Genomic DNA, 250,107 nt, shown 5'->3' with positions numbered 1-250,107 from the left:
AAAGTAGCTTTGGCTGAGCTTCTCTTATCCTCAGTCTCAAAAAAGAATAAGACATTCTCTAAGAAGGTTAAAATCCCCATTAATTAATCTAAATTAGCTTGGTTGTTACTGTTTGGCCCTTCCAGCAATATTAACCCCCAAATTTGGTGTGCTCCTATTGATAAAAGATGACCAATGCTATCTAAAGCTCCTTCCTGTAAGAGGAAGGGTCAGGACCATCTGAGTTGTGCTGAAATGACATATTTCATACTGGTTTCATTTCGCAAGGGACTCAAAGCCTTTCTTCTAAGACTGATCCCCCTAACCTGTGCTCTTGGTTACCCAAATCTATGCTGGAGCTCCCTCCAAGCTCTCAGAACTCGTAAACCTTTGCTGCAAAAATAGACTTATGGCTGTCAATACATTCACACCCTTTTAGGTCCACTGATATTATTCACTCAGGCAAAAGATGAGGGCAAGGACCCACCAACATTTACAGCAAACTTGATCTCACCCACCAGAACAGTTGTTCTATATTTGGTAGAACTATGGATAGTGGGGAATTGCCTCCAGGAGACTATTTTAGATCATCATATAGCAGCTTTATGAACCAAGTCTCAGTCAAGAGGCATGGCCTCCCCCATAACTCCGGGTTACACTAATGTAGGCCAACAATGAAACTACATACTTACCAGGGGTGGAGCAGTCAGAGATCTAAGAAACCAGCCCTACATAATGCCCAAGGAGTAATCTGCTAAATGCTTCATACTGCCACTTGCTACTCAAGCTACATCATGATCATAAGGCATCCTAGATGAGACCCACCCAACCTAACCAACTACTGGCTTTACTTCAGTTTTGGAACTTCCCATATCTAAAGAGCTATTTCCTGGAGTGCCTGGCTGGCTTATTCAAAGCATGCAACTCTTGATCTTGGGCTTTTAAGTTCAAACCCCACATTGGTTGTAGAACTTACTTAAAAATTAAAAATAAAGAGCTATGCCCCAACCACAGGTCCAACTGTGCAAAAAAAGACCTGTGTCCATGTTCCAGCCTAGGCTTTCATGAGTACTTTAGCATCAACTTAATATTCAACTTATCCGGCTCTTCTCAGCCCCTATAGGGGTCATATAGGTCGTTAAGAAAAATAATGAGGACTACTTCCAGAATAACTTTGAGATATCAATGAAATCAGAGATGGTATCTATTTGTTCTTCCTGCCTATTCTTGATCTCCATATATAGCCACAGGTCTTATGACTTCTGAGGTGCCTAAGCTCTAAGTTCACTTGTAGAATGGCTCTCCAATATACAGTGATGCACCTAATATATACATTGACCACAACTTCTTGCATGACTTCATTGATAGGACTGTAGCCTGCTGAGTTGACAGCTACGTTACTTTAATATGATACGTGAACACCTGGTCTATCCCCTTCTGCAACTATGCCCCCAAGAACCCCAAAATGAATATTTAGGAGCCTCAAGGTAGTAGTTTGGGAGAAACCTCTGTTCTGTCAAAGGGTGCATAAGATGCCCTCTCTTCAGTTTTAAGTTTCACCTTTCCTCCACTTGCCATTCCTAAACTGTTGGATCAAATTGAACACATCAACTAAGTACCCAAAGGATACTTGTTTTACATACCTTGCCCCTGACAGAGAATCCAACTGGTTCATCTTCCATATTACCACAGAGTAACTTAGATCCCCACTTCTTCAGAGTATCCTGTATTAATTATGTATCTATACTAATTATGCCCTCTTCTCTTTCGATTTTCTATTTTCTTGTGCCCTTTGGTACCATAAATATACTGGTAGCCAATTAAGTGCCTCTATAAATGACAAGCTGCACAAAAGGAACTCCATTAACACCCAGCAAGTCAAGATCCAGTGTATTGACCAGCACTAGGCCATAGGAAAGATCATTCAAGTGGAAGTGAATGTCCTTTCATAATAGGAACAGAAAGATTGCTATCAAGGCACTTCAACAGCAGAGGTTATCATACCACTGGTTTTCCAAGTCTGTTTTGTTCATTCATATAAACACATCTCATTTCTTTTACCACTCTGCTCTATCCAGCCCTCGAGAGATTATACCCCTCCTACACCCCAGTAATCTGCCCTACCAATCCCAGAAGATAGCTAGACTATGTCATGTGGAAAGCCCAGGATTCCATTATGAAGAGGAGGGTCTGAAGGAACATTTGTAGAAATGGTCCTTCCACCTTTAGAATGCCTTCAAGCATTCTTTCCTAAGCAGTGTTTCCAAGCAACCAGAAATCTCTCACCATATTGATTAATAAACAGAAACTGGAGCTGAATAGTAGCACCTAGAATAAATCTGGGGGAACTACCAGCACAATAGATGACTTCATAGTGAGCTCTCTCTGCTTGCTACCATGCTGAGAATGAATATTTCAAGGCAAGTTCTCATTTTAAACTTTGGCCTAGCTATCCAATCACCTATGAAGCATTACACTGGCTTACTGTGTTGTAGTCATTGAATAAATTGATACCTTAACATCTTCTCTGTGATATTCTCTTATGGAGCCTTGGAGAGATCCCTAAATCCAGTATGAGATTCTTGGAGCATTGATCATTTCCTCCCTTCACCATCACCTTCAACAAATTCAACAGAACAGATCTGAATAAGGTACTCACAGACTTTTAAACTTTAATAACTTAAGACAGCAAAAGAAATAATCGGTAAAAAGTACTTGAAAGTATATGTATTAACATTTATAACTATTCCACAATGTCTATATTGTATTATAGATTCTGATTTGCCAAATGAGATCACATAAGGTAAATTATGTATGTGGTAACAAAATTATGATTCAGAAATAAAAAGAAAATATAACCATTTTGAGCTGTTTACAAATTTTTTAAATCATACCTGTAAACCTGTTATTAAAGTTTAAAATTTTTAACATAACCAACTCGAGAGCTTTATAATTTATCACGGATAGTCCAAACGCATTTGATACATTTACTTATTACCTTACTAAACGTTTAATAGAGTAAATGTCCTTTTTTAGTAGTTTGAAAAAACAGGATTCTGATCTTTTTTTGTTGCTTTATGTAAAACAGCAGTGGTTACAGTCTTCCCTTATTTTAAGAAAAGCAATGGGGTGCCTGGGTGGTGCAGTCGGTTAAGCGTCCGACTTCAGCCAGGTCATGATCTCGCAGTCTGTGAGTTCGAGCCCCGCGTCGGGCTCTGGGCTGATGGCTCAGAGCCTGGAGCCTGTTTCCGATTCTGTGTCTCCCTCTCTCTCTGCCCCTCCCCCGTTCATGCTCTGTCTCTCTCTGTCCCAAAAATAAATAAACGTTGAAAAAAAAATTTTTTTTTTAAAAAGAAAAGCAATAAAATTTTTCTTTAAATTCTGCCAAATTAGCAGAAAACAAATTTACCCTAAATATTCTGAAATGTCAATGTTAGGTAATCAAATATGTGAAACTGTAGAGCCATCTACTGGTTGAAGTGTAATGTTACAAATCACAACTATTCAGACTATTAACAGAGTAGGTAGGGAGTCATAGTTGTAAGAAATGAAAATATAAACGTGGGCAAAAACCATCTTGTCTAGGACACTGGTTTTTAAAGGCTTAATAAAGAGACCTGTTTATTTTTAATAGGAAACCCAACATATATAACAAAGTAGGACTACTATGTAAAAGCTGAGGTAGGGGGCCTCCAACCCCCAGTCTTCACTAATTTGCCCAGCAGAGGCCAGGACAATGGAAAACAAGCCATAAGAGGTAGTCTGGGCAAATAACATTAACTGTGGTTTGGAAGGAGGCACAATGAGAAGGAATAGTATCAGCAAAGTTGTCTCTCACCCATCTTTGACCCTGGAGACATCTTAGAGACACTGGTGTACAAAGGATAGTGGTTAATGGGCACAGAGAACTGAAGACTAGGAGGGGAGGCACCTGAAAGGCTACAAACCTCTTATCACAGTGACACTGTTTATGTGCTCATATGATGCAACACTTTAGAAAACATTAGCATAATTTTCCTAAAAATGCAAAATAAGAAAATAACACATTTGCTTTTTTACCACAAGCCAATTTAAAAACTAAGTTTCTAGGTCCTATGGGCTTTTACCAGCCAGGCCCTAGACTGGTCTAGTCTTGGAAACAAGAGCCCAGTTTCAGGTCCCAGCCTCCTCCCTTCAAAAGGACATGGATGTCCATAGAATCGAGGCAAGAAACAGAGCTCTCTAAGGCCCCTCTCTGTGGCAGACACCCCCAACCTGGATAGCAGCTTATCAGCTAGGCTTGGGGTGACAGGCTGGAGCAAAGTTCCAAAGACTCGCAAACACTCCAAGGCTACATGAAGCACAGTACCCAGCCAGGGGGCATCCACTGGGCTCTCCCAGTTCAACTTCCACGGTGCATGCCTTTGGACAAAGCCATTGGTTTGCCGGACACAGCTGGACACTGCCTCCAGAGCTTTATAGATCTGAAAGTTATCATAGTGGTCGGCTACCTGCTTGGGCAGAGTGGCCACTGCATTCACCAAAGCATAGTCCTCTGCCTGAGCACGAACTGACGGCCCCACCAACCCTGGCTCACTGGGAAAGCAGGTAGTGCAGAAAACCGGATAGGTCCCAGAAGGATTTATTCTATTGGCAGTACACCGGTTCAAGAGGCCTCCCAAAGCATCTGCCAGCTCGGAATCTAGCAACTTAACCACCTTTTCATCATAGTAATCACAGTCCCAGTTGGGGACGCCCTGCCGAAGAAGAAAGTATCGGAAGCCATCCACAGTATAGCGATCAAGGCAAGTCCTGGGATCCACCACGTTGCCCAAGCTTTTGGACATCTTTTGGCCACAGACCGTCCAGTGTGAGTGGACATAGATGCGGTGTGGTGGGCTCATGCCGGCCCCTAAGAGGAGGGCAGGCCAATAGATAGCGTGGAATTTAAGAATGTCCTTGCCTATGATATGAGAGGTGGTTGGCCACCAAGATTTGAACTCAGCATTTGGGTAGCCAATTACAGTAAGGTAGTTGACCAAGGCATCCAGCCATACGTAGATGGTCTGCGAGTCGTCCCCGGGCACAGGAATGCCCCAATGCAAGTGGCTGCTCCTTCGAGAGACTGACAGGTCTGGCAGCTCCTCCTCTAGCCACTGAAGAACTGCGTGATGAAATGGCTCAGGGGTGATTGCCTGAGGGTCGCCCCGCAGCCACTGCTGAAGAGGCTCTCGGAACTGAGAAAGCCTGAAAATGTAGTTTTCTTCCTTGGTCCAGACTACGGGATGCCCACTCTCTAAAGACACAGGACACGAATTCCCCGAGGAACTCGGCTGCCTGGTGACCTTGGCCTCAGGCAGGAAGCACTCTTCGGAGGCGCAATACCAACCTTCATAGAGACCCTTGTAGAGCAGACCCCGGGCCTTCAGCAATCCCCAGAAATGCTGCACAGCGATCCGGTGCCGGACTTCGGTGGTGCGGATGAAGTCGGTAGAGGAGATGCCAGCCTCCCGAAAAAGCTGCTGGAACTGGGCAGAGACTCGGTCGCACAGCTCGGTGGGGGCCAGGCCCGCAGCGGCTGCTGCTTGCTGAATCTTCAGGCCATGCTCGTCGGTACCAGTGGAGAATCGCGTGGCGGCGGCGCTGGGAACTCGGAGGCGACGGTGGCGGCACAAGGCGTCTGCCAGTAGCGCCGAGTACAGGTGCCCGATGTGCGGCGCCGCGTTCACGTAGAAAATGGGTGTCGTGAAGAAAGCGCGCTCGTCGCGAGCATCGTCGCGGGCATCGTCGCGGGCACGGAGAGGGACCGAAGTGTAGTGGCGGGGGGTAGAGTACTCCAGGAGCGAGACTCCTCTCGTCCCCGGCCGTCTTAGCAGCCGCAGGGCAGAAATCTGCACCATGATGCCGGCCTAGTCGCGGCAGCGGAGGGGGCGTTCTGGAAGCACGTGTGAGGAGCGCATGCGCAGCCGAAGTGCACCGCCGCTTCCGGCCGGCCGGAAAGCCAATGAGGTGGGGTCTGCAACGCCGGCCCTCTCCCGCCCCGCCCACGCCTTCTCTCTGCGCCCGCGTTGGACGTTGGGGCTGTGAAAGTGGAAGCGCGTGAGAAAGCTTAAAGGAGCTGGGCTTAGGAGAGGTTCTGAAAGCAGATAAATCTTTCTCTGACGTCCTATGCGCCTTGCTTTGGGTTGTAGTTTTATATTTGTGGATCTCTTTTCCTCTCTAGGCTGACTTGCTTGTGAGGCAAGAATTTTATGTTCAGGCATTTCTCAAACCCAGTGGCCGGCACGTTGCTGGACACAACAGTATGCGCTTTACATATGCCCTGTTCAATGTAGAGATCTGAAATATCTAAATTTTATCTCAGAACCTAGCAGCTAGACACAATAAATCTGGAAGAGGGAGGTAGAAAGTAAGAAAAATAATTACCTAGAGCACTTGAGGGAAGAGTAAGAACATGCAAAGTAAGGGAAATGTTTTCTCTAAACACAATCTTGAATCAACCAAGGATGTAGATATGTGCCAAAGATTGAGATCCAGAGACGTGAAATGCAGGCTGTTGTCACTGATAAGGAAGAGTCAACCTTCAACTTTATTTCTCAAAGTAGTTAGCAACACTTCTAAAGCAGTGTTTTGCCAAGTTTGTGTTTAGTGGTGGAACTCTTACCTCTTTTTGGGTGAATGCTTCTGGAGCCCAGAACTGGATTAATATTAATCCTTGCTTCATGAAACACTCTTATCTTTGCTTTGGTCTATGACTATCTTTTTTTTTTCCATTTAATTTAAATACTACCTTCATTTCATAACAAAATGCAGTGCAACACCAGTGAACCCACAACCCAACCTAAGAACTAGGTGTGGTTGTCTATGTGTGGTCCCAGAAGAACAGCATTAGCAGCACCTGGGACTTTGTTAGAAACCATGTTTTAGGCCCCACACCCAAACAAACCCTTGCACCGATTCTGGGGGTGGAAACCAGCAGCCTAGGTTTTAATGAGCTCCCCAGGTGATTCTGATGAAGATTCAAGTTTGAGAACCACTGAACTGGAAGATTACCAATGATTTAGATCTATGTGCTCCTTTTCTCTCTGTTTTCCTCCCAGAGGTAATCGTCCTAAGTTCTGTACTTTTCCATTATTGTCATCACAAGTTAATTTTAATTGTATTTAAACAGTCTAAAAAAGGATATCATACTACATGTGGTCTTCCACTGGCCATTTTCACTCAACATTTTGTTACTAAGATTCATCCATGTTTCTTTCTATAACTCTAGTTACTTCATTTTGATTGGTGAATAATTTATGAATGGGAGCATTTGGTGAGTTGGATCTTATTTATGTGGTGATATGGAAAGTGGATCAATCAAATTCTCTATAGATGTTACAATAGGAACAACAGATAATTCTTTGAGTACTTAGTTGATATGCTCTATTTGATCTAGCAGTTTACGAAGGGAAAGTGAAGAATAGGTAAAACCTAAAACTGGAGGGTATATACAGCACCCTCCAGAACTAGGAAGTAAATTCAGATTAAATGTCTGAGAAATCAAGTTTTCCAGTAGTTCTCCACCCCACACCCCTTTTCCATGGCATTAATTCTTTAGCATATGCAATATGTAATTTTTCTCCTGTTTTAATCAGGAAAAAAAACTCTCAACCCCCACTACTCCTCCATTACTTTCCTTCCCTTTATAGCAGACTCCTTAAAAGAAATGCCTATTGATGCACATCTGAGTGGTTCAAGTTGTTTGCTCTTAAGAATAGTACTACTGTTAACTTTCTTGTATAAATCTTCTGGTACTTACATGCTAAACTTTCTCTAGGTATGTATCTAGGAGTAATATTGCTGGATCATACAGTATGTGAAAGTTCAATTTCACAAGATAATGTCAAGTTGTTTTCCAAGATGGTTAAGCAAATTACACTCCCATCAGCAACATACAATTAAAGAGGTCTCTCCAATACTTGATATTAGCTACTTCTTAATTTTTTGCCAGTTAAATAAGTATAAAACATTATCTCACTAATGTTCATAGAAACATTATCCCCAATAGCCAAAAGATAGAAACACCCCAAATGCCTATCATCTGATGAATGGGTAAACAAATGTGGCATATCCATACAATGGAATATTATTCAGCCATAAAAAAGAATGAAGTACTGATAACATGCTATCACATAAGTAAACCTTTAAAACATTATGGTAAATGAAATAATCCAGACACCAAAGACCACATATTGTAGGTTCCACTTACATGAAATATCCAGAATAGATAAATGCATAGAGATAGAAAGGAGATGAGTGGTTGCCAGGAGCTGGGGGAAAATCGCAATGGAGAGTGAATGCTTAAAGTATATGGGTTTCCCTCATGGAGTGATGAGAGAAATCTGGAGCTAGATAGTGATGATTATCATACAGTATTGTGAATGTACTTAATGCCACTGAATTGCACACTTTAAAATGGTTAAAATGATCAATTTTATGTGTATTTTACCACAATACAATATAATCTCACTGTGGTCTTAATTTGCAATTTCCCAAATAGAAGGTGAAGTTAAGCATCTCTGTGTGTGTTTATTAACCATATATGTTTCCTTGCCTGTGAAGTGCCTATTTATATTTTGTGTCTGTTTGTCTATTGGCTTTTTTTTTCTTTATTTTCAGGTTTTTATATATTCTTGATGCTGTTCCTTTATTGGTTGATATTTGACAAATATCATTTACCAAATTGTATCTTGTCCTTTCACATTACACTTAATAGAAATTCTTAATTTTAATATAGTAGGATTTATGAAAATTTATCTTATGATTATTTTATTTAAAAATTTTTTTAATGTTTATTTATTTTTGAGAGAGAGAGAGAGAGAGAGAGACAGAGTATGAGCTGGGGAAGAGGCAGAGAGAGGGAGACACAGAATCCAAAGCAGGCTCCAGGCTCCAAGCTGCCAGCACAGAGCCCGACACAGGGCTCGAATTCACAAGCTGCGAGATCACAACCTGAGTCGAAGTCGGACACTCAACCGACTGAGCCACCCAGGCACGCATGATTGTTATTTTATGATTAATGATGATTATTTTCTGATTATCTTTTTGCTTTAAAAATAGTTTTTAGTACTCTTACATCAGAATAAATATTTATCCATATTTTCATATAAAAATGTTAAGTTTTCTTTTGATGTTCAAATTCTTCATGTAAAATTGAAATTTTTATATACGATATGAGGTAGGGATCCAATTTCATCCCCATATAGATAATCAAATGTCCCAGCTCCACTTTCTCCACTGATCTGCCATGCCACCTCCCTCATATATTAAATTTCCACATATGCAGATTTCTGTTTCTGGGCTTTTTATTCTGTTGTATTGGTTAATTTGTCTATGCCTTGCTAAAAAACAGATTTAATTACTATAGCTTTCTAATAAGTCTTAATATATAGTTTTTATATCTCCTTATTCTCCTTCAGAAGTATCTTAGACATTCTTGGTCTTTTTGTCTTCCACATATATATTAAAATCAACTTGAGGATGCCTGGGTGGCTCAGTCAGTTAAGTGTCTGAGTCTTGACTTTGGCTCAGGTGAAGAGTCTTACAAATTGTGAAATTGAGCCCCACATAAGGCTGTATGCTGACAGTGCAGAGCCTGCTTGGGATTCTCTCTCTCCCTCTCTCTCTGCCCACCCCCCCGCCAAAATAAATAAATAAACTTTAAAAAATCAAATCAAATTAAATCCACCTGAGAGATTCCATGCGAAAAATCTGTTAGGGATAAGGTCACCATTGCATTAAATCTACAGCTCAATGACGGGTGTCAAGGAATAGCTAGAGAGATAATTACAATATTAAGTGTTCCTAAAAATGTCTATGTATATCTCTCCATTTACTTGCCTCTCCTTTCATGCTGTTCAGTAAAGTTGCATAGTTTTACATATACAAGTCTGGCTTATATTCAGTAGATTTATTCCTAGAAACAACATAGTTAATTGATAATGTACCTGTTTTCCTTTTCTGAAAATTATGGGGGTTTGTTTGTTACTGGTATATGAAACTGACAAAATCTACACTATTCTGTTTGAAGAAAGAGTGGTGTGATGGACCCAGGGCCCTGCCTGCCTGGCCTCTCCTCATGATCAAAGCCCCCTCTCTTCCAAAACTGACACCTCTTCGGAACCAGGGAGCTCTGCCACACATAGTTTGAAAACTTCTAATCTAGAAGAATGAACAGTTAAGAGTAGTCAACAATTTTTTTAAAGAATAATAATATTGTGAACTGCTGGACAGTGAAAGATTATAGAGGCATTAAAAATTTTTAAATATGTAATATGAAGAAGCCAGACTATTGAGAAAAATAAAAAGTAAAAATAAAATCTTAGTCTATACAATGATTAAGTATGTGATGAGTATGGCATTTCTAATCATTAAAGAAAGGCTTTTTTTAGGGTGCCTGGTTGGCTCAGTCAGGTAGGCATCTGACTCTTGATCTCAGCTGAGGTCACAATCTCGCAGTTTGTGAGTTCGAGCCCCACATCAGGCTCTGTGCTAACAGCATGGATTCTCCTTGGGATTCTCTCTCCCTCTTTCTCTGTCCCTCCCCCACTTTTTTCTCTCTCTCAAAAATAAACATTTAAAAATATTTTTAAAAATACCTCTTTCAATAAGTAGTGCTTTCAATAAGTCATTAATTACTTAGGAAATTTGACTACATTATGAAACTAGCAGTGCATTAGGTTAAAACTCAATGCTAGCCTGCTAGCTTATGATGTCTAAGGACATAAATTGGTATTTTTATCTTTGTGTCTACATGTGCCCTAAATATGTAGTCAGTGCTCCATAAAAACTTGTTGAATTATTTTTGAATTTGCTTCTTTGAATCAGGGCCACATAAAATAAATTGGATTTAAAAGTTACTATTATGGAAAGATTTTGTAAGGCATCGACTGGATAATATGTAATTATCTCTTAGAAGCTTTAAAACTTTAGTGAGCTTAGGTGATCTAAACTCGCATAGTAACTATGAAAATAATTTGCTATCAGTTATGGAGAATATTTTTATAAGGTTCACTCATTAATTCAAGGACTAAGTGAGCCCATTCTAGAACATAGACAAGAATTGATAATATATCTTCATCATATACAGCCACATAAGAGTCTGCACTTGGAGAAACCCTATTTGCAATACAGAACTGAAAACATATAATTCCATATAGAAAAAAATGACCAATGATAGAAAACATTTGTTCCAAATATTTATCCTAATTACTATAGGTACTCAATATATGACAAGCCTGGGGAAACATGACTGGTAAAAAAAAAAATTATCTATGAAAACAAATGTAGTTGTGACAGTTGAATGTCAGTGTAGGAAAAACTGACTTTGATCTATATTTTACCCTTTATATTACAATTGTCAGATGCATCAGAGTTACATAAGAAGTAAGGATGGGATGAATAGGAGGAGCACAGATTTTCAGGACAGTGAAACTATTCTGTATTATACTGTAATGGTGGGTCCATGTCATACATTTGTCAAAACCCATAGAATGTACAATACCAGTAGTGAGCCTATGGACTCTAGCTGATAATGATGTGTCAAATAAAATTTTATTTTGTTCAACTTTTGGAGAAAAAAAATAGTGATGGCTCAAATAATGAACTAAAGGAACTATAGGTTTTTTTTACTAAAAGATTTTAAAAAGTATTTAAGGACATAATGATGTCCCATATTCATTCATCTAAGTTGTCAGCACTCAACTGGACTACTGCAATACTCTCCTGACTGGGTCTCCCTCCATTCTTGCTCCCATTAAAACAATTTTCCTCAAAACAGCCATAGTGATCCATTAGAAATACAAAGTGATGTTAGTTGCCTGTTTCAAACTACTCCTTTGATTTTCTACTTGATTATTTAATTCTCCTTTGTTGCCTACAAAATAAAGTCCAAATTCCCTTTGTATGGGACATAAGATCCATTACAACTTAGCTCTTGCCTCTCTTACAGCTTAGTTGTCTTTCCAATTTTATGTTCTAGTAATTTGAAACTGCTTCATGTTCTTTAAAGTTCATGCCATGCTATTTCATGATTTTGTGACATTGCTCAAGCTTTTCCCTTTCCCTGGCACATGCTCCCCACCTTTATCTATCTTATGCATATTCATCCTTCAAGACAGGTCAGATACCATCCTCCAAGCTGAGTTAGCGTCCCCTTCTTGGGTTTTTGTAGCATCATATGCATACTTCTATCTCATCAGCTACCAAATCATATTGAAATTATCTGTTGATAAGTCTATCTTCTCCATTAAACCATAAGTTTCTTTAGGAGAAGCCATGTTTAGTCATCTTGTGTACCTAGCCAGCTCCTGGAATATAGCAGGCATTTAGTAAATATAATGAGTACTTAATAAGCCATCTTCTGGGTACTGCACCAGGGACTAGTGAACTTCATATATTCCATTTCTGCCACCCAGTAGCTCACAGCCCACCATACAAAAGAGGACATGAGAAATGACAGGCATGAAAGCACTGTGACTAGTGAAATGAGTCAAACTGGGTGAGAGTCTGCCGTCTTCTTAGCCAAATTGAAATTGCCTACCACCAACCATGCTCATCCATGAGAATGAAGAGTGGTAGAATTTTCCTCTGTTAAAATCACTTCTGAGAAGTGACTATTGAAAGACAAGTAGGCAGACTGAAGAGACAAGAGGTCATAGTGATCTACAAACTCATCCATTCCCCCCTTTGAGAGTCTTGATATGCACTCTTCAATGTGATTGAAAAAACCTTTACAGGCTTGTATTCTCTAGAGTCTGATATGTGATCAGGTTTATTCTGTAAATAATGAGAGTTGTGGCAGAAACACTTCCTTGCTATTACTATTTTCAACACTGTTTTATAATGGAAGCACATTAACAAATTTATTTTGTGCTATTAGCTAAGCATAGTGTTAAGATATGAAATAAGATTATTCCACTCAACCTTCATAACAAGCCTATGAAGTAAGTACTATTATTAACTGCATTTTGTTAGGGGAGGAAATTGAAACTTGAAGAGATCAAGTAACTTGCCAAGATCACGTCTGTAGTAGGCATTAGAAGCAGGATTTGAAGCCAAGCAGTCTGATTCCAGGGCTCACAGCTTTGGTGAGTGCACCATACTACCTGAGCTGTACATGGTAATATGCAGTGAACACTCATTACAATTGGTCCATTATAAATTGTTCCTGACTTCAGGTAAATGGCAATTTACAAGACTGAATAATCAAGTTGTCAGTTTTGTTGCTTTTTTTTTTTTTTTAATTAAGGATACTTTGGGACCTGTAAAAGTGTTAACAGTTCCTCTCAGAAGCCTGCTAATAGTGGAGTACTTTAAACTTTAAGGATACTATCCACATAAGAGAAATAAAATCTTATCATTAAAATATCTTTTTTTAATGTTTATTTATTTTTAAGAGAGAGAGAGAGAGCATAAACAGGGGAGGGGCAGAGAGAGAGGGAGATATAGAATCCAAAGCAGGATCTAGGCTCTGAGCTGTCAGCACAGAGCCCAACATGGGGCTTGAACCCACAGAAGGAGAGATCATGACCTGAGCCAAAGTGGGACACTCAACCGTCTGAACCACCCAGACGCCCCTAAAATATCTTAATTTTTTTTATATTTAGCAGTTTTAATTAGTATATGATTAGTATATGGAAAGAGTCCTCCTGTGGAAAGAAATCCACAGTGCTACCTAAAGACTCAAGTGTTTGTTTAAAAAAAAAAAAAAAAAAAAAAGCTTTACTTTTCTCCTTTTAGACTCCAGAAACAGTTTCCTCCTAAAGCTGACTTCCTTTCTGGAAATGATTTTTGTTTCCAACCATGTTGAGAATCCATTTTTTTTTTCATTCCTTCTCTCTCTCATTCTTTCCTTCCTCCCTCCCTTCCTCCCTCCTTTTGCTTTTCTGGTAGTAGCAGAGAGGAAGGAGGGGGTGGGCACAGCAAAGAGGGAAAAAAGAAAACAGAAAAAGAATCGCATGCCACTATGCCTGAATATATCCTCTACTTGTAGATAATTTCATCCGAGTTGCACTTTTGCCTTTTTATTTCCGTTTTTGGACACCTCTTTTATCATCCAGCCAACTGGGACAGACAAAGCACTGTTGGTGCCCTGAGCGACAGAACTCTGGTAGGGGGCTGGCTGTAAATTGACGTGGCATGGAAATTCTCCGCTAAGTTGTAGCAGCTTGCATGTTTCTCCTAAGATCAAGCCCAGCCTCCCAGAGCTGTGGCTTAATCATCATGGGTTCAACGACTTTACAGAAAAATGGATAGAAAATGTCTTCAGCTCCTTTCTTTGGACTCAAATGATTTCTTTTTGACTATCTATGGTTTAGCTGAAAAAATCAAAGCAGTTAAGTCTGTAACTTTCTTTTTGCAGCTTAAACAACAGAATTTGCTGCTCTCCCTCCCCTATCCTGCAATTTAATTCCTTACAGATTTTGCCATGGGGTGCGGACTTAGAAAGCTAGAAGACCCTGATGATAGCAGCCCTGGAAAAATATTTTCTACCCTGAAGAGACCGCAAGTGGAAACAAAGACAGAATTTGCTTACGAATATGTATTGCTGGATTTCACTTTACAAGGTAATTTTTGCTTCTATTTTATTTGTTAAATGAAATCTCTCAAAGAGAAGGCACCAGTGTTTTTAAGAGTTGCTTGTGAATTTTAAAACTATTCTTCACAGATTGTGTAAATCTAACAATAATGCTTTGTTTCTTAATTATATTTTGAAAGGTTTTTGTTTCGTTTGCTTCATTTTTTTATAATGTGGCTCATATATACTTTATAAAATTAGAAAAACTGCTTGGAATTATTTTTCATTTTTAAACCAAATGCTTATTTGTAGAAGGATAGATAAAAATGTTTGATTTCTCAACCTAATAGCTATAGCCTTAATGACAGTTGGGTCTTGAAAAAGATCTTAAAGTCACAAGAAGGTAGCTTGTAGAGAATATGATTTGCATGGTGTGGAAGAGTATTTGCTAAGATAATTCTGAGGTTTCCAACTATGTAAAATTTTGTGATTGCAATAGTCATTTGATATTTTTAACCAAGCTAAACTTGAAGTTTGAAAATACAGTAAAAAAGAAAAAAAAAAAAAGATAGTCTTTCTGTAAGACATTTCCTTTGCTTGGTGCCCTGTCCCTAACAGAGAAACTCCCTGTTCCAGAAAGTTGGAAACACAAATAAACAAGCCCAGATGGCAGCCCTGTGGAAAGAACAGAGGCAGCTCAAACTCACAAATACTTTGCCTCACTTCTTTTGGAACTTCAGGGTGTACAACTGCATGGATAAAACTGAGTTTTTAAAAACCAGAGCAATATCTTTAACTACGGGGTACTGAAAATGAAATTTCGAATGTCTTGCTTGCTGTTAGAATTTCCAGATATCAGTATTTTAAGTTCTTATTACAAAGTTACACTTTTAATTCTAATAAGCCACACATTTTATCAGTGAATAGAAAGTTTATACTAAATATATGATCATGTTGGGTATTAAATTCTTTTCAACTTAAACACAAATTCCCCATTTTTTGGTTTCCTCTGTGAACAGTGCATCTTTGTGCAAGAAGCAAGAGCAGCCCATTTTTCTTTGTCAAAAATTGAGCTAGCCAGCAAGCAAACTCCCTTCCAGGGACGTACACAAAATCCTAACATATACTTTCAATATATTCACATTTCTATTTTTATCTAAGGCTAAGGCTACCAAAGGTGAAAATGTCAATATTCTTAATTTTCTTTTTAATTATGAAAGTTAAAAGTGGATTAAGATAATAGTGATAATCAGAGAACTAACCAATCATGTGAATTTTTTTCTATACTTTTTCAAAAACCATCATTTGAGAAAATATTTCTGATGTGGTGCTGTGTTTTCTGCATTGATTGTTCTTGTCAATTATTTTTAGGACTAGTTTCTGTCAATCCATAGGATGCAAACACACACTCTCCTTAACCTTAAAACCTTGTCTACTCATAAACTTTAGGCCAGAGCCATTTTGATCTGCACTTTAAGATTTGCTGCACAATCCACCATGGGATCATAAGGCTTAAAGTAACTGGAAATTTTTTTTCTGATTTATTTCCTTTTAACAATGTTAGCAGTCTCAAACAAATATGCATACATGCAGTCATGCTTGAATCAGAAACATCTACAGCTTTCGTCAGAAGTAATTTTGGTTTTGTTATCAGAAGCACTTCTCTCCATGAAAGTAGTATAATTACTACCTCTACTCTAGGTGTTTGGAGGAGGTAATAGTGTTACACTATGAAGTGTAAGTATGGGCACAGATTACAAATGCTAGCACAGAAAGCAGGCACATATTTTAAAGTTGCGTCTGGTTCCTATTTGGATGAGGCGCCTAGTCTCCTGGTGCCCCTTTCTGTCCAATTCTTCCACATTTTTTGTTGTGTTTTGTTTTGTTTTTGTCTTTGCCTTTGCGTCAGAAGCCAAGACTCTGTATCACCCCAAGTGCACAAACCACCTTTCTTTATTCTGTTGTTTCTGACGTCCACCTGCCACTCCAGTGTATAGAGGAGTGAGTCGGGGTGGGGGTGAGGGGGTGGTGGTAGTTAAAACATGCCAGTCTTCTATTTAACACTGGCAATTCTGTCCTGGGATTGCTGTAAGTACTGAATAGTGACACCTCCTATTTCTCAGAAGCCACTGTGAGCAACCGTTCAGGAAATAAAATGGTCTGGTGACAGCTGTGTGTGCTCATGATGAGCCTGTCTCTTACCTTGTTTTCCTCCGTTTTTTTCCAAATAGAGGACATGAGACAGAGAGAAAGTCTCAGTGGGCAAAAGGAGACCCTTTGAAATTTCCAGTGCCTTGTGTTAGGATGGCTAATGATCCTGAACAACTTATTTATTTTCATTCTTTTATTTATTTATTCTCTTTCTTTTTGTCTTTCTTTCTTTTCTTCTTTCTTTCTTCCTTTCTTTCTTTCTTTTCTTTCTTCCTTCCTTCCTTCCTTCCTTCCTTCCTCCCTTCCTTTCTTTCTCTCTTTGCTTCCCTACACTTTGGGGGGGGGGGAGGCTGGCGGTGCAGGGGGACTTTGAGCCATTATTTACATCTCTATGGGAGAAATAATAGCATAGTCATGAAGAACATAAGACTCTGGAGTCAGAGTTCCTGGATTCTGAATCTAGGCTCTTTCACTCACTATGTCAGGTTTATAAATGTTGCTGTATCTTGGTTTCCCCATCTGAAAAATAAGGATTCTGATGGTACTTACATAATGGAGTTGTTTTGAGGATTAAGGAGGATAATACAAGATAATCCATTTAATAAAAGTTAACTATTATTATCCCTCCTGGCTTTGTGCCAGGTCTACCAACTGCACTAGTGAGATTTTGGTACAATTTTTGTTTTCTGTGAATGTGTATTTATGAGAGTGAGTGTGTATACGACTATGTTACAGAATTTCTTAATAGAATAGAATAGTTAAATTAACTCTGCAAATTATCCAAAAGTGTTAGTTTCATCCTTAAATCCCAGAAAAGAATCTGAATAATAATAGCCTTAAGGATTTTTAAAGCACATAGAGCTTTATGATTAAAGGAGTTTTACTAAAACCCAATAGAAAGAAGGACAGATGGTAGCTTTGAATTTCTAGTAAAATTATGTAAAATATATTAAGGAAAATTTTTCTGGTCCCTAACTTGCTTCCTTATTATTAAAACAAGAAACTCTCATTGTCTTTTATCACTACTGTTGACAGCAATAAATACATAAGACATATGGATTTTTTAAAAGATACTGATAAGTACTAGAAATACAAAGAGGAATAAGACAGTTTCTGCCCTCAAGTATTTTATGTTCTAAATGGCCAAACTAGAAAAGACCCTAAACTCCTCAGGGTCAGGAACTATTTCTTACCCACCTTTGTATCCCCCTATCTAGTACAGTGTTTGGTCCGTGAACAATGGCCAATAAGCTTTGTTGAATTAATGAATGAAAAATTATAATACAAGATACAAGAGGTAAAATCAATTTTGAGTAGGATCAGTTAGAACTGGAATTAGGACTTTAACTGACCCTGAAGAAAAGTAGGGCTTAGATTATCAGAAAACAATTAAGAGGTTGAAGCATACTCAAAAGCTGTTGACTAGAGCAGTGAGCTAAGGGAGGTTTTGTTGGAGAAAAGGAAAGAATAAGGTTGGAAATAAGTGAAGTATGAAACACTCTGACCTGGCTAAGGAATGACTCCTTGATTCTATGGGAATTAAGCAGCTGTAAAGGCTTTTGAACGAGTAGTTGATAGGTACAGAGAAGTTTTTTTTTTGAAGATTAATGTGAGATTGCAGTGAAGAGAGATGAGAGTGAGGATATTTATTTAGAAGGCTGCTTGTAGTGGTCAAGGCTACCAGTGGACCATGAGGACCTGCATATTGGGGGACAGCAATAGGATAGAATGCAAGGGGCAAATATAACAGACATTATGAAGGAGGAACTTACTAGCGTGCGCTGGCTGGATTTGAAGGAACAGAAAGAATGAGGAATCCAAGATGCCTTCCCACTTCTGAGTAACTGTGTAACAGCCTGAGTAACTGTGGAAATAATGATGCCTCTTACCATGGAAGGGGCAGCCCAAAGAGAGTCAGTGTGTAAAACAGCAGTTCCATCACAGGCATGTTCCATTTGAGGGGGCAGTGGACATCCTGGTAGAGATTCTTACAGATACATAGCTGGAGATGATGATTTCCAGGAGGAACTGTAATAGTTAAAGTCTTAAAGACCATGAACATGAGCAGAGTATAAGCATCTTGGGCTGAGTTGTCAGGCATATTTAGCCATATTGAAGACAATTTCAGTAAAAATGACTGAGAATGAAGACCGTCAGGACTATATACACCAGAGAACACAGGAAATGGAGGGTTTCAAAAAGCAAGAAGTGGTCAGTAATTTCAAGTGGTAAAGAACTTGTAAGAAGAATGAAGATGCAGCACTGTAGAGCATTAGAGAATCAACCAGAAGTGAATAAAGGATCAGAAATGAGGGAAGGAAGGGGCGCCTGGGTGGTTCAGTTGGTTGAGCTTTCAACTCCGGCTCAGGTCATGATCTCACAGTTTGTGAGTTCGAGCCCCATGTCGGGCTCTGTGCTGACAGCCTGGAGCCTGCTTTGGATTCTGTGTCTCCTTCTCTCTCTGACCCTGCCCCGTTCATGCTCTGTCTCTCTCTGTCTCAAAAATAAATAAACATTTAAAAAAAAATTTTTTTAAAGAAATGAGGGAAGGAAGGAGGAAGGAAGGAAGAGAGAAAGGAAGAGTGGGTCCCACTAAATTTTCTGTATCTGTCTGAATCTAATAAATTCCTGAGCATTTCCCAAACAGTCAAAAGATTTTCAAAGGTAAAGTGCTACATTAAAGGAACTTATAATAAAAGCGACTACATTTAATCAGGCATCAACATAATCCCTGTTGTAGTGCCTAGCCCAAATTCCTACCAGGTGAATAAACCTATACAACGAGTTCTATTATGTTTGAAATGGTGAGATATTTTGGTCTAGAATAATAATAAAACCTCATAAATACCACTGGGGGAGAAAAATATCCCATTCTAAACTGAAAAAGAGGAGAATCTCTGATAATAGCAGAGTTGATCGACCTAAATATTGATGTTGAAAGAAAATACATATACATTGATATTGACAATCTAAATTATATTTTCTATCCTACATATACTTCTTATATGTGGCTGGACATGTACTCATTAATTGAGCTAATATTTATTGAGTATCTACTGAGCTAAGAGCTAGGATATAAAGATAAATAAAGCCTAGTCCCTGCTGTTATGAACCTGCACTCTAGTGAGCATCCTACTGAGGGACACTGATAAATAAACATTTAGTTATAATGTGTATGTACACTATACACTATGATACAGGCTATGCTAGAAGTTATGAGTTATGAGTTATGAGGGTTATAGGAGAAAAAGAAGAACACCTCTACCTGATTGATGGGATCCAGAAAGATTCCTTAAAAGAAGGGTCAACTCATCTGAGATGAAAAGAATGAGTGGGACTTAGACAAGGGTTTGTATCCAGAATATAGAAAATACAACTGCAAATTGTTAAGGAAAAACCAACCAACTCAACAAGGAAACGCACAAGGAATTTGGACATGCAATTCACAAACTAGTTAATCCAATGACCATATCAAATAGACGTATGATGCTGTACTCAACCTTATCAGTAACCAGGAAAATGCATGTTAAAACCACAGTGAGGGGCGCCTGGGTGGTTCAGTTGGTTAAGCGTCTGACTTCAGCTCAGGTCATGATCTCACAGTTGGTGGGTTCAAGCCCCGCATTGGGCTCTGTGTGTCTGATAGCTCAGAACCTGGATCCTGCTTAGGATTTTGTGTCTCCCTCTCTCTCTGCCCCTCCCCCACTTGTGCTCTGTTTCTCCAAAAATAAACAAGCAAACAAAAACCACACTGAGACGCTACTTCAAAACATCCAAAATGGGGTAAATTTTAAAAGACTGCTAATATCATGTTTTAGTAAATTGGTACAACCATTTGGAAAAACAAATGCTTTGGCATTATCTAGTTAGCTAAAGATATACCTAATATAAATGTGTGCACGTGTGTACCATGAGGCGCATATAACAATGTTCATAAAAGTGTTATTTATATATTTTTTTAAGTTTTTATTTAAATTCTAGTTAGTTAAGATATAGTATAATGCTGGTTTCAGGAATCGAATTTAGTGATTCATCACTTACATATAACACCTAGAGCTAATCATAACAAGTGTCCTTTTTCTCTCTCTCTCAAAAATAAATAAACATTAAAAAAAATTTTTTTAAAGGGGGGCGCCTGGGTGGCTCAGTGGGTTAAGCGTCCAACGTCAACTCAGGTCATGATCTCACGGTTTGTGAGTTCGAGCCCCACATTGGGCTCTGTGCTGACAGCTCAGAGCCTGGAGCCTGCTTCGGATTCTGTATCTCCCTCTCTCTCTGTTCCTCCCCCGCTCACACTCTCTCTCTCTCTCAAAAATAAATAAACATTAAAAAAATTTTTAATAAAAAAAGTGCCCTTTTTAATACCCATCACTTATTTGACCCATCCCCCACCCACCTCCCCTCTGGTAGCCATCAGTTTATTCTCTATAGTTAAGAGTCTCTTTTTTTGCCCTCCTCTTTTTTCCCCCATATGTTCATCTGTTTTTTTTTTTTCCTAAAGTTCCACATAGGAGTGAAATTATATGGTATTTGTCTTTCTCTGACTAACTTATTTCATTTAGCATAATGCACTCTAGCTCCATCCAGGTCAACGCAAATGGCAGGGTTTCATTTTTTGTAGTTGAGTAATATTCCATTATATATATATATATATATATATATATATATATATACACACACACACAACATCTTTTTTACCCATTCATCAATTGATAGACATTTGAGCTCTTTCCATAATTTGGCTATTGTTGATAATGTTGCTATAAACATCGGGGTGCATGTGCCCCCTCAAATCAGTATTTTATATCCTTTAGGTAAGTATCTAGTAGTTCAATTGCTGGATCGAAGGGTTGTTCTATTTTTAACTTTTTGAGGAACCTCCATATCCAGAGTGGTTGCACCAGTTTGCATTCCCACCAACAGTATAAGAGGGCTCCCCTTTCTCCACATTCTCACCAACATCTGTCATTTCCTGTGTTGTTAATTTTGGCCATTCTGACAGGTGTGAGGTGGTATCTCATCATGTTTGATTTGTACTTCCCTGATGATGAGTGATGTTGAGCATCTTTTCATGTGTCTGTTAGCCATCTGGATGTCTTCTTTGGAAAAATGTTCATGTCTTCTGCTTATTTCTTAACTGGATTATTTATTTTTTGGTTGTTGAGTTTGATAAGTTCTTTATAGATCTTAATAACCCAAAAGTATGAACAACACAGAAATCCAAGAACAAGAGACTAGAAAAATAAATTGTGGTACACTTGCACAGTGGAACACTATACTGCAAAAGTCAGCAAACTTTTTCTGTAAGGGACCAGATAGTAAATATTTTAGGCTTTACAAGCCGTGTGGTCTCCATCACAATTACTCCGCTCTGGCATTGTAGTACCAACTTACCATTCATTATAAAATAGGCCATAGGCAGTACTTTGCCAACTATACTTCGATGAAAGTGAATGAACTACAACTACACAAGCTACACAAGGTGAATCTCACAGGCATAATGTTGAATGAAAGAAGGCAGACACAGGGGGTGCCTGGTTGGCTCAGTCAGTAGAGCATATGACTCTTGATCCTGGGGTTGTGAGTTTGAGCCCCATATTGGGTGTAGAGATTACTTTAAAGAAAATAAAAATAAAAACTAAAAAAGAAGACAGACACAAAAGTATATGCCTTATGATTCCATTTATATAAAACTTGAAAAACTGGCAAAATTGAACTATAGTGTTTAAGGCTGCATTCTTGGATAGTAAACTAAAAGAAGAGAAAGGAAATGATGACCATAAAACTCAAGGTAGTACAGAGGGGAGAGGGAGATTGTGATTGGAAAAGGCAAAATGGGAGACTTCTGGAATGCCCGCCATTTTCTGATTTTTGAACGGATGATGGTTACCCAAGCGTTGATGGTGTTATGTTTTGCTTTGTTTTGTTTGTATGCTATAGTTCAACCCCTACCCCCAAATTTTTAAAAGATAAGAAAAAAAAAGACTAAGTAGGGGGCGCCTGGGTGGCTCAGTCAGTTGGACGTCAGACTCAGAATTCCGCTTAGGTCATGATCTCACAGTTCATGGGATCAAGCCCCACGTCAGGCTCTACGCTGACATTGTGGAACCTGCTTGAGTTCGTGATTGGGCTTCTTTTAAAAAAGAAAACTAAGTAGAAAGTGTGGGTAAGGCAAACAAGGCTGAAAGACAAGACATACAGACTTGGAAATGAGAGAAAATTACATGGTCTGTCTGAGACCCACTAATAAAACGGAACGGATAGAGAGTAGCACATGATGCAGGCAGCAATGAAACTAAGGCTGCAGGAGTGTGAAATGGTCATAATTTGATCTTTCATATATCTGCCTGTAATAATGAACCATGTAGTTCAGTAGAATTTTGCCATATTTAAAAGTACAGTTATATTACCTCAATTAAGAGTGACTACCAAAATGGAATCTTTCATTGAAAACATAAAAGCTTACATAATTTGGATATTGTTCATCTAGCAGTTCATATTTCTAAATAATTTTAAGCATGTTGATAATTAAACCAAATATCCCTTTAATATCCATACATTAAATTGCTTAACAATTTATTATAGTTCAAAAACTTTAGCTCATGTCTGAATTTTCACAAATTCTATATTAACATGATCCAAATCAATGAAGTTTTACTTTCATATAGGCACCAGAGTGTATGACTGTGGAGTCATTCTGTCTGGTTTGATCACAGCCTACCCACTTACTAGCAGTTTGGGCAAGTTACCAAATTTCTCTCTTCCTGAGTTTCCTCATCTGAGAATAATGATAATATCTACCTTATGAAGTTTTTGTAAGGGTTAATCAAGGTTAGGCATGTAAAGCATTTCACATAAGTGCCTGGCACAAAATATGCACTTGGTATATGTTACTTATTAATTTTTACTATAATTGCTAGATATCTATGGAGATTGACAGTCTTACTGCCTTTTGAAAATATGGTAAAATTACTGCCAGTGTTTGTACATTGTATGTTTATCTGAGGAAACAATGTTTAATAAATATTTCAAAAACACATACCAATCTTCAGAAGTAAATTGGTGGAAAGAACATACACGTCTTGGACAGTTTTCATAGAGTTACATCATCAGAGCAAAGCTTTCGACATTGAGCAATTTCATAGCTTTATACTGGATGGTGAATTTTTCTATTTTTAAAATTTGATCTTTGTCTGTGAAGCTTTTAAGCAAATGAATGTAAAAAAGTCTATTAATGGGGCACCTGGGTGGCTCAGTCAGTTAAGCGTCCAACTTTGTCTCAGGTCATGATCTCACGGTTTCTAAGTTCGAGCCCCGTATCAGGCTCTGTGTTGACAGCTCAGAGCCTGGAACCTGCTTCAGATTCTGTCTCCCTCTCTCTCTGCCCCTCCCCCACTCGTGCTTTGTCTCCCTCTCTCTCTCAAAAATAAATAAACATTAAAAGAATTATTTTTTAGAAAGTCTATTAACATTTTATTTGTTAAAACTATAAGTGATAGAATGTTGCTTGACCTTCAATGTGTTTCAGTTTTAATTATAAAAATCCATTTTGCATTGGTATATAGTTTTCTTTTTTTTTTTTTTTAATTTTTTTTTCAACGTTTATTTATTTTGGGGACAGAGAGAGACAGAGCATGAACGGGGGAGGGGCAGAGAGAGAGGGAGACACAGAATCGGAAACAGGCTCCAGGCTCTGAGCCATCAGCCCAGAGCCTGACGCGGGGCTCGAACTCACGGACTGCGAGATCGTGACCTGGCTGAAGTCGGACGCTTAACCGACTGCGCCACCCAGGCGCCCCGGTATATAGTTTTCAAACCAATTACACTTTCATCAGTTATTCACAATAGTCTTGTAAGGTATCATAAAACATTTACAAATCATGTAGCATCAATTTAACAGTAATCAACCACACCCAATAATGCTATGAACAGCACCATTTGCTCCTTCTCCCAAAGAGCTGAAAAAGAATTGATGGTCGCCTGGGAGCTAGGAAGAACAAGACGGATGGCTTGCAGCTGCTGCTAACCACCTGTGCTATTCAAATTCTAGCCAAAACTACCACCACCTCCCCCTGAATTTCCTGGTTTAAAAAGTAATAGAGCCATGGGACGTCTGGCTGGCTTAGTCAGTAGAGCATGGGACTCCTCATCTTGGGGTTGTGAGTTCGAGCCCCATGTTAGATATAGAGGTTACTTAAAAATAAAATATTTTTTTAAAAAAAGTAATTGAACCTCTGATATTACTGCCCCAGTATAAAGACATCAAATCAAAGTCTTGGCCTCAAACATCAAACCTGTTGCGGAAATTTGATTACTCACTCTGGTGAGTACTGATGAAAATTCCTCACTCTGTGTGCCTAGCTCTCCCCTTCCTCACATGTCTCGACTGAATCAGGCTTCTAGTCTCCTTTCAGCACAGCTTAAAACATTAGTAAGAATTGAGGGAATTACATGAAGGGAAGTTCTCAAAAAAATTCCCAGATTTATTTTTCCTCTTTTTGCTCCTGGGTATGATGCTGGCATGTTTAAAGCACGTCTCTATGTCAGATGAGAACAGTTTGTTAAAAAGAGTGAACTCCAGCCTTTCTATCACCATTCTTCTCCTCTTCCCACTAATGAGGAAGAATCAGATTGTTCTTCTGTGTCCTAGGATGCTGAACAGTCTAACATGATCTAGGTGGCCTGGCCTGGACCTGAGCAGGCTCCAGTTTGCAGAGTCCCTGGGGTGACCCAGAGCAGAAGTTGCAAGCCAAGGAGACATGGGCCATATTCAGCCTTCAGACAGGTTTCACTTGGTGTGTACAGTGTTAAAATATGAATTAACTGTCGCTTTTTTTTTTAAATTGGCAAATATTACATAAGAATCTGGATTTGAGGGTCTTCTTAAAAATTAGAAGATCCAGTAACAGCTAGGCTCGCCTGCCCATATGGCAGCCCTCAGCCAGGGCTACTGCTGTCTTTGGATGAAGTTCTGAGTTTTTTCCAGGTCCCATAGCCTCCTCCAGAACAGCTCCTTTCTTTGTTTTATCAGCCTAGAGCCTTCAGGCATTTGAGTCCAAAACTCAGTGTAATAGGTCAGTGAGTTAGGAACCCCTGATATGGAGTGTGAGCTAGGGATGCCTAATCCACAGGGTGAGTTACGGACATGAGATCTAGAGCATGTGTTAGGGCCTCTGATCCAGAGTGTGAGTTAGGGACCTCTAGAATTCTACAGGATGGGAGCAGGCCATGTGCTTGGAATAAACCCAAATCTCTAAAACAATCTTTCGGGAGCTTTTTAAAACCAACAATGACGTATCTCTGAAGGCAACTTCATTTGAAGCTCTCTTTTCTGACTGGATCACCAATAGGCACACCTATGAGGGTTTACTTTGTGCTAGGCACTGGGCTCCTGTTTTACAGTGACTATTGAGCAACTCTATGGAGTTACTACTATTATTTATCCTTGTCTCAGAAAGACAAAGTAACTTGTTTCAGATCTAGTAAATGGTATAACCTTGACTTGAACCCAGGTGATTTGCTTCCAAAGCCTAATGCTCTTAGTAAGGATACTGCATTTCCTCTCTTTGCAGAGGAGAGGAGTTTATTTAACAAAGCAACCAACAGTTATATAGCACATACTGCATGCCAGATACTTTCTAGGAACAAACATTAACTTATTTCATCCTTCTGACAATCCTATAGGTGGATCCTATTATTACTCTCACTTTGCAGATAAGGAAACTAAGGAACATGGGTGCAAAGTACCGAGTAAATGGCAGACCTGGGATTTGCACCCAGGTTCTAGAGTCTGTTTTCTAAACTGATGTTCCATGAGCACCCTGAAGCTCTGTTAATTAAATATGTTAATGTTACACCTAATTTTTCATTTGTTGATCCTTTAATAAATATTTTTAAGCACTTACCATAATTGTTATGTCCCTAATGAGTGCTATTTATCAAAAGACACAGACCTTTTAGATAGAAGAATATACACACTTGAGACAGTTGAATAATTAATGTAAGGCACTGAGCCCAAAACAAACATGATCTTCACATAAACTTATGTTAAAATATATTTATACAATTTTTTCTCCCTCCCTAACTTTTCTAGATTTCTCAGTTTGTTATTCCTCCCAAAACTACTGTGTGTGTGTGTGTGTGTGTGTGTGTGTGTGTGTTTAATGCATTAACATTTCTTTTGCTTTGAGACGCAAGACCTCACTTTAGTGAGAGAGCAAGAGGGTGTGGAGTTGACCTGGAAACCCGGATTTATTCCATTGACATCACCAGAGAATGAGGTGTTCCTTAGAAATACATTCTCCACCTGAACAGGAACCCCCTTAAGCACCAATGTTAGTCTGTCATAGCTATCTTCTTGGCGATTGTTTTTAATATGTTACATAACTCTGCCTTTGAAAACCATGTTCTGAAACAAGAGAATGGAGGGAATGAGTTCATTATAATAATCAATTTGGGACAGTGAAGTGTAGAAAGCCTGTTAAGTGACCCCAGACTGTATGTAAAGTTTTAATAGTTCTTTTATCTAGTTTTGTAATTCATTTTATTCCCTCTGATGTCCTCTGTCTCCTTGCTACTATTGTTATGTCCTTGCTCCTTCTTAGTGGCTCTCCAAGCCTCTACAAAATCACTTGACACTGGATATGAGATGCTTTCAAGTTGTGCATACAGGCACAGAATTAAATAACATTGAGTCTCAGAACGTTGTGCTCTTTTCAATTCTTTTTAAGCCTTCCAATCAGCTTGGAGTTAATATATCTTTAACACATCTCTAATGGCTAATTTTAGTTTTCAACAAAGAGAGAATAGAGCTGTGGCTCAGAATCTTTGATAGATAACAGTATCAAGCTAGAATATAATGTGTTTTTGCTGTATTTATTCGTATGACAACTTTCGGCTCATGGTAAGTAATTCTGCTTTTACAGTCCTATGAGAAATATAAATTCCTTTTGAAATTAGTTTAAGTTTAAATATTTTTTAATATTTATTTATTTTTGAGAGAGGGGGAAGGCAGGGGAGGGGCAGATATAGAGGGGGACAAAGGATCCAAAGCAGGCTCTGCACTGACAGCAGCGAGCCTGATGTGGGACTCAAACTCGCGAACTGTGAGATCAGGACCTGAGCCGAAGTCGGATGCTCAACTGACAGAGCCACCCATGAAACCCCTGAAATAAGTTTAAGATTAAAATGGAAATTTAAAGAGGAACTGTAATGATATGGAAGTACAGATGGTACTCAGATAAAACAAAAACTGAAAGTGTGCTCAATAACTTAAGTTTGGGATATACTACCCCAGTCCAATATACACATGGTAAGTGAGGGGAGCTGAAGGGAGCTCCATGCCTCTCATGAAAAAAGTGGATGGTCTTTGTGAGAACTTTTTTGGTAAGCTGAGGGTTTATTTGAGTACTAGATTTTTGAGGCTGCTGGCAGTCTGCTTTCCAGTTACATGGAGCAAAAGTCTCTTACCTCTAATTTTTTGCCATATATCTTTACCATACATATATTTAAACAACTGAGCATGTCAGAGTCCTATTTTTCTTCCCTGCCACCTGCAGTTTGGGTGAATACTCCTCTGTGTACCTGTCTCCTCCACTGTTCAGTCAGTGTCAAACCTGCCAGCTTCTTTGTGTGATAGCCCTTGACATATATCCAGATGGTATCCTATCCCTCACTTATTTAGCACATAGTTGAATAACACCTGTAAGGGTCTTCAGACCCCTTGCTATCCTGAGCACTTTTTTTTAACATAATCCAGCTTCAACCTGTCTCTAATTTGGCCCTTAAACTGAACACAATCCAATTATTAATTCAATAAATATTAACTAAGTATTGATGTGGTAGGTGCTGTTCTAGGTATAAAGAAATAGAGGTGAACAAAATGTGAATATCCCCACCTTCATGAAGCTTTCATTTTGGTGAGGGAGGCAGATATTAAATAAGATAATTAGGTGAATATACTAGTATATTCTGATTATTATTTAGGTGGTGATAAATATGAAAGGGAAGGAAAATAAACAGGAAGTATACCAATGGTGGTCTGCTCAGCACAGAATTCAGTGAGCCAGTATGGAAACCGTTTTCTTTCAGATGACTATGATCACATTAGGTTAACTGCTAACTTATAATTAATTTGTGGGCAGCTAAAGTCTCTAGGGTTTCCTCCTTCCCCCACCAAATGAACATGTGTTAAATCAGATTTCTCTCATTCTTTGTTTTGAACTATGAAAAGAACTAAGAATTTATCCCTGTTCAAATTTGGGTGGGTGGGGGGTGGGAACATATATACTACCAAACAAAGAGTTCTTCAAATCCTCATTCTCTTTTTTTTATGTTTATTTTTTAATTTATTTTATATTTTATTTCAGAAAGAGTGAGTGTGCAAGTGGGAGAGGAGGGCAGAGGGAGAGAGAGAAAGAATCTCAAGCAGGCTCCACACTCAGTGCATAGCCCAACGCGGGGTTAATCCCATGACCCTGGGATCATGACCTGAGCCAAAATCAAGAGTCAGGCTCTCAACTGACTGAACCACCCAGTTCCCCAAATCCTCATTCTCTTAGCCAATGTATTTGCAACCACTTCTTTGCTATATAATTATCATTCTTCATTGACTCCAAAACATTGTTGATTGTAAAACACACCATTACTTTATGTACTGCTAGGAGAGAAAAAAAATCACAAATTAAACTATGACTTACTACTTTCTCACTTAGTAATTTAATTCTTACCATTGGTAAAAGCTCTTTGAGACATTTTTAAATGTCAATTATTCCTTCTATCTCTCCTCCATACATAAAAAAGGAACACTAAGTGCAATAAAAATATTCCTAAAACTTCTTTACACTCAGGCCTCAATTCTTCTAAATCACTTTCAGATTCAGACCCCTTGTGTCCCCTTTTTTCCACATAACTTTTTCCTCTGGGATGTCAGGAGTATTGGAAATGCCACATTTCTTAAAAGAGTCTTGGGCTTTTCTCTGAAGTAACTGACACCCATTCTGAGATTGGGGCTCTCTTGATATTGCCAGAGGTTAACAATGGCAAGTTTTCAGGCAACAACCAGGAAACCAGAACTCACAGTTATAATTCAAGTGATCCTTGAATGGTTTGTTGACTGAAACCTCAAGCACTCTCTCTAGTCATGCCATATGGAAAAACAACCAACTTCACACAGCTTGTGATACCCACTATAATTACACCTGGCCAGTGGTAGTGGTTAAAATGCCAGGAGAGATTTCCAAGCCAACACACATCCCTCATTCTTATATTGAATTGTATAATTTACAAAGACACGCTTTCGTACGATGAAATGCTCATCTCCACTCATATATTATTTTAAGTTATAAACTACAATCTACATTCTTTTGTGTTTCGCTTTTGTCAGGTAAATAGTATTTTTTCAATAAACTTTAAAATTTCTTATACTTTCATGATTTTTATGTATTCATTTTATAACTTACCTTACCTAAAATAATCATGTAAAGCCAATGTGAAAGTATCATAGTTTTTCATTTTTCTGGCATCATTTTGAAAAAGAAGGCATAGCATACCTTTTTAAACCAATAATCTAGGGGCGCCTGGGTGGCTCAGTCGGTTAAGTGTCCGACTTCAGCTCAGGTCATGATCTCGCGGTTCGTGAGTTCAAGCCCCGCGTCAGGCTCTGTGCTGATGGCTCAGAGCCTGGAGCCTGTTTCAGATTCTGGGTCTCCCTCTCTCTCTGACCCTCCCCCATTTGTGCTCTGTCTCTCTCTGTCTCAAAAATAAATAAATGTTAAAAAAAAATTTAAACCAATAATCTAGTGCTATTGTACTTTTCAAAAAAAAGTCTTTAAAGATTAGCCTAAGCTATCAAATTCCTAGAAGAAAACATAGGGTAGAACTTTCATGACATTGAATTTGGCAAAGATTTTTTGGATATGACACAAAAAGCAAAGGCAACTAAAGCAAAAATAGGTAATGTGACTACATCAAACCTAAAAACTTCTGTGTATCAAAGGACACAATCAACAGAGTGAAAAGTCAACCTATGAAATGGAAGTAAATATTATATCCAGAATATATAAAGAACTCTTATTGAGAACAAAAATAACCCAATTTAAAAATGGGCAAAGGACTTGAAAAGGCATTTCTCCAAAAATGATACACAAATGGCCAATGAGCATATGATGTTCAACATCACTAATAGGGAAATACAAATCAAAACCACAATGAAATATCATACCCATTAGGATGGCTATTATTTAAAAAAAAAAAAAAAGAATAGAAAACAAGTGTTGGCAAAGATGTAGAGAAATTATAAAACTTGTACACTGTTTATGGGGGGTGTAAAATGGTGCATCCACTATAGAAACCAATATGGCCATTCCTCAAATACTTAAAAATAGAATTACCAGGGGCACCTGGGTGGCTCAGTCCATTAAGCATCTGGCTCTTGATTTTGACTCAGGTCATGATCTCACAGTTCGTGTGATAGAGACCTACGTCAGGCTCTGTGCTGACAGCGCAGAGCCCACTTGGAATTCTCTCTCTTCCCCTCTCTCTACCCCTCCCTGTTCACATGTGCTCTCTCTCTCAAAATGAATAAACATTTTTAAAAAATAGAATTACCATATAATTCAGCAATCACACTTCTGGGTATACATCCAAAAGCATTGAAAGCAGTATCTCATACAGATATTAGCGTGTCCACGTTCATAGCAGTACTATTCACAATAACCAAGAAGTGGAACCAACTCAAATATCCATTGATGGATGAATGGATAAATAAAATATGGTATATATATACAATGGAATCTTGTTCAGTCTTAAAAAGGAAATCCTGTCATATGCTACAACATGGATGAACCGTGAGGATATTGTATTAAGTGAAATAAGCCAGTCACAAAAAGACAAATAAATAGAGTTGACCCAACAAGAAGGGTTTGAACTGCACAGGTTCACTTACACACAGATTTTTTTAGATAAATACAGTATAGTACTGTAAATTTATTTCTCTTCCTTATGATTTTCTTCATAACATCTTCTTTTTCCTAGCTTACTTTATTATAAGAATACAGTATATAATATATATATGTGTATATATATATATATATATATGTGTGTGTGTGTTAATTGACTGTTTATGTTATTGGTGAGGCTTCCAGTTAACGGTAGGCTATTAGTAATTAAGTTTTTAGGGAGTCAAAAGTTATATGTAGATTTTTGACCATGGGAGTTGGTGCTGCAACCCCCATGTTGCTCAAGGGTCAACCGTAATGTATGATTTTACTTGTATGAAGCATCTAAAGTAGTCAACCTCTTCCCAATCCTCAGTTCTTGATTTCTGGGGTTTCCTTCCAAGCAATGGTATGAGAGTAGACTTAGGTAAGACAATGTTGGACCAAACAGTGACTCCAACCAAGTCAGCAAGGGAAGCAAGCCCAGCAGGATCCTGAAGCTCTCCAAGCCTACAATCTCATTCTTTGTATGTGATAAGGTCTCCCAAATTTCTCTCCAGATTTCACCCCAAGGTGGAGCTAATTACATCCAGTGTAGTTCCACTTCTCATTACTTTTTACCTCATTTTCTTTGTCATTTTCTCATTGCACTATGATTAATTTAAGGAACCTAAAATGGGGCCCGAAGCTAGAACATTCAGAAGTGAATATGACATTTAACTCTACCTGGTTGGATTCTCACTAGGTTCTTGACCACCTTCACTTTTATAATCAAAAGAGTAACAGTTTTGCAACACTTTTTGTGTGTTCTTTCCCTGTTGTGTCTCTCTCCAACAAGTCCTAGATAATGTGTACATTTGTTCCTGAATTTACCAGCTAACCTTGATGGCTTTCCCTCCTTTATGCAATAATTTTACTTCATAGTTCCCCTAATAAACAGTATTTCCAACTTAACATAATAATAACCTAAGGAAAATGCTAGGCATAGAAAGAAAAATAAGGTAGGTTCTTTGCCATTAAGGAATTCTTAGTCTAACAGCAGAGACAAACATATAAACAAGCAACTATAATAAAGTCTGAAAAGGAACTAGTAGAATGCACACACAGAGGAAGAAGTGATTAACCAGCCTCAGGGAGCAGGAAAGGAAGTGAAGGCCTGGTGGCATGAAATAGCATGTGAGGTTCAGGAACTGCAGTAGTACAGGCCTGCCAAAGCAAGACCTACAAGAAAACAGATGACAACAGTGAAGGCTGAATAAGTAGAAAGAGGCCAGACTATGAAGATTCTTCAGTATCATGCTAAGTAAGGCATTTCCACTTCCTATAATAAACAACAAGATCCATTAAAAAGGCCTCATTTTGAAAAAATTTGTGGAATTAGTATATAATCCTAAAAATAAGTTTGGGTTATGTATGTATCATTCCTTAGTCTTAACAGTTTATTGTGTTTTATAGTTTTTCAGTTTCTTTGTTTGGGAATAGGATTGGTAGTTAAAATACTGAAAAAGTAAAACCAAATGAAAAATGGAGTGATTGCCACACAACCATGCAGCACAGGGCCATTGGACGATGAAACCCAGCTGTTTCCTTCCAAGTCCAGGATCATTCTCTTTGGTATTTCTCCCTATACATAATGATGAAGAAAATACATTGTAAATAAATTAGTGTAAATCCAAAAGAGAAAGAGACTTTGAGGAAATGGATTTGTCTTAATTTATATAACTTTTCTATTGAGGGTTTTGTTTTCTTTTGAGACATTGGCATGAATACCCAGTGTTGGTGGATTTTTGTTCCATCATGTGGATACTAATGTAAGAGGAGGCGGGGATTTCCTCTGACCCTTCTTCCTTGTCTGCTTCTTAACCTCCTTCCTGTGTTCAGGCAATTAGCCACAGTTCTTTGCTAGACACCACGGACCAGACTGACAGATGGCCAACAGCCAGCACTGCTCACGCCTGGAATTAAGTTCATATGTTTTGTTACTCAAGAGATAATCAAATTGCAGGTCTATTTCTAGATATTAATTCTTGACTGCTCTCCAGAAAATAAGAAATATTGTTACAGAAAATAAAGTTGTTTTTTAAATTAACTCTGCTTGAACATTAAGAACATTTTCCCAAATAACACACCCTTTTCCTTTTACTAAAAACTATACACATTGTGCTACTCTATAGTTTTTACAGATTTGCCCCGCTTCAAAGGGCTAGTTCAATTACATATCACTATTGCATTTAAAATTCCTCTACATTTAGAAATTTTACTTATTAAAAAGAACTTCTGGATACCTTTCCTTTTTCAATTCCTCCACTCAAGCATTTATATAAGTGCCGTAAGAAATCATGTTTAGTTTCCCAAAGAAACTTAAAACATGATGCTTTTGAAGTGTAACTGGAAATAAGAAAGCACTTGACAATTTTTGCTTAACAAATATCATTACACCCACTTTTAATTTTTAGATTTGTATGAATTTTATTTTTAACAAAGGATGCATCTCAGCTTGTTCAGAATTATAAAAACAATTGGCTCTCCAACTTAATATTGTTTCTCATATGTATGTCTTCCATATCTATTAATGGAATACCGCCACTCAAAATGAAATTCTAAAAAATAAAGCCGCCTTAATTGAAAAAGTAAATATAAGGCATGTCTTACCTTATCAATAAGACATATTGGTACTATTACATATTTACCAGCTTATAAGGTTACTTTTGCTTTTTTCTGAAATTAATTTAGAAAACATATAATACATGTTAGTGTAACTTTGAGATTAAGTCACATGGATATGCTTTCCATTCATTAATTATTGTCACACATAAATAGAAGTAACATATAATTCAATTTTATAAATGTGCGATTTCTCACTGCATTTGGTATTTCAGCCTCGCCAAACCCAGAAGTCATCAAGATAAATTCAATTCCGGATATAGTAACAAAAGTTGAAGACTACTATCTTAAAGGATATATTGTTGGGGCTATTCATCCTGTTATACAACCTGTGGGGCAGCGAAAACACCTACCTGCAAGTTACCTGTACAGGGTAGTGCTATTGCGCTTGAAGTTAAGGTAAGCCTAGTGTTCAAGGAAACAGACTAAGAAGCTGTCGAGACAGTTTTCTTTGGTTAAAAGAAAAGAAAGTTTGAACGTAATGATGGGGAATAAAGGATATTTAGGGGGGTTGGTTGAGAGCACATTTTCTAGTGGTTAAACCTGGAATGAAAGAAGGAAACTTACACCTCCCTCCTTTTTAAAACTCTTCCTTGATTTTAGCCCCTTGCAGACAAATGGGTCCTAGATGAGGATGTCAGTGAACAAAGGAAAAGGAAGATAGACTCAAGAACCACCTAGAAGCTTCAGCAGATGGGGGAGTAGTTGTCAGCTACAGGTCCTGTCACTGGGCTAAAAGAGATGACTGGACCAATGAAGTCCACTTTCACTGAGTGTTTTTTTTAACTGTCCTATACTATTTTAATAATAGTGGCAACAGAAACTAGCTCTACCTTCCAAGCAGTTTACAGCAGAAAGGCCTACATGCCGAGTTCTCACAAATTGATAGACTTCAGCCTTTTCAAAAAGAAAAAGGGGGGGGGGGGTGTAAAGACCATCCATTTTAGTTCATTTTTTTCACTTTTTTTGGTAGCTGCTTTCCCAAATAATACTGCAACCATTTTTGCCAGCCTAGCTTGTAAGTTTGATAGTTTTCAAAATACAATTGCCCTTTCCAGTGAGGAGTGAAAATAACCAAATCAATGTCTTTGATTAACACATTAAATTTTTTCACCCAACTCTTTAACTATATCAATCCATCCCAAATACCAGGGTAAAAACTGTTTTCTCTTTTTAGTGATGGCCTAACAATTGATTGCTTTAACTAAGAAAGGGCTAAGCAAAGAAAGGTGCTTTTAAGGGACACTGCCTGCTACTTATCAGTATAAGCCTATTTATACATGTCTGAGAGGGTTTGTACAGGCGTCAGCTTTCACCATTAGATCGAATTTGATCAGATACTCCAAGCATTATTAAATAAACATGTCATTTTACCACACAGTAGCAACACTTCTAATTGTAAATCTTATAAACCATGTATAAACTATTTTGTCTTTTTTAACACTATTTCAAATGGACTTAGTAGTGCTCTGACAAGGCTAAGAATAAGCAAGAGGTAATGATCAGAAAAGAAAAAAAAGGAAGAAGACAGGAAAATATTTATTTGCATTTAAAGAGGACCTTGACTAATGTTTTTGTACAATAATCAAGTGTAACAGTGATCTAAAATCATTTCTTACAATTTTTATTAAAACCGCTGATGAATTTTTTCTTCCATATCAAATCAGAAATTATATTAATAGAGGTTTATATTAAGAAAATTCAACCTGTTTTTCTGGTATTTTTCCCTAAGAAGACCACCATTATTAAGTTTGAAATAACAACAACAAAAAGATTGCCTTGACCTTATTTGTGAGTTGCTCTCTCAATTTTACATGAGCATATTAGCTGAAAATGATCAATTGACTTCCAACCATGGGTATATTCTCTGTTATAGCCTGAAGCATTCGGCAGCATCCAGTGGACAAAGACGCCCAAGGCTCGTGATTGAGGAATGTCCTCTAACTTATGAGACACAAACAAATGACATAGCAAAAGAACTGATAGAAAAGGTACTAAATGTATACATCTTTTCATGTGATATTGAGAAATATTTGGTATTTCTTCTTCATCAATCTCCTTTCTTACCTTAAAAAGAACAGGGAAATGGTAAGTGACTTATTCTTCCAGAAGTTAAAACATATTGAAGCACACATACTAAATTATACAGAGTTAGAAACAGAAATACAGGTCAATGGAAATGCCAGCAATAAATTTACATACCTATAAGAAGTTTGGAAATAAACCCAATGAAATAAAGTGGGAAAACAACCATGCCAGAAAACAACTGCTGGGAAAATGGACAATTTGCTCTGTGTAAAATAGACTCCACACATTTCAAATGAGATAAAGAGGTAAATTTTTTTACCTATAAAAAATACAGAAGAAAACAAAAGAATAGACATACTGAATTATGAATAAATTGAGGAGTTTGAGAATATAAATATAATATATTAGGAAAATTAAGCTTAAAAAAAGAATCAGTGTGGGGGGGATATCCAATAAATGTGTCTTAGGGGGTTTATTTAAAAAATATATAAAATGAATACAAATGCATGAAAGTAATGTCCAGTCTTGAATGGACAGACAGAATCCACAGACAGCAAAATACAAAAAGAAACATAAACTACAGACCTTTGGAAAAAGGTTCAACCTAACTAATAATTTTTAAAATAAAACTGAGATTTAATACCTCACCAATATTAACTGAGAAATTAAATTGAAGGTATTAAATCCAGTGTTGGAAGAGCCTTAAGAAAACATTCATATATCGCAACTGGCATCGTAATAAATTAGCACATTGTAGTAAATTAGGTGTTTCTGGATATCAATCTGGTCAAAAAAATCATAAATACCATTTTATTCTTTAAAATCTATTCCAAGAAATTAATTGAAAAGGGGAAAAGTCATTTTCATACAAAGTAGTTTAATCAACAGTGAATAAAGGGGCCAGATTCTCAATAATTGGAAAATTGAGGAGATAGCAATGGTACATCCATACAATGCAATATTTTATGGGGACTAAACGTAACAACTATATTGACTGTTGAGATAGAAAAGTCTATACAAAATAACTTAATTGAAACTTAAACAAAAAATTGAACACTATATGCATATTAAGACCAAGAAAAATTGTACATTTATAAGTGTTCTAAATTGATGGGATTTTAAGTGAAAGTTTTTCTTAGTTGCGTTGATACATTTGTAGGGTTTAGGTTTTATTTAAATGAATATAGCCAAAAACCTAAGGCATTTCCTTTCAAGTAAGAAACTGAGGTTTGCTCACTGTTTCTAGTATTGTTCCCAAGGTTTAAGTGGTCTTGTGTGTCAGAGTGTCTATAATTTGTATATAGCCAGTTAGAGCTGCTAATGATATTTCTCTTTTAGGTATAAAGTCACCATTCAATAAGGTTTTCAGGAACAGTCTTTGAGACTAGATTTTTATAAACAAACTACGCATACTGTTTACTACTACTAATCTGGGAGATTTCAACTTGTTTTTCTGGGAATAAATCCCCTCCAGAAAATTTCTTTTGAAACAAAAATGTAACTACTAATTTAGTCTTAATAGATCACCATCAGAGCCCTTGTTTTGCATTTGACTTCCTGGACACAGTTAAAGATCTATTTAAACAGGAAAGTACTGTTATTTCAGCAATCAGAGTAATGGATTTATTTCATGAAGAGAAAAGCTTCAGGAAACATAGCACATGAACTATTTGAACATTGCCCCATGTATGAACAAGAGCAGTAGATGAATGCCAAATGTTATTTTGGAACAATTGTCTTACATAAAGAGTTTATTGTTGAATAGCTAGATTTTAAGTCATTTTAACTTTAGATCAATATTTGTTTTATGTTTAAAATTAGATTTATAAGTGTTTTTCTCAGGATTTTAAAGTAAAAATAACATTTAAAAATATCAATATTCCGATTTAAAAACTGGAAAAAAAAACATTAACACTATATTTGTTACCAAATGTTTCCAGCTAAAACTTTCTAGTAATAGAAAAAGCCTTCTGTACTTTTTCACCCAAATCAACTAATAAGACCTAGAGAAAGAACTGACAATAAATTTACCCATTTCCACCTGCAAAAACGTCATGCCCCCTTACCACTCCCTCTTCTCTCCCAGGACACCTGATATAAAGGACAATTTGTGGTTATTTTTAAGGCTTCATGCATTGTTACAATCTCAACATGTCCATGTATAGGAGTAAATGATACTGCATCAGCACTATCCTCTGTCTTAGCTCCACATACCTGTCACCTCTGTCCTGCCCAGAATTTTCCTCGCTGACTAGAGCTGAGTGACCATTGTCCCCTTTGAGTGGGTATTGCTCTCTGGTTTTGCCCCAGTTCTTCCCGGCCCTTTTCATTGCAACCTCCATCATAACTCTTTCTTCCCCTCCCAGGGTAGCATTTAAAACATGTAGTTTAAATGTTTAAAACAGTGGCCAAATTAAAGATGTTGCTATTTCTTCATTTTTACTTATTTAACCAATACTTATAGAGCACCTGTAGGGACAAAACGGCACAATACAAAAATGATTAAGACACAGTCCTTGCCCTCAAAAGAATTGCCAGCTTAACAGAGGAGAAAGACGTGGACACAAAAAGAACAAAGAAATGTAGAAAAAGCAGAGAAAGGGGAAAGTGCTGGGCATGAAAATAACCACTCTTAACGTCTCAAATTATTTCACTGGCATTATGTAATGTTCTTCTGAATCTTATTCTTTAACTTATACAATTGAATCTGATCATGTGCATTTGGCCTGATAGGAGACAATAGCATCAAGATATAAATAGATGGGAAAGCTTCCTAAGAGTGAATTGGGCCTATGCATTACATGCACACATTTGTCAAGAATTAGACTTCTAACATTTTTCTTTACCCACATCAAGCAAGCAATTCTGTGTGTTTTTGCTTTTAATGTTTTTGCTTTGTTAATTAAGATGTATTTGGTCATGTTATTTTGAGGATTTCTTGGAATAGCTTTTAATTTTGCCTCAGTGGGACAGACCATTGTTAACAGGCCTGCAAAAATCATGTTATAGAATTATTCGTTCTTCTCAAATGGTGACCTTTTGAAGAAAAATGATTCCTGTTTTCATAATTTCTTTTATTTTTATTTTTTATTTTATTTGAGAGAGAAAAAGAGTACGTGAGAGCAGGGAAAGGGGCAGAGGGAGAGACAGAAACAGAGAGAGAAAGAGAGGGAGAGAGAGAGAGAGAGAGAGAGAGAGAGAGAGAGAGAGAGAATCTCAAGCAGGCTCCATGCTCAGTGCAGAGCCAACACAGGGCTCAATCTCACAACCCTAGGCTCATGACCTGAGCTGAAATCAAGAGTTAACGCTCAACAGACTGAGCTCCCCAGCATCTGCTTCTTTTCATAATTTCTAAAGTGTATCAGTTCTGTTTGAAGAAGTCACAATAATACTGTGACATAGACTTAGGAGTAGTGCTTTGTTACAGGTTATTAATTTGTTTATGAATGGGTCTTTAGTTAGTGGTCAATTTACTTCATCTTATGAATTTCCTTAATAAACCTACAGGTTAACTGATAAAGTGATCAATGTAAATGAATTTTACATCTTGCTCTACAATCTCTTTTAGATTAATATAGCTGCTAAGAGAGGAATGAAATTTGTTGGATTCATATCACAGCCTTATTCACCACTTAAATTCTGCAACGGAACCAACCATGATGAAGACATAGAGTCAGTGCTGCCTCTGAGACACACTTCAGATGAAAACTGTAAAAGTTGGAATGAAGGAACATTAAGTGGGCAATCATCTGAGAGTGGAATTGAGGAAGAACTTCATCATGAAAGTGAACAGTGTCAGATGGACCGAGATGGCAGCCCCAGTTATTCTAAATCAAGAAAGGGAGAAGGTAATTGACAAGATGAGTAGAAATAGTATATTAGTTTCAATTTAGTAAAAATAAGTTTTTGAGGGGTTTTTTGGAAATACGAGACAAAGTAAATTTCTAAAACTACAAAAACCGAATAAATTAATATATTACACTCATCTTGATTTTGTTTTTAATTATTACAGCCAGAAATAAGGTAAGGCAGTTTTTCAAACAGTTGTCCCGGGCATGGTCATAAAATACCATCCATATAATGAAACTTGGTTTGAAACTTGGTTTCATTTAGTCATTCACCAACTCCCCTATAAAATGGAGGCTATGCGTGTATACAGAAAGTGATTCTATAAATATAGAAAGCTGTTCTGATTTATGTTGTTTTTTGCAAACAGAGTGTGAGAATTTTAGTTTTGGCCTTTCCCATTTCATGGATGGTTTTTGCCCTTGAAGTTAATTGACTTTCTTTGATGATCAATTAGAATATGAAAATGCACACCATGATGAAGCAATTAATATAACAATAGTGCCTGCATCCGAAAATAGCTTTAACCATTAGTTTTAGTCTACTTTGCCAACTAGCAACTCTTCCCAAGCAATTGAGACCACTTCCTCATGCATCTTGGCCTGCTCAGAGTTTTCTGATATCTTTGCAGGCATGCTTTTAAAAAGCACTGTTAGAGAAAGTCAAAGACTATGCACACCTTACAGTTAAGAGCTCTGGAGTCAGGCTGCCTCAATTTCTTTATAGAAAAGGAGTTGTTGTGAGAAGTAGCTAAAAGATACGGCACTGTGCCTGACACAGACTAAATTCTGGATTAAGTTAGCTGCTATTGGCTGACCTTTTGATCTAAGTTAGTGCTGAAGCTGTACCCGCTCGTGTAACACACTGCACACATGCATATGGCTTTCTGGTTGTAATGAGATGTGCTCAATCTCATGAGCCTAGCAGAGACCCATCAACCATGGTCAGCACAGTCTTTTTATGAACAAGCCAGGAGCACTTCCTAATTCATCGTCTCATCCTTCTCACTGCCACCGCCACCCTCCCATTTGCTCACCAGCTCCTTAACTAACAATCACCCTGATTTTCTTGCAGTGTAAAAATTTTAAGAAAAAGAGTTGTTGAAGATATGGTCAGAGACCTATTTGCTATCTGCTACCCAATGCTACCTTTCAACTCCCGCTGGTTCCCATCCCGACCTGATTAGATCAAGTGTCTATTTCTAGCCTTTTTAAATTCTAAATCCAATATGCTACCTACTTAATTTAATTAACAATCTTTATTTTTTTAATTTTATTTTTATATATTTTTAAATTTGCATCAAATTAGTTAGCGTATAGTGCAACAGTGATTTCAGGAGTAGATTCCTTAATGCCCCTTACCCATTTAGCCCACTTCCCCTCCTACAACCCCTCCAGTAACCCTCTGTTCTTCATATTTATGAGTCTCTTCTGTTTTGTCCCCCTCCCTGTTTTTATGTTATTTTTTTTCCCTTCCCTTATGTTCATCTGTTTTGTCTCTTAAAGTTTTCATATGAGTGAAGTCATATGATTTTTGTCTTTCTTTGACTGACTAATTTCACTTAGCATAATACCCTCCAGTTCCAACCACATAGTTGCAAATGGCAAGATTTCATTCTTTTAGATTGCCGAGTAATACTCCGTTGTATATATATAACACATCTTCTTTATCCATTCATCCGTTGATGGACATTTGGGCTCTTTCCATACTTTGGCTATTGTTGATAGTGCTGCTAGAAACATGGGGGTGCTTGTGTCCCTTCAAAACAACACACCTGTATCCTATGGATAAATGCCTAGTAGTGCAATTGCTAGGTCGTAGGCTAGTTCTATTTTTAGTTTTTTGAGGAACCTCCATACTGTTTTCCAGAGTGGCTGCACCAGCTTGCATTCCCATAATTAACAATCTTTAGATTCCACTTTCTAAATAGTTTAAATCCTATACTTCTTAATAATTTGTGTATGGCAAAATTTCTTAATTTGGGCTGTCGGGGTGGGGTAGTGGCAGCATGAGGTTGGGGGAGATACACACAAAAGATCTCTTGGAGAATCTGGTGAAATCCACAGAGACTCAATCCAGAAAAATGCACATGTACATACATACCCCCAAATACTTTTGCAATGCAAGTGGGTTTGGACTTCCTAAACACAACCATAGAGGTGGGTCCATACACCACTCCCCAAGTTAAGAATTTGCCAACTTATGGAAAAGTAGAAGAAATGACCTAGCAGTTCCATGTCTACATATGTATGCTAGAAGCTACTCCCACATGTGTGTCTAAGGAGACATGAACAATGTTTATAATGACAAAAATGTGGAAGCAATGTATATGTCCATCAACAGGAGAATAATAAACTAGAATATTATGTAGCAGTTTAACTAAATGAATAAGGTCTACATGTATTAATTCCACTCCAAGCAAAAGAAAATTAATTTATAGATGCGTATATACAACACCACTTTTTAAAAGTTTTTTAAACTTCAGAATATGATATATATATATATATATATATATATTAATGGGTATATAAAAGTATATTAAAAGAATAAAAGCTTGCATGAGAATAATAAACACCAAATTATTATAGTACCTATTTCGGGAGAACTGGATTAGGGAAAACTACATAGTAAGCCTCAACTACATCCATTTCTCATTTTCTGGAAAAATAAATCTGAAGGAAACATGGCAAAAGGTCAACATTTAATAAAGCTGAGTGGTGGGTAATTTTATTATTCTCCATGTTTGTCTATATGCCTGAAATACATGAGTAATAAAAAAATGTTTAGGAATCTTTTCAATAAGTAAATTAATAAATAAATAATCTTTCTTCTTTCTGAATGCCTATCCCCAGAAAACAAGTTGTATACAATATTCAATGTTTTCGATGATGAATCAACCTGCTGGACCTATCAGGAAGGCATCCTGTCAATGAAAGTAACAAGAAAAGGATCTGTCATTAGTACACTTGATGCCGATTGGCTGGAGTTAACTACATTTTATTATAAACAAGGCTTGTCTTTAATTGATTCTTTTGTATGCTGGGAAACATCTAAAGGTATGTTTTATATTATAATATATTGATACCTAAAAAATTTGACCTGTATCAGAGTTGGTGGAAATGTTTTTGCCTCTCAAGATCTATGGCTAAAAGGACAGGAATTATTCATTATTATTCATTATAAAATTCATTAGGAATTAGATTCCAATTATTACACAGCTATGCAGCTTTAATTTAAAAGCTTAGGGGCTCCTGGGTGGCTCAGTCGGTTAAGCATCAGACTTCAGCTCAAGTCATGACCTCACGGTTTGTGAATTCGAGCCCTGTGTTGGGCTCTGTGCTGACAGCCTGAAGCCTGCTTCTGATTCTGTGTCTCCCTGTCTCTGCCCCTCCCTTACTCATGCTCTCTCTCTCTCTCTCTCTCTCTCTCTCTCAAAAATAAATAAACATTAAAAATTTTTTAAGAAATAAATAAAAGCTTAATCATAGTGTGTGGTAGAATTATAATGTAATGTTTGCTGTCGGGTTGTAACTATCAGGTATAGATAAACCACTGTGTGATTGACTAGTAGGATTTTCCAAATAAGATGTATTATAACAGTCCAGTTAAAAGGATTATAGTGGCATTTGATAGTTACTATCCAAACTTATTACACTATCCCAGATTTGGACACTATCTGACCATGTACTCCAATCTATATCTGACTCTAAAATTTGTATAGAAAAATAATCTTTGGTTTAGAAAATGATATTTACTCTATTTTTTCTGCCTTCCCTTTATCTTTCAACTTCCCCTAGTCTTCCTCTTTTAGTTATGATGGGATATGTAATCACTCATGTCTATCATAAAAACAAACAAAACTTTCCAAAAGTTACTTTCTAGGGAAAGTGTTTTAAAAAAGAAATTGGTGCTGGGGCACCTGGGTAGCTCAGTTGGTCAAGCCTCCAACTCTTGATTTCATCTCAGGTAATTATCTCACAGTTGTGAGATTGAGCTCTGCATCAGGCTCTGCCCTGGGCATGGAGATGGCTTAAGATTCTTTCTCTCTCTCCCTCAGTCCCTTCCCCACCCACGTGCACATGCACATACACATGCTGTCCCTCTCTCTCTATCTCAAAAAAATAAAAATAAAAAAGAGACTAGTGCTAAAAGAAAAGAAAAACTCATAGTTAGGAGACTTGAAAATTGCATTAGGAAGGATGAAGGCTATGAAAACCAAGATTAACTAACTTAATGAGGCTAGAGGAAAGAACAAAAAAAGCAAATGAGATATCAGTATTCTTTACTATCATTAAGTCAGCCTATTACATCAGATATACCTTAACTAATAGAACTAAAGACTTTGGATGATCATTTAAAATTATCAAGAGTCATGGTCCAATAAGTTCTTTTAACTAGCAACCAAGAGTAAGGATCTAGCCTATTGAAGTACCCAGAAATATGGCCCATAGCACACAGCCCATAGCAGGTGCTCAATAGATAGTTCTTAGTATTTTGGTTATTGGAAACTTCCTCCAAGGTGGTCTTTTATGGAAACAGCAAAATCTTTTTTCTTTAAGTTTATTTTCAGTATATGTGCTGCCAAAGCAAGCACAAGTTTATTTATTTTCAGAAAGAGACAGAGAGAGTGCATGCATATGCACAAACAGGGGAGGGGGAGAGAGGGGAAGAGAGGGGGAAAGAGAGAGAGAGAGAGAGAGAAAGGGAGAGAGAGAGAATCCCAAGTAGGCTCCATGTTCAGCACAGAGCTCAACTCCAGGCTTGATGCCACGAACTGTGAGATCATGACATGAGTGAAACTGAGAGGCAGACGCTCAACCAACTGAGCCACCCAGGCACCCATAAGATTTTTATTTTTAAGTAATCTCTACACCCAACATGGTGCTCAAACTTACACCCCAAGATCAAGAGTCTCGTGCCCTTACTGACTGAGCCATCCAGGTGCCCCAGAAACAGCAAAATCTAAGAAGAGCATGGACTTTAGGACGAGATAGACCAGGGTTTGAATCCTATGTTCTTTACTTATTAGCTGGGTGATCTGGGAAAGTTAGGTGAGCTCACTGAGCCACAGTTTCCTATAAGGGGAGTAAAAATACTCCCTACTTTACTGCTGTAAAAATTTGATAAGATGCAGTATGTACAAAATGACTCCCACAGTGCCTTACCCACTGTCAGAGCTTATTTTCTGGAGTTAGTTTTCTTTCCTGCAGCTTGTGTGCAGCTACAGTACTTTTAGTATGGGTCAGCTACTTGGAGGTCAGTTTATGCTTCATATATTTCTTTCTCTCTTCTCTTCCTTCCAAAAAGTCTAGTTGGAGACATTTCAAAATTTGGTTTGTTACTAACTGCTGAAGGAAAAATGAGAAATACTCCTTTCAGAATCTCTTTCAGGCATCCCGGCCTTGGGCCTTGCCTGATGAAAATAAAATTAGCCACAGCAGTTGCCAGCCAGAGACTCTGTAGAGCTTTTGTTCATAAAGCCTCAGAAGCTATTTAGAGAGCTCAGGGGAGAATCTCTCCCTCTCAGCAGCTCTGGAATGTCTCATTAGACATTTTACATTGCAGGCCATGCCAAGCCCCTAATGAGCCACCACGGTCTGTGGGGCCTGGCAATTGGGTGTGTCTCTTGGGACTTCCCTAGGAGTACAGAGGGAAGCTGCAGAGGGGAAATTGTGACCCATGCCTGTGTCACTGTGAGAAGCAAGTCGGAGGAAGCAGGGCTGAATTGGTTGCTTTGTTCTGGGACATTTGATGCCTGACAGCTAAAGCACATAGGGGACAATGCGTATTTTGTTTTGTCTTGCTTCCATCCTCTTCCAAAATATTGTCAGAAGTCAGCTCACCATGAGAAATAAAAGCACAAAACCAGACATTGCACAGACATTTAAATACCTTACTCCACAAATCTCATAAAATATCTTCCTCTAGAAAGAGGGAGAGGGGGAACAAAACTTTTAACAAGTTTTCTCCTTTGGTGGGGTCACGGTGGAGAGGTTATAAGGACTGTGAAATTCCTCTTCAGTGCCCTTTCCCACGCACTCTCAAAGCCTTCTGCTTCGAAAAGCCCCACAGGAGAGGTACCCAGCGGCCGTCTTGCTGTTCTTGCAGCCTGAGGGTTCCCACTGCAATGGTTTCCTGTATCTGACATTCTCCAGCATTGTTGGGTCCTCACCAACCCGTCCTCTGCTGGAATCACTGCACACGCACACGGGCTTGCACTATAGGGCAAAGAACTCCAACTGGTCCCAATTGAGCCAACAAAGATAAACACTTTATTTTACCAGAATGTGTGGAATCCAGTGGGCAGTTGGCATGGGTTGAGATGAGCAGCTTTGCCAGCTGATATAAAACACACACACAGACACAGACACATATACACCCATGAGTCCCCATACTCTACTAGCCTACAAATGCCCCCATTATCCTCAGAGAATAGTCTCTTCCCACCTTTAGTTCACCCACATCTTAAGGCTACATTTTGATTTTTTATGAATTTTTAGACTTAAGTTCATTTCGAACTCTTCACCCCTATAAAAATGCTTATGTGGAGCTGACAGGCAAGGTGTATCAGAATGAGGAGTGAGGTAGAGTACTGACAAAGAAAATGTATTTATTCACCACAAATATGTGTATGCCAGGCCCTATGCCAGGCACTGGATTTACGATGATGTGCAAAATGGACATCTTTCCTACTCTCAAAAAGCTGGCCCTGTGGCATCAGGCAGTCAGGCGGTAACGGGTACAGAAACATATGTATCTAATTTCAAACTGGAGAAAAGTGTTGTGACATTACCTAACACCATATTGTAAGGAGGGATCAGGAGGTCCCGCCTGACAAGGCACCAATCACACTGAGACTGGAAAGCCAGCATTCCAGAGCCACAGGCAGACCGTTCTAGGCAGAGGAAACACCCCCAGATGTACAAAAACCCCAGGGCAGGAAAGAGGAACAGGGAAAAGGTCTGTGTGCTGGAGCAGGGTATGAAGAGAGAATGGCTCCATACAAGGTAGAAGTGGTAGGCAGCAGCCAATCTTATAAATAATGCAACAAGAACTAACATGTATTTGTACTTACTATACACCAGCATTGTTCTAAGCACTTTAAATTTATTAACTCACTTAATCCCACAGCAACCCTGTGGGGTTGGTATGATTATTCCCCTTTTGTAGATAAGGAAGCTGAGGCACAGAAATATTTTAGAATGTGCCCATTTTCATGCAATTAGAAAGTGGGGCAGGGGGCACCTAGGTGGAGTGTGTGCTCCTAAGCAAAAACTTTAAACATCCTGCCAGGATTTTTATTCCAAGTCATTCACTGAAGATTTAAAAAGGGAGTTATGGAGGTGCCTGGGTGGCTCAGTCAGTTAAGCGTCTGACTTGGGCTCAGTTATGATCTCACGTTTCATGAGTCTGAGCCCTGTGTCAGGCTCTGGGCTAACAGCTCAGAGCCTGGAGCCTGCTTCAGATTCTGTGTCTCCTCTCTCTCTGCCACTCCCCCACTTAGGCTCACTTTCTCGCTCTCTCTTTCAAAAATAAACATTTTAAAAAATTAAATAAATAAATAAATAAATAAAAGAGGGAGTTATGACCTGATATGCATTCTTAAAATAACTTCTTCGGCCTCATTTTGGGAAGTGGATTAGAGAGGGCAAGAGTGGAAGGGGGGGGTGGGGAGGTGCCGTCAAGAGGCTGAGACTTGTTTTGGAGACAGAATGTTCATGAATGAGATACAAAATGGGAGTCTCCATATGTGCCCTCCAGGCCTACCTCTAGGCAGTTTGATGCCAAAAATGACACATGGACCAAAAATACTAAAATGGAATGTTACCTTTCCTCACATTTACATAAATGCCACTGTCATATGTAGCTGAAATGAATGTGTCAGAGCACATGGCCAGACAAGTAAGCCACTCCCTGAGAATTTGTTAAGCTTGTGCTTCTTAAACCTGGGCCCAAGTACCCTGAGGGTATGCAGCCTTGTGCTAGGGAGTACACAGGTTCAAAGGATAGAATGTCAATATTACTTAATATGGGGAGTTGGAGAACTTTACTTTTTTACATAATATATTTGAAAGGAATGCAAATATTGCATGGATTTTAAGATATAAACATTAAGACGTTAAAGAAACCTTATTCTTGCCACAAATCAATTCAAACTGTACTTGGAGACCATCCTTCAAGGGTACAGGTATACTTTCCTTTGCTACTGATGGTATTTGGCTAAAAAAAATTAAGAAGCAGTGGGTCAGGTCAATGCTTTGTAACATTTTCATATTATGCACACATAGAAAATGATAAGATAATAAGCCACAAGGGTACAAGAAGATAAAGCTTCTCTGAGCAGGAGGGGGCATCCCATATCTTGGCACTTCTGGAAGGGGTTCTCAGAACACCAATGGGCCAAGACATACTGGGTGGGAAGCTCTGGAATATGTACTGTTAAGAAGTGACTCAGTTCTATAGGTGCCTGGGTGGCTCAGTAGGTTAAGTGTCAGACTTTGGCTCAGGTCATGATCTCATGGTTCATGGGTTTGAGCCCTGTTTTAGGCTCTGCTGACAGCTCGGCTTTGGATTCTGTGTCTTCCTCTCTCTGTGTCCCTCTTCTGCTCACACTCTTTCTCTGTCTCAAAAATAAATAAAAATGTTTAAAAATTAAAAAAAAAAAAGTGACTCAGTTCGGGAACAGTTATTAAGTAACCGTTTACGATTATCAACTCATCCATTACCTGGAAGATTTAACACACCAAGCACCCAAACAGCCACTCCCCATGGGACCTTCCCTGACACCCTGCCTCGCCTCCACTTCTGTTAGGGAGAATTTTTCAGGAGATATTAAATACTTTCTCCTGTGTAAGCTTCATTCATCTGTGGCTCTGGGGACTGGCATGGGAGCTAAGAAGGTCAGCCAGGACCTTGGGAGCTCTAAAGTGAGAAGGGAGGGACATAAGTATAATACACATATAGAAAAGTGCATTAATCTTATGCGTACAGCTGAATAAAAACAAACATTCAAGATATAGAGCATCTCTTTATATATCAGTTATATCTCAATAAAGCTGGGGAGGAAAGAATTCAGAGGGGGGAAAAAAGGTACAGAACATTTCCAACATCCCAGAAGCCACCTCATGACCCTCCCCAGTCAACATCCTCCCACCCAGAGAAAGAATTATTCTAACGTCCATCCCCATAGATTAATTTTGCCTGTTTTTGAACTTCACATAGGTTGAAGTATACAGTATTTACTCTTTTGTGTCTGGCTTCTTTTCTCAACATAGTTTCTGAAATTCATCCATGTTGCTACATAGCAGTGAGTCTTACTTTTTTATTCTTGTGTGGAATTTTTTGAGTGTACCATGGTTTCATTTTTAAACCAAAAGAAATTTAGACATACTAGGGTACCCCAATATTGAGAATAAGAAAACAGACACAGAGCCACAAAACCACATTGTAATCCCAAAGTAAATAAGAAGCAGATTATAATTAACTACATAATTATCACAGTATATAATTATTTCTAAAATTCATACCCCCTTTCTAAAAAAGGACTTGGGACATACATAGTTTTAAAGACGGTCTTGTGAAGCTCTAAACTTACGATAAAAAGATTTACTTCCACTGGTCACTTTGGTATGACAATGGACAAATACATTTAAAGGAAGTGGAACATACACTGTAATTAGAAAACTAACTCTAACTAGTAAATTAAACTTTACTGGGTTTGAGGGAACCAATCTGAACAAGGTAAATTCTTCATGGTATTCTGCCCTAATTGTAAATGATGTAAATAATAATGATGATGATTTTCTTCTAAAGCTTATAGCCTGTTAATAAAAATCAAAACCAAAAATTACATTGAAATTATGTTTGGCTTCTTTATCTTTAAGCTTAATAGATCACTTGAAAATGTCGTAGGCTATAATTTAGATAAATGTCCAGCAGAGAGACTTTGATGCGACATTGTACTGTATAAAAACCAAACTGTTTAGCCAGCACGTGACCATGGGAAAATTGTCTCCTATTGCAAAATAGGAGACAAAAGAACGTCCATAAAATCAGTTTAGTTTTCGCCAGCTGGTTATTGTCAACTATTCAAGAAAATGTCAGAGAGGCCCTCCCTTAAAACTTCCTTCCCAGCAGGAATTCTTTTGACAATGACTTCTGTTTAGGATTTTCCTGTTACCATTCTTTCATTATTTTTTTAAAAGCATCATTGAGGTAAAGAATTGTTTCGTGTTTATATTTTTTTGAAGTAATCTTACATTAGTTTGAATATCACACCTATAGTTTCAAGAATATACATTTTTATGTTTTCTCTCCTAATGGTGTAATTAATGTGCATAAACATATAGGTCAGAAACCAAAATTTGATTTCAGGGTGAAGGTCAGTTCCCAGTGCTTTTTAGACTTAGGAAATCCACTTGTTTCTCACTGTATGATATTATTTTATCTTGTTTTTGTGTTTGTAGTTTTCATATTTACAGTTTTATTTTAATTCAGTGAAGTACAAAATTGTCTTGACCTTCCCCAAAAAACCCTACAACAATAACAACTCTCAAAGAGGAGGATGTTATTGATTCAGCCAAAACAAGTGCTGATTAATTTATATGCTTTTCTTTCAGCTTCCTAAAAGGGTTATCTAAGGATTTAGATGATCTTAGGAGACACTCAGTATTTGCCACTCTTCTTAATTGCATCCTTTTCCTCACAGGGGACCATTTGCCTAAATCTTTGGAAGGATTCTTTATCTATGAAGAAGAAGGTTCTGGAGTTCCAGGTTCCAGTAGGAAAGGAAATGATGCCATCGTAGTAGAACAATGGACTGTTATTGAGGTAAACTGCAGTTTTCTGACAGTTTAGCTTTACTTTTCTATTTAGTTTTACATGTTAAAGATCTTCATTGCCTAATACCTGCAGTATCCTTCAAACACATGTTTGTGCAGAGTTCAGAATTTTATCACAAATGCATAAACAAACTGTATAGATTTGTGAAAAGGTGATTTCCTTTACTCCATGTTCAACTCCGTGATAAGATAGTAAAATAATTACCTGTACCTAAATAGCAGTAGATTCCCAAGGATTTGGCATTATAATCCTGAATAAAGTTCCCAGGCACTGAGACTCTCTTTACACATGCCATGACAACTGATTGAAACTGAAAAAAAACTCAGTCAATAACTACTATTTTATCTCCAAGAAACCAATGTGACTGACTTTTATTTATTATTTATTTATTTTACCTTGTGAATTGACTTTCAAAGGCAAAAATATCCAAAAGGTGTTCTCTCTCTCACCAGGCCAAATATGTACACACAGCATTGTCCTTCCTAATCAGAGATGACATTGCTGCTGATGTTGTGCACTCTGAATTCAGATGTCACCGAATGGACTGCCCTTGAGGTGTACAGACTGAATTCAGGTATATTGTGTTGTGTGTATGAGGCCCTCACTGACAGGCTGTTTCATAGACACATGTGCCTTTCTGGCCTTATAAAGGCATACAGAGAGGCATAGCTCATTTTCAAATAAACTAGAAATCCCAATGAGGGGGGAGAAAAGGATTCGGGGGGAGAGGTAAAGCTCCTAGTAAAAATCAATATTTATCAATGAATAAAATGCAGGGAAACAACTCAGCATCTAAGCCCCACTTGCCTTTTACTACCTGATCTTCACTTCCTACTCTTATCCTCACTTCCCAACCCCTGGCCCAGTGTTTCTAACCAGTATGGTCTGTAAACTACTTGGATCCACATCACTAGGGAGCTTTTCTAAATGCAGATCCCCTAGCCCCATACCTTAAAGTCTGATGCCTGAACAAGACTGAGGGAACACAAAGGAAGGCAGGCCCAAACTCTGGAGACCCAGATGGAAACCTCTCTCCACTCTGATCCCCAGTGTCTCTACTTTGGTTCAATGGTTAGAACGCAGCAAGTAGCAGAAAATGAAGCCCAGGAAGACTGCAGCTGATGAAACTGTACTTAATGGAGCATGAACTCCCTTTATTGTAACACCCATCACCCTTTATTGTAATCACTTGTGTTGCTGGTCATCTTGCCATTAAGGCTATGAGCTCTTATGCTTATTCATGCAGGGCTGTGAAATCAAAACGGATTATGGCCCTCTGCTGCACACTCTGGCTGAGTTTGGATGGCTCCTGACAAGCGTGTTGCCTACACCTATACTGCGACATGACAGGTAATGCCAGAGTAGCCTTACAAACTCTCATTTAATTCAAAATATAGTTCATTTGTTAGATAACTCAATTCAGCAAATGCTTATTTAATGCCTACAAAAAGCATTTCACTGAACTTCTAATCTGATTTCATGGACCTTGGAGATCAGCTAATCTAATCCCCTCAAGTTATAGATGTACAAACTATAACATCTCCTCCCCAAGGGCATGCAAGCAGAGCCAGGCAGGGGCGCAAGACCCACTCCCAGCTCAGGGCAGCTCAAAATGCCTGGAGTCAAGGGGCGCCTGGGTGGTTCAGTGGGTTGAGCATCCAACTCTGGATTTCGGCTCAGGTCATGATCTCACAGTCGGTGAATTCGAGCCCCACATCAGGCTCTCTGCTGAGTGTGGAGCCTTCTTGGAGTTCTGTCTCTCCCTCCCTCTGCCCCTCCCCAGCTCGTGCTGTCTTTCTCTGAAAGTAAATAAATAAGCTTAAAAAAAAAATGTCTAGAGTGAAGACTGAGTTGATGTAACTCTGCAAACAGAACAACTCAGGCCCCTCTGTAGACCTCTTGTCCTCCCCCTCCTCACTGTGCACGCAATCCAAGGGAGGCAGGAGCCCAGGCACTGCTGCTTTCATCTCTCCCCTCTGGTAAGGTGGCTGAGCTCTCCCCTGGAGCACGAACTCATTAGCTGTTTCCACTAAAATAAACTGCCTACGTTAGAACCAAAGTGCCATCACTTCACAAATACCAACCTTTCCTTTTCCCCTTTAGTCAATCGTACATTTTTTTTTTTAGAGACAGAACGAGAGAAACCAATTAAGTCTTCTGTATAAAGAGCTTTGCTGTCCCCTGGACACAGAGATATTCCCTCTACCTTCTTTGGCTTCCAGAAAATGATCGAGTGCCAACGTGGTCCTGCCTGGGCCAGTGACTACCTGCCAAGGACAGCACAGTACCACGTGGCCTTACCCTTTAGCAGCATCAACTGTGGTTCAACACTCTTGAGTAATTGTCAGGTGTAGCTGAAGGAGGCAGCTCCTCCTTTCTCAGTCTCACCCACCCTCCTGCCTCCTCTGGTTTTCCTAATTTTGCAACCTACCCCTGTCTAGTATCCCAACTTCCCCCCACACTGTAAAAACATTTGATTGGCATGGCTTTATATTAAAGCCGCATCTTCTTCAGGTGGGAAGAGAGACAAAGACTGATACAGAGTAAAGATACTCAAGCTTTAAAAGGAGGGGTTAGAAATAAGCAATTAATCTGCTTTTCTTCTCCGGGATCTATTGGTAACTGTATTCAAGTTGTGAATGACAACATCCTGAAGCATTAGTTCCCAACTGTTTAAATCTGTGACATAGCTGTCAGGTCACAATACAGTGGTAATTCGCAAGATTTGGTCTTTAAACGAAGCAATATGAAACACCTGGGGAGCCTATGCACCTACAAATGCTGGAGTGCCACCCCAGTGGAACAGTCAGAAGCTCTGAGGGTGAAACCATGAATCTGCACTTTCACAAGCCTCTGAAACTCGTTAACATTAGAAGAATTGTGCAGGAGGTAGTGAGAAAGGAACTCTTCTTCCCTGCCTTTCTACCCCTCATAGCCATGCCCAAGCATTGGCCTATCCCACTGCCCACTCTCCCTCAGAATAACTTGTGTATTTGGCCTTCTCATCTCTTTTTGATGGTTCTCATTGGTGTGTAATTTAGGATATCATCTGGCCCATTACAGTTAGCTCTTCCTAAGAGTACTCTTGAGTTCTGAACCTTTCGTGTTCCTTTTTCCCCAGTGAAAAATATATTCATCATTCCTCCCTCCCATTCACTCAGGGATTCTACTCTCGTGAGTCTAAATTTTTCTTGGGATGCCTGACTGGCTCCATTGGTAGAGTATGTGACTCTTAATCTCAGGGCTGTAAGTTCAAGCCCCACAGTGGGCATGGAGCTTATTTAAAATTAAAATGCAAAAAAAAAAAATAGTTTTGTCTTGAAGTATGAGTGACTGCTTGGGCACTGATTAGATAGCAAGCCTACTGGGCTGGGTGCTGAGCCAGAAAACACAAGCTGAAGCTCCTTCAGCATCTCCTGCTTCTCGTTGGTTTAGGATTGAGGACAGGATTGAGACCGAGTATAATGTGAAGGGGGAGGGTTGTGGAAACCGGAGCCACACTTGACTGGACCACCTTGTCCTGCATGTCAGACTGTATGAAGTCACAGGCTTCCCTGGTGAGGAGAGGGCTCACTGGAACAAGGAGTAGCTGTACATTGTCTTTGAAGCAGAGATAACACCACTGCCTCTCCACTGTTCTAGATTCTCCTGTACCCCTGTTCCCTTTGAGGTGCTGTGGGTTCACAGTAGGCCTTTCACACCCTCCTTGTGAAGGCTTATCTTCATGTGTAATTAAAATAGCATAAGGGCTAGTTGCTGGACTGCTCATAAAGCGACTGTTTCGAACAGCAAAAAAAATGGACACAGTATAGATGTCTGTCACTAGGAATGGTGTGTGTTAAGGCTAAAAAGCTACATAGCAAATTCTAGTGAATGATTAGCTCTGGGACTACGGGTAGGGGACAGGGAAAGTGGGCGTTTCTGCTTTGTCTTTATACATTTTCTGCTATTTGACTTTCTACAAGGAATACATATTCTGTGATTTAAAAAAAAACTAATTTTAAAGAGTAAAAAAATCAATCAATTACTAAAAAGATGTGACAGCTGTATCTGCCGTGAAGGAGCCTGTGTCTGGTTAAGCTTAAATTTAGTATATAACCAGGCTTGCACTTGGGTTATGGCAGGTCAAACTTACATACCTAAGCAAGTATAGGTTGTACAGCAGCGTTAAAAAGAGGAGTAAAGACTGTCAAAGTTAGACGGAATCTTCACCTGAGTGAAGTTTAAAATGAGTTTAAAAAGCAGCATCACCATTTAGCAGGTCTCCATTTAGAATCTGCTGTTTACCCTGGATGGGAGATAGTACAGGGGCACCTGGGTGGCTCTGTCAGTTAAGTGTCTGACTCTTGATTTCAGTTCAGGTCATGATCTTATGATTCATGGGGTCAAGCCCCATGTCCAGCTCTGTGCTGCCCATGTCCAACTCTGTGCTGCCCATGTCTGGCTCTGTGCTGCCAGTATGGAGCCTGCTTGGGATTTGCTCTCTCCCTCTGTCTCTGCCCCACCTGGTTGATTTGGGACTGAAGACAGGATTGAGACCAAAGGTGGTAAAGAAGAGGTCTCGAGTATGTGTGCGCACATGCACACTCCCTCTCTAAAAATAAATATATAGATAAATAAATGAAAATAGTAGAAAAATACTTTTTAGCAGTAATCACCCGTTTGCAACAAGGCACACTAGAACAAACAGTGTCTACTGTTCTTTTGTACTCAGGAATATTGTGCAATATTGATGTTTATTTTAATCCTTTACGTCTTGTAACTTGTGTTCTTCCAAGTGCCTGCAAGGTAGATGCTATAGGCTGAAAGTCAAGGTTCATTGTTACTATCCGGTAACAAAGATTGTTGATAAAACCGGTTTATCCTCTGCCTTCTTATTCTTGTCCAAATGTGCTATCTCTGTCAATCACATGCTTGTCTTAGCTGCTGCAGTACACACAAAGATAGTACTCACTGTCAGTCATGTCATCTTTAAATATAAAGAAAAATACCATTTAAATACAAAAAAAAAAAAAAAGAATACCACATACAATTCATCTTGGTCCAAGTGGAGGATAGAGCCTAAAAATTTTTAGTCTAGAAGAAGAGTCTGGGATGTGAACCAAACTATTCTACAGGAACTAATCCTTTAGCAGAACCAAAATCCTGAAGTTGAAACCAGTTATGCAAGCGTGATCACTCAGCCTGTCATAAATCAGGATATTTCAGAAAATGTAAATACTGTGATTCACTATATACTAAATCAGCACTGATGATTACAAGTCAGTAAAGGAGCAGAAATAAATAACATCACTATAAAGATACATAAGCTTACACATTTACTCATACCCAGAAAAGCAAATAACTGTCATGACCTTTCTTTTGGGGCCCACATGTCTGAAAACATGAGTTAGAACCATTGTCAATGAAAACTTTCTTCCTTAAATATTTTCGTCTTGTACACAATCATGTCTTCGGCAATTTCAACTTTTCCCCACTCTTCTATCACCTAAACCATAACTTGAGTGGTCTGTAGATAAGGTATTTTCCCTTCATTTCTTTCATTACTCAAATATATCATTGGATGACATAAAAATATTTTCCCAATGTGTCCTTACACTGAGGTTGTTGCTTCATCATCCTAGGCAATATCACACCACCAAGGTTGAAAGCCACATTGCCATGGAAACATGATAATGTGGTAATCAGATAACACTACATTATTCCAGGATTATTGCTGTCAGCTGTGAAAACTTGCCAGAATCCCTTCTTAATCGTTATCACTATGTAATTATACAAATGGGCCCAATCCTTTTCTTTTCAAGAAATCAACATGAAAATTGATATTAAACAATTCAGGGAAAATCTGGTAGAGGATCAAATTAGCTGAACTAGCAGCTAATATTGCTGCCCTTAAAATAATCACCAGAATAAAATGGAAGGGGAGCCAAAGTTCTCTCTGTTTGGCTCCCTCAAACCAACAAGGTCATTCCCCTCTCCCTGAATAATCATCTGGAAAGGGATGGGGGAAGGGCACATCTTAACAGGAATCCACAATAATTCTGATGTGCTTTCAGAAAAACACTGAAGTATAACCTTGCAGAGGGACCATGAAAGCATTTTAGAATACAATATAGAAGAAAGATATACACCTTCATTTATATCTCAGAAGACAGAATTGAAAAGCAGGGGTTTGGGGGTACAATGAATCATGTTATACTGTTCTGAGAATATAAAAACATCTGATCCTTAAGAACAAGATCTGAATAACAAAAAGAGAAAATTGTCTTCTCACTGTGATGCTGGGAGTCCTGCTCCCTCTTCCATCTTCTGCAGCCCTTGCAGAAAAGGCTCCACAGCCTTGTGGTCACCACAGTCCAGAAGCATAAGTCTGTGCAGTCACTTGAGACACTTTCGTGTACCAATGATTTCCTCTCAATCCTCAAGTGGCAGCCAAAGCAGAGCTGCATATTTATACACAGTCAGGGAAAGGCTAGGGTTTCGTGTTTAGTTCATTCTAATGTGCTTCTCTTCCCTTCCTAATTTAAATTCTGTAGAAACAGTATGGTGTAATTCCTAGTTAAGCTCATAGTAATCTTGCAGTGAGCAGCATTTTGATAAGGCCACTTTTTAAACAAGTTTATTTCTTTATTTTCAGAGACAGAGATAGAGCACGCATGAGCAGGAGGGAGGGGCAGAGAGACGGAGGGAGAGAGAATCTGAGCAGGCTCCACACTATCAGCACAGAGTCCAAGGCAGGGATGAAATCAAGAGTTGGACCCTTAACCAACTGTGCCCCAAGGCCACGTTTTTCAAAATAGTCAATTTGTCTATTGTAGATACTTCCAGTTATCACTTCCTCATCTGAACTTCAATTTTTGACATTTTGTCAGGCAGGGGGGTTGGGAGAAGCTAAACTGTGGGAGTGCTCTTTTTAGTTTTTAATACACTCATATTAATACCTGAAAAACAAATCAGGGTCATAAGCCAAAGGAACTGTGACCAAGCACATAGCTATAAAGGTGCATGCGAAAATTAATTTTATAACTTTGCTTTCAAAATGAATTTTATTTTGGGGCGCCTGGGTGGCGCAGTCGGTTAAGCGTCCGACTTCAGCCAGGTCACGATCTCGCACTCCGTGAGTTCGAGCCCCGCGTCGGGCTCTGGGCTGATGGCTCAGAGCCTGGAGCCTGTTTCCGATTCTGTGTCTCCCTCTCTCTCTGCCCCTCCCCCATTCATGCTCTGTCTCTCTCTGTCCCAAAAATAAATAAACGTTGAAAAAAAAAAATTAAAAAAAAAAATGAATTTTATTTTATATTTTAAAAGCAAGAATTTACTCATTTATTTTTGAGTTGCAACATTAAACATGGCAATTAATTAATTAATTAGATGATACAAAACTGATCAGAAAATACAAATTAACCTAACAATTCTGTTTCCTCTAGTCTAACTCTACAATCATAAATGAAAGCTCTTTATAAAAGTTTTTTTTTAAGTTTATTTATTTATTTTAAGAGAGTGTGTGCATGAGTGGGGGGGTGGGGAGGGGCAGAGAAAGGGAGAGAGAGAATCCCAATCAGGCTCCATGCTGTCAGCACAGAGCCCGATGCGGGACTTGGTCTCAAGATCTGAAATCATGACCTTAACCAAAATCAAGAGTCAGATGCTTAACCAACTGAACCACCCTGGTGCCCCAAGAGTATTTTTATCCCACAAATGACTAAACAGCTACAGATAAGCCACTCATTTAGAACCATTTCAGTTGTATTCAAACTGAATCACATTTTTGCATTTTATTTGAAAATGTTCTTTCAGTTCAACTCAAATATCTACTGAGTGCCTGATATGTACAAGGCAATATTTTACTCACTCTAGGGGCTGACTCTGGCTTCCAGGAAGGAACTCATAGTCGGCTTGGAGATGCAACACCATTACAAATAACTAATGCAGAACAGCTCATGACGAGTCCTGCAGTGGAGGTCTAGAGCATGTATTCTCAATAGGGGTGATACTGCCCCAAGGGGGTGAAAATTAGTTATAAGGGGAGGTAAAAAAATCTTAAATACTACAGTGGTTTGTGGCCCTCCAAAAGGTCACGGTACATAAACACAAACACAGCATATCTTTAGGATTAAAATTTAATGGGATTGGGGGTAATTTGAGGAGAAATATCTAAAAAGTCTTTTTTGGGGGAGCAATAATGAAGAGTTGAGTATAAAGCAGTTGGATATGCTAGGGGACTTCATTGAAGGAGGAGGGCAGGTCTGCGAAAGCTGTGTGTCTGAGGGGGAACTTTAGGAAAGAACAGATCTTCTGAAAGCAGTTTTAGAGAGGAGAATACTCCCTGTGGCAAATAGGACTAACTATTTACTATTCTGTTTCATCTCATGTAGCAGCACTAGTCTGTTGGTAGTGGCTGCCTGGAACACTATAAAACCAAGGATTCTGAGACTAGAACCAGGCTCAGCAAAAAAGAATGCAGTGATCAATCAATTAGTGATGCCTGCTATGTGCATAGAAGGTAGAAAGTTGAAGTATGGGTACCACAAATTATTTCCTTTCTCTGGAAATCTTAAGCAAAAACACAGGAAAATGCAAGATATATTCCAGGGAAAGTTAGTACAGGTGAATGAATTCCTAAAGACCTCTTCTAATCAAACCCAAAGAATTCAAGACTGATTTTTACCAAAGAATAAATGTGAAAGGGGAGGGATCCTTTTTATCATGTGTAAATCTACAACCATTCTCCTTCATGTCACCATTACCTGTACTCATAAAACAGTTTTTCTTAAATATACAAGTATAAAGTGCACAAAACACAAATGGGTATAATTGTAAACACTTGTGTAGTTTCTACTGGACAAGAAACAATATCGGAACCTTGAAAGCACTCCACGTATTTCCCCATCACATCTACTCCCTTCACTCAAGAGTTAACATCCCAACTTTTAGGATAATCACTTCCTTGCTTTACCCAAGAGTTTTATCACTCTTGCATGTGTATCTAAACTGTATACAGTTCAGTTTTGCCTGTTTTTGAATTTTACACAAATGGAATTTTATGTTTGGCTCCAATGGTTGATTATGACAAGCAGCGCTATCCTGAACATGAGCAGGGATCCTAGTGCACACGGGCATGAGTTTCTCAAGCGAATAGATCTGGAAGTGGTGTTGCTGGGTCATAGGGCATTTCTTTAGCTTTGTTAGATAAATGCCAGACTCTTTCCAAATAGAATGTTGCAGTTTACACTCCTAACAGCAGAATATGAAGTTCCCATTGCTCCTACAAAAAATATTGTCAGATTTTTAAATTTTGCCATCCTAGTGCGTATACAGTATGATGTCGGTGTGGTTTTAATTTGTATTTACCTAGTTACTACTGAGATTGAGCACATTTTCATATGTTTATTGGCCATTTGGATGTTTCTTTTGTAAAGCACCTATTTAAATCTTTTGCCCAATGTTGTCCTTATAAATAACTTCCTGCAAAAATAACCTAAAAGCTTAAATACCACTAAAGATGTTATCAAACTGTGATAGAAATGCTTTTAATTTTGTTTTTGTTGCTTGCTTGTTTTAAGTAGTGCTGTTCACTCTTAACTGAATTCATGGGGAGATGTTTTTTTTTTAATGTTTATTTATCTTGAAAGAGAGCACAAGTGGGAGAGGGGCAGAGAGAGGGGGAGAGAGAGAATCCCAAGCAGGCTCCATGCTGTGAGCACAGAGCCCGACATGGGGTTCAATCTCACAAACCATGAGATCATGACCTGAGCCAAAATCAAGAGTCCGACATTTAACCAACTGAGCCAGCCAGGTGCCCCCAAAGGAGGAATTTTTTTAAGGAAAAGGTTTCAATGATCCATCTTATATGTGGTGCTTAAATGCCAAGAGTTAAGAACTTGCCCTCTCTCTCCTTCTCTCACCATATGAACACCAGGACCTGTGTGGTCTGTTTAAATAATCTAATTGGCCCAGAGGAAAATGAACACTTGTTTTTATTTTCTTCACTATTCTCCACTACAACCCCTGCACATTATAAGCTGAAATTATTCATTTGGGAGAAGCTACATAAAAATCTGAACTTTTGCAAAGTAGTCTATGCTTATCCATTCATTATAAAGTGTTCCAGCAGAATGGAATTAAATTAGGCCACTCTTCTCTGTAGTCAGAGCTTTACTGAATTCATTCTACACTTGTAGAGATAGTATGGTGTTGTGGGAAATAGAAGACCCAAGACAAAACTCTTAAAAACTCTGCGTCTCAATTTTCTTATCCATAAAATGGATAAAATAATATCTTCTCTGCCCACCTCAAAGGGCTATCATAAGAGGGGCGCCTGACCAGCTCTGTCAGTGGAGCATGTGACTCTTGATCTCTGGGTTCTAGGTTCAAGCCCCACATTGGGTGTAGAGATTACTTAAAAATCAAGCCTTTTTAAAAACGGGGGTGGCTATCGTAAGAAGCAAAAGTGCTCATTAACAAGGAAAATAGTGTACCAAAAGCACTACACAAATCCCAAGTTACCCTTCTTCTTTTAACCTATATTTATTTTTGAGAGAGAGAGAGACAGTGTGAGCAGGAGAGGGGCAGAGAAAGAGGGAGACACAGAATCTGAAGCAGGCTCCAGGCTCCGAGCTGTCAGCACAGAGCCCAAATTCACGAACCGTGAGACCATGACCTGAGCCAAAGTCAGTCGCTCAACCGACTGAGCCACACCGGCGCCCCTCCAAGTTACCCTTCTTACTTTAGTCCATGAGATCTTCTGTTGTTGGGAAGCTAGTCTCTTTCTTAGTAGTCTGTTGATGCCATAGCAAACCTCTCTCCTTTAAACAATACCCAAATAGAAAGTCTTCTTTTTGCTTTCATATGAAAGGCATAGAAGAAGGTAGGGAAGAGAGAAGGAAACATTTATAAAGCATCTACTGTGCTCCAGGATCTGTGCTAAGAACTTTACTTCCATCACCTCACAGATATTGTTTGGACCACCTGTTTTACAGAAGAGAAACGGGAGGCTCAGAAACTCTGAGTAACTAGCTCAGCATCACATAGCTAGTAAGCAGCAAAACTCAGATGGAAACCCAGCATTGGTCTGACTCTAAAGTCATATACATGCTGTTTCCCCCACACTCAACATCCTCTCCAATAAATATATCACAGAAAAAGGATGTGTCCCCACATTTTGTAGTGTAAAGCTGTAGAACTGGTCAAAAACTCATTTTCTTCCCCATCTGTGGCCTGATTCCTTACGCTTATGCTCACTCCCCAGACCCTATAGTAGTGTATGCCCACATTAAGAGGTGAGCATAATACCAAGACAAAGAGCAAAAGAGCCCATGTCCCAGGGACAACAGCAATACTGGTGGCCTCTTCTGCTTCTTCTAGGTCCACACCTGCCCTCTGGTGTTTGTCTGATTCTAGGTGTGAACCTGACACTGACTCAGGCTTTACCCTTTCACTCTACTTCGCCTGGTTCGGTCTGGTGAGATGCGTGGATCTGACACTGGCTTCTCCCACCAACTGCATTTTCCGCTAGGCCTCACAGATCCGACCTTTGTTTTATCTCCTTCAGTTTGGACCAATGCCTCAGGTCGCACATGGACTTTGGCCTCTAGAGTCATGATACTTTCCTGGTCCTTCTGTACTAATGACCCTCCTTTCCCTTCCCCCATCTGGGCCCTTTTATACCTCACCCTGCTCCCCATCATTGCCTGCAGGGAACTTAGCCTCTCCAGGCCTGAAGTGGCTGACCCGTCCCTCATGCTGACAGTGGCACAAGGGATTATTTGCTGCCCTCAGAAAGGAAGAACTAGTGGATGGTTTTACACCTTTGCAGACTATTTCCTTGGCCAGCTTATCCTTGAAGCTTATGCTCTTGACCAACACAGGTTGTGCCAGAACTCTTTCAGCACTTCTGTGAAAATCTGCCATTTCTCAGAAGCCGTGTTCATTTTCTATGACATCAAAGCATGATTGCCCAACTAATAATAGTCTGGAAGAGGATGTGAAGAGTTTTAAATTCCTCTCAGAAAAACACCAAGTTACTCAGTTAACTAACACTTTTTGGATGAAAATTGCTGTAGGGAATAGGAGATATAGGCCCTGTCCTCTGAGTATCCAGGGCATGCGAACCCTCCCTGGTCAAGTAATGACACCACCAGTCAAATCCTTTCAGAAACTGCGCTACAGGACAAATATCCTATCCCAGCTCAGCAGACAGAATTACCTCCAGAGCCACTGAGGCTGTGAGGCACTCACCCTTTCAGATAGTTGTTGCTCTGTCAGGCTTCTGTCCCTTAGTTCTACTATGCTTAGATTCTCTAAACCAAAAGGAGGTCCATGTCTCACAGATGTTCTGAAAATAGCAGGACCTATTTTCTTTTTTCTTTTTCAAGTTTCAATTCTAGTTCATTAACATACAGTGCAATATTAGTTTCAGGAGTAGAATTTAGTGATTCATCATTTACATACAACACCCAGGGCTTGTCACTTAGTGCCCTCCTTAACACCCATCACTCTTCTAGTCCATCCCCCACCCACCTCCCTCCATCAACCCTCAGTTTGTTCTCTGTATTTAAGAATCTGTTTCCCTCTCTCTTTTTTTTTCCCTTTCCCATATGTTCATCTGTTTTGTTTCTTAAATTCTACATATGAGTGAAATCATACATTTGTCTTTCTCTGACTTACTTCGCATAGCATAATATACTTTAGCTCCATCCACGTCATTGCAAATGGCAAGATTTCATTCTTTTTTTTTTTAATGCTTATTTATTTTTTTTTTTATTTTTTTTTCAACGTTTTTATTTATTTTTGGGACAGAGAGAGACAGAGCATGAACAGGGGAGGGGCAGAGAGAGAGGGAGACACAGAATCTGAAACAGGCTCCAGGCTCTGAGCTGTCAGCTCAGAGCCCGATGCAGGGCTCGAACTCACAGACCGCGAGATCGTGGCCTGGCTGAAGTCGGACGCTTAACCGACTGCGCCACCCAGGCGCCCCAATGCTTATTTATTTTTGAGAGAAAGAGATAGCACGAGTAGGGGAGGGGCAAGGAGAGAGGGAAGGAGGATCTAAAGCAGGCTCTGCACTGTTAGCAGTGAGCCTGATGTGGAGCTCCAACTCACAAACTGGGAGATCATGACCTGACCTGAAGTCATCCACTCAACCGACTGAGCCACCCAGGTGTCCCAAGATTTCATTCTTTTTGATGGCTAATATTCCATCATATATATATATATATATATATATATATATATATATGCATGCCAAACCTTTCCATTTATCAGTCCATGGACATTTGGGCTCTTTCCACAGTTCCACTACTGTTGATAATTAGTAGGACCTATTTTAAATCAGAATGGCCTTAGGGTGCCTGGCTGGCTCAATCAGAAGAGCATGCAACTCTTGATCTCTGGGTTGTGAGTTCAAGCCTCATGTTGGGTATAGAGATTTACTCAAATAAATAAACTTAAAAATAATTTAAAAATAAAACTTAACACTGTAAAAAAAAAAATCAGAATGGCCCTCAGAAAACTAGGGACATAGCAATCTCAGACATATTTCAAACTGAAGAACTTGTTCTAAGGACCTCCCCAAGAGATGGGAAGATGCTGACCTTCCACAGCCTTATCTGGGCATGTGAAGACTGTCCTATTACAGTCAGCAAAGAAGCTATCTCTGCATTTACTATTTTACCCCATTAGTAAAGGTTGAGAAGCCTGCTCTAAGTCAAACACCACATCCTAGGACATTCAGATTTCATGTATATTCACATCCTATAATGTGTTGGAAAGAACTCACTCCAGGGTCACTCACAATCCCTACCTTGACCTTCTCCTGCTTTCTATTCAAGAAGAGTAATTCTGCCCTGATGGTTTCTCATCTTTCCATAGCTCGAGGCCTGGTCCTCTCGTGGGTTTCCCTACCTGAATCACACACTTTGACCATTACCCAGAAATGTCCTCTGTATTCTCGGGTACCCTCTCCCTCCCTTGACTTTTCTCTCTGGAAGGGATTTTTGATTCCGGGACATTTCCCTCCCACTTAACTCCACCCTACATTTCATTAAACAGATAGAAAAAGTAGAAGGAAATCACATTTGTTGTACTTCTTCTAGTGGCAGGCACAGCGAAGGTGTTCATGCACATCAACATATCTATCCTTCACAAAGTCATGATAGGAAATGAAGTGCAGAGAGTCTAAAATTTTGCCAAATTTTACCAGCTATTAGGTGGTCTCATCAGCTATTATGGTAGAGTTGGGATTGAACCCAGGAACTCTTAGGCTCCAAAGCCTCAGCCTTTTCCAGCATATTCTGTACCTCCCAAACAGACAGCCTATTCTCTACACTGCTAGTTCCTTCCCTGTATGCCTATGTCATAACCCATGTGTCCTGATGATTGTTCCCAAAAGTTACAATATACAGTTGACCCTTGAACTACATGGGTTTGAATTGCACAGGTCCACTTATAAGCAGGTTTGTTTTGATAAATATAGTACAAAACTGTAAATGTATTTTCTCTTCCTTATAATTTTCTTCACGACATTTTCTTTTCTCTGGTTTACTGTATTGTAGGAATACAGTATATGATACACACCACACACAAATTATGTGTTGATTGTTTATATAATCAGTAAGGCTCCTAGTCGACAGCAGGCTATTAGTAGTTAAGTTTTGGGGTAATCAAAAGTTATACATGGATTTTTGACTGTGGCAGGGAGGGGGTTAATGCCCCTAACCCCCTCGTTGTTCAAGGGTCAACTGTACTTCATACCAAGTCTTTTCTTCTAATCGAAGATAAGATCAAACTAAAATGAGATTAGACTAGAAGCATTCTTTTAAAAATAAAAATAAAAAAGCAGCAGTCTCTCAGTAACACTGTGGGGGAAATTTTGCGGTTTCTCAAAATTCAACAGTATCAGTAAACTGGGGATTTTCAAATGGTGTGGGGCTGACATATACCACTAGGGCCAGAGTTTCAATGTTGCGTTTGTTTTCCAGAAAAAGAGCTCAGCATAAAATGCAGCTAATAGTGAGGTTTTGTTTGGGTTTTTTGCATAATAAAAGTCGTAACTGAGCAACATTAGCTACAGACACTCCTCCCCATAAATCCATGGAGACTGTGAAAAGCATTTCAGAGAAATACAAACCCCAAGTAGTCTTTGGCAAGGGGTAATTTGCCATGATGATAGTTAAATAAGGAGAATACTGAGTAGCTGACTACAAAGAAGCATCTGAAAATAAAACTAGCTGTGGCTCAAGTCCTTCAATTGAAAATGTATATACAATCTCTCACATGTGGCAGCCCAAATTGGTCTCTTCTTTTTATAAGGCAAATTTGACAATGCATACCAAGAAGCTTAAATCATACCCTTTTGACCTAATAATCCTACTCCTAAGAATTTATCTCAAGGAAATAAGTCATAAGAATAAGGAAGACTATACATATTTTATAGTAACATTATTTAAAAGTAGCAAAAAAACTGGAAACAACCTAATTTTCCAGTCACATAGGAAAGACTTAATACATTTTAGTATCTTAATTCTTTGAGATAATCTGAAGCTATTAAGAATACGATCACCAGTGCACAAACAAGGAAAGGGTGTTCAGTGAAAAGTATAGAACACAGAAATGCAAATATGTAGTGGTTACAGACCTGCAGAAATTCACATGTTGATAAAGAAGATTAGGAGGGGGCAAAAGAAGATAAAATAGTTACGTTAGCACATGGATATTACAACTTTTAAACAAATTTTTCTTTTGTAATGACTATATTCATTTTTTAGGCATTTTTTCTTGTTTTTCCTTAGGAATCAAATAGAATCATATTTATATAGAATCATATTTATAATCATTTTTGAATAAGAAGATTATTTTACAAAGAATACAGGTGGAATATTCTAGCCAAGTGCGAAATATAGAGGATTACTAATTCGCAAATACTAATGCTATTGTTTTAATTTGCAGTGAAGGGAATTTGGCTACAAAGCAGGTTGTGTTCCTTCAGAGACCAGTTATGTGGAATTCAGCTGCTCAAACACCAGAAGTGAGTAAAACTGATGCTTTTTTTTTTTTAAGTTTATTTATTTATTTTGAGAGAGAGAGAGTGCACACACTCAAAGTTGGGCTCCAGCGGAGGAGGGGCAGAGAGAGAATCCCAAGCGGTGGTGTGGAGCCCAACACTGGGCTCAGTCCCACGAACGTGAGAGCATGACCTGAGCCAAAATCAAGAATCAGACGCTTAACCAACTGAGACCCAGGTGTCCCAATGCTTTATTAACCAAATGTTCTATGGAAGCAGTTAATCCTTAAACTCACGTTGTAATTCTAAAAAAATTTTTTTTCAACGTTTATTTATTTTTGGGACAGAGAGAGACAGAGCATGAACGGGGGAGGGGCAGAGAGAGAGGGAGACACAGAATCGGAAACAGGCTCCAGGCTCTGAGCCATCAGCCCAGAGCCTGACGCGGGGCTCGAACTCACGGACCGCGAGATCGTGACCTGGCTGAAGTCGGACGCTTAACCGACTGCGCCACCCAGGCGCCCCTCACGTTGTAATTCTAAATGGTGAATACAGATGAGGAAATGTGGACTCGATATGGAAATAGTCTCCAAAACAACATAACAACAAAGGAAATGTGCCAGTAACAGGTGACATGAGACAGTTCCAAAGGGGATCAAAATATGTTACCCCCAAATTTGCCACTTTGGCAAAGGATTATTTTGAGCTGAAGGTAATTAAGAAACACAGACATAGGAGTAACTTCTACCCTCTCCCTTTCTCATAAAAACCGGGCATAAATTTCCCTTTTTAAAGTTAACATAAGGGTACCTGGCTGGCTCAGTCAGTAGAGCAGGTGACTCTTGTATTGTTATTTCAACCCCCACATTGGGTGTAGAGATTACTTAAAAATAAAATCTTTTTTAAAAAAAGGTAACATAAATTTCCATTTGTAAAGTTGTCCTCCTCTCCTATACCAGGAATAGGAGAAGACTCCTAATCACTAGAGATGATTCCTCACTGGAGACAGCACTGACTTGGGTCTACATAAATAAATCTTACTAAAATAACCTTGATCTTCCCTTAGGTTCCCCATATACTTACCTTTCCACAATTTGCTGCCCATAGAAGCTCAAAACCTGTTCCTTTGTCTAGTCACTTTTCCACAATCTATCATCGTTTGTTGAAATCATGTATAAGCTTTCAGTCTAACTGTCTCTTTGGGTTTTCACTTTTTCTCTGTGAAGCCCCATGTACATCCAAAATAAATCTTTTCTCCTGTTAATCTATCTTTTGTTAGTTTAATTTGTAGGCCTCAGGTACTGAAATAAGAGGGTAAAGGAAAAGTTTTTTGGAAGTGGGTGTGCCTAATATTGCAACACACCTGTGCAATCTTCTCTGTCTTGACCTCTGAAGCTACTTTTTTTCATTCTTAATTTTAGCTTTTATTTATTATTTTATTTTTAATATTGACGTATAGTTGACATAGGTTATATTAGTTTCAGGTGCACAACTTAGCGATTCAGCAATTCTATACATTATGCAGGGATTACCACCGTAAGTGTAGTTACCATCTGTCACCATACAACATTATTACAATGTTACTGACTCTCTTTCCTATGCTGTACTTTTCATCTTCATGACTTACTTACTTTATAGCTGGAGTTTATACCTTAATCACCTTCACCTATTTTGCCCGTCCTTCCACCCCTTTCTCACTGTCAACCACCAATTTGCTTTCTGTATTTATTATTCTCTGTGTTTTAAATTTTTGTTTGTTTTGTTTTTTAGATTCCACATATAAGTGAAATCATATGGTATTGTCTTTGACTTATCTTACTTAGCGTTATACTCTCTACATCTATCCATGTTGTTGCTAATAGCAAGACTTTGTTCTTTTTTATGGCCAAGCAATATTCCATTGTGTGTGTATACCACACCTTCCTTATCTATTCATTTATCAGTGGATGCTTGGGTTGCTTCCATACCTTGGCTATTGTAAATAATGCTGCAATAGATATAGGGGTACATATCTCTTTTTGAATTAGTGTTTTCATATTTGTGGGGTAAATGCCCAGAAGTGGAATTACTGGATCATAATGGTATTTCTATTTTTAAGTTTTTGAAGAACCTCCATACAGTCTTCCACAGTGGCTACACCAATTTACACTCCTACCAACAATGCACAAGGATTCCTTATTCTCCACATCCTTGCCAATTTGACTGGTGTGTGGCTTTGAGTTCTACTTCCCTGATGGTGAATGTTGAGCCATCTTTTTATGTGTGTATTGGACATCTATATGTCTTCTTTGGAGAAATGTCTGTTCAGGTTCTCTGCCCATTTTTTAATCACACTTTTATTTATTTTTTTTTTTGGTGTTGAGTTGTATGCATTCTTTATATATTTTAGATGTTAACTTCTTATCCTATATATCATTTGTAAATATCTTCTCCCTCTAAGTAGGTTGCCTTTGCATTTTGTCGATGATTTCCTTTGCTGTGCTAAAGCTTTCTAGTTTGATGTAATCCCAATAGTTTATTTTTGCTTTTGTTATCCTTGCTTGATGAGACTTATCCAGGAAAATGTTGTTAAGATCAACGTCCAAGAGATGATTGCCTATGTTTTCTTTTAGAAGTTTGTATGGTTTCAGGTCCTACATTTAGGTCTTTAATCCATTCTGAGTTTAAGACCTTTACTTTTAGAATTTGGTTTTTTATTTCACAGATATGTTTTAATCAATTTTCCAGATAGCTTGAGAATTTTTTTAAGAAAGTGAAAAGGCAAACCATGGATTAGGAGAAAAAAAACCTTGAAATCACATATATGACAGAGAACTTGTATCTTGAATGTACCAAGAACTCTAAAAACTGAACAAACAACTCTAAAAAATAGCATAGAGACTTGGACACCTCACCAACAAGGATGTAGATGAGAAATAAGCATTTAAAAAGTCATTTAAATCATTAGCCATTAGGGAAATGCAATGAAAACCATAATGAGATACTACTCTGCACCATTGAGAATGACTAAAATAAAAAATACTGACAATACCAAGAACTAGCAAAGGAGAAGGGCAATTGGAACATTCAAACAAAGCTAGTAGAAATGCAGAATGATACAACCACTCTGGAAAAACAATTGGCAACTTCTTTTGAGGTTAAACACACACTTACAATATGACCCAGCAAAACCACTCTTGGGTATTCACCCTAGAGAAATAGAAATTGAAATATAAATGGAACAGAAATGTTTATGTCAGTTCTATTCATAATCTCCAAAAACTGGAAACAATTCAAGTGTCTTCAACAGGTGAATGGCTAAACAACTATGGTACATTCATACAATAAAATACCACTCAGAAATAAAAATGAATGAAATAATTATATACACAAGGAGTTGAATTAATTGCAAAAGCATGCTGATTAAAAGAAGTCAGTTTCAAAAGGTTACAGACTGAACATTTTACCAAAAAAAAAAAAAAGGTAACCTACTGAATTGGAGGAGATATTTGCAAAAGACATATCTGATAAAAGGTTACTATCCAAAATATATATAAAGAACCTACACAACTTAACACACGCACAAAAACAAATAATCCAATTAAAAATGGGCAGAAGACTGACATTTCTCCAAAGAAGCATACAGATGTCCCACACACACATGGAAAGATGCTCAACATCACTCATCATCAGGGAAATGCAATCAAAGCCACAGTGAGAGATGGCCTCATACCAGTCAGAATGGCTAATATAAAAAAGATAAGAAATAACAAGTATTGGCAAGGATGTGAAGAATAAGGAATTCTTGTGCACTATTGGTGGGAGTATAAATTGGTGCAGCCTCTGTGGAAAACTGTATGGAAGTTCCTCAAAAACTTAAAAATAGAAATACCATTATGATCCAGTAATTCCACTTCTGGGCATTTACCCCACAAATATGAAAACACTAATTCAAAAAGAGATATGTACCCCTATATCTATTGCAGCATTGTTTACAATAGCTAAGATATGGAAGCAACCTAAGTTTCCATCAATAGATGAATAGAGAGAGAAGGTGTGGTATATACATACAATGGAGTATTACTCAGCCATAAAAAAGAACAAAGTCTTGCCATTAGCAACAACATGGATAGATCTTGACAGTATGATGCTAAGTGAAATAAGTCTGAGAAAGACAAACGTTGTATGATTTCACTCATAAGTAGAATTTAAGAAACAAAACAAATGAACAAAGAAAAAAAGAGACAAACAAAAAAACAGGCTCCTATATATAGAGAACAAACCGGTGGTTAGCGGAGAAGAGGCTGGGGGAAGGGGGATGGATGAAATAGATGATGGGGGTTAAGAGTACACTTATCAAGGGAGGCGAGGGTGGGTGGTGGGTGTTGGGGAGGGCACCTGTTGGGATGAGCACTGGGTGTTGTATGGAAACCAATTTGACAATAAATTTCATATTTAAAAAAAGAGTACACTTATGATGAGCACTGAGTAATGTATACAATTGTTGAATCACTGTTTGTACACCTGAAATTAATATAGCTCTGTATGTTAATCATATTGCAATTTAGAAATAATAAAAAATATTCCATTTATATGATAGTCTCAAAGAGATAATGATATAATGTGGAGAACAGGTCAGTGGTTGCTAGGAATTAGGGATTTGGGGAAGGGAAGTGATAAAGGGATCACACAGGGAGTTTGCAAGAGGTAATAAAACTGTTACATGTCCTATTATAGTTACACAAAACTATACATAAGTGTTGAAATTTATAGAACTATACACTTTTAGTATATAATAATTTTTTTTAATTTTTTTTTAACATTTATTTATTTTTGAGACAGAGAGAGACAGAGCATGAATGGAGGTAGGGTCAGAGAGACAGGGAGACATAGAATCAGAAGCAGGCTTCAGGTTCTGAGCTGTCAGCACAGAGCCCAACGCAGGGCTTGAACTCACAGACCACGAGATCACGACCTGAGCCGAAGTCGGATGCTTAACCGACTGAGCCACCCAGGCACCCCTAGTATATAATAATTTAAAAATTAAAAGATTGCTTTATAAATCACACAGACTAAATTTTTTATGCCTTTGTCCTTCATTAAAGACTGTCTTTGGGTAATGAAATTCTTATGAAGTAAGGCTACACAGGATGATAAACCAAGGTCTTTCTGTCTTGTTCCTTTCATCTATTTGTATTTTTCTTTATTTTGGAGAGAGACCTCTAAATAAATTCAATTATTTTACATTCAGTAGAATAAAAGACTCCAACCAGGATTTTACCTCCATCTATTAAAATGTTCCCAACTTTTCTTCCAAAATATTTTTCTTAACTTTTTTGTTTCTTTTGAATACTCAAAATTCATTGATTTTTTTTATTACCTAAAAGTCTCTATTTCAGTTAAATTCTTCAGCCCACTTCCTTTGATAATTATTTAAAAGAAACAAAGGTCATTTAAAAGTATTTAGTTTCCACTAATTCAGAATAGAGTTTCCATTCTGTGGTGTTCTTAGGAGTAGAAAACAAAACATGAAAAGGATGCCAGGGGATAGTGTGTGTGTGTGTGTGTGTGTGTGTGTCACAATCTGCAAGCCTCCGTGTCCTCATCCGTAAAAGATGGACAACACTGGTACTTACCACAGGATCGTGAGGAGGATTCAGTGAGAAAACATGTAGTGGCCTTGCCACATTGCCTTGTCATGAGAAGTGAAATGTTGGTTTTGTTTTCAGTAGGAATGTTTTTCTTTCAATACTAGATGATTAATCACTACTACTAACTCTATGGAGAAATTGAAGAAGAATCTAGAAATGCCTAACGACCCTCCATTTTCTCCAGCTAAAAATTGCTTTCAGCTAGTATGCAGGAATTCTTTGTTTTAATTTGTTTTAACTTTTTTTTTTATTTTAGAGAGAGAGAGAGGGAGGGGCAGAGGGAGAGAGAGAGAGAATCTTTTTAATTTTTTTTAATGTTCTTATTTATTTTTGAGACAGAAAGAGACAGAGCATGAGCAGGGGAGGGGCAGAGAGAGAGGGAGACACAGAATCTGAAGCAGGCTCCCTGAGCTGTCAGCACAGAGTCCAACGCGGGGCTTGAACTCACGGACTGTGAAATCATGACCTGAGCCGAAGTCAGACGCTTAACCGACTGAACCACCCAGGCCCAGAGAGAGAGAGAGAGAGAGAGAGAGAGAGAGAGTCTTAAGAAGGGTCCACACTTAGCATAGACAATGAGCGGCTTGATCCCACAACCCTGGGATCATGACCTGAGCACAAATCAAGAGTAGGACGCTCAACCAACTGAGCCATCTAGGTGCCCCGGGAATGTTTTTTGATGTTCTAAAAAACATATGTATATATGAGAAATATAGCACAATTATCAACAAGTTTAGAATTAGGTAGTGAGTATATGGTGTTTGTTGTACTGTCCTTTAAACTTTCTGTATACTTGAAATTTTTTCTTAATATGAAAGTTGGGGAAAATTAAGCTGAAAAGCATTAGTCACCCAACAGCTTATTCATTCATTATTAATTGGTAACTAGTTACTAAGATGCTATACCAAAAAAAGACCCATAAGGAATGGTTTAAACACAACAGAAGGGTCTCTCTGTCATCAGAGTCTGAGGCTGAGCAGGTCCTCTAGGGTAGGGCGAGGCTCTGCTTCATGACGGGTCAGCTCTGCCGCCCTCCACATTTGGCTTCTGCCTCTGGACCCAGGGCTGCTGCCACAGTTGTTGCTGTGTTCAGCCTGCAAGAAGCAGGAAAGAGGAGTCCCAGGCATGCTTCTAAGGCACTGACCCCCAAGTCACGTATTTCTTCTCACATCCTATTGACCTGAACTTATTTATGTCACCACAGGTATCTGCAAGGGAGACTGGGAAATGTAATCCGGGAAACCGGGAGTTGGTAACATGGTGAAATAGCACATGGCCAGCTCAAAACTGCAAGGCACTGCCAGGAGGAGTTGTTATTAAAAGAAAAATGGAGAGAATAGATCCTGGGGAGACAGTTTAATTTTAATGGTTTCCATTTTAATTTATTTTTCTTCTTGAGAGCAAAATAATATTCAAATAATATTCTTATCTTTAAATATATCTCAAAATGAATGATTTCAAGAGGTAAAGACTTCTTGGACACATCTGTTGAATCAGTTCTCTAACACAAACCAAGAAGTGAAGGAACAGCAGCCAGAAAAATGTTCTAAATCAGATCTTTTCCAAGGTAGCTACAATAAAATCATATATGAATACTAAGAAATATTAATGTACACATTAACTTCTTTTTTTACCTTACAGTGAGACAATTATTAAACTTAGTTCTTACTTTTTCAGTCATTTGAAGTTGATTTGAAATTATTTGAAAACCATAAGGGTCATACTTAATTCATTAGCTGTCAGTATCCTTGATTGAAATCCATGTGAAATCAAATCAAGTGCTAGTGTAAATAGAGGGCATCGAGTATCTTAAAGAAAATTATGCAAAAATCAAGATGAAGGCATTTTGCTTTTATCATTAATGAGGTTCTTCATCTAGGGAATGCTTTCCACTTAAAGTAAATGGGTTTTTTTCCTGATGTGAGCAGAAGAGAAAGAGTGGTCCCTGTTGCCACAGGACAATGTTCAGGCTGGAGAACAGCTCTCTTCTAGGCCACCTGTGTTCTTATCTATTGGTATCCCTGGGAATGTAAGGGACAGAAACCCTGCTCAGATTAGCCTGTGTGTATATAAGGGAATTTACTAGTTTCTAGGTGGAAAGGATACCAGCCTAGCTTACAACATCAATAAAGAGCTATAAGAACCAAGCCCTCAGGCACTGACACCAGAGATTCCACATTGCCAGGGTGTTCTCTTTCATCTGTTTATTTCAGCTTCTAGGGGCATATGTGCAGAGGGCTTCTAATCAGGTGAGTGTGGCCACTTCATCAAAAAGAAAGAGCTTCTTTATCCTAGAGTCCATATAGCAATCCCAGAGAAGGACTCTGATTGGATCTGATTGGGTCATGTGCCCACACTACGGCAGAGAGGAAGGTGGATAGGAAAACTGACTGGAAAGGTAGTTGTCCACTACCCCTTTCCTTACCAGTTTTGAATGATTCTGACAACCTCAAGCTGGAATGACCCAGGAACAAGTTCTGTGAGCAAGCTGGAGTAGTGTCTCTGCATGTTTCTCTAACTCTTCCAAATGGTACTAGAGCTACACTTCAGCTTGAGACATACAGAGACAAGGTATGGGAGATCTTCTCCCAAGCCTGAGACATACAAGGAAGAGAAGTCCTGAATGTCCACTCCTTGTTTTTATTTCTAAACCATATCTTTTAGCTCTTCTTCTACCCTGTTCATCACAACACTGACCATGTCTTATGATTACTGGTGTAATTCTGACTTCATTCTTTTGTTTTTGTTTTTAAGACACTGACAGTAAAAAATGGAAGCCAGAATGGTAGGATACTCTAAAATCAACTGACTTGTCACTGGGTCTCATATATTTGAAATGAATCACCCATTTTTAGCAAATGAGAATGATTCTCAAAAGTTAATGGATTTTATCAAGGATGACATTATCAAGGATGACATTTGCATCCAGATCTTGGTATAATTTCCTCCAATTTTATAGTGAAAATATCAGAGAAAAGTGAGAAGATATATGAATAAACCTGGCAATGTAGCGTGGAAAACTTCTCCTTATTGATTTAGAGAAATATTCAAAATACAGTGCTAAGTAGAAAAGTGAGCTGTATACATTTATGTGGACATAAGCAAATACATACATATTTAGAGAAAGAAATAGTAAAATACACCAGATTTTAACAGTGGTATCTCTGCAAGATAGGATTGTGGGTAGGTTGTGCTTTTTCTTTGTTTTTGCCAAGTTTTCTACACTGAACATGTATTATTTTTGTAACTGAAGGAAATTTTTATTTGGAAAACACATAAATCTTTGACCATTAAGTCTACTCATAAATTTGTAGCTATGGATAATGTAGTGTGAAGGGAATGAAATAGGATCCTTGGGCTCCAGTTCAAGGCCAACCTTGGACAAATCCTATCTTCCTTCTTGGCCTGGGTCCTACCTCCATTAGAATGAGGGGTTAAAGCAGATGACCTCTCAGGACTGGTTGAGCTTCAGACTCCTACACTCTATGTTAGAAGAACATTGCAATTTGATCTGCTGTAAAAGCTATTCCTTCATGTGGAGTGAGAGTAGAGTAGGGGAGGCAATATCATTGCTGAAGATGTATTTATTAAGAGTCATGAGGTAAAAAAAGAAAATAAAAGTGTTTGTTCTGAAATCTTTTTTAGAGTTACCTAGCAACCTAGAGTTGCTAGGTATTGTGTTATCTTTTAATATGTGAAATTTACATTTGGTGGCTGTTTGCTTATTAATATTTATCTATAAGTGAATTACCAAGAGTATCTTATTATTCTGAATAATACCCACATTTTATTAGGAAAATTCTCACTATGGGGCACCTGGGTGGCTAAGTCGCTTGGGTGTCCCACTTTGGCTCCGGTCATGATCTCACGGTTCATGATTTCGAGCCCCGTGTCAGGCTCTGTGCTGACAGCTTGGAGCCTTGAGCCTGCTTTGGATTCTGTGTCTCCCTTTGTCTCTGTTGCTTCCCTGCTCATGCTCTGTCTGTCTGTCTCTCTCTCTCTCTCTCTCTCAAAAATAAATAAACATTAAAAAAATTTTTTTAAAAAGTAAATTCTCACTGAGTATGTGAGAGTTGGCCTCTAATGGCTGGCATGCAATAAGGAATTTATTGCAAAATTTACTTTTGGCCCTGGCATTGGTGAAGAAGGAAAGATCCAGGCAGCCAAGTGCTCCCAGGCACCCCTGCCTTCCTATTTTCTTTCAGTCAGCATTGAGAGGTCATTCAAGAATGAATGAATTCTTTATACATGTGGGAAAGAGCCAGTAGCTAGGCTTGAGAAAGGAGCCCAGTCTGGCAGTACCCGTCAGCCCTTCTTGCAGCCAAAAGGCTATCTCCTCACTGATGAGTGTCCCAATGCCAGAGAAAATGTGCCATTCTCAAATCCAGTACCTGAAGAGTAGATCTGTCAGGTTCCAATGCTTGTATTAAATTTAATACTTCTGGGGCGCCTGGGTGGCTCAGTCGGCTAAGCGTCTGACTTCAGCTCAGGTCATGATCTCACAGTTCATGGGTTGGAACCCCGCTTCGGGCCCGTGCTGACAGTTCAGAGCCTGGAGCCTGCTTCAGATTCTGTGTCTCCCTCGTTCTCTGCCCCTCCCCCACTCATGCGCGCGCGCTCTCTCTCTCTCTCTCAAAAATAAATAAATGTTTGGGGCGCCTGGGTGGCTCAGTCGGTTAAGCGGCCGACTTCGGCTCAGGTCATGATCTTGCAGTCCGTGAGTTCGAGCCCCGCGTCGGGCTCTGTGCTGACAGCTCAGAGCCTGGAGCCTGCTTCCGCTTCTGTGTCTCCCTCTCTCTGACCCTCCCCCGTTCATGCTCTGTCTCTCTCTGTCTCAAAAATAAATAAACGTTAAAAAGAAAAAAATTTCAAAAATAAATAAATGTTAAAAAAATAAAAAATAAATTTAATGCTTCTAGTGAATAACAATAAAAAGAAAAGGATTTGAGATCTGATATTTGCATCTGATGAATACAAGGGGGCCAATGGAAATGTCACCACCACAACCATCTCTGACTTGGGACCATGAAAGCTCTTGTTGAGGCAGGACCCATAAACTTAAACTTGCCCAAGGACTCCAGTAACTCAGCCAAGAAAAAGAGCTGCCAACATACGCCTTTCTATGCAACATGCTGAGGACTGCAATGTTCCTATACAAACAATGTCATAGACCGTGGTTGCATTCCATGGTAGCACATTAAATCTGATTTAGTAAACCTGTTTGTTTGCTTTGTATATTTGCCATGAAAGTCAGTAGAATATACCTCTGTATTTTATATATTACAGTTCAACTAACTTCTGAGTTAATAAACTTTTATAAGACTAGCCTGGGCATGGGCATCTGACTTCTATATTGTTTCCCTAAGTTTTATAATTATAGCTGTTGCATTTAGGAAAATGAAGTCCTAATTTCCATCTAACATATAAATGAACATCCAAATAATAAACTCTGTGTAAATTGGGAAATTAGTGTGCTTTTTTATCTTTTTAAATTTTATCTCTTTTTTGTTTATCCTTGTTCAGATTTTTGTTCCTAAGAGTAAATGATCACATTCTAATATGTCATGTTATCAGTGTTAAAGACATCCTGGTAAGGAAATCTCATCAGGAGTCTGAACATCTACCTGTTGAGTTGCTACAGTTTTCTTCTTGAGATTTCCTTTTATTGGCTTAGATATCTTATTTTGACTTACTACCTTGGCAAAGACCATGTCCTCTTTACTCTGAACTGCACCAAGGACATTGTCAGCCCTCAGTAAATATTTCACAGCAGAAGCATCTGCAGCTTAAGGTGGTCTGGTTGCTGAGCATTCCTACCATGTCAGGCAGAAGTAGTTTGAACCAGGACAGAGAGAGTGGTCTGCTTGACCTAGGAAGACGCTCCAGGCATTCTTTCAGTATAAGCATGATCAGAATTATTTGTGACTCTTCTGTGCAGCCTATTCCTGTGTGAAATGGGTATGAGGTGGCCAATGAAGCCCTTTTCCTGCTGTCTGTATCGCAACTAACACCAAGAAGAAAAATAGAACCTTCAGTGTATTTCTACCCTACTTTGTTCCCCCAAAGTATGATCTCAACAGGTTTCTCTCTCCCAGAGATACCATTGAGGGCCCAGATATGTACACAACCAATCTGTCAGTGAGGAGAAGGACGTGCCAAGAAGCTACTAAAGATTGTGAAAGAGAGAGGCAGCTCATTCTTACCTGGGAGGAGGAGAGACTGTGAAGGGTGGCTCTCAGTTGGTCCTTAAAGATGAGCAGGATCTGGAAGAGAAGCAAGGAAGAGACGTTTCAGGCCGAGTACAGTATGTGCTAGATCAAAAGGACAGGAAAGCACCCCTCTTTTTAATTCCTGGTTGCCAATCTCTTGTGTTCCAGAGGAAAGCCAGCCGGCATACAAAAGGTGAAGACAGGAACAAAGTCACCAGCAGGAGCATCGGTTTGGACACAGCCACATCACAACCAACGGACAGCAGAAACCCACCTGCAGAGTGCCTCCTCTCTCCTTCTGGAGAGTGTTGGACAAGAGAGAGGAGGCCGACACAGTACAGCAGCTTCTCCGGCTTCAGCAGCAATGACAGTGTCCTACGGGAATTAGACGACGGTCAGTTTGACCAGGAAGATGGAGTAACTCAGGTCACTTGTATGTGAGCAATGAAGTAAAGCAATGGAAGGCCCTGTAAATAACTATTAAAATAATTGCCAACTGACTTTATTGTATTACTTTATCTGCATTTATGTAATACTTTGAATTTTTCCAGATTCTGGCTTTCCTCTAATCTGCATAAACTTTGGCTCAACCTCCCAGACAAGGAAGAATAACCAACGTATTTGTAAATTTAGAATCATGTTTACACTTCTCTCAACTAAAACATCTGTTTAAACAGATGTCTCATTAGGTTATTAACCAATAATCTACTTCAGTTTCTCATGAATGTACAAGATGTACTTTTCATTCATTTCCTGGTAAGAAGACTAAATATATTAGCCAGTATTTCACCTAATTAGAAAGTTCTCAGGAAGTCAAAATCTTACTTAAGCTGAAAAGCAATCTCTCTCTCTTTCAATCCCCCTCTCTTTCACATACATGTAAAGGGCTAATTAATGAAATACCTATTTCCTGAATATAACAATAATCCAAATTTTGTCTTTAACTATAACATGTATATACAAAGCAAGCCCCTGTTTGTGAAAATATTCTTCCAAAAAAATCCTTTTTGTTTGTCTTTTTTTGGGGAGAGAGAGAGCAAGAGCATATAAATAGGGCAGAGGGGCAGAGGGGCAGAGGGGCAGAGGGGCAGAGGGGCAGAGGGAGAGAGAAAAAGTTTAAACAGGCTCCACACTTAGCATGGAGCCCTACATGGGGCTCGATCCCAAGACTCTGGGATTGTGACCTGAGCCGAAATCAAGAGTTGGACATTCAACCAACTGAGCTACCCAGGTGCCCCTGTATGTCTTTGCTTTTAAAGAAAGGGTCACCATGTTACCAACTCCATACTGATTCACTGAGCTTAAACTTTATTGCTTCCAATAGCTTAGAAATAGAGCAAAGCAGCATCCCTTAAAATTCAATATGAAAAGAACCCACCATCTCAACATTTAGAAACCTTGGTAGAAAGAAATAATTTCTTTATTTTAAATTGCAGATAATATGAAGAGCAGAAAGGTACTTACAGCTCCATGTGTATGGAGACCCATCTGTTCCATCTCTGCTTTTCTTGCTCTCCTAATAGGGATGGCTTTGCCTTTCCCAGCCTTTAACAGTTAAAGATGAAAATTCCGCATAATAGAGGATCTTCATTTATCTGTGAAAAGCTTACTTGGAAATGTGGGAATCTTCGAGGGAATTACAACTGACTTTGCCATTGATGAATTTAGCATATTATATATTTTTATTAGCATTGGTGTTGACATTATAAGATCATTTGAATAATAAAATGTCATTTGTTATTGGGTTATCGATTTCTTGAACACAAATGCTCATTATACATTTTATACATATGACAGGTACGTATTACATGTATAACTAAACTAGGACAATCTCCATGAATTGTTGATAAGATTAACATGGAATTATCCCACTTCTACCATGCAGAAGCATTATCTTAAGTATAAAGGAACTTAAGAAGATTTTGCTTAGTAGTATTCTTTGGAAATGGCTATTAACAATATTTGCAGAAATGTTTTCTTTGTTTTAATTTTCAGATGAACCTGAGTCCCATATTCAAGGGTTGGTAAGTTTTTGGTAGAAACAAGCATTACTTCTGCAGCCCACACAATGTCATGAGTTATGAAACAGGAAGTGTTCTCAGAAACGTCAGTTTTCACAATGCCAGGGTCTACAAGAGGTGGACACTCCTATGTCATTCTGTCAGTATGTAGAGGGGATTTGAAGTATTAAACACAGATAGAAATTTATATTTCTAATTTAAAGGAAAAGTCAGGAATTTATCAATCACTTTTAAGTTTTTTAATTTGTGTTAATCATCTTTTTTTTTTTACAGTTTGCTTTTAATCTGTATTATAATGAAATAATGACCAAGGTTTTAGAGCATTTAAAATATATATAAGTAGCTTTGAGTCTATTCTTTAAAAACAAAAAAAAAGTAACAAAACTTGGACTCTATATGACTAAGGAGTTAGATGCGACCAATCATTATCTGTCAACTATATATTTGGTTCTTTTCATAATACTATGTAATTCTAGAGGCCTGGCATATGAATTTGTAATACCTATAAGTTATAATGATAAAACATCAAGATCATAGATGTGGGTGTGAAGTTCTGCCATTTTCCTTGGTGCAGTATCTCCTGTCTTAGGTCTCAATAACCACCTGTTAGGGCTTTCCCATTTGGATTGAATGCCACACTGTTATCTTTCATGGCAATATTTAACACCTACTCACCAGAAAAATCACCACTGAGCTGATGAGCAGCTCTATCAATACCACAACAATTCCCTTCAGTATAAAATAAATGGAAAAATTAACAGGCTTTCAAGAATCTTCAGACACCCATAAAAGCAGGAGGTAGAGCTATAGTCAATCCAGATCACAGCTAACTCCAAATCTTTTATCAGGAGCGGTTGTTTATATATTTGAATATAAATGTACCAGATGTGTTTTCATTTCTTTCATTCTGGACGAGCTGAGGACTGTCTCATTTTCCTAACCTTGACTGACTACCCTGATTCCTCACTACCATTTTCTCAGGGCTGGAAGGACTGTGGCTCTTTCAGCATCAGGCTAAAAAAGATTTCCTTCTCTCAACTCCTCAGGGCCCCAGAGTATCCTTGTATGAAAAGGCTAATAAAGTGAGAATTCAAATGGAATAGGTGCTAACAGTGGAGAAGGCCTGTAACTAAACATGTTAAATCAATACACTCCTCGGTATGTAGGAAAACTAGCTAAATGCAAACTACCAGAATTTAGGGCACGTCCATTTAACTAATATTTGTTGTGCAACTTATCACACCTTGAGAGTGAAATTTATTGTGCAATTACCTAAAGTTTATACAGCCAGTTCTGACATATGATTAAGTTCTCAGATGGTGTTTGATGGTGGAATATTAGGCGAAGCTCTAAAATAATGAGCCTGGTCTCTGCTACGGTCATAAACTTCTTGTGGAGCCAATTCCAAAAATGGATTCCAAAAATGTTTTGGGCACTAATATCATGGTATGTGTAAGTATCAAGGTGATTCTTTGTAGGCTTATATCAACCAATACTCTTAGTTGCAAGCAACAGAAATTGACCTTGGTTCATTTAGCATTAAAGGAGTTTAGTTCAAAAGGTAGCTAGAATTGGACTTCATCAAAATTTAAAACTTCTGTTCATTAAACTCATGGTTTAATAAATGAAAATGCAAGCTGCAGACTGGGAGAATATGTTTGCAAAGCACATACCTGGCAAAAGATTCATAATAAGAATATATAAATGGCTCCAATAAATCAATAACAAAAAACCCCAGCACCCAATTGTAAATGGGCAAAAGGCTTAGACACTTAATGAAAGAAAATATAGAGACTTCTGCTTGCAGAAAGATGGGAGTAGATTCCTCCCATGAAGTATGTATAACTGAAACCCTGAGCATTACACATAAAACAAACATAAGATGACCAGTGGCAAGTTCCTTGATTTTATTTTTGCCCCACGTATCTCAGACTTGAGACCTGAAGAAGCCAGCAATCTTGAAATGCCAATGTTGCCGATCAAAAAACCCTAACAAACGCCTACCAAGACAGGAAATATTTAGACTATAACCACTCTACCCCAGCCAAACACCAAAGAAAAACCTGCAACCTCACCCCAACCTACACCAGTACAGATGGAGTGGGAAGCATAGATTGATTATACATTGGCTAGGGTGATGTCAGAGAAAGAGGAGCAAGGAATCATAATTTCATCCCCACTGGCCCTGCAGCCCTCACCCCAAAGTGTTAGTGGAGGTCCTGTGAGAAGCTTGAACTTCACCTCCATCCAGTAGTAATGAGGCATCTCTCTCCTTCCCCATTATGGTATCAGAGGAAGCTTAGTGAAGAGTCAGGACTTTATTGCCCAGTGGTAATGAGACCACTTCCACAGAGTTGTCAGTGGAGACCACATAGAGAACTGGAACCCCCACCTGTGCCCAGCAGTAGGGAAGAACACCCCTCTCATGTGTCAAACAGAGGTTGAGTGGGGAACTTGGTCTTCTAGCTCCACTCAGAACTGAGTAGATGGTACCTCCCATTCCTGAACTGGAGTAGTGTCAGAAAAAAGCCAGCTAACATAGAAGGTATAAATATTTAAGATCTATAATCTCATAATATGAAAATAATACCTAGTTTCAATAGAAAATAATAAAAACCAAGAACCAGAAAGATCCAAAACTAAATGAAAAAAATGCAAAAAATAGATGCCAACAATATAGTGATGTCAGAATTAACTTTAAAAGGTTTTGGAGCACCTACGATGAAGATGCTTCAACAAACAATTATGAATGTGCTTAAACAAATGACAAAAATAGAAAACGTCAGCAAAGATATAGAAGACATAAAGAAGACCCAAATGGAAATTTTAGAACTGAGAAATGCAATACCAAAATAAAAAGGTCATTGGATGGGCTCAACAGCAGAATGAAGGGGACAAAAGAAAGAGTATCTATGAACTGAAAGAGCAAAAATGACCAAATCTGAACAGAGAGAAAATAGACTTAAAAAAAAAAAAAAAAAAAAAACAGCTTCAGGGCTTTGGACTATAACAAAACAACAAAAGATGTAATATTCCTGTCATTAGTGTTCTGGGGGGAGGATTGGAGAAAGGGAATGGGGTTGCTGAAAATTTCCAAATCTGGTCAGAGACATAAACTTACAGATTTAAGAAGGTGAAACTAATCTATAGTGATGAAAATCAGAGTAAGAGCTGCTTGTGGGGTTGGGGTTAGGGTATGACTATTGACTCAGTCCGTTCAGGCTGAGAATACCACAGACAGGGTGGCTTTTAAACAATAGAAATTTACTTCTCACAGTTCTGAAGGCTTGAAGTCTAAGATCAAGGTGCCAGCAGATTCAGTGTCTGGTGAGAGCCAACTTCCTTGTTCATTGACAGCTGTCTTCTGGCCGTAACTTCACAGGGTAGAAAGGGCAAGGGAGCTCTCAGGGCTCTCTTTTGTATGGGCATAAATCCCATTCATGAGGGCTCCACCCTCATGACTCAATTGCCTACCAAAGGCCCACCTCTCAATACCATCACACGGGGGATGAGGATTTCAACATCTGAACGTTAGGGAGACACAGACACTCGGTATGTAGCAACTATAAAGGCACATAGGAGAACTTTCTATTATAACAGAAATTTTCTATATCTTTATTTGGTTGAAAGTAACACAAGTATATGCAATTGTCAAAACCCTTTGAACTATATACTTAAGATAGGCACATCTTACTATGTGTAAATTGTGTCTTAATGGAAGAAATGCTGATTGAAGAATTTATAGAGTTGTTGGGAGGACTAGAGACCCAAGCTCAATGCTAAGCTTCAGGACAAAGAACAAACCTACATAAGAGAACTCACCAAGCCTGGCGAGGCACCGAGCAGCCCTGCCAGGAAGCCAGGAAAACAGCTGCAACTGTTTTCGGGACCTGCAGCCCCAAACCCAAATTTTTCTGCTGCCATTCTTTTCAGCAAAATGACTGCCGTTTGCTCAACTTTCTTCTTCTCATGACTCGCTTGTGAATCGGCATCTCACGTGGGTGAAACTGTGCTCCAGCTTGGGAATGAGAATGCAGAATATGAGTATTGTAAGGACTGGGCAGGGCAGCACTCATCAGGCTCAAGATCCTCCAAACACAGCACACATGTTTATTCATGGTGCCAAGTCAAACTCTGATTGGACCTGAAGCAAAAGATCAAAAGTTAACATCACCAATAATGGAACAAACCAACATCCCTGACACAGGACACAATATCATTTCTGCGGTACTCCTGGCAAAAAACACACAACCTGAATGAAATCATTAGGAAATGCCACATGAACCCAAACATTCTATAAAACAACTGGCCTACATAGTTTAAAAAAAGTCAAGGTCATGAAAGACAAAAAATGTCAAGGTCAAAGGACATGAAAGACAACAGGAACTGTTCCACATTCCAGGAAACTAGAGAGACATGATAACTAATTGCAATACATGACCCTGGACTGCATCCTAGATGGAGAGGAGGGGTGGCTGGTGCGTCAGTCAGAAGTTACATAACATAACTGGGACTATGGACTGCTGATTAGATTATGATATTGTTATCAATGTTAAATTTCTTGATTTGGGTTATAGTACTGTAGCTGTGTAAAAAAAAATTCTTATGAAATACAAAAATATTTAGGCACAAAGGGACTAATACCTGCCACTTATTCTCAAATGGTTCAGAAAAAAAAAAGTATGTGTGTATCTATGTTGAGAGACAGAGACAGAGAGATGGAAAGTTTGATAAAGCAAATGGGGCAAAATGTAAACAATTGGTGAGTCTGGATAAAGGGTATGCAACAGTTCCTTTTTTTTTTAAGTATATTCTACACCCAGCGTGGGGCTCAAACTCATGACCCTGGGATCAAGAGTCACAGGGTATACTGACTGAGCCAACCAGGGGCCCCCATGAGTTGTGGTGTGTGTGTGTGAGAGAGAGAGAGAGAGAGAGAATTCTTTTTTAGTCTTCTGGCAACTTGTTTGTAAGTTTGAAATTGTATCCAATAAAAAGTTCGAAAAAAAGAAAGAAAAGATGCCAGTCCAGTCAGCCAGAAAACATAACACATGATTACTACAAATAGTAGCTTTCAGTGATGTTCACTATAAAACAGCAAACACATGACTCAGAAGATCTTCATTATGGGGCTCACTTAGGGACTAACACCTGGTATGATGGCTAGATAAAGCTTATCCTCTCTACCAATTTAGTTAAGGATCCTGCATATTCTACCCAGAATTCTTACAGCATGTTAAAAGGATATTAAGAATGCTATAAAATATTTGTATTAAAGCCTCTAAAATTTTCTACCAAAAGATGTCAAGCCCTAAAGGAAGGGAAGAGACTAAAACTGTTAAGTGGCTTATATTTACCAGATCCAGTGGTTTCATCCTCACCCCAATCACCTAAATTGGGGTTGATTCCAGTTCACAGATGTGAAAACTGAGACTTAGAAAGTTACAGCAAATTGCTAATGATACACAGCTTTGAAGTAGAATTCAGAACTTGGCTTGATTCCAAGTCCACCAATCATTAAGAAGTGATTAGAGGGATGCCTGGGTGGCTCAGTCAGTTGAGCATCCCACTCTTCATTTTGACTCAGGTCATGATCTCGTGGGTTCCTGACATTGAGCCCATCATGGGGCTCCCCACTGGGCACAAAGCCTGCTTAAGATGCTCTCTCTCCCAAGAGGAGCCAAGATGGTGGAAGAGCATGGAAGTTTTTTGTGTGCCTCACATCTATGAAATACAGCCAGACCAACACTAAGCCATCCTGCACACCTAGAAAACTGACCTGAGGATTAACACAACAATCTGCACAACCTGAACCACAGAATTCAGCAGCTACGTGGGGTGGAGAGGGGAACTTGGGGGGAGAGAAGCCGCGGAGGGTAGGGAGCTGCTTTTGCGTGTGGAGAGAGGATGGAACCTGGGGGCGGGGGGGAGAATACGGGAAAACACCCCTTCCCAAAAGCAGCTGGAGAGAAAGTGGAAAATTGGAAACAGCCACAGGGACTGAACTAAAAGGGGAGAAAGGAGAGGATTTAAATTCCATTAAGACTGTAAACAGGGAGAGTGCAGAGTCTGAAACTCCACAGTTCGATACCTGGCGGTGCTCTGGTGGGAAGGGCAAATCCCCAGGAGCAGAGTGGGGTCCAGGATGTTCTCGGGCCACATGGGGAGAAGCAGTTCCACTGCTGGAAGGACATTTGGTAGAGGCTGTGAGGCCACCTGGGCCCAGCAGACCCCAGAAAACGGCCACATTTGCTGGTGCTGGAACAAGGTCGTTGGGGGTGAAGCCTGGTGCCAGATGTGTGTTGTGATTTCCCATAATCCCTGAGGCGCTGCTGCTACACTGTCTCATGAACTTTTTCTGGGGCGGAATTAGAAGACTTGCCTGTGTGGAAAGAAAGCTTGAATGGACCGAGTTTCAATCGAGTGTTCATTATGCCCTCCCAGTTAATCATTGCTGCCCTTGGGCAGGTAGACCTGGCTCCCTGGCTTGGGCCAGCCAAGACCCATCCAAATAGACATCTGGGAAACCTGAAGTCCAGGATTTCTAATGTAAGAATTTCTTTTGTTGGTTATGAGAAAAAAACTACTAAATACACACATGTAATTTAATGGGCATGCTAATCAGGGACAAAGTTGTTTTCAACATGTTAAAATTTCAAATAGAGAACCACTCACATCACTGTAATAGATGTGGTTAGCACAGTGACTTTTAATTTCTTAAAGCATGTCTTTTCATTTCAGTAATTAATATAAAACTGAAACACACCAAATTTGGATATTTACATTTCCTTTTTCTTTCCCAGACTAGAGGCATAGTTTAATGTTTACACTATACATAGAAAAGTGGGTGTTAACATTTCAGTATTTTTTCTGAAAACATTAGTTCTTTAACCACATATCATTCTTTTGAATTTGTTCTTCTGGGAAACCATATGTCTCAAAATCTTTATTCTTTTTTTTTATGTTTATTTATTTAGAGAGAGAGAGAGAGAGAGAACAAATGGGGGAAAGGCAGAGAGAGAGGGAGAATCCCAAGCAGGCTTGTTCAGCATGAAGCCTGACACAGTGCTTGATCCCAAGACCACGAGATCATGACCTGAGCTGATATCAAGAGTCAGAGGCTTAACCAACTGAGCCACTCTGATGCCCCTCAAAATTTTTATTTTTTAATCCCCTCCAAAATATTAGTTAGGATTCCATTTTTTTTTAATGTCCAGCTTTAATGATACAGCCAATCTGACAATCTGTGTATATTCCTCCTTTTTTTTCCCACATCTTTATGTAAAAAGCTATGGCTACAGACCAAGTTATAATGAACAAGATTCATTCCTTATTCCAAAATATCTTCCAGATGAATTAAAGATTTAAATGTAAAAAAACAAAACTATAAAAGCACATATATGAGCAAATATTTAAAGCATAATTCAAAACCAGAAAAGACTATGTAAATGCCAAGACTAAATATTTAAAACTTACACAGAAAAACACTCCATTAACAACATCAAAAGGTAAACAAAAAACTGGAATCAAGAAATGATCAAATGACAAAGGGCCAATATTCTAAATACACAAAGAGATGTTAATAAAAAACAGATGTACAATGGAAACCAATTTGAAAATAAATCATATATATATATATATATAAAAAAGTCCTGGGGATGTAATGTACTGCATGATGGCTATAGTTGACATACTGTATTATATATTTGAAAGTTGCTAAGAAAATAAATCTTAAAAGTTCTCATCACAAGAAAAAAAATGTGTAACTGTGCGTAGATAACTGGACGTAGTGTGGCAATCACTTTGTAATAGATACAAATATTGAATTGTCATGTTGCACACCTGAAACCAATATGATGTTGTATACCAATTACGTCTCAAAGAAATGAACCACTAAAATAAATAAATAAATAAATAAATACGGTATGACATATATAAAAAAAAAAACAACCCAGATGTACAGCCAAACAGAAAAAAATTGCAAACACAAAAACAAATAGTTTAAAAAAAGAAGCATAAATAACCAAAAAAAAAAAAAATGATGATTTCAACTCACTAATAAAATACTGCAAAACACCCCCAAAAGATGTCATTTTTCTTCTCACTGAGTTGCCAGAGTCTTAAAAAGATTGATAATGCCCAGTGTAGGCCAGCGTGTGGAGCCTGGAAAGGAGCAGCCTTCTCGCGGAGAAACCGTGAATTAGCCTTGAGGATGCAGGCCCAGAGGATGATGGGATAGAAAGACAGAAGGAGCCTGGGACACGGATGAAGGACTGGGAGCCGCTGCACTAGTCTAGGACTGCTGAACCGTGGGCTTGTTACAAAGAAAAGCAATACCTCATTTGGGTAAGTCACTCCATTTCAACACATACTGCCTAATGCGATCCTACTCAAACAAGGACTAATGGGGTGTTCCAAAAATGGTAGCAGCAATGCTCAGAAACATATGAGCTGGCATAGCAAAATGGAGAGGCCTGAGCTTTGGAGCCAGGACTGAGTTCATATCCTGGCCCTACCACCTGTTCCTGTATACACTGAACAACCACCTTGAAGCTCAGTTTACTTGTATGTTAAATTGGGATAGCAACAAACAAATTAAATTGTATGAAGATTAAGTGGGATCATGTGGGAATGTACTTACCACAGTTCGTGACACCTAGTTACGTGCTCAATAAATTGAAATCCTTATTTTTTTTTTAATGTCTAATTTTAAGTTTTCAAAAAAGTTCCTTTTAGTGTGGTGAACAAGATTACTCCCGGGAAACTCCAGAATAAACATAGGGCATCTTTAAATTTTGAATATCCCCAAAGATTTAAATATATTTCTAAGTAGCTAATAAAAAGTTTCTTCACTACTTTGTCAAGTATATGAGGTAGTTCCCAGGATCTCCAGAAGAGCCAGATATCCAGGGCTGGACGCCAAGCAGCCAAGAACAAGTGCTGTTAAAGGCAGACATCTTTAATAAAAGATGGAGGAGGATATATTTTAAGAATGCTTTTTAGTTTTCAGTGCTCAGGCCCTTGTCAGCGATGAAGCCCTCCTCCTGAAACAGAACCCCTGTAAGAAGTTGCAGGTTCATGCTCTCATCCACTCATTCATATTTATTGATTCTTGGTCAGATGCCATGCTAAGGACTAGAGAACAAACAGGCAGTCTTGCCCTTATGGGATCAACAGGGTAGCAGAGGAGAAAGATGATAATAATAGAAATAATCATATAATTGTAGTTGATGGAAGGAAATAACTCTTACAGAAAGCAAAATTTGCTAGGAGAGCATATAGCAGACAAACCTAACATATTCAAGGTCAGGGAAGGCTTCCCTAAGCAAATGATACTTGATGAAATAATGACAATATTTCTAATAATAGCCTGTGTTTGTGTCAGAAAATTATAAACAGATCATTTTAAACATGAAGACCTATGAACTTTTCAGGGATCCCAAAAAAGGTTTGAAACCAGTTAAAAAAATATGATGGCTCAAAAAATAAAACTGCAAAGCTAAAATATTTAAACAGCTATAAAATATAAAATTTAGCAACATTATTTCCTTTCATATTCATAAAAATGTCATTAATTTTGAAAATGTGTAAATTAGCTTTTCTCAATTCCAAGAAATCCCAGAGAATGTGTGATTATTGATGAGAAACCACAGCCTATTGTAACTAAGTGACCAACAGAGAGCCCAATTCTTAAAATCAATTACAAAAAGCTATTCAAATTTATATTTTTAAATATAAAAATTACATTTAATTTGAAATGGGATTACATTTTAATTTATTTGATCTTGTGCAGGGTAGAATCTACTAACCTACAAAGATCTTAAAATTCTCTGACTTTAAGGTCTTCAGTAGTTCAGGGCACAGGATCTCAGACCATGAAAAGTAGCACATGGCTGTGTCAGGACCTGAGATTAGGGGTTACCGATGGGCCCTTATCAGTAGATACAGGATGCCACAGGCACTGGAAGAGAGTAGGCAATCGGGAACTCACAGGTTGAGAGGACACTGACATCAAGAGAAGTCTAGTCCTGTCGATATCCACCTGGCATCCCATTCACCATCACCACTACATTTCCGGGCCGCATCTTTGACCACTTTTCACACTCCATTTTGATTCCAGCTAAGCAATGATTTTTATTTCTGCGTGAGTACATAATAAGCTCTAGGGTACTGGTGAGCCCTTGAATCTTGCAACAGAGTGGTGTCTGAAAAGCAGCAGAGATAATGATGCCTTCCATTTGGAGGGCCCTGACAGCCAGAAAGACACCCTTGAGAGGCAACTCCTTCTAATGAGGCCCACCCTTCTGCCACTTAACCCCTTACTTCACAGACAGGCCTCTCCTCATGCCCCAGAAATGTGACATCGATCAATATAGTTACATTCAACTTGCTATTATCTTGCTAAATCTGAGCTGTCCATTCTGTACTGATGGGTTCTTCTTAGAGTGATTGCTCTATATCTGGAACTCGTATTGAATTATAAAAATAAAAACTTATTAGTCTCCACCCTTGCCCTAAAGGTGGATATCTCAATCAGAAACAGCAAACCTCATTCATTCCACCCATAAGGCTCTCACCACCAAGCTCATTCTGCCACACACCATATTTCCCGTGCCCCAAGCAATGCTTGAAAACTCCCTCTCCTCCTAATTCCCCTAAATCATCACTAGTTATTTTAAATCCTGTTGTATTAACAAATTTAATTTGTTAATTTCAAATTTAACTATGTTCAGATGTTAAATAAATACGGTATGACATATATAAAAATGTTAATTTGTTAATTTCAAATTTCAAATTAATTTGTTAATTTCAAATTCAAAAAACATGTTAATTTGTTAATTTCAAATTTAACTATGTTCAGATGTTAAAAATAACTATACATAAATACACCACCAAGAAAATTGATTGATAAATGGACAAGGTATGAATATAGGTTAGAAAAAACTTCCTATTAATATGAATAAGCAAAAATATTTTAACAGAGGTTGTTGACAAGTCCTAGCCTTTTTAGACAGGATAGGACATTAGTATAAGCCATTACAGTAGCCCCCCCCCCCTTATCTGCAAGGGATACATTCTAACAGCCCTAGTGGATGCCTGAAATCATGGAGAGTACTGAACCCTATTAGTGTATTTTTTTCCTATACATATATACCCATGATAAAGTTTAACTTATTAGGCACAGCAAGAGATTAACAACAATTAGCAAATAATGATAACAGTACACTGTAATGAAAGTTAGGTGAATGGGGTCTCCTCTTACACCGTAATCACCCTTCTTGTGATGATGCGAGAAGATAAAATACATAATGAGATGAAGTGCGGTGAATGACATAGGCTCTGTGATGCAGCAGTAGGCTACTACTGACCTTCTGAAGATGTCGGGAGGATCATCTGCTTCCAGCCTGCAGTTGACCCCAGGATAGTGAAACTGCAGGCAGCGAAACCGCAGATATGGCGGGGGTGAGGGTGGGGGAGAACTACTGTATTATCACACACAAAGTTTGCATGTTGTTCACTGAAATTTTTTATGAGACTGAGGACCTTCAGATACTCAGTGAAAAGTTTTTTAATGTTTATTTTGAGAGAGACAGAGAGAGAGTGGGGGAGGGAAAGGGAGAGAGAGTGGGAGAGAGAGAGAACTCCAAGCAGGTTTCCAGCTGTCAGTGCAGAGCCCGATTTGGGGCTCAAACCCATGAACTGTGAGATCATGACCTGAGCTGAAACCAAGAATCGGATACTTAACCGACTGAGCCACCCAGGTGCCCCTACTCAGTGAAATTTTTTTAACATTATAAAGGCAGTTTTCTCAAAGTAACGCTAGAATGTAGAACTAAAAACCTATATATTGTAAGATAATCCAAATCTAGTAAGGGAGAAATTGAATATCTATAGTTAAAGATGCATTTTTTTCCATAACTTATTCCTCTATGCTTGAAGGTCACAGACATCTCACATTTTCTTTCTTTCTTCTGCAGCAGTCTCATTTCTGGTTTCCAGAAACTGTGGTGTTTACATAGCTGTTATCTAAAGTTTATTTTATAATTTGCTTTCAAGATCATAAATACAGTCCTTAAAATGCTGCGTTCATTTACCTAACTAGACAGATGCAAATGTATTTTTCACCAGAAAAAAAGGGCTTCTTTTAAGAGAAACCATTCATGAAATATGTCCTCTGCATTAATAGCTTACAACATCTCAGCTTATTCACTCAACTGGATCTAGATTATCAGACTGAATTTTTGAAGGGTGATGATTTGAATTTCCGTATTTTGTATTAAATCACTTGCTATGTAAACAGAGAAGGCTATAGCCAAGTGACAACACCTGCAATGTACAATTCTAACTCAAAGAAGCACATTTTGGTCAAACTTGAGAGATCCATCAGGTTAGTGGTTGGTTGTATAGGAAGCCCTTGGGAAGAATGAGTACATTGTGAAGCTTTTGGCATACTTGTAAATTAGCTAGTGAAAGCTGAAGGCAAATGGGATTTTAGCCAGTTGATGACTGACCTACTTTTAATTTAGAATTGTAAGCAGGAGAAGGGGCTGTTTATAATCAGCCCAAATCACAGTAGTCATTAAGATATGCCCTGGAAATAGATTAGGGGTTTTGGAAGTCCCCAAACCTCCCAACTATTTAGTGTACTACACTCAGATGTACCAAATACTCTATTAGATGAAAAAATTTCACACAACTCCCTGACTCTAACCTGCTCCCAGAGACTAAGATAAAGACTGCCTTGTTAAGCTCTGGCCCCAAGAAGTACTTTAGGACCCAGCTAGAGAATCCTAACATGCACTTTAACTTGGGTGTTTTAAGAATGGCAATCACCTGATGGCCCATGTTTATGGTACTGTACTACTGAGAAGTCATGTGGCAAGGGATGCTGGTTTCCTAGACCCCATCAGATGAACTTTTCTCCTTTCTTCGTCTTTTCTACGTTAAGTTCCACACCGTTGAGGGATCTGAGGCCCCAACTCTGCACTATCTATCTGTGGAAATTCTGAACAAGTATTTAATTTCTGTGGCCTTGGTTTCTTGTTGAGGTTTTTTTTTTTTTTTTTTCCGATAAAACAAGAGGACAAGAAAAAGGAGGCTCAACTCAGTAATGCCTAAGGTTCTTTTCTAGCTCTAAATATATTTTCTCATCTTTCTCCTTGGGATTTGCTAATACCAGCACCACAGAGCCCTTTGGTTGTGCTAACAAGAGCTGTTACTTTAGATTCAGTTCCCAAAATTAAGCAAATCACCCAAATTAAGTGGTGATATGAAGGCTGATTCAATGTCTGTGTTGCTCCCAAATAGATAAATATGTTCCTCGGTCTAGAATATGCTAAGCAAGACTGCACACACCTGATGGCCCTACTAAGTGTCCTAAAGATTCCAGACCAACAGGTATGGGGCACACTCACATATGGGGATAGAGGAAATTGCAGTTTAGATTTTCTTTTTGGAAGACGTGAGTTGTAAAAGCTTCACAAATGACTCTGATATGCCATCCATTTGGGAAACCACTGGGAAATGTAGGAGGTGAGGTAAAAGGTACACTTCTTTCAAATCAATAAACAGTAATTGTTAAATATTTTCTTGAGGGGGAGATAAATCTGGTGACAGCAACAACATTCACTTTGGGTAAGTTCCTAGAGGAAGGAGTGGGGTTGGGACATACCACCTGCTTTTCCCCAGGTCACAGAGGATGATGAAAGCTACATAAAGAGGAAAACAGAGAAAGAGGGTAGCCAGCCCTCAGCTGACCTCCCTCTAAACAGCTTTGTTGCAAGAGTTGGCAGTTACCTTGTTTTGTTTAAATGTGAGAGCCTATTTGAAACATGTTGAATCTTATAATTTGGTAGAATTCAAAAGCCTTGTTTTATAATGACACTAATACGAGAACTTTTAACTGTGGCATTAGAGAAGATAACCTCTTGCATTTTGGGTTGATTTGATTGAGGAAAACCAGGTAAATTTTAACAGGCCTGGAATGTTTGGTTGCTTACAGAATCAGATTGCTGCCATTGCAGAAATTCCAAGTTCATCTCAAGTACATAACATACAAGAAATAAAAAGTACCACAATCAGATTAAAAATTAAGCACATAAAATGGAGAATTAACAATGAATTTGAAAGGATTGTTGTGGTAGGCTGAATAAAGTCCACTTTATTAAAGTCCACTAAAATGCCCACTTCTTAATCCCAGAACCTGTGAATATTAATTTGTATACAAAAGGGACTTTGCAAATGTGATTAAGGATTTTGCATTGGGGAAATTATCCTGGATTATCCAGGTGGGCCCAATGATATAATCACAAATGTCCTGAGAAGAAGGAAGCAGAGAGATCACTACAGAAGAGCAGGCATTAGTAATGATGGAAGGAGAGAGTAGTATGATGTGGCCATAAGCCAGAGAATGCCTGCCAGCAGCCTCCAGCCAATAAAAGAGGCAAGGAATGGATTTTCCCCTGAGCCTCTAAAAAGAAACAGGAACCTAATTTTAGCTCTAATAAAACTGATTTCAAGCTTCTGACCTCAAGAACTGTAAGAGAAGAAATTTATATTAAGCCACTAAATCTACTACAGCAGACTTCAAAAATTAATACAATCACTGACTAATGATTATCTCAAGGATCAGAATCCAAGATCTGCATTTGCTTTGCAAAATTATGTTTAAAAAAACCAGAAGCACCAAGTATTTTTAAAGTGGTTTAAATACTACCCAAATCAAGGCAAGCATATACTTTTTCCTATACACACCTGGTTTTAAAACACCGTAACTTAGAAAGAGATCATGTTTTCATTCATATGTGGATCTCGAGAAACTTAACAGAAGACCATGGGGGGAGAGGAGGGGAAAAAATAGTTACAGAGAGGGAGGGAGGCAAACCATAAGAGACTCTTAAATACATAAGAACAAACAGGGTTAATCGGGGCAGTGGGGGAGAGGGGAAAACGGGTGATTGGCATTTAGGGCACTTGTTGGGATGAGCACTGGGTGTTGGATGTAAGCAATGAATCACGGGAATCTACACCCAAAACCAAGAGCACACTTTACACACTGTATGTTAGCCAATTTGACAATAAATTATATTAACAACAAAAAACACTGTAACTTTTGGGGGGGCAGAGAAGTAGGGATTTCCCTAAAAATCAAAAGGATTCCATTCAATTACTGAAGGGGCACCTGGGTGGCTCAGTCCATTAAGCACCTGACTCTTGATTTTGGCTCAGGTCATGATCTCATGATCCTGAAATTGAGCCCCTGTTGGGCTCCAAACTGGGTGTGCATGCAGCCTGCTTGAGTTTTTCTCTCCCTCTGCCCCTCCCTCATTCACAGGCACCCATGCACGCACGCACATGCTTGTTCTCTCTAAATAAATAAATAAGTAAATAAGTTACCGGAATTGGATCTCATTTGTAACAGTGACCATACCCACCCTTTTCTCATCTTAGGAGTTTTACTATTCCTTTAACTCCTTCAGTTTATCTCTGAGGGATATGCTAGAAAAATATGAGGACACAATCCCATCATTCCTACTTGATTTAAACTTACTTAAAAAAAAATTTTTTTTAATGTTTATTTTTGAGAGAGAAACAGTGTGAGTGGGGGAGGAGCAGAGAGGCAGACACAGAATCTCAGGCTCCAGGCTCTGAGTGGTCAGCACAGAGCCCGATCTGGCGTTCGAACTTGGGACCAGTGAGATCATGACCTTGGCCAAAGTCAGATGCTTAACCGACTGAGCCACCCAAGCACCCCAACCTCTTACTTTTTAAAATGTATAAGAGAGAGATACAGAGAGAGAGATCAGGGGAGAGGCAGAAGGAGAATCTCAAGTAGGCTCCAGACTCAGCACAGAGCCTGATGTGTGGCTACAACCCTGAGATGACCTGAGCCAAAATCAAGAGCTGGACATGCAATCCACTGAGCCACCCAGGCGCCCCTAATATCTTTTAAAACAATGTATAAAGCATTAAAAAAAAAAAAAAAAGAATATTTTCTTACTAACTTCATGGATAGAAGTGCAGGATGTCAATTGTATTTAACTTTTGGGAATGTAGGTTGTCAAAATTAGTATTCTCTGCTTAATTACATTAGGTTCTTCCATTTGATATAAAGCTTTGAGTATTATAAAAATAAATGTAAATAGCAGAAAAATCAAACAAATGAAGCAGTTAGATTTCCAGTCCACATAAAATACCAGGTATCCCCAAATGTTAAGAGTGAGGCTCCTAATCAAATCTTTTAGATGAGTAATCTAACCCTCTAGTGGTTTCACTTGGCAGTTATCTGGTTTTATTGTGTATACCACACTAATAATGCCTATTTTTTCAGAAGCCACACTTAGATCTTTAGACCATCTCAAATAAGTAGCTAAATGTGTTAAACATCGGTAGTGTCTTAGTCAACAATTAGCTGTATCCAAGAAATGAAAATCAACTTTTACTAAAACATTTGCATAGCAAGGAAAAACACCAGGAAAACTTTTAACTACACTTAAGTATAAATAAAATGTAGAATTTGTGCAAATAAAATTATAGGAAGCCTTCAGGCAAAAAACTGTCATCACGGGGCAAAATACCCAGGGAAAAAACAAATTAGTTCTATTACAATGAATTTAACATCAGTTAGTGGGTTTAAAACTGTAACATTACCCTGGGAATGCAAGCTGGTGCAGCCACTCTAGAAAACAGTATGGAGTTTCCTCAAAAAACTAAAAATAGAACTACCCTACAACCCAGCAATTATACTACTAGGTATTTATCCAAGGGATACAGGTGTGCTGTTTCGAAGGGACAAGTGCACCCTAACGTTTATAGCAGCACTATCAACAATAGCCAAAGTATGGAAAGAGCCTAAACGTCCATCGATGGATGAATGGATAAAGAAGATGTGGTGTATATAAACAACGGAGTATTACTCGGCAATCAAAAAGAATGAAATGAACTTGCCATTTGCAACTACGTGGTTGGAACTGGAGGGTATTATGCTAAGTGAAATTAGTCAGAGAAAGACAAATGTCATATGACTTCACTCATATGAGGACTTTAAGAGACAAAGCAGATGAACATAAGGGAAGGGAAACAAAAATAATATAAAAACAGGGAGGGGGACAAAACAGAAGAGACTCATAAATATGGAGAACAAACTCAGGGTTGCTGGAGGGATTGTGGGAGGGGGATGGGCTAAATTTGGGTAAGGGGCACTAAGGAGTCTACTCCTGAAATCACTGTTGCACTATATGCTAATTTGGATGTAAATTTTTAAAAATAAAAAATAAAACAAGTTAAAAAAACTGTAACATTATCCTTGCTAACAATGTAATCATGGATTAATTTTTTTTTTAATGTTTGTTTTTGAGAGAGAGAGAGAGAGAGAGAGACAGGGCACAAGCAGGGGAGGGGCAGAGAGAAAGGGAGACACAGAATCCAAACAGGCTCCAGGCTCCCAGCTGTCAGCACAGAGCCTGACATGGGGCTCAAACTCACGAACAAAACTGTGAGATCATGACCTGAGCCAAAGCTGAACGCTTAACCAACTGAGCCACCCAGCTGCCCTATGTAATCACGGATTTCTAATTTGATTCTATTAGAAAGCATTAACTCATTAAGAATTTAACTGAGAAACTGAGAAATGCAAAGTTAACACCTCAAGTCAGGGAAAATGTACACACAAAAGAGAACTAGGATACTTACAGAAACATAAAGTTAGCTACTTTCCCAGTTATGACAGGAGAAAGAGTGAGTTAAGAGTGAGTTGATTATAGGAGCAAAATTCATGGAAAGTTTTAATTTTGTGATCTATATTGGATAATCAAAAAAAAAAAAGTGCAGCCTAATTTCCTTATTGCACAGAACTGCGAGTTTTCTTTTCCTCCTTTCTTAGATTTACTGTATAAATCAATCTTTTGTCAGGTTAATTTTTTAATACCACTTATGTACATACATGTGTATTTTCAAAATTCTGTAAAGAGTAATAAGGAAAAACAGTAACTGTTTCATTTAGGTCTTATACCTAGTACAATGAGTCAATTTCATGGTACAATGAGTATGAGTAAGACCTCAATGTGAATACAAAAGCAAGCCTACAAACTGATGTTTTCTTTTTGGGGTATTTTTTTTTATGATCAATTCCAAACACACAGTACAGGGAAAATGGAATGAGTAAGAAAAAACATACTTTATTTCCCCGTTAACACCAAGTCTTATAATTCAGAATGTGTTTCAATATACTTAGCCAGATCACCAATCCCAGCCACGGCCTTAGTTCAAATGTTTACTATGAAAATAATCAAGCAACAGAAATCCATTGTGAGACACCATCTAGAGAGAACAGCTACATTGCTATATATAATTTATTAACTTAGTAGTTTAGTCTCTCAATATTTAGCAAGTTTGTGTAAAAATTACTACTCCCATTCGTTTCTAGTGACATTAATATAAATGCATAATTTCAAAGTCAACATTGCTTTCACTATGAACACAAAACTTCTTAAAAAGATAGTTAGTTGTGAGTTAAAGTAACGACTGGCTGCTGGGATAGCACTGTTGAAGGCCAAATACACTGCCAGGCTTGGAAAGGCATAAATATATACATACACACTCAGTTTGCTATTTCCTACATATTTGCTACACATCCTTTGTTGTACAGTATGGTATAAATTATTTCCTTAAATTTGAAAAAAAAAAAATCAAGATGAATACATTTTCATCTTCATTTCAAAATAACCCCTTTAAATGAAAAAGTTCTCATTTGTTAATTCTGTTCAAGAGATGGATTTAAAATATTTTCTTCACTACATGTATAATTTTTTGCCCTTAGTGCCTCATTACAACCAGTTTAGCAATAAGACCTCCAGTGCTTTGTTAAAAATTGCATTCAGTAGATGAAAAGGTTGTAAAATCTGCAGTTGAATCTTTCTCAAGATACTGAATTATAACAAAGTCAAAAAAATGTATGACCATTCAACACCCTTGGAAGCTGTGAATTATTGCAAAAAAAGACTCACATGTGCATATAATTCAAACATAAACTTTGTGGGGAAGGGATGTAAAATAAATACTACAATATTTTTCAACTCTTAAATGTTTCTTAGATGGTTAAATGAAAAGATTAATATTACTAACAGGAAGAATCAAACTATCTTAAAGAGTGCTTTCCGTAATTAGAACAATTTTGCAAAACAAAGATAAGCAAGAGCCTATGCCAATACATTTTTCCTGTAGTGTAATGTAATTGCTAATATGAGGTATAATCTGTAAGCAATTAATAGAAATATAAATAGGTATAAGCCACACTAAATCACAGTCTGGTGAAAAGCTTCCCAGCTAATGTAGTTTGGGTAAGGAATTAAGGGAAATGAGAAGGGCAGGGCAGGTTTCCAGTGGGAACATCATTTACATGCCTTATCATTATCATCATCTTGTATCTAACAGTCCACTGCTGCAGAAAGGTAAGTCCTTTCCAAGTATGCTGGTCTAGAATATACTTTATGTAGCACAGTAAAATTATTTAGGTATTACTAATACTTCATTTGCATTTATATTTGGATTATACACATAATCATATATGTGTATCAAAAACTATAAACAGAATTTGAAAACACTTTCATCTCATTTTTGAAAAGTTAACAGTTAAGACTGAACTATGTACTACAGAATTTTCTAGAATATCTAAACTAGGGGTAAAACCAAAGGAAAATATTACTATTTCTTTAGTAAATGGCTTGTGCGAAACCTCAAGCTCACTCATCTTTTCATAGACAGGTTTATCTGATGAGGATTGTGATCCAATGATTGTTTAGCAGCAATTTTACCAAACTGTAAATTCTTTTATTAACAGGCATTATAAACAGATAATACTAATCTTATTTAAAAACCATGAGTGCCACACTGGTGAATATACAGCTCATGAATAACTTAAAAAGTATTTCCCGTTTTAAAAGGCAACACTCAGCATACAAAAACCTATACTAAACAAAGAAACTATAATATGGATACATGATTGATGTGTCTAAACGATATATATACAGTACATAATTATTGTTAATTATGTGATCAGTACATTTTTTTCTGTATGATTCCCTTCATGCTTCACTTTCCCCAGAAACTGAATTCTGAACTTCCTCTTCTAAAATTGGTACGATCAGGTTATCCTTGGACATCAAATTATATTTCATCACAAATTTAGTAAACCGGTGACACAAAAATGTTTCATTCTGTAGGGAGGAAGAAAAAAAGATATTTTACTATTCAAAACCAAAAAAGCCTACATGTAACATCCATGTATATTATTGTCATTCTGATAAGAATGCATCAGGATAATTAGTGAAATATACTTACTTCATATTCATCAAATATCTGCCGATGATGAAAATAAGCATGTGAAAATATTCTGTAAATCCTACGGCATACTGATCCTAGTTTTGCTACAGATGATTCCTTTATGCTAACCCTAGAAATAGGAAAGAAATCAGATTCATAGAGCTGGACAGATCTTAGGAACAATGTTGTCTAATCTTCTCAATTGACAAGTGTGGAGACTTAAACCTTGGGGAAAAAAGTGACCAGTGCAAGGTCACAGTGCTAATAAGTGGCAAGAGCAGGACCAGGACCCCTCCCTGTTCCTTACTCCTGGGCCAGTGCTCTTTCTACGTAACCACAGTGCCTAAGATACTCAGTATTGTAAGCTTTGAGACTTTATGAAAGTTCAATGCAATTAAATCCCCAACAAATCAAAATTTCCTAGAACATAACATTTACCACATTAACACTTCGTACACTACAGATGATTAAAACTACTAAAAGGAATTATTGCTTTATTCTACAGAATTTGATTTTTTCAAATAAAAAATGCTTGCATATTTTTGATATTAAAAAATATATACAGGATACTGAAGCAAAAAATAGTATCTTTTAACATAGTTTATATGAGCTCTTTGAAGTTGATATTTGGGGCAGCAGGGGGGAATCTCCAAATCTATCCATCTGATAACAAGTGTCTTCATAGAATAAAAGACCAGTAACAAACCTCACTAATAATATATTACAATATGCAGAGCCTTCTTCCCAGATCTTAAAAATCTGTAAGCAAGGATAAGGAATCCTTCAAAAACAAGCAGTCCAGTCCAACTTAGGAAATTGTGCTCTTCAGGCATGCTGTCTAAGAGGAGGCTAGCTCTATCACAGAGATTCAAGAAGTTAAGTGTGTAAATACCACAACTCTAAAGCAGAAGAGGGACAGCCCTGCAGGAAGTACCCTTGACTAAACTGGCCTGTGAGCTTTGCGAGCCAAGTCCTGCTGCTTTTAGTTTAACCACAACCTTAATTTCAAAATTTGAGTAATTCTCAACTAGCTAAATATAAAATAGCTAAAAAAAAAAAAAAAAAAAAAAAGTTTAAAGAACACAATTCATTAAGCAGCAACCTAGTTTGTTTTAATAAAAACATCAACCTTTTAAATCAAATCCAAAAAAGTTTAACACCATGTTTACAAGTTTTATTTACCTGCTGGGAAAATATTTATTGCTATTCAGAAGACATGCAGCACCATCAAGTGTGTGTCTAGTATAGTCTATTGCAGGACACTATAAAGGAAAGGATATAAAAAATGCATCAACATAGAGCTCTACCTCTTGCATGAGGTCTGTTATGAAATACTTGTCTTATTCCAAAAACATGAGTATGTCTGAGGAAAAACGTCTTACAATATCAGAATGACTATAAAATTTAATGTTACAACAAAACTACATTAAAAAAGAACAGGTGAAATTAATTTTAATGATATAATTTATTTATCTACCCCAAATTACGTCAACATAAAACTGATACAAAAATTATTAATGAACTTCTTTGGGGTATTTAAAAAAAATTTTTTTTTTCAACGTTTATTTATTTTTGGGACAGAGAGAGACAGAGCATGAACGGGGGAGGGGCAGAGAGAGAGGGAGACACAGAATCGGAAACAGGCTCCAGGCTCTGAGCCATCAGCCCAGAGCCTGACGCGGGGCTCGAACTCACGGACCGCGAGATCGTGACCTGGCTGAAGTCGGACGCTTAACCGACTGCGCCACCCAGGCGCCCCTCTTTGGGGTATTTAAAAATTAGCAAACATGTAATTCACATACCATAAAATTTCTTTTAAAATGTTTATTGCTTTGGGGAGCAGGGGGCAGAGAGACACAGAGAAAGAGAGAATGAATCTCAAGCAGGCTCCACACTGAGCCCCGATGTGGGGCTTCATATCACGACCCGAGTGGATGCTTAACTGACTGGGCCACCCAGGGGCCCTGGCAAAATTTCTCTTTTAAAATGTACAACTCAGGGACACCTGGGTGGCTCAGTCGGTTAAGCATCTGACCTCAACTCAGGTCATGATCTCACAGTTCATGAGTTCAAGACCCATGTTGAGCTCTGTGCTGACAGCTCAAAGCCTGGACCCTACTTTGGATTTTGTGTCTCCCTCTCTCTCTCTGCCCCTCCCCCATACACATTCTGTCTCTCTCTTTCAATAATAAACATTTAAAAAATAAAGTAAAATAAAATAAAAACTCAAAAGTTTTTAATATATTCACAAATTTATGCAACCATCATCAACTACATTTCTGAAAATTTTCATCACCCCAAAAAGAAACCTAGTATCAATTAGCAGTCACTTCCAAATCTCTCCTCCCCCTAACTTGAAGCAACAATTAATCTTTCTGTTTTCCATGGATTTGCCTATTCTGGATATTTTCTAAAAAATGGAGTCATATGTGGCCTTTTGTGTCACTTAGCATTTTTCCAAGGCTCACCCATAGTGCAGCATGAATATTACCTCTTTTTTCGATTCAAAGTCTTTTTAAACTTTGTTTTTAATATATACAAAAATGCTGTAATCCCTCATAGACTTCATTCTTTTCTATGGCTGAACACTATTCCGTTGTGTGCATGTATCACATTTTGTTTATTTACTCATCTTCAGTTGATGAAAATTTGGTCGTTTCCATGTTTGGCTATCATGAATAATGTGACTATATCAGTGTACAAGTTTTGTATGGACATATGTTCTCATTTCTTTTAGGTATACACCTAAAAGTGGAACTACTAAGTCATATGGTAACTATGCTTATCATTTTAAAGAACTTCCAAACTACTTCCCAAAGTGGCTACAGTATTTTATAGTCCTATCAGCATTGTATGATGATGCTCCTTTCTCCACATCCTGGCCAACACTTGTTATTATCTCTTATATTTTGATCATTCTAGTAGGTGAAGTGTACGCCATTGTGGGGTGTGTCTTTTCTTTTTCCATTAAAAAAAAAGTGGTGAAATACATTTAAGATGAATTCTGCCATTTCAACCTTTTTTTTTTAAGTTTATATATTTTGAGACAGTGGGGGGGGGGGGGGGGAGGGGCCAAGATAGAGGGAGAGACAGAATCCCAAGCAGACTCCATGCTGACAACAGAGAGCCTGATGTGGGGCTCAAATTCACCAACCATGAGATCAGGACCTGAGCTGAAGTCACGCACTGAAGCGACAGAGCTACCCAGGTGCTCCCTCCCGTCTCAACCTTTTTTAGATGTACAACTCAGTGGCACTAATTACATTCACTATTGTGCAACCATCACTTCTATGTATTTCCAACCAAAGGTTTTTCATCATCCTAAACAGAAACTCTGTAAACCATTACGCAATAATGTCCCATGTCCACTATCCCCCAACCCCTAGCAACCTCTAATGTACTTTCTACATCTATGAATTTGCTCTTTATAAATATTTCATGTAAGTGGAGTCATGTAACATCTACCCTTTGGTGTCCGGCTTATTTCACTCAGCATAATGTCCTCAAGGTTCATCAACACTGTAGCATGTTATCAGAACTTCACTCTCTTTTATGGCTGAATGATATTCCATCCTGTACATTCCATTTATCCACTCAGGGTGGTTTTGATGATTAATGAGCATTTTTTCATGTGCTTATTGGCCATTTGTTTATCTTCTTCAGAGAAAAGTCTATACAAATCCTTTGTTCATTTTTAACTGGGTAATCTTCATTTTTTTTAAGTTTACTTATTTGAGAGAGAGAGTGAGCAAGTGCATGAGTGCACGCAAGTAGGGGAGGGGTAGAGAGGGGAGATAGAGAAGATAACCCCAAGCAGGCTCCACATTATCAGTACAAAGCCTGACACAGGGCTCGAACTCACAAACCATGAGATCATTACCTGAGCCGAAATCAAAAGCTGGATGCTTAACTGACTGAGCCACCCAGGCACCCCAACTAGGTAGTCTTTTAATTGCTGAGTTGCAATAGTTATGTATCTGGGTATCAAACCCTTATCGGAGATATGATTTATAAAAAATATTTTCTCCCATTCGTAGACTGTCCTTTCACTTTCTTGACAGTGTCCTTTGAGGCAAAAAAAATTTTTAGTTTTGATAAAATCTGAATATTTTCTTCTATTACTTGTGTTTTTGGGGTCATATCTAAGAAATTATTGCCTAGTCCAAGACCATGAAGATTTACACATATGTTTCTAAGAGTTTTATAATTCTAGTTGTTATATTTAGGTTTCTGAACCATTTTGAGCTAATTTTTGTATAAGGTGTGAGTTAAGGGTCTAACTTCATTCTTTTGTATACAGATTACCTAGTTCTCTCTTAATGAGATATTTGATGTCTTTCTGTACTCTTTGAAAGGGTATTTTATTTCATACTTTGAGCATATCTCAGTTTGGACTACCAACATTAAATGCTCTGTAGCTGCATGTGGTTCATGACTACTATTGTATCAGCATAAATTTAGATCTTTGGTTACTGGAAGAAAAAAAAACTTTTTTGGAGTTGGGGGAAAGGTTTTATCTTGTTTTAGCTGCTTCCCTCCATCTCTCTCCAATTAACTCTCAGTTAACTAATCCTATTTTGTATCATTTGTAACAGCAAAAAGTTAGCAAAATATACAAGGTTACAAAATAAGAAGGAATTTGTTCACAGGCTTTTAGAAATTCTATTTTGCCAAATATATATTTATAATGCTACTGCAGTCTGCATGTGACTGAAAGGGCTAGCAGATGATAACAAGTTGTTGTTGATAACAAGTTGTCACAGTCATTATGTACAATTAACTCTATCTGTTGCAATGACTCTTTAATTCTCAAGAACATTGAGTAAAATCACCATTGGTGCTGAGTACCCTGCCTCTTTACAATCTTCCCTGTTCTTTTCATCTGTAAGAACAACTTTCTTAGTTCCTAATTTATTAGTTGCTATTATTTCCTGACTACACAATTATTCTAAGAGTTCATAAAGTGTCCTTTCAAGATTTTCTTTTGTATTTTTAAAGAAATTCCTTTGCATACAACTTACCACTTGAAAATGCCACCATCATTCATCCTCCCTTGACACAATTCAATGGAGCTGGTCTTCAGCAAACAATGTTACAATTCTAAGACTCATTCACAAGACCTAATGCTGATAATCATCCTATCTTATATTACTAATCAAGAAAAAAAGCAAATATAACAACGTCAGTCCATATAAATCTCATAATACATCACAAACTGGTTATCTTTTCCACTCTAAAGTGAGAATAATGCATCTTTACTATTTGCCAAAATGAAACTAGCCTTCTTGATTCAGTTTCCTAATTGCAATTATCACATAATTCACTATACTATGTAGCCGATATCAATAAATTATCAATAAAACTGCTATGTGGATTTTCCCATATATAAAATGATAATATTGCTTCAACTAACTAACACCAAAAGAGTAACACCCTGAATGAAATTAGTCATCCAAATAAGTCATCCAATAAGTCAACTTGTCTATTTGCTTAGACAAGTACCAGATACTTCTTATTTTGGAGAACTTGCCTTTTCATTTTTTTTTTAATATGAAATTTATTGTCAAATTGGTTTCCATACAACACCCAGTGCTCATCCCAACAGGTGCCCTCCTCAGTGCCCATCACCCACTTTCCCCTCCCTCCCACCCCCAACAAACCTCAGTTTATTCTCAGTTTTTAATAGTCTCTTATGGTTTGGCTCCCTCCCTCTAACTTTTTTTTTCCTCCTTCCTCTCCCGCACGGTCTTCTGTTAAGTTTCTCAGGATCCATCTACATAAGAGTGAAAACATATGGTATCTGTCTTTCTCTTTATGACTTATTTCACTTAGCATAACACTCTCCAGTTCCATCCACATTGCTACAAAGGGCCATATTTCATCCTTTCTCATTGCCAAGTAGTATTCCATTGTATATATAAACCACAATTTCTTTATCCATTCATCAGCTGATGGACATTTAGGCTCTAAAAATATGGAACGCTTACGAATTTGCATGTCATCCTTGCACGGGGGCCATGCTAATCTAGTCTGTATCGTTCTTCCAATTTTAGTATATGTGCTGCCAAAGCGAGCAGAGAACTTGCCTTTTCAAATAAAAGAACATCAGATGTGAATTTTGCAAACAGAAAGTCACTTGTCTTTAAGCCTTAGAGGTCTATCAATAAAATGATCATTTGACAGTCTATAATTCTGCAGAATTGGCCTAACCCCAATTATTTTCAATGAGTTTAAGTATCCAAAAAAAAAAAAAAAAAAAAAAAACTATGGATTAAAAGGAATGCAGATCAAGGAAAATGCAATGCATAGTTTAAACAAACTAGCTGCAACTTTTGAAATAACTAAGGAAAACTGAATATGTACTGGATATTAGATAATATGAAGGAATTACTTGTAACTAAAAATGTTCTATAAACAATTGCTACTTCCTATACTCTCACCATGACAAAAACTAAATGAGGAGAAAACAACATGAATAACTTTTTCAATGTAGGGCCAATTATGAAGAGGAAAATCATTATGGTGGGTTTCAAACAAATAGTAAGAAATATAAGGGGTGCCTGAGTGGTTCTATCGGTTAAGTGTCTGGTTTCGGCTCAGGTCATGATCTTATGATTTGGGAGATCTAGCCCCGCGACAAGCTCTGTGCTGACAGTGTGGAATATGCTTGGGATTTTCTTTCTCCCTCTCTCTCTGCCCCTCTCCCACTTTCATACACACTTTTTCTCTCAAAATAAATAAACTCAAAAAAAAAAAAAGAAATATTAAAAAAAAAGTAGGTAAAAAATACTGACCTATAAAGTTAAAAAGCCCAAAAACAACCATTTCTTTAATAGATAACTCATCAACTTGTAATCACCAACAGTTATTCCTATCAAAAGAAATTACAAGGCGCCTGGGTGGCTCAGTCAGTTGAGTACCAGACTCTTAATTTCAGCTCAGATCATGATCTCATGGTTCATGGGACCGAGCCCTATGTCGGGCTCTGTGCTGACAGCATGGAACCTGCTTGGGATTCTCTCTCTCTGCTCCTCCCTGCTGTGCACGCTCTCTCTCTCAAAATAAATAAACATTAAAAAAAATTATAACTGAGGGGCGCCTGGGTGGCGCAGTCGGTTAAGCGTCCGGCTTCAGCCAGGTCACGATCTCGCGGTTCGTGAGTTCGAGCCCCGCGTCAGGCTCTGGGCTGATGGCTCGGAGCCTGGAGCCTGCTTCCGATTCTGTGTCTCCCTCTCTCTCTGCCCCTCCCCCGTTCATGCTCTGTCTCTCTCTGTCCCAAAAATAAATAAATGTTGAAAAAAAAAAAAAATTATAACTGAACCAAAAAACTAAACATGTATATCTCATCCATTATACAGTAGCTATCAGCATCATATGGTAGATGTTATTCTGTAATAGGCAATGAATCATAAAGTGAGTTCTAGCCCATGATATTATCCAATTATGAAAAATGATAATCATAAATCCTAAAATAGCAGTGGGGCAATAAACTTAAAACAAAGAACTCTAAGCCAAACAGCAAAATAAACAGTGAACTAAAACACTAAAAATTTATTGACCACTCTCATGGAGAGATTTAGGTTATGATGATTTTATTAGGCATTCTATTTCATAATGTCTCACCTCTTTTGGAGTCTTATGAGCTGCACAAAGAAAAATCCATTGTTCAGTTGCAGTCATCTGAGTACATGTATCTGGATGGCACTCACTCTGTTAGAAATAGTTACACTTCTTAATATGTAAAACAATGAAAAAGTCTATCATTTGGGTTACTACACTCCCATGTAAAAGTACAGAATAATTAGAAATGTTGGGTGAGTCTTTGGGAGCACCTAATGTTACAAAAACAGAAAAAATCAGTACTTTAAATAATAGCTTTAACTTAAAGAAAATATTACCTGAAGTTTGACAGCAAGTCCATTCAGTTCAAGACAGAATTGCCTAAAAATGCAAATATATAAATGAAAAGTCTTATCCATCCTCCACATTATTTTCAGAATACTAACTGTAAAAGCAGAATCCCATCAGTACCATCCTTCCTTTGTCGTCACCACTGTCAACACCATCTGAATTTACATGGCATATTTTGTACAAAGGCATAGAGATTAGTATGCAAAACCCAAAACTAACAACCCTAATAATGTTCAATATCAGCCTCCAGTGAGTTGATTATAATTATACACTGGAAATTGGTAGAATTTTTCTGAATTTGGAAATAGTTACAAAATGCTTCGGAAGTATATACTTTTATTTACAAAGTCATTCTCCTAGAAATCTATTCTAATAAAATAATCAGACATACAGATAAATGTATAAAGACATTGACAGAAAATATGAAATTTTTTTGAAACATTCCAAATAATCAGCAATTGCACAGTAGCAAAATGTTGGTATATACATAAACAAAGGGTATATATTTATATTTACAGTAAGATTCCAGTTATGTAAAACATCATGTGTGTATTTATCTGAATACAAACATAAAACTAGATGTTTTAAATACCTGAATATTCTACAAACTTTGTTCTGATTACAAACAACATGGTCCTTATGAAAACTTTAAATATGATCAAATATATAATGTACAATAAGAAGGTCCTTCGTAATTCTACCACCTCTCCCAAAAGTTAATTATTACTTATATACAAATTTGATTTTCTATGCAAAGATTAAACTATATTGGGACCAAATCATACACAATTTTTTATCTGGCTTTTTGGTCACTTAGTAGATTGTAGCATTTTTTCATGATACTCTTCTAAAACTGCCAAACAGAATTATAAAGCCTAGAACAATTCTTGGAACATAGTAAGTGTTCAAAATGTTTTTTAATAAGTGAAGAATAGAGGAAATTGTGTAAGATTGAGATCATCATTTTTAGACAAACTTGTTATTTTATATGAAAAGACCATCAATCCTCTATGTCACTAAGATAACTTACTTTAATAGCTGTCAAAATACTGAACACATCCCCTCTAAAAATCTTACCTAATTAATCAGTATTATGTTTCCCCAACAAATGAGAACAGTGTGGTTCCCTACAAATGCAAAACTAAAACCTACTTAGTTAGAAGATAAAGGAGAGTCCCAAAAGGGAAAAAAACAAAAAACCCCACACATATATAAAAGAAAAGCTATAGAAGAAAGCAAATAAGGAGTCAAATTTTCAATTCTCTGTAAATGTATGTCCTTTCCAGATCCCTAACAATAATGCAGTTCTTAGATCACTAAAATAACACTATTTCTGAATCACCACATCACCCTCTACTGCCCTGTATCTATAGGCTGCATGCAAATTTTCAAGTTGTTTTCCACTAAGTGGTAATAAAGACAGGTGGTGAAAAATAAGTTTCTCATCTACTTTAACTCACGTATGGCCAACAGCAAAACTAAGCTAACTGATTTGGCAGTGTTTATGGGTACAATCTGTGGCACACAGTGCAAATCTAACAGCTTCCAGTTAATTCAATATAGGGCTAACATATAGAGTTGTGCAGCTGAAGAGACAAGCCAGAGCTGAAATCCAGCCTATGCTCTAATCTCTTAAGTCATACATAGGATTGCATCCACTCAGAAGAAGGAGCATCTCTTCCAATTACAAAGATTCCATATGGGCTAGTGGGAGATTTGAATGAAGTCCCATTAACATCATAATATAATCAACAATATTAACCAATAAGAGCAAGTATTAAGCCTCAAATCAATTACATCAAGTACATGCAAAAACTCAAAAAGCTACTTTTGAAATTCTTCTTGGTCAACTATAAAGATATATACACTATGATGAAGACACAAAAGAATATATATGTGATATTTAATACATAAATACGAAACCAAAATAAAGTGGCTAATATTCAGGAAAAAAAAAAAAAACTAAAAATAACAGCACCAGGACAAATGGAATATGCATGAGAAAGATTTTATAAGTTTGGTATACTGCATATTTTATAGTCTAATTAAATATGGAGGAAAAGGTTTTCCTAGATCTGAAATTAAAATCTTATATGCTAAAATCAGCCCTCACTTGTTAGGATTATGCTTGTAGTGAAAAAAAAATCCCCACTTATTTTCATCATTAATCCTAACAGGTAAGTAAGTAGTTATTTTCAAAGCTGATTAAAATAAGGCAGAGGGGTGCCTGGGTGGCTCAGCTGGTTAAATGTCCGACTTCGGCTCAGGTCATGATCTTATGGTTCATGAGTTCGGGCCCTGCATCAGGCTTTGTGCTGACAGTTCAGAGCCGGGAGCCTGCTTCAGATTCTGTTACCTCTCTCTGCCCCTCCCCTGCTTACACTGTCACTGTCTCTCTCTCTCTCTCCCTCTCTCTCTCTCTCTCTCTCTCTCTCTCAAATAAATAAATAATAAAAAAAATCTTTTAATAAAAAATAAAATTAAAAAAAGCAGAGAATCTAAAGTGCTATTTTGATTTATAAGAATGGGAAAATATCTACATATTCATACCTTCAATTATCATGCACTGAGATGTATTTTTAAAAAAACTATGTCAGGGGAACCCAGCTGGCTCAGTTGTTGGAGCATGTGACTCTTGATCTCAAGGTTGTGCATTCGAGCCCCACGTTGGGTGCAGAAATTACTTAAAAATAAAATCTCTAAAAACACTAGATCAAATAGTCAAGTGATTTGTCTAAGAAACCAGCAGAGTACAAAGAAGTCTTAGCATCCTGAAATTGCTGGACTGTTATGACAAGATATTATGTCTTAGCAATGTCTATATAACAAGTCTGTAGCAAAAAAAAACCCCAAAACACACCAGATCAAACCAAACCAAACTGAAAAACAGTGCCCAGTCTACAATTTGTGGGACTCATCACAAAAAAAGTGGTCTAATTTATGCAGGAAAAGTCCTATTTCAATTTCACTTATTATTTAAAAATTAAAAAGTTACAAACCCTAATGAACATCTATCTCTAGCTACATTCTTTATATTTAACCTACCAACTCATCTCAGCTCCCGTTTACAGAGAAGCTTGCAACTTCAAGAAATAACTTAGTAACTTCAGGATTAAGCTGCCTTTACTTATTTTTTAATTTTTATTTATTTTGACAGCAAGTGTCAGTCTGGCGCTTGATTCAGGGCTCGTTCTCACAAACTGCAAGATCATGACCTGAGCCAAAATCAAGAGTTGAACGCTTAACCAACTAAGCCACCCAGGCACCCCTAGGATTAAGCTGCTTTTAAAGTTAATTCTTGTTAACTAGTCATTCACTAGTCATCAATTTTCTCATTCAAAGGGCATCATCAAAAGTCCCCAAACTCCTTCAGAATTACAATTAATTTTTATTTACAATTAATTTTTATTTACCACACTTCACAGTAGTTAATAGGCAACTCATCAGACACCAAGCTTACACTGGAATCTTGTGTTACTTTATAGTGAAATAAACTTTATAGAGAAATAAAGTTTATCATGAGTGGAAAAATAGAAACAATGTATTTGTGGTTAAGGAATAATTTGTATTTAAGAAAAACTCTATAGGGGCATCTGGATGGCTCAGGTGGTAAGAATGCTACCAACTTGATCTTGGGTTCATGGATTTAAGCCCCACACTGGGTATAGAGATTACTCAAAAAGGCCGGGGGCGGAGGGGGGGCGGGGTGCCTGGGTGGCTCAGTTGGTTAAGCATACGACTTCAGCTCAGGTCATGATCTTATGGTTCGGGAGTTCGAACCCCACATCAGGTTTCATGCTGACAGTGAGGAGCCTACTGGGGATTCTCTTTCTCCGCCCCCCCCCCCCCCCCACACACACACAATCTCTCTCTCTCTCAAAAATAGTTTTTCATGGGCGTCTGGATGGCTCAGTCAGTTAAGCATCTGACTTCGGCTCAGGTCATGATCTCACAGCTCGTGAGTTCGAGCCTCACGTCAGACTCTGCTGACAGCTCAGAGCCCGGAGCCTGCTTCGGATTCTGTCTCCCTTTCTCTTTTCCCCACCTCCCACTTGCACTCTGTCTCTGTCTCTCAAAAATAAATAAATGTTTAAAAAAATTTAAATAGTTTTTCCAAAAAAAAAAAAAAGAAAAGAAAAATTGTGTAAAAAGATAATAATGCCAAATCCATAAATTAGAAAAAAAAATCAGTGAATAACAAAGTTGAAAACTTTATAATACCAAAAACACAAAAACTTTAGAATTCAGCTTTTTAGTCTGCAATTACAAAATGATTTTATTTATGATTCATAATCATCAGCATTAAAGGTTATTTTTACTAATAGAAATACTACTACTATTTTGATATATTATAAAGACTTACCTTAAATGTTCATATTTCCATACACCTTCATCTTGGCCTTCAGGTGGTTCAAGAATTTTGTCAATATTGGAACAATCTGCTCTTATGTTCTGCTGAATATACTATAATAAAAAAAGTTCTCATAATTAATCAACATACTATAGTACATGGTAAATCTTAAAATATATTTAATTTTTGAGTCCATGATTGCTCCTATGTTTCAACTTTTTTAGGTTATACACATAACAGGAAATCAAGTAATTCAGAAGATAGGAGGTAACCCTTACCTTCTCCAACTCAACTCCTTTGGGATAAGATATATCACATAAATGCAGATATGGTACTTACCAGGATTGGATGTGTGATCAAAAGTGAAACTATGATTTTCACAAGGACATAAAATGTAAACCATATAACTGTGGTACATAATGCATGATTCTATTAATATGCATTATCTAGAACAGCACATCCATGGAGACAAAAAATAGTTGTTCAGGACTGGAGAAAGAAGGGGAGACAGGAGAATGGAGATAACTGCTAATGTGAATGAGGTTTCTTTTGGTGGGGAATGAAGATGTTCTAAAATTAAACTGTGGTGATAGTGTAGAACCCCGTGAATATACTAAAAACCATGAATGTATATTTTAAATGGGTGATTTTAGGGTATGTGGTATCCAATAAAGTGTTTAAAAAACGAAAAATGACTAGCAGAAAAGCTAAGTTAAAAAAAGGCATGGACATTCACTTTTAAAATTAAATAAAAATTTCAGATCTTTTTAATGTTTCATGCAATCTATGATTTAAATAATCTAAAATTTGAACAGGCTAAATAAGACTAAGATATCTAATTACAGAAATAACTACAAGGCCTTGTTATGCCAATGTATTTTGCCTATTTTCAGGCAACCTTTCTTTGAAAATTACTCTGTCAAAAGCTTGCTCAAAAGATTTTAATGATTCTCTAATGCCTGTTTAAACTACTCTCCCTGGTTTTCTGACCCCATCTCAAGTTCCAAAGTTCTGCATGAAATTGATTCTCGCAAATAGAACCAAATTCTTTACGTTTTCCACCGGCCAACTCAAATTCCATACAATCCTTTCCAAATTCCCTTTCCCCCAACACACTCGTCTTTGCTTTTATTCAATAAATAGCATTTATTTATTTTTTAATATCTCCCTCAAAAAACAGAGACTCAGTTTTGTTTTAAATTTTAGTATTAGGACCTGGCACATAGGAGGTTTTTAACAAATTTTCACTGTCTTTTCCTAAACTACATTACTTGAAGTCAAGGATAAAGATACTACTTATCTGAAATGTTAAAACCATGGGGGATTAGGGATGAAAAAATTTACCAAAAATGGGGTGGAGACTGATTCTTTAGTATTCTCTGGTGATCCCCAAAAGAGTTTGGTAGTTAGGCACACAAAAATATATTCTATGCAATACAGCTGGCTCATAATGAATACTAAGTTTTTAACCACATGTTTAGTAACTGAATTTACTCAAAATTATTCAATTTTTTATAGGCAGAGGTACAAGTTGTCAATCTTCAGGGAATCTAGATTTTATTAATGATAATACATGTAAAACAATTAAGAAAACAGGGGCGCCTAGGGGGGTAACTGGGTGGCTCAGTCAGCTAAGTGTCTGACTTTGCTCAGGTCATAATCTCACAGCTTGTGAGTTCAAACCCTGTGACAGGCTGTGCTGACAGCTCAGAGCCTGGAGCCTGCTTCAGATTCTGTCTCTGTCTCTCTCTGCCCCTCCCCTACTCACCAGTGTTTCTCTCTAATATAAAGAAACATTTAAAAATTTAAAAAAAAAAAAAGAGAGAGAGAGAGAACAGGGGCGCCTGGGTGGTTCAGTCGGTTGAGTGTCCAGCTCTTGATTTTGGCTCAGATCATGATCTCGCGGTTTGTGGGTTCAGGCCCCATATGGGCTCTGTGCTGACACGGATCCTGCTTGTGATTCTCTCTTCTCCCTCTCGCTCTCTGCCCCTCCCCCTTCCATGTCTGTGTACACGCTCTCCATTTCTCTCAAAAATAAATAAAACTTAATAAAAAAGAGAGAGAACAGAAGAAATCCTTAACTCTGAAAGAAAGCAAAAATGTGAGTCCTCCATACTTTTATGGAAAGAGAGACAGCTATCATCTAAAATGAGCTAAGAAAGGGGCACCTGGGTGGCTCAGTCGGTTAAGCATCTGACTTTGGCTCAGGTCATGATCTCGCGGTTTGTGAGTTTGAGCCCCAAGTCAGGCTCTGTGCTGACAGCTCAGAGCCTGGAGCCTGCTTCACATTCTGTGTCTCCCTCTCTCTCTGCCTCTCCCCCAATCACACTCTGTCTCTCTCTCCTTCTAAAATAAATAAACATTAAAAAAAATTTTTTTTTAATGAGCTAAGAAAAGTAAATGTCCTAGTAGCAGATGGGTGGCTCAGTCAGTTAAGTGTCTGACTCTTGATTTTGGCTCAGGTCATGATCTCACGGTTCAGGGGACTGAGCCCTGCATTATGCTCTATGCTGACAATGCAGAGCCTGCTCGGGATTCTCTCTCTCTCCCTCTCCCTGCCCCTTCCTCACCTGCACTTGCTCATGCTCTCTCTCTCTCAATAGAAATATTAAAAAAAAAAAAAAAAAAGAAAGAAAGAAAATACCTAAGAATAAACCTAACCAAAGATGTAAAAGATCTCTATGCTGGAAACTACAGAAAGTTTATTAAGGAAATTGAAGAAGGTACAAAGAAATGGAAAAACATTCCATGCTCATGGATTGGAAGAATAAATATTGTTAAAAAGTCAATACTACCCAAAGAAATCTACATATTCAATGCAATCCCAATCAAAATTGCACCAGCATTCTTCTCATAGCTAGAACAAACAATCCTAAAATTTGTATGGAACCACAAAAGACCCCGCATAGCCAAAGTAATATTGAAGAAGAAAACCAAAACGTGAGGCATCACAATTCCAGATTGTAGCCTCTACTACAAAGCTGTAATCATCAAGACAGTATGGTATTGGCACAAAAACAGACACATAAACCAATGGAATATAGACCCCAGAATTGGACCCACAAAAGTATGGCCAACTAATCTTTGACAAAGCAGGAAAGAGTATCCAGTGGAAAAAAAGACAGTCTCTTTAACAAATGGTGCTGGGAGAACTGCACAGCAACATGCAGAAGAATGAAACTAGACTACTTTCTTACACCATTCACAAAAATAAACTCAAAATGGATGAAGGACCTGAATGTGAGACAGGAAACTATCAAAACCCTAGAGGAGAAAGCAGGAAAAAACCTCTTTGACCTCAGCCACAGCAATTTCTTACTTCACATACCTCCAAAGGCAAGGGAATTAAAAGCAAAAATGAACTACTGGGACCTCATCAGGATCAAAAGCTTCTGCACTGCAAAGGAAAACAATCAACAAAAGTAAAAGGCAACTGTCAGAATGGGAAAAGATATTTGCAAATGACATATCAGATAAAGGGCTAGTATCCAAAATCTATAAAGAACTCACCAAACTCCACACCTGAAAAACAAATAATCCAGTGAAGAAATGGGCAGAAGACATGAATAGACACTTTTCCAAAGAAGACATCCAGATGGCCAACTGACACATGAAAAAATGCTCAATGTCACTCATCATCAGGGAAATATAAATCAAAACTACAATGAGATATCACCTCACACCGGTCAGAATGGCTAAAATGAACAAATCAGGAGACCATAGATGTTGGCGAGGATGTGAAGAAACGGGAACCCTCTTACACTGCTGGTGGGAATGCAAACTGGTATAGCTGCTCTTGAAAACAGTGTGGAGCTTCCTCAAAAAATTAAAAATAGATCTCCCCTATGACCCAGCAATAGCACTGCTAGGAATTTACCCAAGGGATACAGGAATGCTGATGTATAGGGGCACATGTACCCCAATGTTTACAACAGCACTTTCAACAATAGCCAAATTATGGAAAGAGCCTAAATGTCCATCAACTGATAAATGGATAAAGAAGATGTGGTTTTTATATACAGTGGAATACTACTTGGCAATGAGTAAGAATGAAATCTGGCCATTTGCAGCAATGTGGATGGAAATGGACGATATTATGCTAAGTGAAATAAGCCAGGCAGAGAAAGACAAATACCATATGTTTTCACTCATATGTGGATCTTGAGAAACGTTAACAGAAGACCATGGGGGAGGGGAAGGGGAAAAAAAAAAGTTACAGAGAGGGAGGGAGGCAAACCATAAGAAACTCTTAAGGACTGAGAACAAACCAAGGGTAGATGGGGAGTGGGGGAGAGGGAAAAGTGGGTGATGGGCAGGGAGGAGGGCACTTGTTGGGATGAGCACTAGGTATTATATGGAAACCAATTTGACAATAAATTAAAAAAAAAAAGAGAGGGGCGCCTGGGTGGCGCAGTCGGTTGGGCGTCCGGCTTCAGCCAGGTCACGATCTCGCAGTCTGTGAGTTCGAGCCCCGCGTCAGGCTCTGGGCTGATGGCTCAGAGCCTGGAGCCTGTTTCCGATTCTGTGTCTCCCTCTCTCTCTGCCCCTCCCCCGTTCATGCTCTGTCTCTCTCTGTCCCAAAAATAAATAAACGTTGAAAAAAAAAAAAAGAGAGATTTAAAACCAAAAAATTAATTAATTAAATAAAAAAAAAAAGAAAAAGAAATGTTCTAATGCTCCCTAAATATAATGTTTACCTTACAGAAATTTTTATATTGTTTCTGAGTTATTAGTACTATTAGCAATTTCTGTTCATTCTGAAAAATTATTTTTATCATTCTCAAAACATCTGAAAACTAAAGATTTACAACTGTAATGTTTCTCTATCCTGTCCCTGTCACACACAATGTAGTATAAATCTAAACTTGGATTAATTTTTTCAAGTGCATCACAAGATACACAAATATGAAATGGGGAAAAAAAGCAAGAATTGGCCCTATCATGAAAAGCTGTAATATTCTTTTTTTTTTTTTTTAATTTTTTTTTTTCAACGTTTATTTATTTTTGGGACAGAGAGAGACAGAGCATGAACGGGGGAGGGGCAGAGAGAGAGGGAGACACAGAACCGGAAGCAGGCTCCAGGCTCCGAGCCATCAGCCCAGAGCCTGACGCGGGGCTCGAACTCACGGACCGCGAGATCGTGACCTGAGCTGAAGTCGGCCGCTTAACCGACTGAGCCACCCAGGCGCCCCAAAAGCTGTAATATTCTTAAGTACATTTTTAACATTATCTTTATTATGTTACTTATTTAGTAATTCAGTTAAATGGAAAAGTAGTACCATTACTACGCAAAACTTTTGCTGCTGAATTTTAACGCTAAGAGAGAGGTTTTGAAGCTGAGTAAATTATACAACTATTATTTAAGAAACTAGCTTTGTACTCTTTAAGAAATTCTACCAAAAAAAAAAATCCAGAAAACAACCTCACAAGAGTGTTCTTTATGCTTCCAAGAACTTTAAAATCCTAACTTACCACCATTTCTTGAAAAGAATTTTTTCAGGTAGCTTCTAAAGGTATCACCACTTCTACTTCATACTGTCACCTGCAAGCTCACTAGCATTTCAGATGCTCTCAGCATATACTTACTTCCCAGGCCTTTCAAGTCTCCTCAATACAGGAATATACTATACCATACTTCTGGACTAAGTTTAAAAAAAAAAAAAAAAAAAGGGCACAAAATTCTTCCTTCTGTTATGAAAAAGGCACAAACATATCCTTCCAGTGATTTATTCCTGTGGGCTGTAATTATTAAGAATTACAATGATCTAGTATGGTGTTTTACAGAAGATTTTTCCTAAAGCAGTTTTTAGAAATCATTTGGGAACAGTAAAATACCATTCAAAAGCATTTTATTGCTTCCAGTTCTAGGTAAGATGGAGTAAACACACATCAACTTTTCTCTCCCACCGTACATAATTATAAAATCTGGACAGAATGCATGGTATAGCAATTTGAGATCTTTGAAGAACAAATATCAAAAAGAAGAGCTGAAAAGAACACCAGATTCAAAGTCACTGAACTCGCAGTGAAGTTGTGATGTTTCTTTTCCCCTCTGGTATCCCCTGGCCTAAACTCAATACAGGATGCAACCCAAAAATGAGCTCTGTTGGTGCTAAAAGATCCAGGAGAAACTACATAGTTCTGGCTCAAGGAGTGGAAAATGGTACTCCTAAAAGCTCAAAAAGAATGAAAGAAAGCTGCTGGCTTTTTGCCCTCTGCTTTTTCTCCACTTTCATAGCCTATGCCTAAGACAATTCCACAAAGCAAAAGCAGCTGGCAACAGAAAAATTCAAGAGACAAAATTCTCAGGAAGAGAAATCGTCCTCTCCATTTGGTGGTGGATCAAACCCTATTTCTTTTTCTCTCTTTGTCTTCCCACAACTGCAGCACAATTCTAGTAAGTGGTTTCTGGTTGGAAGATCAAAAAGGTGGGCCCCAGGGAACCAGAATGTATCAGAGAGATATTAAAGAGAGCAAAATTCAGAAATGTGACCCCATAAGGTGTTTATGAACTCCTGGGCTCAATCCTAATCTGCGCATGCCCACATACATTGATCTGATCATAATTAGCATATGACAGACTTTGAGAAATGAACTAACAGATATACCTCCACCCAGGCTGACCACAGATTGGTACACACAGAACAGATTCAAGGAGGAGTACAAAGATTTGAAATCTGAACAAACACTGGAACCTCAGTCAGGTTGGAACTGGCAACCTGTATCTAACGAGGTCAGATACCTGCTAAAACAAAAATAACATTCTCCGTGGGATTAAATAAGACCAAAGTCTCAGCATAATATTCAAAATGTCCAGAATACAATCCAAAATTACTCAGTATACAAAGAATATGTGAAAATCTCAATTCAAGAAGATGAGTGAACTGGGGGAAGGGAGTAGTGGAAAGTTGTCATTGTTTAATGGACACAGAGTTTCAGCTGTTAAAGATAAAAAACTTCTGCAGATAGAGGTTATAATGATTCACAATAATGTGAATATATTTAATGCCACAGAGCTACACACTTAAAGGGCCCCTTTATAGTGTAAGCTATACACTTAAGCTGGCTCAATCAGTAGATCTCAGGGTCATGAATTCGAGCCCCACGCTGGGGGCAAAAATATAAATAAAATAAATAAATTTTTTTAAAAAGTACACTTAAAAATGGCAAAATGGTAAATATATTTACAATAGAGAAAAGCAGAATGAACAACAAATAAAAACCTCAAAGAAATCCATGTTTAGACACATAATGAAGCTGCCAAAAACTAAAACCAGTGAAAAAAGACACATGACCTACAAAATATTTTAAAAACTGCCACTTTCTCATCAGAAACCACAGACAGAAGGAACTGACACAACATGTTCAAAGTGCTGAAAGAAAGAACTATCATCCCAGAATTCTATATCTAACAAAAATACCCTTCAGGAATGAAGATAAAGACATTTTCAGATGAAAGAAAACAAAAGATAATTTCTAGCCAGCAGATCACTCTAAAAGAATTGCTAAAGGAAGTTCTTTAGACAGAAGGGGGAAAATATAACACCAGAAGAAAACTTAGAATCAAGAAAAACAGAAATTATAAATATCTGGGTATAATTATAATAGGCCATTCTCCTCCTGAGTTCTTTGAAATATGTTTTGGCAGATGACAGCAAAAATATAACATTGACTAATGGGGTTTCCAATGTATATAAATGTAATATTGACAGGAAAAGCATAAAGGGATAATGGGATCCATAGGATGATAGTTTCTACATTATATATTTCAAATATATTATACAGAGGCACCTGGGTGGCTCAGTTGGTTGGGTGTCTGACTTGTGATCTTGTGGTCAAGGGACCAAGCCCTGTAGCAGACTCTGTGCTGAGCATGGAGCCTGCCTGGGATTCTCTCTCCCTCTCTCTCAAAATAAATAAACTTAAAAAAATATATTACATAAAGAGACAGACAAAATTAGAATTAAAATAGAACACTAAAAATGTTCAATCTGTAAAAAGGCAGAAAAGAGGAAACGAACAACAACAACAAAAAACCCAGAGGGAACAACCTAGATGGTAGACCGAAATGTAAACATATCTACCAATAACTAAATTAATATTAAATGGCCTAAATACACCCATTAAAAGACACACACTATCACACACACACAAAAAAAAAAACAAGAAAAGATAACCCAACCATACACCGTCTACAAGAAACTTACTTCAAATATAGGTAGATTAAAAGTAAAAGGATGGAAAAAGATATACCATACAAACATCAATCAAGAGGAAGCTGCAAGGAATGAAAGGTGGTTCAGTATTAATTAAAAAAACAGGGTGTCTGGCAGGCTCAGTTGGGAAGCATGTTGAACTCAACACTCCCCAATTTCAAAACTTACTACAAAGCTATAGTAATCAAAACAATGTAGTATTGGTATAAGGGTACACATACAGACCAATGGAACTGAATGAGCCCAAAGAAATAATCCTTACACATATAGTCACATAATTTTTGACAAGTGTGCCAAGACCATTCAATGAGGATAGCCATTTAAACCATTTTTAAGTGTATAGTTCAGTGGCATTAATTACATTCACAACGTTGTGCAACCAAAGAAAAGACCCAATGGCTTCAGTGGTGAATTTTACCAAACATTTCAAGAATACCAATGCTGGGATGCCTGGATGGCTCAGTCGGTTAAGTATCCAACTTCTGCTCAGGTCATGATCTCATGGTTCATGAGTTTGAGGCTCACGTCGGGCTCTCTGCTGTCAGCAGAGCCTGCTTCGGATCCTCTGTCCCCCTCTCTCCCTGCCCCTCCCCTGCTAGCACTCTCTCCTTCTCTCTAAAAATAAAGATAGATTAAAAAATAATAACAAAAAAAAAAATAAAGAACACCAATCCTCTTAAAGCTCTTCTAAAAAATCAAAGAGGAGGGAATACTTCCTAACTCATTCTATGATGTCAGCATTGCCTGACACCAAAGTCAAACAAAGACACGTGAGGAAAACTAGAAACCAGTATCCCTTATGAATACTGACACAAAAAATCCTGGCAAGCCAAATTCAACAGCAAATTAAGAGAATTGTAGATCATTATCAAGGGGGATTTATTTCTAGAATGCAAGGATGGTTCAAGATACAAAAACTGATATATATGCCTCATTAACAAAATGAAGGGGGAAAAAAATCACATGTTCATCTGAATTGGTATATTTGACAAAATTCAACACATTTTAGGTCAAAAACAGTCAACAAACTACAAACAGAAGGAAACCAGTAACATAATAACATAATCAAGGTCACGTATGAAAAACCCACAGTGCACCTCATACTCAATGTGAAAGACTGATAGCTTTCCTCTTAAGATCAAGAACAAGATGCCTCTTTTGCCACTTCTATTCAAAGGAGTATTAGCAGTTTTAGCCAGAGCAATTAGGTAAGAAAAATAAATAAAAGGCAACCAGATTAGAAAGGAAGAAGTCAAATTGTTTACAGATGACATGTTCTCAATATGTACCTAAAGATTACACACACACACACAAAAAGTTCCAACTAATAAATTCAACAAAGTAGCAGCACACAACCTCTACTTTTAAAGGGAGATGGCTCAGGTCATGATCTCACAGTTCAAGCCCCACACTGGGTTCCATGCTGACAGTGCAGAGCCTGCTTGGGATTCTCTCTCTCACTCTTACCCCTCCCTGGCTCACTCTTTCTGTCTCTCAAAAATAAATAACAAACTTAAAAAAAAATTTTTAAGGGAGAAATATCCACACACTTTTCCTGTAATTTTTCCCAATTTCCAGGCATAGAACTCTAGGTTTATATTTCTGTGTCTTCCACAAGGCCTGTCTCATTGCCCAATAAATATTTGCTGATTGAACAATACATTCTTTAAAGGCAATGAACAAATAAAGCCATTCATTCATGAATATTCTTCCATTTCCTGTGCTAAATATTATACTGAGTCCATTCGAAAGGTTTTCAGTATTTCTGTTAATATCATGAATTGGTTTTTATGCTCAAAGAATTCAACTGTATTTCTGTTTGATTTCCCAGAATCTTCAAATAACACAATAAATCCAAACAACTTCTACTTCTATTATCTCACTATCAAGATAAAGCCAAGCCTTTCTTTATTACATATTTTTCCTTTAAATATGTTAGTTAACCAGGGCCCCTGGGTGGCTCAGTTGGTTAAGCGTCTGACTCTTCACTTACACCTGACTCTTGACTTCGGCTCAGGTCACGATTTCACTTTGAGTTGTGAGTTTGAGCTTTACATCAGGCTCTGTGCTGACAGTGTGGAGCCTGCTTGGGATTCTCTCTCTACCCACCCCCCCCACCCCCGCCCCTCCCTTGCTGGCACACGTGCTCTCTCCCAAAATAAATAAATAAACTTAAGAAAAAATGTTACTTAACCAATGCCAAATCCAACTTACTAGTCCAACTGGTTAACCAATTCTTAGTCTAATTTTACTCATCTTTTTGTTAACCTCTTAATGCAACTTTTAATAATTGGCTATAGCAAGTATTTCTTTCCTAGATTCTAGATTTTACTCATTTTGGAAGAACTATTACATTTTTTTTAAACCCAATGTAGGGTGATTCTCAATAAGAACGTTTAAGAATCCCCTGAGGGGCTTTTCAACCCACATAAGTTACAGAAGTCCATCTCCATGATAATCACTGCCTTAGTGAACTACTTAATAGTGGCAATAACCTAAAAGGAGGCATCTTAGCCCTCAAATGTATTAGAGAGCACAAACATTAAGAGCTAATGGCAACTAAAATTTAAATGTAAATTTAGGGGTGCCTGGGTGGCTCAGTCTGTTAAGCATCCAACTTGTGATTTCAGCTCAGGTCGTGATCTCACAGTCGGGCTCTGCACTGACAGCATCAAGCCTGCTTGGGGTTCTCGTTCTCTCTCTCTCTCCCCCCCCCCACCTCTCTGCCCCTCTCCTACTTGCACTTACACTCTCTCTCAAAATAAACTTCAAAATAATTTTTAAAAATGTAAGTTTAGATACATGTTCTCAAGTTTCAGTAACCACGTATGCTCTTTCTTCCTACTTAATTATGTTATTCTAATTTAGCATTCAATTAACTTTGAATTAAATTCACTCTAAAGTAAAATTTGGTACCCTAATTTGGCACATATTAATAGATATTAAAATGTACTTAAGCTTCAGTATAGCTTACTATGCCATCTTAAAACAAAATGAAAGACTGATAAAAGTTTTAAACAGGCATCCTGTTATTTCCATGGATTCTGACTTATGCTAAAAGACATAGGAATATTTAACTACTCCAAGGGAGGCAAAATGCTCAGGTTACTGGAGTTGCAAAAAACTATTGTTATTACCTGCTGAACAGCTAGTGTACTGTCCATTTCATCAAAGGATTCATCAGGCCAATTATAGAAATCCTATAAAAAAAAATTCATGGTTAAAGCACATACAAAGTTACAAAGAGGCAACATTATTTTCATTAACTTTAATTCTTAATAAAGTTATACTGGAAGAAGAAAGCTCTCATACTATAAACAACATGATTATCAGTGAGTAAGCCAAAGGAACTTTAAAATGAACACCAAGATTTTATTTAACTGAACTACAAGTTAAAATTTTCAACCATAAATCCCTAAACTTTTCATGGATTACCTGAGGAGATAAATCTATCACTTTTTTGTTTATGGTGGTTAAATATCTCTCAAAAAGTTAAGTTGAAAAAAAATCTCCAAGCACTGATTCAGTTTTTACCTAAAGAGAATAGTTTGTGATGGTGGTGGCAGTGGTGGTGGTGCTAGTAGTTATTGTCCACAAGTACTATTTTAGAGAGACATAAATTATTATTCCAATTCCAAACAGTGTTTTAAATTTCTAAATCAAAATATGAGCTCCGCTAAAAAGTAGTCAACCAGTCTTCATTAAGGGCAATTGGTACTTTTGTGGATCACCTTATACCAGTTCTGAAATTCTCTATAAATAGTCCAGTACACAGACATTCCCCTAAGTATTTAAGAATCTTCCCATCTGACTGATTTTTTTCAGCAAAGTCTACCTATGTATCCTTAGCAGGCAGCACAACATATAGTAGTTGCTTGATAAATGACTCTGGGGTAAAACTGAGGGAAACAGGAGTAGTGAACCAGTGATATATAACCCTGTATCAATCAACATGGGTAAGTCTCCAAACACTTTAAGCAAAAGCTGGAGCAAATGACAAATTCAGTGTACGATACCACATGAATAAAAATTTAAGAAAGTGCAAAGCATACCTCTGGAGACAATGCATACATAGTAAAAGTATGCAGCAAAGCAATGATAATCACTATCATTTGGTTGGAAGAAGTGAGTAGAAGACAGAAGAATGTGATAAAGAGGGATTTATCTATATTAGTAACATCTTAGTTATCAGAGTAGATGATAGGTATACCTTAAGTGTCTTAAACTTTTCACATTTTTTTATAGTTGCCCTATATGAATGAAAATGAACTAACTTATTTTAATATGTCAGGAGGGGCACCTGGGTAGCTCAGTCAATTATGCATTCCACTCTTGATTTGGGGCCAGGTCATGATCCCATGGTTCCTGAAACTGAGCCCTTTGCTAAGCTCTGCGCTCACAGCTCGGAACCTGCTTGGGATTCTCTCTCTTCCTCTGTCTCTCTCTCTCTGCCCCTCCTCTGCTTGAGTTCACTTGCTCTTTCTCTCATATTATTTAATGTTATTTAATATGCTCTCATGTTATTTAATAGGTAGATCAAGAAATAAAAATAACTTTCTAGAAATTGTTCCACGATGTTTTTTTCTAGATAGCATGTAGTTTTTTAAATTCTTTCCATGTAATTTATACTGAAAATGTTTTCCATCAATATGCTTTGACTATTCTTCCCTTTAAAAAAATTAAGGTAGTTTGTAAAATATTTTGTTTTAAAAATATTAAAACACACATATAGGAATATACAGAAAAGATATAAAAGTGTTAGCTGGTAACCAAATGTTTTGTCTCATCATAACTGTCATATGCTTTAAACACTTACAAAAGGAACCAAAAATTGGCTTAATGAACATTCTCATGCATTTCATGAAATAAACATTTACTGAAAACCAACTATGTGCCTATATCCCAATCTAGCCAATTAAAAAAAAAATAGGAAAAAAATAAGTAGACACCTCACCTACTCTATTATAGTTCTAAATAAATAATTTAGAATAGATCTATTTCACTGAAGGAAATCAATGTGACAGATAAGAAATAGGAAAGAATGCTGCTTAAGCAGTCTTCTTTTTTTAATCCTTACCTTTTCTGTGACATTTTATTTAACAACCTTGATCTATGACAATGCGGGGAAAAAAGCAAAGGAGAATTCTTATATGTTACTTACTCATAACATAGGAAACAGATGCTACAATATTAACTTAAAATATATTCTTTCTAACCTTTCAAAATTAAGAACTGAGTAAATAAAAATGGATGGCGCTTCTCAGAATGTGAGAACACGAGTCCACCTCAATATAAAAATATAAAAGCTGATCACTTAAGAGAAGAATCAGAAACAATGTTCCTACAGAATAAGAGGTAAAAGTTTCTGAGAAAAAGAGCATTTATAAAGAAAGTCTGGAAAAAGTAAAAAGCAAGCATATATAATATTGGGGTGCTGGGTGGCTCAGTCGGTTAAGCGTCTGGCTTCAGCTCAGGCATGATCTCACAGTTCATGAGTTTGAACCCCAAGTCAGGCTCTGTGCTGACAGCTGACAGCCTGGAGCCCACTGGAGTCTGTGTCTCCCTCTCTCTGCTCCTCTCCCCCTCCCCTCTTTTATGCGCTCGCTCACTCTCTCTCTCAAAAATAAACACTAAAAAAATAATTAAAGAAACCATATACAATATGTAAAAAAACAATATGACATGCCCACAAAACTGCCAAAAGTAACTGACAGCTAAATGTGACTCTATAGTAAGACTTTTAAACTAAACTCTCCAAAATTCTGTACTAAAAGCAACTTGATGAATAAACAAGGTCACCAATGAGCCAGAGACTATGTAACCTTGAGCAAATGCAGTCAATCCTCTGGGCTTCAGTTTCCCTGTCTGTAACATGGATCTGGGAAGTGTCTGGATATAAAAGATACTTTGAAAGGACTTCTTTTCCAAAATTCTGTGCAGTATATTAAAATATTTTCTCTGGCATATGGTCAGAGCTCCATGTTTTTTTTCCAGTTTGTTTTCCCCACTTATATCACTTTTTCTTTAAAATTACATTTTAACACATCTCTTCTGATTTTAGAGCACCTATTCAACAGCTGGTGGATTAAGCACATCAAATCTAAATGTCTATTTGAATATTTTCTTAGAATGTGAGGCATCCGCCTTTTGAAAATCCCCCAGAACCAATACCTAAAGGAACACAAACTCACCCCCGATACTGCCTACTAAAAGTTGATAAAACTATTATCAGTTTATTCCCAAACTATGCCTCACACGTAATAACAAGGAATGACATCTAACAAGAGCAACCTGATGATGAAACTTGTTGGGCCAGAGAAAAGCTGCAGCGAGAAATGGTCAAAGGCAAACCGCAGGAGGATAATCGCCACCAGGATCCGGCTAGACAAGCTTGCAGGCAGAAGCCGGGCAGGCACGTCACAAGCCAGGTAGGAACCGGAAGCCAGAACAAGGTTGGCTGTTTACACCCCCTCCCGCCGTGGCGGCACCGACCCTCCCAAAACCCCAGGGTCTCCACCTGGCCGGCCGCGCCCCTCGGACGAGTCAGAATTCAGGGGAGAGACGAGAACAAGTAGTCGCTGCCGACGGGCTCGCACACCGGGGTCCCGGCGGTCACCGCCCGAGGCTCGCACCCAGCCCCTCAGGCCCACCCTCAAGTCAGGGCTCGGCAGGCCTCGCGAGGGGCCGCCGCCTCAGCTAGACCCAGGGGTTGCGGCTCCGGAAGAGCAGGCCGGGCACGGGTGCCCCCTGCCCGCCAGCTTACCGCCCCGGCCCAATCTTTTTTCGGGGGCGGCCAGCTTCCAGATGCGGCGCGGCTCGCCACCGAGAGTCCCCACGCAGAAAAGGAGCAGAGATGGTACCTGCGCCTTGGTGCCCGGCCTGTTCCGCCTCAGCACTGCCGTCCCCTCCGCCATGACCATAGTGCCAAAGTCTAGGCGGCTGGAGTCGGTACCCGGATGTAAGGGAAGGCTGCCTGCGCCGGGGCGGGCGGGGGGAGTCGGGGGGCGGGACGGGGTGGAGCGGAGCTCTGGGTCCGGGCGCCAGGGAGGGGCGGCAACTGAAGGATCAGCCGTGGCCCGCGCGGAGCAGGGCGGGAGGACGGAAAAGAGTACCGGAAAGGAACAGCTGGCGGAGGGAGGGACACGAGAGAAGGAACAGCCGACGACTCGCAAGTCTCGGCGTGGAGGAAGGGACAAACATGGCAGCGAGGACGAGGACTGGCTTTGGGAAAGTCCGCAGGCCCCCACCGAAGCCCGCTTCGGAGTGAGCAAGAGCGTAACACATTGCTGCATCTCCCTGGGTTTAGGTTAGTTACACTCAACGGATAGAGCTTGCACAATGGTGACCGTTTCAGTAAACCTCTGTCCTAGCAGATACCCAGAGAAGCATAATTGTGTCCCGAAATCCTCATAGACAAGCAAAGTGGAAAAACAGGCCAGCAGTCGGAAAATTCCACAGACCCCCGCATGAAACCGACCCAATCTGAAATAAGACTAGGGCTTAGATTGTCAAATGGTATTTCCGCCATCCTCTGACTTAAAAGCCAAGGACCTTTTCAATGACAAATTTGTGAAGATAAAAGACTGAGACACTAATTATCTGAGAATGGACATCTGGTACACAAAATTAACTCGTAGTTTTTGCAAGTCAGAAGCAGGAGGAGGAAATGATGCCCCTTGACAGATGGTGGGAGTTGTACATCTTTACAGGATTCTAAATTTCCTTTGTTGCAAGTTTTAAGTGTTCTCTTACGTTATGAAATCATGGCAGTTTTGGCAAACTTTTGTTTCCTGTTTAGAAACGTTAAATATTTGATCTGGGTTGAGGGGGGCCATAGGATACCAGATAGAAAGCCAGCTCAAAGGGTGAAAACTGCATATGCTAGGGTGATTTTCAAGAGAATAAAACATCAGATATCCCATCAAATACACTTAAAAGTGTATCAGGAATGCTGAGAGGAGAACTATGTCCCAGCCTCCAAAAATGGAAGAGTGTAAGAGAGGTTGGTTAAATTGAGTAGGAGCAAAGTTGAGTAATTAGCAGTGACTTGAACTTGGCTCAAAGGGGCCTGAGAGCAGGAAGTTGGTTCGTCTTTAAGATTCATTCATTTTGAAAGATGTATAGACTGGTAACTTTTCCAGAACAAGGAACTTAATTCCATCACTACTTCCTAGGATATCAAAAGATTTATTCATTCAACAAATATTTATTAAGCCCCACAATGTGTTCAGCACTGAGGTACAAGTATGAAAAGGCCCAATCTTTAACCATGAATTGCTTAGAGTGTAGCAGTGGAGAAAGACGTGCAATCACCAGTTCTCTTACTAAATACAGTGAGAATCTTGGACAAGTGGCACCGAAATTGTTGCCTCCCAAATAAAGACATGGGGTGGATCTGGGGAGAGCAGAGTGCTAGGTAGGACTATATATCTTTAAACAACTCTACCTCACTTACTCCAAGGATTAAAGTTAAAATTTCCCAGATTGTGTGGTTATGTCCCTGAATTGTAAATAACAGTTACCTACAATTGAAGGGGCTCATCCTAATGTTCTCTTAAGTCCAGATTTGTTATATTGTTTCAGCTCATCTGAAAAAAAAACAAGAGAAAAAGTGAATAAGTAGAAATAAATTCAGAAACAGAATAGGCATTCATCTCTGAAAAATCCAGTAAAGTTGCATTATGATGTCGACTCTGGCCTTGTTTACAGGAAGAACCTTGTTCTTTAGGTTTGAAATGTTTCTAGCTCATAACCTTCACATGTATTTCTTCATCACTCTGCAGATTATGACCTCCAAACAAAACCACATATCTAAACAGTGTTATTTTGGTGAGTGGGGGAAGGGAGGGAAGAAGAAGAAAAGAGAGCATGATCAGTAATAACAATAACATGTAATACTGGGTTACTTGAATATTTCAGTTAAAGGAGGAATAGTCTTTTGTTTTTTAATTTTTTTTAACATTTATTTATTCTTGAGAGAGAGACAGTGTGAGCAGGGGAGGGGCAGAGAGAGAGGGAGACACAGAATCTGAAGCAGGCTCCAGGCTCTGAGCAGTCTGTACAGAGCCTGACTTGGGGCTCGAACTAATGAACCGGGAGATCATGACCTGAGCTGAAGTCAGACGATTAACCAACTGAACCAACCAGGTGCCCCAGGAACAATCTTTTTTAAGATAAAATGGAAAAGATGGGGCTGGGATTCAGAAAATCGAGATTCTCTTGCCTGTTGACTATAAGACTTTGAACTATCAAATAAGAATCTAGGGTAAGTGGCACCCAAACTGTTTCTTCCCTAAGAGAGACATTTCCTTATTTGTACTGAAAATAGTACACAGCAGTTCTTTCTCTCTACCTCATAGATGATGAAAGCAAGTATAAAAGTAAATATTCATGGAGCACCTGGCTGGCTCAGTTGGTAGAGCATGTGACTCTTGATCTCAAGGTTGTGAGTTCAAACCCCACGTTGGGTGTAGAGATGACTTAAAAATACAATCTTAAAAAAAATAGTAAATATTCCTTGACTTTTATTAAAGTTTTAAAAGAAAATATTTTAGAAATCCAAAGTATCATGAACAATTTCAAAAATATCTAACCTGTATGAAATTCTCTTGAGCAAATGCTGAGAAACATGAATAAGATGTATAAGCTACTTTCCTCAAAGAGCTTAAAAATGAATGGGGAAAGGTGATATATAGATTACTACAAAGCAAAATGTCTAAAGTCTGTTGCTTGCTGTCCATTCTTCACACATGTTCTTTGCAAAACATAGTTTGATCTTGCTCAGTATCCATCTCTTCCCATATGACTAGAGAAAGGTAAACCCACCTCTAGCTGACATTTAAGTCCCTATTGGCCTAAGCCAATGTTTAGTTAAAGGGTAAGCATCTGACTCAATTTTAGCCTTAAGAGATATAAAAGGATATCTAATGGAGGACTTTGGGGAAAGGTTTCTTCTTGAGGAGATACCAAAAGAGATGGTTGAGATGGTCCCTTTTTTCTTCCCATGAATATTGCCAAGTTTGGGACTGCACCTACCACGTTGACTTGAAGGAAGCCAGCCTAAGAGCAAAGCTGACACACTGAATGATGCATGAAGTAGTCAAAATGTACCCTAAAGCATGGGTATTAAAGCATGCAGATTTCATTCCAGGCCAAGCAAAGATGAAGCAGCAGAGAAACATGGGGTTATATGTTCATAGTTGAACAAATTAGTGCCTACATATGGTTTTATACATTTTCTTTCCTTTTTTTATATTTATGTTTGGAAAGAGAGAGACAGAGTGCGAGCAGAGGAAGGGCAGAGAGAGGGATATACAGAATCGGAAGCAGGCTCCAGGCTCTGAGCTGTCGGCACAGAGCCCACTGCAGGGCTTGAACTCACAAACTGTGAGATCATGACCTGAGCCGAAGTTGGATGCTTAACCGACTGAGCCACCCAGGCACCTCCATAAATTTTTCAATGTATTAAAAACAGTTCAAACTTAGACACTTTGACTACAGATGAATAAGATACCAAACTCCTATGGCACTTCACTTTTCTCTCTAGAATTCTAGGATATTTGATCAAATTGGCGATTGTGGGGGCGCCTGGGTGGCGCAGTCGGTTGAGCGTCCGACTTCAGCCAGGTCACGATCTTGCGGTCCGTGAGTTCGAGCCCCGCGTCGGGCTCTGGGCTGATGGCTCGGAGCCTGGAGCCTGTTTCCAATTCTGTGTCTCCCTCTCTCTCTGCCCCTCCCCCATTCATGCTCTGTCTCTCTCTGTCCCAAAAATAAATAAACGTTGAAAAAAACATGAAAAAAAAAATTGGCGATTGTGGTAGCCAGCTGCCAAGATAGCCCCCCAATGATTATTAAATCCCTTATGTACGCTTTTAATAGGTAAACTTTATTTTTATTTTTTCAAGTTTGTTGATTTATTTTGAAAGAGAGAGCTCACAAGTGGGGAGGGACAGAGAGAGGGAGAGAATCGCAAGCTGGCTCCACTCTCAGTGTGGAGCCTGATGTGGGGCTCGATCCCACAACCATGAGATCATGACCTGAACAAAATCAAGTCTGTTGCTTAACCAACTGAGCCTCCCAGGCACCCCAAACTTTATTTATTTCGAGAGAGAGAGCCAGCGCAAGTGGGGGAGGGGGTGAGAGGGAGAGAGAGAATCCCAAGCAGGCTCCGCAATGTCAGCACAGACCCCAATGTGGGGCTCGAACCCGTGAACTGTGAGATCATGACCTGAGCTGAAATTAGGAGTGGGACACTTAACCAACTGAGCCACCCGGGCACCCCTGTACACTTCTTGTTTATTTTTTTAGTAAACTCTATATCCAATGTGTAACTCTTAACTCATGACCCTGAGATCAAGAGTTACATGCTTTCCCAATGGAGCCAGCCAGTTGCCTCCCTGGTATGTACATTTTTGTGTGGATCTCTTTCATACTAAATTGGGCTGGCCTGTATAATAAGATACTGTGAAAATGATGTGTGACTTCTGATGTTAGGTCATAAAAGACATTGTGGCTTCTGCTTTGCTCTCTTAACTCACCTGCCCAGTGTGAGAAAGCTGCCATGTGTGAAGCAGTTAAGTAGCCTTATGAAGGGTCCTGGTGCAGAACTGAGGTTCCCACCAAAATCAGGCATCAGCTTGCTAGAGTGAACCAACCATCTTGGAAGAATAGCCTCGAGGCCCAGACAAGTCTTTGGATGATGGCAGAGATACCCCCCACCAACTAGGACCACCCAAATAAGATGCTCCCAAATTTCTGACCTATGAATACTATGTGAGATGTTTATTGTTGTATTAAGCCAGTAAATTTGGGGTGATTTGTTATGCAGCAATAGGTAATTAATACAGTAATTCCTAAACTTTGAGGAAGAGAAAATATGATCAGAAGAGACTAGTCACAACAGACTATTATCCTTTCCTCTTTTCAATAGGTCACCTAATGTCTTTCATGAATTTAGCAGCACTTCCTATCTTTATTTTCTCAATGACACTAATCTCTAATATTTGCAGGGGCACCTGGCTGGCTCAGTTGGTAGAGCATGTGACTCTGGATCTCAGAGTTGTGAGTTTAAACCCCACGTTAAGGGTAGAGTTTACTTTATCTATCTATCTATCTATCTATTTATTTATTATTTCTTAATGTTTATTTCCTTTTGAGAGAGAGAGAGAGAGCAGGGGAGGGGCAGAGAGAGAGGGAGACACAGAATCTGAAGCAGGCTCCAGGCTCCAAGTTGTCAGGACAGATTCCAATACAGGGCTCGAACCCACAAACCATGAGATCATGAACTAAGCTGAAGTTGGACGCTCAACCTACTGAGCCACCCAGGTGCCCCGAGTTTACTTCAAAAATAAATAAATAGGAATGCCTGGGTGGCTCAGTTGGTTAAGCATCCAACTCTTTTTTTTCAGCTGAGGCCATGATCTCATGGGTTTGAGCCCTGCATGGGGCTCTGTGCTGACAGCACGAAGCCTTCTTGGGATTCTCTCCCTCTCTCTCTCTGCCCCTTCCCTGTTTGTGCACACATGCATAGGTGTTCTCTGTCTCTCAAAATAAATAAACTTAAGAAAAAAATAAAATAAAAAATAAAATGAAATTATGCTATTAATTTAGTTGTTTATTTCTCCCTCCTGAATTGTATTCATTCCTGTATCTCCAGTAGTGCCTGGAACTTGTTCAACAAAATGAACAACTTAAAAGGAACAAACTGGCCTTTTTGAACTGACACTCAAGTCAGATAAGTAACCCATTGATGCTTTTTCCAAATCAAGTCTCTAGGCTAAATGATACGGAAAGACCATTTTGCAAGACTTGGGATAAATTTTAACATGTCTTAAAGAACTGGGCTTAATCTGTAAATTATGTTTTATAATAGGAAAATCTCCAGATTAAGCTAACATTGAAATTAAAACAAAAACTATAAAAGCACCTATGGAAGAACATGTAAGTATTGGAGAAGATTTTTCAGTTTGACATAATACCCAGAAGCCATGAATTCAGCAATACCAAAATGACTTCCTGCAAGTTCAAAAAACAATAACAAAATCAAAGCCAAAATTATAAAGAACCAATTTCACTAATAAATAAACATATCACACAAACCATAAAAGACCAGTCATCCATTAGAATGATGGGCAGAAGATATTAACAGTCAGTAGGCACTGTCAGTTAATGGTAAAGAAAATAAAGATGGCTGTCAAACACAAGATGCTCATCCTCATTCATAATGATAAAAGTAAAATTTTAAGAATGGCAAAATAAAACCTTTATAACATCCTGTATTATTGGGAGTGGGAAGAAATCAGTCTCATACATTGCTGTTAGGCTGTTAATTGATAGAACTTCTATGAGGGGCAACTTGGAGACATGCATGTGTATACACATATATGATCAAAATCCACATACCCTTTGACATAGCAATTACATGTCTAGGAATTTGTCTTAAAATATACTTGTTCACATGTGCAAAATAATATATGCAAAAATCTTATTCAGTGCAGAAGTGTTTCTAATAGCATAAGACTAGAATTTAAATATCCATCAGTGGAGGGGCACCTGGGTGGTTCAGTCAATTAAGCACCTGACTCTTGATTTCAGCTCAGGTCATGATCTCTTGATTCATGGGTTCGAGCCCTGTGTCAGGCTCTGTGATGACAGCACAGAGCTTGGGATTATGTCCCTTCTCTCACAAAAATAAACATTTATAAATAAATAAATATTCATCAGTGGAGAATGCTTAAATTATGGCTCATCCATATAATAGAACATTATATGGCTATAATGAGAATTTTAAGAAGCTCCTTATGTACTTTATAGATTAATTCCAATTTGTTAATACAAAAAAGGTGCCAAATGGTATACATGGAATGTTATTTCTTGAAAAAAAAATATTTCACATACATGACATGTATGTATGCATGTCCTTGCATACACACACACACACACACACACACACACACACACAATGTATACATAAAATATCCCTCAAAATATAAATCGTAACACTAGGTACCTCTAAGGATGGAACTGTGTGTCTGGGGGACAGGGAAGGGAAGGATATTTTTCACTGTGTATCTTTTCAGTGTATATCCTTTTGAATTTTTAACTACATGAATGTTATCTACTTTTAAATAATGTAAGAAAAAAAAAAGAGGCCTGACTCAAAATGTTAAGGAATGTCTGGTGCCCTCCTTTTACAATTAATTCTTAAACTAAGAGGAGCTATGTGATTTGTCATATGTCGCATAACTAGTATGTAAGCAACACAGGATCAGAGCTTAGATTTGATTAGGCTTTCTCTTTAAAGTTGCTTAATGGCAAAAGAAACCATGTAAACACTCTCCACATAAATAAATCAAAACATTAAAAACAAATTTTTTTTTTTTAATGGGGCACCTGGGTGGCTCAGTTTGTTAAGCGACTGACTTCAGCTCAGGTCATGATCTTAGGGTTCATGAGTTTGAGCCCCGCAAAGGGCTCTGTGCTGACAGCTCAGAGCCTGGAGCCTGCTTCCAATTCTGTGTCTCCCTCTCTCTCTGCACCTCCCCCACTCGCTTGCTCTCTCTCAAAGATAAACATTAAAAAAAAAAAATCTTTTTTAATCAGAAGTTCAAAACTCTATTTTGTTGTGGGTGCAGTGAAAACAGCAATTAACTTGCTGGAAGAGACATGATTTGGTATCACTCTGGAGAGCAATCTGGCAGTCCTTATCAAGAAGGTTAAAAGTGTTCATAACCAGTTTGTGCATTGTTGAAAGAGTACAGAGAAGACTTGTCTTATCAAATATCAAACTTGAATACAAAAGTTTGTTTATATTTATATTGAATACAATGTGGTAGAATAGAGAAATCAATGGGACAATCCTATAAAACCCAGGAATAGACTTAAAGATTTAATGTACCTCAAACTTCAAGGTGGGGAGTGGTGGTGGGTAAAAACAAATAATAAAGCTGAGACAAGCTAGTCATTACTTACAAAATAAAAGTCAGATACATAGACCCTACAGTAAATAAATTATGGATTAATTAAATGTTCAAAAGAAAAAACTATAAGAATGAGATTTGAGTAGCTACAAAAACCTGCACATCAAATTAGGACAAATATAACAAGTTAGTACCTCCAATATATAAAACCTTATGATCCATGTTGGTTGGTAGTAATGTAAAATGGTGCAGCCACTATGCAAAGCAGTATAGAAGTTCCTCAAAAAATTAACAACAGAGGGATGCCTGGGTGTCTCAGTCTGTTAAGCCGACTCTCGATTTGGGCTTAGGTCATGATCTCACAATTCATGAGTTCAACTGGGCTCTGCACAGACACTGCGGAGCCTGCTTGGAATTCTCTCTCAAAATGAATAAGCTTAAAAAAAAAAGATGCAGAGGTGGGTGCCTGGGTGGGTCAGTCAGCTAAGCATCCAACTCTTGATCTTAGCTCAGGTCATGGTCTCATGGTTTGTGAGATCAAGCCCCATGTTGGCCTCTGCGCTGACAGCATGGAGCTTGCTTGGGATTCTCTCTCCCTCTTCCTCTGTCCCTCCCCTGCTGGTACCCCTACCCTTCAAAAGAAATAAATAAATAAGCTTTAAAAAAATAGGGGGGCACCTGGCTGGCTCAGTCAGTAGAACATGTGACTCTTTTTTTTTTCCCTTTTTTTAATGTTTATTTTTGAGAGAGAGAGAGCAAGTGGGGAAGGGGCAGAGAGAGGGAGACACAGAATCTGAAACAGGCTCCAGGCTCTGAGCTGTCAGCACAGAGCACGATGTGGGGCTTGAACTCACGAACCATGAGATTATGACCTGAGTTGAAGTCGGATGCTTAACCAACTGAGCCACCCAGGCACCCCAAGGAACATGTGACTGTTGATCTTGGAGTTGTGAGTTGGAGCCCCGTGTTGGGTATAGAGATTACTTAAAAAAAAAAAAAAAAGTCTTTAAAAACAAATACTGTAGTCCTATCTAGCAATCCCACTTCTGTGTATTTGTCCAAAAGAATTGAAATCAGAATCTCTAAGAGATGGTAGCACTTCCATAATTGCAGCACGATTCACAAGAGCTAAGATGTGGAAACAACCTAAATGTTCATCCACTAGAAGAATGGATAAATATGGCATATAGATACAATGGGATATTATTCAGCTTTAAACAAGGAAATACTGCAATGTGACATGACTAAACCTTGAGGACATTATAAGTGAAATATTCAAACACACGACAAATACTACATGATTCCATTTATGACTTATCTAAAATAGTCACTCATAGAAGCAGAGTAGAATGGTGGTTGCCAAGAACTAGGGAGAGGAGGGAAATGGGGAACTGCTAATCAAGACATAATGATCCATATAAGCAAGACGAAAAAGTCCTAGAGATGTGATGTACAACCCTATGCCTATAATTAAAAATACTGTATTGTAAGTTAAAAATCTGTTAAGGTAAATCTCATGTTGTGTTCTTACATAAATAGAACAATAAAATAGAAATGAAATCTTATAACCTCAACTTTTTAAATAAAAATCTTTGTAAAACATACATTTTCTACCTAATAGGAGGGAAAACAATCTTAATGGTAATGCTCATACAACACAATAGTTCCCTGGGAATTTTATTATCAATTTCCCAAATTTTTTGTGGAGAATAGTATAAGCCATGCTTTTAAGTCAAACAAATCTGAGTTCAATCCCAAACTATGACTTAAAATTGGTGTCACCTGGAGCGCCTGGGTGGCTCAGCCGGTTAAGTGGCTGACTTCAGCTCAGGTCACGATCTAACGGTTCATGAGTTCAAGCCCTGCATTGGGCTCTGTGCTGACAGCTCAGGGCCCGGAGCCTGCTTCAGAATCTGTGTCTCCCTCTTACTCTGCCCCTCCCCTGCTCACACTGTCTCTCTCTCTCTAAAATAAATAAACATTAAAATTTTTTTTAAAAAATGGTGTCAACCTGAGCAAGTTATTCTTTCACCTATGAGGAAAGGAGTATCTGCCTCACAGGGCTGCTAGGATTACATGCAGTTAAACCAGATTATGTTAAATGCCTAGAACAGTGCCTGGAAATGCTCAAGAATAGCATTATCACAAAAATTCCCGTTGGAATTTTACCTACTTTAATTCTTCACTATTTTTGTTTGATCAAAGGGTAAATGACAACATATTATTGTGAAACACAGTTCCCCACCCTCAACACCATTATTTTCACCCCAAATTTCTCATGCCAAAATCCTTTTCCCTATTAATTCCCAATATAATCTCACAACCTAAAATTATTTTTTTTTTTAAAGCAATTCTGCTAGAGAAGCATTATGGGACTACTTCCAGGATACAAAAAAATTCCATCCTTCTAAATTAGGTTATAAATGGAGCCCTGAAATTTTTTTAAAAAATATTTTTTTGAGGGAGTGCGAGTGGGGGAAGGGGCAAAGAGAGAGGGAGACACAGAATCCGAAGCAGGCTCCAGGATCTAAGCTGTCAGCAGAGAGCCCGATGTGGGGCTTTTGAACTCAAGGACGGTGAGATCATGACCCGGGGCGAAGTCAGACACCTACTGACTGAGCCACCCGGGAGCCCCTATGGAGCCCTGAAACTTTAAATACACCAGGTAATTCTAAGAATGAACCAAGGTTTGGAAATTATCACCTTGGGATCTCAAAACTCATTCGCTTGGGTGTTCAAAAAACAGAATTGGGAAATGGTAAAGCCATGGCCTCTGGGCTGGATTCCTAACTCTACTATTTACCAGCCAGGTAGCCTTGAACAAGTTTCCTCATCTCCTCTGAGTCAGTTTTGTCATTGGTAAAACCAGGACATCTGTGCTCAACAAGGTTTTAAGAGCAAAGCACATTATCTAGCTGTGCCTAGGGCACAGTAGGACACTGATGACCCGCTCCGATACTGTAAATAGAGCTTTTAATCATAATTTTTATCTTAGTATGACAAAAATTAAGCCTTAGTATACCAATGACACTTACATTAATGTAAATATTCACATACTTGCCCGATGAGGACATGACCAAAAGTTGACACCATTATTGCATGCCATTTACAATTTCAGTCAGCTTTCAATTCCACAAGACAAATATAGGGCATATCTTTAAAACATGATCACTGGGGGGCGCCTGGGTGGCGCAGTCGGTTAAGCGTCCGACTTCAGCCAGGTCACGATCTCGCGGTCCGGGAGTTCGAGCCCCGCGTCGGGCTCTGGGCTGATGGCTCAGAGCGGGGAGCCTGCTTCCGATTCTGTGTCTCCCTCTCTGTCTGACCCTCCCCCGTTCATGCTCTGTCTCTCTCTGTCCCAAAAATAAATTTAAAAAAACATTGAAAAAAAAAAAAAACCCACGATCACTGGGATGCCAGGGTGGCTCAGTCGGTTGAGCGCCCAGCTTCGGCTCAGGTCATGATCTCACAGCTCATGAGTTCGAGCCCCGCTTGCGGGCTCTGTGCTGACAATTCAGAGCCTGGAGCCTGCTTCTACTTCTGTGTCTCCCTCTCTCTGCCCCCTAATCCACTCGCATTGTCTCTCTCAAAATTTAAAAAAAAAAAAAAATCACAGACTGATCTAGAAAATAAATTTGACCACCAAGAACAGCTGGTCTGAGAGGTAAAGTTTAGGAGTTGGTAATCAAGTTTGGGGTAGGACTGTTTGGGTTCCAATCTTAACCTTCCCTAGCTGCTACTACTAAAAAAAAAAAAAAAAAAAAAAATCAAGCTATTTGTTCAGCTGTTTCCTATTTGTTAAATTCAACAAATTATATACTAAATACCAATAATTAGCACTCAAGTACCACCCAACCCTGATACCACAGTGATTTATCAAGCAGAATTTAAATAATGTATGTCAAGTGCTTAATTATCCGACAAAAACAGCCACAGGTGAAGTTCCGGTCAGCAGCATCTGGAGATGGACTGATTATGTCCAAATCCTGGCTTTGCCACTTCCTACGGAGCGTGCTTGGTTATTACTTGACCTGTGTGCATGCGCCTTACCTTCCTCCAGATGCAGGATAGTACCTAGCTCACAGCATTGTTGAAAGATCACACCAATTGATACACACCAAGTACCCACAACAGTAGCCAGTACCCAGAAAAATGCTCCTGACACTATCACACAGCTTGGCTATAAACACTATCACACAGCACCTGACACATAAAAAGCACTCAATCAACGGTAGCCATAAAACCTTGCCATGGACTTTTTTCAAAGCAAATAATAGTACAAAGTTTTAAAAACTGGAAATGTTCACTAAGTTTCTCTAAATACTTCAGAAACAAGACATTTAAACACTAGATTCTATAAATGATAAAGTATACTTTAATAAAAGCTTGTTATATATGAAATTAGAATGATACCTTAAAAAAATTTTTAATGTTCACTTATTTTTGAAAGAGAGGGAGAGACAGTGTGAGCAGCGGAGGAGCAGAAAGAGGGAGACAGTATCTGAAGTAGGTTCCAGGCTGAGCCTTCTGTATAGAACTCACCAACCGTGAGATTATGACCTAAGCCAAAGTCAGATGCTTAACCGACCTAGCCACCCAGGCACCCCTGAATATTGCTATTTTTTAAAACCTAAGTGTAAATCCATGGTTTTGCGTCAGCATAATTTTTTTTATTATTTTTGAGACAGAGTGAGTGAGTGCGAGCCGGGGAGGAGCTGACAGAAGGGGACAGGGGATCTCAATTGGGATCTGACAGCAGACAGCCAGATGCAGGGCTTGAACTCAAGAACCATGAGATGACTGGAGCTGAAGTTGGATGCTTAACCAAATGAGTCACGCACGTGCCCCTGTATTAACGTAATTTCTGTAATCTAAATTCAATGTGAAAGCTAGAGTGCATATTTCCCAGAATTCTCTGTAAGTTACTTGGGGAAAAAAAAAACATACTGGAGAACCCTAAAAAATCTTAAATCACCAAATAAAGATTAACCACTCATTTATGCATTTTTATTTGGTAATATTTAGATCAATACACTATAACTAAATTTTAGAGACACTGGATATCATTAGTTTGGATACCATTAGTTTATTATAAAAGAGAGACATGAAAATTATTTACATGATGAAAGATTTCACAACTTCACTGGAATGGGCAGCTTCACTTCATGCCATTTCAATAATGATTTATTTCAGTCTACATACTTTCCGAGAATGTCACCATCTCTAAATAAGAAATAATCCTGCAAATAAAGAAAACCATTAGTTAAGAAAACTAATAACAAATACTTAACTTCTAGGAAATATTAAATTTACACACCTTGTCATCTAGAACTACTTTGGTGCCTCCATATTCTGGGAGAAGAACTTTATCTCCAACTTTCACACTGACTGGTTGGATCTCTCCACCCTTAAGAAAATAAGGATATTTATTAGTAAAGACATCTAGATCACCAAAAACTTACACTTAACTTTTATTAATCAAATGTGCTCATTCAAATCAAGTGTTAAAAAAGGACTTAGTGGCCAAGTGATATGATTTACATTATAATCGTAGTTCACTCAAAAATATCACTGTAGAATTACACTTTGAAATAATGCATACCTGGAGCTTACACCAAAACCTGCTTTCAGTGTAAAGTTCAACGAGTTATACTGGAAAGCTAACTTAAGCTAATTTTTTAACTATTAAATATTAACTTCTAGACTATATAAATCAGTTTTTAAGACCAGATATACAGATGTCATGTTTTAACTTCTTCCAACACAAAAATTCAAGAGGAGTTTCCAGAATTTGGAACATATACTTCTTTTGTGACTCAATATCCTTTTCATTAAAGTAAAAATTTAACAAGAGACTGCAGCATAGTGCCCACTCCCCAGAGACTTCCTATTCCTGACTCTGGGACAGCTGTTCCTAGAGCTTTCTTAGGGGCAACTGGAACAATGAATGCAATTAATGTATTTGACCCCAAAGGCATTTATTGTGTATTCTGGCTGACTTTCAGGTCTGAGGTCTAACCTGTTACTGGAGAATGACTATTAAGGCTAGATCCAACCAGTTCTTTTCGAAAGTATGCCAACTAAGGCCAAAAATGGTTAAAAAGATTAGGGCAATTACAGCGTTAGAGGTTAGATCGAGAGTTTAAATTTCCCCTCAACTAGTCAAAGAACCCACAGATCATCTTGAGGAATTTTTTGTTTTAATCAAAATTTAGAATTTAAAGAAAACACTGGTCATACTCAGCTACCAAATGGCTACTGATTTTAATACTCTGGAACTCTTCCATTCTACAAAATAAGCAACTTTATTTTACATAATCATTTTCGTTAAAAGCGGCATATCACACATGACTGAATTAGGGAACAATCTTGAAGAAAACACAAAGCTATTTAAGAGACTACCTTTAATAACCACCAAGAATTTCTTTTTTCTCCTCCATACAAAACTAGTTGCACTTTAGCCCCATTTACCTTTCCTTTAGAGCCTGATCCAACAGCTACTACTGTTGCCTGCAAAACTTTTCCTTGCGATTTTTCTGGAAGCATAATGCCTCCTTTGGTTACAGTTTCGGCTGCACTCCTTTCAACTAAAACTCGGTCAAAGAGAGGAAGAAACTTCCTAAACGCTTGTCCTGCCTGTAAGAAAAGGAGTATTAAGTTTAAAAACAAAAGCAGTATGTGATTATGTTCTACGCGTTACACATCAAAAAGCACGTGTGGCTTTCAAAATTAACGCCAAAACTCCAATTATTCGTTCAAGAAAACCATTTGAATGTTTTGCTCTACCTGCCGAGTTTAATTTCCATTCCGTGTGTGTTGGGGGGGTCGTTGCTGCTTCTCCGGTCAGCAGACAGCTTTAAGAGTAACCCTAGTTTATCCCAAGGTCAAATATTTTCCTACCTCAATTGTTCTGGAAAATTTCACAGAACTCAAGTCAACCCCTTTGCCTGGAGCCACGCTTTTCAAGATACTACACACCCACAAAGATCTCGCATAAGTGGGTCCGCAGCTGCGCGTGAGTCCCGGTTCCCGCCCCCAGGCCCACAAGCATGCGGGGTACAGGCGTGCAGAGCCCTTGGCAAATAAAAGGGGTTAGTGGGCCTCGCCTCTCCAGGGTTACTGCGGGCGCGGGTCACTGAGTTACCCCTACCCCTCCCGGTAGGCCTGCAAAGAAGCACCCGGGTACCCGAGCGCTATAGGCAGAGAAGGCCTCTTCGTCCTCCAGGCCACGCAAGACTCACCATGACTCTGGCCACCGCAGTTCCTACTCTGCTCTGGAGCTGCCGCCGCCGCCGCAAGGAGACCCGCAGTCCGACCCCCCGGGCCACGTGAACGTGGGAAAAGGCCTCCCAACGCGCAGGCGCGCTTGCTCCCGCCCCCCGCTCCTCCCCGCAAGGGAGGGTGGCTGCACCAGCGCGCCGCGCGATTCGTCCCGAGAGTTGTGCGCCGGCCACTGACGCGAAGACGGGGAGGCGGAAGAAGAGAGGAGTTCTTTCTAGGCTTTTCTAGGCCGCCTGGCGGGGTGAAAGTACTAGCTCTTCGCCCCTCTCCCGGAAATGACGAGCTCTGAACCTTGACCCACAGAGAGCGCAGAGCTTCCCAGAAAGTTCTCGAACCGAGTACAGCCCGGGAACTAGCCTAAGCCGGACTGGGAGGGCTGAGCTCACTTGTCTGGCCCTGCGCGGGTAGGGAGGGGCGGAGCTGGGCACGGCGACTGCCGATTGCGGGGCTCCGGTGGAGGGGAAGGGGTGGGCGCAGCCAGCGCACGCGGTGCCGCGGGGCGGGGGGAAGCGGCGGAGGGAGGGGACACGGGCTCTTTGCCGTGTGCGCCGTGCACTCTGTCCCTCACTCGCCTCCGACGGCCTGCCTCATCGTCCGCACGCCCTGCCGCTGCCCCGCAGGTATACGGCCGCCCCGCGCCGCCTCTCCCAGACGCCTGGGACCCGGGAGCCGGGCCTTTCCCCGTCCGCTGCGGTCCTGCCTGATTGAGCCGGAAGGGGAGAGCCAGGGCTTCCCTACGGCGCCGCAGGCCCGGACCCGCCGGGCCAGGCCTTACGAGTCCATGTCGGTGTCCATCACGTGCGGCGTGGATTGCTAGCCCGGGCAGGGCGCAGGGGGGAGGGCTTGCCCGGTAGTTTGTATGCAATCGGGGGCGTATATTCACGTGGGCTCTCGTTGCAGCCCTGCCCTGATCGACTGTAGGGCCCCCGGGAGGGTGGTCGCAGCCGCGTGGGAACCGATTTTGGCCCCGTGGGCAGCTGGGGTACGGCATCTCCACCCTTGACCTTGCTGAGGGCGTCCTAAAAACAGACACGTGGGGTTGGGCGTAGAGAGCCGGGCCTTGGCCCCCAGCATCGCGGCCCTGCGGATAGTTGGATACAGTAGCCCTGAGTAGATACAAAGACTCCTGTTACTAAACTGATTTTTGCACCGTCCGGAATATTTTTTTTCCCTTGGTCATTCTGGTTTATAACTTACCGCTTCCTGCAGATTTGGGTTTTTTAGGAGCACTTTTGCTCAGGAGGCTATTTTATCGGTGAAAGATTAACTCGTTTTTAGCGGCTGGGGTAGGTGGCCGTGGGGATTCACTGACATGGTGTACTTTGTGCTAGTTCTCTAGGTTAGGCGTGGGAGCGGCCTCTTCAAGCTTACGTTAGTAGCTGGTGTTTGAACCTATGTTAACGTGGGCCGCGTGTAGGGCAGGGATCAATACAGCTTGTATCTTAACATTTCTAATTTTGTGGTGTACAGGTGTCATGTTTGTGCTGTGCTGTAATGCACCACGGATAGTGCTAGTATAAATGTACTGATAATCTGATTGTTTCCCCCCCAACAGAAATGCTTCGATTACCCGCAGTACTTCGCCAAATTAGGCCAGTGTCCAGGGCACTGGCTCCTCATCTTACTCGGGCCTATGCCAAAGATGTAAAATTTGGTGCAGATGCCCGAGCCTTAATGCTTCAAGGTGTAGACCTTTTAGCTGATGCTGTAGCTGTTACTATGGGGCCAAAGGTATCAATATTTTTATTTTATTGTGTTATAATTTATAGCATTTTGAATTAAGGAATAATATTTTAATGATGTCACATAGACAGTAAATACTTTAGTCTCCATTGTTGAGAAATCCCAGTTTACATAAAAGAGTTCCAAATTACCGCTTAATCTTTTTTTTTTTTTTTAACTTGATTTAACGGTCTTAAAGCTTAAGTTTTTTTTCAAATTCGGGAAACTTTATTTCATATGACGTGTGATGTAATCCAGTGGTAACTCACAACTCAAGGTGGGTTCCTAAACGGAAAGTAGAATTAATCTTGCTTGCCTGCTTAAGTTTTGGATTTTTTCCCAGTAGTTAGTATCAAATATTGACGTTAGTGTGTAACTTAGCTCCAGTAATACCTCAAGTATGTGTTTGTAGGTACTAGTTTTACTTTTCTGCTGTTCATTGTCTTCCAAAGCACATTTAAAATGTTAAATCTTCTTTAACTTAAAGAGGTTGGTGAAGAGTAAAAACGTAACTTGAGGCTTTTAAAGATGATGCACAAGTGTAGTGATGCGTGATTTCAGGTTAACGGTTCCAGTATCAAAGTAGTCATATGTACTATATAAAATATGGCATTTGCCTGCCTCACAAGTAGCACCTTTAATTCAAATCTAGAAGCTGCCAGTACTGTTTGTACTGTGTTTGAGATTTAACATTGAACCAGCCTTGGAAGAGTGAACTGTATTTGTCTTGCTGCTAGTATTTTAGTAACTAAATTTTAAAGCAAGTTTAAAAATAAGTTTCACATTATTTTCAAAGACAGCAGGCACCAGACAAAACTATAAATTATGTGAAGAGTATTCTGACATTTTATCTACCAAATTGATCTGGTTTATCTTGTGTTTTTGTTTTTTTATGAGATAACATCTTTCAGTCTAGGATCTATATCTTCCATAAAAGATCATCCAAAGTTATACACTTGGCAACAGAGAGGTCATTTTGTCTGTAACCTAAGAACACTGATGAACCTGCCTTTGAAATTACATGCTTCAGATCTGATTAAATAATGACAGTTTGTGTTGAGGCTTTCAAGTAACTACTTTTTTATTAAAAGTTCCTGTTTTACGCTAAATAGTACTTAGAGAGTATGTGATTCTGTCACTTTTTTTTCTCTGCAATTCTAGGGAAGAACAGTGATTATTGAACAGAGTTGGGGCAGTCCCAAAGTAACAAAAGATGGTGTGACTGTTGCAAAGTCAATTGATTTAAAAGATAAATATAAAAATATTGGCGCTAAACTTGTTCAAGACGTTGCCAATAACACAAATGAAGAGGCTGGAGATGGCACCACTACTGCTACTGTCCTGGCACGCTCTATTGCCAAGGAAGGCTTCGAGAAGATTAGCAAAGGTGCTAATCCAGTGGAAATCAGGAGAGGTAGGAATGTCTTCATTGTCACCACAGTGTTTTGAAGTGTCTTAGAAAGTTGATTCTTATTTCTCCTTTCTCTTAAAAACAATCTTATATGGAGTTTTTCTTCAGCAAATAGCAATTGGATGCCTGGCTTATGTGATGGGTACTATGCTAGGCATTGAGAGAAATAGGACTAAGACATTCTTTGTTGTCCTTCCCTTCCCTGTGTCTAGAGACCCCCCAAACCCCCTCTTCCCCCGCCACCCAAAGGAACAGTTTGGTGGAAGATACAGCATGTTCTGTATACCTTGAGGATAGTAAACTTGTGGGGATTAGAGCAGGGAGAGAGTATTAAACAGTTTTGCTATTTTACAGAGTAGGGCTAAACAAACTATATCATTCATCCAGGACGTCAAATTTAGTGTGTGTGTATACATAAAAGCAGGATTTTGTTTTGTTTTGTTTTGGTTTTGCCTCTTAACAGCACATAATGCATTATTGGTCTTCATTTTGTTCATTATTGCTTGCTTTGGGAAACTAGGCCATCATTTATTTTTTTATTTAAAAAAAATTTTTTTTTTAACGTTTATTTATTTTTGAGACAGAGAGAGACAGAGCATGAACGGGGGAGGGTCAGAGAGAGGGAGACACAGAATCTGAAACAGGCTCCAGGCTCTGAGCTGTCAGCACAGAGCCTGACGCAGGGGTTGAACTCACGGACCGCGGGACCGCGAGATCGTGACCTGAGCTGAAGTCGGCTGCTTAACCGACTGAGCCACCCAGGCGCCCCTAGGCCACCATTTAAAGATCTCCTTAGCATGAGCTTCATGGTGATACAAACTTAAGTCCTGTCACTGCTGTTAATTAGCTGTGTACTAAAACTTGATTTTTTGTATCTTGAAAATGTAATTGCTGCTTATCTATAGGGTGTGTTACTGTCCAAATTAGAGAAGACTTGAGAGTAAAGTGGGGTGCCATTAACAATTTTGTCAGAATTGGCATCCCAGCACACTGATGTATCAGCATCCCATCTATTTCAGTGTTTAAGGTACAAATAAATGTTTCATTAAAAGCAGTTTGAATATAAATCATGGACAAATGTTAATTGAGTTTATTAAAATTACTTCCCTGAAAAAGTGATTGTTACTACATGCCTTTCTTTGGATTTATTTCTTGAAGTTACCCTTTATCAAAATAAAGGGAAGAGCCAGCACTCATCCCAGTTGAACAAAATGAGGTTCTCATAAATCCATACTGTGTTGCCGTTGACTGTTAAATATTTTATTTATAATTACATATTAAAGGAGGAGATTTCAGATATTAAAACCTGTAGGGGTATAGAGGTCCTGGGTGGCTCAGTCGGTTAAGCATCTGACTCTTGGTTTTGGCTCACAGTTTGTGAAATCAAGCCCCAAGTCGGGCTCTGCTGACACTGCAGAGCCTACTTGGGATTCTCTCTCAAAATTAAAAACAACCTGTAGGGGCATAATCCCTTATTTTCAATTGAGAGAAATGTTGGGTGACCCTGTTGGAAACATGCAACATGATTGGACTGGGAATAGTTTACACAGAATGAGTTGAATGGTGAGATTATTGAAATTATACACCAGAGTTTTTTTTTTTTCCTTAGTACAGTTTTCAGAATAATTTTGACCTGGTTCTTCATTTATCAGACTTCCTGTTTGAGTGTGCACCATCCAACTCCATGTGATTAGGAGAAGTGCCAGCACAGAAGTATTGTTTAGGCTGTATTAACACATTAAAGCATTTAATATGAATTGGAATTTTTACTTGACAAGAAACCATGAGAGAATAAGCATTGTTAATGGCATTTATTCTTAAATCAGGTGTGATGTTAGCTGTTGATGCTGTAATTGCTGAACTTAAGAAGCAGTCTAAACCTGTGACAACCCCTGAAGAAATTGCTCAGGTAAGGAGTTGTCATATTTTACAATAAACATGTGATTTTATTCCGTAATCACATACCAGTGTTAGAATAACAACACTAACCAGTCACTAACATTGAAAGCATTTTTCTTACTGCCAAATAACATTTGAAAATAATGCAGTGGCCATAGCTGGAGTCTTAGTGGGCTGTCACTTTAGTTCTACATGGCTCTGAGTAAAACTCATTTTTTTTGTATGGAAAACGTTCTTTAGTCATTTGTCAAAAGGTACATAGTTTTTGTCATGTTAGAATATTATCACTTTTTTTCGGGGTGTGGGGGGAGTCTTTTTTTTTTAAGAGTAGTTGTATGTTTGTCATATCTTTTAAAAACAATGTAGCCAAATGATAATTGAAAACAGAACCAACACTTCCTTAGAACTGTTAGACTGTATCTCCCACACACACTATCAATTTGGAAGTTACTAGGAAAAGGAAAGGGAGTTGATTGAGAACACTGGCCTTAACTTTTTAACTTGGAAGAGTAACTTGATTGTTTTAGGTTGCTACCATTTCTGCAAATGGAGATAAAGAAATTGGCAACATCATTTCTGATGCAATGAAAAAGGTTGGAAGGAAAGGTGTCATCACAGTAAAGGCAAGTGTGATTTTTTTTTTAATTTTTTTTTTTTATGTTTATTTATTTTTGAGACAGAGAGAGACAGAGCATGAATGGGGGAGGGTCAGAGAGAGGGAGACACAGAATCTGAAACAGGCGCCAGGCTCTGAGCTGTCAGCACAGAGCCCGATGCGGGGCTCGAACTCACAGACCTTGAGATCATGACCTGAGCCGAAGTCGGCCGCTTAACTGACTGAGCCACCCAGGCACCCCAAGTGTGTTTTTTATGATAGCTTGGTATGGGTTGTCTGGTGATCAAAAGTTTTCCAAATAAAACATTCAAACTGTGTGTTGCATATATATATAACACATTGAATATAAAAATTCAAATATGTATTTTTGAAGTTTTTGCAGAATTGGGAGTTGGATGTCCTGGGGCATTTGCATAGTTCTGCCTGGATCCTTTATGATCAATGGGGTCTCCTAATCTGGTCCGTAATTAAAAATTTTTGTGTTTCTTTAATGAAATTCATACAACTAATTGTTTGATTTGTTATAGGATGGAAAAACACTAAATGATGAATTAGAAATTATTGAAGGCATGAAATTTGATCGAGGTTATATTTCTCCATACTTTATTAATACATCAAAAGGTAAGAGCAAGTCAGTAAATGAAATAAAAAAAAATAGAGCTTGTCATGTGTCGAACTATAAGCATTAGGCCATACTTCTAAGAAAATAAATTTATGTATTCCAAAAGTTACTGTAGATGACAAATGAAAGTGGAAAAACATGAACTCAGTAGTCACTTGAAATGTACTGAAATTGGGTTATAGCTTTTTCATTTAAAGAAATTGCAGTTATTTCAAAATATTGTTAATGTTTTAACATTGATTTAAAATGTTTTTTGTTTTTTCAGGGCAGAAATGTGAATTCCAAGATGCCTATGTTCTGTTGAGTGAAAAGAAAATTTCTAGTGTCCAGTCCATTGTACCTGCTCTTGAAATTGCCAATGCTCACCGTAAGCCCTTGGTCATAATTGCTGAAGATGTTGATGGAGAAGCTCTGAGTACACTTGTTCTGAATAGGTAATAGGCAGTGGTGTTTGGTTTACATTTTCAGATGAAAGGCAATTTTTTGTATTGATGTTTGAAATCTCTATTATGTACCCTCACATTGAACCACTTGTGTTTGTATTTAGAGTTATGTGTGATACAGGTGTGCTTCATGAACTCTTGGTCCAGTTATAATGGTTCTTTGTTTTTGAATGGGTTCTATGTGAAAATCTATAGTATTTTGTGCAACTTTCTCCTAAGATAGCCTAATTTTGTATGGTGTCCATTTTTTATTATGAATGTTTACAGTTGCTTAGAAGAAATGACTAAGTTTTTTTATCTGGAAAAATATTTTCACAATTACAATTTTGAATGAGAAGTAAACTATCATTTTCTAAGCCTTAGATCAAAGTGTATTTAGTTGTCAGCATTTTATATAATCTGTTAAAAGAAAAAATTAATAGGCTGAAATAAATTGGCAATCTAAGATAAGTTGAGGTTAAGATAATTTTTTTTTAATCTATAATGTATTACTTTTGACTTTAAGGCAGGTGCTTAATGCTATAAACAGAATCTTAGGGCATTAAAAAAAAGTAAGTAATCTCTACAGCCAACGTAGGGTTCGAACTCACAACCCCAAGACCAAGAGTTACATGCTCTTCCAACTGAGCCAGCTAGGCGCTCCTTAGGACATCATTAAAATGTGCTCCTAATCCTGGAATTGAGGTATATTAAAAGTAATATTTCCAATTTTATTATAATGGAAATGCACAAATGAAACAGGTATGTAGGAGAGTTACATGGCTTGACCCAAAAGCTCTGAGTGAGTTTACTTATCCTGGAATGTTTGTTAGCTTGGATTTGCTTTTTGGGATCTGAAAAGTCTTATTGTAGGATTTGAAACCAAAATAAAAAAACAATAGACCTACAGAGTTTCACTGAGCCATTTTACTGGTAGCTGTAAAGTTGGGTGTCTGATTTTCTTGGCATATTATCAGAGTTTACCCCTCTGATTTTTATTTGGCTCTAATAGACCAGTTTTGTTTTAGTGTCCATATATTCCTTCTGTTTCACTATCTGGTCTCAAGTGGACATTTCTTTGATTATATATTCCAGGCATTCAGTATCTAATAAAATTGCAGGTGAGCTTAATGTTATTATCAGTAATACTTAAATTTACGAAGGAACCAGATTAAGAACACTGCTTGCTCAAATGTAACTGTAGTAGTAACTTGATTACTACTAAATGGAACCCATAGAGCAGTAGTAAATGCTCATTAGATCCCCAAATTTAATATTTAAATATTTTAAAATTTAACTCTTCTGATTTTTGAAAATTATAAAATATTTATCACTATGTCATAGTTAAAGGTGTTTTGCTTATGATAATATTTTTGTTCCTGGGTCTAGTTTAACTGGAAAGTAAGGTCAGTTTATTACGAAGGTGATTGGATATTGGCAAATATGGATGAATGGAAAGTTGCCCTTTCCTGTCTTAATTTGACCAAAAGTTGTAAGAAAGCCAAAAATTGTAAAAAGTGTGGTTTCCAGGGGCGCCTGGGTGGCTCCATCTGTTGAGTGTCTGACTTCAGCTCAGGTCATGATCTCACAGTTTGTGGGTTTGAGCCCTCCATCGGGCTCTGCACTGACAGCTGGAAGCCTGGAGCCTGCTTCAGATTCTCTCCCTCTCTCTCTGCCCCTCCCCTGTTTGCATGCTCTCTCTCAAAATAAAAAAAGTATGTTTCCTAAGTAATCATAGTACTTAGAACTTAAGAACTAGGTAAGCATTTTTAAATTTAAATCTGATTTTTATTAACTGTTCTTAACAGGCTGAAAGTTGGTCTTCAGGTTGTAGCCGTCAAAGCTCCAGGTTTTGGTGACAATAGAAAGAATCAGCTTAAAGATATGGCTATTGCTACTGGTGGTGCAGTAAGTAAAATAAATGTGATGTTGGTTTACTGAATGTTTTATACTTCCAGGTCTGAAGTTTATAGGCAAATTTTACATTTTTCACGGTCAGATATTATCTAAACTATTAATTTGTGTTTATGTTGGACGTTTAGGAGGTATAGGTTGGATTAAATACTGCTAAGGTCCCCTGTCTAACTTACCATGAGTCTAGCCCAAGAATAGGGTTATTTGACTAATTTGGTTTTTTGTTTTTTAATTTTTTTTTTTAATGTTTATTTTTGAGAGAGAGACAGAATGCGAGTGAATGCGAGTGGGTTGGGACAGAGAGAGAGGGAGACACAGAATCTGAAACAGGCTCCAGGCTCTGAGCTGTCAGCACAGAACCCGACACGGGGCTCAAACTCACAAGCTGCGAGATCATGACCTGAGCTGAAGTCGGACGCTCAACCGACTGAGCCACCCAGGCACCCCAAGACTAATTTGTTTCTAAGAATATTGGCTGGGTGGCTCAGTCAGTTAAGCATCCAACTTCGGCTCAGGTCGTGATACGGCTCGTGAGTTCAAGCCCTGGGTCGGGCTCTGTGCTGACAGCTCAGAGCCTGGAGCCTGCTTCAGATTCTGTGTCTCCCTCTCCTCTCTCTGCCCCTTCCCTCCCTCTCTCTTGCTCTCTCTCTCAAAAACAGTAAAAAAAAAAAAAAATTTTAATAAAATAAAATATTGTAGAAACCACATAGGATTTAAGAGTTTAGGCCTAAGGTCCAGTCCCGATATCACCAAAAATATGACCTTTGAGGAGTTGTTTGAGTTTATACTTTCCTCAAATAAAGCTAACGTTAATTTGATTAACTGAGAAGTTGGAAATGCAGTAGGAAACTCGATCAAGTCTTCTCTGGACTAGTCATAATCTTAAAATCTCATGTTTCAAAGAAATACAGTATTATAAGATGTTTTTCTCATCAAAACGCCCATGTGATGTATTACTGACAGACTTGGTACAGTGAAAAACTAAGCTGCAAGTGGTTCATTTTTAAATGTTTTTGTAGGTGTTCGGAGAAGAAGGGTTGACTCTAAATCTTGAAGATGTTCAGCCTCATGACTTAGGAAAAGTTGGAGAAGTCATTGTGACCAAAGATGATGCCATGCTCTTAAAAGGAAAAGGTGACAAGGCTCAAATTGAAAAACGTATCCAAGAAATCATTGAACAGTTAGATATCACAACTAGTGAATATGAAAAGGAAAAACTGAATGAACGTCTGGCAAAACTCTCAGATGGAGTAGCTGTGCTGAAGGTAAGATTCATTGTTGTAAATGAGCTTCCTAGGTTCTGAGCTCAAGAATGATTTTGTTTCTGTGGTATTCCCCACTAGGGCCATGTAACTAAAATGTTTGGGGAAATAACTTCATCATGGAGATATATGTTATACAAAATTTCTTTGTTGGAATATTCTTTCCTTAAAACCAAGATGTTTTGTTAAGATCAGGCTGACGTTGGACTGATGTAGGACACTGTACTCACCCTATTAGCTATTTAGTCATGCAGTCACTTTTAACAAGTAGGCAACCTTTTTTACGTGGTCTTTTTTTTGGTGTTTTTTGTTTGTTTTTTTAAGTAAACCCAGTGCTGAGCACCTAGGTGGCTCAGTTAAGCGTCTGACTCTTGGTTTCCGCTCAGATCAGGATCTCACGGTTTGAGTTCAAGTCCCACATTCAGTTCCGTACTGACAGTGCAGAGCCCGCTTAGGACTCTCTCTCCCTCTTACTCTGCGCCTCTCCCACATGCCCTCTGCGTGTGTGTGTGTCTCTCTTGCTGTCTCTCGCTCGCTCTCTCTCAAAAGTAAATAAAAAAATCCAGTGCTTTTTAATGACTCTTGCCAGCCAGCATCTTGAATCAGAGGAGCCCATTCTAACTGGAATTCTTTTATTCTTAGGTTGGTGGCACAAGTGATGTTGAAGTGAATGAAAAAAAAGACAGAGTTACAGATGCCCTCAATGCTACCCGAGCTGCTGTTGAAGAAGGCATTGTTCTGGGAGGGGGTTGTGCCCTGCTTCGGTGCATTCCAGCCTTGGATTCAATAACTCCAGCTAATGAAGATCAAAAAATTGGTAAAACTGCCTTACAAATGAGTTTATTTGCAGCGTGATTTTAGTCTGCTATAATAATATTGTTGCCCATCAAATAGAACAATAAATCACAAAACAATTACCAGTATAACAAAGGAAGAATAACACTAATAATCAGAGGACAGATGAAAGGTGAAATCACATCTCTTGGGGGGGAAGGATTTGACCTGTGGAATTTCCCAGTTGAGTTTTCCCTGTATCAAATTGTGTTGTAATTTTTACAAAAGAAAGAATGAAACCAAATTTGCTAAAACTTGTTTTCTTTAGGTATAGAAATCATTAAGAGAACACTCAAAATTCCTGCAATGACCATTGCTAAGAATGCAGGTGTTGAAGGATCATTGATAGTTGAGAAAATTATGCAGAGTTCCTCAGAAGTTGGTTATGATGCTATGCTTGGAGATTTTGTGAATATGGTAGAAAAGGGAATCATTGATCCAACTAAGGTAAATGGTTGGCCATTTTCTAAAAATTCTTTCAAGAATCTTCTGTTAAGTCTTATTTTTTACTAAGGATAAAGGTAATAGTTTATCAAACTTTTTCCTTAGGTTGTAAGAACTGCTTTATTGGATGCTGCTGGAGTGGCCTCTCTGTTAACTACAGCAGAAGTTGTAGTCACCGAAATTCCTAAGGAAGAGAAGGACCCTGGAATGGGCGGAATGGGAGGAATGGGAGGTGGTATGGGAGGTGGCATGTTCTAATTCCTAGAATAGCGCTTTACCATTGTTAATGAACTGTGAGAGGAAGCTCAAGGCAGTGCTCCTCAAGAATAACTTCAGAGAAGTCAGTTGAAGGAAATGACTGAAGAAAAGGCTGGCTGATGTTTAAGAAAATCACTATAACCATCAGTTACTGGTTTCAGTTGACAACATATAATGGTTTACTGCTGTCATTGTCCATGCCTACAGATAATTTATTTTGTATTTTTGAATAAAAAGACATTTGTACATTCCTGATAACTGAATGCAAGAGCCATGTACCAATGTACTGCTTTCAACTTAAATCACTGAGGCATTTTTACTATTATTCTGTTAAAATCAGGATTTTAGTGCTTGCCATCACCAGATGAAAAGTTATGAAGCAGCCTTTCTGTGGAGAGTAAGAATAATTGTGTACAAAGTAGAGAAATATCCAATTATGTGACAACCTTTGTGTAATAAAAATTTGTTTAAACTTAATTGTGTTAGCTTTTCCGTGACCTAGAAGATAAGAGAAATTGAAAGCCAATAGACAAAGAGGGGTAGGGGTAGGATTTGGTACAAGTGTGTAAAACATTTCTGCATGTAGTATATTTCCGTTTCTCTTTGCTACAATTATATTACTATGTAGATAATGAAATTTTAATATTTTTTATTTCTTTCTGAAAGGCAGAGAGGGAGACACAATCTGAAGTAGGCTCCAGGCTCTGAGCTGTCCACACACAGCTCCACTCCAGGCTCGAACCCATGAATGGTGAGGTCATGGACCAAGCCATTCAGGCACCCTATGGTAATGGAAATTTTTAAAGGTGACAACTGATTGCTGTGGACACTATTTTATGTGTTGAGGTCTGGTCATAAGGGGCAATTTGTCATTTCTTGTGGAGGTTATAGTTACTGCTTCAAACCGTCAGCATAATAAATGGATTCCTGTTGGGTACCCACAAGTGAGGAGGACAGGGTGTGTAGAAGGGTGTGCTTCAGTGGAAAGGGAGGTATGCCATTCGAGCATAATGGACAGTGAGGAAGGGCATCCTTGCTTGGTGGGGTCAGCCCAGTGTCTTCACTTTTATTTAAGAATGTAAAGCAGATTTTTGGCTCAATGCACTGGAAACAGTATGGAAATGTGTGTGGTTTTTTTTTTTTAATGTTTATTTTTCAGAGCGCGTGAGCAGGGGAGGGGCAGAAAGGGAGGCAGAATCCGAAGCAGGCTCTGTACTGTCAGTGCAAAACCCAGTGTGGGTCTCAAACCATCCAACTGTGAGATCATGACCTGAGCCAAAGTCAGACACTCAACCTACTGAGCCACCCAGGTACCCTGAAATGTGGCCTATTTTTAAAATAGTACCTGGGTGTGGGGCATGTTGGGGGCAGGATGATTTGCAAGACGTAACTTTGCTTTCTAGGTTTACTATATTATGAGTTGAAGGCAACAAAATCTTGCCTAACAACATCTAAGTTCCTGCCTTCACGTGAACTGTGCCAAGGACCTAGTCTGTCTTGGCTACAGAATGTAAATCTGCTCTAGATGGGAAGGATCTTGCCCGCCACTTGGTTTGGTCTTGGGGCTGCTGCTTAGAGACTGGTAGAAGCTAGGCATTGAGGCAGTGCTCTCCTTGTTTACAAAGCTTGGGCAGAAACAGGAATAATAAAGTCCATCACAGACCAAAAGCCAAAGTCACTTGAAATCTGCACCTAGGAATACCTGTGCTTTCCTTGGTTTAGAAAAAGAATGACCATAGATTAAAGGGGACTGAATAATGGGCATTTTAAGTGAATACAACTTGCCTAGAATGTAGTTTTAGCTACATAAGTAGCAAAAGACAAACCAGTATCAAAAAAGAAACCTTAGAGAAAGGATTTAATATAGTTTATTATCTTAAAGGCCAAGCTCAGGGTGCCTGGGTAACTCAGTTAAGCGTTCGACTTCGGCTCAGGTCATGATCTCTCTGTTCGTGGGTTTGAGCCCTGTGTGGGGCTCTGTGCTGAAAGCATGGAGCCTGGAGCCTGCTTCAGATTCTGAGTCTCCTTCTCTGCCCTTCCCTTGCTCGTGCTGTCTCTCAAAAATAAGTAAGCGTTAAAAAAAAATAATAAAAATTTTATAAATGTTTTTAATGTTATTTTTGAGACAGTGTGAGTGGGGGAGGGGCAGAGGGAGACACAGAATCCAAAGCAGGCTCCAGGCTTCGTGCTGTCAACGCAGAGCCTGACCCAGGGTTCGAACTCCTGAACCATGAAATCACGACCTGAGCTGAAGTCTGATGCTTAACCGACTGAGCCACCCTGGTGCCCCCCAAAATAATTTAAAGGCCAAGCTAGGTGATGAGAAGAAAAGGTAAGAGATGAGAAACACCTGGACTTTAAAAGATTATTAGAGGGGTAAAGTGGCCGACTTCGGCTCAGGTCATGGTCTTGCAGTTCACAAGTTCAGGCCCCACATCGGGCTCTGCACTAACTGCTCAGGAGCCTGCTTTGGATTCTGTGTCTTCCTCTCTTTTTGCCCACCCCCCCTGCCTACTCAGGCTCTGTTCTCTCTCAAAAAAAAATAATAAAATTTTAAATTAAAAAAAGATTAGAATGACCAGTCTAAAGAGAGCACAGGAGAGGAAGAAAATAGTGTTATGTGGTAGACCTTAGACTAAATGTAGTACTGCATTAACTCTAAACAGTCTTGGATTGGGGACTACTTATTAAACCTATGCTACATGTAATGTAAACAGGCTGTGAGAGGTTAAGTAGCTTATACAAAGTCTCAGCTATTAAGTGGCAGACCCCAGATATAAATCAGGTTTGAGGAACTTAAACTCTTAAACCAAAGAGGCAGCCTGGAATGAACTCCTAAATGAGGATTAGGCAATTGTAAAACCCTCTGAAAGCTGCAGCCAGAGAAATCGATAGATTGGGAAATTACCTTTTCCCTCTGTTACTAACCTTACAGATTAGCAGGAAGGCATTTCTATTCCCTCTCTCCACCCCTATACTTCTCTGGGACAAGAAATAGAATCATACAGGAAAACAGAAAAGACTTACAGATTCTGCCATTTGAGAGTCCCCCAATGAAAATGCTGCCTCACCTGGTCACCTGACAGTGAAACTCATTAGTCAGTGTGCCCTACATTAATGCCAATAAGCTTTTTAGTATCTTGATTTCAAATATTAATGGACAAACATGAACCATTAGACAATCAAGCCTCAGCATGAAGGAGAATAGCAAAAACCATAAGGGACCTAAGGGAAACTTTAAAAATTGTAATATGTTAAAGAGATCTTGTTGCCATAAACCGTGGCTCGGTTCAGCATCTTCACTTCAGCTCAAGTCATGATCCCGTGGTCCATGAGTTCGAGCCCCACATCAGGCTCTCTGATGTCAGCTCAGAGCTCATTTTGGAACCTGCCTCCTGCTTTCTGTCCCTCCCCCACCTGCACATTCTCTCTCTCTCTCTCTCTCAAAAATAAGCATTAAAAAAATGAGCAATTAGAAAACATTCATGGAGGGGCGCCTGGGTGGCTCAGTCAGTCAAGCATCCAACTCTTGGTTTTGGCTCAGGCCATGATCTCACGGGCGTGAGATTGACTGCAATGTTGGACTCTATGCTGAGCATGGAGTCTACTTGGGATTCTGTCTCTCCCCTCTCCCCTGCTGGTGTTCTCTCTCGCTCTTGCTGTCTTAAAACTTTTAAAAATAGGGGCACGTGGGTGCCTTAGTTGGCTCAGTGTCTGACTTGGTTTCAGTTCGAGCCCCACATCAGGCTATGTGCCGGCAGCGCGGAGCCTGCTTGGGATTCTGTCTCCCTCTCTCTCTGCCCCTCTCGTGCTTCCTCTTTGTCTCTCAAAAATAAAAACAAAAATTTTAAATAAATGTAAAAAACATTCTTGGAAATTAAAACTGGCAAATGTAAAATTAACAAAGGGCTGGGAGACAGAATTGAGGAACTCTAAGAGGCAGATCAAAAACATGGAAAATCGGAAAAACAAAGATTTAATACAAGGGGCACCTGGCTGGCTCAGTCAGTAGAGCACGTGACTCTAAATCTTGGGGTTGTTAACCATGTTGGGTGTGGAGATTACTTAAAAATATTTTTTATTTGTTAGGTGTTTACTTTCTTAATCTGAGAGGGAGAGAATCCCAAGCAAGTTCCGTACTGTCAGTAGAGAGCCCCGTGTGGGACATGATCTTAGGAACCATGAGATCATGCCCAGAGCTGAAATCAAGAGTTGGACGTTTAACCAACTGAGTCACCCAGATGCCCCCCAAACAAAATTTTTTTAAGTTTTTTGGTTTTTTTGAGAGAGAGGGTGTGCACGTGTGGGGGAGAAGGGCAGAGGGAGAGAGAATCCCTAGCAGGCTCCATGCTCAGTGTGGAGCCTGACTCAGGGCTCAAACTCAAACTGTGAGATCATGACCTGAGCCCAAATCAAGAGTCAGATGTTTAACTGACTGGACTTAATACAAGAGATAGAATGTCTAATTGTTCAGGAATACCTGAATGATAGAACCAGAGAATATGGGGAGGAAATGATCAAACAAATGATTCAAAGAAATTCCTCAGAATTGAAAGAATAGAGTTTGACTGAAGAGTTCTCAAGGGGCCCAGCACAATTAGGGCCAGGCAACAGGACAGCATGCAGTTTCAGACTACCCAGGATAGAGTAGATTTTAAAAGCTCCCAGAGGGCACCTGGATATCTCAATCAACAGACTTTGGCTCAGGTCATGATCTTGCAGTTCATGAGTTCAAGCCCTGCGTCAGGCTCTGTGGTGACAGAGCCTGGAACCTGCTTTGAATTCTGTCTCCTCTCTCTGTCCCTCCCCCATTCACGCTTTCTCTCTCTCTCTCTCAAAAATAAACATTACAAAAAATTATAAAAGCTTTCAGAATCCAAAAAAATGGATGCTATACAAAGAAATGGGAATAACAGTGGCATAAGACTTCTCAAGAATAAATAGCACTGGATGCCAGAATACAATGAAGTCAGATCTTCAAACGGGATGGAGGGAGAGGATATTATCCCTAATGTAGAGTTCTGTACTCAAGTGTGAATATAAAACGACATAATCAGACACAAGGATTCTAAAAATTTAGCCCCACTTGCCTTAGGAAACCACTAAAGGGCTTATTTCCTCAGCATGTGGAAGGTAAATTAAAAATATGAGGCCAAGACTCAGGACATAGGGAGCCCCTAAAAAGAGAGGGAAGGAAAACCCTAGATTGACTGCATGGGAGCCCTAGGATTACAGCTGCACAACAGACTAGAGAGCAACCAGTTCAGACTGGAGGATAAAAGTGGCTGCAAGTAACTGAACGACTGAACTTTAAGTGGTTTGGACACATTAGAGGCCTGTTTTCCCACAGAACCAGGACAAAGTTGACAACTACACGGTTGGTTCACTTAGCACTTGATATTAGAGTTCCAATATGCCTTCTCTGGAATTACCGCCTCTTCTCTGAAAAGGTAGCAGGTGTAGCTGCAAACTTCATGTCCTCACCATCAGGCAAAAACCAAGGAAGAGACATTTCTCTTCCAACTTGCTTTCCACAGATAAAAAACCTTATCTAGCAGTGCTCTCCCATCAGTCTTCCCCTATGAATCCAATGACCAGATGTCACTTCAAAAGTTTATTGGGGGTGGGGGCGCTGAGTGGCTCAGGTCATGATCTCAGGGTTCATGAGTTTGAGCTCCACCTCAGGCTCTCTGATGTCAGCACAAAGCCAGTTTCAGATCCCGTCTCCTCTCTGCCCCTCCCCTGCTCACAATCTCTCTCTCAAAACTAAACGTTAAAAAAAGAAAGGAAGGAAGAAGAGAGAAAGAAAAAGAAAGAAGAAAAAAAAAAGTTTATAGGGGCATCTGGGTGGCTGTCAGTTAAGCACCCAACTCTTGATTTTGGCTCAGGTCATGATCTCATGGTTTGTGGGTTTGAGCCCCGCATTGGGCTCTGTGCTAATAGTACTGAGCCTGCTTGGGACTCTCTCTTCCCTAATTCAATAAACTTAAGGGGAAAAAAAAAAGGGGGTGCCCGGGCGGCTCAAACAGCCAATTTCAGCTCAGGTCATGATCTCACAGCTCGTGAGTTTGAGCCCCACATCAGGCTGTGTCAAAGCAAAGCCCCCTTCAGATCCTCTGTCATCCACTCTGCCCCTCTTTGGCTCATGCTCGCCCTCTTTCAAAAATAAACATACATTAAAAAAAGAAATTTAAAAAAATTAATAAAGGCATTTTTTTCTCTTCCCATACAGAGAGCATTGATGAAAAACTTAAGTGCATATATTATGGCCTCTGGAGTGTTGTACTAGGTAAAGCAAACACATGCGCATAGATACTGGAGCCAGACGCCTGGATATGTTGTACCCTATCCCTACCACTTACTGCAATCTGGGTTCTGACCATACTTGGGAAACCTCATGGTTTATGTGGATGGCTAGATCAAGGCATTATTTGTGTGTTCCTGGGCTCCCTGACCAAAATACCATCCACATACTCTCATAATACCAGCTCAGTTAGATCCCAACCACTAACTTAGATTCTGAACCTGGGAGTTTATCTATGGTATTTATTTATTTATTTATTATTTATTTTTATGGTATTTATAAGGGTAGTGGTAAAGTACAGATTTTTATTTCCATCAAAAGAAAAGTAATATGTACAGGGACAAAAAAATATCTGGATGCTATCTGCCATTTAAAAACATTTTGTTATTTAAAAAGTAATTATATACAAGCTGCAGATACTCTGGAAAGATACTGCTTTACCTGTGTGAAGCCACAACCAGTTCCATGTGAGTAGACTGTAGGAGTACCTCACCACTGTATAACCAGCACCTGGCACACAGCAGGCACTCAAAACAGATTTACTGAAAAAAACTGATGCAAACGTGCTTTTAGGTAGTGAACGAATTATTGAGGTCCCCTGTTGATCTGAAGAAACAAAGTACTCTGGTTGGAAAGGTAATGCAAGGGGGTTGTTAGGTGTGGAGTGAAAGGAGGGAAGAAGATCAACAATGATTAAAGGAAGACTGAATTTTGCCCAGATTTGTTTCATTAAATGCCACAATTAAACTTTACTAGGTCTATGTGAAATACATATTGAAATAATACAGGAGGATTTCAATAACCAGAATAACTGTACAAAAAATAAACAAACTAACTTTATTAAGTTACTACTTCACTCCTTAGACATTAATTTGTTTACAAAAATATGTTTGAAATACATTATTGAAAGTGACTACACACAATAAATAGAAAATAGGGATGCATGGTGCTGGAGATCTATCAACCAACTTATCTTCATGTGTTGCCCACTGTTGTAGACAAAACCGGACACATAATCAGCATTACTGAAAGCAGTCAAAGTACCTGGGAGAGGGCTGCAAACTACAAGAAAAGTAGCTTAAAGATCTGGACCACTCACCAAAAAAATATTCACTGTTTAATCTGGGAGTTAATCTCACTATTGATAGCACTGAATTACCTACTACCCATAAGAATAATTTAAAAATAAGAAAAGTGCCAAGGAACCTTCATTAACAGTATTTTTAAGGCTAAGTTTCTATTTTAAATATCTGATGATTACTCGAATATCCTAAGCCAAGAGGCAGGCCCTATGACAATAAGTTATAAATAGTCTGAGTTTAATAACTTAAAGGTGATAATGGTTAACATAATACATACCGTGTGAGTATTTAACTAACCACTTTCAGGTAAGGTCATAATTAAAAGGTTTAAGTTTACAGTTTCAATTTCTGGTTAAAAGTGATGACATCCTACTATTGTAAATATGCTAATAAACACATTACTTTGAATTACACTTGACTGAATTCTGTGTACACGTGGTTCCATATTCCAAGTGCAAATTCTCAACGGTGTAGGTTTATAATCAAAGCTGGGTTTAACAAATGCTTTCTAACTTCTGAAAGCAAATGATAAAAGCACTTCCTAAAAGTGAATAAAGTTATAAACAGGTGACCAGTTCTTTTTTTCCCTTTACGTGTGATGAACTTCATGTAGCATTAATTCCCGAGGTATATTTGTTTCTGGACCATACAGCTTACATGCTCTTCTTTCAAAGGCAGCTACCATCTGCTTTACAACTTCGTCGAAAAACAATGTGGCAAGCTGAGAGTGCAGAAGGGAGCGGAATTCAAAAGAAATCTGTAGGAAAATGTTAATTATTTTAGGAGGATCTTTCTCTTATTCAATGTCTACTTAGGATAATGGTATTCACACTGTGAAATGGGCTGCTCGGCCTGTAAGGTAGAGTTGTACGGGTATATCTAGATGAGATTTTTACCACCCCTCAGAAGACGGAGACTTCTTTTCCACCGTAAGCACAACTACTGGCACAATAAGCCTAAGTAAACAAGGACAGTGAATTTCATTTCAGGACAAAGAATCTGCTTTTATTAAGTTAAAGATAAAACTGGAAAAAAGCTTTGCTGAATGAATACCATTTCGGTCTGGCTTCTTTCTAATGTACCCCTTTTGGATCTATCCTGTTTCCCAAAAGGAAATACAGAAGGGAAGTAACCCTTCTGATAAGGTATTCCTATGAGAAGTAGTAGCAAGAAGATGAGAAGAGAACTATTTATATCTCCTCAAGATAGAAGTCAAGGCAAGTGGTTCGAGAAAGAGTATTTTAAGGACCAAATAGCCACTAACTTTTACAACTGCTTTAATTTTCCATTTTGAAGTAATTTAAAATTTGTAAGAAAGTTGCAAAAATACTACAAAGATTTCTCATACACCCGTTACCCAGATTCTCCTATTTAGAAAAAAAATTTTTTTTTTAAGTTTATTTTTTTGAGAGAGAGAGTGAGCGAACACAAACAGGGGAGGGGCAGAGACAAGGAGAGACAAAATCCCAAGCAGGCTCCACACCATCAGTGCAGAACCCAATATGGGGCTCAAACTCACAAACTGTGAGATGACCTCAGCTCAGATCAGGAGTCAGATGCTTAACCGACTGCAGCACCCATGCACCCTTAGATTCTCCTATTTTAATGTTTTACAGAACTACAGTGCAATTATTAAAGCCAGGAAATTAAGAGAGAGTTAATGCTACTAGATAGTAACACTATTATCTAATCTACACAGGCCTTATTCAAATTTCCTCAACTGTCTCATTAATGTCCACTAATTTTTTAATGAATGCAACTCAAGAGCTGAGAACAGCAGCATCAAAATTATGACTATTTCTGGGGCACCTGGGTGACTCAATTGGTTGAGTGTCCAATTTTGGCTCAGGTCATGAACTCACAGTCTGTGGGTTTGAGCCCTGTACTGGGCTCTGTGCTGACAGCTCAGAGCCTGGAGCCTGCTTCAGGTTCTGTGTCTCCCTCTCTCCCTGCCCCTCCCCCGCTCACACTCTGTCTCTGTCTCAGTCTCTCTCTGTCAAAAATAAATAATCATTAAAAAAAAACTTTAAGGGGCGCCTAGATGGCTCAGTTGGTTAAGCATCTGACTTCGGCTCAGGTCATGATCTCACAATTTGTGAGTTTGAGCCCCACATCAGGCTCTGTGCTGACAGCTCGCAGCCTAGAGCCTGCTTCAGATTCTGTGTCTCCCTCTCTCTCTGCCCTCCCCTCACTCACACTCTGTCTCTCTCTCTCTCTCTCTCTCTCAAAAATGAATAAACATTTAAAAATTTTTTAAAAAAATTATGACTATTTCTTGAAATGCAATGCCTGAGTTGCAAATACAGAGAACAATTCATGTATTATCTGTTGGCAAAGAAAAGCCACAAGTGGCTCTAAGTTATCTATAGCTAAGGTGATGTGAACAAGAAAATGCCATATTCCCTATTTTAAAAACATATTTTCCCCTTTGCACTTTATCTCTGCACCACAAGATGTAGAAATCAATGTGTAGATTTCATTTGCTGTTAATAAACTGTTATTAAGCTGTTAGTAAATTCTTAATATGTGTCTTATAATCTATGGACCTGTAAAAATTAGAAAATAGAGAATGACTATTCAAGTTTTCAAGAAATAGAACAGAAAAAGAGAAAGATTCATTAGTATTCTTTCTTATAAAGTTAGTACAGAAAAAGGTATTCAACACTCAGAAATTTGAGATTTTCTGAAAGTGTCTTTCAGTAATCACTATGCACCTAAGATTAATTATGGCAACTGGATTCTAATAAATTGATTATTCCTTCTTTAACAAAACCTCACCTAATATTTGGAACAAACTGAGGGCTGTATGAGAGACTTACTGAAAAATCCAAGGTGCAAGTTCTTGGGTAGCCAGGAAGACCAGGGCTAAAACGCCAAACAGTCTCCAAATGATTGAAAAGTTTCCCGTCAGTACAAGATGCCTAGGACAAAATGAAAATACAACAGGTGTAAAATACCATTTGGACTGTCCAGAATCTACAGTTGAGGATGATTTCTTTTTGAAATGTTTGTAGGTCAGACCACAGGTGATAAAAACATCTCATTTTCAGCTTGGTACTAGGAAGTGACCTCTTGCCAATATACGCCAAGATTGTCAGTGCTCGTTTTCACTGCTGCCACCCACTGTGCTTAGACATTCTCCAGGAGCAAAACAGGGAGTGATTTTTTTGGAAGTTTATCTCCAGCCCTGCCACTTATAAGTAATCCTGAACAAGTTAATTTCCAATACCGTATTTCCTTATATCTATAAAATGAGTATAATACCTATTTTATATCATCATATGATACAACTAAAATATTTATAAGGTATCTGGCACAGATCCCAAGTATAATTCTAGAATTCTTCTTTCCTACCCAAAGACTTCTCTTGTCAGTTACATCCACTCATTAGTCTCTATTTCTAAGGGCATCCGTGGTTCTAGTTTTCCTGAGAGTCTGGTCCTGACCAGTATCCCTGATCCATTGCTTTCTAACCTCTAATCTCTTCAGTGCTCATGTTTATTTTGTGTATGGATACATTGAAACATAATACTTAGCAATACTATGTACAGTCCATCTTGATAGTTCCCATTCTGTATCATTAAAAGAAGGCTAAGACCCACTTAAGAGTTGCCTCCTGCAATGTGAAAAATGGTGGCCAGGTTCATAGTCACTAGTCTATTGTCAGGACTGTTTACAACTCTGAATAAAGTTCAGCTTCTTTACTTACTATCCTAAGACGGTATCTGGGCCTTCATACTAGTAGACAACTGACCTCAAGAATATGTACCACTTTCCCTCAGCAGCAAACCGTCTTTTAAACCCTTGTTTCAAAATCAACACATCCCTCCCCAATTAAGCCTTAAGTTTTCAGCTCTTTTGGCATATCCTGGGACCAATAAATGATCAAGCCCCTCTACCCCTTTTTTCTCTGTTAACTTATTCCCCTCAACACTTTAGATTGTCCCTCCTCCGAGCCTATACACTACAGGTTGGCAAAAGGACTTGCATAGATAAACATTTTTCCCCAAAGTGTTATTTTTTCTTCCCTAGCTTCTGTCTCCCTAAACACAGAACGCAAGATTATTTGACTATATCTGACTATATCTCCACAAATAGTTCAAATTGGAAGCCAAAGAGCTTAAAATATATTTGATGTTTATTCTTCCTCTTCATCTAAAGCCTTCTGAGTCAGTTATCACATGAAAACATGGTAGAATCATTATAAAGATCAATTGCATCCATACTAAAAAGCATTTATGAAGAAATGCTCTATTTTCACATTCATAGAAGACAGTATTTTAATTTTTAAGGTGGAAACCAGTGAATGTTTTAAAATTTAGGGGGAGGAAAAAATAAATAAAATTTACTTAGACATGATAAAATAATAGTCATTAAAATGCTAACTACTTTATTTTTATTTTAGAGAAAGAGAATGAGCAAGCAGGAGGGAGAGCGAGAGTGAGAGAGAATGAATCTCAAGCAGGCTCCATTCTCAGTCCAGAGTCCACTGAGGGGCTTGATCCCACAACCATAGGATCATGACCTGAGCCAAAATTATAGACTTGAATGCTCAACTGACTGAGCCACTGAACTACTCTAATAGCTAAATTTAGTCATATTATGCTAAGTCACTGGGGAGAAGTGAAAATTTTCTTCAAGGAGTTTGGTTTTTTGTTTTGTTTTGTTTTGAGAGAGAGAGAGAGAGAGAGAGACCACACGTGTGCAAGCAGGGGAGGAGCACAGGGAGAGAGAGACTCTCAAGTGGGCTCCACACCGAGCCCAGAGCCTGATACAGGGCTTGGGGCTCAATCTCATGACAGTGAGATCATGACCTGAGCGGAAATCAAGAATTGGACATTAAACTGAGTCATCCAGGCGCCCGAAAGAGTTTGGTTTTACTGGTAGTTCAGTAATAAGCATCTAATTTTCAAAAGCATCAAAAGTTTATTATAAATCTTATTATTTCAGTTACCCAGCTTTCAGGTAATACATTCTACCCTTCTTTACAATCACATAAGATGCTTACAGGAAATTTAACAATGAAGGAAAAACTGCTACTGGGAATGCTCACAATATACCACCTCCCTCTGACTACTTTTTCACAAAATGTGACAGTGCTGTACTCATACAAATAATCTAGCCCAAGGACCCACAGGTTTTTACTGGTATGTTTAGACATGGCAAAAGGCTTTATTCCTAACAGGAGAGTTGCTGATCACAACAGGAGGTGTTATGATGATGACCTGCAACTAGCTGCTCTGACTGAACTGACCCAGACAATACAAACTACGGCATACAAAATTTTATATTGTGACCCAGGCAGTAAGAGTCATTGAACGGTTGCCTCTATTAAATCTGCTGAAAACTTCTAAGGGCTTCTGGTCATTATAGATTCATGTACATTAGAATTACTGACACATCACAGGCACATCTGAGGCAACTAGTGATTCACCAAAAATGTCACATGGCTTCTCCTGCTCCCTTGGTTATAATGATTTTTATTCTATAGCACATGTGTGTATGAGGTATTAAAATCCAAAACGTGAACCCAGGGACAACAGAAAATTGAACATATATAGTTGTGTCTTATGCTCAAATATATCTTTCAACAATTGACACATTAAGTGAGGCACCTTATTTTATTTTTTTTAATGTTTATTTTTGTTTTAATTTTTTTAAATGTTTATTTATTTTTGAGACAGAGAGAGACAAAGCATGAGTGGGAAAAGGGAAGAGAGAGAGGGAGACACAGGATCCGAAGCAGACTGCAGGCTCTGAGCCATCAGCACAGAGCCTGACGCGGGGCTTGAACTCGTCAACCGCAAGATCATGACCTGAGCCGAAGTCAGACGCTCAACTGACTGAGCCACCCAGGTGCCCCCAATGTTTGCTTATTTTTGAAGGAGAGACAGAGTGTGAGCAGGGGAGGGGCAGAGAGAGAGAGAGAGAGAGAGAGAGAGAGAGAGAGACAGAATCAGAAGCAGGTCCCAGGCTCTGAGCGGTCAGCACAGAGCCCGATGTGGGGCTTGAACTCACGGACTGTGAGATCATGACCTGAGCCGAAGTCAGATGTCCAACCGACTGAGCCACCCAGGCACCGCTATGAGGCAGCTTATTTTATTTTATTTTTTTTTTTAATTTTTTTTCTCAACGTTTTTATTTATTTTTGGGACAGAGAGAGACAGAGCATGAACGGGGGAGGGGCAGAGAGAGAGGGAGACACAGAATCGGAAACAGGCTCCAGGCTCTGAGCCGTCAGCCCAGAGCCCGACGCGGGGCTCGAACTCACGGACCGCGAGATCGTGACCTGGCTGAAGTCGGACGCTTAACCGACTGCGCCACCCAGGCGCCCCGAGGCAGCTTATTTTAATGAAAAATACCTTTGCAATTTGACACAAACAGTGTGAATTTGCATAAGGTTCTTAATTTTACTAAGCCTCATAAAATTGAGATAGCAATGATAACTTCATACATGTTATTATGAAGATTTTTTTTTCTAATACAGTTTCCTCCCTCCTTGGCAGTAGTGAAAGTTACTGAGATTATGAGGAACATCTCTGGATCTGCAATAACCCAAAAAGACAGTAATGAGAACTTCTTAAGCACAAAGCTCTCATGACTCCCATCACTGTAGTATTGGTGCTGAGGCCACACAAAGATGAAAAAGAGAAGCTTCCACTCACTCAAGTAGCTCAACCTTGTCAAGCAGAAATCAGATGAAGAAATAAATTATATTGCAGAGTGATAAGAGAAACAAAACATGTACAAAGCCCAGAAGAATCTCCGAAGTAGGACTGATTATTTACATTAAGGAAAGGGAGAAAGCAACATCAGACAGCTAGAATTTGAAGGACTACTAGGCAAAGAATTAAGTTCATTACAGGTAGAAGAGTAAGAAGTATGCAAAGGCACAGGGTCGCACAATAAGCACCGTATGGTGCATTCATGGAACTTGAAGATGGAAGGTACTGCCTGAACATTTAGTATATTTGTGTGTGTGTGTGTGTGTGTGTGTGTGTGTGTGTGTGTGTGTGCATGTGTGTAGTGTGTACTGGGGAAGGGGTGGGGAGCAACAATAAAGCAGATGACTTAATCTTGTATGTATTAAGAAGCGAGGGAAGGTGTGTCAACTATACTTCAATTAAAATAAAAAGCCAGTGAAGGAAAGAAAAAGCTAGGGGGAGAAAATTGAGGGTTATTATTTTTTTTTCTCAAGAATTCTTTTAGTTAAATATAGAATATGAAGATTTAAGTTTTAAGAGATTAACGTCAGGGGCACCTAGGTGGCTTATTCGGTTGGGTATCCAGCTCTTGATTTTGGTTCAGGTCATGCACGGTTCGTGAGATCAAGCCCCACATGGGACTCTGTGCTGACAGCATGGAGCCTGCTTGGGATTCTCTCGCTCCCTCTCTCCCTCTGTCAGTCCTCTGATTGTGCTCTCTCTCTCTCTCAAATAAACAAACATTTAGAAAAAGAGAGACTGAGGTCAGGAAACAGAAAAACATTTTCAGATTATATAGATATTCACTGGTGTCAGAAAGACTGAGCTGGAGTCTTGGCTCTGTAACCTTGGGTAAGTTATCTAACTCTTCTAAACCTTAATCTGCTCAACTATATGATGGAGAACAGTAACATTTGAATCTCAAAGGGCTGTTTTGAAGATTAAACAAGTAATTGAAGTGCTTTAAAGCACCACAAAGAGCTCAATAAATGTTAGCTAATGTGAGAGGCAGTGCAGTATAGTAGTAAAAATCTCCAAAACTATGAGGAAAAAGATAGAAATATTCATAATGGCAAAGCCCCGGAGTGGCACAGCCTTTTATATGAGTTCAAGTTGTGAGAGTAAGATGAGGGTGGACTCCAAAGTCAGCCTCACTGGACAGTAGACTCTCTGATATGAGAGCTGCACCTCCTTACAGGAGGTGACGAAGGCATTTAGCTCTGGCCAATTACCAAGAAATGATATTTTGTGGGCATAAAACACAACTACACTTTAAGTATTTGGCCACGAAACTCTAGGAATTCAAAAGAACTCTATGGAATTCTGTCGTTTTGTGTATTTAAGCCCCAGTACCTTTTCTATATGTGCATTCTCCTTTGACAAGGTAAAATAATCAATAGAATGCATGTAATAGCACTTGGCATTTCAGTACCGCCACATGGCAGTATGACCTTGACAGTGTTCATGTTCTCATTTATATCTTTTCTACCTTCATTCTCTCACCACTGTCCTTTCCTTAACTTAAAAAAACCAAAAAATCAAAAAAACAAACTAGCGCAAAAATTAAAACAGTTCTCACTTGTGCGGTCCAATCTTTTCTAAGGGGCAATAGTCCTCAACTGAAGAAAAAAAAAGAAAAAGCTTCTTATTTCCATATTCTAGTCAAATTTCTATTTGGCAAGAATAACACCAATACTGGATAAAACAGTACAGTTAGAAGACATATAAGAAATCATTTGTTTTTTCCTTCCTTCTCTGATTAGTTTAGGGACATTCTTTCAAGCTATCATACTTTAACTCACTTGATATAATCAACATTTGGGAAAGATTTAAAAACAACAAAAACTACAACTATTACCTTTACCAAATGTGGTTTCACCAAGGTTACTACTGATGTATAGCGCTCCAACACAGGTGGAAACCCAATTTCTAATCGTGTTTTGCAATATCCAGTTCTCTTTGATATTACATCTGATTTTTTGCACCAAGGAACAAAATGCTTGTAATCTTCCATTCCTGATACCACATCATACATTTCCTGCATAGAATATCTTAAAAAAAAAAAAAAAGAGAGAAAGAGAGAAAGGTGTTAACTGCACCTAGTTATATGGCATACATATATTTTAAACTGAATATGAGGGGCACCTGGGTGCCTCACTCGGTTAAGCATCTGACTCTTGACTTAGGCTCAGGTCATGATCTCGCAGTTCATAAGGCTGAGCCCCACACTGGGCTCTGCACTGACTCCGCAAAGCTGGCTTGGGATTCTCTCTCCTTCTTTCTCAACGCCTTCCCAACTTGCTGCCTCTTAAAATAAATAAACAAACTTTAAAAAATAATTAAGGGGTGCCTGGGTGGCGCAGTCGGTTAAGCGTCCGACTTCAGCCAGGTCACGATCTCGCGGTCCGGGAGTTCGAGCCCCGCGTCAGGCTCTGGGCTGATGGCTCGGAGCCTGGAGCCTGTTTCCGATTCTGTCTCCCTCTCTCTCTGCCCCTCCCCCGTTCATGCTCTGTCTCTCTCTGTCCCAAAAATAAATAAATGTTAAAAAAAAAATAAAAATAAAAATAAAAAAATAAATAAATAAATAAAAAAAAATAAAAAATAATTAAAAGGGGCACCTGGGTGGCTCAGTCAGTTAAGCATCTGACTTCGGCTCAGGTCATGATCTCACGGTCCGTGAGTTTGAGCCCCACGTCAGGCTCTGTGCTGACAGCTCGGAGCCTGGAGCCTGCTTTGGATTCTGTGTCTCCCTCTCTCTGACCCTCCCCCGTTCATACTCTGTCTCTCTCTGTCTCAAAAATAAATAAACGTTAAAAAATAATAATTAAAATAATTAAAAAATAAAAAAATTATAATCAAATATATACTTTAAAGTTTACTTATTAATTTATTTTAGTAATCGCTATACCCAATGTGGGGCTTGAACTCACAATCCTGAAATCAAGCATTGCATGCTCTTCTGACCGAGCCAGCCAGACAACCCCTCCTTTTTTTAAGTTTATTTATTTATTTTTATTAAAAAAACATTTTTTTAATGTTTATTTATTATTTTGAGAGAAAGACACCATCAGCAGGAGGAGGGACACACAGAGAGGAAGACACAGAACCTGAAGCAGGCTCCAGGCTCTGAGCTGCCCGCACAGAGCCCAACGCGCCGTCCGAACCCACAAACCTTGAGATCATGACCTGAGCTGACGTGAGACACTTAACTGACTGAGCCACCCAGGCACCCCTGTTTTTTTAAGATCAAATATACACTTTAGAGCAAAGAAATTTATAACATATTGTTACATGAAAAAAAGCACACTACAAAGTAGACAGGATATGCACTATTCTATTATCCATTTAAGAAAAATTATACATAGGGGCGCCTGGGTGGCTCAGTCGGTTAAGCATCTGACTTTGGCTCAGGTCATGATCTTGCAGTTTGTGGGTTTGAGACCCATGTTGGGCTCTGTGCTGACAGCTCAGAGCCTGGAGCCTGTTTCGGATTCTGTGTCTCCCTCTCTCTCTGACCCTCCCCCGTTCATGCTCTGTCTCTCTCTGTCTCAAAAATAAACATTAAAAAAAATTAAAAAAGAAAAATTATATGTAAATTCTATATTTCTCACTTTTAAATACCTGATGTTTACTTCTTCCTGAAATTGTTAGGGTAACAGATTATGTGCAATGAAAGTCTGGAAGGACACAGATTAAACAATAGTTTTTAACTCAAGAAAAAGAAGTAGGAATAAAGATCGACTCTCTTAGTACATATTCTTATATATTGTTAGATTTTTATACAAGTATGTAGTATTTTTGTAATTAAAAAAAAAAGGAAACTATTCTAGAACATAAAGGAAACATCTCATTCTTTTCATGAGCCAGCATAACACTCCATCAACCCAATCCTGACCAAGAACATAAAAAATAAAATCTATAGACCAATGTCACCTGTGACTACTAAGGCAAAAATTCTAATTATCAGCAAATAAAATCCAAAAATACATTTTGAAAAAAACATTATCAAATGCAACTCTTTTAAAGATGCACGGATGGCTTAACACTAAGAATTATATTATTATAACCATATTAACCAAAAGAAAAATTGTGATTCCCTCCATAAATGGTAAAATACCAAAAGCATTCTCATTAGAGTTAGAAATAAAACAAAGATGCTAGTTATCATTGTTATGTAACATTGTTCTGAAAGTATTAGCTGAAGTAAAATCAGAGTATGAAATATGAGGCATATGTATGGAGAAGAATAAAACAAGAGTATCAGTTGGCAGGTGATATGACTGTCAATTCAGAAGATAAGCAATTCAGAATTCAGTAAGGTAACCTGTTAAAGAACCTTTAAAAATAAATACTTTTCCTACACTAACAAGAACCAGTTATAAAACAGCACAGAATTGCAAAATACCTACAAATAAATTCAACAAAAAAACTTAAGGGCCTAAATGTAAAACAAACAGAAACAGCAGCAGTCTATGGATACAAAAGACGAGCAGATGATGAGAGCCAGATACATATTATTCTTATAAAAACTGAACACTGTTAAAACATAATTCACCTCAAAATGGTAATAGGAATTTACACCACCACCAAGACCATGATGGCTGGGACTATAATTCTGCCCCCCTCCAATCCCTTCAACAAGTACATGGTCATAATCAACCAGGCTACACCCTACAACTACCCAGTGCCCCTCCCAGATGATGGGAACATGCCCAAGGTGTCCAGCCACCCCCAGGACTCCGGGCCCAAGTCTGGAGTGGCTGAAGAAACTGTGAGCACCTCCAGTCGCAGGGAGGACACATCCTCCCATGGCCAATAATATGTGAAAAGTGAAAGAAGAAAAATTATACAGTAATTTAAACAATCCCAATCTAAATTACAAAAGGGAAGTTTCAGAATAAGACAGAATGAGTCTTTATGAATGTTTAAATTAATCTTTATGAGCATGAAATGAGGCCCACACCAGAGGGGAGGGAAAATCACCCTACCCCCTTGGTTTTAGTTACTTTGAAATAAAGGCCAAAGTAAGTCCCATGAAGAAGTATGAAACCTTGTAGCCTGGAACTTACTTGTTATAAAAATAGTCTACAACAACTCAGAAAGCAGTATATACAGCATAGTGGTCAAGGAGATGGACTTTATACTCAGGAAGGACTGTGCTCAAGTATCAACCCTAAAACATAGTAAGCCACATGACCCTGGGTAGGCTGTTTAACCTCTCAATTTTATGTTCTTCATCCATAACTAAAAAGTACCTCTACAGAGTTCTTCTGAGGGTTAAGTGAAATCGTTTTGCCATATTGCACAATGCTTAATAAGCACTTAATAAACGGTAGCTAATATGTGTTTATGTCAAATACAGGGGAAAAGATAAGATAGAGATCACTGGATAAGGCCAATTTGCAATAAAAATAATTTTAGCCTGAGAAAGAATAAGGAAGCAAGCAATAATAAGTAAATACGTTGGAAAAAATAATCTTTGAAAAAAAAATCTTTGGAATCATACTTCATGTACATTATCTCTCTGAGCTTCAGTTTCCTCATCTCTATAATAGGAATAACAACACCTAATATACATGGCTATTGTGAAAATTAAATGAAACAGTAAAGTACCCAGTAATAGCTGTCAAATGCCAGGTACACAGTAAAAGAAGATATTAACAGTGATTCAAAAGTAAAGCAGGCCAGGGGTGCCTGGGTGGCTGAGTTGGTTTAGCATCTGACTCTGGATTTCAGCTCAGGTCCTGATCTCACAGTTTGTGGGTTTGAGCCCTGTATTGGGCTCTGTGCTGGCAGCTTGGAGCCTGCTTGGGATTCTCTCCCTCTCTCTGCCCCTCCTCTGCTCACGCATGGGCTCTCTCTCAAAATAAATAAATATTTTTTTTAAAAAGTAGACCAATTCACTATTAATCTTTTTATTGCCATTTCTTTTTTTAACTGATACCAGCTCTGGCAAAGTATCTACCTATCCAATTATTTAGGCTCACTTCACATGGTATACTTGCTGGGAAGAAGATGCCCATCAGGAGGCTACTATTTCCTGGCACAAAAACAGACACTCAGATCAATGGAACAGAATAGAGAACCCATAAATGGACCCACAAACGTATGGCCAACTAATTTTTGACAAAGCAGGAAAGAATATCCAATGGAATAAAGACCGTCTCTTCAGCAAGTGGTGCTGGGAAAACTGGACAGCGATATAGAGAAGAATGAACCTGGACCACTTTCTTACACCATACACAAAAATAAAAAAATGGATGAAAGACCTAAATGTAAGACAGGAAGCCATCAAAATCCTCGAGGAGAAAGCAGGCAAAAACCTCTTTGACCTCAGCCACAACAAGTTCTTACTCAACACATCTCTGGAGGCAAGGGAAACAAAAGCAAGAATGAACTACTGGGACCTTATCAAAATAAAAAAGCTTCTTCTGCACAGCAAAGGAAACAATCAATAAAACTAAAAGGCAACCGGGGCGCCTGGGTGGCGCAGTCGGTTAAGCGTCCGACTTCAGCCAGGTCACGATCTCGCGGTCCGGGAGTTCGAGCCCCGCGTCGGGCTCTGGGCTGATGGCTCAGAGCCTGGAGCCTGTTTCCGATTCTGTGTCTCCCTCTCTCTCTGCCCCTCCCCCGTTCATGCTCTGTCTCTCTCTGTCCCAAAAATAAATAAACGTTAAAAAAAAAAAAAAAATTAAAAAAAAAAAAAACTAAAAGGCAACCAACAGAATGGGAGATCTGCAAATGACACATCAGATAAAGGGTTAGTATCCAAAATCTATAAAGAACTTATAAAACTCAACACCCAAAAAACAAATAATCCAGTGAAGAAATGGGCAAAAGACATGCATAGACACGTCTCCAAAGAAGGATAAAGATGGCCAACCGACACATGAAAAAATGCTCAACATCACTTATCATCAGGGAAATACAAATCAAAACCACAATGAGATACCACCTCACACCTGTCAGAATGACTAACACTAACAACTCAGGCAACAACAGATGTTGGCGAGGATGTGGAGAGAGGAGTTCCTCTGTACTGCTGGTGAGAATGCAAACTGGTGCAGCCACTCTGGAAAAGAGTATGGAGACTCCTCAAAAAATTAAAAATAGAACTACCCTATGACCCAGCAATTGCACTACTAGGTATTTATCCACAGGATACAAGTGTGCTGTTTCAAAGAGACACATGCACCCCCATGTTTATAGCAGCACTATCAACAATAGCCAACGTATGGAAAGAGCCCAAATGTTCATCGACAGATAAATGGATAAAGAAGGTGTGGTATATATATATATATATATATATATATATATATATATATACACACACACACACACACAATGAAGTATTACTTTGCAATCTAAAAGAATGGAATCTTGCCATTTGCAACTATGTGGAAGGAACTGGAGAATATTATGCTAAGCGAAATTAGTCAGAGAAAGACAAATATCATATGACTTCACTCATATGAGGAATTTAAGATACAAAACAGATGAATATAGGGAAGGGAAGCAAAAAGAATATACAAACAGGGAGGGGGGACAAAACATAAGAGACTCTTAAATATGGAGAACAAACAGAGGGTTGCTGGAGGGGTTGTGGGAGGGGGGATTGCTAAATGGATAAGGGGCATTAAGGAATCTACTCCTGAAATCATTGTTGTACTATATGCTAACTAACTTGGATATAAATTAAACAATAAACAGACTTAAAAAAAAAAAGGAGGCTACTATTCCCAGTACCCCTCTTGCATTTAGATGGGATTATGTAACTAGTTCTTCCCAATAATCCCTTCCAAATCAATATGGTTTAGAATCAGGTATATCTTTTTAAGAGACTCTGAAGACTAAGAAATTACAAAGGTACAAGTTAGATGGAGCCCGGTTCATAAATTGCTGTGCATGGATGGGGAGTACTCACTTGAACTTTACATAAGGAAGAAATAAACTTTTGGGTTTTACTTATATAGCTGCTAGCTTTACCTTAACCAATACAGTGACAGCCAGTAATAAAGGTGATTTTAGTTACAAAAGTGGAGTCTGCTGAAAGTCCTTTACTACAGAAAACTTTACTACAGAAGGGAAAGAGCAAGTGGAAAAATTCATGAAATGCATTTTCACAAGAATTCATGTAATACTTAATGGCCTGTCAAGAATTAAGACCCCCTTGTAGAAATTCCCCTATGAACAGATGCTGTATTTCTGGTTTAGCAGAACTGCAGTCTCTCTATTCTCTCCTGTGTATATGCCTAGATCTGGGGTCAAACCTGGCCTATTGCCTTGTTTTGTAAATAAAGTTTTATTAGCACATAGCCACACCCACTTATTAACTACAGGCTATAGTAGTAGGTCTTTTGGGCTATAATTCCAATGACAGAGTTGAGTAGTTGCTACAGAGATAGTATGGTCCACAAAACCTAACATATTTACTCTCTGGCCCTTTACAGAAAAAGTTTGCCAACCTACGCTCTAGGTGGTAGGAGCCTCTTAGCACATCTGCATGTTACTTACCTATGCATGTGTATATGTTAGGGAGCTATATAAACATATTGGGCCCAACAAATCACTAATGTTGCCACTACAGAAATGAACAGTGTACAAAAATACAGGTCATAAACAGTTCAGTTATTTCCTTTATATGTCAAGATTTAAATCTATCCTATAAAGTCACTACATAATTATGTTAATTCAACAAATATTTATAAAACAGCAAAAGCTATGGAAAGGCCAATCCAGAAAAACCAGAGCTTACTCTGTAAGAAGAAAATCCAAAAAAAAAAAAGTCATGATACAAGAAAGTTATTATATACAAACCCTATAATTCTCCTCTCTGAATATTCTTTTCTTTTGTTTATTAATGGCGCAGCAATTCTGAAGAAAGTTCTTGCATATATCTCCTTAGGCAAAACTAAGGAGGTATATAGTGGAAGAGTTCTGCTCATCAGTATACCACAGGAAGCAAAATATCTAAAAGACAAAAATTACCTGAGTTAGAATGGCATTGAAAATTAAGAGGAAACACAAATTACAGACTGTAAAATACTATCACACTTTATTTTTTTAAAGTAAGCTCTACACCCAACGTGGGTCTCAAACTCATGACCATGAGATCAGGAGTTGCTGCTCCACCAACTGCGCCAGTCTGGCCTCCCAGTAACTATCATACTTTGGAAGACTTTGCAACTTTAGAATATTACACACACACACACACACACACACACACACACACACACACACAGAATTGTGTGCATATGCATGCACAAACACACAGAAAAAAAAATTATTAAGTACCATGAAGAAAACTAAACATAACAGCTTACAGTTTGGGTTAGAAGTTCCTGGCACAAAAGGGATCTCTCCCAGAAAGTTGGCTTTCAGTCTACCATCACGTATTACAACATATTCTTCCCATACACTTGCTAGAATATTCATCAACTATTCTCTCTTTATTTGTTAATGTAAACTCTTCCCCCAATGTGGGGCTTGAACTCATGACCCCGAGGCCATGAGTCCCATGGTCTACTGACTGAGCCAGCCAGGTGCCCCTCATCATCTATTCAACTCATCTATCCAGGTTGTTTTCTCAGCTGGATCCACAGAGGTTCTTTAATTCCTTTTTTTTTTTTTTTTTTAATTTTGAGAGAGAGAACATGCACACAAAAGTGGGGGAGGGGCAGAAAGAGGGAGGAGAGAGAGAGAATCCCAAGCAGGCTCCCCAGCGTAAGCAAAGAACCTGACATGGGCTCAAACTCAAGAATCTTGATATCATGACCAGAGCCAAAGTTGGACACTTAACTGATTGATCCAGCCAGGTGCCCCAGGTTCCTTAATTCTTGACCCACTCTGAGACTTGAGATTGGAAATCTAGTGGCCCTCTCAGAACTGTTGCTCTATACTCCTTTACCTTCCAGTCTCCCTTTCAATGCGTATATGTAAAAACACATATCAAAGAAATTAGAATATTAGTTGTTTGGGTGCTTCTAAATATAGGTGCCTGATACACTTGTTTTCACCTGAATATTTCTGCCTTTCCCTAATAAGATTATTGTATAACTATTTTATACTATTATTTATGTATTAGTTCATATACTCATTGAGATCGTGTTCTGTGCTAGGCACTAGGGATATAATGGTAAAAATAAAAATTAACTGTATGAGAATTACTTTGTAGTTGAGCATTCAAAAGAAGTGCTAAGAAAGAAAGGGGGTGGGGACACGTAATTAGGAGCTCCTTTTGATAGGGCAGTCTCAGAAGTCCTCTAACGTTATACTTCAGCTGAGATATAACAGGAGTTAGCCATATAAAGAGAGAAATAGGTATGTATGTACATAATAAATGTGTATGTGTATGCATACACACACAGTGTATGTGAGTGTAGTATATGGAAGGAGGGGAGGTAGGCAGGGGGCATTCCAGGTAGTAGGGAAAGAGCCTGGCAGTATCCACAGACCGAAAAAGACTAACAGTGTAGTATCAGTAAAGCAAGCCAGGAGAGTACTATGAAATAATATTAAACTGGTTGGAGCTAGATCATGCTGGGAATTATTAGCCAGGATAAAGCAATTTGGATTTTATCCTCAATGAGAAGCTTTTGGAGAATTCCAAGTAAAAGAGTACTATTTCATTAGATCAAATCTTCAAATTATTTTTTAAAAGGGGAATGGAGGGCCTAGTGAAATCTTATGTCATCATACATAAAATTTGTTTTATAAATAGAATTTACACATAAATAAAATTTCTTTGGACATAGACACCCTACAATTTGGCTGGGGAGGAAGAAACAATCAAGTTAAACAAGGAATAGTTGAAGAAATTGGGAATATTCAGCCAGAAGGATGATACCTGAGGTATGGTTCCAAAACATAAACAAGAAGCCCAATCGGAGGGAGACAAATTTAGGCTCCATAATAAAGGAAAGAACTTTTTTTAAAAAAATTTTTTTTCAACGTTTTTATTTTATTTTTGGGACAGAGAGAGACAGAGCATGAACAGGGGAGGGGCAGAGAGAGAGGGGGACACAGAATCGGAAACAGGCTCCAGGCTCCGAGCCATCAGCCCAGAGCCTGACGCGGGGCTCGAACTCACAGACCGCGAGATCGTGACCTGGCTGAAGTCGGACGCTTAACTGACTGTGCCACCCAGGCGCCCCAGTAAAGGAAAGAACTTTTGATAATTCCTTTTTTAAAAAACATACATTTATTTTTGAAAAAGAAAGCGTGTGCCTGCGTTGTCAGCAGACACACACACACACACACACACACACACACACACACACACACACGAGCAGAGGAGGGGCAGAGAGAGGGAACAGAGGATCTGAAGCAGGCTCTGTGCTGACAGCAGAGTCCAATGTGGGGCTCCAACTTAGAAACCGTGAGATCATGACCTGAGCCGAAGTTGGTTGCTTAACTAACTAAGCCACCCAGGTGCCCCAAGAAAGAACTTTTGAACAATTAATACTCTTTATAAAAATTAGGTGGTCTTATTCCAGACAATGAAATAAAGGTTAATGAAAATGGTTAAGCTAAACACTGATAACTATTTGTCAAAATGTAATGGTAAAGAAATCAGACATATGAACTATATAGGTGAACTTACAGGCCTCTTTTTAAGACTTTAAAAGGATTTTTCATCCAACTGTAAGTAACACTTCAAAATATAAACAAGGGGATAAAAATATTGCAAAACAAGACAGCTTTCTAAATTCTAGGTTTTTAGGACATCACAAGTAGTATTTGATTTTTTAATGATGGTAAGAGCATATTTTAAAGATATCTCTATTATTTTTAATCAAAAGAGATTTTAGATAAATTCATCTCCTAGAGAGAAAAATATGTTACCAATTTAGATAGGTTCATCTAGAGAGAATAAAGGTGTTAAGTGTTTCCAAAAATCTTTAAAAATATGATTAGTTATGTGAATCTTATTTTAAAGGCAGAGATAATATTAAAATAAGCCTATTGTGGGGTGCTTGGATGGCTCAGGTCATGATCTCACAGTTGGGATAGAGCTTCACGTTGGGCTCTGTGCTGACAGCATGGAGCCTGCTTGAGATTTTCTCTCTCTTCCTCTCACTCTCAAAATAATTTTAAAAAAGAGCCTATTGTGATTTTTTTTTTTTTTTTTTTTTTTTTTTTAGAGTGAAACTACAGAGTTTTCTTAGAAGTAGGATAATACCGGGGCACTTGGGTGACTCAGTCAGTTAAGCTTCTGACTTCGGCTCAGGTCAGGAACTCGAGGTTTGTGAATTCGAGCTTCGCGGCAGGCTCTGTGCTGACAGCTCAGAGCCTGGAGCCTGCGTGGGAATCTACGTCTCCCTCTCTCTCTGTCCCTCCCCCATTCATGCTCTCCCTCTCTCAAAAATAAAAAATAAAACATTAAAAATTTTTTTAAGAAAGTGGGATTATACCAACCTAAGTGAATGACAGTTACTCTGCTAAATGAAGCAGATCAGTGGAAATAACATAATTCGGCAATTAATTTAGCTTCTCCTTCAAAAAAAAATTTTTTTTAAGGTTTGTTCATTTTTGAGAGACAGAGGACGAGCACGGGGAAGGGAGAGAGAAAGTGAGACACAGAATCCGAAGCAGGCTCCAGGCTCTGAGCTGTCAGCACAGAGCCTGACACAGGGCCCAAACCCACAACCCACAAGATCATGACCTGAGCCGAAGTCAGACGCTCAACTGACATCAGCTCAGGTCATGATCTTAGGGTTTGTGAGTTCGAGCCCCATGTCAGGCTCTGTGAAGACAGCTTGGAGTTCGGATTCTGTCTCAATCTCTCTGCCCCTCCCCCACTCACACTGTGTGTGTGTGTGTGTGTGTGTGTGTGTGTGTGTGTGTCTCCCTCTCTCAAAAATAAATATTTAAAAATATTTAAAAAAGAAGCCACATAAAATAATTTAGGATCTCTGTTCGTCATATTGATTACAAACCAAATCTGGTGTACAAAATACCTGATCACCTGTTCCCTTTCTAGGACATTCTTTAGCTGTCTTTGTTATAACAGTTTTACCTATTTTCCCCACTTTTGTTACCTATTATCAGAAGCCAATTATGTGACAGACATTGAAAACACTTATTAATAATTTTCTGATAAATCAGTATCAGAAAAGGCAGCATTTCTGTGATAAACCTTTATTTAAAAAAGATAAAACCGTTGCTCCTGAGAGATGAACTGGTTGCCTATGAAGCTTTTCACTGTATATGGTTTTGAATTTTGTATCAAGTTTATGTAATACCATGGCCCCAACCTCCCACTCTACCTCCCCCAAAAGAAAACACACACACACATACACACACACATACACACACACATACACATATACATATAAAAACCCTTATACAATCTGATTACAACTGTAAAGGAAATACCTGTGTTTAAAGCAAGCTAATAGTTTTCCTGATGAGTCTGCATACTATCTATGGTTACAAGCCCTGGACCACACATCTATTTTCACACACTATCAAGAATGACGTCTTAAAAAAAAAAAAAAAAAAAAAAAAGAATAACGTCTTCAACTGTAATGAAGAGCCATACAGTCATATATATCGTTAAACCATGATATTAAAACTGAATCAGAGGAAGGACAGTTTTTTGTTACTAAACTTCCGATACTACATCTCACCCTACTATAATAAACGCCACAACCTATGTTAGTGCTTGCGCCTAAAATAAGCTCATAAACTCCCTCTTTCCTCATTATTATAAACAGTAAATACTTGTCTTGGAATTTAAACCTTAATGTAATCACTAAAACAATTTTTTTTCTTAAAACTGATTAGAACTACTTTTTCAAGTTATTTCCCTTAACAAGACTTCAGTTTCAACCAATATTTGTTTAAAAAGATTTAGAGTTGGCTGGGGGATGGATACTTGAAAAATTCTTTAAATCTAAATTCTTGGAGTTCAACATTTGTGCTTTCTCCCTTCATCCTGTACTGTTTACAACTGAATACATTTTAAATACTAACTTTAGTTTTCGAGCATTAATTTATTACAAAGTCATCAGGAAAAGGAAACTAAGCGGTGGAAGTATGGAATCATTCATGTCTCCACCTCCACCCACCAAAAAGGAGCCAACCAGGAAAATCCAAAGCTGGTTCAAGGTTACAGGACCTCTAAGTTACAGTCGAGCGGGGAAAAAAAATCCAGGTCCCCTACTATGGCTACATTTAGTTTTGCAAGCACCAAAGGGTGGAAGCAAACGTCTCCTACCAAAAACTGGGAAAGTATGTCTGGCCACTTGGCACGCTAGAGGAAAAGAAGGAGGCTCACCGCCGGGCCACAAACTCCCACAGCCCGGGCACCCAGCAACTCTGAGGCAAAGTTAAAAGAGCAGCAACAGCAGCAGGCCGTAGGGGAGGAGACCGGAAGAGCTCCAAGTTACCCTTTTTCTTAATTGCTCTATCAGCTGCTGCTAAAGTCGCTCCGCCGATGATTCACTACCTCTCGCGAGGGAAGCGAGTCACCAACTCAGACGGGTGTCTGGAACAGGCCCACGAACCTCTGGCCGGGGTGATGGGCGCAAAACCTGAACTCCTCAAACGCAGGAGACCCTCTTCCTCTGGAGACGCGGAAACGCATCCGGTCAGGCTCCCCCTCGTCCCAAGTCTTCTCGGTCCCCCAACTCAGCAAGCCGGGGCCGAAGGCTACCCTCACTGCAGCACCCCCGTTGTTTATTACCTGACGTTCCGGGTAGGCCTCTGCGCCGGAGCCGGGGTTCCGGCCGCTGCTGTCGGCTTTGGACGGCATCCCGAAACCACCTTTCTCAGGGCCCCCTGACCGGCCCGAGCTGCCATGATAGTCTCACTGAAGCCGGTCCTCACCTCCAGGACCTGGTCCTCGGTGCCGCCCTTCTGTGGCCCGCGGAGCCGCCCGGCTCCGGCGCCTTCCAACCAATCAGCGGGCCCCTTGAGCTGCCAGACACGCCCTCTCTTCCCACCCCGAAAGCGCATAACTGACGCAAGCTCCCGCTGCCGTAAGGCCGACTGTAAATGCCTCGTCATCCTTCCAGCCAATCAAAGGGAGCGCAGGGCCGCCTGGACACACCCCTCTTTCCTGGCCGAGCTCCAGTTCCCGCCGCGCACTAAGGCGCCTTTTACGTAAGACTCATCGTGACCTCTCACCCCACCTCCCGCGCTGGAACTCTTCTCCGGATTCGCCAACCGCCACCGTTCTCTTAGGCGCTGCTTGAGGTCGTGAGGCTCGGCACGTGAGCCCAGTCCAAGGGCGGGAGAAAGCTCGAGGTTCTGGGTGTTCGTTACGTAACTGTCCAAACCGGTGAGTGCTGAGCCGGACTGCCATCGTTCCTGGCTGCGAAGTCTGGCCGTCAGTCTTGCTGTTTAATGATTGTCTAATACAGTACCTGCCGTGCTTACCCCATGAAATTGTTGCGAGGGCAACATAAGGTCATGTACCTAGGGAAGAGACTCAGTTCTATTTGCCTTCCTCTTGTCTGGCCAACATTTTTATTGGTGTTCACGTATAGTGTGGGTTTCCCATAGTGCAGACAAACCAGACAACTTTGCTTTAATTTACCCATGTCAGGAATCAGTCAGTCATCAAGTCCTGACATTCTTTTCTTCTCTGTTCCCAGGTCCTTATTTAATCTTTGTATGTCAATGTCCTGTAAACCAGATAGTAGTACTACCTACTGAATATGGTTTTGAGGAACAAATGAGATAGTTGATTAAATATAATGAACAAATAATTGGGCACGTGTTATAGAAAAAAAATCAGGGTAACGAGGTGGACAGGGGTAAGGTGTGGTGCTAATCTATATAGGGTGGTCAGGTGGACCTCTCAGGAGGTGATACTGAACAAAGGCCTAAAGTGAGGAAATTAACTATGTGAGTATTTGGGAGGAAAGTAACTTCAGGTGAATAGCAAGTGCAAAGGCCCCAAACAGAAATAATGTTGCCTTGTTTTATGAAGAGCAAGGGCTTTGGATCACAGTGAGTGAGGAGGAGCATGGTAAGAAATGAGGTTAGAGATAGTGAGGGCTTTATCATAGTGCCTGGGAGGCCATGGTATCAACTTTGGATTTTTTTCTAAGTGTGCAGGGAAGTCATGAAAGCTTGAGGGTGGAATAGTGACTTGATCTGATCTACATTAACTAAAATATTCAGCTGCTGTGTGTATATATGATTATTTTGGGGGTGATATAAATAATGAGATAGGGAATTTGTCATTTTTTATTATTTTTCTACTCTTGCTTTGTTCATTGCAGTCATCCCTTACTAGATGCTTTGTGGAACGAGTTTAAATCACTAGCTACAAAGTTTATCAAACACTTTTCAATACAACACATAACATACTTGTTGAGGTGGTGTATAGCTGCATCCAAACGATTCTGTATTAAATTACTTTCAAATATACAATCCCTGCTATTATTGACCTCAATATTTCCAGTAATGTCTTCCTTAAAACAAATTTTTATCATATTACTCCTTTGCTCAAAAACCAGTTGTTACCAGTTGTCTAGGAGATATAAGCATTACACCGCCACCTCCTACTAAATTCTATTTCAAACTATTGATATTGTTAACTGGAAGACCTGTTAAACATACTTGTCAGTACATGATGTGCTTAAGTACTTAATATAAGGTTTTGTTTGTTTGTTTATTTTGAGAGAGCACACATGCATGCACAAGTGGGGGAGGGGCAGAGAGAGAGGTAGAGAGATAGAGAATCCCATGCAGGCTCCGCACCATCAGCGCAAAGCCCAGTGTAGGGCTTGAACTCACTAACTGTGAGATCATGATTGGAGCCAAAGCCAAAGTTAGACACTTAACTGTCTGAGCCACCCAGGTGCCCCAACACTTTTTAAAAATGTATATATTTTAGAGAGAGTGAAAGTTGGGGAGAGGGGCAGAGGGAGAGAGAGAGAATCTTAAGCAGGCTCTATTCTCAGCACAGAGCCTAATGTGGGACTGGATCCCATGACCCTGGGATCATGACCTGAGCCTAAATCAAGAGTTGGACGCTCAACTGACTGAGCCACCCAGATGCCCCAAGGCTTTCTTTTATTAAATTCACCAAACATTTTTTCATTCAACTCTTCTCAGACATATGAAAATACCTACTGAATTGGGTCACTCAATTGAATAGTTTCCCAATTTAAAAAACTTAAAAAAATTTTTTTAATGTTTATTTTTTAGAGGGAAACAGAGAAAAAGCATGAGTGGGGGAGGGCAGAGAGAGCAGGAGACAGAATCTGAAGCATGTTCCAGGTTCTGAGCTGTCAGTACAGAGCCCGAAGTGGGGCTCAAACCCATGAAATGTGGGATCATGACCTGAGCCGAAATCAGACACTTAAACAACTGAGCCACCCAGGTGACCCCCCAATTAAAAAAAAACTTTTAAGGCAAATAAAAGAATCTTTGTAATAGATGACATCTTCTCAGTAAAGGAAATAATGTCATAAGCTTAAAGGTGATAATAAACTCCATTCAGTTTCAGTAGATGACAGTGCTTCTGTAAATTGGGGGTTAAATGGTCTACCAACGTAAAAAGATTGGCAATAAATTAAAACTCAGCAGACACCTGTGGGAAGCAATATCTTAGAGTCCAAACCAACTATGCTGTCAAAAATATATTTGACACAATATCATATATTAAATATTTTTGCCAAAATAGTTGAATCTGAATCTGGTGAAGCTTTCAAATAAGCCAGTTTATACAGGGGATAGAAGAACATGTTAAATGACACCATGGAGATACAATCTGCCAAATAAGATGGGAAATTTTATAGGACAAATGCCCCAATTTCTTCAATAAATGTCAAATAAGGGAGAAGGGGGCAGGGGACTAAGGTAGATTTTTTTTTTTCCTTTAAGTATGGTTGACACACAGTGTTATATTAAATAAGTTGGATAAGTTTATACATTATGATATATTTCACTGTAAGTGTAGCTACCATCCATACTGATTAGATTTAAAAGATTTTAAGAGGCATTGTTTGGATTTTGTTTTGAACAAACTAAATGTAAAAAGACATATAGAAGCATGAGAAATTAAAGTAGAATCTCTACTTCAGTAAAGATTTATATTGAGGATTTTACAAGTGAAATATGATGTCTGTAATATGTTTTAAAATAATCCTTGGGGCGCCTGGGTGGCGCAGTCGGTTAAGCGTCCGACTTCAGCCAGGTCACGATCTCGCAGTACGTGGGTTCGAGCCCCGCGTCGGGCTCTGGGCTGATGGCTCAGAGCCTGGAGCCTGTTTCCGATTCTGTGTCTCCCTCTCTCTCTGCCCCTCTCCCGTTCATGCTCAGTCTCTCTCTGTCCCAAAAATAAATAAACGTTGAAAAAAAATTTTTTTTTTAAATAAAATAAAATAATCCAACATCAGGGGGGAGCCTAGGTGGCTCAGTCAGTTAAGTGTCCAACTCTTGGTTTTGGCTCAGGTCATAATCTCCCGGTTTCATGGATTCGAGCCCTGCATTGGGCTCTGTGCTGGTGGTGTGGAGCCTGCTTAGGATTCTCTCTCCCCTCTCTCTCTGCCCCTCTCCCACCCACACTGTCTCTGTCTCTCTCAAAAATAAATAAACTTAAAAAAATAATAATCCAATGAGGGAGGGGGTGAAGGAATAGAATGGATAAAACAAAATTGATCATTTGTTAATTATTGATCTGGATGATGAGTAAATGGGGAGTGTATAATAATATATCTAAATTTCATGGATGTTTGAAATCTTCCATAATAAAACTATATATGTATGTATACCCACATATTTAATTTCTGTTTTCATGTGATTTTGCCAAATGAAATCCTCCTGGTTGACTTCCACTTAGAATCTCACTTTGTTTGACCTTTTGCTCATTTCAGAACCCTGAATATAGACTGAATAGAACCAGAAAGGCTTCAGGTAAATAGAGATGGTTATGACTTTGTGCCAATACTATTTATAATCAACTCTCCAATCAAATGAATATTGGGTGAATTTTAACCACAGAACAAAACCTTTACCTAAACATCACATATTTTTTCCTGAAATAAAGCAAAAATTTTAAAATTAATCTCATTATATATACCTTTTTGATCAGCAAAATAGTATTCCCAGTATGCTAAATAATTTTATACAGGGATTATCTTCATGAAAATGTTTGGTTGAAAGAACACATTCCTTTACTGAATCAGGAACTGCATTACAAGAGGTTAGTGCTATTACAAATGTTAGTTGCTGCTGAAATTAAACTATGGAAAGGCATTAACTAGATAGTTTACCCTTACTCACTGGCTATGTCAGTCAAGGACTAGTCAGGAAAACTATACGAGTTATTTTAAACAGAAAATTTAATATAGGGATGTTGTTAAACAGGGGTTGCAGAACTATGGTGACAAAAAGTGGATACTGCTATAAGAAAGCAGTAGTGACTACAAGAAGTAAGTACCACTCTGTGTCCCCAAGACCACTGCACTGGTAGGTTAGTGATTTGCTGAGAAGACTCATGGGACTCAACATATAGTTGTACTCACAGCTATGATTTCTTACAGCAAAAGGATATAAAGCAAAATGAATAAAGGGAAAAGGAGCATGTGGGATATCTAGGGGAACCGGGTAAAACTTCCAAGGGTCCTTTCCCTGTGAAGTTGTAGAATCACACAGGATATGCTTACTTCTGACATTCTGACCACATGTGTGAAATGTTGCCAACCAGATAAGCTCATTAGAGACTGTCGTATACCCAAATTCCAGACTCCACAAACCATATTGCTTTCACAGTTTGGGCACAGTGAGGCAGTCTTATCAATTCTGGGAATGGTGAAAGCTTACCTGAAATACAGGTTTTTAAATGCCTGCCAAAGGCCAACCTTGTAAGCAAGTTTTTCAAAGAATAGCAGGCAAGCCTGACTTTTCTGCATACTCCCCTCCTACTGAGGGAACAAGGAAAAATTCTGGGCTATCAGAACTTAGAAACTTAGTGAAAGGGTCCCACAATACTGGGACTCAGATCTCTGAGGGGAGACCAGTGCTTGCTCGGCTGATAATAGTGCCTAAGAAGCATAAAGGTGACATATCTCCTATTCCCAAACTCCACGGAGCTGGGACTCAGGTGTCCAAGGAGGAAGCATCGATTGATAATGGGGCATCTAATGGGATGCAATGAGGCCTTACTGAGAACATAGGAAACAGTTTAAAAATAAGTAACTTGCACACACTAGAAACCAGCATGGCCAACAAGTCAACACTTATCTTCTGACCTTGACTCAAAATGCTGCTTTGTAGGAACACCTGGATGGCTCAGTTGGTTAAGTGTCTGACTTCAGCTCAGGTCATGATCTCACAATTTGTGAGTTTAAGCCCTCCATCAGGCTCTGTTGCTGACAGCTCAGAACCTGGCTTCAGATTCTTTGTCTCCCTTCCTCTGCCTCTTCCCCACTCGTGCACGCTCTCTCGCTCTCTTTCTCTCCCTCACAAAAATAATAAACATTAAAAAAAAAGTTTTTAAAAGAATGCTGCTTTGGGGCGCCTGGGTTGCTCAGTTGGTTGAGCCTCCGACTTCGGCTCAGGTCATGATCTCACAGTCTGTGGATTCGAGTCCCGCGTCAGGCTCTGTGCTGACAGCTCAGAGCCTGGAGCCTGCTTCTAATCCTGCGTCTTCCTCTCTCTCTGCCCCTCCCCCACTCTCACTTTGTCTCACTCTGTCTCTCAAAAATAAATAAATGTAAAAAAAAATTTTTTTTAAAGAAAGCTGCTTTGTATTATATGACTTCTTGAAAGATGAAGCAGCCACTCTGTAATACCAAAATATTAGAACTGATTTTTAAAACAGCTCAATTAGAGTGAGTCAAAATTGGAAACTTGAGCAAGTTATTCAAACCAGAAATGTAAACAAGAGAAAAGAAGATAACTGAATACCCAGGAAGGGCCACAAAAAGTAACAATATAGTTTAGGGGCTCTTCTCAGCTTTCCAGATTCAGAGATTTTTAGGTTAGGGCACTCAGAATTTATCAAGAAAATGGATCATCCTAGTTATATGACCAGCCTCTTATCCAACCCTATAATTCTCCTTTTGCAACTCCCTGCCACACACTGTGGCATCTAGTCACAGAACTGCCTCTAGATTCTACAGACCCGGTGGTGTTTGTTGCCTATGCTGTCTTTTCCTGGAGACTCTTCCTTCCTATTCCCACTTCCATCTCCTCTACTCCCTTTCACCTGGTTAATTCTTTCTTCATCCTATGAAACTGATCCAGTGTCACCATATCCAGAAAGTCACACCCCAGGAATTATATATAGCTACATATAGCATGGTTTGATATTTCTGTACAGTTCTAAAATCCTACAAATATATTTATTCTAACCACTTTGTATTATAATTGTTCCTATGAGTCTTTCTCCCAGCCCTGGACTATAAAGCAGCTGAAATACTATGGTTTCTGTGGTATTTCTATAATATATGAAAACAATAGGCAAAATATACTAGGATTACCATTTTAAAAATCTGAGACATAGTTTCTATTCTTCTATCTTCTCTTTTTGGTATTAAACATTATTTCTTTTTTTTTTGAAACATTATTTCTTTTTAAAAATATTTATTTTTGGGACAACGCAAGTGGGGAAGGGGCACAGAGAGGGGAACAGAGGATCGAAACCTTGTGCTGAAAGTCTGACAGCAGTGAGCATGACGTGGGGCTGCAACTCATGAAATGTGAGATCATGACCTGAGCCAAAGTTGGACACTCAACCAACTGAGCCATCAAGGTGCCCCTGAAACATTATTTCTTTAGTCAGTTTGCGTAGAATGTGGGTTTCAGATTTTTCAGCTCTTGTGTCCTCCACAAGTAGTATATTTTGTTGAGATTGCTCCTAAAGATGCTTTTGTTACATTAGCAAATTCTCTTGCCACCTGGGATGTGGTTGGTTTTGGCCAGGGCACCTTCCCTCACTTAAAGCCATCAGTTACTTTCTTAGTACTGTCACCTTATTTCATTTAAATTAAGCCTATTTCCCTCTTATATTTTTTTTCCTTTTACCTTTGGGATTATTTTTCTTAACAAAAAAGAAAGAAACAAATGAATCAGGGAGTGCACTTTGTCTTCTGTTATATTGAGCCATCTACCTGAGGTAACAGAACTCATTTCATTATTCTTGCTCCAAACAAAGGCCTTTGTATTTTCTTTAACATTTTGCCAAAAGCCTCAGCTCATTGAGTGTTTAGCTTTCCTTACACTATTTTTATGTTTCTGCCACTTAAAAATTTCTTTTTTGTGTGTGTGGGGGGGTGTCTGGGTGGCTCAGTTGGTTAAACTTCCGACTTTGGCTCAGGTCATGATCTCACTGTTTGTGAGTTACAGCCCCGTGTCAGGCTATGTGCTGACTGCTCAGAGCCTGTAGCCTGCTTCAGATTCTGTATCTGTCCCTGCTCTCTCTCTCTTCCCCTCCCCCTGCTCATGTTCTGTCTCTCTATCAAAAAATAAACATAAATTTTTTTTTAAATTTCTTTTTCCCCCCACCCAAATGTGGGAAAACTTCCTGGGGATTGCAAAGCACAATAAAACAATTGTATGAAAAGAGAAAACAAAAATAACCAGTCAAAACAAAGTTATTGTAGCTGGAAGTACTTAAAGTTGGTAATTTGTATTTTTTTTAAAGTTGCATAGCTTTAAAAAAAGTTGCAAGATGATTCATTACTGACAAACTGTTTAGCAGTTTCATTTAAGAGGAAACAATATATTTAATAAGTTGCAATTTAGTAGATAATCTTAGATTTAATTAATTATAATGTAATTATATCACTTGATTTACTCTTTGGACTGCATTGTGATATTGTTAAATATGTGATTTTAAAAATTAACGTTTTAGCTTTCTTATGTAGAAGTGTATTTTCCACTCATGGGGGAAAAAAAATAAAAACTTGCGATTATGGTCTACACTCAGAGAATGTGTTACTGCTTGGTTACATTTATTGGGTTCACACGTAAGACATTAAGGTATAAGAAGTAAATTATGTGGTCTTCAATTTAAGAAGAGGTGTGCAGAAACCTGATGTTGGGGAAATAAAACAGACTCTGAACTAAAAAACAAATCAAAACCTAAGAAGTTGCACAGCTTTAGGGAACTTAATAACAAATGAAATTTTAAATCAGTTAATATTGGCATCTGAATACAAAATGTTTATCAATATTACCTTTGTAGATGACTATCAAGGGATGTGCAGAATTTTCTAAATCCCCATGTGTACTTTGTATACATATTACTCTGTTCTGTATGTTTGTCCATCTCTCTATTGCTGAATCTTAGAGACCTCAGATTTCCGGCTGAGTATGCCTTCATTTTTGTTTTTGTTTTTCTAGTAACGGATCTTCATATCCTTTCACTTTTTCAAGCATCTTCAAACGACAACAAAATCTATAAAAAAGAAATTTGATGTTTAATCTAAAGGTTGCCCAGGGCAAGATCTGTTTATCTCAAACCATTGGTGCAGCCTTTAAGATCTACAAACAAGACCCTTATGTATAGATAAGGCAATCACGCTATAATATCACCCTGCTGCAGTTCTTCAAGGCGTATTGCACATTGCTCAGCATCTTTACTCAGCACATTGTTAGAGTACCAGTTCGTTATAAAAGGATATGTCAGGAACAGCTGGATGGAAGAACTGCATAGGGCAAGGTATGTGGGAAGGGAATCAGGGTTTCCATGCTGAGTGTGCCACTCTCTCTAGTGGCCACGTGTTCACCAACCCAGAAGCTCCTGATTTATTTTTTTATGTAGGCCTCCTTTCATCTTTTCTCCTTTTTGTTAAAGTCTAACTTTACCAGGACTTGTTGTATTTATTCATATTAGCATCTTTATGCTTAAACTCTTTCCTTCTTTTTTGGAATAATCTGTGATTTTTATAGTTTGTGATTTTTGCCAACATTTACTTCTTACACAGTCTTCCCTTTAAGAATCTCTGGGTAGGGGTGCCTCGGTGGCTGAGTCGGTTGAGTGTCCCACTTCAGCTCAGGTCATGATCTCATTCATGGTTCATGAGTTTGAGCCCCACATCAGTTTACTGCTGTCATTGCAGAGCCTGCTTTGGATCCTCTGCCCCCCTCTCTCTCTGCCCCTCCTCCCGCCCAAACTTTCTCTCTCTCAAAAATGAATCAACATTTATATAGTCAAGTCCCTGTTAAAAAAACTAGTCCTCTGTCTTTGCTTGAGGAATATACAGAGACCTCTGACTTATAAGACGACAGGTACCCTGCTCAGGAACTTTCCTTACTTTCCATCTTGGATCCCAGACCAGTAGCTGCAGTTAAATCATACTCTACCTGGCCAAGAAAATTCTGGACCTGTTAAGGATGGAAAGGGACACCTCAAAGGAGCTAAATGACCAAGCCAATAGGTACCATCCGTAGCTGAAAGACGGCATAAGGAACTAAATTCTGAGTGTCCTAGATCAAGGGGCAGGGGTAGATAGCAGAACATTGGATAGCATGATATGAATCCCTGACATCCCATGATATGATACGCTGACAAGAATCTGGAAAGGCAGTGCTAACACTCTACTAGGATGGCTCTTAGAAACTCAGAGAAAGTAATGGCCCACATTAAGTGGCAGGAATGGCAGGACTACTGTGGGATATGGTGGATGAAGGGATGATCAAAAGACTCAAAGAAGTAGCTATGCTAGAGTAGATATTCAATGCTAAGGCCGGAAAACTCAGCAGTTATGTTCCATGGGAAGGCTCAGAGGATACTCTGTTCCCTAAAGTAATAAGGAATGTGACAGAGGCACCAGCATCACTGAATAAGACTGAGACTAGGATGAAGTGAATGAGGTACTTGCCTCAGGTGCAAAATTTAAGAGAGTACCAAAAAGTCCAGTAACCAATATAAATAAATAATCCTCTAATACATTTTTAAAAATCAAAATTAACGCAGGGGCACCTGGGTGGCTCAGTTGGTTAAGCAATTGACTTAAGCTCAGGTCATGATCTCGTGGTTTTTGAGTTCAAGCCCTGCATTGGGCTTTGTGCTGTCAGCACAGAGCCTGCTTCGATCCTCTGTCCCCCTCCCTTTTTGCCCCTCCCCTGCTCATTCTCTCTGTCTCTCTCTCTGTCTCTCTCTCTCAAAAATATTTAAAATATATTATTAAATAATATAAAAATATTAAAATTAAAAAATATTAAAAATCAAAATGCAGAAAAATCCATATGAACAAGATACCAAATCTTAAAGACAGGATCAATATTTCTGATTTTCTCGTTTTCCCCAGACTCAATATGGCCCCGCAAAGCACTGTTAGTTATGGTGGATGTTCTTTACAGGCCTCTGGAGATAGTGGCAGATAAAGTTACAGAGCTGAGTTCCATGATAGCAATGGGGATGATAGGATCCCCAAATAGAGGCCACCTGGTGAGGTTTAACTATCAGAAGGAAGGTGGGCAGAATTATGATTAGCACAAGGTTAGAATGGCTGCCTGGAGGGTCCTGACCTGCAGAATGATATTTAGATGGTTGATTCAGTAGGATTTCCTTAGACGCAAATTGATGGGCAGTGTACAGAAGTATTGTTCAATTTATTACAACCAAGAGAAATCAAGGATGGATGTTTAGGAGGTTGAAGGCAGCTATTCCAGTTAGGAAAGAAAAAAAAAAGGTGGTCCTTTCCTTTAGTTTTCAGACCTGAGCTAGTTTTTAAACTTAGAACGGTTTGATTTCAGACCATGTGATTGAAAGTGAAACTAGGTCCTCAGGAAGGACCATGTAACACCATAGTATGTGTTAATGAATCCCCTAGTACTTCTCCAAAGGTACCTATCATTTGCTCTCAAAACTATACATTGGGAAAAGTGGAATAACCAAATATTTTGAAGGCTGTAGGCAAAATGTCCAAGTTGACATTGATACCCAAAGTGTCATAGTGGCCTCTCTTAGAATGGTGGTATATAGGGTCATAAATGTCCTGGCCTAGGTCTGGCTCACAGTGCCAAGTGTCATTTCCCAAGTTGCCAAAAGTATAATTGTGATGAGCATAATTAGAAGTTGGCCAAACTCTCATATAGGTTCCAGAGCCTATGGGATAAGAACATAGCAGGGAAGGATACTGAATAGCTCCCCCCACAGCCTGCCAAGATAGGAAATAAAAAACAATATTGTATCCTAGGAAATATGGCAGAGATTCGTGCCTTAAAGACCTAAAGCATGCAAGGATGGTGGTCCACATTATATTACAGTGACGTCAGACCCTTACAAAGGCTACACAGATCCTGAGGATGACAGTGAATTATCACATTCAACCAGGTAGTAGCCTCAATTGCAGTTGCTGTGCCAGATGTGGTTTCTAGAGCGGATTAAGAGATTAACATGACCTCAAGTACATGGTAGGCAAGTATTGATCTGATGAAAGAGTTGTTTTCCATCCTTAACAGTAAGGAGTATTTAAACAGTGTGCATTCTCTTGGGGTAGACAACAGTATACATTTTAAATTTTATCCCTGAATTATGTTAACTCCCCCCTAATGCAGTCTGTCATAAGAACTATCATAATACAGTCTTAAGCAACATGGACATCTGGACATACAGTGAAACATTGGCCCACTATATTGATGGCATTATGTTAATCCTGTTAATAAGACTAGATGACCAGGAAGTGGTAAATACTTGGAGGCCTTGAAAGACATATATGCTCCAGAAGGTGGAAGATAAACCCAAAAAAAGGAAAGGGTCTGCTCCATTGGTGGTATTTTTAGGGCAGGATTTCTCAACTGTGGCACAACTGACATCCTAGGCCAGAAAATTTCTAGTTTCGGGGAGCATCTTGTGCAACATAGGATGTTGAGCAGTATCCCTGACCTCTAGATGCCAGTAATCTCTCCCTTTAAGTTGCTCTAGGTGTTACAGTCCAATTCAGGGAGATAGACACAGAAACAACGATAACACAAAGTAATTACTTAGAGATGTCTGTGGTATTTCAGGAATACGGCACAGAAATATCAAAGCATACAATCTATATCTCAATCCTAGGGTGAGGTTCCTGGCTGGGGTGGCACTGGGCCAGTCTTACCGGATGAGGACTTGCCATGTGACAGAGTAGAGGATATGGGGGTGGAAATAGGAAGGAGGATCCTCTAGGAAGAGGATAGAGTTGTGACAACCAAAATGTCTCTAGACATTGCCAAGTATCCCTGGAAGACAAAATCACTCCTATCTGAGAACCACTGTTTTAGGTACATAGTGGCCTGGGGCATGCCTGGACATCCCCTCCAAAGTAAAGGACAACTATTGCATCTTGTACCTCCTACCACTAAGAAGGAAGCACTATGCTTAATAAGTCTCTTTGAGTTCTGGGTGGCATCAAAAACTGTGGGCTTTGTACTGTAGCTATTGTTATTATTGCTGTTGCCAACTTATTGACTCTGGTACCTGCTGACTATACAACACCTGTCATTGACCCAAGGGCCATAGTCTGCCCAAAATTCCTAACCCTCCTTCACAAATCCTATATCTCTGGTCCTCATATACCACCTTCCTCTCCTCCTACCAATTTCTTAGTTTAGTTAGTGACAACAGTCATCCTAAGGCGAATCATTAGTGACAATGCTTTCTGCTCTTATGTACATCTATCATGAAGAATCCAGTAGCAAAAACTATGTGGCTGCTGTCTCTGTATTAGCTAACAGAGGCAGTATAGAGCAGGAAAGTTTGGAAGATATTTTCATTCAACATTCATTCATTCATTCATTCATTCAACAATGTAATACTGCCAGGCATCTGTGGTACCATCTCATCTCATGCCATTCTTTACTCCCTCCCCCTTACTTCACTCTGGACACAAACCCCAAGCTCATTCCGACCTTGGCATATTTGCACTTACTATGTCTGGAATACTCTTCTCCCCAATCCTCATTCCATTATTTCATTTAAATATCTATTCAAATGTCATCCTCTCAGAGATCTTGCCTTTTCTGTTCATCCTATTCTTCCTTAAAAACATTTTTTTGTTGTTGTTATTAAGTAATCTCTATGCCCAGTGTGGGGCTCAAACTTATGACCCTGAGATCAAGAGTAGCATGTTCCACTGACTGAGCCAGCTAGGTGCCCCCATCCTATCCTCCATCCTGCCCACTCTCCCTTAATACTGCTTTTTCTTCATAGTGTTTGGCAGTACCTGAAATTATACAAACACACACACACACACACACACACACACACACACACACACACACACAGTTTTTAATCTCTGTCCCTCAAATAATGTAAGCTCCATGAGGACAGTGTCTTGTTCAACATTGTATTCCCAGCATCTAAAATAATCTCTGGTAATTATATTACTGGGTATTTACCCAAAGAATATGAAAACACCAATTCTAAAATATATATGCATCCCTATGTTCATTGCAGCATTATTTACAATAGCCAAGATATGGAAGCAACCCAAATGTCCATCCCTTATCAATAGATGAATGGATAAAGAAGATATGGTGCATATATACAATGGAATATTACTGAGCCATAAAAAGAATGAAATATTGCCATTTGCAACATGGATAGATGTAAAGGGTATAATGCTAAATGAAATAAATCAGAGAAAGACAAATACCATATGAGCTCATTCATATATGTAATTTAAGAAACCAACAAAGAAAAAAGAGACAAAAAAACAGACTCTTAAATATAGAGAACAAACTGGCTACCAGAGGGAAGGTGGGTGGGTGATGGGTGAAATAGGTGAAGGTGATTAAGAGTACAGTTATGGTGATGAGCACTGAGTAATGTATAGATTGTTGAATCACTGTATTGTGCACCTAAGACTAATATAACACTGTATGTTAATTATACTGGAATAAAAAAAAAGGAACAAGTGATAGCTACACACAAGTTATAGAAGACTATAACTAGGATGATTCCATTTACATAAAAGTTAAAAAAAAACAAGTATACTTGATTACATACATATGTAGTAAAAGTATAAAGAAGTGCAAGGGAATAACTAACACAAAATTCAAAACATGGATTTTCAAGTATGACTGGTGGAGCTATAATTGATGCAAGGAACACTGGAGTCAACACACAAGAGACTGACAATATTCTTGAGTAATAGCAGCTGCATGGGAAATTGTACATACTCTTTGTGGATACAATGTGCTCCGTAATTAAAAATGAAATGAAATGAAATGAAATGAAAATAAAATGAAATAAAATAATGGCTGGTATAGACTAGGTCCTCATTAAATATTTATTGATAGGTCCTCAATAAATATTTTTTGAATGAATGAATGGTAAAATTTACCTTAGGCATTTATATCAATCAGGTTTTAACTGGAGAGACACCAGTAGGGGATACATATTAAGAGATTTACTGCAGGGAATTGGGTTTATGCAATTGTGGACACTGGCTAAGCAAGTCCAAAATCTGAAGGCAGACCATCAGTAAGGGCAGTCTGGAACTTTCTAGCAGAGGCTGAAGTTGCTATCCACAGGTAGATTTTCTTCTGCATCAGGGAAACCTAAGCTCTGCTGTTAAGGCCTTTCAACTGATTGAATTAGATCTACCCAGCTTATCTAAGACAGTCTCCTTAAAGTCAATTATTGTGGACTTTCAGCATATCTATAAAAGCTTTCATAGCAAATAAATTGGTATTTATTTGAATAATTAGGGACTGTAGCTTAGCCAAATTCACATATTAGAAGACATCACAGCATTCCAGGCACCTAATGCTTCTGTGCCACAATCCCTTAGCTGTTTGGGACACCTCCTCAGACTTGATTTATATGTGCTGTAACTAGATATTTCAGCATTATGAATCAAAAAGAGCTCTCAGTTGACCTTTAACTAGAAAAATAAACTAATTAATGAATTCACACTAAAAATACTACTATTCTAGTGAGCCTGGAAGGTAGAGAAATCTACCCTAGTTCAAGAAAATCAGTATTATTTAAAGAATGGGCCTTTAGAAGGTTGGAGCTGGAGATAGTTCTGGATTTAGGGTAGCTGTGGGGACTTGAGCAGCAGGAATTTATGATCCCTCAGTCTTATGTCATTCAGGTGACATTTTCCTTTGATTCTTTCTGTTTCAATAGCAACCAGCAAGTTCCTTTCATACTTCCAGTTCAAATTTCCAAGAGAAGGAATCTTGGCCTAGCCAGTAACTTCTTTTTCTGTGGGTAGAATGTCCTGTATTCTAGGCCAGGTTCTAGGTAGCTGGCCAGGTACCTATCTCTTCCAGGAGAACAAGCCAGTGCTGTTTCCCTGAGCAGAGAATTTGGTCAGTTAAGTTGAAGCTAGACATGACAGGCACATTGACAGACATATTTAGAACATCGTCTCAAGGTTATCTTTTTTTTAACTGAGTAATGCATTAAAATTTCAGAAATAAGACTCGGTAGTTTTGGGATTTTAGGCATAACTGAAAGGGAGATAGAAGTTTTTGGATTTTTGGCTTGGAGTAGGTAGAGTCTGATATTCCTTTGATATAGGAGACTTCTAGGAAACACTGCACATCAAGATTGTGGGCCATTTATCCATGAAAGTCCTTCTTTTACCTCAGAAAAAATGGGCTGGATCAACTGTCAGTGGTTTTCCTATAGCATAGAACTTCAAGGCCTTTACAGTTTTATCCCAAAGGTAATTTGAGAAAATTACATCTAGCATTTAACATTCTGCAAAACTGTTACATCTTGTTTTTTGTCCAGAAAAAATATGTATGCTTGTTGCTTTGCGGTATTTTTTTTGAGACTCAGAAAAGCCAGCCTCCAAGTGCTCCTGATAAGAAAAGGAATGAGGGTGCATGGCTGGCTCAATCAGTAAAGCATGCAACTCTTGATCTCAGGGTCTTAAGTTCAAGCCCCACATTGGGTATAGAGCTTACCTGAAAAGAAAAGGAATAGGGGCACCTGGATGGCTCGGTTGGTTGACTGACTTTGGCTCAGGTCATGATCTCACAGTTGTGGGTTCGAGCCCCATGTTCAGCTTTGTGCTGACAGCGAGGAGCCTGCTTTGGATTCTGTCTCCCTCTCCCTCTTTCCCCTACCCCATATGTATGTGCATGCGTGTGTGCTCTCTCTCTCAAAAATAAACATTAAAATTTTGTTTAAATACTTAGAAAAGGAATCAATTTTCCTTTTAATTGGATGTCATCACTGTCAGTTGTTTAGATCATAAAAGCTAGATCCCTTTTCTAACTTTTGGAAAAAAAACTTCACCAGAAAAGGGCAGGAAATGTATTTTAAGTGATATCTGAGTATTATGTATTAATATTGAAAACGGAAAGTAAAAAGTACTTATTGAAAAATCTCTGTTACTTATTGTCTGAATGTCCAAGTCATTGTTTTATTAAAGAGTAATTAGTCCTTAGAAGAAGACTAAAAGAAGGGAATCTCCCTTGATACTTTGGCAAATTTTCTCATGTCTCACTATCCTATATATGCCTTTGCCCTACAAAAGTAACTGAATACTGGGGCGCCTGGGTGGCTCAGTCAGTTGAGCATCCAACTTAGGCTCAGGTCATGATCTCATGGTCTGTGAGTTCGAGCCCCGCGTCGGGTTCTGTGCTGACAGCTCAGAGCCTGGAGACTGCTTTGGATTCTGTCTCCCTCTCTCTCTGCCCCTCCCCCACTCATGCTCTGTCTGTCTCAGAGATAATAAACATTAAAAAAAAAATTTTTTTTAAGTAACCGAATACCTAGGAACCTAGAGAAATACGCATATAATGCAAACTGGCCAGCAGGTGCAGCTCCTATCTTGGAAAGACAAAGGACATGTGATACCTACTTTGCAGATGCTTTTCATTTCTTTAACACATTTCTTGTGTGTGTTTATAAAAAGAATATGTGTTTTTGGCAGAATATCTGGAAAATACTAAAAACTATTTTTATAATTCATAATTTCATCATTCATAAACATCCACTATTAACACTATAGTGAATTTCCTTTGCATATATTTTTATGGGACAGTAATTTCCTTGTGTATACATATTCATCTTTTTTTATAAAGTAGAGCCAAGAAATGCAATGTTTTTGTGATTCTTTTTGTCAACATGGATGTTTTTTAGATTGTTGATTCTTGATGGATAATAACACCCTTCTGTAACTCCTTATTTCACATTCTTTTTGCCTTTCATTATTATTTTTGCTTTTCATTATTTCATTATTCATTATTTGAGAGAGACAGAGCATGAGCGGGAGAGGGGCAGAGAGAGAGAGGGAGACAGAATCTGAAGCAGACTCCAGGCTCTGAGCTATCAGCACAGAGCCCCATGCAGGGCTCTAACTCACGAACCACAAGATCACGACCTAAGCTGAAGTGGGACGCTTAACTGACTGAGCCATCCAGGCACCCCTCCTTTAATTATTTTAAAACATGTTATTTTGTATATATAAAAGTATAATCTATGTTTAGGTTATAAGCCATGTAAGTAATATCTGTGGGCCCTCTACCAATCCAAGAACTAGAGTTTATTAATAATTTGTATAATAATCTACATGTTTTCTCTCATCCCCTTCTTCACCCAACTATAACCTAAATTAAAACAATTAAAAATTGAAAATTTCATCTCATCAGATTGATTTTTTTCACTGATTTGTTACTGAAGTTTCTACTAAGTATTTGTGTTGTGAGTCTTATCACACAGCCAGGTAAACTGTTTTCTTTGTGAAGGCTCTAACCTTAATCCTTACCTGTTTTCTTAGGCTGCTTCCTGTACCAACTTCCCTTCTAAGTTATGTTCTTTTCATTTCTAAAGTCCAAGGTTTGCATTGACACTTCAAAGTTATGCTAGTGTAATGATGCATAGAAAAAGACAGCCATAGGGGTGGCTGGGTGGCTCAGTCAGTTAAGCGTCCGACTTTGGCTCAGGCCGTGATCTCACCGTTTGTGGGTTTGAGCCCTGCATCGGACTCTGTGCTGACAGCTTGGAGCCTGGAGCCTGCTTCGGATTCTGTGTCTCCTTCTCTCTCTGCCCCTCCCCAACTTGTGCTCTGTCTCTATCAAAAATGAATAAACGTAAAAAAAAAAATTAAAAAAAAAAAAAAAGAAAAAGACAGCCATAAAATTAACAACTCAGGCAACAACAGATGTTGGTGAGGATGTGGAGAAAGGGGAACCCTCTTACATTGTTCATGGGAATGCAAACTGGTACAGCCACTCTGGAAAACAGTATGGAAGTTCCTCAAAAAATTAAAAATAGAACTACCCTTTGACCAGCAATTGCACTACTAGGTGTTTTTCCAAAGGATATAGGAGTGCTGATTTGAAGGGGCACATGCCCCCCAATGTTTATAGCAGCACTATCGACAATAGCCAAAGTATGGGAAAAGTCCAAATAGCCATTGACTGATGAATGAATAAAGAAGATATGGGACACACACACACACACACATACACACACACACACACTGGAATATTACTCCGCAATCAAAAAGAAGTCTTGCCATTTGCAACAATGTGGATGGAACTAGAGTGTATTATGCTAAGCGAAATAAGTCAGAGAAAGACAAATACATCATTTCATTTCACATATGTGAAATTTAAGATACAAAACAGAAGAACATAAGGGAATCAAAAATAATATAAAAAGAGGTCAACAAACTGTAAGAGACTCAAACACAGAGAACAAACTGAGGGTTGCTGGCAGGGTGTTGGGTGGGGGGATGGGCTAAAGGGATGAGGGGCATTAAAGAGGACACTTGTTGGGATGAGCACTGGGTGTTATATGTGATGAATTACTAAATTCTGTTCCTGAAATTATTATTATACTATATGTTAACTAACTTGGATTTAAATTAAGATAATCACCCTTTACACAAAGAGTGAAAAACCAATATAATACCAACAATAGAACCTTTATGAGCTGTCAAAAAAAGAAAAAGAAAAAGCCATATTCTGATCTTTTAAAAGTTCCTGATTTCAGAATGACATTTAGGATTAAGAGAGGCATTTCATCAGTGTTAATGCTGATGATCAGTGGTTTTCTAAGGACCTATAAAGTTAAAAGGCTTTTAGGGAGGCAAAGTTCCTGCTGTGTAATTTAGCAACTGTGTGACCTTGCACAATTTATATATACCCCCGCCCTAGTTTTTCTCTTATTTCTTAAATGGGATTAGCAACAACTTGTCTACTTTACTAGGTTGTTTGTAAGGTAAACAGTGCTTGGAAATACAATGTTGTAAATGAAACTCCTACCCAGATGGTAATTTTTTTTTTTTTTGAAGGAAAATCTTGAATTTCAGCACGTAGGATGTGACTGCTTATAGGACTGTTTCTACAGCTAACCACTGCAACAGCTGAGACAGATGCTAAGGAAAGCTTTTGTCTTGCACCAAGACACCTTCCGGTCTATTTGGAGAAAATAAATTGGAGGTCTGAGGTTTCTCCCAGCCATGAAATCCGTAGTGTTTCTTACAGTACACTGTTCTCGCGTAATCCACCTTCCTCCAGGGCAAACTTACTCCCTTAAAGACATTATGGGCCGCCAGGCCATTTTCTCGGTCACCACGAAAACCGCCTCCGGCCCAACATTAGCTCCTCCCCCACCCCCACAATGCATCTCTCTGTTCCTTCTAGGTGGCTACTCTGTCACGTGTCACCCAACGGAGCGCGCTCCCGCTTGGCGCATGCGCAGAGAGTATCTCCCAGCTATTTTTCTCCGTGGCAGCGGCAGCGAGCGGAAGTTCTTGGGAGCGCCAGTTCCGTCTGTGTGTTCGAGTGGACAAAATGGCGAAGATCGCCAAGACTCACGAAGGTAAGCCGTCTTTCCCTAGTTATGTGTCTTTTCTGCTGCCTAGCCAGCCAAGACTCAGTTTTCCTAGGCTTTGTCTCGTCGTGTGGTTTCTTTTGTAGGGTGCCGAGCCCGCGCTTGGGGGCCCTGGTCGTCTTCTTCGCACAAGCGGCGCAGGCCACTGCCCCACGTAATGGCGTCCTACTTAAACACAGCCGGCAGGCGCTTTGTTCCGTGTTTGGGTCTTGTTCCTTCAGAGTTGCTTCGCTTTTCTGACCAGCAGGCCGCATTTAAACGGATCGCTAAGGAGTAGTCCAGGGCAAGGGATCGGGGAAACGGGCGTGAAAGCAAAAAGTCTCCCTCGCCTCTCAGAACTATTGGCCGTTTGTGCAAATGAGTCTGGAGAGCACTGAAATACGGCAGCCGCTTTTTGGGCAGCCCCCAAATCGAATTTAACCTAACAATTACTCTTAACTTTGGCTAATTTGTGTGTCTTCAGGCGTCAAATATACTTTGGTTTTTTTGTACCAAGTGATTTGGGAATATTTGTGGTATATTGGTCTTTTTCTTTGGAGACTGGATTATTGGTGGAAGCGGGAAAGGCACATTTATTTTAATGGCCAAAGCTTTCGAGGTAGGTGATCATTTTATGATAGATGGAGAATATAAAGCTAGGAAAATGTTGAGAATAGGCTGGAGTCCTTTAGGGAATATCCAGAAATGGCAGGTAATAGGGTCACTTCAGAAAAGATGAGGCGTGGGAATTTGGGACTGCAGTCCTTGGTTTCTAACGTGAAATCTGAAGTGTTTATCAAACACGAGGCTTCCAAGAGAATCGGTTATTTCACTCGTCGTTTCCAAGTGCCTGGCTCAGTATAGTGGAGTAACCAAGACTAAGGCCGTCAAAAGTTTTACAGTCTACTAGGGAAACAGATGTGTGTACGTTTTCATCCTTTTATTGAATGCTTAAATAGAAATACAAGCAACATGTTCTGGGATCCTGGGTAACGGAGTGATTAATTTATGCTTAGGACTGTTTCATGGAGGAGGTGACGTGTCCCTGGTGTAAAAAAGTGCGTTTTAAATTAGGGGAGGACGTTTGAGTCTGAGAGACATCTTGTAAGGAGGCAGGGAGTCATGAAAGTTTGTGTGAGTAGTGGACTGTGGCAGGGAAAGAGAGTTCAAGGAGGGAAAAATGTCCATGGATCTGGAAAGGTTGGTTGGGACCAGAACGTGAATGACATCAAATAGTTGTTACCCACCAGAACCGAAGTCCAGCTTTCTGCAACTTCTAAAACATGCTAATCAATTGGCAATGACTTTAAATATTCCTCTTATTGATGGTAGGTATTTAGGATTTATACACTGTTTTAACTCAGAAGTGTTTTTAGGCACTTTTTCTTTAAACTAACTCAGACATACTTTTTGCAAAATAATTAGAAAATGTAAAGATGGTGCTATTCTTGTTCCTTCAGGAGTAGGTTGTTCATTTGGGGCATTTTGTGGCTTTGTTTTTTGGTATCCTTATCATAAGATACTTTTAGACAGGAAAATGAAAATTCTGATCAGTTTTCCTGCATTGTTTGAAACCCAGTTAAAAGCTTTGATCTGCAGAGAATTGAAATTCATTGGCCAAATTTTTGTCATTTTATTTGGGACTGTACTGTGAATATGAAATAACTGATGCTGTAAAGAAAGTATAGGAGTGTTCAGGTAACATGAGAGCACTGTATTCCATCACTGTATGACACTGAAGATGATAAATGTTTACTGGAAATACAATATTTACATAGTTTCTTACTCCCTTATGACATTTACCTTGACAGCCGTAGTTCTTTATCGTGCATCTCTTTTCCCTTGATAAGTCATCTCTGATAATCTGGAGCAGAATTCTTGGTGGGGCTTTTGTTTTTGTTTTCATTTTGATGCTACTGTAGCACTTTATAAATATTAGAATATTGGGTTAAGATTTTTTTCTTCTGCTTTGAGATTGTTGTGTATAGGAAATGTACCTTCGTATCCCCGTATCTAGTGCCTAATGGGTACTGAATATTAACATTTATTGAGAGATTATGCTGGAAATATTAAAAGTTTCACAGAATGCGGTTACTTAAACTGACCTTTGATTGAGTAGGTTTGGATGAATCTGTTTGGCTGAGGTAGGTGGGAAGACTTAGTAACATATTAGAAATTTTCTGGGCTGAAAGGAAAAAATGTCAGGTAAGCATCAAATTCAAGAAGGCTTTAAACACTGATCTAGGTTTGACGTGGCTTTCCAGTGACTACAGTAGTGCCTCCTCCTTCTCCCAGGTAACAAGTTACTTATGCACTTCAGGAAAGTCATTGGTTGCAGTGTGAGGAATGACAGTAAGAGCAACAATTCTTAGGCTAGTGAAGTAGTTGTCTGAAGAACTTGACTTTGAGCCTGAGTGGGGTAACTTTTAAAAATGTGCAGAGTACTTGTTTTAGAATTGTCCATCATCATGTTGCTTTTTTAAATACATGCTCTAATCTTTTTATCCCTGAATGTTGCTGGTAAAAACCTTACTTTGTTGTACTTTATAATTTGTTTATTGTTTATTAAAAAAGATTTTTTTAATGTTTATTTTTGAGAGAGGCCGAGTGTGAGCAGGGGAGGGGCAGAGATGGAGACACAGAATTTGAAGCAGGCTCCAGGCTCTGAGTGGTCAGCAAAGAGCCCAACGCAGGGCTCGAATCTATGAACTGTGAGATCATGACCGGAACCGAAGTGGGACTCTTAACTGACTGAGCCACCCAGGTGCCCCTGTAATTTATTTTTAAAGTAATGGCTGCATCAGTTTTTTTACTTGAATTTGGTGAGTTAAATAAAATTGTATTCTTTTTTCTTTTTAAAGTTTATTTTGAGGGGCGCCTGGGTGGCTCAGTCGGTTAAGCGGCCAACTTCGGCTCAGGTCATGATCTCGCAGTCCGTGAGTTCAAGCCCCACGTTGGGCTCTGTGCTGACAGCTCAGAGCCTGGAGCCTGTTTCACATTCTGTGTCTCCCTCTCTCTGACCCTCCCCTGTTCATGCTCTGTCTCTCCCTGTCTCAAAAATAAATAAAATGTTAAAAAAAATTTTTAAAAAAAAGTTTATTTTGAGAGATAGCTTGATCAGGGGAGGGACAGAGAGAGAGACTCTCAAGCAGGCTCCCGTACTGCTTGCGCAGAGCCCAGCATTGGGCTTGAACTCATGAACCACAAAATCATTACCTGAACTGAAATCAAGCGGTGGACGCTTAACCGACTGAGCCACCCGGGCCACCCGGGCTCAGTGGTACTGTATTCGAGCTGAAGTAGGTTCTTTCCTGTGTGGTTCTTTTCACACAGCTATTAGCTCCCATCATTGAGCCAAACTGGTAACTTTTTTTTTTTCTTGCTGTGGTATTCCTTTTGAATATTTCTACTAGGGTCAGCCCTTAACATCCTTTTTAAGCAACCTGATTGTTTTTTATCCTGGTGGCTTGCATTTTCTATAAAAAGAGCTGGACTTGTTCAAATCAATAAAATCTTTTGGACCTTCCTGCATGTTGTGTCAAGGGTATACAGTTAATTAATGTGCATAATGTTGCTATCCAGCAGTTCCTATATTAACTTTGGCAAACAAACACAATCTGTTCTCTCAGGGGAAAGTAGATTATTCTAAAATCTCACATATTGGCTTGTTTTGTCACTGTCCCTTAAGTGGACTTTTGGGGGACATCTCAGAGGTGAGTTTTTCCCCCCTAAATTTTTGTATTCAGAATGTCCAGAATGGTCATCTTACTTTTCATTTACTGAGATTTTTATTTTTCTGTGTTCAGAATAGTTTTGGTTTTGTAGACTTCCAGTATGAATGTTGCTAGTAAAAATAAAAATGAAAACAAATTGCTTAAAGATTTTGGAAAAGATTTTTTTCCTGTATAATCATTTAAGAGTTAATATAAGTAATGCTAATTAGGAATTAGTCACTTAGGGATTGATGTCTCTAGTGTTCAGTAAAATAATTTGTCACTATAATGCGTTTTCTTGTTTGGGGTTTGTTTAAGGAAAAGACTGAAAGCTGTGATACAGAATATACTTGGTGTTTTCTGGATCTCTTTTAGAGGCGTCACATGTGATAAAAACTTGCTCACTACTTGTCTCTGCTTTTTGGGAGAATAGGTAACATTTATGGACCAGACTAATGTGTCAGTAACATCCAAAGGCTGTATGTCTGTAACATAATGAACAGTGACTAGAATATTGCAAATCATCCAAATTAAAAATGAGGAATAAAAAGACACATCTGGGGCACCTGTGTGGCTTAGTTGGTTAAGCATCCAACTCTTGATTTCTGCTTAGGTCATGATCTCACAGCTTGTGAGATCAAGCCCCATGTCAGGCTCTCCACTGACAGCACAGATTCACTCTTTCTCCCTATCTCTATGCCCTAGCCCCCACCTCCCGATAAATAAATAACTATTAAAAAAAAAAAAAAAGACACCGCAAGCAGTAGAAAGTGCTACGTGCCAGATTTAGCAATAATCTGGGGCATGGAAAAAAGGCATAGAAGGGGAAACCAGTAGAGGGAATTGGTGGGGAGCAGTTAAACAGTTGTATCAGATGTGACCAGTGGTGGTTTATCTCTGAGTTTGATATTTAGGTCTTAGTTTAGATTATAAACAGTAGGCTAGATAATTAGGGTTTAGGTTAGATTATAAACAGTGGGCTAGATGTTGACTCTCTTGAGACCCCTAGGGGGCGCCTGGGTGGCTCAGTCGGTTAAGCGTCTGACTTCGGCTCAGGTCACGATCTCGCGGTTCGTGAGTTCGAGCCCCGCGTCGGGCTCTGGGGTGATGGCTCAGAGCCTGGAGCCTGCTTCCGATTCTGTGTCTCCCTCTCTCTCTGCCCCTCCCCCGTTCATGCTCTGTCTCTTTCTGTCTCAAAAATAAATAAACGTTAAAAAAAATAATAATAAAAAAAATGAATTGAGATACCAAGTGAGCTGGCTCACAAATTTATTCATTAATACACAGTTAATTTATATCTATCTTTTAGGGAAGGATTTGTTCGTTGATAGTTGAAAGCCTGCTTAAGATCCAGAAATCGCCTCCAAAAAGAGGGGAGTTTCACTTGAATAATATTTATTTTCTGTAGATCATTGGAAGAAATTTATTTTTGAAATGTATGTTCATATCTTAACATTTGTTAAGATTTTACATTATCATCAGCAAAATAAATAAAGCCAGAAAAGAAAAGAAATGACAAGGTGGAGAAGAGTTGGACTTTTAAGGTTGAACATATTACATAGAAAAGCTAAAAAAAAAAAAAAATCTGTTTACATCTAGCAAAGGATTCCATTTTAATGAAGAGAGAGTTTTTATTTTTCTGTTTCATGGGATCACAAGCCTTGGTTTCAAGGGGCTAGCAGAGAGAAGAACCAAAAATGAGGAAAAAGAAAAACTTCAGAAAAACATGCTTAAAATTTTTAAACTTTTTATTGAACACTGCAAACATATACAGGAATAGAACAATGAAACGAATCCACATGTTGCACCCATCACCTAGCTTCAACAGTTACAAACATGAGTCCACTTCTGTTTAACCTGTATTCTGGTCTCTACCACCCTTCCCATTATTTTGAGGCAAATCCCAGATGTATTATTTTATCCATACATTTTTCAGTGTGTGTCTCTAAAATGTAAGGACTTTGGGGGCGCCTGGGTGGTTGAGCGCCTGACTCTTGATTTCAGTTCAGGTCAGGATGTCACGGTTTGGTTTGTGGGATTGAGCACTGCCCAGCCCCGTGCCCCCCCCCCCCCCCCCCTTTGCACTGACAGCTTGGAGCCTGCCTGAGATTCTCTCTCCCGCTCTCCGCCCCTTCCCCACTCACACATGCTGTCTCATTCTCAAAATAAACTAAAAAAAAATAAAATTTAACAACTTTATTTTTAATGCTTATTTATTTTTTTGAGAGTGTGCAAATGAGCGTGTGTGCCTGAGTGCTGGCAGCATACAGCCCGACTTGTGGGGAGGGGGCCCAATCCCACGAACAGTGAGATCATGACCCGAGCCAAAATCAAAAGTCTGATGCTCGCCTGACTGAGCCACCCAGGCACCCTTAAGATGTAAAGACTTTTTTTAAAAATACCATTTTTGCACCTAAAATTAATATAACAAAATATATTTTTGTTTTATTTATTGCCTTATAAAACTTTTTTTTACAGTTTGTTTAAGTTCCGAATAAATCCCATACAGGGATTAGTCTTAAATCTTTATGTTCCTCCTCCATGTTTCTTTTTCCTTGCAATTTATTTGTTGCAGCGCCCTTACTTTGTAGTTTCCCATAGTCTGCAGGGAAAAGGAAAGAGGGCAGTGAAAACACCCATGACTGCCTCTAAGACTCTCCTCACTGCTGCTGCAGTTAAGATGTCGGGAGGCCCACAAGTAAGGGAGGTGCCAAGAAAATTATTGGATTTAGGAATGAACACAGTTCTGAAATCATACTTCAGGGTTAGGTTGGACTAGCCATGGCAAGGAAATCTTACAAAGGATTTGTAAAATCAGGTGCCTCTCGTACTATAATTCTAATGGCAATGAATGTACTCTCACAATTTTTCTAACAGGTTTACCTTCTACCTGAAGTAGTTTTGCATGAGTCCCTGTGATATTTGTATCTTAAAATGGGAACACCAGCTTAAAAAAAACCTCATTCTCAACTATTTACCCTCAGGGCTCCTCATTTAGTGAGGCTCTTTACAGACTGTGGTGTACAAGTCTAATGCTTAACTAGTACTTTGTTTTCTTGTCTAATAAGACTTTTTAGTTTTTTATAAACCACTATCAGACTATGCCATCTATGGATTGAAGGACAATCCATAACTTCAGTTTTAGGATTCCAAATACGCTCTCATGATGGGGAATTCCTGCTTTGTTTTTAAGTTTTCAGCACCAGTAATGAAGATTTGTACTGTATATGGTCCCCCTCCTCTCACTTCTTCAGAGATTTTACTGAAATAGGAGAATAGTTGGGTGGGGAACAGAAGTGAAGCTTTAATCTGGAAAATCAGATATAATTTAGGAACCCACACTAGATACATCTGCCTCCTGATAACCTCCCCTTTTTTAACACCATTAAACTGGAATTAGCTTTTCTTCATTTTACTTGTTCTGTTAATTTCCTCCATTTCATTTCTCAAAATGATTCTTTCTCTGTTATACAGAATAGTTCAGTTCTCTTCTGTGCTCAAACTTGTGTAAGTAAATCCACCAAAAGGACCTTGTAAATTTCTTTTATTTATTTTTTGAGAGAGAGGGAGAGATCACGAGCATGCAAGCCAGGGAGGGGCAGAGAGAGGGAGAGGGAAATCATAAGCAGGCTGCGCTGTCAGCGCAGAGACATAGGCTTGAGCTCATGAACTGTGAAATTATGATCTGAGCCAAAACCAAGAGTCAGATGCTTAACCACCTGAACCACCCAGACACCTCTGTAAGTTTCTTTTAAACACATACTGTTTTAAGGCGAAAGATTTATGCGATCTGAAGAGAAACCAGAGTATAAAACACATACTGTTTTAAGACCTAGCAGACTAGATATTTATCTATAAAGAGTAGGTATTTACCCAAGTGCTATTAAATCCTGTATTAACATAAAAACCTGTATGTGAATGTTCTATAGCAGCCTTATTTGTAATCTTTACAGACTGCAAGCAACCTGAATGCTGTAGTACATAGGAATACTACTTGATAATGAGAAATATTGATTAACATATCTTGAAGACTGGAGTATTTAAGGGTTCAGATGGATTAGAGTGCCAGCTCTTGGCAGTTGTATGTGTGCCCATGAGGAGCTCCTAGTCTCTTGTCCAGTGACTAGTAGACCATATCCATTTTTCTTCATCTTCACATCTGAATGTCTCAACTACAGGGAGTCTGAATTGGAAAGGAATTAAATGAAGTAGGGAGAGATTAGCATAAACATTTCCTCCTTTCTCTGCTTCAAGTCTTTTATTTAACATTTTGGCCCTCTGGTTATTCTTTTTTGTATGCTGCCTCATTTTTTTTTAATCCCATTGTTGCTAACAAATCTTAGCATTTGTTGTCAGAAATGATCTATTTACCTACGTTTAGTCAGTTAAAGTACAGGAATATCTGCATGCCAGTAGCTATAATTTTGTGTGCAACAACTTTGAAAATAAGAGACGATTTTGTCTTTCCCAGAGGTGCAAAATGTTTATAAATTTTGGAAAAATTTTTAATGACTTCTGATTGAAAGTTACCTTTTAATTATGAAATAGTGTAACAGTACAGAAAAGTACAGGAAAAATAATGAATATTGCTCAGATTTACCAGTTCTAATATTTTGCCATATTTGTGCCATAGATTTTATTTTGTAAACAAAATATCATACTCATAATAACTCGATTATACATTTTATAAATGTTTATAAGTGAAATGATACATTTGTTTGCTTATAAATATTGAGTGTGTTCTATTTCATATTTTGGCACATAGTTTACTAAATAATTACTGAGTTTTAATTCTGTCATTTATTTGCATAACTGCTGAATGTTGGGGAATCTGTTGTCTTAATTTTGTGGATGTGATGCTTATGTAAATGTGCTGCAGTTTACAATGCATAAATAAAACTTACAAGGTATATAGAATTTTTATCCGTAATTTCAAGCAGATATAGTACCTGGTTTGCATATACAACTTGTAGAAGTTTACTAATGAACTCCCTTCAGAATTAATTAACTACAGAGAGCTGCCTAGCCCCTAGGTGATTTTGTTACCACATTTTACTTAATAGGAATCCAGTCATAAAATACATAGAGTTTATACAAACACAAATTCAATATTTTGAGTATTGTTGTAATTAGAAAACTCTGTTGCTTGTCCTTAAGTACATAAAATCAGTGGGTAAGATTGAATAGATGAAAGTAGTTCCTGAATAAATGTATTATCCAAATAGTGTACTAGCTGCTGTAAACTTCTAGAAGAATCCTTTCAAAGGAAAATAAAACCGTAATATATAATGTGTGTGTGTGAAGGGGGGGGGAGGGTAAGCTGCCCAATATGTATGCCGTGATGTGGTTTTTATGAAACAGCACCTCTTTATTGCTTTTTTGTTGTGTATGAGCTAGAAAAAAGTATAACATGTCCCAAATTGGAAATTTTAAAGTAAAGGTAGGCTGGAGCTGGAAGTCGAGGGCCATGTACAAGTTTCCTGGAGTGTTTGTTACTGATATAGAAACGTGGGCTCTCTCTCTCTCTCTCTCTCTCTCTCTCTCCCCCTTTTTTTCTTTTAAAGAAAAATGGAAGTATAAAATTGGGTTTATTCACAAAATATATATTGATGAAGAAACCTGGGCTCTGAAGTTGGTGGTTCCAACTTAATGGGTCTGAGGCATGGGAGTCAGTCCTTGTAACAGGTGCCCCAGGTGACTTTAATGTAGGTTGTTAGTAGACTACACTGATGCTGTAGAGGGGAGATTGAAGATTGTTTGGCTGGCCTGATTCACCATTGTGTGTCCTGTCTGGATCCTGATGGCAGTAGCATTTGTGGTCCATGAAAAGAACTTGTTTACTTAAAGTTGATCCATGCATCTAGCGGTTTAAAAAAAAATATATTTTTTTAATGTTCTTCTCAAACGTTTAAGAAATGGAAATTTTTGGAAAGAAAAAAGAAAAGGCTTAATCTCTAGTCACCCTTTAGCCAGTCTTTTTATCCACTGAGGTTTCTTCTGTGCTCCAGGACAAAAAGTTTCAGGGGTGAGGGGAGCAAATGTGGATTTAAGACTTCTAAAAAATATATACTACTTCAAATAGAAACAGAAGTAGATTAGTAAAATAATAGTAAAATAAACCACCCAGCTCACATGACAATGTTTCTATTTGTGATTACTCATGGTGGGGGCCTCTGGCCACCTGGGCTGCTGTAATGGTTTTGAGGGGGAGAGATGCAGGAAAAAGTAGCAACTGTGGAGATGATAGTGCTGTGGATACACCATAAGAATTTTGAGATGTGATTACAAACTGGAGCTGCTAAGTTCAGTAGTAAACCCTGTTCCATTATTTTGAGTTTCTGAGACTTGGTCCCACGGTTACATGGCCCAGCTGTACTTTGGACTAGATCATGTTATTATATTTTCTGCTTTAAACCATACCCTTCTTGAACAGTGGATGTTTTTCTCCCTTTGCTGAGGGTGTGGAGTTGGGCATTTGAATCTTTTTCTTTTGGTCTTTGCAAACTAGTAAATGAGCTTTTTTAAAGTGCCTGGTGTCAGAGGGTTTTGATTCAGTTGAAGGTAATAAGCCTGCAAAAATTGAAACCTCTATTTGTTAAGCCACAAAAGAAACCAGTAGCTGTAAAAAGTTTTGTTTCTTAAAACACCTAGGTATTCAGATTATTACAATGAAACATTAGTTTGGAATTTAAAGTTAGCTGGTATTAGGAAAGACCAGGAAAAAGTTTGGAAGGCTAGTCTATTTAAAAGAGACTACTACAACTCAGTGCCTTGCCAGGTTCTTGATGGAATCATGGACCAAAGAAGAGAACATCTAGAAAGGTTGTTACTAGTATGATGATTTCTTGAGCCTGTTAATACTATTTTGATTATATAGGAGAATGTCTTAGACCTGTAAATACATGCTGAAATAGTAGGGGTTTTAAATGGTGTAGAAAAGTCATGTACATATATAATATTTGCTATATCTCATACATATGCAAACACTTGATGAAAATAGGTGAATACTATGTAGATGTTCATTATATGTTTTAATTTTTTTTTAGTCTTGAAAAATGTCAAAATTAAAAATAGGGAAGTTTGGGAATCGGTTGAGAACTTCATTCATCAAATGTCCATCTTCTAAATGTCAGACCAATGGATAGAAAGAACACAGTGCCTGGAGGGTGAGATGTGGCAAGAGTTAATTCATTGGTGGAGTGCTTAAGTGTTTCATGTTCATTATCTCATTTAATCCTTAAAAAAAAACTTCAAGTTGTAGGAAACTGAGACACAGAGGTGAAATAACATTAATTAGTAGAGAAAGCCTTTATTTGAAGGCAGACATTTTGGTTCCAGAGCTCAGACTCTTAATCATAAAACTAATGTCATGGTAGTTGCAGCCAAACTGTGTAGGGCTCTGAATTCTAGGCTAAAGAATTTAGACTTTATCCTTTATTATTTTACTCCCAGGAGTGTAATCCTAGATATTTAGGACATCACCTGGGAGCTTGTTAGGAATGCAGAAACTTGGGTCTGATCCAGGCCTACTGCATTTTGACAAAATCTAGAGACCATTTGTTGCACATTCTATGTAGTTTGAGACCCACACTCCATAGTACTGTTGTGTTTGCATTTCTGGTATTGTTGAGTTTAAATTATCTTGAATATTGTTCTTAGTCCCTAAACAACATTGACAGTATTATTTTTTCATTTGGGAAAAGGTTTGGAATTCAACAATAACTTATACTTTGGTAACCCATTCTTAAGGTAAGAATGGTTTGTGGTTGATGAAATGGTAAGCATATCTTCTGTATACGAGTATTGTCTGTTGAGGTTGAGGTGTATTAAGTGTATTAAAAATCAGTACTAGGAATAGTTCTACTAACTCCTTATGTATTATAATTATTTTAAAGTTTATGTATTTAGAAGACTACTTTGATAATTTCTACTAGAGAACTGCATTGTGTTGGGTCTGTTTAGAAAATTAAGAAAATCTTAATTTCTTACAGATATTGAAGCACAGATTCGAGAAATTCAAGGCAAGAAGGCAGCTCTTGATGAAGCTCAAGGAGTGGGCCTTGATTCTACAGGTTATTATGACCAGGAAATTTATGGTGGAAGTGACAGCCGCTTTGCTGGATATGTGACATCAATTGCTGCAACTGAACTTGAAGATGTGAGTTACCAAGTGTACAAGAGTCAAGTATTTTTTTAACAAAGAGCAAGAAATATAAAGGAATTTTCTATTTTAATCCTCTCATTTAATCTGGGAAGATTTGGGGCATTGGGAAATCTTTCTTTTGAAGGATAAAACTATTAGGTGTCCTTCCTCTGTAAGATCCAGAAACTTATAGAAGTGATCAGTTCTCAATCTTTATGTTAAAACTAGTTTATCTAGTAAAGGACCTGCAAATCATTAACCATTGTAAAATAAATCCCTATTGTGACCTATTGAGCTCTAGAGTAGCCGGTGTGAGTCAACTTTCTTGTAGATAGCCATCTGTCCTTGCCACTTTTGACTTCAGACTTATGCTTGATGTTGTGTGTTTTTTCCCTTTGGTGTCTTAATATGAATGGAATGATGCTAATGGACTTTTTCATTTACTCTGGAGGATGACTACCCACTTCTCATTTTGAAATATGTCCTTCAAAATGTTTTTATATATTCCACAGAGCTTATTTTGTTAGGCCATGCCAAACATCCATATTTGGTGAAATAGTCATTTTTGTGTGACTCAGTAGCAAACATTTTATGTTATAGATTATCAAACTTGTTTTTGTGAAATTCAAGCCACATTTTTAGTTGGCACTTTTTTCTTTTAAGAAAAATTTAATAAAAGTTCCAAAGGTACAATTTCCAGAGACTAGTCAGGCTTCTGTTAGCATTATTAGACCTTCATGGTAAAACACAGTGATGGCTATATGTTCCCAGAAGCTGAGGAAATTGTGATTTCATTTTTGACTAAAATAAATGAGGTGTTAAGATCTTGGGAGTTAATGCACTGTTGCACTTCTTACAGTAGTAAAGTAAGAATATCACTTTGGTCTGTTTAAACATACTACTAAGGAAACAAATACATTTAAAATTAATTACATTTTTGTGTTAAATCATGTTTTAAAAAAAAATGAGTGAAAAAAAACAAGGAGGGGCTCCTAGCTGGCTCAAGTAGAACATGCAGCTCTTGATCTCGGGGCGGTAAGTTTGAGCCCCACGTTGGGTGTAGTGATTACTTAAAAGTAAAATCATTTAAAAAAAATCAAGGAAACTGGAGAGTTTTAAATAAGCTGTTTGCAGTTTCCAAATTTGAAAAACAAATTTCATTATGCTTTCTGTGAGAAAATAAAATGCTCAGGCTTTTCAATTCCATACTTGCTTTATTTCAGTTAACTTCCACAGTTACTCTTTTTAAAAGAGTAAAAAATTTCTTTAAAATAGGTTTAAGAGTTGAAAGAAGACCTAAGTATTTACAAGTTTTATGAACAAAGGTTTAGACATCACTTTATCAGTAAGTTGGGTTTTTTTTTTGTTTTTTTGTTTTGTTTTTTAACATTGAGAGAAAGTGACTGCTCACACTCGCAAGGAGAGGGGGAGGGGCAGAGAGAGAGGGAGAATCCCGAGCAGGCTCCCCGCCTTCAGTGCATAGCCAGATGTAGGGCTTGAAGCCATGAACCATGAGACCGTGACCCAAGCCGAAACCAAGATTCAGACACTCAACTGATTGAGCCACCCAGGTGCCCCTGTCAGTAAGTGTTTCGATGCCATGTTGAATTTGCATGTTCTTTCTCATTTTTAAGTTCTGACATTTTTGTGGTTTTCCGGGGGGCATTTCATTGCAGGATGACGATGACTACTCATCATCTACAAGTTTGCTTGGTCAGAAGAAGCCAGGATATCATGCCCCTGTGGCACTGCTTAATGATATACCACAATCAACAGAACAGGTGATTCTTTTCTTTTTCTTCTTCCTCTGTTTAAAATTAAAATCAGAGTTTATTCATAAGGAAAACAATGTCTCAATTCCCATGGAAACCCACGTATTTTAGAAACAAGTTACTAGAATGTCTTGAGTTGATTTGGGAGGATTAGAAATAGTACCTAGCTTGTTTTATGAAGGTAATCATTTCATGAAGAACTATGCAGATGTGGACATGTTTATTGTCTCATTTCCATATGTCATTTTTTCACGTTAACATCCATAAAACATACTTCTTTTATTAGTAGGCATTTATTTAACATTTTTACATGTTTTATATATAACATTCTGGGTTTTGTTTATGATACTCTTTTTGGTATTTAATAAAGTGGGTATTAAATGAGACATACCTCTTTTCAGTATGATCCATTTGCTGAGCACCGACCTCCAAAGATTGCTGACCGGGAAGATGAATACAAAAAGCACAGGCGGACCATGATAATATCCCCAGAGCGTCTTGATCCTTTTGCAGATGGTAATTCTTTCCCACTTTTCTATAAGTTTTCAGGAATTTATTTGTCTTAAGTTGTCTTTAGCCCTTTGATTTTTTTTGGCATGCTTATGAATTTGCTTTTCTTTTTTAAAATCCCCCTTATTATAGATTTGTATAGATTTGGTTGAAGTCACAGATGCCATTTTCTTCATCTTTATAATGCAAGTTTTCTTTCCAGGTAGAAGGACAAGAAAATAATGAGCCAATGCCATAGAAACGCAAAGGGTTAAAGGTTTTTCTTTTACTTTTGTTTTGGGTACGCTTTCTATACTTTGAACAAATGTGTTTTTCTGCTCAAAATACTTTCAAACTATTGAAAGTTTTCATTCCAAATCCTAGACTTTTAGGCTTGTTACTTTTGAGAAACTGTTTCTCACATTAGAGCTCCCCCCTGTATTGCTCTAAATGTAGTTTAGTAAATGCACCTACTTTGCTCTAAGCATACTTAAAGTTAAAAGAAAAGTATATATACAAAAAGACTTTGGTATTTTTAATAGTTGGAGTCTGTTTTGCTAATTTTAGTGTGCAGGTCAGCACAAGGGGCATAGTGAGCCTGATGGAAGCTTTCCTCAGGTGAGTGAGTTTCAAAAGCAGAATTAGGTGCCTGTTTCTTAGAATTAGATTCTGCTGCAGGTTTACAAATTAGACTTTCAGCCTGCATGAATTAGTAGGGATATTCTTTTTTTACTTGCATAATTGTAATTGATTTAAACATGTATGTCAGAATTCACAGGCCCATACTAACTGTCCTTAATTTCTTTCCTACAGCAGTACTGCTATATGCCAGTCCTGTCTGCATTCTTAAGGGTGCAGTTCAACACATCCTCTCTAGATTATGGTGAAAAAGTATTCCAAAGGAAGTCTTATCAGAGCTAGTGTCAGAAAGAATGACACTATCAATTGGGCATGATCTTCAGCATAGGAAATGTCTTAGAATTTTATTATTTTTTCCTAAATTGTGATGCTATACTACTTGTATAGCAAATTACCACATTTCTAAAACTCAGTGTGCCTCTGAATCTTATTATGTACTGTTTGGGCTTCTTTAAGATATTTTGAAGTTTGAAAAGCAAATACTGAAACTTTAACCAAGAGACTAACACATCTCTTTGTACACCACTTTTCTTCTGTGTGCAACATAACTGGTAGAAGTAATATATTTCAAGTAATATGTTTCCAGTTGTAATTTATACTTTCTAAGAAAATAAAAATGTTTTGGAGTCAACAAAACTTAAAAAGAATGAAGCCCTTTTTAGTAACATGGGATCAGAATCAGATTATAGGTGTATTTTTAAAAGTCTAAACTATTTTCTAAACTATAACTGTTTTAGAACATTGTATGGAGAACTTATCTAGTTATAGTTATTTGTAGTCAGGATTTTAACAGCTTGCAACAGGTAATGTTTTGAATATAAATATCTTTCCAAAGTGTTACTAATGGTAAAGAGATAATTTTCTAGGCTTCTATTCTGCTGCTTGAAGTCAGAACTGCTGATGGAGACAAAGGCACGAAAGTGTACGTATTCCGGATTAGCAACCCAGGAACCCATCACTACTGAAGACTCTAAACTGTGCTGTCATTTTGTTTTTATATGCATTAAAATATTTGTTTTAAACTGCTGTAGATATGTTTGTGTTCAAACAGGTTAAATTGATCAGCAAACTCAATAAAAAGTAAGATGTATAATTATTAAAGTTTTCCATCAAAAAATAAATTAAATGATTATGGAATAACATAATATTAGAGCAGGGAAGATAAATCAGTTGAACCTAATTATCTTTTATTTATTGTACTCTTGTCCTGTTGCTGTTCTTTTCTGCAGGAGGGAAGACCCCTGATCCTAAAATGAATGCTAGGACTTACATGGATGTAATGCGAGAACAGCATTTAACCAAAGAAGAGGTATGTGAACCGGATATTACTGCTAAGAGTAATATCTTAATAGTATTAATAAAAATTAAGTTGAGAAGGAAACCTTACCCAAAATTCTGCTTCCTCCCAAATTAAACTTTCATATTTCTATGTCCTTTTCTAGCCCTTGGCCTTTTGGCTGTATATATATATATGTGTACACATGTATGTATATATACACATACACAGACCTGGTGGATATATTTGTAGGGAGGATTGGTGGTGTGTGTCCAAAATAGATGTGTAAAGGCAAAGTCAGATAGTTAAGGCATTCCTTGAAAAACCTTTTCAATTCATCCCTAAGATTCTGTTTGGATATGGGTGGAGAAGACTGAAGGATTCCTAATGGCCTGTGGTGATTGCTTCATTTGTTTTAATAGTGAACCTTTATAACTTAATTACAATTATATAATTTGTTATATGGATTAAGTGGGTTTAAACTTTAAAATCATAGGATAAATTAAATGGATTTGTTATGATTACATTGTATATAATTTACATAGTTACAGTTGTTTTAATGCTAGAGAGAGAGCATGAGTGTGAGCAGAGGAGGGGCAGAGAGAGAATCCCAAGTAGGCTCCATGATACAAACACAAAGTCCAACACAGGGCTTGAACTCACAAACCACGAGATCATGACCTGAGCCGAAATCAAGAGTCAGACGCTTAACTGAACCACCCAGGCACCTCTATGTAGTGAAAATTTTTAAGTTTTCACTTTTTGCCACTTTTCTATCTTACTACATGATGTTAATTGCTATTCATCAGAGTTTTAAATAAAACTTAAATAAGACTCTATTTTTCAATGAAAGCATTTTGGGGGCACTTGGGTAACTCAGTTAAGCATCCAACTCTTGGTTTCACCTCAGGTCGTGATCTCACAGTTCATGAATTTGAGCCCTGTGTCAGGCTCTGCATCAATGGTGCAGATCCTGCTTCAGATTCTCACTGCCCCTCTGCTGCTCTCTTGCTCGCTCTCCTTCAAATAAACATAAAATTTTTTTAAAGCATTTTAATTCTCCACCATTGAAGATTTTACTTCATTTAACTGTATTTAAAGCAAGATGCTCTGTGTTATGAATTCTGTACTTACCTGTTGTGCAGAAGGGCATTGTATAAAGACTAGAAATACAGAAAATAAAAAGATATAAAGAATGGGACTACCAGTAGCAGCATAGAACAGAGAATGAAGAAAATGACATTAAATGGAAATGACCATGCTGATTATATGGGAATATGTTGAAAATATTTTAGAGATACTTAGTGCTTATTCAAATATTTTTAGAGAGAAATTAGGCAACAACTAGCAGAAAAAGCTAAAGCTGGAGAATTAAAAGTTGTCAATGGAGCAGCAGCGTCCCAGCCTCCCTCAAAACGAAAACGGCGTTGGGATCAAACAGCCGATCAGACTCCTGGTGCCACTCCTAAAAAACTATCAAGTTGGGATCAAGCAGAGGTAATTTATTTTTGTTTTTTATGATTGTTATTATTTTTAGTTTATCCCTCTCATGTACTGTATTAGTCTACTCTTGGTGACCTAACAAGGGAACAGAGAATGGTGGTTTAAACAGTAGTCGTTTGTTTTCTCACAGTTCTAGAGGCTTAAAGTCAACCTCAGGGTGCCAGCACGGTTGATGTTTGGTGAGCGTTCTCTTTTTGGCTTGCAGATGGTTGCCTTCTTGCTGTGTCCTCACATGGCCTTTTCTCTGTGTGCACATGGAGGGAGCAAGGGACCTCTGGTGTCTGTTCTAATGACATTGGTACTATCAGGTTAGGGCCCTAACCTTATGACCTTATTTAACCTAATTATCTCACTAAAGGCCCAATCTTTAAATACACATAGGTGGTTAGGGCTTCAACGTAAGTTTTGGGGGGAAGACACAGTAAAGTCCATAACCTGGAATAAAGGAATGTCCCTTTTGGAATATTAAAATAGATATTTCAGTACGTCACATTGTGGAGGTTAAGTATAATACAATGATCTTCCTTATTTTCTAGATGGATAATTTAAGCATCTGACCACAGGTGTCACATTGGCAGTGCTACTGCATTTCCTTGGTCAGTTTATTTTCCTAGAGAACCGTTTTGGGGGTTGTTTTTATTCTCAAGAATAAAAATAAAAATAAACTTTTCTTGAGCGTTCATTTATTTTTGAAGGAGAGAGGCAGAGCATGAATAGGGGAGGGGCAGAGAGAGAGGGAGACACAGAATTGGAAACAGGCTCCAAGCTCTAGCTGTCAGCACAGAGCCTGATACGGGGCTCACACTCACGAGCCATGAGATCATGACCTGAGCTGAAGTCAGATATTCAACCAATTGAGCCACGTAGGCACCCCTCAAAAGTTTTTTTAATGTTAATTATTTTTGAGAGACAGCACAAGTGGGGGAGGGGCAGAGAGGGAGGGGGACAGAGGATCCAAAGCAGGCTCTGTGCTGACAGCAGTGAGCCCATGTGGGGCTCGAACTCATGAACCGTGAAATTATGACCTGAGCCGAAGTTGGACATTCAACAGACTCAGCAACCCAAGCACCCCTGTTTTAAAATGTTTAAAACTTGTGATAAAACATTAATAATCTAAAATTTGTCATTTTAACCATGTTTAAATGTACAATTTAGTGGCATTAATTACACTCAATGTTGTACAGCTGTCACCGCTATTTTCAAAATTTTTTCATCACCTTGAGCAAACTCTATTAAGCAGTAATTCTCTGTCTCTCTCACTCCCAGAGAATTTCTTTGTTATTTCAATCTTCTAATACCTTCTTAACAGCTTTTTATATGATGATATTAATTCCTATTTTTCCTTTTTAAAGTAGAAATAATTGAAAAACTTAAACATGTTCCCACTATGAAATCTACCAGTATGCCTGTTTCTGGTTTCATCTACTTTTTCTTTCTGTAATGAGGTGTTGATGCAAGTTGAACAACTTCTGCTTATGTACTATTTCCCATCTCTTTTTACTACTCAGAGACTTTTGTGTAACATCAGTTTTTTCTCTAGATTATTATCAGCAAACACATTTTACCTGTTTTCCTTTTAAAACCAGAAAACCACAGGAAACCATTCCTTGATCTTCACATCCCCTTCTAGCCATTTCTGACTTTTCACTGCAAAATGCTTTGAATGAGTTGTCTATACTTGCATTCTGCTTATCTGGTGTTTTGCTTGTACCACTCCACCAAAACATCTCTTGTCAAGGTCATTTGACCTCCTTTTGGTAAATCCATAGATCAAGTTTCAATCCTCATATCCTATACATATCATATCATTTCATTTATCACATATCAGTGATATTTGCTATCACTTGATTCCCTTTTCTTAGATTGTGAACTTGAGTTTCTCTTGATTCTCCTAATACTCTCCTAACTGACTCCTATCTTGTTGGTGAGATCTTCCTCGGCTTCCTTTAACTTTGGGGGTGTTCTAGTGCTCAGTCCTTGGACCTCTTTTCCATCTAAAAGCACTCCTTCCTCTCATTTCTATCTTCCTATACCATCTCCGTGAGACTACTCCCAGATTTACAAATCTATCCCATTCATGTCCTCTGTTCCTTGGACCTAACACTTTTATTTGGATGTTTAATAGGCATTTAATTTTTTTTTTTTTTTAATAGAGCATGAGTATGGGAGAGGGGCAGAAGGGGAGAGAGAAAGAATCTTAAGCATACTTCATGCTCAGTGCAGAGCCTGACGTTAAGACTTGATTCCACAACCTTGGAATCGTGATCTTAGCTGAAATTGAGAGTTGGACACCTTACCTACCAACTGAGCCACCCAGGCACCCCAAAACTGTGGGAATTATAATGGATAATAGAATGAATTTATTTCCGGGGTGCCTGGGTGGCTCAGTCCGTTAAGTATCAAACTCTTGATTTCAGCTCAGGTCCTGATTTCTTGGTTAATGAGATTGAGCCCCGTGTCTGGTTCTGTGCTGACAGCACGGAGCCTGCTTGGGATTCTCTTTTTCCCTCTCCTAGCCTGCTTGTGTGTGCACATGCTTTCTCTCTCTCAAAGTAAATGAATAAATACTTAAAAAATTTATTTCTTCCCTGATTCAGCAGGAGGAGCAGTTGCCAAGATGAGATTTTGAACAATTCATGTGCTTCATTCACCTAATTGAAAATTTCTCAACCCTGAGTGATACATAAAATCTTTTTAAAAGAAAAAAACTGTTGAGTCTTAATTATGGTATTCATGTAAATTTGCAGGTGTAAAGCTGGGTAGAATTCTTGTGTTGGATAGAGAGCATCCAGCTTTAAAATAAATACATAAAGGTATATTACAAAACCTATATGGAATACTTGAGTCTTAAATCAAATTTTGTGTGGCTTACACTGAACCACCTGATAGTTTGATACTGTATTGTCTCCACTGTGCAGGTTGTTTTGTTATCATGGGCTGTCTGATGCCCTGAATCACCCACCACTTGTCTCTGTTCAAACTATAGTGGAACCTTTGGTTACTTCACTCCACTTCTAATCTTTTTTCACTAATAATCTTGTCAACTTCAGTTAGAATTACACTACAAATGTGATTTTAAATCTCAAGGATTAAAATTATGTGGCAGTATCTACTTATGACCCAGGTGATCCAAAACATACTTATGTTAACTAAAAACACACACAAAATTGAACACAAACACAAAAATAGTGTTTCCTTAGTGTGAGAACTTCTAGGTATATGTCTCTAAACCTAGTTTGGGAAGTAGCAATGATATCATTAAAGCTGAAATGTTTAGATTGCAGATGGCAGACAGAGAAAGCTTAGTGGTTTTCTAAAAGCTACAGAGATATTAATGGCATATCCAAGGTTCATAACCCAAAATACATTTTTTTTTTAAGCTAGGGCTTTATTCAAAACTGTTCAAAATTAAAACTTTACATTGTCTTTAGACATATTTGCTATGAAGTAGGTATCTTTTAAGCAGGGTAGTTTACTCTCATTTATACAGAAGAAGACTAAAACGTTTATTTGTTTACTATCTTTCTAATACAAATTTTCTAGTTATTTTTATGTGAATGTGTAGGTGTGTGAAATAAAGGTATTTTTTTGCTTTGTTAAGACCCCCGGACATACCCCTTCCTTAAGATGGGATGAGACACCAGGTCGTGCAAAGGGAAGTGAGACTCCTGGAGCAACCCCAGGCTCAAAAATATGGGATCCTACACCTAGCCACACACCAGCGGGAGCTGCTACTCCTGGACGCGGCGATACGCCAGGCCATGCAACACCAGGCCACGGAGGTGCAACTTCCAGTGCTCGTAAAAACAGATGGGATGAGACCCCCAAAACAGAAAGAGGTACTTCTAGTGGAGTCTGGGTGTGTGTTTGGGTGAAGTATTGATTTGATGAGTGGTACATTTATAAGAGGAAATCTGTTTACATCTCTAGTCCTGGCTAGACAGGTAAATAATCAGCTGCTTTGGGGACAGATAGAGGACTAAGCAGATCATATGCCTAATTCTTTTCCCTTCTTGAAAAGGTTTAATATTTATTTTAGGAAGAACATTAGGAGAAAGAAAAGATTGTAGACCATAACTTAGTTTTTTATTGTGATAAAATATACATAAAATTTACCATTTTAACTGTTTTACGTGTACAATTCATTGGTGTTAAGTGCATTCATTTTTTTAAAAAAACAATTACTTTTTAATTTACATCCAAGTTAGCATATAGTGCAACAGTGATTTCAGGACTAGATTTCTTTTTTTTCTTTTTTTTTTTTCTTTTTTTTCTTTTTTTTTTTTCGGACTAGATTTCTTAATGCCGCTTACCCATTTAACCCATCACCCCTCCAGCAACCCTCTGTTTGCTCTCTATATTATTTTCTCTTATGTTTTGTTCCCCTGTTTTTCTATTATTTTTGTTTCCCTTCCCTTATGTTAATCTGTTTTGTATCTTAAATTCCTCATATGAGTGAAGTCATACGATACTTGTTTTTCTCTAATTTCGCTTAGCATAGTACTCTCTAGTTCTATCCATGTAGTTGCTAATGGCGAGGTTTCCTTTTTGATTACCGAGTAATACTTCATTTGTGTGTGTGTGTGTATACACACACACACACACACACACACACATCACATCACATCTTTATCCATTCATCCATCGATGGACCCTTGGGCTCTTTCTGTACTTTGGCTATTGTCAATAGCGCTGCTACAAACGTTGGGGTGCAATGACCCTTCAAAACAGCACTCCTGTGTCCCTTGGATGAATACCTAGTAGTGCAATTGCTGGGTCATAGAGTACTATTTTTAGTTTTTTGAGGACCTTCCATACTGTTTTCCAGAGTGGCTACACTAGTTTGCATTTCCATGTGTCTTGTTAGTTCTTTATAAGATTAGCTGTGGCAGGTTAAGACTTCATAGTACATCTGCTATATTTTTATAAAGAATTTTTAGTGATGGGGAGAGTGCTTAACATATAGTAGATTAAAAAAAAGCAGTATAGAATTGTATGTACAGAGTAATATCAACCGTATGGAGAAATGAAAAGTGGCTCAAGATGCATAAAGTGGTTGTCTCTGGGTTGTGATAGTATGCATGGTTAAAAAAATACTTTTGTTTTCTTACTCCTCAGTGGTTACTGTGCTTTTGTAATCATTGGGAAAGAAAAAAATGAAAGAGAATAAAGACGAAATGAAAATTAAAACTCTTAAGTGGGTCTGCATTTTAAGAATATCCTTTTTTTGAACTTGATCCATTTCAATATTAGATCTTTGAGAATACACTAATTTTTTGACAGTGGTTAAAATTTTATATTTATTTACTTTTTTTCTTTAAAGATACTCCTGGGCATGGAAGCGGATGGGCTGAGACTCCTCGAACAGATCGAGGTGGAGATTCAATTGGTGAAACACCAACTCCTGGAGCCAGTAAAAGAAAGTCACGTTGGGATGAAACACCAGCTAGTCAGATGGGTGGAAGCACTCCTGTTCTGACACCTGGAAAGACACCAATTGGCACACCAGCCATGAACATGGCTACCCCTACTCCAGGTAGAAACTTCCCCATTGGAAATACTTTTTACCGGAAATATTTTGAATGTTTTTCTCTGAGGTATTCTGTATGTTATTAATGTTTATTTTTAGCAAGAATGACCAGATATAAAAAGAAGTCTTGATTTGAGTTGATAATATAAAGCAATTATGAGGTTAACTGTCTTATATCCCAAGGACCTATGTAATGATAAAGACTTAACACTATAGATTGTTACAGAAATTTGCTTTTTTTGGTAGGTCACATAATGAGTATGACTCCCGAACAGCTTCAAGCTTGGAGGTGGGAAAGAGAAATTGATGAGAGAAACCGTCCACTTTCTGATGAAGAATTAGATGCCATGTTTCCAGAAGGATATAAGGTAATGTGGTATTTATAATGTGAATTTTCTTTAAGTGTTCTTTGAAAAAATTAATTGGTCAGGTTTACATTGGCTTTGCCCAAATTTACTACTGCTAATTCTTTTAGCTATTTCCAAAAAGTAATAGAGTTGAAAAAGCTGAATGATACAAAGCTTTTATTGCTTTTGGAAAGTGAGAAATTTCGGGGCGCCTGGGTGGCGCAGTCGGTTAAGCGTCCGACTTCAGCCAGGTCACGATCTCGCGGTCCGTGAGTTCGAGCCCCGCGTCGGGCTCTGGGCTGATGGCTCGGAGCCTGGAGCCTGCTTCCGATTCTGTGTTTCCCTCTCTCTCTGCCCCTCCCCCGTTCATGCTCTGTCTCTCTCTGTCCCAAAAATAAATAAATGTTGAAAAAAAAAAAAAAAAAAAAAAAAAAAAAAAGAAAGTGAGAAATTTCAAGGACTTCTAGGACCATACTTTGAGAACTTGCTGCCTTTGGGATATGGAATAGCTTGTTGCTTCAGTTCATCATAGTCTCAGGATTAAGCTCACATTAGATCATGGTTATTTTACTTTGTGTTTCACAAGATTTTGTGTATTTAAATTCATGGATTGCAAATGAACACAAAGAATATTGTTTTTACTGTATCAAGTTAAAGTTTATTTTGAGTTATAAAACGTACCTGGCATTCAGGGACCATTTGCTGGTCTAAAGGTAGTCTGTGGTCATATAGCGGGAACTAGATTCCGATGGCCTCTACAGAGCCTTACATTGCTGGTGCCCATTGCTTTTAAGAGTTTGTATATGTATGTTTTTCCCCCTTGTTAGTTTTGTATTAGAGTGTTTCAAGTGTGCATGAATTTCTGCTTTAAACTTCTTGTAGCCTCCACATAATGCTGTGGGTATAGACATTTCTGCAACTTACTGTTGACTTCCTGAATGTCTTCTCAGTTACAGTCATTGATTCCCTTAATATCCATAGGAGATAAAAATCTTTCTTAGTGAATCTTAAGTAAATTTCTTGGTTTAATCAAATGGTGTATTTTATAGGACCTTGGTAAATATTTTGGTTTTAGTTTTTTGTTTTTTTTATTTTAGAGAGCATGAGCAGGGGAGAGGGGCAGAGGGAGAGAGAGACTCTTAAGCAGGCTCTGCACTGAGTGGACCAACACGGGGCTCGATCCCATGACGAGATCATGACCTGAGTTGAAATCAGGAGACGCTCAACTGACTGAGCTACTCAGGCACCCCAGATTTAGTTTTTATACATTTTGTCAAGCAACTTAAATACTAAGATTCTTGCTTTTACGGTGCAGAGATTTGTATGAATCTAAATTTTAACTTTATTAAAATTAACCCTTTATATATTATGTGCACTTTGTGAACTTATTTCCATTTATGACATGTCGGCTCACCAACATGTTTATATAGATTAATGTTTGAGAGTGATCAGAATTTTATAAGCCTGCTTTATGTATCTCCTCATTTCCCCACATTACTAATATTCTTAATGTGCTTTTTAATCAGCAAATGAGAAATGCTTGTCATACAGATTTAAAAAAATTTTTTTAATGTTTATTCCTTTTGAGAGAAAGCGAGAACAAGAATGAGGCGGGGAGGGGTAAAGAGGGAGGGAGACACAGAATCTGAAGCAGGCTCCAGGCTCTGAGTTGGTTGGTACAGACCCTGATGCGGTGCTCAGACTCATGCACTGTGAGATCATGTGACCTGAACTGAAGTTGGATGCTTAACCGACTGAGACAACAGGTGTCCCTGTTACACAGATTTTAAATGATAGAACAAGCAGGAAGCTTCTTAGCTAATAAACTGTTAAGATATTTTAAATACAAATATTATTGTGTTATTTTATAAAGTCAAGAAAATCCTAAACTGTCTTTTAACTGTATTAGGTACTTCCCCCTCCAGCTGGTTATGTTCCTATTCGAACTCCAGCTCGAAAGCTGACAGCAACTCCAACGCCTTTGGGTGGTATGACTGGTTTCCACATGCAAACTGAAGATAGAACAATGAAAAGTGTTAATGACCAACCATCTGGGAATCTGCCATTTTTAAAACCTGATGATATTCAGTACTTTGATAAACTTTTGGTAAGTGATAATAGCAGAACTGAAATACCATTTTTTATTTAGGACTTACAAATCACAGTATCTTAATCTAACTGCATTTTCTTTTTTTTTTGCTGTTAGGTTGATGTTGATGAATCAACACTTAGTCCAGAAGAGCAAAAAGAGAGAAAAATAATGAAGCTTCTTTTAAAAATTAAGAATGGAACACCTCCAATGAGAAAGGTAAGTACTAGTTCATTACATCATGTTCACTATAGTTTTATGTTTAGAAATTTATAATTAATCTCTTTATCTTTACCATGGGCATAGTGTAAGGGAAAGAAAGGTGTAGTATGAAGGATTTAATTCTTTTAATCAAACAGCTTTATGCTAATACAGATGCTGAAAAATGAGATTCTCCTTTTTGTTCTCCGGGCCTTTTTATAAATTTTTTTTTTAAGTTTATTTATTTTGAGAGATGCAGAGATCTGCAAGAGCGCTAGCCAGGGAGGGGCAGAGAGAAAGGGAGAGAGAGAATTTCAAGCAGGCTCCATCTTAGAAACTGTGAGATCATGACCTGAAGCAAAATCAAGAGTCAGATGTGACTGAGCCACTCAGACACCCCTGTAACTTCAGAGTAATTTGATGGGAATGCACTTACGCTAATGTGTAAGATGTCTGTGAAGTTTATACTAAAAATATTAAGGTAAAGAAAATCATGGAGTAATTAGTTCTTTCAGAATGCTTAATTATAAGGGAATATACCTTCTACTCTTTTTTTTCCCCCCAGGCTGCATTGCGTCAGATTACTGATAAAGCTCGTGAATTTGGAGCTGGTCCTTTGTTTAATCAGATTCTTCCTCTTCTGATGTCTCCTACACTTGAGGATCAAGAGCGTCATTTACTTGTGAAAGTTATTGATCGAATATTATACAAACTTGATGACTTAGTTCGACCATATGTGCACAAGGTGTGTTGTTCTAATTAGTGTTTCTAGTAGTTGGATAATTTTTAATATAAAAACAACTAATGGATTTCTTAAGTCACTTATTATTTGTGAAATTTAAAAAATTCTTAAAAGGTAATAGCTGATGCATGCATTCACAACAAAAAAGGGAAATTTTACCCCCTGTAAGACACTCCACAGAGTTAACCAATATTATATTTATATGTCCTCTTAGACCTTTTTCTTTGCACAAGTATATATCACACGTATACAAATGTATGTGTGTAGATATTGAAGGAACTTTTTGTCATCTTGACTAAAATGGTTTCATATTATTCATACTTTTTCATTTATTTTTATTGGTATTATGTTAGGGTAAGAAAAGATACATGTCTGTAGCATGCCATTTGGTGTTAAGGACCCATCTTTTTGCTGGTGGTAATAATGGCTTAGAATTGTTAAGTGAAGATCAGTGTAGGTTTTTTTTTTTATGAATTTTAAATTTTTTAATGTTTGGTTTTGAGAGAGAAAGAGAGAGAGTAAGTGGGGGAGGGCAAAGAGAGAGGGAGACACAGAATATGAAGCAGGTTCCAGGCCCTGAGCTGTCAGCACAGAGCCCGATGTGGGGCTTGAACCCACGAGACATGAGATCATGACCTGAGCCAAAGTCGGATGCTTAACCGACTGAGCCACCCAGGCGCTCCAGAAGTTGTTATTTTTTTAAATATTGAATATTTGTTACTCTGTGATGAACAGTTCTCCCCAGTTTTTTTTTTTTTTTATAAATTTTTTTTCAACGTTTTTTATTTATTTTTGGGACAGAGAGAGACGGAGCATGAACGGGGGAGGGGCAGAGAGAGAGGGAGACACAGAATCGGAAACAGGCTCCAGGCTCCGAGCCATCAGCCCAGAGCCTGACGCAGGGCTCGAACTCACGGACCGCGAGATCGTGACCTGGCTGAAGTCGGAAGCTTAACCGACTGCGCCACCCAGGCGCCCCCAGTTCTCCCCAGTTTTTATATGGGGGTTGAAATTGTGTAATTAAAATTTTTAATTGTCCCTTGTTACAAAGTCCCGGTAATTATAAATTTCCTAGCCAAATATGTTTTGTATGTTTGTGTGTATAAATTACATAAATGACCTATAATAAAATTTTTTCAATATGTATTTAATTTTCTTACACGAGTATGGCATTAGTAATTGGTGTGAAAGTGTAGCTCTTTTTCTTTTTCAGATCCTTGTGGTCATTGAACCATTGCTAATTGATGAAGATTACTATGCTAGAGTGGAAGGTCGAGAGATTATTTCTAATTTGGCAAAGGTAATTTACATTATATTTCTAGAGAAGAAAGTTTTGTATCCATTGATGGGATTATTTGATTATAGAAGGAAAGCGTTGAGGGTTAATGTTATCAGCTGATGAGTGTCCTTCTTGACTTTTTAGGCGGCTGGTCTGGCTACTATGATCTCTACCATGAGACCTGATATAGATAACATGGATGAGTATGTTCGTAACACAACAGCTAGAGCTTTTGCTGTTGTAGCCTCTGCCCTGGGCATTCCTTCATTGTTGCCCTTCTTAAAAGCTGTGTGTAAAAGTAAGAAGTCCTGGCAAGCGAGACACACTGGTATTAAGATTGTACAGCAGATAGCTATTCTTATGGGCTGTGCCATCTTGCCACATCTCAGAAGTTTAGTTGAAATCATTGAGCATGGTAAGTTGTGATATAACTTCGTCTCTTCAAAAATTATTTTTATTAAATATTAAATATTTTATTAATATTAAATATTAAAACTTATTTAAAAAGTTTTTTTTTAATGTTTATATTTGAGAGAGAGAGAGAGACTGAGTTTGAGCAGGGGAGGGGCAGAGAGACAGAGACAGAATCTGAAACAGGTTCCAGACTCTGAGCTGCCAGCATAGAGCCCGATGCAGGGCTTGAACTCAAGATGAGCAGTGAGGTCATAACCTGAGCCAAAGTCAGATGCTTAACCGACTGAACCACCCAGGGGCCCCATTACTTCATCTTTTGTAAAATAGGTGTCCTGAAATTTGGGCTACTGATTTGGAGAGATAAATGGAAGGGTTCTACCTACAAAAACCCCACATAATTTGTGATGGGGTTTATTACGTTATCTGCTAATAGGCTTTGGTTCATATTGGCTTTTGTCTAATTTTGTCTAGTATGAACAGATTCTTCATTTTGACTAAATAATGAGCTTGTGAAAATTAAGTAATGTTGTCACTTAGTTACAACCTGTGTTTGGTTTTTTCTAGGTCTTGTGGATGAGCAACAGAAAGTTCGGACCATTAGTGCTTTGGCCATTGCTGCCTTGGCTGAAGCAGCAACTCCTTATGGTATCGAATCTTTTGATTCTGTGTTAAAGCCTCTATGGAAGGGTATCCGTCAACACAGAGGAAAGGTAGGTTTGGTTCACCAGATAGATTTTATTTTTCTTTTCATTTCCACTCATTGAAGTTAAGGCAATTAAATCTGACTTACTAAGTATACTTTTTTTTTTTTTAACTTTAAAATAGGGTCTGGCTGCTTTCTTAAAGGCTATTGGCTATCTTATTCCTCTTATGGATGCAGAATATGCCAACTACTATACTAGAGAAGTGATGTTAATCCTTATTCGAGAATTTCAGTCACCTGATGAGGAAATGAAGAAAATTGTGCTGAAGGTAAGTATTCCAAATTGTTGTCACGGATTGGTTCATGTAAATTGGGTGTGTTTCATGGTTCAGAGAATGTTAAAGCCCAAAACTATTTAACTATTGTTAAACCAAGACTGTATTTACTACTATTTTTTAACCTTTTAGGTGGTAAAGCAGTGTTGTGGAACAGATGGTGTAGAAGCAAACTACATTAAAACAGAGATTCTTCCTCCTTTTTTTAAACACTTCTGGCAACACAGAATGGCTTTGGATAGAAGAAATTACCGACAGGTAAACTTTCATTGTAAAAAATATGTTATCTTTTTTTTTTTTTTTTGGAGAGTGAGCATGAGTTGGGGAGGGGCAGAGGAAAAGGAAGAGAGCATCTTAAGCAGGTTCCACACCCAGCACAGAGCCCACCATGGGGTTTAAGGGGCTCTATCTCAGGAACGTGAGGTCATCACCTGAGCCAAAATCAAGAGTCAGACACTTAACTGAGCCACTCAGCCCCCCCCTTAAAACATATTTTCAAAGGGTGCCTGGCTGGCTCAGTTGGTAGAGCATATGACTCTTGATCTCAGGGTTGTGAGTTGAAGCTTCATATTGGTCATGGAACCTACTGAAGAAAATATTTTTAAATAATCTTTTCAACTAATTCTTTAGTTAATTTGAATGAATATTAAACATTGTTTTTGCGCTGGCTCAAAATACGTGCTTGATTATAAAAGGAGATGTATTTAGTCAGCTAATTAACTTCCATTTTGATTTTGCATTCTAGGATAAATACTCAACTATGAATTAATGTCTTTGTCTAGTTAAAAGAAATACTTAATCTGGGCTAGGTGAAACATGAGTACAATCTTACCTTAAATCATTTTGACTTACTCTCACATTTATGTTTTTTGGGTTACCTTTCTCTTAAAAGTTTTTGAAACCGGAATTAACTGTTCTCAGCCTATTTGCTGGCTTGGATAATACCTAAAAGGTTTCTTTCCTCCTGTCTTTAGTTAGTTGATACTACTGTGGAATTGGCAAACAAAGTAGGTGCGGCAGAAATTATTTCCAGGATTGTGGATGATCTGAAGGATGAAGCTGAACAGTACAGAAAAATGGTGATGGAGACAATTGAGAAAATTATGGGCAACTTGGGAGCAGCAGATATTGATCATAAACTTGAAGAACAGTTGATTGATGGTATTCTTTATGCTTTCCAAGAACAGACTACAGAGGTAATGATACAGATTATTACAACAAATTGCTGCTGACCTTCATATTTGTAAAACACATTACTTTTCAACCAAATAATTATCACTGAAAAGTAATTGAATTTGAAATTTTAAAAATGCTCATGTTCTCATTTCAGTTGTCTATGATTTAAATTTTTTAGATTTGATTTTGTTAATATTAGTATATTTAAAATTTGTTTTAATGTTTTATTTTTTGAGAGAGAGAGAGAGAAAGTACAAGTAGAGAAGGGGCAGAGAGAGAGAGGGAGACACAGAATCTGAAGCAGGCTCCAGGCTCTGAGTTATCAGCACAGAGCCCAACACAGGGCCTGATCCCACGAACCATGAGGTCACGACCTGAACCGAAGTCGGACGCTGAACCGACTGAGCCACCCAGGCACCTCTGAATATTAGTATATTTAAACTATTCGGGCACAAACTGAATTGTAGTCTCAATGAATGTAGTTTTTAAATTTAACGTAGCTTTTCTTTTTTTAGGACTCTGTAATGTTGAATGGCTTTGGCACAGTGGTCAATGCTCTTGGCAAACGAGTCAAACCTTACTTGCCTCAGATCTGTGGTACAGTTTTGTGGCGTTTAAATAACAAATCAGCAAAAGTTAGGCAACAGGCAGCTGACTTGATTTCTCGAACTGCTGTTGTCATGAAGACTTGTCAAGAGGTAAACTTTTCTATCAGATTCTTATTTTCCCACCAAATAGTTCCATGTGAATAGTAACATTTTAACTTTTTTTTTTTTTAATTATTACAGGAAAAATTGATGGGGCACTTGGGTGTTGTTTTGTATGAGTATTTGGGTGAAGAGTACCCTGAAGTATTGGGCAGCATTCTTGGAGCATTGAAGGCCATTGTAAATGTAATAGGTATGGAATTTGCTGGTCATGAAAGAATTTTTTATTTTGTTTTTTTGTTTGTTTTTTTGAAAGTAAGATACAGAATCACATTTAGGAGTTGAGTAATGATTTCTGATACATGGTTTTAAGCACTTCAAAATCATAGTTAAGTCAGGATGTCACGAAAGTTGTTTCCTAAAACTCATTTATATTGTACTTTAAACAGAGAAAAGAGGGCAAGTTTAGGACCTGTAAAGAGAGGTGAGAATAGTTACCAACTCAAAAAACTTTGAAGTCATGGAATAGAGAATCCTAATAAAAACAGTGTCTCACCTGAAACGTATTTGAAGGGTGTGAGGAAACAATGCTGAAGTTTTAGTTTTAGGAGACGAAGTATTGTATATTTCTTTACCCTTGAATTAATAAATGATTATGGCAGGTTTTTCTGTTTGCTGTCATGTTTCAGGAACATAACCAGAGAGAAAAGTGGATTTATCAAGTTGTTGTCTCATTTTTATTTATATCCAATTCTTGGTATCCATTCAGTTTTCTAACCCAAAGCAAAACACAAGTACATTACAAATGTCCCCTTGGCATACGTATGGAGAGCAAAGCTTTCATTATTTAAGAAAATTATGATGTAGCAAACAAATGGTCTCTTCTCTTTAATCTTTACTGTAGTTGAACATGACTTCTGCAAAAGTAACTTCTGTATGGTTAAGAAGAGCCAAAATAACCTAGCAGGAGGTCAGAATAGCTGACTGATAGCCACTGTTTTTCTCATTTTAGTAAGGGGTTTTTATGCAGTATAGGAGATCTTTGAACCATTGCATTGACATGTAATCCCCAATTTAGCCCTGTCTTCTATACTTGAAGATAGCTACTTGCCAAAAATCAGTTTCTTGGCCACTTAAGGGGCTCTGGTTTGCAGGGAGTTGTAAACCATATTGTTGGTCAGGGAAACATGGGAAAAGCAATGGAGAGAGAATCAGAACAAGCAGTTCTAGTTAGAGCAAGAGCCCCTGCCAGCTGCCTCCTTTTTTCTCTCTTCATAGGTGTAAATACCATCCAAGTATGCCCTGCATTGCAGGGAGACTGGAGATCTGTTTGTTTTGCAGTTAAAGGGTAAGGGGGCCCTTTCTGGAAAATTTTGCTTTAATTTACATGTCTGCCTCTGGCTTATATTGTTGTGTATGGCCGGAACATAAACTGTCCCCATATTTAAATATGAGTGTACAAATACATTTCAGAACCAAATAAAACTCTTCTGTTGTTGAGTATCCATCGTTTTTTAAATCACTTCACTAATTTCTTTTCATTTCTATGCATAATCAGAAGTTGTTAATAAAAAGTTAAAAACAATTCTGAGTCTGGTCAGAATATGGGGCTTTTTCTTTCCATAGGCAGCTGTAAGTTTATATTTATGCCTAGTCATCTATATTACATTGCTAAGTAAAAGGTAAAATGAACAAGTTATAGTTCAAATGTTTATTGATAGTGTGTTGACTTCTATTAAATAGGTATGCATAAGATGACCCCACCAATTAAAGATCTCCTGCCTAGACTCACCCCCATCTTAAAGAACAGGCATGAAAAAGTACAAGAGAATTGTATTGATCTTGTTGGACGTATTGCTGACAGGTAAGCAGATTGCCTAAACGTTTTTATGAACAGTATCGGTTTTTACGTTTAGCTACTTTTTTATTCACTTTGCAAATATGCTTAATGTTGCTAATACAAACATATGGTAAGACTATCCAGTGAAATGTTCTGTGAAATTTCAATTTGAGATGGTGATTAGAGGTGGCAATATAATTTTTAAGATTACTGCTTAAACTGAGTAGATAGTCATGTTTTGAGAACTGAATTTGCAAGTTTACCTTCTAAAATTTCTTATTATCAGAATTAACTTTTTTCTTTTTAAATTAGGGGAGCTGAGTATGTGTCTGCGAGAGAATGGATGAGGATTTGTTTTGAGCTTCTGGAGCTCTTAAAAGCTCACAAAAAAGCTATTCGTAGAGCCACAGTCAACACATTTGGTTACATTGCAAAGGCCATTGGGTGAGTATTACTTACTTCTATGTATGTATTTTTAATTTTGTAATAAACCCACTGTGTTGAAAAATGCTTTTATTTCTGTAGTAATCTCTAAAAGTGTGGTGTGAATAATGCAGGTGAGAAAGCATATCGTTTAACACTGACCTCCAGTTTTTGAAATGTTTTCTTAAATTATAAATTGAATTAAAATGTATGGAGAGTTTTAAAATTTATTTTAATCACACCTCAGGTATTTTCAGAAAGGAAAACAGTACCATCTTTAGAATAATTTCAGATTTTAGCTGGTCCCTTTCAGGTATTGTTTAAAATATTAAGGGCAGTTCTTAATAAAACAATGAGCATAATTCAGGTCTCATGTTAATACTTTGTGTTTTTAAAATATTTTTCTAAAGCGAATCCACAGACAACTGAAATTATAACTAGTAGATAATTTGTGGTTATTTGCTCATCTCATCAGAACCAAACTAGAAGAAGTAGTCATTGTACAAAATGAGATACATGTGGTTTAATAACAAAATATTTTTAAGCAATACAACATAATAAAACCCAGATTAATTAGAGTCTCCTTACCCCCTCCCTGTCTTTTGGTAGCAGTAGTAGAATAATTTATTTCAGCGGTGGTATAGTTAAGACTTTTGCAATGAATAGCTTTTGTGCTTTTTTAGCTTCAGTGTCTGTGGTGAAATAAATGCTTAGTGAATAGATGTTACAAAGGTGTGTGGGCGGGAAGGCAAGAAAAGAAAGGTAGATTATGTATTGAGGCATGAGAGACCACAGTTTGGATACTACTGCCTAGCTCTGGTGGCCATGTTTTGACCAGTCTAGAATTGTTCAGTCTAAAACTTCTTTATATTTTTGAAGTTCACTAAAGACCAAAAATTACATTTGAAAATTACTAACCATTTGAATTTTTTTCTTCAACATATATTTTAATTTGATGAAGTTTTTAAGTAGAAATAAGTACCAGTGCTAAGTGACATTATTGTATTTAATCATATAATTACAAAGTTGCCAATAATTATTTACCATAAAGTTTTATTCCTTTACATTTTTTTCTTTCCAAAATTTGACTTACAATCTGACAGATTGCTGACACATTTATTTTTTTCAGTCCTCATGATGTATTGGCTACACTCTTAAACAACCTCAAAGTTCAAGAAAGGCAGAACAGAGTTTGTACCACTGTAGCAATAGCTATTGTTGCCGAAACGTGTTCACCCTTCACAGTACTACCTGCCTTAATGAATGAATACAGAGTTCCTGAGCTGAATGTCCAAAATGGAGTCTTAAAATCACTTTCCTTCTTGTTTGAATATATTGGTGAAATGGGAAAGGACTACATTTATGCTGTAACACCGTTACTTGAAGATGCTTTAATGGATAGGTAAGTGACCTGAATTAAATGCAAGAAAGAAATAGTTATAATTCTTCCTTTATTTTAGAACTTACTGAAATAATTATTATGTGACCTATTTGTTAGTGATGCAGTTAAAGAAGGGGGAATATGAGACTGAACTTTTATGGAAGTGAACATGACCATTCTCTCCAAATAACATGTATGCTATAGTGGATCCCCAAATTTTCTTTTTTAGGTGCTCCCTCCCCTTTTAAGCCCCCCTTTCATATCTTTAGACTAAATACATTTTGAAAAGCAGTGATTGGTAAACTTTTGTTTTAAAAATTAATTGAAGTCATGGGGTGCAGGGGTAGTTCAGTTGGTTGAGCATCCAACTCTTGATTTCAGCTCAAGTCATGATCCCAGGATCATGTGATGATCAAACTGCAAATCCACGCTTAGCGTGGTGCCTGCTCGGGATTCTCTCTCCCCTTGCTCCTCTTCCCCAGGTGTGTACTCTCTCTCTAAAATAAAGGACAAGGAAAGAAATTAATTAAAGTCAAATATAGTTGGAGGAAATGATGAGCATGAGCTTATTGGTGTGGCAAAGAGACCTGATCTATTTAGCTTTTTATTAGTGCATGCGAAGCAAAGATTATTATTAGGCTTTGTAACTACTGAACATAGTTATATTATTCCCATTTTAGACCCCCAGTTATTCATACATTGACCACTGATACAGGACTGCTTGAGTTATTTGATAGATTCCTGATACCTTTAACTATCTGGACCGACATACAGCTTTAAACACCAAAGTAATTCATGTAAAGAAAGGTTCAGGGTCCAGGTAGTAAGGGAAGGGGTGCTTGGGTAGCTCAGTCACTTGAACATCTGATTTTTGTTCTTTGGCTCAGTCCATGATCTCTCGGGTTCATGAGTTCAAGCCCCATGTCGGGCTCTGTACTGACAGCTCAGAGCATGCTTGGGATTCTCTCTCTACTTCCCCCTCCCCTTTCTCTTTCTCAAAATAAATAAACAAAAAAGTCCCAAGTTGTAAGGGAAATGACTGTTTTAGCTCTTTATTTTTCAAGAAAGATAAGGTATCCAAACTAGAAACAATTCAATTAGTTTTGTGTACACATTAAAGTTACTTATTCATGACGTTCCAAAAGGGAGGCTTAACAGGATCAACAAGTTACCAACAAGGTATAAATGCATGCAAGACATAGAGACAGACTAAGAATCAGGTTCTGTAAAAGTCTAGCCACCTGGGGCCCAGTAAATCAGAAGCATATTGTTCCATATTCCTCAGTGAGGTGTGCCTGACCATCAGAGTGCAGCCATCAAAGTATGTGACCTGCAGTTAAAATTTATATTCTATGTACTATTTTTTTCTTAAATTTTTTAAATGTTTATTTACTTTTGAGAGACAAAGCATGAGTGGGGGAGGGGCAAGGAGAGGCTGCCTGCTGAAGCAGGCTCCAGGCTCTGGAGCCCAACACAGGGCACGAACCCATGAACTGGGAGATCCTGACCTGATCCGAAGTTGGCCACTAAACTGACTGAGCCACCCACGCACCCCTCTGTGTACTATTAAGTTGAGGTGTAACTTGTCAAAAACTTCCAAATGAAAAGAAACAAATACCTTTGGGAAATTGATTAATGAGGAGTGCTGCTTTACTATAAAGTGTACTTGATTAAGTGTTGTTATAGTAAGTAAGAAATCAGGATGCTAGCAAGTTCAGTGTTTTTTCTTCTATCTTTAAGGTGTTGTTACCTTTGAGGGCAAAGTGTATGAACTTGTTGTTTATACTCATCACCAACTTATCTGATGTTTTTCCCAGCTGAGTCACTGTAGAATAAATAACTCCATGATTTGTCATAAATTCAGTTAACATGGGAGATGATAGAATTCTTACTCTGTTGGTTTGAAAAAATTTTTGGTCCTTCTCCCCAAATTGCATTTTTGAATGAAACTTAAAATTTACAAGGGAAGGGTTTTAATTTAAATTTAGCTGTCTCTTATATAGCAGTGTTGAATCACTTTTCAAGTCTATTAAATTGATAAGAGTTTAAAATGAGATTACTGTTATTCATATCTAAGAGTCATGTATCCCCTCTTTAGTAGCATACTGAAAGTGCACTGCACAGGGCTCTCTTGCTCATATTCCTTTCAAAGGTTAATTGGGAATTATTTATTTTTGAGCCACAGTGAAGTTTGCGTCATTAAAGTAAAAATTCTCAAGGGGAATCCTGAATCTGATACAGAATGTTGTATATTCTAAAGGCATTTTATATCAGGTACATAAAGTATGAGATGTTTGCATTTGTTCCCTGCACCGAATTTGTAATTTAGTTTCTAATTAGGACAGGTAAGTGTTTCCTGTAAAACTAAGACCATTTTAACAAGAGGGTTTTTCTTTTTCCACCTGCTACAGGGACCTTGTACACAGACAGACGGCTAGTGCAGTGGTGCAACACATGTCACTTGGGGTTTATGGATTTGGTTGTGAAGATTCACTGAATCATTTGTTGAACTATGTATGGCCCAATGTGTTTGAGACATCGCCCCATGTAATTCAAGCAGTTATGGGAGCCCTGGAGGGCCTGAGAGTTGCTATTGGACCATGTAGAATGTTACAGTATTGTTTACAGGTAAGGTTAAGATTTTTAAAAGGTTACTCCATGAAAAAAAAAAATTTAGTTGAATTAAGTCACTGTTCTTAATTATGAGTAGGCTGGTTTGTACCATATGGGAAAACAGTTGTGGGGGGAGAAGAGATTAGATTTTGTCTTAGTTTGTTGCAATTTTGTGCCTTTGTCAGTTTTTTTTCTCTTAAAGAGAAATGTTTGGAATCCCGTCTTTATGGTTTGTTGGTTAGTTGTGCTATGGTTATATATGTTACTGAAAATTGAAATAATATAACCTTCTAATTACTCTAGGGTTTGTTTCACCCGGCCCGGAAAGTCAGAGACGTGTATTGGAAAATTTACAACTCCATCTACATTGGTTCACAGGATGCTCTCATAGCACATTACCCAAGAATCTACAATGATGATAAGAACACCTATATTCGTTATGAACTTGACTATATCTTATAACTTTATTGTTTATTTTGTGTTTAATGCACAGCTGTTTCACCTCTTAAACTTGCTTCGATTTGGTGATGTAAACTTTTAAACATTGCAGATCAGTGTAGAACTGGTCATAGAGGAAGAGCTAGAAATCCAGTAGCATGATTTTTAAATAACCTGTCTTTGTTTTTGATGTTAAACAGTAAATGCCAGTAGTGACCAAGAACACAGCGATTACACACACTATACTGGAGGGATTTCATTTTTAATTCATCTTTATGAAAATTTAGAATTCATTCCTTGTGTTTAAAGGGAATGTTTAATTGAGAAATAAACATTTGTGTACAAAATGCTAACTTGTGTGTGTTTTTTGAACATGACTTGTAAAATGCGGAACTTTGATAAAGTATTGGTTTGTGTAGAGTAAGTGGCTTAATTTTATTTTCTGTTACCTGGTTTATAGAAAGTAGTTAGCAGAATATAAACTATATAAAGTGATGGCATCTTTGTCCAATTCCATTGTTCTGTTGATAATGACATCAAGAAGAGTAGTAGCTTTGGGGGTTGTTCACCTCAAACTAGCACAACTGTTCTATCACCATAGAGAATATAGCATCTTTGCTAACCTGTATTGAGTAATAATATTTTGCACTTACATAGCGCCTTTCATCTCTTGATTTCTCAAAATGCTTTATGAACATGTTTAGGAGAAATGATTTAAGTCATATCTAACTCTTGAGTCTGTGTTTAGAAAGTGGGTAAGGTATCTACTTTGAAACTGCTTTCTACTTAAGTATTGCTAATAGAATAAGACAATCTTTGGGCTCTTTCCCATGTCATAAGCCAGTACTCAACAATGTATTCAGTAAATACTTGTTGAACACTTAAACTGTATACCAGCCACTGTGCTTAGTGTAGGGGATGCAAAGGTGCTTTTGACCTGCCCCTTGCCCTTAAGAAATGCAGTATAATGGAAAAGGGGAGACACATCTAGTTGCGTATTACGTACTGTGTTATTACACAATTGCAGCAGCTAAAATGTCTAGGTTTGCTTAGATCTGTAGATGTTAAGCATAAGTTGGAACACCATTTAATTTTAGAGGAACTAAGCATTAAGGTAGTGCTTACCATATTTTGGCAACTACTTTAAATATATTTTCAGCTTTTCCCAGAAATCCGACCAAAAATTTCTTCATTTTAGTACTTTGACTACCCATAGCAGTTTTGCCTCCTTATTTTAGTACTTTGGTGAACTCGAATGGGAAATGAGATTCTATAGCAGAGTATGCATGGGATGGCTCTGCTACTTTAAGTAAAACTGTTACACTGTGACTAAGGAGTTTGTGCCTCCAACTGTTAACACTTAGTGCTTCCTGTGTTGGAGGCTTACATGACAGTTTGTAATTGGCTGACTTTTACAAAATGAATACTGAGCAGTAAAGGACTCTTCAGGCAGAAGTTGTAACTCCTTATTGTTCCTTGTGTAACATTGTGACAACATGTCAGCGTCCTAGAACACAATTTTCCAGATCATCTTTTTATTCTTTGAAGTTTTTGTAACAGTAGCCCCCATTATAACTTTACATCTTACTATTCCTTGTAGTTTATGTCAAATGACCTTCAGTAATTTCTAATCATGAAAATTGCAGAAAATGGTTTCGAAGCCAGAATTTGGTTTTAAACTGGTCTTGGAAAAATTTAGTTGTATTTTCACCTCAAGAAGTTGGGTAACTTCAATTTTCTTGGGCCCTTCCTGTTTATGGAAAACATACCTGCTTTGTAGTGGCAAAATGGAGCAAAAGAGACCGCTTTATATGACTTTTACTGATGCAAATCATTTGAAGGCAGGTGAGGGAAATACAGCTATGACCTTAAAGGATGGGACCAAATAGAGGCTCATAGGTGTTTGGATAATTTTATATGCTTATTGAATAAGGAAAGCATTTTGTGATACACTCATGTGAAAGACGCTATGTGAAGTTTTAACTCGTTCAAAGACTTTCTCACTTTCTTTTGGTGTTTCTTAAAGCCAAACTTAAGCAGGAAGAAAATGTTCTTAAGGGATGACAGTGGGTGGGTTTTTCTGTGGGCTTTTGTTGGTTTTTCTGTGGGCCCTCTAATGGAATTGATCTCTTTGGCTGTTCAATTTTTTCATATTGTATTTTTAAAATTTGTTGTACGGTGCCCTGTGAGCATCAAGTACCACCAGATGAATAAAACTTATTATATCTAAAGTCTTAGACCAGTTTTTAATCTTAGTTGACTATCGTTGTTGCACTACAGTGTTGTGGTTGTGCCATTTAAATAATATTGCTCTTTGGGTGGTTTTCCAGAAAAGGGAACTTCATAATGAAAAATCAAGAACTTTTTCTTTAAATTAAGAAACGGAAAACAATAGTGCTGCCCTATCTATGGGTTTAATTGCTTGACTCTTTGGTTTCTAGTGCTTCTTAAATCCCTTAGGTTAAAGGAAATAGAAACTACAGCTATTACAATTTTTCAGTTTTGGCATACTGACATTTTCGGTCAGATAACCTTTTCGTTGTAGGGATCCTGTCCTGACAGATGCCAGTAGCACCCACCCCAGTTGTGACAGCTAAAAATGCCTCCAGATCATGCCTCGTGTCCCTTGCAGGGCAAGATTTCCCTAGGTTGAGAACCATTCAGACTTGTTTAAACAGGATTCGTGTGATAAAATTAAAGCATGATGTATAAAGCATTTTCATTTTGGGCAGCATTTGCCTAGGAAGTGACTAGAAATACTATTTCACAAATACTTAAACACCTACCTTGGGTTAAGTGCCACACCGGTGTTGGGGAAAGCAAGATGAAAGCATGTAAGATGCCAACTGACCTCAGGTCCTCAGAGCAGCTTGTGGTCCAGGTGGAGCCAAGTGTGGAGTGCAGGGGCAAGAGTGCCAGTGGTTCAGTGTTCTACTTGGAATGCAGTTGTTCAAGGCCCAGCTTGTCACCTGTTGGGAGGAAGAGGCCAGGCAGGGAATGGAGCCTTTCCCCTTTTTAAAAGAGATATGGATATGAAGCCATAGATTTTAAGGTGATATGATAGAGAATTTAGATTTGCAAGGCAGTCAAGTTTTACAGGCAGGAGGGAGTAAGTAAACTATAGGGAGTGTAGGTCAGCGACATTTCTAGTGTTCATTCTAGGAAAACTTAAAAATTCTTAATAGTTTATTTTATAATCTAAAGAGACTATGAAAGAATATGCTTATGTATCATGTTGGACATAAGCTTTTTTTTTTTTTTTAATGGCCTAATACATTTTTTTTGGAAGGAGATTTGTAATAGGTTAGTGAATGAGAAACTGAAGGAGATCTATAGTCTGAAGTCTTACCCTGGAATACGTTTGTCCTGGGCCAGAAACTCACAAATAGGAAAAATTGTTCATTGTTTCTGTGTCTAACTGTGCTCTAAACTTTAAAATTTCAAATATTGAGAAAAGTTGGAAGAGTGGTACAATGAACACCTGTCAGTGTATCCTCCACCGAACTCCAGCAATTAAACTTTTGCTAAATTACTCTATTTTTTTAAATAGTGTATTTTTAGGAAAGTTTTCTGTCAGTGTTACTATAGAAAAATTTGGAACTATAAAACAAAAGGGGGCTGATGAACAAGAGAAAACAGATAACTGAGTTTCTTGTGGAAAGAGGTGGAAGTCAGGACGCAGATGGATTTTCTTGGACAGGAAGAGAACATCTTTCCCTGGGTCCATAAAGAAGACAGTGTGGTGGAATGTAGTCATGAAAAATTGCCCAAGGCCTATCAAAGCAAAATTTAAACAGTTTTACTGCTACTTCACAATTAGACTTAAATGAGGAAAATGAAACGAATAAAAAATTCAAAACACTTGAAAACCTGGTGACGTTTAGCCACTGGGATCTATAGTAGGTTACATATATAATAGGCAAGTGCATACTCAGCATAATTTTTTATTTCAATGTTTATTTATTTTTGGGACAGAGAGAGACAGCATGAACGGGGGAGGGGCAGAGAGAGAGGGAGACACAGGATCGGAAACAGGCTCCAGGCTCTGAGCCATCAGTCCAGAGCCTGACGCGGGGCTCGAACTCCCGGACCGGGAGATCGTGACCTGGCTGAAGTCGGACGCTTAACCGACTGCGCCACCCAGGCGCCCCACATACTCAGCATAATTTTGATCACCAAATGTAATTACACATTTGGGAGGAAAATCAGCTAGCACTAACAGGATCACCAAGGAAGAACTGTTCATGTGCTTAAATATCTAGGGCATCACTATTCAAAAGTGCAGTTTGGAGATCAGCAGCATGGTGTCACTTGGGAGTTTCCTTAGGCTTCACCACAAACCCACTGAATGAGCATCTACATTTTAGTAAGATCCTCAGGTGATTTATACATTCATTTAAGTTTGAGAAGTGATCGTCTAGGAGACCACTCCATTCCCAATGTAGTAAGGATATGGTTAATAAGAGATGGAAATACCCATTGAGGTATGGAAGTAAGTGGGCCTTATGACACACAAGAGGTCGTCAGGATACTCTCAGGATGGTACATTACTGAAACCTAGGTGAAATCAAAAGGGAAGGAACAAAAGGAGAAATTTTGTTTTTGTGTAAAATCAATTGCTTTTTAAAACAATAAGCCTGTGCTGAGGACTAAAAACGGGTCCCCTAAGACTCATATGTTGAAACTAATCCCTAATGGGATGGTATTAGGAGATGGAACCTTTGGGAAGTGATTAGGTCCTAGGGTTGGAGCCCTTGTGAATGGGATTGGTGCCCTCATAAGAGATGTGAGAGCTGACGCTTTCTCTCTACCCTCTGCCTTGTCAGGAAAAGATGGCCACCTTTAACCAGGAAGCAGGCAGGCCTGCCCTCACCAGACACTGGATCTTGCTGGCTCCTTGATCTTGGACTTCTCAGGCTCCAAAACTGTGAGGAATGTTTGTTTAAGCCGCCCAGTCTAGGGTGTCTGTTACATTCTGCTATAGCAACCTGAACTAAGGCTGGTTAGGTCAATGCAGTTAACAAATATATATCCACATTGCTTCTCCTCCTACTGACTAGTTGACACTGGTTGGAGAACTGTGGACCGAAGAGATGGAGGTCATTCTCTAGCGGCCAGTATGAGCTAGGCCAGAGCCACAGGGCTTATTAATAATCTTCTCCCTGGGGGCACCTGGGTGGCTCAGTTTGTTGAGCGTCCACTCTCGATTTCGGCTTGGGTCATGATCTCACAGGGTGTGGGTTTGAGCCCCATGTCAGGCTCTGCGCTGACAGTGTGGAGCCTGCTTGGGATTTCTCTCTCCCTCTCTCTGTGCCCCTCCCCCTGCTCGCACTCTTTCTCCCTCTCAAAATAAGTAAATAAAAAAAAAAAAAAGAATCCTCTCCCTGCCTTTACCATGTCCCAAGGGAGGAAGAGAAGAAGGAGTCAACAAAGTATAGGCTTACTAGTTGGCTCTGGAGTTTGTCATATCCAAGTAATAAATCCAAGTCCTAGATTCACACTTAGTGACTTTGTGACCTTGGGCAAGTTATTTGACCTCTGTCTGCTTCAGTTTCCTAATTTGTAGAAGAGGGATAATGGCACCTATTTTAATAATTGGTGGTCCTTGTGAAGATTAACTGAGATAATGCCTCTAAGGCAAAATGCTTAAGCATAGTGCTTAATAAATGCTGTTGATATATTGTTTTTATTATCATGAGGGAAGAGAGCTCGGTTGTGATTGCTGAAATCAGAGAGATTGGTAGGTGGCTTGAGAAGAAATACTTTGGAAACAAACTCTTGAGGACATAAGAAACTCATCAAGGATATAAGAGTGCCTGATAGTATTGCAGGGTATTCTCTAGTATTGCTTAACAGCCCAGGTAGATGGAGAAGGTACTGGGTTGGATTGGTCTGCAGGTGCAACAGAAGTGAGAGGATTAGGAGGTTGGCCTGACTGCAGTTTAAGTCTTGAAAGTACAGATATGCTGTTCAAATCTTCAAATTATTTGAGAAAGAACTGGTATCACTCAGCAGTTAGAAGAACACTCGTCAAATTTTATTTCTCTGGAGATAGGTGCATGATTCTGCCTCAACTACTTTCATGAGATATGCAGCCCAACATATTTTTATTTTCTTATGGGCAGTTTTACATTTTTGTCACATTGAATAATCTTGAACAAATGGCCTATTTGGCTTTTGAGTTTATGAAATCATACCTTTAAGGGGATTTGAGAAATGTATTCTCAAGTGTATAAACAGAGTATCTGCAACTTAAGTCACAAGGACTTTAGTAGTTGATTCGTTTGTTTGACATTTATCTATTTACTAAGTTCCAACTATTACTAAACCAGCTACTATAAGTACAGTTGAAAAGGTCTTTCCCTGAAAGATAGTGGAGAAAATGTCTAAGTAACATTAATAGAGGAGATAATGCCAAAAGAAAGCTGCAGGTCAAGTTCCCAGTGAGTTCAGAGGACAGAGTTTCCTTCATGTTGGAGAAGGAGGAGAGTGTGTGGTTAGGAGGGAGCTTGAGGAAGGCGCATTTGAATTTAATTTTTGAGGAAAAGTTAGAGTTCAATGGTGTTGCAAGGGAAGGATTAAGAACATTGACAAAGTAGCAGAAGCTTAGGTTGTGTCTAAGAAAGTGTGGGTGGGTGGGCAGCCCTAATGATAATAAATGGTGGAAGATTGGATGTAGCCTCAAGAAAAGAGGTCCAAGTACGTGGTGTGTCTGTTCATATTGGAATCTCCACCACTAAGAAAATTCCACCCTTACTTGGAACCCAATACACCTTTATTGAACAAATGAATGAATGAAATATATATTGGCTTCAGTTTATGGAAAGCTTCCAAGGCCATTCTTTAAACTTTATAGGCATTGAGTAACCACTAATATTTCAGCATTCATTTATTCCATAAATATTTATTGAAGTTTTTAAAGTAGGGAAATATCATGAATTGAATCATGGTATGGGGGAGATTAATATCCCTAGGTTCATTTCCTTGATCCAAAGCATAGATTTATATAAGGAGTTTATCCAGCAACTGTTCTCAGGGCAGAATTAGTTCAAAGAAGACCCTTAGGCTGATTAAATCATTCCCCCCACCCAACACACTTCTTTTCCCTCCTTCGCTGTGACACTGTGGTTTTTGGTCATTGCCTCAACACTAGCCCACCACTGCAGAATATGGGCCAATTGTGGAAGGAATCAATACCAAGCTGGCTTTGTGTTCTTCAAATTATTTGCTTGTTAGCTTCTTTCCCTAGAAGTCTAATACTTTGGGGGCTCTGGAGGGTGTTAGAAAAATGATTATTTTATGTCACAAAGAGATCTAGAATATTCTGAATATTTCCAGGGGAAATGGTAAATAGCAAACCTTCCAAAGATCATGGCTAATTTGACTTGCAGACCGAGAGTCTTCCTGGACATTTTCCACACGAAGTGTTGGGATGGATGAGCTGTCAGTGTTGTTCATGGAGTGTGGCACTACAGCTCTCTGGCCAGCCACCCCACAAGATCATGTGTACATGTCATAACAAGGTAAGGAAACAGAAGTGGTTAATGCTCTGCAAATGTCAATGATATTTCTCTGTCTCCATCAGAAATTATACATGGATCCTACTTTTAATATTTCTCTTAGAGGAAAAAAAATCCTCTTTTTGCTCTAATAAGGAAAAGAAGTTTGTAATTAGATGCTAATTATATCATTCATCTCTGTTCAAGAATGTTACTAATGGAGGTCAAGTTATTTTAGTCCTTTAGATGCAGTTACTGAGTTCAGTCCTCAGCGATTTACCATGGCATACCTGAATTCTCTCTGTCCACTCAAGGGTTTCAAGCAACTGGGACTTCTAGGGGAAAAAACAGTGGCCTGAAAAGGGGTGGATGCTAGCTGATTATTACTTAATATTACCTTGTATAAAAACTAAAAGGGCACAGGGGCACCTGGGTGGCTCAGTCAGTTGACCATCTGTTGATTTCAGCTCAGATCATGATCCCAGGGTCGTGGAATTTAGCCCCACATTGGGCTCTGTGCTGAGCGTAGAGCCTGCTTAAGATTCTCTCTCTCTCTCTCTCTCTCTCTCTCTCTCTCTCTCTCTCTCTCTCTTTCTCTCTCTCTCTCTCTTTTCCTCCCTCCCTCCCTCTCTCTCTCTCTCTCTCTCCCCTTCTCTTCCTCCCCCTCTGCCCCTTTCCCCTGCTCATACTCTCTCTCCTTCTCTAAAATAAAAATTAAAATACATGCATACATAAAAGGGCACAAAGAAAAACCCTCTTTGAATGCAGTGCTGTTTTCTTGTGTGCTGAAATTTTTGTCTTGCTAGTTTTAACAAAAATCACTTGATTAACAGGGGCCTAGCAGAGAGAAGACAATTGGAATCATTCCTGACTTTGGCAAGATCCTAAAACTGTGAGGTATGGGCAAATAAAGAATGTTGTCATGATTAGAACCTTGGTGTTCAAAAAGAAAAATTATGAAGCCT

The 250,107-nt window shown here is 38.5% G+C and overlaps 6 protein-coding genes and 2 non-coding genes across 17 annotated transcripts; 4 read left to right on the top strand and 4 right to left on the bottom strand.

Annotated features, from left to right (window-relative positions):
• The first annotated feature begins 2,539 nt into the window (after positions 1-2,539).
• On the top strand, positions 2,540-80,561 carry RFTN2 (raftlin family member 2). 2 transcript variants are annotated; one of them, XM_043577405.1, is made up of 10 exons: positions 2,540-2,630; positions 14,421-14,567; positions 34,485-34,668; positions 36,146-36,260; positions 39,866-40,145; positions 42,996-43,199; positions 50,852-50,973; positions 52,232-52,335; positions 66,928-67,006; positions 78,990-80,561. In XM_043577405.1, exons 2-10 carry the CDS (start codon positions 14,429-14,431, stop codon positions 79,260-79,262), a joined length of 1,500 nt encoding a protein of 499 aa, XP_043433340.1. In that variant the 5' UTR covers positions 2,540-2,630; positions 14,421-14,428; the 3' UTR covers positions 79,263-80,561. The 2 variants fall into 2 exon arrangements, with proteins under 2 accessions (XP_043433340.1, XP_043433341.1); XM_043577406.1 differs by lacking the exons at positions 2,540-2,630; positions 66,928-67,006 and having other exon boundaries at positions 13,886-14,567.
• MARS2 (methionyl-tRNA synthetase 2, mitochondrial) lies at positions 3,933-8,493 on the bottom strand. Its single transcript, XM_043577404.1, has one exon. The coding sequence runs from the start codon at positions 5,856-5,858 to the stop codon at positions 4,065-4,067; it is 1,794 nt and encodes a 597-aa protein (XP_043433339.1). The 5' UTR covers positions 5,859-8,493; the 3' UTR covers positions 3,933-4,064.
• An 18,437-nt stretch (positions 80,562-98,998) lies between the features above and the next one.
• On the bottom strand, positions 98,999-143,932 carry HSPE1 (heat shock protein family E (Hsp10) member 1). 3 transcript variants are annotated; one of them, XM_043577403.1, is made up of 9 exons: positions 143,799-143,932; positions 143,029-143,193; positions 124,777-124,839; positions 113,436-113,536; positions 109,060-109,102; positions 108,785-108,871; positions 102,344-102,423; positions 101,180-101,291; positions 98,999-101,055 (listed from the first exon to the last, which is right to left on the bottom strand). In XM_043577403.1, exons 1-9 carry the CDS (start codon positions 143,799-143,801, stop codon positions 100,924-100,926), a joined length of 786 nt encoding a protein of 261 aa, XP_043433338.1. In that variant the 5' UTR covers positions 143,802-143,932; the 3' UTR covers positions 98,999-100,923. The 3 variants fall into 3 exon arrangements, with proteins under 3 accessions (XP_043433338.1, XP_043433336.1, XP_043433337.1); XM_043577401.1 differs by lacking the exons at positions 143,029-143,193; positions 143,799-143,932 and adding an exon at positions 128,500-128,723; XM_043577402.1 differs by lacking the exons at positions 98,999-101,055; positions 101,180-101,291; positions 102,344-102,423; ... (2 more) ...; positions 113,436-113,536; positions 124,777-124,839 and adding exons at positions 141,543-141,797; positions 141,875-141,964 and having other exon boundaries at positions 143,799-143,930.
• LOC122482275 lies at positions 107,130-107,238 on the bottom strand. The gene has a single exon (XR_006297076.1). It is a non-coding gene; the product is annotated as a U6 spliceosomal RNA (small nuclear RNA).
• TRNAK-CUU lies at positions 131,037-131,109 on the top strand. The gene has a single exon. It is a non-coding gene; the product is annotated as a tRNA-Lys (tRNA).
• Positions 143,933-143,943: 11 nt separating the features above from the next.
• Positions 143,944-155,719, top strand: HSPD1 (heat shock protein family D (Hsp60) member 1). 3 transcript variants are annotated; one of them, XM_043577399.1, is made up of 13 exons: positions 144,375-144,458; positions 144,739-144,820; positions 145,394-145,569; positions 146,722-146,974; positions 148,798-148,880; positions 149,398-149,493; positions 150,014-150,107; positions 150,374-150,542; positions 152,339-152,438; positions 153,464-153,709; positions 154,349-154,523; positions 154,809-154,987; positions 155,090-155,719. In XM_043577399.1, the coding sequence occupies exons 3-13, from the start codon at positions 145,396-145,398 to the stop codon at positions 155,240-155,242; spliced, it is 1,722 nt and encodes a 573-aa protein (XP_043433334.1). In that variant the 5' UTR covers positions 144,375-144,458; positions 144,739-144,820; positions 145,394-145,395; the 3' UTR covers positions 155,243-155,719. The 3 variants fall into 3 exon arrangements, with proteins under 3 accessions (XP_043433333.1, XP_043433332.1, XP_043433334.1); XM_043577398.1 differs by lacking the exons at positions 144,375-144,458; positions 144,739-144,820 and adding an exon at positions 143,944-144,242; XM_043577397.1 differs by lacking the exon at positions 144,739-144,820 and having other exon boundaries at positions 144,191-144,458.
• Positions 155,720-162,360: 6,641 nt separating this feature from the next.
• On the bottom strand, positions 162,361-184,295 carry COQ10B (coenzyme Q10B). 2 transcript variants are annotated; one of them, XM_043577396.1, is made up of 6 exons: positions 184,022-184,135; positions 182,710-182,814; positions 178,150-178,302; positions 171,191-171,383; positions 165,448-165,549; positions 162,361-163,385 (listed from the first exon to the last, which is right to left on the bottom strand). In XM_043577396.1, exons 3-6 carry the CDS (start codon positions 178,275-178,277, stop codon positions 163,218-163,220), a joined length of 591 nt encoding a protein of 196 aa, XP_043433331.1. In that variant the 5' UTR covers positions 178,278-178,302; positions 182,710-182,814; positions 184,022-184,135; the 3' UTR covers positions 162,361-163,217. The 2 variants fall into 2 exon arrangements, with proteins under 2 accessions (XP_043433331.1, XP_043433330.1); XM_043577395.1 differs by lacking the exon at positions 182,710-182,814 and having other exon boundaries at positions 184,022-184,295.
• An 18-nt stretch (positions 184,296-184,313) lies between these two features.
• Positions 184,314-243,874, top strand: SF3B1 (splicing factor 3b subunit 1). 4 transcript variants are annotated; one of them, XM_043577391.1, is made up of 26 exons: positions 184,314-184,618; positions 203,842-204,019; positions 215,715-215,881; positions 217,543-217,647; positions 218,040-218,154; positions 219,996-220,075; positions 221,369-221,539; positions 225,147-225,384; positions 226,869-227,081; positions 227,322-227,443; positions 229,332-229,529; positions 229,629-229,730; positions 230,278-230,457; positions 231,668-231,754; positions 231,878-232,148; positions 232,712-232,857; positions 232,973-233,119; positions 233,258-233,383; positions 234,100-234,321; positions 234,817-234,999; positions 235,090-235,201; positions 236,692-236,812; positions 237,101-237,232; positions 238,341-238,613; positions 241,004-241,220; positions 241,509-243,874. In XM_043577391.1, the coding sequence occupies exons 2-26, from the start codon at positions 203,992-203,994 to the stop codon at positions 241,665-241,667; spliced, it is 3,915 nt and encodes a 1,304-aa protein (XP_043433326.1). In that variant the 5' UTR covers positions 184,314-184,618; positions 203,842-203,991; the 3' UTR covers positions 241,668-243,874. The 4 variants fall into 4 exon arrangements, with proteins under 4 accessions (XP_043433326.1, XP_043433328.1, XP_043433329.1 ...); XM_043577393.1 differs by lacking the exons at positions 237,101-237,232; positions 238,341-238,613; positions 241,004-241,220; positions 241,509-243,874 and adding an exon at positions 236,227-236,296 and having other exon boundaries at positions 184,473-184,618; positions 236,692-236,768; XM_043577392.1 differs by lacking the exons at positions 184,314-184,618; positions 203,842-204,019; positions 215,715-215,881; positions 217,543-217,647; positions 218,040-218,154 and adding an exon at positions 218,384-219,688.
• Positions 243,875-250,107: the final 6,233 nt, after the last annotated feature.

Source organism: Prionailurus bengalensis, chromosome C1 (genome assembly GCF_016509475.1).
Source record: "Prionailurus bengalensis isolate Pbe53 chromosome C1, Fcat_Pben_1.1_paternal_pri, whole genome shotgun sequence".
Classification (NCBI taxonomy): domain Eukaryota; kingdom Metazoa; phylum Chordata; class Mammalia; order Carnivora; family Felidae; genus Prionailurus; species Prionailurus bengalensis.
This window is presented reverse-complemented; position numbering and strand designations above follow the sequence as displayed.

Coding starts and splice junctions, on each gene's coding strand:
- HSPE1 (XM_043577403.1), bottom strand. Junction 113,537..124,776: donor GTACACTAGCTGTTCAGCAG/GTAATAACAATA, acceptor TTTTTATTATAG/TATATTCAGCAGAACATAAG. Junction 108,872..109,059: donor GACTTGCTGTCAAACTTCAG/GTAATATTTTCT, acceptor TATTTCTAACAG/AGTGAGTGCCATCCAGATAC.
- MARS2 (XM_043577404.1), bottom strand. CDS start 5,858: ATGGTGCAGATTTCTGCCCTGCGGCTGCTAAGACGGCCGGGGACGAGA.
- COQ10B (XM_043577395.1), bottom strand. CDS start 184,293: ATGCGCTTTCGGGGTGGGAAGAGAGGGCGTGTCTGGCAGCTCAAGGGG. Junction 171,384..178,149: donor TCAGAGAGGAGAATTATAGG/GTTTGTATATAA, acceptor TTTTTTTTTAAG/ATATTCTATGCAGGAAATGT. Junction 165,550..171,190: donor TGAAACCACATTTGGTAAAG/GTAATAGTTGTA, acceptor ATTTTGTCCTAG/GCATCTTGTACTGACGGGAA.
- HSPD1 (XM_043577398.1), top strand. CDS start 145,396: ATGCTTCGATTACCCGCAGTACTTCGCCAAATTAGGCCAGTGTCCAGG. Junction 150,108..150,373: donor CTTTATTAATACATCAAAAG/GTAAGAGCAAGT, acceptor TTGTTTTTTCAG/GGCAGAAATGTGAATTCCAA. Junction 154,524..154,808: donor TAATGAAGATCAAAAAATTG/GTAAAACTGCCT, acceptor TGTTTTCTTTAG/GTATAGAAATCATTAAGAGA.
- SF3B1 (XM_043577391.1), top strand. CDS start 203,992: ATGGCGAAGATCGCCAAGACTCACGAAG. Junction 204,020..215,714: donor GATCGCCAAGACTCACGAAG/GTAAGCCGTCTT, acceptor AATTTCTTACAG/ATATTGAAGCACAGATTCGA. Junction 232,858..232,972: donor TCCGTCAACACAGAGGAAAG/GTAGGTTTGGTT, acceptor ACTTTAAAATAG/GGTCTGGCTGCTTTCTTAAA.
- RFTN2 (XM_043577405.1), top strand. CDS start 14,429: ATGGGGTGCGGACTTAGAAAGCTAGAAGACCCTGATGATAGCAGCCCT. Junction 40,146..42,995: donor TAAATCAAGAAAGGGAGAAG/GTAATTGACAAG, acceptor GCCTATCCCCAG/AAAACAAGTTGTATACAATA. Junction 67,007..78,989: donor CAGCTGCTCAAACACCAGAA/GTGAGTAAAACT, acceptor CTTGTGTTCCAG/AGGAAAGCCAGCCGGCATAC.